The sequence below is a fragment of the Girardinichthys multiradiatus genome, chromosome 13 (assembly GCF_021462225.1).
Source record: "Girardinichthys multiradiatus isolate DD_20200921_A chromosome 13, DD_fGirMul_XY1, whole genome shotgun sequence".
Taxonomy (NCBI): Eukaryota; Metazoa; Chordata; class Actinopteri; order Cyprinodontiformes; family Goodeidae; genus Girardinichthys; species Girardinichthys multiradiatus.
Window position 1 is genome coordinate 4159616 of NC_061806.1, and position 288358 is coordinate 4447973.

General features: G+C 40.5%; 6 protein-coding genes and 1 long non-coding RNA gene across 7 annotated transcripts; 4 read left to right on the plus strand and 3 right to left on the minus strand.

The window, feature by feature from the left end:
• Positions 1 to 10747: 10747 nt before the first annotated feature.
• On the minus strand, positions 10748 to 29077 carry sdhaf3 (succinate dehydrogenase complex assembly factor 3). Its single transcript, XM_047382939.1, has 2 exons — positions 28765 to 29077; positions 10748 to 11122 (listed from the first exon to the last, which is right to left on the minus strand). The coding sequence occupies exons 1-2, from the start codon at positions 28939 to 28941 to the stop codon at positions 10928 to 10930; spliced, it is 372 nt and encodes a 123-aa protein (XP_047238895.1). The 5' UTR covers positions 28942 to 29077; the 3' UTR covers positions 10748 to 10927.
• A 22743-nt stretch (positions 29078 to 51820) lies between these two features.
• On the plus strand, positions 51821 to 59533 carry si:dkey-202e17.1 (uncharacterized protein LOC555344 homolog). Its single transcript, XM_047383881.1, has 3 exons — positions 51821 to 52027; positions 57985 to 58655; positions 59366 to 59533. The coding sequence occupies exons 1-3, from the start codon at positions 51877 to 51879 to the stop codon at positions 59531 to 59533; spliced, it is 990 nt and encodes a 329-aa protein (XP_047239837.1). The 5' UTR covers positions 51821 to 51876.
• Positions 59534 to 68922: 9389 nt separating this feature from the next.
• On the minus strand, positions 68923 to 189355 carry col28a1a (collagen, type XXVIII, alpha 1a). The gene is made up of 34 exons (XM_047383882.1): positions 189229 to 189355; positions 183934 to 184499; positions 183791 to 183811; positions 183495 to 183554; positions 173973 to 174026; positions 173830 to 173874; positions 173100 to 173126; positions 172740 to 172784; positions 172602 to 172646; positions 154558 to 154611; positions 154393 to 154461; positions 154193 to 154261; positions 149338 to 149406; positions 149087 to 149155; positions 148929 to 148997; positions 148754 to 148822; positions 144914 to 144982; positions 144737 to 144808; positions 142577 to 142645; positions 132398 to 132469; positions 128259 to 128327; positions 111446 to 111514; positions 107857 to 107925; positions 106853 to 106921; positions 98541 to 98609; positions 98372 to 98440; positions 98060 to 98128; positions 97865 to 97945; positions 97560 to 97595; positions 97446 to 97482; positions 96670 to 97224; positions 81248 to 81396; positions 75756 to 76032; positions 68923 to 69255 (listed from the first exon to the last, which is right to left on the minus strand). The coding sequence occupies exons 1-34, from the start codon at positions 189353 to 189355 to the stop codon at positions 69083 to 69085; spliced, it is 3531 nt and encodes a 1176-aa protein (XP_047239838.1). The 3' UTR covers positions 68923 to 69082.
• On the plus strand, positions 130958 to 131595 carry LOC124878880. The gene is made up of 2 exons (XR_007040884.1): positions 130958 to 131451; positions 131532 to 131595. It is a non-coding gene; the product is annotated as an uncharacterized LOC124878880 (long non-coding RNA).
• A 38286-nt stretch (positions 189356 to 227641) lies between the features above and the next one.
• rpa3 (replication protein A3) lies at positions 227642 to 229361 on the minus strand. The gene is made up of 4 exons (XM_047384816.1): positions 229164 to 229361; positions 228983 to 229057; positions 227926 to 228037; positions 227642 to 227839 (listed from the first exon to the last, which is right to left on the minus strand). The coding sequence occupies exons 1-4, from the start codon at positions 229359 to 229361 to the stop codon at positions 227757 to 227759; spliced, it is 468 nt and encodes a 155-aa protein (XP_047240772.1). The 3' UTR covers positions 227642 to 227756.
• Positions 229362 to 229503: 142 nt separating this feature from the next.
• On the plus strand, positions 229504 to 239688 carry umad1 (UBAP1-MVB12-associated (UMA) domain containing 1). Its single transcript, XM_047384817.1, has 4 exons — positions 229504 to 229761; positions 229906 to 229994; positions 231500 to 231585; positions 237766 to 239688. The coding sequence occupies exons 2-4, from the start codon at positions 229913 to 229915 to the stop codon at positions 238033 to 238035; spliced, it is 438 nt and encodes a 145-aa protein (XP_047240773.1). The 5' UTR covers positions 229504 to 229761; positions 229906 to 229912; the 3' UTR covers positions 238036 to 239688.
• Positions 239689 to 261764: 22076 nt separating this feature from the next.
• On the plus strand, positions 261765 to 275660 carry glcci1a (glucocorticoid induced 1a). Its single transcript, XM_047383883.1, has 6 exons — positions 261765 to 261793; positions 269355 to 269505; positions 270648 to 270800; positions 270891 to 271101; positions 272320 to 272440; positions 272528 to 275660. Exons 1-6 carry the CDS (start codon positions 261765 to 261767, stop codon positions 272823 to 272825), a joined length of 963 nt encoding a protein of 320 aa, XP_047239839.1. The 3' UTR covers positions 272826 to 275660.
• The last annotated feature ends 12698 nt before the right edge of the window (positions 275661 to 288358 follow it).

The window sequence follows — 288358 nt, forward strand, 5'->3', positions numbered from 1 at the left end:
GTATGTACCTGACTTTTGTGAAATGCCTTGAGAAAACATTTGTTGTGAATTGGTGCTATATAAATAAACTGAATTGAAACTGAATTGAATGTCTGTGTGTGCGAGCGACTTCATTTGTCACCAGGATGTACTGTTTGAATTATGAGGACAGAAACCTTGCAATACTCAGCGTCTAATGGCTCCCACAGAGTTGGGCGAACTGTAAGCCGTCCGGATTCCGCATGCACTGCCCTCGGACATCAGGTTTTATATTCTCCTTGTAGCTTTGGAAAAACAAAAAGAACATGATATATAAAGCCATTAAACCAGACTAGGGATGAAGAAGGGTAATACACTGTCAGTGCGCTATGGAGAGTGGCAGTGACATTGCACGTTCTTATGACTGGTTGCACAGAACAGTGTGTCACATATAAAACAGTTCAACATGGAGACTTTTCCCCGCCAAGTAGTTTATTGTGTGGCACCGCATAAGTGATTGTAAAACTTTAGCTTGGGCAGACATGTTTGGCGAAGTTCATAGAATTAAGCACACATGACTATGTGGGAACCTTAAGGGCTGTACAACCTGCCTTGTGCAGCTCTGACCTCTGACGGCTACACAAGGCCCAGGCATATATGTACCAGATACCCTCACATGATAACCTTATGTTGCCCCTAGAGGTACGTCTGCAGTAAAGCAGAAGTCCAAAGGCATAATAGGCACAGGAAGAGACTTTGGTCACCCCTGCAGCTGGGCCCCCACATGAGCTCCCAACAGTAAGACCATACAGTGCAATCCCACCTGTTGAGATAGACCTAGGCTCTGGTGGGGTGCCCATGGCCCACAGTCAGCTAAACAAATCCTTCAGAAACATAGATGTGTGATTTATGGTGGGGAATGGCCCACCATTCCCCACCATTCTGGCAGTTGTGCGGTGTCACAACTAGTTGTGACACCGCCATTGCCCCCAAGTTTCTGCCCACACCATAGGTTCACACTAAAGTAGTACAAAGGTAGGGGAAAAAGAGAGCTATGCTGAGCCTCTTGCACCTAGCCACTTCCACCCCAAAAGTGAAATGTTTCAGTTTAATTAAGAAACTTTAATGTAATGTATGACAACCAGAGGCACAACATCAGTGATTCTCTTCTTTTTCTTTATTCTTTCACATTATTGACCCTCCAGAGCAGTGGTCTCCAACACCCTACCTTTGCACTAGTACTACGCTGTGTTTGCCAATAATAACCAATTCATCTGGAGATTCCAGGAGTGGATCTGGCCTTCACAAGATATCTCAAGATATCAAGATATATTCTCTATTCCTGGAAAACCCATTGTCTCTGCATGAAGGAGCTTTGGAATGTTTTTACTTTTATTACAGTCCCACAATGACTCGTACAAAAAATTTTACAATTAATAACATTAAGGTTTAAAACATTAAATTAAAAAAATGATACCTCAAAATCTTACAGCAGACTATTTTGTGAGTACACAAAATATAAGTGTTCCTGTAAAATGTTTTTTATATTTAGAACACCTAATGAGCATGAATAATGATGACAATGATGTAAATACAAGCTGAGATTAGTGTTTTCCCCATTTTTATGAACTTATGATTATGGAATGAAACATGGAATGAAACATGATATTTAGCCTTACTGAGTTGCTGTAGAGTCATGAAAGTTTGATACTTTAGTCCACATGTGGACCTGGAGATGGTTTTCGTCAGTGTGGGTACTGGCATAGAGTTTCTTGTCTGTGTGCTTCAGGAGTATTATCCAAAACAAGAGATGTCTGTATTCTCAGTCAAACATTGCTCTGGTGCGGAGTCTCCAGGGCTGAATACTTCTCATTATAATAATTTATTTACAATTTGTCAAGTACTCAAATTTTACTGATTTGGACCCTAAAATGATATTTATTTGTAGAATAAATCTAATTCAGTCTCTTTATATAGCAACTAGTGCTATATAAATGTTTGTACGAACACAGTTTCATTTAGGTAGAACACAAATTGGTCCAAATTCCTTCCTTCCATCCGTCTGTCCATCCATCATTTATGCCTGCTAATCCTTATAGTGTCATGTGCCCCCAGGGGGCTGGTTCCTATCTCCAGTCTTCAGAGGACATCAGGAGACAGCCCTTGTGTCTGGAAAGGTCAAGTAGGGGTCTCTGCAGACGGAGAGGGCGTTTCCCAATCAGGGCATTTCTCAACCACCAATCCTGATTGGACGGACGAAATCAACCCCAGCACATGATTTGACAAGCATATGACTATGGGCGTAACTTAACCATAACATATGATTGGACGAGCCTTTGTGGGCGTAACTCAAGTGCAACATATGATTAGACAATAACTGGAAGTGATTTTTTTTAATTGACGTTTGCCACTGGAGTTTATTTTCTACTTATAATCTTCGATAACCCCCTTTTTTACATCGAATCTGTTTGAATAAAATAAAATAAGGAAATAAACAAAAAGGTCTCTCCACGGACTTGTTCTATTTTTTCCTAATTTCAGTAGTTTATTCTCTGGCATCGGAGTTATTTATTTGTTTGTTTTCATAAAGTTGATCTTTTAATAATCAACGGTATTGATTTTTCAGAGATTTTGTGAGGGCTAAGAGTACATATTGGGCCAAAATGATTGATACCCTGTTATTATTTTCTAAATGAATATCCGTTTTGGGTATGAAAATAATGTTATAATCATAATGAAGACATAAAAATATATCATTTAAAAAATAATAATTGTAATGAGAGTAGTTTGGAGACAAAGGATGGTACCCATGCCATCATATTTTCTTATTCAACCTTTTGAAGCAGTCACCTCTGATAAGTGATTGCTGTCATTTTCAATTCAAATTCAAAAATACTTTATTAATCCCAAAGGGTAATTAAATGTTGTTGTAGCTCATTATGAAGGTTTCTTCAAAGAGCCGTTGTAGATGCTGATGGCTGTGGGCAGGAAGGATCTCCTGTAGGTGCGTCTTACAGCAGATCTGAAGATGCCTCTGACTGAAGACACTCTGTTGTTGTACAACAGTCTCATGAAGAGGATGCTCAGGGTTCTTCATAACGTTCTTCATTTTATGAAGAATCCTTCTTTGCACAATGATCTCCAGAGGTTCCAGAGGAGTCCCCAGAACAGAGCCAGCCTTCTTTATTAGCTTGTTGAGCTTTTTTAAGTCCCTGGCTCTGATGCTGCTTCACCAGCAGATGATGGCAGAAGAGATCACACTCTCCACAACAGACTTATAGAAGATATGCAGCATCTTGCTACAAACATGAGATTTCAGCAGCTGGAGCAAGTATTTTGGCTCACATCTCATTAGTAAACTGCTCTAGCTTGCTCATGTTTGACAGGTCACTTTTTCCCACTCCATGTTTCAGCTAAAACATGAGAGTAAGTTTAGTTTTAGCTTTTTGTTCGGGGTCATTATCTTATGGAGGACTTATAACCTTTGACTGAGACCAGGCAGCACAATTCGCTTTATATGCCATGATCTTTTATTGCACCCTTCACAGATTCAAGCCAACCTGTGTCAGATACATCCTACAAACCTATAACAGAAGTGAACCTTCTCATGTTCAACAACATATCTGTTCTTCCTTGGAAAGCTTTATTTGAACAAAGAGCTGGTGTAACTTGCCAGAAGATCCAGTGTTGTCTCATTTGTCCATTTGATGATGTCTCAGCTCAGGAACCGCACCATCAGCATGAATATGAATGAAAAAGCCTCCCCACACAACACTGATTTTAACATTAGTCTACGATCAAATGCAAACAGGATGTGAATCAGTCTACATTTCTAGATTAGTGTGTAGTTGTCAAATATAAATATTTACAAATAATCTGCATTTTCTTTAAAAGCTGTAAATCATGCTGTTTTGTTTTCATTGGTTGCTCACACAATTTGTTTTTTGCTGTCAGTCCTATTTTTTTCTTTCATCAACATAAAACTATTTACTGCAGAAAAACGCATTCCTATGAACCTCTTGTAAATTTTGATAACCGTGCATAAACTATGTAAAAAACGTAATGTGAATCTGTTTTGTTCATTAATAAAAAAATGTTTTTCACACACATGCACTTACTTCATACTGTACTTAGCTTTATGTCAGGGTAAAGGCAGATTATCTTTCAGATATATCTTCTAATGACCATGCAGAACTGCCTCTTAATGTGCCAAAAATAAACGGAGTGATAAAGCTATTTGCTCTACACTGAAAAACTGTAGTATATTATACACAAAGTCTAGAAATCATCACATTTCGATTCACTGACAGCCCACATCAAAGGCAGCAATAAGAGACAACATGAGGTTAAAGATGTTCTTTATTTTACATCAAAAAAATGTGCAGGCATCACTTGGTGGTGGTGTACTTCTTAAGTATTGAACTTTTGAAGACATTTTGTCCCACATATCTTAAAATTCTTCATAGGATCTATTATAAAATAAAATAAATGAATAAAAAAACACACACACAACAACATAGTATCATTAGGGTGTTACTTCATGTGATGGAGGAAATTAAAGGAGGAATCTGGGAAACTAACCCTGCATCCATGGCTGCAGGGTTAGTTAGTGGCTGCAGTACCCCGGAGTACTGGGTTCCGAATAAAAGCCTCTCAGCTGTCCTCGTTTCCCATTGCCCCAGTAACCTGCACCACAATCTTTAAATGTGCTTCCACAACTTAAGCAGGTTGATATGAGGTACGGCTTCCGGTACTCAGCCTGAAATTCTTTAGAGAATTTCTTCCAGTCAACGACACCTCCAATTGTAAAAAGAAATTATTAAAATCACCAAACACAACATTTAAGTAGCACTTGCATAAGGACAAGGCATTTCCCTTTCCCAATGTATTCAACATGCAGTGCAAAAGTCCTTTGTGACAGAAGATTTCAATTAACGCCTGATGTTTAAAATGTAACTATAAATGAAGTAATTTGTGGATCCATGTAAAACAGTTTAACTTTTTAAGGTGCAGCTAAGGCCAATGACTCATTTATTATTTTATTATGTCTACAAAACCTCTGAAGTTATTAAACTTAAAATCAATTAAAATTAAAATCAAAATCAACACTACATACATCTCCAAAATATATGACTAAATTTACAAAACTATGTTTAGTTAATACAAGAAATATATATATTCAGTATTAATCCATCTGCAAAACGCAACATATCAGCAACAAATTCGTGTAGCTAAGCTACGTTATGCTACAAAACGTCCTACACATAGGTATATTTTTGCTATGGTGACATGCTTGTAATATACCTCAACACAATACATTAAGACGTTTATGGTCCATGTCTCTCCAATGGGTTATTTTTTTTAAGCATAAATAACTTTGAAACTAGCATAACTAGTCTTTTTACTTCATTTTTTTCACTCTACGACCTCACTGCTTCGGTGTCGCTACGATCACATTTGAAACATAAGTACGATAGATCACCTTTCGTCACTTAAATTTTAAACCTGTACTTTTGACCTGTACTTTTTTTACCTACAAATTTGTACATGTAGGCTTCATAATACAAACTGACAACATTAATAATATAATTTCGAAAATTAACTTAATGACTGATAATTGCGTTACCTTCTTTCTGCGCTTCTCCATACAACTTCATACAGGTTAGGTCTGGTTAGCTCTGTATATATACCTCCGTGAAAAACAGAGGACATAAAGCCAACCAATCACTGTTCGTGATCACAGAACGCCTACAGGTTGAGAAACACCCACTTTAAGTCTGCAGAGACCCCTGTCTCGGAAAGGTTGCCAGTAAACATTTATCAAGTCCCTAGAGACCCCAAAGCGCTTTACACTACAATCAGTCCCCCACAACAGTGGTGAGCTACCCTGGGGCAGACTGACAGAAGTGAGGCTGCCATACACAGGTGCCACTGAGCCCTCTGACCACCATCAGCAGGCAAGGTGGGTGAAGTGCCTTGCCCAAGGACAAAACAGAGATAGATAGAGTGGGGGTTCAAACCAGCAAGCCACCGATTACAAGACAAGCTCCTACCACCTGAGCTACAGCTGCCCCTGTGGTGGGAATTGAAACAGAGACCAGTGCATTTCTGTGCTGTTGAAAACATTACAAGGTAAAGTTCCTGTATGACTTCTAAACTATCTTCACCTAGTAGTTAACTTTTAATACTTAAACCCACTAAAAAGGAAAAACGGAGTGCTCAGCCAACTGTAAAATGTATTTTCAACATTATCACCGCCTGGCCTGCCTCTTCTACTTTTTGTTAGAACGTTTAAGAAACATTTTGACACGAACTTTGTGTTCTGGCTCATTGCTGCAGGTTGCTCTACCGACATCTGCATCCATGGAGCATCACCAAGGGATGTGACATCTCTGAGATAGCAACATCCAGAAGTGCATAAGCTGCTCTACACTATTCTTTTCTTAGGTTAATGATGACCCAAACACTTAACAGTGTGATGTGCGCAACAAAGAATAATCAGTATTAATAGCAGATGCTTTAAAAAGTGTCAGAGCCCTCATCCAGCAGGTGGAGAAAGTTCTCGAGCAGTGGTCAGTTTGGTGTGCTGGCCACCACATTATGTCTTAATTATGTGTACGCTCTCATATCATGGTGGGAGTGTATGGCTGATTGATGGGTTTTACAGGTACCTCTGCATACAAAATGAATGACAATAATTACTTGAAAAAACTGTATGAAATCTCAGTGTGAATCTGTCATATTAATATACAGTGCTCAAAAAAGGAACACTTTAATGACTTTGGATGAAGCCCTCTGTGGGTTGATAATTTTCATTTTCATCAAATGATGTGGCATCCTTTTGTTTGGAAGACATTACCCATTCTATATCAGTCATGATTTGCTTTCCAATCTAGATCTGATGTGCTTTTAAAGTGTTCCTTTAATGTTTTTGAGCAGTGTATTAATCACTTTTGGAAATTATCTATGTGTATCAAGAAAATAATAACAAATATGAATATGACATATCAGAATCTTTTATCAGTTACCATTTTTGGGCCCCACTTGAAAGAAAACCTTTATATATTAAAATATCTGAGAGGAACATTGATTGGCACTGTTTAAAATCAAACCATTAACCTTACAGGGTAAGTATATGCCGGATAAGATACAAAAACTTTATTTTTGAAATAACAGCTTGTTTGCATCTCCCCCTCTTCTTGGTGTTTAAATGTATTCAGTGCTAGTAAAATTACAGTTCTGGTCAGAGGTTTCTAAGCACTCATCATTGGCAAGAAGGTCATAATAACTCTGTGCTTCAATAAAATATTTCAGCTGTTCTCCAGGGCAAAAAAGATTACACAACGTACCACTTAAGGGACTTTTAAATTGAACATGGTGAACACATTTAAATTTAGGATTTTTACAAAACCAGTCCAAATTTTATATAAACCTACAAAAATATTTGATTAATTGTTTCTTAACAAATTTCATCTCCAACACGTTCTTTTTTAGAGCCATCAACAAGCTTCTGGTTTAATGATGGCTAGATTAGACCATGCTTTCTGTCAGAATTGGCAGTTAATTTAAATGTAGTTCCCTGGCACATGCTCTACATTTATGCATACTCCACATAATTTGAATAGGGTTGAGGTCAGGGCTTTGAGGAGACCTTTCAGTGAGCTAAATGTAATCCTTCCAAAATCAGTTTAGATAATCATTGTTCTGTTGAAACCCCAAACTTTGCCCAAGTTTCAACAATCTGACCTAAACTGTCACTCTGAAATGAAAGGAAACAGATTAGGCTGCTAAGGGATAGCACAAGAACCATCAAGGCTCCAGTTCAACTGGAAGGTGCTGGTGCAGATATTTTTTAACGGCCCACAGTGAATCCAGTTTAATGGCAATGTGGATTTAGAGAGTGCTGACTACAAAAGTAATGGTGAAAAAAAATTGACACCTTAAGCTGGTTGTATGGGCACATGCCTTATGGAGAAAGGTCACATGACCAGAAAAGACATAGATTGAGCTGTTTGGTCTTAATAACAATGTATGTTTGCATCCAGATGTAAGAACACTGAAAAACCTGTCAAGCATGGTGAAGTTCTGTCAGTGGGACTGGTGCTCTGCACAGAGTGGGAAAATTGGAGAAAAAGGACTACCTCCTATTTCTATTCCCTCACAAAGTCACACAAAGACTTAAACTGAAACTGCTAGGGAACAATGATCCCATAACAGACATATAGTGGTTTTGGATTGGATAAAATTATAATCAAGCTTATGGAATGCCCCCAACCTAAACCTTATTGAAAGACAATGCCTAGAAACCAACAAAGTTAAATTAGATCTTCTAAGGCTTCTAAGATTTCCAGCCTCTATTTTGCTAGGATCTTGTCGACAAAAACCTGCTGACTATCTCCAACTTTCTACAGGACATTTATCCAACTGTAGCAGAAGGTACTTTAATAGTGTTGAATCTGGGGCTAAATACAAGTGCATGCCAAACCTTTCAGATTTTTATTTGTAAAAAAAAACATAAAAACATAAACTTTTCCTTCTACTTTACAATTGTGTACATATTTGTAATATCCAAATGAAATCACTGAGGTTTGCAGTTGTTATGTGACAAAATGTAAAATAACTCAAGGGTTATGAATACTTTTGCATAACACAGTATATGCTCTACCTGGTGGCTTGGGACAAAATCATTTCTTCTAAAATATTAAAAATCTACAGAAAATAGAAAAGTTTTCATTTTCTATATATTTTCTTTTTAAAACATGTAGAGTATGGAGGGTTGATTAAGTGATCTCAAAGGGGCATTGATAGATATAATGGTCTTAAGTTTTGACATGCAGATGTGTACACTAAAGCCAAAGTGTGAAGTGAGATTTTGATACATTTTTTTACATCAAAAAACAAAGTAGCTAAACCAAACTTTGCAGTTCCCACAAGGAACTGGAATTAACTTGGTTCCTCCCACTCCATTTCCAGAAACAAAGATCTGTTACAGTGTGCTGCTGCATGCTTGGAGACTTCACACATATGGGTAGTGTAAACTCATGCACAGATGGTTTTAATTACAATATAATAACATGAAATGAACAACGATCCGCACTCTATTTGAAATGCTATGAAAACAAGTTTAAAATATACAATTTTATTTTACTAATCTGTTAACATTTTTCTCATGCTGGTAAGAATTTTAAAAGAATAACAGAAATGGTTAAAATTAATTTTAAGATTCAGCTTTAAAAAACCTAAATCTAAACAAAGTATTTCCACAACAGCTTTGTTCTGTGCCATTTGGACCTCTGAATAACAAGATGTTCCTGTAGTATTTATCAGAATAAAAACATAAAGAACATTTTTAAATTCAAGGTTAGTTGGGTTTGCACAGTCCTTGTAATGACTGTAGTGGCATGTATTTTCTTTCTTTCACTTCTATTCTTCAGAGTAGGAAATGGTGAATAAAGAAAAACAGCAAAGAAGCATCACTGTCAACATAAAAATGTTAATGATTTTATACTGTTCATACCTTGTGACTTAGTCATGCAGTTCCACAGGGTTTAGTCCTTGGACCTCAGAAAATGTGGTTAGCATATACCTCTATTTAGGGCACAGTGGCTCAGTTAAAGTCAGGGTGTAGATAATGGATGGCTAAATATGTTTGCTCATTGAAGTTTAGCTATTCGCTTAGTTCACCAATTCAAAACATGTCATCTGAAGGCACTTTACAAAGTCAATTCAATTGAATCATACAGTTTCCAAGTCGGGTACATACATTCATACATACAGTACATTCATGACTTGCAGCAGTCACTCCTCCCGGATGAGCATATAGCGACAGTGGACAGTCACTTGCATTGACTTTGCAGCAATCCCTCATAGTGAGCATGCATGTAGCGACAGCAGAAGGGAAAACTCAATTTTAACAATAAGAAACCTCCAGCAGAACCAGACTCAGTGTGAGTGGCTGTTTGCTAAGAACCTATATTTACAGTCATGAAAACATTTATACTTCCACTTTTTATTTTTTACTGATAGGCTTACACTCTGCAAACAACCTCTGATATACAGCAGAATTTATGGTGGATTCTATGATAAGCTGGTCATGTCTTGCTGCAGCAAAGCATTCCCAACATCATGACACTTTCTGCTCTCATTCAGCTCAGCAAAGGCCCGGTATCAATTCCTTTATTTGATTCAGGTGTGTTGGAGAAGGGATGCATCTAAAAGTTGCAAGTAGCTCTGCAGGGCTAGACTTGGGCACCACTATTTAAGGGTTTTTGGAGACTTCTTTCAGCATGTTGCAATCTGTTTTCAGGGTGAACTTGCTTAGACAGCCAGATCTAGGCAGGTTGGTGGTTGCTTTAAATATCCTAAAATTGTACTGTAATGGACTGAACTGTATTGGAAAGAAGTGCATTAAATGGAATTGATTGGGCCTGCACAACAGGTGAATCGGACCCATGGTCCTAAAAAAATTCATGTGATGGCATTTACTGCCGGAAGCTGAGCTGCAACATTTGATAAAAAAATATCCACAGCTTCTTTGAGTAGTTTCTGATGCAGATTTAACAGAAATCTAAATCTGCAATTGACTTTAAATCTGATAGGAGCTTTTTAGGGGATAATAATTGTACAAGTCTTAACAGTCCCAGGTCTTATTAAAGGCTTGAACGAGGCCCTCTGGCTTAGTCTGCCGAAATAACACATTTAGAGGCCTTTCTAACAGAAACCTGAGCATCTCAAAGGAGAAAAGTTGACAAAAGACACTATAAAATGATACCTTAATGCACACGTGGAGTAGCATGATAAACCTTTTTATTGTGACAGTAAATGGGCTGAGCAAAGAAACAGAATTATGAATCAGCACTTGAGCATAATCACATATGCTTCAAAGCCTCCAGTCTTCATGTCAGACACCCAAAGTTAATACACTAGCTTTATGAACTTATCACAATTAAAATCTCAGTGGCCTTCTTCTTCACCTGCTGTCCTCATGAAGGTCAAACTGTTTGTTGGGTTTGGTGGATTCCAGCATGAGTTCGTACAGCTGACCGATCTGTTCATCCTGTAAATGACTCAGCTTCTCTTCGGGCAGGTCAGCCCCAAACATCAAACCGCCACTCTGCCTTCCTGCTGACTCCATGACCTGGGCCTGCATGGTGTCTTTGTAGTTCTGTAAGGAAGCACACAGTGATTACTTTGATTTAGGATGGATACAGCATCAAGTTCCTTTTTCAAGTATAGGTGTTTTTAAAGAAAAAGCCTGACGGTGTTTTCCAGTTTGAGTTTGACGTTAGTACTTTAGATTTTGAAGTAGATCAAAGAAGAAATAAAAGTATTTCAAAATTTCTGTTTCTCAAGTAAATATTTTATTTTACTTTGAGCATGTATATGATAATAAAGAGGTCTTTACACATGTACAGACTTGGAAAAGGTGCAGTAAAACATGTACCAAAACTGAACAAAGGGGTGGGCCCACAGAAAGCAGAGACAGATTAACATTATAGCTAACTATTCAATCAATCTGGAAAAATATTGATAGATTAGTCGACTAACAACATGATCATTAATTAAAGCTCAAGCTGAAACTAATATATATGTAAGGGCACGCACACAAGTTGGTCTCCTCCAGCACCATGTTTAAGATTTGATTCAATTCAGTTTTATTTATAAAGCTCCAGTTCACAACATGTCGTCTCAAGGCACTTTACAAAGTCAGTTCAATCGAATCATACAGATTCCAAGTCAGGAACATACATTCCAATTAATCCTAATCATCAAATAGCAGTCAGATTCAGTTTATTATTCAAAATGATTAAAAGTTTTTCTATCTAAGGAAACCCAGCAGATTGCATCCACTAAGAGATTTGTAGCAGTCACTCCTAGATGAGCATGTAGCGACAGTGGACTGTCACTGGCGTTGACTTTTCAGCAATCCCTCATACTGAGCATGCATGTAATGCTTTCTCTCCTAGATGAAGCCACTACAGGAGGTATAACCGTACATTTTTCACTTTTCCTTCCTATAGAAAGTACTCCTGAATGAGTGCTTCTGTGTTCTTTTTTTGTCTTTCCTCTGTTCTCTCAAACCCCCAGTGGGTTGTGGCAGATGGCCGCTCACATTGAACCTGGTTCTGGTTCTGCTGGAGGTTTCTTCCTGTTAAAAGGGACTTTTCCTCTCCACTGTCACTACATGGAGAGGAAAACTCTCTCCATGTAGCGACATTCCATGGATTATTCCATGATATAGTATTTTGTTCTTCGTTATTCTGTCTGTAGACCACTGCAGGGATAGATTTAAAAACACCCACAGGTACAACTTCAGAGATATTCACAACCAACAAATTGGTACAGGTAGTAAACCAGTTAGAAAAGAAAATACTGTAGTAAAGTTTAGGGTGAAATGCCTATATGGAGGATACCCATTTCATACAGAAGTGTTCTTGCTGCACAAACAAAATGTCCAGTCCACCTGAGTACTTAAGTGATGAGTCAAAGCTGAAGTGTCCCATATGACTCATTCTATGAGCAACTCTTTGACCCCCATGTGTTCTTTTTCCTGTTTTGAATAGCCGTCCATTTAAGTCAATGTCTGCTGTTTTCCAATTCACAAAGCATCTTGTGAGCAATAACAAGCCATTTATCTGAAAGGCTTCTTCCTGCACATAATGTAATTATGTTGAAAACTTGGCAAAAGGGAGAGTGGGAGGGTCACAGCCTAAAAAAAAAAATACTCCAAGATTTTACCTAGACCTTTACCTTGTAAAGTCTGGATGCAGATGTAAACACTCTGCCATGGAGCAAAGTTTTGGTCTTTGTTTAGCAGAATCACTGTTTAAGTCACATCTGGGGATCATCACCCAGGCCATACAGCAGCACAGACCAGGTAGGCTAATCAGTTTTTGCCATCCAGTTATGATTTTCCTCTACAGTTGCTGGCTGTTGTCAGTGTGACTGCTCCTGAACAAAGACGTTATTTGTTAGGTTCATACACACGTGAACAAAATTGTTGGTACCCCTCGGTTAATGAAAGAAAAACCCACAATGGTCACAGAAATAACTTGAATCTGACAAAGGTAATAATGAATAAAAATTATATGAAAATGAACAAATGAAAGTCAGACATTGCTTTTCAAACATGCTTCAACATAATTATTTAAAAAAATAAACTCATGAAACAGGCCTGGACAAAATGAGGGTACCTTTAACTTATTCTTTTGTTGCAATCACTGCAATCAAACAATTCCTATAACTGTCAATGAGACTTCTGGACCTCTCAGCAGATATTCTGGCCCACTCCTCATGAGCAAACTGCTCCAGTTGTTTCAGGTTTGAAGGGTGCCTTTTCCAGACGGCATGTTTCAGCTCCTTCCAAAGATCCTCAATAGGATTTAGGTCAGGGCTCATAGAAGGCAACATCCGAATAGTCCAATGTTTTCCTGTTAGCCATTCTTGGGTGTTTTTAGCTGTGTGTTTTGGGTCATTATCCTGTTGCAAGACCCATGACCTGCGACTGAGGCCAAGCTTTCTGACACTGGGCAGCACATTTCTCTCTAGAATCCCTTGATAGTCTTGAGATTTCATTATACCCTGCATAGATTCAAGACACCCTGTGCCAGATGCGGCAAAGCAGCCCCAGAACGTAACAGAGCCTCCTCCATGTCTCACAGTAGGGACAGTGTTCTTTTCTTCATATGCTTCATTTTTCTGTCTGCGAACATAGAGCTGATGTACCTTGCCAAAAAGTTAAATTTTTGTCTCATCTGTCCATAGGACATTCTCCCAGAAGCTTTGTGGCTTGTCAACATGTAGTTTCAACAATGGTGTTCTCCTTGGTCATCTCCCATTAAGTCCACTTTGCCTCAAACAACGTCGGATGGTGCGATCTGACACTGATGTTTCTCAAGCTTGAAGTTCACCTTTGATCTCTTTTGAAGTTTTTCTGGGCTCTTTTGTTACAGTTCGTATTATCCGCCTCTTTGTTTTGTCATCAATTTACCTCCTGCGGCCACGTACAGGGAGGTTGGCTACAGTCCCATGGATCTTACTTGTCTGAATAATATGTGGAACTGTAGTCACAGGAACATGAAGCTGCTTGGAAATGGTCTTATAACCTTTACCTTTAACATGCTTGTCTATAATGTTCTTTCTGATCTCCTGAGACAACCGTTTCCTTCGCTTCCTCTGGTCCATGTTGAGTATAGTACACACCATGTCACCAAACAGCACAGTGACTACCTGTAGCCCTATATATAGGCCCACTGACTGATTAACACCTGTGATGCTAATTAATGGACACACCTTGATTCAACATGTCCCTTTGGTCACATTATTTTCAGGGGTACCATAATTTTTGTCCAGGCCTGTTTCAGGAGTTTATTTTTTTTAATAATTCTGTTGAAGCAAGTTGGAAAAGCAATGTCAGACTTTTATTTTTTCATTTTCATAGAATTTTTATTCATATTCTTTGTCAGATTCAAGTTATTTCTGTGACCATTATGGGTTTTTCTTTCATTAACCGAGGGGGGCCAACAATTTTGTCCACACGTGTATATTTCTAAGAGATTAAGTGCACTGATAGAATACCAAATGTATCTAGCATGCCAAGTTTAATAAATGTGTCTTAGAACTGGGAAATTATGAGTTGTTAGTTTTTAACTTGCTGTTGTTCTCCATTTTTCATGGCATAGATTTTACTACATGACTGGATCCCCTTGGTTTAGCTGTTTCTTTCTTAAACAAAGCAACAACAAAAAAACAACTCGTCAATTCTTCTTTAACACAGAAAGTACTCCTGGACTGGCAACTCTGTTTTTCTGTGTGTGTGTGTGTGTGTGTGTGTGTGTGTGTATGTACGTGTGTATGTGCTCTTTTGTCTCAAAACCCTAGTTGGTCATCCATAACCGGGTTCTGCTGGAGGCCTTTTACTAACTATGGTCTTTCTGATGATCCACTGGGTTCCCTTACAAAGAAAACTTTTTTTTCCCTAACTGGAAAAATGAACTGAACCTGCTTGCATTGTTTTATACCTAGGATTGAAGTGGAATGTATGTTGTTAAATTCAATCTGCCTACATGAGTGGACTAAATTGACTAATTATGTCTAGAAATTGGATCTGTGTCTTGTAAAGTGCCACAGATGCCTTTGTGGTAAAGGGCCATCCTTTTTATATAACAGAGGCATCAACAATAATGAATATCAATCAGTTAACCATTGTTTTCTCCATTTAGTATTGTTTATACTTCAAGTAAATGATCATAGGAATGTTAAAATGTAAAAGGAAAATTCTGTCAGAAAAGTCAAAATCCATTGGATGGCAATGTTTTTCCCTTCTGTCATCCCGTTAGAGATGAACCGAAGACCTTTTCTTCGGAAATGAAAAGGAAAAAATAAGAAGCAAGAAAGAGAGAGAGGTGGGGCAAAAAGGAAAAAGAGAGAGAAGGAGAACATAAGATGCCTTTACTCAAGATATCCATTTCTGGTTTTATTTGAAGTCTGACATGTAGGTTTAAATTTTAGCAGATTCCAATTTAAAAACAAAATTTGTCAAATCAAATAACATGCAAAGTCCTTTGTGTGAACTTTGTCATAATTTATGAATTAAATGTAACAAATATTGACAATAAAATAAAAACATGACTTTTTTAATCACTTCATTATCTTCTACATTAGATCAACATGCAGAAACCATCTGGGGAAAGTTAGTTTTTGGTGAATTCAGTCATGAGCAACTTTTAATGTCTATAAAAGCAAAGCTTTATAGCCCCAGGTTAGCAGACATCTTAGCTGTGTGTGTTGTGTGATTGTTAACTTAGTGGAAAGGAGATACTTTATCAGGTATACTTGTTCAATTGCTTGTTGACTGAATTAGTGAATCAGCCAATCATACTCCAACTCAGGGCTAGACATCTAGACATGGTGAAGACCACTGAGCATCAGATTGAGAAGGAAAGAGGATTTGCTGGTCTGAATATTTCTGAAACTGTTAATACAATAACAGTTTGGTCCAATGAGTCTTAATTTCTTCTGCATCAATCATATAGTAGGGTGAGAATTTTGTGTAAACATCAAGGAAGCATGGATCTATCCTGCCCTGTTCAGCGGGGTGGTGCTCTAATGGCATGCGGGATATTTTCTTAGCACAATTTGGTCTTCTAATGATCAAATAAAGCATGAATTAAAACCGAACAGAGTTGTTGCTGATGTTGGGACCCACAGCCATGGATTGCAACAAGAAAACTCCAGTACAAACTTTTCTGGAACTTTCAAAATAAATTGCATTTAACCGACTTCCAGCACAACTTCAGAAGGGGAAGGGGGGGTAACAGCGGACTTCCCATGATGCCACTGCCCATATAAAACCCCCACCTTCCCAATGGTCCGATCTCTTCCACCCGGACTCCGTGTGAGGCTGGCCGGAGAGGCAGCGCGCTAATGTCTCTTTGCTGGCAAACAGACAAACTCTTCAAACTGGATCCAAGGGTGTCATACGATCATTGATCATATGCACTGAGTTAAGTACGGATGGATTACTGTTTGTGTACCCGGTATTCATTCACAAAAAGGGGAAATTAAGGTATAAGCATTGCTTTACTTTCTCTCTGAGGCCTGCAGAAGCAAACTGTGTTCCAGAGCGATTTTCCTAGTCTGGAAGGAAGACAACCGAGACCGCATCACCATGGTTACAGTAACTGTGCAGTTGGTTGGTGGACAGAACGAGCAGTCTTTCATCCACAGCTACAGAGGTTAGCCGCAACCGTTTGTTCACAATGGATGTTTCTTCAAACCTCATCGCCCCAGACAACGTTTCCTCACACGGTTCATGAGGTTAGAGTTTGGGCAGAGTAATAGAGAAAGATTTATGATCTGAACGTTTTTCATTTTATGAAGTTTGGTATTGTTTGTGTTGAACTCAGCTTTCTTGGTGCTAGCAGGCTATCTGCAGCACACGTGCTCAGTTTGTGTTCTGTGTTTGTGTGTTTTTAAAGTTTAAAGACAAACTTTACTTGAAGGGTGATTTCAAACACAGAAGATTGATCATAACGTGCCGTCCGCGCTTATGCATTTTAACCCTTTTATTGACAGTATTTTAAAGGTGTGTGTTTGATTCTGGTGCTAAGCTATCAGCTTCTTTTGTTAGCTTTAACTGCTAACAGGTAAGAACACATGCTTGCATACTTAAGCCCATTTCTCCAGAAAGATTTGGTTCTTTTCCAAAATACCTCCTTAAATATTTGACCATTTCCTTAATAATATTTCTTTAAATATTATTTTAATAAATAAAGGCAGCTAATGAGACACCGTTGAGAATTAGTCATCCAGAAGGTTGGTTTTATTCAGCAGATCATTCTTAAAACATTATTTTATTAAAATAATATTTTATCTGATCTTGCATTGTGAAAGGTTGTCTAATGGTATGCTGATTATTGCCTAAGTTGGTTCCAAGACTAACTTAACTTCACTTTCAGATTCTTCAAGATAATCCTTGGTTCTCAAACATAAACATTGCATGGTAATGTTGCATCACTCTTTTAGTCATGGTTTCAACCATCTTTAATCCACTTGTTTATATTGTACATAGCCCATTAGTCTTCATTATTCTTTAATTCTGCTTGGTAGTTTAGTTGGGTTGTTTTAGCATAGTAAAGAGTTTGTTAATTGAAATATCTTTGACTTTGAGTTGACTTATTTTTGTAAAGAAATTCTTGTATTTGAAGAAATTGTGTGATTTCATTCCATGTGTGTGCAGAGTTTTGTTGTTCAATAACGTCAGAGCTTGGCTCACACCTTTCTATTTTGTCCTAATACCATCGCCTTACTGGGCTGGTATTCACAGGGTAACCCTTAACATACCGAAATATTATTTGATAAAATATTAATATTAAATATGAAATAATATTTTCAGATTCATAGTCACAACACTGACAATGTCTATCCCTTTATGACCACAGTGTTCCAATCTTCAAAGGGTTACTTCCAGTAGGATAGCTCCAATGACCCCATCTGTTTTTCCTCCAACAGCTGAATCTTGGACCAGATTGGGTCATGTAATCAATCCCAATCACAGGAGAAAATTTATAAGATAATGGCTGGAAAAACTCAATCAGTCAAATCCCTCATAAATATGCTCCATAAAATATGCTGTGGTGGAAGTAAGAGGCGTGTCTAAATAAACACCTAAAGTCCTCAGTGAAATCAGGCAAGTTCAAGACGGATCATAGAGAAGAGAACTGATATCAGCCTCAGGTGATTGTAGAGGACCCTACATCAACATGTTGCTTTTGTATTACGGCTTGATAAATAAGCACACCCTGGTAAATATATTGTATTGTTGTTCATCTGATGTTTTTAGTTAACTTTACTTTAAGACCTGTTGAAGACCAGACGGTTATTAATACACAACACATTAAACCACAGGTGTCAAACTTCAGTCCTCGAGGGCCAGTAACCTGCAACTTTTAGATGTTCCTCTGCTTCAACACACCTGAATCAAATAATTAGGTCATTGGCAGGACTCTGGAGAACCTGACTGCATACTGAGGAGAAAATGCAGCCATTTGTTTGAGGTGTGTTGGACGCATCTAAACGTTGCAAGACACTGGCCCTCGAGGACTGCATGTTTGACACCCCTGCATTAAACCTTTCAGTATATCAGATTTCTATTCTGTATCATTTCACATGGTTTTCTTGGATGTACCGATGGCCATCCCTTCAGTGTGTATTCCAACCTAAATCCATCAACAGCTAACATTGTCCTTTCTCCATTCCTCCCCATATTTGTGTGTTTGTTTCTTTCAGGAGAGCCTGTTTGGCCTAATGGAGGTAATTTACTTGGCGCACTCACATGGGTACCTCTGAAATAAATGGATTAAACACTGAACGCTCAAGCCATGTAATCTTATTTTGGGTCTCACTCTTCATCTGTTTCTGCTTCTCCGTGCCTCACTGAGGGAGTGGAAGACAAAGTGAGAATTTTTCCTCTTATAGTTCTTTTTCTTTCATAGGAGAAAGTGGTGTTTGACAGGTCTTGTATAAAGATCCTAAAAGACATCCTCATCTCCAGCAAATCCTTTTTTTCCCCTGCAACAGCTATGGACATAAAAATCTTTACTTAAACGTTCCCCAAATTAATTGTGAATTTGGAGACTAAATATCTAACTGCACATTTTATAAATGCCATCCCTGTAAAGATTAACAGATGACTTTATGTTAATATGGACCAGTTTCTGGGTTCATAAGAGGATTTGATAGTTAAATCTAGACCACGACACACAAATGAGGAAAAAGAGCCACAAGATACCTTAAAACTGAAACCTTTAGACAATAACATACTGTTTACCTCTTGCCTAACAAGTATTTAGTAACCTATGAATAAAATACCCCCTGAATGGCTTTCAACAGTCCCGTAGTGTACAACTAAAGGAAATTCAAAACCACCTAACCACAATCACAACACTGTTTGGGAAAACAGCTTTGATTGTTACATTGTGTAGCCACCAGAGGATTAGTCTTGAGAATATTATTACCAGGTAACTTAGAGTTACAGATTTGTTACAGATAATATATTGATAATGTAATTAATATGACAGTAGGTGTTAGAAAGCATTACGTACTCCCTTTCCCACTTAACAGTGGTTCCTAAATGTTCCAAAATGAGTTCTACACACTCCACTGCGTACCAGTGTACTGTACAAGTCACTCAGGCCGAACATTACCATGTTAGGTATGTTTCAATTCAGGGGCTGCATCTTTCGAAGGCCGTATTTGTAGGCCAATTACATCACAGCGCGGCGACGAAGGCTGTCCCAATTCATGAATCCTTCCGAGACTCCTTCAAATGCGCCCGACAAATGTGTCCTTCTTTTGCCCGATTTGAAGTATGGGTCATGAGTGTCCTTTGCGGTCCATCATTTCCCATGATTCATTGCGGGTCGAAGCGGACTGGTCAAGCAGGGGCAGCCATGGCGGACCACACCGGCAAAAGGTGTGATCAAATTGTGAAAAATTACATTTTCTGTGACACAAATGAACTTCTAAAATGTTTTTAGTGCGGGAATATAACTATATAGACGTGAAATATCTGCTTGATTTATCAAGACATCGCTTAATTTAAACGTGCTCCAACGTGTTCGGAGTTTTCCGCTCCCGCCGTAGTAAACGCCGGCTTGCCTCGCCAGCCTTCCCGGCGGTGAGGTTAGACCATCCCAATCCACAGCTGCTCATTTCCGGCCTCCGTGGTTTTAGCAGTCGACGAAGGACCCAGCCCACGTAGACTAGGTCCTTCGAAGGATCCAGCCCTGAATTGGGACATACCAATAGTGTCCTCTGTGGCTGCCATCTTGTATTGCAAGTAAAAAAGAGTGATATAGTATAAAAAGATCTAACAGAAAAATTTACAACACAAATATATTACACGATTTTACATAGCAAAAAAAGCAATTATGACATTGCTGCTACTAACATAATATATTGATTGTCACAGATACAAGGCAGTCAGCCGTTTCCATGTTCTAATGACTGTGGAGCAGAAATCCATTTACAAAGTTAAAGATATTTAGATAAATCAGGGATTAAATTATACTTCAATTACAAGTAGTGAGATACATTTAAAGTCAGAGCTAAGACAAAGGTCTGCTCTTTATTCAATTCAATTATCCTCAAATTCATAATACAAGTACTTTATTAATCCCAAATGGATTAAATATGGAGTAACACTGAAGGCTAATTAGCTGGGCTTTTGTCTCAGATAGCTAGCCTGGGTTCTGCTCCACAGGTATACTCCTCTATCAACTCTTAGCTTTCCAACTGAAAGGCTTCCACTCTACATCTTTCCCAACAACTGAAACAGTTAGGGAGGCGGTTCTGAAACTGTACATTTTTAAATCATGGTATATCTTGAGACCGTTAACTGGCCCATGCATAATTTCAGCTGCTACATCAGGTGTGGACATTAAGAGCAGTTAAGTGGCCAAATATTATGTTGAGTGTGAATGCTTGAAATACAAAATTCTGCCAAATATTCTGTCCAAAACATACTTTGCTATTGCACATAATGATCTTGTTATTATACAGGGGTTGGACAATGAAACTGAAACATCTGGTTTTAGACCACAATCATTTATTAGTATGGTGTAGGGCCTCCTTTTGCGGCCAATACAGCGTCAATTCGTCTTGGGAATGACATATACAAGTCCTGCACAGTGGTCAGAGGGATTTTAAGCTATTCTTCTTGCAGGATAGTGGCCATGTCACTACGTGATACTGGTGGAGGAAAACGTTTCCCGACTCGCTCCTCCAAAACACCCCGAAGTGGCTCAATAATATTTAGTTCTGGTGACTGTGCAGGCCATGGGAGATGTACAACTTCACTTTCATGTTCATCAAACCAATCTTTCACCAGTCTTGCTGTGTGTATTGGTGCATTGTCATCCTGATACACGGCACCGCCTTCAGGATACAATGTTTGAACCATTGGATGCACATGATCCTCAAGAATGGTTCGGTAGTCCTTGCCAGTGATGCGCCCATCTAGCACAAGTATTGGGCCAAGGGAATGCCATGATATGGCATCTCAAACCTTCACTGATCCACCCCCATGCTTCACTCTGGGCATGCAACAGTCTGGGTGGTACGCTTCTTTGGGGCTTCTCCACACCGTAACTCTCCCGGATGTGGGGAAAACAGTAAGGGTGGACTCATCAGAGAACAATACATGTTTCACATTGTCCACAGCCCAAGATTTGCGCTCCTTGCACCATTGAAACTGACGTTTGGCATTGGCATGAGTGACCAAAGGTTTGGCTATAGCAGCCTGGCCGTGTATATTGACCCTGTGGAACTCCTGATGGACAGTTCTGGTGGAAACAGGAGAGTTGAGGTGCACATTTAATTCTGCCGTGATTCGGGCAGCCGTGGTTTTATGTTTTTTGGATACAATCCGGGTTAGCACCCAAACATCCTTTCAGACAGCTTCCTCTTGCGTCCACAGTTAATCCTATTGGATGTGGTTCATCCTTCTTGGTGGTATGCTGACATTACCCTGGATACCGTGGCTCTTGATACATCACAAAGACTTGCTGTCTTGGTCACAGATGCGCCAGCAAGATGTGCACCAACAATTTGTCCTCTTTTGAACTCTGGTATGTCACCCATAATGCTGTGTCCATTTCAATATTTTCAGCAAAACTGTGCTCTTACCCTGCTAATTGAACCTTCACACTCTGCTCTTACTGGTGCAATGTGCAATCAATGAAGACTGGCTACCAGGCTGGTCCAATTTAGTCATGAAACCTCCCACACTAAAATGACAGGTGTTTCAGTTTCATTGTCCAACCCCTGTATATACGGCATAGTTCTACTTGATAAAACCGACAGACAGAGGCTGTTCCACACCTCTACAACATCATCTACCTCAAACCTACCTGCCAAAAACAAGACTGAAGCCCCTCTGCTGTCAGTGATGCTAGCTCCAACACCGTTCCGAGGTCTCTCTGAAAGTAAGCTACACAGAAGCTGGATTTTGATCAAATTCAATTCCATTTAAAATGCAGCCAAAGCACCACGATGTTATGACAAAAAGCTATGTCATCCACTGCCTGGAACCAGCTCAAATGGACTCCAGGTTTGAAATCAGTTCAAATAGTGAGGCGTGATGAAAGTGACTTCCCTTTTCCCCATCGACAGTGACCCCTCAGGATTCCAGGTGCAATCATCATCTACTTGATTAGATAAATTACCTGCAGATGGGTCATTTAGTATTTCCCAGTTGTCCCTGATTATCATGGTGAACAATAGCTGTCCCCAACATTGCTGCGAGAGGAAGACCTAGAATACTCTATGAGTAGAAATTATATTGTGGAAGACTATGTTGTATGACTTACAGATAAAGAAACTATATAACTGACTATAATTTGTAGGCTAAATAAAGCTCCCATTTTCTAAACACAACTCACCAAGTGTTCAATTGATCAGTCACTTCAAGGGAAAATGTAGATTCTCTTAGTCGTTTCATTGCAGGCGGTTAGTTAACTCATTGTAAGAAGTCAGAAAGCCCCGTTCATTTTAAGATTGTATTTATCAGATAAAAAGGCAATAATGCTCTACTTTTTCCGATAAGCCTTCATTACATTAAGGGTTGCAGGTCCCGCCACTGAATTTCCAATTAATGTTAAGATGTCTAAACTGCTCACATTTAACCGTGGTATATTTTCTTTAAACATTCATATCTATAATAGCTCTTATTGGTGAGTAACTTTTTCCTTCAGGCCGGGTCTTTCATAGAATCTTTTAAGAGGCTGTGCTGCCATCATGTGGTGACAGACTAATAAAGCATGGCATAAACTGTCCCAAGACAGCAGGACTGATCTGATGATGAGACAAGATTTATATTAGTGGGTGGAGACAGTTTGGTGAAACCCCAACTGTAGAAAAAACGACTATAGAGATTCCACAGGTCTAGTAACTGGGACTACTATTTACATTAAGAATCTTTTCCCCAACTGATCAAGCACAGAAGGTAATCTCCTGTTTGTTGGCCCTGAAGCTTCAGCTTTACATCACAGAATGTGGAACGGACTTCAAGGTGAAAACACTAAAAAACATTGTTGGATGATGCTTACGAATGATTGCTAGATACTGCATTGTGCCTGTCAATGAAAGCCCAAAGTGGGTCACAAATCCTAGCATAAAATCATTTGTAAGTTAAACAACGAAGCATTCTGACATCAAAAACATTTCAAATAGAGCTGTCCAACAATAGTGTGTAATAATTAGCTTTTAGCTCATTGCTTAAAGAGATCTCCTGTCACAATTTTATTCCTGACACTAATCTCAGTCATTTAAAAATAGATACTGAACTGGAATCTGATAGAACTTTTAGGGTAATCAAATCAATACCAGCTATATGCTTGACACTTCAGGGTTTAAATTTAACAATTTTGTTTTATTTCATGGGGATATTTATTTATTTCATGGAATATTTATTAATAATTTATCAATAGAAGTATTTATTTATTTATTTAAGTTTAAATGAAACAGCTTTACATATATTACATTGGTTTTGTTTTTGCATCCCACTTTACTCACTCACCATTGCCATTCAGTTGGCTGCAGTATCTCCTTCCCATTTTCCTGTAGCAACGGATCAGTTGTTAATTTGTTGCACTGGGTTTCTGGAAGACTGGGATAATTGTAGGCTCCAACTCAATATTAAATAGATACCCCAACTTTTCTTTCCTTCCCTTAATCCTACTGTAGTACACGTTTTCTTTCCATCATGTAAAGCACTTTGAATGTTCTTGTTGCTGAAATTTGCTACACAAATAAGCTTGCCTTGCCTAGACAAAGAAAGCCGCTGTTATGTTCCAACGTTGCATCACATTAAACATGCAGGATATTGTCATGTGTTTATAAAGATCTGTCTGACTCAACACCACAGGTGGAAGTAATTAGTTACATTTACTTGAGTAACTTTTTGGGTAAAAAAAAACAACCCAAAAACGTCTGGGGGCAGTTTTATTGCGCCATAGTTTTTACTTCTACTTGAATAATAGTATTTTGAAGTAATGCTCCTCTTACCTGAGTACAGTTTTTGGCTACTGCACCCACCTCTGCTCAACGTATCCAGTTACAATTCTGAATAAGCTCTCGTTTTGCTCCTGCAGATGATGTTATTTATGTGGAGCACGGCGCTGAGGTTTTCAATGCAATTCCAGTGAATCGTGTTTAGAGCTTGACCAAAACCATTTCTTTTATTGCAGATACAGATATACACTACTCAAAAAAATAAAGGGAACACTCAAATAACACATCCTAGATCTGAATGAATGAAATATTCTCATTGAATACTTTGTTCTGTACAAAGTTGAATGTGCTGACAACAAAATCACACAAAATCATCAATGGAAATCAAATTTATTAACCAATGGAGGCCTGAATTTGCAGTCACACACAAAATTAAAGTGGAAAAACACACTAGAGGCTGATCCAACTTTGATGTAATGTCCTTAAAACAAGTCAAAATGAGGCTCAGTATTGTGTGTGGCCTCCACGTGCCTGTATGACCTCCCTACAACGCCTGGGCATGCTCCTGATGAGACGGCGGATGGTCTCCTGAGGGATCTCCTCCCAGACCTGGACTAAAGCATCCCCCAACTCCTGGACAGTCTGTGGTGCAACGTGACGTTGGTGGATGGATGGAGACATGATGTCACAGATGTGCTCAATCGGATTCAGGATTCTTGGGGAACGGGCGGTCCAGTCCACAGCTTCAATGTCTTCATCTTGCAGGAACTGCTGACACACTCCAGCCACATGAGGTCTAGCATTGTCCCGCATTAGGAGGAACCCAGGGCCAACCGCACCAGCATATGGTCTCACAAGGGGTCTGAGGATCTCATCTCGGTACCTAATGGCAGTCAGGCTACCTCTGGTGAGCACATGGAAAGAAATGCCACCCCACACCATTACTGACCCACTGCCAAACTGGTCATGTTGAAGGATGTTGCAGGCAGCAGATCTCTCTCCACGGTGTCTCCAGACTCTGTCACGTCTGTCACATGTGCTCAGTGTGAAGCTGCTTTCATCTGTGAAGAGCTCAGGGCGCCAGTGGCGAATTTGCCAATCCTGGTGTTCTCTGGCAAATGCCAAGCGTCCTGCATGGTGTTGGGCTGTGAGCACAACCTCCATTTGTGGACGTCGGGCCCTCATACCATCCTCATGGAGTCGGTTTCTAACCGTTTGTGCAGACACATGCACATTTGTGGCCTGCTGGAGGTCATTTTGCAGGGCTCTGGCAGTGCTCCTCCAGTTCCTCCTTGCACAAAGGTGGAGGTAGCGGTCCTGCTGCTGGGTTGTTGTCCTCCTACGGCCTCCTCCACGTCTCCTGGTGTACTGGTCTGTCTCCTGGTAGCGCCTCCAGGCTCTGGACACTACGCTGACAGACACAGCAAACCTTCTTGCCACAGCTCACATTGATGTGCCATCCTGGATGGGCTGCACAACCTGAGCCACTTGTGTGGGTTGTAGAGTCCGTCTCATGCTACCACGAGTGTGAAAGCACCACCAACGTCCAAAAGTGACCAAAACATCATCCAGAAAGCATAGGTACTGAGAAGTGGTCTGTGGTCCCACCTGCAGAACCACTCCTTTATTGAGTGTCTTGCTAATCACCAAAGATTTCACCGTGTTGTCTTTTCCATTTGCACAACAGCTGTGAAATTGCTTGTCAATCAGTGTTGCTTCCTAAGTGGACAGTTTGATTTCATAGAAGTTTGATTTACTTGGAGTTATATTGTGCTGTTTAAGTGTTCCCTTTATTTTTTTGAGCAGTGTATATAACATACATGTAAAATATAAATAAGATTTGGTGAAGGCGATCTTTGATATTTTAGGAAGAGCCAGACAGAGTTTGCATAACTTTTCTGTCCAGCTCAATTTGCCTGTTAGCAGAGAAGCAACTGAGCAGCAGTCTGTAGATTTATTGCGGAGGTACGGACTGCAATCTGCTCTGCTCCTTTCCTTGACATGCCGCTCCATGTCAACACCTGTGGATATGTGCTGCTTTTCTTTGAGAAGCCATCTTTAGATGTTTCATGCACAGGGCTCCAAACAAACCCACTTGCAATAACTCCTTGGCGATTGCAGATTTCAGCCACAGCCCATGACAGTATTTCTTTAGATGTCATCGAAGGTTTGTTAAATGGAATGGCGACTTTTTAAGATGGGATTTACCCTCCTTTAACTAATTTCTAAGACAAGTCAGAAACATCAGCTCTACCTTCAAAGCATGTTGCTTTAGCTCTTTATCTTTCCACTCTGACATTCCATTACCTCCAATAAGTTGTGGATTTTACAGGTTTTTACAGTCAGAATTTTCAGCTGTTACTTTATACTAGACAATATTAAACAATCTAAGAAAACAAAGCTGTGGATTCTGAATCTTTACAGTATATTGTCCTTTAGATTACCTGTGAAAACAGTAAGGAAGTTGAGGCATGCATTTTGTGTTGTTTTTTTTCAGTTGGTTGGGTTATTATCATGGTGTCTTTAGCTCATCTAAAATATAGCTCGTGAAGTCCTGACTGACGCCAGGAAAACTGATCAAATCCCACCTGTCCTTTAGTCTCTGCGCTGGTTACGACTGGGATGCACCAAACAACATGACAGTATTCAAATTTTCCAAGAAGTTTCCTTATAGATTAGGAGTGCTTAAACAAATATTAATACTATTGTCTGGACACATGGGGAGTTGTGGCGGTACATGCATGAGCCACTATACTGGAAAGATTGAGCTGACTGAGCAGCCGAATACCAGGGTGACCCAGATAGATGATGTGTAATTTGTCTAACAGGGATCGGTTCACAGTGATTGTTGTCTATTGGTTATTGTAATAAAACTGAATGAAACGATTGTAAACAAATTTGCTGGACTTAGCCATAATCCAGGGCAACACAGAACGACAGCACCATTTTTTCTGCTAATGTGGCACCGTGTCAACTCACCCCTTTGTTCCCTGCTATTTGACGTTCATTCTACCTAGTGATGCAACGTTTATGAACGAATCGATTCTGTTGAATGGCTTCTTACCTTACACGATAGGACTCGAGTCTTAGTTAGTAAGCGCCATTCTTTGTTTTTTACTACTTTTCTTTCTTATAATGCTACTTTTTCAATTTTGTTTATTTATATATTATGTTATATTACTTTATCGTAATTAAATACTGTAAGGGGGCACGAACATACAGCATGTTCATTGTTCACTGTTAGCTTTCGCTACGTCTCATGGCGGCAGGGTGCGTGGCGCTGCGTGCGACCTGGCTGCGACACCGACACGTTGAGCGGGAGAGAGGAGGAGGACGGTCACAATGTGCTTCTTCCTCGAGGACAAAACAAAATGTGTGGCGCAACAACACTTTATTTGGTTCATGTTGATAGTTAAGTGTTGTTTACCATTAATGTGTTGCCTTAATAGTTATAGTACGGGTGCAGTTGGTGATTTTTATTTGTGCCAAAGCAACTCAGATGCACTTCTTTCTCTTTTACTTTGTTTTATTTTGCTTTCTTTAGCATTAAAAAGGTAATAATGCACACATCACTACATGGGTATTTGATATTTTTGTTTAGATATGCACTTAATATTATGGAAATATAATTATTGCATGAACATACTGTGGTTCTATTTTGCACTTTTTAAATAAAAATATGAATCTTACTTAATACAGATGATTTAGCTTTTGTTGTAAATTTCACCCACACATGCCAGGCTTCCAAAATTAATATATCTAACACTTCAAAGGTAAAATTGGCTGTTCTTCAAAATATGCACATTTTTAAAAATGGCTCATTTCAATGGCTCGTTTTAGTGGCTTTTTGGAGTGAACGATTCGGATCCCTTCAAAGAGCTATAAGTCCCATCACCAGTTCCACCGCTAACAGGGAGAACTGCTAAGCCTGCAGGTTTTGTTTGTCTGTGTAACATGCATTTGTGGCGCATCTGTGAGCTAAAACCAGAATCAAATAAATTATTTTATCTTCCTACTAAAACTTCTGGAGCAAAACATTGACATATTTCCAACAAAATAAGCACGCAAACTATAAATATGTTTACGTTTTTACTTATGTTGATATTCTGACATGTATTTTTGCTCTCTTTAAATGTAACGATAATTTATTGATTTAAAAATGTTTCCAGATTGAATCATGAAAATGTCTTTACCTCTATGGAGGACTTTAAATAACCCTGTGTTGAAACGGTGTTAAAGTCCAGCTGTACAACTAAACCTGTGGCAGATATGCAGTGTGTGTGAAGCTGTTACCTCCCACTCTGACAGGAAGCTCTTCACCTCCTCAGGAGCTGCACTCTTGTGTCTCCTGAACTCTTCCTTCACATATTGATCACCGAGGGCCCTCAGGTGGATGGGCAGGAAGCGGTGTAGGACCAGGATCCTCTTGTACAGGGAGCGGATTCTGGAGACGTGAGCAGACGCAGCCATCGAACAGAATCAATTTTTTTCGAAGCGCTTAAAGCTGCGACGACATAAAACCCAACAGCAGCATTTAAAAGGACACTTATAGAAACAGAAGTCCTTGTTTGTTCCGGAAGTTCTTCTTCCTCGAGTTTAATGGCGAACTACAATACTGTCTTAAGTACATACTGCCACCTACCGTACAGGAGTAAGCAACCCAGAATTTCACGCTAATTCATAGAGGAACAAATGTAAAATAAAAAAAAATCTGTGTACTAATAATTTAATTACTGCTCTTTATATTTCTTTACCTCTAACACTATTACTACTACTAATCATTTACGTGTCAAACACTTCCAAACACTTTCTCCCCCTGTGCTCTAATTTCTTTTAAGTGTAAATTGGGGTCAGTCCATGAGGATATGCTCTACATTTTCAGAGGTATTACAGCGTGCATAGTGGTGATCTTTTCCACTGTATGTGATCTTTTACATCAACGTGTATGATCAAGTGCCTGCTCTCTATTTCTTCAATCTAACTCTATAATTCTTACTTCTGTAATCAGCATTCCAGATTTTTGTCACAACTTAAATTTTTTTTTGCTTTGTTTAAAACATTTTCTTTCAACCCTTCTCATTGAAATTCTAATTGGGTGTGTTCTGTCTATGATTTCATTTGCTTTGATTCCTGTGTGTGTGGCTATCCAACAAAACTGCACATCAATTCCTTTTCTCTCAAGGTGATATTTACATACTTCAGTATAACATAATCTCTAACTCTACATAAGAGGTGCATTATCCTCACCTGCTACTCAACAAAAATGTGCATGTACTTGTTAGTATTTTTAAATACGACTTATATGGATTTTATTCATTTGCATCTCAGATGCATTCCTCCAACCTATCAAACCCAAGTTGATTTTCCTCTTTCTTCTTCCCAGCACACTTGTACAACTGTTATTGTTGGATGTCTATGATTATGGCCTTGGAGGTTTTTCCACTGATTCATTATGAGCTGTCTGAGTTTTTACTTACATAGCTAGGACAGAAGTCAATTTAACCCTCCATCCATCTTGTTGTGACTATGAATCTGAATATATTATTTAATATTTAATATTAATACCTTAATAATTCATCAAATAATATTTCGGTCTGTTAAGGGTTGTCCTGTGAATACCAGCCCAGTAAGGCGGTGGTATTAGGACAAAATCGAAAAGAGTGAGCCAAGCTCTGACATTATTGAACAGCAAAACTCTGCACACACATGGAATGAATTCACACAATTTCTTAAAATACAAGAATTTATTTATTATTTATTAAAATAATATTTAAAGAAATATTATTAAGGAAATAGTAAAATATTTAAGGAAATATTTTGGAAAAGAGCCAAATCCTTTTGGAGAGATGGGGCTTAATGGTGTTTACTTAGTTATCAAGTTTAGTAAAATAATGTTAGGGAAATATTATTTACTGGATTGAAAACTAACAACATTTCTGGGTAAATACTCTTTAGCAGGCAAGCACGTGTTCTTAGCTGTTAGCAGTTAAAGCCAACAAAAGAAGCTGATAGCTTAGCACCAGAATCAAACACACACCTTTAAAATACCATTAATAAAAAAGTTAAAATGCATAAGCACAGACAGCGCGTTCTGATCAATCTGTGTTTAAAATCACCCTTTAAATAAAGTTTTTTTAACATTAAAACACACAAACACAGAACACAAAACTGAGCACGTGTGCTGCAGATAACCTGCTAGCACTAAGATAGCAGAGTTTCACAAACAAAACAAAACTTCATAAAATGAAAAACGTTTAGATCATTTCGTCCTAAATCACTTCTCTCTGCCCAAACCCTTACCTTGTATGAACCGTGCTGAGGAGGAGTTGTCCGGGCGATGACGAAGCTTGAAGAAAGCTCTGTGAGCAAAAGGTTAGCTACAGCTAACCTCTGGAGGTGTAGCTGGCTGGGCGGCTTGCTCTGTTCGCTGACCACACTGCACGTTAGCTGCCGTAACCACGGTGATGCGGTGCCATTTCACCTTCCTTCCGATAGGGAAAACTGCTCCACTTGGCATTGTAGAAACAAGGCTTTTGCAGGGAACTCTGGAAACAGTTTGCTGTCTGTAGATCTCAGAGAGAAAGTCAAGCAACGCTTGTACCTTAATTACCCCGTTCATGAATGAATACCGGATACACATACAGTATTTAATTCGTTCTTAACTTTGTGCATATGATCGGTGATTGTATGACACTCTTGGATCCAGTTGAAGAGTTATGTCTGTTTGCCAGCAAAGAGACATGTCTCTCTGTCCGGACCCCTTGGAGGAACCCGCGTAGAAGTGATCGAACCATTGGAGAGGTGGGGGTTTTATACGGCCAGTGGGATCATGGGAAGTAGGTTAAATGCAATTTATTTTGAAAGTTCCAGAAAAGTCTGTACCACATCTAGATGTTTTAATCAGTGGCTGTGGGTCCCAACAATCTTCTATACCCGCTTTTTCCGTACAGGGATGCGGGGGAGCTTGTGCCTATTACCAGCAGTCTACGGGCAAGAGAGGGGTACACCCAGGACAGGTCGCCATTGTCAATTTAACCATCCCAAATCAGAAGGTTTTACAGCTTGTGATGATGACACATCGTCGACTGATAAACACTCAGGGAGTGTACATCCCTTGGAAGGGAGTGCCAGACATAAAAACTATGTATGACCTTCTTTCGAGGCTGTTTTGTCACTTCGATCACCGAGCAGATTATGGACGTGAACCATAAGCACTGATCTCTGTAACAATTCTTCTGCCGTATTTAGAATAAAAGTGTTGAGAGTATAGAACAGTTTGAGTCATTCATTTTAAGAGAAAGTGATTGTGAACAGTGGTGAAGCTTCTGGGGAAGATCCAGAGGGGCTCCGAGGCATCTAACTGCTAACAGTGTGCGGTAGCTCAGACAATATACATACCACAATTTCATTTGGAGGCTTCCACGACATAAAAGAGTAAAACATGATTATGGTATTCGTTTGTTTGTAACTGAGTCAAACGCCATCACCATTTTGTGATGCAATCAGGGTAAGCAAAGATGTCAACAACTATGGCTGAGTACACTGAAGCAGATGAAGTTTCAGCAATTTCAGCAAAGATTTAAGTGACTTATCTATAGTTTTTGAGGAAAAAGCTAGACTATTTATTTGAACCATATCATTTAGGAAGAGATGATGACTGAAGGAGGAAGGGTCCACTGGTGAAGGTTTGGAGATGGATATCAATTCCCTTCGAAACATTGAATGGTAATAAACAGGTCCCGATCTATATCTATATATCTACAGTGGGGAGAACAAGTATTTGATGCACTGTCAATTTTGCAGGTTTTCCCACTTACAAAGCATGTAGAAGTCTTTCATTTTTATCATAGGTACTCTTCAACTGTGAGTGACGGAATCTGAGAGACAAAAATCCAGAACATCACCTTGTGTGATGTTTAAGTAATTAATTTGCATTTTATTGCCGAACATAATTTGACAAATTAGAAAAACAAAACTTAATATTTGGTAGTGAAACCTTTGTTTGCAATTACAGATATCAGACATTTCCTGGAGTTCTTGACAAGGTTTGCACACACTGCAGCAGGGATTCTGGACCACTCCTCCATACAGATCTTCTCCAGACCCTTCAGGTTTCGGGGCTGTCGCTGGGCAATACAGACTTTCAGCTCCCTCCAAAGATTTTCGATTGGGTTCAGGTCTGGAGACAGGCTAGGCCACTCCAGGACCTTGAGATGCTTCTTAAGGAGCCAATCCTTAGTTGCCCTGGCTGTGTGCTTCGGGTCGTTGTCATGCTGGAAGACCCAGCCACGACCCATCTTCATTGCCCTTACTGAGCGAAGGAGGTTGTTGGCTAAGATCTCCTGATACATGACCCCATCCAGCCTCCCCTCAATAAGGTGCAGAAAAGCATCCCCAAAGAATGATGTTTCCACCTCCATGCTTCACGGTAGGGATGGTGTTCTTGGGGTTGTAGTCATCTCTCTTCCTCCTCCAAACATGGCTGTGGAGTTTAGACCAAATAGCTCTATTTTTGTTCATCAGACCACATGACCTTCTCCCATTCCTCCTCTGAATCATCCACATGGTCACTGACAGACTTCAGGTGGGCCTGGACATGCGATGGCTTGATCAGGGGGACCTTGCGTGCGCTGCAGGATTTTAATCCATGGCGGCGTAGTGTGTTAGTAATGGTCTTCTTTGAGATTGTGGTCCCAGCTCTCTTCAGGTCATTGACTAGGTCTTGGCATGTAGTTCTGGCATGATCCCCCACCTTCCTCATGATCATTGATGCCCTACGAGGTGAGATCTTGCATGGAGCCCCAGACTGAGGGGGATTGACCGTCATCTTGAACTTCTTCCATTTTCTTAGAATTGCGCCAACAGTTGTTGCCTTCTCACCAAGCTGCTGGGCTATTTTCCTGTAACCCATCCCAGCCTTCTGCAGGTCTACTATTTTATCCATGCTGTCCTTACACAGCTCTCTGCTCTTGGCCATTGTGGAGAGGTTGGAGTTTGTTTGATTGAGTGTGTGGACAGGTGTCTTTTATACAGATAAGTTCAAACAGGTGCAGTTAATACAGGTAATGAGTTTTCTTTCAAGCATAAAAGTAAGAAAGCATGATCAATTTCATCTCAACTGTAATGAGATATATATCAGTGACCTTGAAGTAGATTACAACAAATCAATGTTACTGATATCAACAGCTACCCTTGCCTTTTGCCAAATATCAAACAAGTGAGTAATGTCTGGTCTACTCTCCCATAGCCATTTTCTGATCTGAACATGGTGGTTTGTAACCATCCTTCCTATCTCCAAGTTATTACTCTGATGTTGTCAGGTGTGGTGTGGCGGAGGACCCCAGAATGCAGACGGACAGGCAGTGTAACGGTAAGTAAAATCAAAGGCTTTATGTTAAGCCAAAAAAAAACTAAAACAAATCTCACTCTCAGGAGCAGGCAAGACAGGCATGGCATGACTAGAAGTACTGAAAAGTGATAATGTTTCCGCAAAGAATGAACAGAATGGCAGTGCATAAATAGAGCATGGTGCAGGTGAAACGTAGAGACTGATTACATGGTGTAGGTGGATCGAATGAAGTTAATTGCTCTGACTGACAGAGGCAGGGAGAACAAAACATGACTGGGCAAAACAGAAATCCAAAGATACAAAACTAATCAGGAAAACATAACGTACAGAACATGAAGGATAATAAGAAACTAAAGCACCGCCAGGAAAATAAACAGAAACAAGATCTAAAACGTACACTGGAAGAATAACTAAAACTCAAACATAAACCAAAACACCCTCAATTCATGACAGGTATATGACATACCAGTATATACAAAACATATAAGATTTAGAAAATCCTACTTAACAAGCTGATTAAATTTTTTTTAAAACAAAAGTTGGATGCTGTTTTGTAATCTCCATTCATAAGAAACAATTATATCAAAATTATGTTGTTTACCATTACCATAAACTACAAACATAGTATATAAACCGTACTTAGCTAAGTGTCCTGGGCTATCACAATGACCATCTCCAGCAACAAGTTCTCACTGTTTAGCAAAGCTGCCAACTATCTGAGTCTGATGCCAAACTCTAATCAGCTTTTTATCACTGGTAACGACGCGGCTTTCCTCTCACTCATCCCGCAGCTTCACGGTGCTTTAAATAGTGAGTTCAATAGCGAAGCAAAAATGCTGGGTTTTGTCCCGCCCATCAGACGCTCAGCATCTCTGGGGGTCTATGGGGGCAGTGGGCTGGCCTCGGCTGGCCCGGACGCTCAGCTTCTGCAGAATGACTGGATGATCTGTCTGAGGCTGAATCCCTTTTTGATTGACAGCGAAATGAGCGAATCAGCAATCTTTTAAATTAAAAAATTTGACAGTTCGGTTGTTTTCGAGGTTTTTTTTTAAAGTCTGTAGATGGTAAGTGATTTATTGTTCGTCCTGTCCTGTGTTTTAAAGGCTGGCCGTTCACAAAAGCCTCGAGCTCCGAGGGTAGAGAAGCAAAGCAAGAGCACTGAGGCTCCATCATAGAAACTATTTGGAATGAGGGGAAAAAAAGCTATATTTATAAACAGATTAAGTTGTGTTTTAGACTGTCTATTGGTAGCGGATCTAATCTTTGTGTGCTCATGAGTTATGCAGCCGTAACTGGTTCTGGATGATGGCTTCATAGCAGACAGGCGTTCTTCTCTCTTCCTGGTGTTGTGCCGTAAAGTGATGGTCTGCCAAAAACTGATCGGGTAAGATCGGGCGCGTCACCGCGAAGGAGCGAGCAGTGAGATGGGGAGGAGCTTGCTGCAGGAGCGCACCCAGCCTGTCAGCTGAGTGTCTGGTTTTGAGAGTTCTTTCTCGGTGGTTTAGCTCTTGAAGTCAACAAAAGAAAGACAAATAAAACAGTTATATCTGTATGGTCAATGTTACAGCAAAGGCGTGTCTCGTTTATCCTTTTCTTCTTATAAAACTTGCGACGTTCTCACTGTGAAGGTTTCGGTTTCACGCTTTCGTCGTTTGTCATAAATATCTGCAAATTTACATTTTAAACTATAGCAATAAGGGGCTGCATGGTGGTGCAGTTGGTAGCACTGTTGCCTTGCAGCAAGAAGGTCCTGGGTTCAATTCCCAGCCTGGGGTCTTTCTGCATGGAGTTTGCATGTTCTCCCCATGCATGTGTGGGTTCTCACCAGGTACTCCAGCTTCCTCCCACAGTCCAAAGACATGCCTGTTAGGTAAATTGACCTTAGGTGTATGAATGAGTGTGTGCATGGTTGTTTGTGTGTTGCCATGCAATGGACTGGTGATCTGTCCAGGGTGTACCCTGCCTCTTGCCCATAGACTGCTGGAGATAGGCACCAGCTCCCCTGCAACCCATTATGGAATAAGTGGTAGAAAATGACTGACTGACTATAGCAATAAGAATAAACTTTTGATCATTTATCTGCACTAACTTTGCTTGGATTTAGAACTGTTGCGATGAGTGGTGCGCAGAGGTATTTACGTTGCAGAGAGATGAAAATAAGTGAGTCTGTGAGTTTCTTCAGCCTCTATCAGGCATATTTATTGAAGAACTTTAACAAAGTTACATGTAAGCCCTTTTGCTTACAGCGCCATCCTCTTCAGTAAAGGTAAAACGTAAAATCATGACATAATGACGTCGCACATGCGCACACCAGGAGTAACATACATAACAACAACAACAGGTGGCAGTATTGAAACATGTTGAGTAAGAGCGTTTACAATAGTAAAGTTTAACACCCCCACTCGCTCGTAACTCACTGAGTTATCTTGAAAACATATCCCTGCACATTTATGTGCCAAATATCTCCTGGGAAAACTTTTTCAGTTTTAATTTAGTAGCAGGTTTTGTCATTAAATCTGCAAGCCTTTGATCAGTAGGACAATATTGCAGCACTACCTGTCCAGTGTTAACTACTTCCCTAATAAAATGGTACTTAATATCAATATGTTTACATCTCTGTCAGTTCACTGGGTTCTTAGCCAGTGCAATAGTGCCTTGGTTGTCTTCATAAACTTTTGTTTGTGAATACTGGTAACTATCTATGCCCTTCAGAAGTTGTTCCAGAAAAAAAACATTCTTGTATTGCAGATGCTAATGATATGTACTCTGCCTCGCAGGTAGACAGTGCCACTGTTGGTTGCTTCTTCGTCTTCCAAGAGATCAAAGAACTTTCATCATTTAACCTAGCACAATATCCAGTTATGCTCCACCTATCAGTTGTATCTGATGCCCAATCAGCATCACAGAAAATTTTTAGTCTGAGGTTTTGTGAGTTAATTGTTTTAAAACTTAACTCTTTTTCTGCTGTACCTTTTAGATATCGGAGAACGTGTTTCACTGTATTCCAGTGCTCTACTGTTGGTTCAGTGAGGTGTTGCGCCAGTTTACTGACCACAAAACTTATGTCTGGTCATGTACATGTGGACAAATATATTAAACTCCCCACTGCTTCTCTGTACTTTCTTGGATTTTCCATTCTGTCTGCATTATCTGAATACTCCAGCTTTTATTCACATGGAGTCTCTCTTGGTTTGCAATCCTCCATTCCAAATCTCTTTAATATTTTGGTGACATATTTCTTCTGTGACATTTTAACTTGTTCTTCTGTTTGATCAAAATCTATTCCTAGAAAATGTTTCAGTCTTCCTAGGTCTTTCATTTTGAACTTTTCATTTAGCATCTTCTTAGCTTCCTTCAAAACCTTCTCACTGTTGGCTGCAATGATAAGGTCATCCACCCATACCAGTAAGATGATCTTTTCACCATTTTTCTCTCTACTATACAAACATTGGTCACTAGGGTTTTGTTTGTAATCATTTTCACTCAAGTAAACATGCAGTAAATCATTCCAATTTCTGCCTGATTGTTTTAGACCATAGAGAGACTTTTGTAGCTTGCAAACAAGTTTTTCTCCTGTTTTAGACTTTTTCTCAAAACCTTGTGGTTGGTCTATGTAAATTTCGTGGTCGATAGGCCCATGCAAATATGCGGATTTAACATCCATCTGATGTAATATTAGATGTTCTTGTGCTGCTTTTTGCATAACCACTCTTACACTTGTCATGTCAGCTGTTGGTGAAAATGTCTCTTCATGGTCGATGCCTTGTTTTTAATAGTAACCTTTCGCCACATACCTTGCTTTAAATCTATCAGTTCCATCAACCTCATTTTTTAGTGCAAAAACCCATTTTCCCCCCACTGTCTTTTTGCCATGTGGTAGCTGGGTGAGTATGAAAGTCTCATTTTCTTTCAGAGACTGTATTTCCTCTCTCATAGCTTCTTTCCATTGCCTTGAATTAGGCGATGCAATAGCTTCCATATAAGTTTGAGGAATATTGCAAACTGCTCTGTAACAAGAGTCTACACTCATTTGTAGTTTATCTACTGCATCCTCAGTCTCAAAATTCTGTAGGTGCTCTGGTTTCTTTCTGTTTCTTGGTGGGTTCCTTCTAGTTACAGTCTGTTCTGGTGCAACCTCAGAAATATATCTTTTATCAGGTTCATTTTCAACACTTCCATCGTCTTTTTCAAGAGTTCTTGTGTACAGATCCTCTTGAACATATTCTATGGTAGGCTCAGTTTGTGACTCTTCTCTTGTTGTTTTAGTTGTGAATCTTACCAGTCTATGGCTCTGTATCTTTTCAGTTTTAGGATAATACACTAGATACGCCGGGCTGTTTTTGTCATAACCGATAAAGATACCTTGCTCACTTCTTGAGTCAAACTTGCTCTTCTCCTGCTTGTAAGCATAACACTGTGACCCAAATTTCTGCAACTTGGACACATCTGGTTGTTTTCCTGAGATCATTTCATGAGGTGTCTTTTCTGTTCGTCTGTTGTAGCATCTGTTCCTCACATATGCTGCGGCTTGCATAGCATAGTTCCAAAACTTATCTGGTAACTTACTTTCTAGTAACAGACATCTGGACATGTCATTGAGGGTTCTCCAGGCTCTCTCTGCTGTTCCATTCTGGTGTGGTGAATAAGGTGCCGAAGTCTCATGCCTGATCTTATTCTTGGTTAACATAACTCTGTACTCTTTGTTTGTAAACTCGGTACCATTATCTGAGCGGATACACTTCACTTCCCCATAAGGTGCCATGTCTGCCAAATATTTCTCAGTGGCTTGAAGAGTATCAGTCTTGGACTTCAAAAAATAGACCATGATAATGCCAGAATAATCGTCTGTAAATGACTGTGCATATCTGTAACCTTCCATGCTGGGTGTTGACATGGGGCCTGTTAGATCAGTGTGAACTAGTTGTAAAGGTCTGTCAGCCTTTTTGTCTCACATAACTGCCCTGGTTTAGTTTTGCTTCCTTTTATCTCCATACCTTTAACTATCTTTTGAAGCTTTTCTACATCCTCATAATTGCAATGGCCCAAAATCTCATGCCAAGTCTGCAAATCATGGCATACTTTACATTCATCTGTCACAACCTCAATTGTGGGTAAATAGTACAGGTTACCACTTTCATATATGTCAAACCTGAGTCCATCTTTGTCCATCACATGACAGTTCCCCTGCTGGAAGGTGATAGTTGCTCCTCCATTTGTTGCCCTTGCGACTGAGAAAATTTCCTGTGGATATGATGGCATGTAGAGTGCTTCTCGCAGCTGTGCTCTTTGCTGTCGTCCCTCGTTGTCTAGAAGGTGGATCACCGCAGTCCCTCTTTGTTGTGCCATCCCGGTGCACCTGGTTCCATCTGCTAGCTCAACAGAGTGGCTCTCCGGGTGGAATGCGCTGTCAAAACGTATAAACTTTGTGATGTCGTTGATGATGTGAGATGTTGCTCCTGCATCTACCATAATGCCTTTCTTCTTTACATTGTCCACTGGCCTATGTTCTTTTGCGTGCTTGACCTTGAAGAGTCTGTCTTCTTCTTCCTCTTGTTGTTCAGAGACTTTTCTAGTGCTTTTCAATCCCTCCTTTTTCTTGCACACAGATTCATGGTGTGTATTTCGTCTGCAGTAACTGCACCATACTTTCCTGGAACACATTCTTGCCTTGTCTCCTTTTAACCCACATTTGCAACACTTCAGGTTAGAATAATCATCTTTTCTGTCGGCAGTAATGATTTTGCTGATACTTTTGTTCAGCTTCACATCTGTCTTCATCACATTATCCTTACCATCTGTTTTCTTCATTTTTTCTGCTTCTTCATAAACTCTTAATCTTCTTTTAAAGTCTGTGAATGTAACTTCATCTTCATTTTGAGTCACATGTACAGCCAGTGGTTTGAATGACTCTGGCAGGCCATTTAGTATCATGGCTATAATTAATCCATCACTTAGGTTCTCTCCTGCATCTTTTAATGCCGTAATGATATTCTCTGCCCTTATCAGGTAATTAGTAACAGTCTCATTGTCGGACATTCTTAGGTTTGTCAAAGATGTGTACAAGTTTATTATTCTTGGCTTGCTTTTGCCTGAATAGTGTTCTTTTAGTATCTTCAGAGCTTTTCTGCCATTGTCTGCGGCATCGTGTCTTATCAGAGACAGGCATTTATCATCTATTAGCCTTATTAGCTCAGCATAGCAGTCTGCGCTTTTCTGATTATCTTGTGCTCGCTGTTCATCACTTGAAGGCTCTTTCAAGATAGTCTCTTTTAGCTTTAGGATGTGCAAATGGCCAAGAAATGTTGTTTCCCACAAGTCATACTTATCTTCCGACCCATCGAAGAAAAGTTGAGGTGACGCCATTAAACCAGCAGCTCTGCTTGCCATCTTGCGAACCTTATCATCTCAATAGTTCCCGCGTAATACGTCGCGTTCAACTCAGTATAAGCACTCACTTATCTCAATGCTAATGAATTTAGCATAGCTTGTAGAAGTCCCGCTCAATCCGTGCGGCTTTCTTCCTCAAAATACAATTCTCTGGTCGCGATCGTTGCTCTGCTTCCTGGGCCCATAACTTGTTGCGATGAGTGGTGCGCAGAGGTATTTACGTTGCAGAGAGATGAAAATAAGTGAGTCTGTGAGTTTCTTCAGCCTCTATCAGGCATATTTATTGAAGAACTTTAACAAAGTTACATGTAAGCCCTTTTGCTTACAGCACCATCCTCTTCAGTAAAGGTAAAATGTAAAATCATGACATAATGACGTTGCACATGCGCACACCAGGAGTAACATACATAACAACAACAGGTGGCAGTATTGAAACATGTTGAGTAAGAGCGTTTACAATAGTAAAGTTTAACAAGAACCACTCTGTCACTCAACTGTACTGTGATGGATGTAACTTAATAAATGACTAAATAAAATTTAAAAAACTGTTTTTTGATGTATATTTTTTTCAAGGTGGTTATTATTCATTTATTTTGAAAATAAAAATAAAAATAGAACAGGTAGTGCCCAATGAAAACGTTGTAAAATTTCGAAATTATAAGCTGTATTTCACTCAGAGGAACTACATTTTACAGATCTCAGTGAAGGCATGAATTAAGTCCCAAATGGCAAAAAATCGATGTTTTTTTTTGCTAAAAAATGATAATGGCCAATATGTCTTGACCAATTAAATGTAATTTCTGCCTTAAATGACTGTTTTACTGATGAGCTGAATTTCACAGACCTCTGAGAATGCACTCTGTGCAAAATTGCCAAAATAGCCAGAAATCTAGGTGTTTTTCTTCTGCCAAAAATTGATTATGGCCTTTTTTCTGACCATTGAAATGTAATTTCAGCCTAAAAGTGCTCTGCTTCAGTCTGAGAAATTATATTTTACTGATCTTACTGAAAACTGCCCCGTCCACACTAAATACAATTCACAAAATGAAAGATATTGCACTATTTTGTTTACCAAAAATTGATCAAGGCTTGTTTTCTGACCCTTGAAATGTTATTTCTGCCTAAAATAACTTTATTCCATTCAGGGGGAATATACTTTACTGATCCTGCAACAAACAATCATTCCCACACTGAAAAAGGTCCCCAAATGGACCAAATAGGACTATTTCAGCTGCCAAAAATTGATCATGTATTAGTTTTTTACTCATGAGACAATATTTCTGTCTAAAATTGCTTCATTTCATTGACGGGGGTCATATTTAAGACATCTTGCTGAGCACAGATCCTCCCACAATGAAAAAGATCCCCAAAAGTACAATTTGGGGGTATTTCACCTGCCGAAAACTGATAACAGCTTAGTCTATGACCAATGGAATAATATTTCTGTCTAAAAGTGCTTTATTTTATTTAGGGGGATCATATTTAAGACATCTTGCTGAGCACAGACCCACCCACACTAAACAAAATCCCCAAAAGTACAATTTGGGGGTATTTCACCTGCCGAAAACTGATGACATCTTAGTCTATGACCCATGGAATGTAATTTCTGTATAAAAGTGCTTTATTTTATTTAGGGGGATCATATTTAAGACATCTTACTGAGTACAGACCCTCCCACACTAAATAAATCCCCAAAAGTACAAGCCCTTCCACTTACCCATGTTTCTTTGCAAACAAGCTATCCAGCTCAAATGGCTTTACAATGAATTTTTGCAGGACTAATCTGCCTTTAAATGTCTCTTTCCTGTAGGCGTTATTATCCAAAGCATGCCACACTCATTTCAATGTGTTAAACACCCCAAAAATGGCTGACATAGGACAGTTTCACTCATGAAAAAGAGATAGAAACCCACAAAAGATCTATTCTTTATTTTTACATACCTGGTAGTCCTGGTCTCATTTCAACTGAAACTTTTTCAAGAGATCATGATCAAGATTTCTCGTACAAATAACTTATTTTATGCTATCACTTCAGAATCTATCAACATCTACGAACACATTTGTATGCTCAAATCAAAAATGTAAACAACACATCTTCAAAAAGTGAACTGACTTAATTTTGATCAAACAAGATTTTAAATGAACAAAAAAATTCAACTGGAAATATTTGTTCCTCTCAGAAATCAAAATAAATATACAGGTCCTTCTCAAAATATTAGCATATTGTGATATAGTTCATTATTTTCCATAATGTCATGATGAAAATTTAACATTCATATATTTTAGATTCATTGCACACTAACTGAAATATTTCAGGTCTTTTATTGTCTTAATACGGATGATTTTGGCATACAGCTCATGAAAACCCAAAATTCCTATCTCACAAAATTAGCATATCATTAAAAGGGTCTCTAAACGAGCTATGAACCTAATCATCTGAATCAACGAGTTAACTCCAAACACCTGCAAAAGATTCCTGAGGCCTTTAAAACTCCCAGCCTGGTTCATCACTCAAAACCCCAATCATGGGTAAGACTGCCGACCTGACTGCTGTCCAGAAGGCCACTATTGACACCCTCAAGCAAGAGGGTAAGACACAGAAAGATATTTCTGAACAAATAGGCTGTTCCCAGAGTGCTGTATCAAGGCACCTCAGTGGGAAGTCTGTGGGAAGGAAAAAGTGTGGCAGAAAACGCTGCACAACGAGAAGAGGTGACCGGACCCTGAGGAAGATTGTGGAGAAGGGCCGATTCCAGACCTTGGGGGACCTGCGGAAGCAGTGGACTGAGTCTGGAGTAGAAATATCCAGAGCCACCGTGCACAGGCGTGTGCAGAAAATGGGCTACAGATGCCGCATTCCCCAGATCAAGCCACTTTTGAAGCAGAAACAGCGGCAGAAGCGCCTGACCTGGGCTACAGAGAAGCAGCACTGGACTGTTGCTCAGTGGTCCAAAGTACTTTTTTCGGATGAAAGCAAATTCTGCATGTCATTCGGAAATCAAGGTGCCAGAGTCTGGAGGAAGACTGGGGAGAAGGAAATGCCAAAATGCCAGAAGTCCAGTGTCAAGTACCCACAGTCAGTGATGGTCTGGGGTGCCGTGTCAGCTGCTGGTGTTGGTCCACTGTGTTTTATCAAGGGCAGGGTCAATGCAGCTAGCTATCAGGAGATTTTGGAGCACTTCATGCTTCCATCTGCTGAAAAGCTTTATGGAGATGAAGATTTCATTTTTCAGCACGACCTGGCACCTGCTCACAGTGCCAAAACCACTGGTAAATGGTTTACTGACCATGGTATCACTGTGCTCAATTGGCCTGCCAACTCTCCTGACCTGAACCCCATAGAGAATCTGTGGGATATTGTGAAGAGAACGTTGAGAGACTCAAGACCCAACACTCTGGATGAGCTAAAGGCCGCTATCGAAGCATCCTGGACCTCCATAAGACCTCAGCAGTGCCACAGGCTGATTGCCTCCATGCCACGCCGCATTGAAGCTGTCATTCTCCAAAAGGATTCCCGACCAAGTATTGAGTGCATAACTGTACATGATTATTTGAAGGTTGACGTTTTTTGTATTAAAAACACTTTTCTTTTATTGGTCGGATGAAATATGCTAATTTTGTGAGATAGGAATTTTGGGTTTTCATGAGCTGTATGCCAAAATCATCCGTATTAAGACAATAAAAGACCTGAAATATTTCAGTTAGTGTGCAATGAATCTAAAATATATGAATGTTAAATTTTCATCATTACATTATGGAAAATAATGAACTTTATCACAATATGCTAATATTTTGAGAAGGACCTGTATAGAAAAGTAGGCTTTGCAACTGTCGCTTTACTTACATCTTGACAAGAGGCAATATGCAACAGAACCCTGGATACATTAACACAACTTTTTTTTTCATTGACATGCCTCACAGACAAATTTTCCTGTATTGGCTTTGACTTGCATCTTCACGCAGTTTTGGTGGAACCATCTTGGGCACACATCACATCCAATCAGTGCTCAGCAAGATGTCTTAAATATGATCCCCCTAAATAAAATAAAGCACTTTTAGACAGAAATATTATTCCATGGGTCATAGACTAAGCGGTTATCAGTTTTTGGCAGGTGAAATACCCCCAAATTGTACTTTCGGGGATCTTTTTCATTGTGGGAGGGTCTGTGCTCAGCAAGATGTCTTAAATATGACCCCCGTCAATGAAATGAAGCAATTTTAGACAGAAATAGTGTCTCATGAGTAAGAAAATAATACATGATCAATTTTTGGCAGGTGAAATAGTCCTATTTGGTCCATTTGGGGACCTTTTTCAGTGTGGGAATGATTGTTTGTTGCAAGATCAGTAAAGTATATTCCCTTTGAATGAAATAAAGTTATTTTAGGCAGAAATAACATTTCAAGGGTCAGAAAACAAGCCTTAATCACTTTTTGGCAGGTGAAATACCTAGATATTGTCCATGCCGGGCTTTTCTTTAGTGTGGGATAGATTGTGTTCAGCAAAATCGATAAAAATAATCCCTCTGAATGGAATAAAGTTATTTTAGGCAGAAATAAAATTTCAAGGGTCAGAAAACAAGCCTTGATCCATTTTTGGCAAACAAAATAGTGCAATATTTTTCATTTTGTGTATTTTATTTAGTGTGGACTGGGCAGTTTTCAGTAAGATCAGTAAAATATACTTTCTCAAACTGAAGCAGAGCACTTTTAGGCTGAAATTACATTTCAATGGTCAGAAAAAAGGCCATAATCAATTTTTGGCAGAAGAAAAACACCTAGATTTCTGGCTATTTTGGCAATTTTGCACAGACTGCATTCTCAGAGGTCTGTGAAATTCAGCCCATCAGTAAAATAAAGTAATTTAAGGCAGAAATTACATTTCATTGGTCAAGACATATTGGCCATAATCATCTTGTAGCAAAGAAAAACATCAATTGTTTGCCATTTGGGACTTAATTCATGCCTTCACTGAGATCTGTAAAATGTAGTTCCTCTGAGTGAAATAGTTTATAATTTCGAAATTTTGCAACGTTTTCATTGGGCACTACCTGTTCTATTTTTATTTTCAAAATAAATGAATAATAACCACCTTGAAAAAAATATACGTCAAAAAACATTTTTTTAAATTTTATTTTGTCATGTATTAAGTTACATCCATCACAGTACAGTTGAGTGACAGAGTGGTTCTAAATCCAAGCAAAGTTAGTGCAGATAAATGATCAAAAGTTTATTCTTATTGCTATAGTTTAAAATGTAAATTTGTAGATATTTATGACAAACGACGAAAGCGTGAAACCGAAACCTTCACAGTGAGAACGTCGCAGGTTTTATAAGAAGAAAAGGATAAACGAGACACGCCTTTGCTGTAACATTGACCATACAGATATAACTGTTTTATTTGTCTTTCTTTTATTGACTTCAAGAGCTAAACCACCGAGAAAGAACTCTCAAAGGCTGGGCGCGCTCCTGCAGCAAGCTCCTCCCCCTCTCGCTGCTCGCTCCTTCGCGGTGACGCGCCCGATCTTACCCGATCAGTTTTTGGCAGACCATCACTTTACGGCACAACACCAGGAAGAGAGAAGAACACCTGTCTGCTATGAAGCCATCATCCAGAACCAGTTATGGCTGCATAACTCACGAGCACACAAAGATTAGATCCGCTACCAATAGACAGTCTAAAACACAACTTAATCTGTTTATAAATATAGCTTTTTTTTCCCTCATTCCAAATAGTTTCTGAAATGTTCTGCTATGATGGAGCCTCAGTGCTCTTGCTTTGCTTCTCTACCCTTGGAGCTCGAGGCTTTTGTGAACGGCCAGCCTTTAAAACACAGGACAGGACGAACAATAAATCACTTACCATCTACAGACTTTAAAAAAAAAAACTCGAAAACAACCGAACTGTCAAATTTTTTAATTTAAAAGATCGCTGATTTTGCTGTCAATCAAAAAGGGATTCAGCCTCAGACAGATCATCCGATCATCATGCAGAAGCTGAGCGTTCGGGCCAGCCGAGGCCACCTTCTTCTCAGTACTTGCTTCGCCCATTGATCTCGTAGAGTTAGATCTTTAGGGGATGAAAACCGGCTTACTTGTTCACTGGGGCAACTAGAACATCTGACTGCCACGCAACATTTCGGCATTTATTAATATTTAATTCAGTCAGTCAGTCATTTTTTACTGCTTATCGTGGATCGTGAGGAAGCTGGTGCTTATCTCCACCGCGGTGAAGTTGGTTTAAAGTTGGATATTCAAGCTCCGCGGATTCAGCGGCGTCAGCCTCCAGTTTTGTGCGAAATTCTGTTCCCCTGAAATATTCTGTTCCCCCTGTGTCGGGAGCGCGCACTGCAGCCAGAGAGGCCGTCTTCACAGCTTTTCTGATCGATTTGTCGGTATAACGACGAAACGTATTCATGTCAATGTTGTTACTTCATTTTTAATCAACAGCACATAGAAAAAAGAAATAAATACAAATTGAACCTGGTCTTGTGAGGCTGTTTTTTGCACAGTTTCGTGTTGTTTGTCTTTTCCAACTTGTGTCATGTTCACTTTAACCTGACGGACATCAGTCAGACACCAAACACTGTTTTCCAACATGTTGTGTTTATTTCTACTTTTTTATTACTGATATAAAACAATGATGCTCACTCTGTTGGCTTCCTCAATAGATGAGAGTGTAGCTTATTTTTCTGGTAAAGTTCTAATGTAAAATATGACAAAATACTGGATTTATAATAGACATTTTACTGCTTTGATAATGGTAATGTCTGATGTTGTTTTGTTTAAAATAATCCTCTCTAGTATTATTTAAGTACTTTACATATTCCTATATTAAACATATTGTCCCTGTCATGTATGAGAACATATTTCCTCTCTTTTTAAAAGAGGGGAAAATATTTATAGGAACATCATAGAGGAACACAGTATTCCAGCCTGACGCTCACACCTCGTAATGTTTTGTTGCCCCATGGGACAGAGATGAACCAATCACCTTATATTTTGGGTGGGTCATTCCTCACATCATACACAACTATTCTTGTGAATGTGGACACATTTACTCTTTATTTGCCAGAGTTACAGGGGGGAACAGAATATTTCAGACAGCTGAAATAATCAGTTCCCCCTCTATAACATGGGAACAAATTCTTTTTTCAACAAGTCCTTCACTGTGTTTATTCCTCTCATCATGGACAAGTCCTGTGAATTTGGAAACATTTGCTCTTTATAGGCCTGAGATACTTTGGAGGAAAAGTGCAGTTATATTGTTTTTAAATTTCAAAGTTGTTACAGTATTTTGCCAATCTTTGGTCTTTTAATACATTTGCAGTCTGTTAATGCATTTATTGCTATAATCGTGAATGATTACAACATCCAGAATACAGGTCAGGCTGCTTTTATTGATTCATTTGCAATGACAGCAATGTGGCAGGAAAAAGTCCAAGATTAAAGGTATATCTCATGCATTCTACTATGTGTTTATGTGTGAGTTTTCCATGTGGTAATAACAGTTTTGAATCAATGATAAGATAATATGTTATTGGTTGTGATATTTATTCTTGAATATATATTACCAGGTTTTGCTGTAGCACTTAGAGCAAATTCTAATCTTGGTACATTATTTGTATTACTAAACATACATTTTTGGTTGGTGACATCAAAAAATGTTGACTGCTTTTTAAAAGCACAGATGAACCCAATGGATTATGAAGTAATTCTGGGAATTAATAATCGTCACAACCACTGGACATTAGTGGTAAGAATTTGTTTTTATATTTTAAAAATATCTTATATAATAGTTATGTCATAAGCAAATCCACATGAAGACTGTTGATTGCACACTTATTAGGTGATCTACCCACAAGACAAAAGATCTTTGTTCTTGGATCCACTGGGGGAGTCAAAGCAAGACATCCAGAAATGTTTGCAAAGCTCAAGGTATGGGTAGACATGAAACGTTAACTTAAGCATTAAATTCAGATGACGGTTCTTATTAATATATCTATTTTAACAGGGCATTTATGATTCTAGAATTGCGCCGCTCAAGGTGGCAGCAGGTTGGAGTAGCTCTGTTACTTTTGATTCTGATTTATTCTTTTTTGGGAACTCTTCCTCTTGTGGTGGATACAGTTGATTTTTTTTGGATGACTGTCCACTCCAGTGTCGGATGCTGTGCAGCTTGGAGGATTTTTCTTAATACTTTCTATTTTTGGACATTTGTTATGATGCAATGCCATGGCATCGAGGTTGTTTCTTACAACCGGAAGCAGCTGATTAATATCTCAAAAGCTCAAATAATACTTCAGCTACAACCCCAAATCCCTGATGAGTTGAAAAGGAGACGCCGTGGATGCAGAGCAGGAGCAAAGAGAAGAGAGAGAAGGAGGAAGTTCAAACCATCTCTTCCGTCGATTTTGATGGGCAATGTGAGATCATTGGGAAACAAGTTGGATGAACTCCAAGCCCTACAAAGGACCCAGCCAGAGTACCGGGCATGCAGTATCATGTGTTTTACTGAGACATGGCTGCAGGATCATATCCCCGACTCCAGCGTCTCTCTGCCGGGCTTTTTAACCATACGAGGAGACAGAGATTTAAAGAGGAGCGTCAAATGTAAAGGAGGTGGACTGGCAGTACTTGTGAACAACAGATGGTGTAATCCAGGACATGTTACTGTGAAGTGTCATCTCTGAAGTCCAGATATTGAACTGTTGGCAGTAAGTTTTCCTCCATATTATTTACCCAGAGAGTTCACCAGTGTTATTTTGGTAACAGTTTACGTTCCACCTTCCGCTGTTGCTGACACTGCATGTGATGCCATCAGCTCAGTTGTTGCTAAGCTACAGACACAAAACCCCAATGCTTTTGTGGCAATTTCTGGTGATTTTAACCATGCTTCACTCTCTGCTACACTTCCAACGTTTCAACAATTTGTCAGCTGCTCTACCAGAGAAAACAAAACATTGGATTTGTTTTATGCAAATGTCAATGACTCAAACATCTCTACAGCAAGACCTTCTCTAGGCAAATCAGATCACAATCTTGTTTTTCTCTGCTCGAAATATAAGCCCCTTGTTCAGAGACGACCTGTAATAAAGAGGACTGTGAGAAAATGGTCACAGGAAGCTGAAGAAGCTCTGCAAGGTTGCTTTGAGGCTACAGACTGGGACGCACTGTGCCAGCCACATAGAGAGGACATCAATGCCATGACTGAGTGTGTAACCGACTATATAAATGTCTGTGTGGATAACATCATCCCCACCAGAACCGTGAGATGCTTCCCCAATAACAAACCTTGAATCAGCAATGACCTGAAGGACCTGCTTAACAAGAAAAAAAGAGCCTTCAGAGAGGGAGACAGAGAATTATTGAGGATTATACAGAAGCAACTTAAAGTCAAGATAAGAGACAGCAAGGAAGTGTAGAAAAACATGACCGGCCTTGCACAGAGTCCTGGCCTGAACCTTATAGAACACCTTTGGGATGACCTAGAGCAGAGTCAGGTTTTCTCATCTAACTATGAACTCACTAGGATGTACACTTACTAACTGTGATCTGAGTGTCATTGGGAGGTTTTTGGTTTTTTTTACCTTTGAAAAGAATGGATTTGTGCACTTGAAATGCCAACATTGGCTTCTTTGTCTGAAGAACTACAGGGAAAAAATAGAATATATATGCAATAAGCACAGCACAAATTAAAATGCTATTGAAAATAAAAGTTCATTTCAAATTCAAGCACCATATTCCACAGTCAGATGCATGTGTTTCAATTGTATCGATGTCATCTTATTAGTTGTCCTGACTGTGAAGTTGTCCCCATTTGGGTTGTGTGTCCCTCAACAGACTGTCTTGTATTTTCCTGTCTAACTGGCCTGACCGTCCCTGGAGAACTTAACCTTCTGTTCAACATCGACACCAGACTGTGTGCCGTGTTTAGAATATCCGCTAACTGGACCAAACAAAGAAGCCAATACAGTTACGAGGTCAAAAAAGCTACATGAAAAAGGTTACTTATCCTATATATTTTTGATATATTTTTGATATTAGCATATATTAGCGACATTAAGATACATATAACTGTGATAAAAATTGTATATTTATTTGTAAAGCGGTATGTCGTTGAAAAAAATGTGTGGATGATAGCTTATTTATTTAAAAATTCAAGAAGACCCAAGTAGCAGTTTCCAACTAAATAGCAGGAAAAACAGCCGTTTCATACTGTGTGTACAAGTGTATTCAGTCAGCGGTAATAAACTTATAAAATAAAGCTGTACATTGTCTATCTACTAGATTGTTATATGATTTAAAAAATAAAACTACCAATGTTCCAAAACAATTTTAATGTAATGTTTTACCTGGCTTTGTACCGTGCTTTCTTGGTCCGTCATCTTAGCGCCAGTCCTGCTGCTTCTTCTTCTTCTGCTGGTGGTTCGCAACAAAGTCAGAGGTGCATACCGCCGCCTACTGTATCATTGTATAACTCCACCCACTATATTCTATGTTTTAGTTTTGTATTTCATAAAAATAAGAACAATGCTTTATTCATAATACTCTTGATTTCCCCCCTATCTCCCCTCTGTTCCTAATATTCCTTTTAGACTGAATTATCTCCCATTACCCTTTTCCGTCATCCAAGGCCTAACTCTGTGCTCCACTAACCAGCCTGAGATCACGTGATTTCGTGTCACGTGATGTACGAGTGCTGTAGATTCGTATTCTCATAGAAAAGAAATCGTATTCACAAACGGTTATAGCATGTTGTATTCATAAAGAATAAACCACAACTGTAAACTTGAACTTCTTGTTTGTAATTTCTTGAAGCTGTAACATTTTAATTTGTATTCTTAAAGAGAAAATATACAATACGTCTTTTGGATTTTACTTATGCACAACTATTGACTAATATGCACACATTTCCCTCTTTGCATACACATTGTTTTTGACAGCGTTCTTACCCCATAGATAGCCGCCTGCACTCTGCCATGGTGTATAAACATGGTCGTAATTTTGTATGTACACTTCTAATGACTGATATTTAATGTACATGTACCATTAATATACATATTGTGCAGCAACTAGTTGCATTATGGCCGATCTGTGCTTAAAAGCACCTATTAAATAATTTACTTTCTTATTTATTCAGGTTTGAAAGAGAGAGAAAGATGAAGGTCCGAAATAATAATAAAAAAAAGAAAGAAGATAAGTTCTAGCGAAAATCTTGCTGAAGCCAAGTCAAACATTGGGCATTTAACAGCTGATAAGCAGCACCTTATTACCTAGCAGCAGCTAAACCTGTTTTGTCTAGATAACTAAAGGTTTGATGCCTCTAAACTCCCTCCTACTTTCTTTCGTATTCCCTCTGATTGAATGAGTACAGTGACACCAGATCAACGTTGGTCTTTGCTCCACCTATTGAAATAAAACCAGTTAAAATACCTGCTGGTGTTCATCCTGTCGTACTATCTGTTAGCTCCTTACTGATCAAACTAGAATTGATCGCTTCATTTAGGTAAAATCTTTAGTTATTTATATGCAGTTTTAATTCTTTATTTTCAAGAGGACTGTTGAATTTTTTTTCCACTCACCTTCGGCCACGAATTAGATAATTGAAAACTTGTTATTTTAGGTGGGCCCTCTGTAAATATGTGTTTTTGACAGGTTTATTTAGAAGAATGAGGCCTAAAGATTTGATGTTCACCATTGGGTTGATGACTGGATTTTTCACCCTTCACTTACTGCTTAACTCCATAGTTCCAATGGAGCAGGTCTCCGTCTCTGTGAGGAATGGAAATCATCGGCTTAATGGCCATAATGCATACACAGGTAAGTGTTTATAAATTTGGGTATAAAATTTAAGTTTAGAGTGGCCATAATAATTATCACACTGTGTGCAACGCTTGAAATGATTTGTGCAAAGTAGAAATGATCTGTGGTTTAGCCTTTTATTTGATCCTATCATTATATTTTCTCTAGGTGTCTTTTTTTTCTATTTAGTGGAAACAACTATAACAGATGCAGTTTGACATTAACTTTTTTTTTTTTTATCCATTATAGCTATGTTGGTCGATCAGATTAAATGTTTTTATAATTTTTATTAGGACTGTTTTAAATAAACATAACAACATGGTGCAACGTGCAAAGATGGTGAATCACCTTCACTCATTCTAATAAATCTTCTGACATTATAAGGAAACTGTATACTATGCAAATATACTTTTAAAAAAATAAACCTGTTGTGCAGGTCTTGTAGGTAGTTACAGTTAACGTATAGATCCCTGTCAACATTTATTTATTTAAGATGGATGGGGCAGATGTGACTCAAAGTTATGTGACTATGACTTAGCTGTTCTTGTGATTTTGATTAGGCCACTTTTAATTAGGCAGCTTGCAATTTATGTCATATAAACGGTTTGTTACAGTGTAGAGAACATAATACAGATGAGCTGAGCAGGGTTCTCTATTTCTACCTTTCTAGTATGTGAATACTCCACCCGCCACAGTTTCTGCTTATGTTCGGCTTGTGTTTCCTTGTACTTAAACAACTGACTAATTCTGTCAGTTAAACCGTCAGACATGATGAGTATGATTAGCTTGCACAAGAAAGCTTTTAAAATAAATATTTTAAAAGTGTAAATAAACACTGAGATTAGTGCAATATTATTTCTAACACAGATGACAGTTGACTATAGATTAAAATAATGCCTAAAGCTGCATTCTTCCTTTGCTCGGTAACTGTCTGATGAGTGAAACCAAAACAAACTGGAGATGAGTTTACTCAGTTTATCAAGCTTACTTTTGTAAACCTATTATCACAATTTTCAATAATAGTTTAAATCAGAGACAGTTATGGTACATGTTTCCAACAGCTTCTGATCTGATTTGATAATATTGGAAGAAAATACATTATTATTTTCTTAGTGTGTGCATGGGTTTCACTTTCAGCCTACTGCAAGGCAAGTACAATGGTTCACATCTATGTTTAAAAAGCAGGTTTTTTGTAATGTAGAAAGTAAGACAGTGATAAAACCTTTTAAATGTTTTCTACATGTATTTTGAGACAATTAACATAAAAAGCTGCAGCAACCTGGTTGCATCGGTGTGCAACTTTAAACCTAAACTTTGCTGAAGTCCTTTCTGATTCATTTTCAGTATTTTCAGCCATTTTAAGCTCACTCCTAGCATCACTTCTATTAAATCTGATGAATGTGAAAACAAGTTTAACTACTATCCTACTTCACTCTTCCTGACTTTTCCACTTTTTCATCCTTTAGGTAAAGTAATAGTTTGGAGACAGGTTAGAAAGAATTAGAATGATCTCATTGTGTAAAGATCACAGTTAGGAAAAGGGTAAAAAAGCTTCCGCAGCATTACTTATAGACTATGGTACAATGAAGGCATCCATTGAAGAAAACAGAGAAAACAGTAGCTTTTCCAAACCTATTAAGTAAACAAGACTGAACGCGGAGGCAGCATACCTGTGGGTAAAAGAATGCTGAAGGAGTAGCATTGGATTTGTTTTATGTCAAATGTCAATGACTCAAACATCTCTACAGCAAGACCTCATGGTGCCCCCCACAGGGCACCATGAGGGACACATTTGAATGCCTTCTCCAGGTCCACAAAACACATGTGGGATGTTGGGCAAACCCCCATGAAACCTCGAGTAACCTGCAGAGGGTGTAGAGCTGGTCCAGTGTTCCACAGGCGGGACGAAAACTACACTGCACCTGCTGAAGCTGAGTCCGACTATCGGCCGGACTATCCTCTCCAACACCCCGACGTAGGCCTTACCGGGGAGGCTAAGGAGTGTGATCCCCCTGTAGTTGGAACACACCCTCCGGTCACCCGTCTTATGAAGGGGGACCACAGCCCCAGTCTACCAGTCCAGAGGCACTGTCCCCAACCACCATGCAATGTTGAAGAGGCACGTCAACCATGACAGCCCCACAACATCCAGAGACTTGAGGTACTCAGGGCGGATCTCAACCACCCCTGAAGCCCTGCCACTGTGGAGCTTTTTAACCACCTTGGTGACTTCAGCCTGGGTGATGAAAGAGTCCAACCTCAAGTCCCCAGCCTCTGCTTCCACCAGGGAATGCGCGAAGGCAGGATTGAGGAGCAGTTCCCCATCCCCACCGTAAACAGTGTTGGCAAAGCACTGCTTCCCCCTCCTGAGGCACCGGACGGTTTGCCGGAATCGCTTCGAGGCCAACCGGTAGTCCTTGTGCATGGCCTCCACTGATCACCTACAGGTGGTGATCAGTGGACAGCTCAGCCCCTTTCTTCACCCGAGTGTCGAATACATGCGGCCGAAGGTCTGACGAGACGACAACAAACTCTCACGTTGGCGTTGAAGTTCTCCAGCAGAATAATGGAGTCCCTGGGATGGTTACTATGCAACACCCCCGACAGAGACGCCAAGAAGGCCGGGTACTCAGCACTACCGCTTGGCCTGTAGGCCGAAGAGAGACCTGTCCCCAACCCAAAGGCACAGCGATGTAACCCTCTCATCCACTGGGGTAAACCCCAACACGAGACAGCTGAGCTGGGGGGCAACAAGCAAACCCACCCCAGCCCGCCGCCTCTCCCTGCGGGCCACTCCAGAGTAGAAGTGAGTCCAGCCCCTCTCGAGGAGATGGGTTCCAGAGCTATTTCTAGTCAATATCTCTCGACCTCCTGCACAAGCTCAGGCTTGTTGGGGATTATGATTATTGATTGATTAATCTTGATCAATAATTATAATCAAAAATCATAATTTGACAAAATTAACTTCTTAACCAAAATCCTCATTTATGAATCGAGACCAGAGATGTTTCTGGTGTTGTAATTGTGGCTCAACGCCTTTGACAATTACAACCGTTAAATACTCCGTAATAATTAATAACTATTGCCGGAGATGTCACTGTTTAATCGACCGTTTCTGCCGAAACGTGTGGAACTTTTAACCTTATTTTGACTGACGAATCACTTTTGCACACAATGAACACAAAACGCTCTCTTTTAATCTATGTGAATATTTATTAATCTTCACCTACTCAACATGCAAAATTCTACATAACAAGGGTAACACATCTAACTAAGCAAATAAAGCAAACAGCAGTGGGTGTGTATTGAATCAACCAGCAGTTATGGCAAAAAGAAGGAATGAGAATATGGAAAAGGGGTGTGGTGGTGAGTGGAGCTTGGGCGGCGCAGCTCCAACTGTAACTCAGTTATTCTGAGTCATAAAACGTCCCCCAATTCCTGAACAGACAAAGAGTTATAAAACTTTTGGCGGCAAGCTAGCGAGCAGTGAGATTGGAGACAAAGGAAAATGGGGAATTTCACCATGAGGTTTTTTAACAGTCCAGTCTTACCGCGCACCTGCGTTGACTCTCAGGTGGTAAAACACGCACAGAGCTAGCACAGCGGCTTCAGACATCAACACAACACATCAAGAAGGGAAAATATGATCTGACCATCAAAAGTCGACTTTGGGATGAAGCACAGAAGCGGTTCGACTCCTCGAAACTCCGTGCTCTTAGTTACGTGTTAAGCTCACGTCTTCGATCGGCAAAGTGAAATTAACTGGCCTTCCTAGTCCAGAAACCTCAGTTATGAATTGTTCGTTGTCCAACGAGAGAGAATGAATGAACTTCCAGGAGCTCTTCTCTTAAAGGAGCGCACTTCAGTTGCTAGTCCGGTCTCTAGCAGAAGGCGGCGTGTTCAAAACGGATGCCTTCCTATCAGAATCAGAATCAGAATCAGAATCAGAATCAGAATCAGAATCAGAATCAGAATCAGAAAAGCTTTATTGCCAAGTACGTTTTTGGACATACAAGGAATTTGTTTTGGTGTAGTCGGTGCAATACAATACAAATTAAACAGTATAAACATATCTACAATATAGCGTCTTGTGACATCAGACTTGGGACGCTCGTCATATCCATCGCAATGCTCGATGGGATATGTAGGAGCGGCTGTCCTGGATACCAAAATGGCCAATGCCATTGGAGAGGCACAGTGACATCCAACAACGTGCAGATAGTCCAATACTCCGCAAACAAGTGGTCCAACAGGCTCCTTACTTCCAAGCGAGGTGACATTCCACATCCCTAGAGCCAGCCTAAGCATCCAAAGATCAGGCCGCCAAGGTCTCCACTTTCGTCCGCTGCCCAGTCCTCTTTGCACCGGTCCCTCATGGTTCCCCCTGCAGGTGGTGGGCCCACTGGGGGGTGACCTTGCATCTCTCATTCAGGCTTGGCCCGGCCGCGTCCCGCGAAGAGCAACTCAGCCACCAGGCACTCTCTGACGAGTCCCGACCCTAGGCCTGACTCCAAGGTGGGACCCCGGCTCTGCCGTATCGGGCAACATCACCTGCCTCGATTGTATGGTCCTCATGAAGGTGTCTTACCCGTCACCCACAGCCTGATAAATTGCCTGCACAGCAGTGAGATTCTGCATTATCTCCGATTAATTTGTTGTCCACATATGCTTGTCATAGGTTGATTCAATGTAGGGTTCTGTACAGGGTCCATGCTAGCTTAGGTAAAGTGTACCACTCTGTCAGGCATGTTGCAGATGTCACTTATCCAACCACATGTTCTGGTCCTGTACAAAGCTGATGTCATTCTGGTCTGATATTTTTGCCGCAGTAAGCTTGGCATTTGGTTGTACTATTACTCCTAACCCTCTGGCCGTAGGTTGATTTTGCTTAACACATCCACTGGATACGCAAGGTACTCTACAATTTGAAGCTGGAGAACTTGATTCTTCTTCAAGGTCCCTGTAAAATTATTCATCACCACATGGGACCCCTTGATACGGTATGCAGATTATCTTGATTACACTCTTGACATGAAGGTTGAGTAGGGAAACTGACCGCCATTTTTTTGGAGGTTGTTGTTTGTTTGTCTGGTGGCATTTGCCTGTGAGGGTGGGGGCAGCAGAAGTGTTGAGTGCTACTCTTCAATATGCCCTCTTTTTCTTAAACACACTGCACTTACTGTTGTCTGTTCACTTTCAGAAATGTTCAGTATATAAGGTTGAAAAAAAAGAGAAGAAAACCCTTTGTGGACTGAGGTAACCAAGGTGAAACTTTTTTAAAGATATGTGTCCCATTACATCTGCCGTAAAACTAAACGCATTTGAGATAAAGAATATCAGAGCAATAGTCAAACATGGAGGTGGCAGTGTAATGCTAATGGTTGTCGGCTGTTTTGCTGCTTCAGACCGAAACAACTTGCCATTCTTAATGGAACCATGAATTTTGCTCTCTATCAAAAAATGAAAAAGACGATAAATCCTTTCATGCATAAAAGCCTTTTCACAGCAATGTAGCAAATAAGAAATTCTTTTAAGAAAATGTTCCCTTCAAAGTGATTATAAAAAAGAAACTGCTTGTTGTATGGCTGTGAATCCTAATCATGAAACAAGATGAGTAAAATAAGCTATAAAAATAATACAAAAATGTAACTAGTAACATTTTGGGCTCAACATGCTTTTCTTCGCTTAAATTAAACTTCTAACTTAGTTTTGATCAACTGTCATGCTTTATATTTAAAATACTGTTGATCAGTGATTGTATTGATTAATTGTCATTAATATTTTCACAAGCTTAAAAACTCTGGATCAAGTAACTGTCCAAGCTACCCAACAGACAGGTGGTGATAATCCACTCTTTAGATGTTGCCCTATTCTCGACCTTTACAAGGTTTTTTTTTTAATGCTGTTAAAATTGTATGACTCAGCACTGCTTCAGAAATTGAACATATGTAAAACATGTCTATTTGAATTTCTAGAACCAAGTAAAAGGAACAACTCGGCAGGAAATTCCCCTACCTCTGCACGGATTTTGTGTTGGATTATGACCGGACCTAAGAACCTGGAATCACGAACCAAGCATGTCAAGGCAACGTGGGGAAAGCATTGCCACAAAGTGCTGTACATGAGTTCAGTGAAGACAGATTTCCCTACTGTGGAGCTGAATGTGAGTGAAGGAAGGGAAAATCTGTATTGGAAGACCATCAAAGCTCTCCAGTACATCCACCAGCACCATTTGGATGGAGCCAACTGGTTCCTGAAAGCAGATGATGACACATATGTGGTTGTAGAGAACCTGAAGTACATCTTATCCAAATTTGACCCAGAAAAACCATTGTACATGGGTCGCAGGTTTAAACCATTCATAAGTCAAGGCTACATGAGTGGAGGAGCAGGTTACGTCCTGAGTAAGGAAGCACTGAGGAGATTTGTAAGAGGTTTTCACACAGGAGAATGTACTCACTTCTCCACAATAGAAGACATGGCTCTGGGGAAATGTATGGAGACCATGAAAGTGGAGCCAGTAGACACCCGAGACATGAAGGGCAGGCAAACATTCCATCCTTATCCTCTAGACCATTACGTTATACGACAACAGCGAAGACCTCGGCCTTGGAATATGATTTATGACTACTATACTCCAATTGAGGTAAGCAACACAAATTAACCACTGGTTCAGGAGAATGTCTTAGTTTTTCCAAAACAACAAAGCTGGTTTTCTACATCCTGAGAGAGCTCTTTGCTTTTACTCATGAAAGGAATGTGTAATACCTTAATATTGAGAAAACGTTTATAGGTCACCAGTTAGGACTAAACCAACTGATTAGCTGCACTGAGAAAGGGGGGATTGTTTCCATAAACTGACCAATTTCTGCTGTGTTATTTACATTTTAGGCCTTTCAGTAGTGCTTTTTCTGTTCAATAATTATTAATATTGTCCCTCCAATTTATTCCATACAACTTCATTTATAGACTAATTTGCCTTGATTTTGGTATATGTGCATAATATTTGAGTTGTTGCCAAACAAATTGTGTGATTTTTATGTGAATAGTTCAATTACAAATTTATTAACTAAGGAATATATAGACATGTTGAATACTTATTTTTCCCCACTGGATTTAGAAATCCCTGAAATTACCAGAGCTAATATACATATTCTTGAGGTTTTCATAAACTGGACCTTTCATTTAAAAAGTGAAAATGCTCCAAAACAAGACTCTGCTCCCAGAGCAGACCGTATGTAAAATGTTTTCTGAAACATCTAACTGCATGTCTTTAGTTAATGTAATGCTGAAACAGTTTTATTTCAAGATCTTACTAAATGTTTTCTTTCGCTTTTTCTGTTTCCGTCTCCCCAGGGTCCAAATTGCTGCTCAGATTTAGTTGTATCTTTTCACTACATTTATGCTGTTCAGCAGTACGTGTTGGAGTATCTGACCTACCATCTACGACCATATGGTTACATATATAGATTTAGACCTGATGAAAGCGTGGAAGCTGACAACAAAACTAACAGAGGAGCATGAGCAGAAGAAAGAAATGGAAAAGGACCAAAAAGAGGCGAAAAGGATGAGTGGGAACAAAAGGGGTTATGAAGGGGGATGTTGTCAATCATCAGTATGATGAAAACTGGTCTTCCAGCAGTATCAGTGAGTGGGAAGAAGGTATCATGAAAAATGAGTAGAATGAGTGGAAAGGCAGAAGGAGTGTTAGGGAGGATAGAGAAGATGAGCAAGGACGAGGTGAGCATGAATGAATGAATGTGAGGGAAGAAGACCAGCCAACAAAGTTTGATGTCAATAGGTTCGCTAATTAAAGGCTGAATAGACAGGTGACTAAGGTGTTGTTCAGACCTGAAACTAAGTTAACGCCTTTATTTAGTGAAACACCAGTGAATGTATAATTAGGCTTCTAACCCACCATTCCATACACCTGACACTGATGGTAAACCACAGCAATGTTTCACAGCTTTTAGAAAATTTAGGGAGGAGGGGGTAACTGTCAAGTAGATAAAGCTTTCTGAACCTGGATCTAAGCGCCTCAATCCCGCTACTGCTTATCAACACCTCTGCTTGCTTGAGGAGAAGAAATACACCTATCATACTAATGGAGGCTTTCAAATTACCTCACAAGGTTAATAAACATTCCAAGTGTCCTTGGTATAGTTTGGATCATAGCTAATAATTAGCAAATACAGTTTGAATTGACAGAGGCTCAACATATTTTATGTTTCTTTGTCCTTTGACCAAAAGTAAGTTGTTTTTTTTGCTGTCTTTTGCATTTTTATTTTCTGACGTCTTATGTTGTTCTTCATATTAGTATAATACAGTATAGAACTGGGATATTTTAAATATTACTTCTAAAAAGGGTGCTCCTAAAATTAATGAATAATTGTGGGTTTGAATATTGTTTTGTCTCATAAAGAATGATGTAACTGATGTTTCTTAAACTGTAGGAGATAATTTAAAAGGCATTTGCGCTCCTTTTCTTACGGTTTAAGAGATGAAGAGAAATATCAGCATGTTACTACAGAGTTATGGTATTTTTGCCAAACTTTCTCAGAAAATTTTTTATTTAGCTGAAAGCACAGCAACAACACTGTAAATGTGTTCCTGTTTGGTATTTAGTTTGACTTCTGAGTTCTGAGAGTGGCAAACAGCAATTAAATAGGTTATTCTAAAACTTGAAACCATTTATGCAGCCGATGCTCAGTAATTTATTCCATGGCTGTTTGTATTGATTTTCCCTAAAAGTATTTTTCATTTCTGACTTCAGAGTAGATGGAATGCAGCATAGGCAATATGGTGTTGGGATACATGAGAAAATAAAACATGTATGCTATAATGCCTTGATGAGACATGCGTCTCTAGAAGAAAATGTATTACCAATAGAAAATATAATGGTCCCCTTTCATCAAACGTTTGACAGGTGACAGATGACCTTTGTCCTTGAGGAGGTTGTATAATAAGGAACACGTGAGGGGACAGGTGGCAGGATGTGCTGACGTGTCAGAACACATGATGTTAGGAATGTGGGGTGACAGGTGACCTTTTGTCCCTTTTATTGAGCTAAGATGACCGGTGGCAGGATGTGCTGACATGTCTGAACATGTGATGTTTGGTACGTCACCATATGTGAGGACAGGATTTGAGGACATATCAGTGGCATCTGTTAGAAGAGATTAAAAATCAATTTTTAACAAGATTATTTTAAAGAAATTAGGAATGCTTCCAATATACTAATGTGAAGTAGACTCCATCTTATTAGTTGTGTTTGTTTTCTCTTTCTTCTTCACTTCAAACTTCTTACCTGTTTAGAAAAATAATCATGAAATAGAACAGTTAAATAAATGTAAAAGAAACCTATTAAGTTAACTTTTTTAGAGCAGTCTTTTGAATATTCCCTGCAAATAACGTCAACCTCTTTAAGAGAAGTCTTTAGTTGTGCTGCAACAGTTTTAGTCACAGTTACCATGGGCATCTTGGCTGTTTTGCCTGACCTGTCAGTTCAGGTGTACAGATGTATGCCAAAGATGTACTTACAGGTCCTTCTCAAAATATTAGCATATTGTGATAAAGTTCATTATTTTCCATAATGTCATGATGAAAATTTAACATTAATATATTTTAGATTCATTGCACACTAACTGAAATATTTCAGGTCTTTTATTGTCTTAATACGGATGATTTTGGCATACAGCTCATGAAAACCCAAAATTCCTATCTCACAAAATTAGCATATCATTAAAAGGGTCTCTAAACGAGCTATGAACCTAATCATCTGAATCAACGAGTTAACTCTAAACACCTGCAAAAGATTCCTGAGGCCTTTAAAACTCCCAGCCTGGTTCATCACTCAAAACCCCAATCATGGGTAAGACTGCCGACCTGACTGCTGTCCAGAAGGCCACTATTGACACCCTCAAGCAAGAGGGTAAGACACAGAAAGAAATTTCTGAACGAATAGGCTGTTCCCAGAGTGCTGTATCAAGGCACCTCAGTGGGAAGTCTGTGGGAAGGAAAAAGTGTGGCAGAAAACGCTACAAAACAAGAAGAGGTGACCGGACCCTGAGGAAGATTGTGGAGAAGGGCCGATTCCAGACCTTGGGGGATCTGCGGAAGCAGTGGACTGAGTCTGGAGTAGAAACATCCAGAGCCACCGTGCACAGGCGTGTGCAGGAAATGGGCTACAGGTGCCGCATTCCCCAGGTCAAGCCACTTTTGAACCAGAAACAGCGGCAGAAGCGCCTGACCTGGGCTACAGAGAAGCAGCACTGGACTGTTGCTCAGTGGTCCAAAGTACTTTTTTCGGATGAAAGCAAATTCTGCATGTCATTCGGAAATCAAGGTGCCAGAGTCTGGAGGAAGACTGGGGAGAAGGAAATGCCAAAATGCCAGAAGTCCAGTGTCAAGTACCCACAGTCAGTGATGGTCTGGGGTGCCGTGTCAGCTGCTGGTGTTGGTCCACTGTGTTTTATCAAGGGCAGGGTCAATGCAGCTAGCTATCAGGAGATTTTGGAGCACTTCATGCTTCCATCTGCTGAAAAGCTTTATGGAGATAAAGATTTCATTTTTCAGCACGACCTGGCACCTGCTCACAGTGCCAAAACCACTGGTAAATGGTTTACTGACCATGGTATCACTGTGCTCAATTGGCCTGCCAACTCTCCTGACCTGAACCCCATAGAGAATCTGTGGGATATTGTGAAGAGAACGTTGAGAAACTCAAGACCCAACACTCTGGATGAGCTAAAGGCCGCTATCGAAGCATCCCGGGCCTCCATAAGACCTCAGCAGTGCCACAGGCTGATTGCCTCCATGCCACGCCGCATTAAAGCAGTCATTTCTGCCAAAGGATTCCCGACCAAGTATTGAGTGCATAACTGTACATGATTATTTGAAGGTTGACGTTTTTTGTATTAAAAACACTTTTCTTTTATTGGTCGGATGAAATATGCTAATTTTGTGAGATAGGAATTTTGGGTTTTCATGAGCTGTATGCCAAAATCATCCGTATTAAGACAATAAAAGACCTGAAATATTTCAGTTAGTGTGCAATGAATCTAAAATATATTAATGTTAAATTTTCATCATGACATTATGGAAAATAATGAACTTTATCACAATATGCTAATATTTTGAGAAGGACCTGTACAACTAGATTCTTGCCACTTACTGCAGCTTAACCTGTGAATTCAATTAAAAACAATAGTATGTATTACAAATGACCTGTAGTGTATCAATCACACTCCCCACTTACGCTTACACAGAAACACTACATGCACACAGTACGCACACACACTCAAAATAGGAGATAAATCATTTCACAATTACCCGGTAGTTAAACACAGACCAGCTTTAGCTGATTATTTTGCAATTAAAAGTTGAACCAAACCTGACTAATTAATTAAACCCTGAACATAAAGGTGAGGATCCTGGACTGAAGGTAGATAAGAATTCACTGACAATTTTCTTGCAAGAAGTCTCAGAAAAAGAAATTATTGATATAGTTCAACAGAATGCAACAGTATTGATATGTCTTTGAAAAGAAAGCTATAATTGAAATTGTTGAACCTTTTATATTTGTAACTTGTCCTTTACATAGGGCACCTTCCCTAGTACATTGAAGGTTACCCAAAGTAATACCTATATATAAAGCAGGAGATAAGCTTTTATTTTTGTATGATAGCTGCTTATTATTAGGTGTTATTATAGTATTTTTAAAGGTGTGTGTTTGATTCTGGTGCTAAGCTATCAGCTTCTTTTGTTTGCTTTAACTGCTAACAAGTAAGGACACGTGCTTGTTGCTAAAGAATATTTACCCAGAAAGGTTTAGTTTTCAATCCAGTAAATAATATTTCCCTAACATTATTTTACTAAATTTGATAACTAAGTAAACACCATTAAGCCTCATTTCTCCAGAAAGATTTGGCTCTTTTCCAAAATATTTCCTTAAATATTTGACCATTTCCTTAATTATTCCTTAATAATATTTCCTTAAATAATATTTAAATAAATTAAAGCAGCTAATTAGACCCTGTTGAGAATTAGTCATCCAGAAGGTTGGTTTTATTCAGCAGATCATTCTTTAAAACATTATTTTGTTAAAATAATATTTTATATGATCTTGTATTGTGAAAGGTTGTCTAAAGGTATGCTGATTATTGCCTAAGTTGGTTCCAAGACTAACTTAACTTCACTTCCAGGTTCTTCAAGATAATCCTTGGTTCTCAAACATAAACATTGCATGGTAATGTTGCATCACTGTTTTGGTCATGGTTTTAATCTTTAATCAACTTTAATCATCTTTAATCAACTAGTTTATATTGTACATAGCTCATTAGTCTTCATTATTCTTTAATTCTGCTTGGTAGTTTAGTTTGATTTTTTTAGCATAGTAAAGAGTTTGTTGATTGAAATATGTTTGACTTTGAGTTGACTTATTTTTGTTAATAAATTCTTGTATTTTAAGAAATTGTGTCAATTCATTCCATTTGTGTGCAGAGTTTTGCTGTTCAATAATGTCAGAGCTTGGCTCACCCTTTTGATTTTGTCCTAATATCATCGCCTTATTGGGCTGGTATTCACAGGACAACCCTTAACAAACCAAAATATTATTTGGTAAAATATGAAAATATTAATATTAAATATTAAATAATATTTTCAGATTCATAGTCACAACAAGTCTTTGTAGGTTGCAGTTGTGCCATTCTCTGCATTTTCAGAATGAGAAACAGGTGGCAGGATGTGCTGATGTGTCAGAACACGTGATTTTCCTTCCTCAGAAAGCTGTGTTTATTAATGAACAGATAAGTCTCGCACATCACTGCTGTTTGGGCAGTATCATTGTCATGAATAAATACAGAAGGAGAAAAGCAGGCATATCATTATCTGGATTACATATTGTGTTGACTTTGGGTCACCTTGCATAGGGAAGAGGAAGTAGATGCTATTGCACCATGACTCTGCACAGAGGCCACACCTGTCGCCTTTGTTTAGAAAATGGGTGAAGTGTGCTTTTCTGGTCTCAGTGATGTGAGACAGAATGTCTTTTTGCTGTAATGTGATCCCAGCAGATGAAGATGCTCATCTTTCGGAGCTGCACTGAGTTGCATCTGTGATCAAACTTACCAGTAAAATTCAGAGCCAGTCTCTCTCCTATTGTCTACTCTCCCCTCTGTCTCTGTATTTTATTAAGTTTTGCTTTTACCTAATGGCCATGTTGTTAAAAGTCAGACATAATTATCACCTCCTTCCTGAGTGCAGAGAGGTGAAGTCAAAACCACATTCATGGTGTGACAAAACGTACCTGTAGATATTCTTTCGAAAATGGACCTAAACTCTCTATATGTTTGGTACAAAGATAAAGTTATAACTATCTGACTGCTGGATCACATCATACAGTATATGATGTGATCCAGCAATCATATACATATATATATATATATATATACATATATATATATATATATATATATTTCTTTTTTTTTTTTTTTTTTTTTTGCCCAGGTCTTTTTTGCAAAAGAGATTTGTAATCTCAGTGGGTTATACCTGGTTAAATAAAGGTTACATACATACGTTCTTCCATCATATACTACATTGTGAGCAAAGATTTAGAGACAGAGGTAGGGGATCACGTGACTTATTGTGTTTATTTTTAGGTGCCATTTCATGTGTTGATTTGGTTTGTCCATCATAGCTGAATCTCAAGATGTTAGACCAAGGACAACAAGGACACAATGCTGGGCTATAAACAGTTTCAACTGTAAGAACAAATTCACAAAACAGTAATAAATCATTTTCCATAAGTAGGTTTTATGTTTATATTAAACATTCAGTGAAAAACGGAATAACCAGTGTTGTGAATTAAAATCATGTATTTTCATGCTATCAGTTTAGTTTGCATGTGAACCGAGATTTAACATGAGTGAGCCTTGAGGAGAGAAGACAGATCACAGCAGTCAAAAGTTTGATGAAAAGTTACCATTATATTCTATGCCAATGCACAATGTAAAATGATCATAAAAATTACTTTTTCTCACATCTGGTTCTAAACAGTATGTAAATGTACCACAACCTCTGGCATTATGTTCTTGTTTTAAAAATATAGTTGCAGCCCAACATTGGGTTCCTACATTAACACTACAGCTATTGCGGCCTGTTAATGGCATAGCTGCTATGAATGAGAAGGTTGCTCTGACAACAGCCTTTCACTGACTGGTTAAAGTGATTTTTTTTACACTTTTAGTTTGATCCTGTGTGTCCAACAACTATTTTTAAGTAAAGGGATGTTTTAGAATATGGGTTTAAGCTTTACAATCTCTATATGTGTACTTGCTTCTGTTTAGGCTTTAACAGGCTTTATAAAGCCTGTTAAAGTCTGAAATATAGAACCTCTGCTACAAATGATTTTGGACCACCCATTACAGATAAAGAATGTCAATGCCGAATGTTCTAATTACTGAAATGGGAAAGTATGAAGCCTAAACAACATTTTATTTCTATATAGAAAATTTTATTTTGCTCATTTATAAACTATTCCTTTAGATAACTGCACAATGCTAGGCAATAAAGGACAATTTACCATGAAGTGTTTTTTATTCAGGCATCATTCAACAGAGTGGTGCTACCAAATGAAGAAAAACTGCAGCTCAGGAATGGCTAAAAGATGATGCAAACATTTTGTAAAGAGTTTAAAAAACTAATGCTACTAATTACTTTTATAAAAACAGCTACAAATACAGTAGACTATTTTCCACAAAGTAATTCCCTAAAATAAAACATGGAATGTTTTATACACATAAAGTACTATGTACATGAACGCCATTTGTTTTGGCAAGTAAAAGTTTCTTGAATCTGATTTTGTTTCTGACTTTTTGCAGTTTTCATTAGATTATTACATGACATAAATTGGTCATTTATTTAGGAATTTCTTTTAACATGGATGCAAGCTTTCTCACGCCCAGCAACTATACCACATCCAGTATACATACAGTGACTTGCAAAAGTATTCATACCACCTGAGCGTTTTTACATTCTATCAAACTACAACTGCAAATATTTTATGGGGATTTCAGGTAAATGACCAACACAAAGTAGTGCATAATTGTGAAGTAAAAGGAAAAATGTTACAGGTGAGGTGTGCATGTTGTATTTGGCACCCAGTCAATCCTTTCATTGCAGTTACATCTGCAAGTCCTTTGAGACTACTAGGTTTGCACATGTGCTGACCACACGTTTTGGCTCCTTTTTTCCCAAAAGGCTCATGCTCAGTCAGATTGGTGCCGCCCCAAATTTCCAGTCAGATTTAGAACTGGACTTTGACTGGCCTTACCTACATGAATCGGCTTTGTTCTAAGCCATCCCATTGTATCTCTTGCTGTATGTTTAGGGTGGTTGTCCTGCTGGAAGGTCAATCTCCACCGCAGTCTCAAGTCTTCTGCCGCCTCCAACACGTTTTCTTTCAGGATTGACTTTAATTTAACTTTATCCATCTTCCCATTTCCCATCAACTCTGACCAGCTTCACTGACCCTGCTGCTAAAAAGTCTCCCCACAGCATGATGCTGCCACCATCACTTCTGACTGTGGGGATGGTGTTTTTAGGGTTATGTGCAGTTGTATGCCTGGCAGCCTCTGTGCAATTTCAAAAATCTTAGAGGACTTTAACATGCCAAAATGTGGAAGCTTGATATCTTAGTAACTCATGTTACACTCCACAATAGATGATGGCAGACTGCATCACTTGTTGAATGTTGGATATGGACCAGTTGGGTAACATGTTTATACTAATTAAATCTTATCTATGCACCTCTGCTCATCATAAACATGTCAGTCCATCAATATATGGCCAGCAATTTACAGGCTGTCATTGTGCTCATTATTAGAGTTGGAGGCTGACAAGAGAAAGGTGAAACAGAAGCAAAAGAGAAGCTCATGGTTGGGCAAAAGAGGACAGTAATCAGATTTGTGAAGTGCCTTGAGACAACATGTGTTGTGAATTGGCGTTATATAAATAAACTGAATTGAATTGAATTGAATTGAATTGGTGTCTGTCAAAGTCACTGTAGAACTTACCCAGAAGATTTCTGACACTTTTTGATATTTGTTGTATGTTGTCTTTGGTGCTGATTCGGTAGTTAGGGAGTGTGTCACATTAAACAAATACCAGAGATTTACTTTCACAATGAAAGATTTTGGCTAAGACAGTCCATAACAGCACAGTTAAAATTAAATTTAGTTTTTTGCCACACGTAGCATTTTCATTCAGTTTTGCTCTTAAAATAACTTTTTAGTGTGTTCCCTTTATGGCCTGTTGCAAACTGCAATCAAGACTTCTTAATAATGTGCTACTTTGTGTTAGTCTATTAAATAAAATGCTAACAAAATACAATAAATTTTGTGGCACTAACGGTCAAAATTTGAAAAGGTTTCCCTTTCTGGGAGATACTGTATGTCTATGTCCAAATTGTCAGTGTATTAATGTGACAGCATGACCGTATTTTATAATTTATTGCCGCTCAGTTGTACCAAAATGGCTCATGTTACAGACGTAATTGACTTATTTAATTTCTACTTTATCTCTGATGGGTTTGTCAAGGATGTGGTCATATCTTTCTCAGCCCAAAATGAAACATACACTTCGGTATTATGGGAGCAGATATCCTTTTCCACAAATTTTATAAAAACTCCTTTCAAAAGTTTTAAGAAATTATATATCGAAATAATGAATAGCCCTATAATGATTTTATTTTGTCCTGAATTTTAAGGAGTTTTTCAGCTCCTCCTTTAGCTTATGTTTCTTCTTCTAAAGCTTTGATGCAATATGTTGGTTTCCTTTGGTTGACATATTTTACAAGCTGTTATTATGTAAATACCTCTAGACTGAAGACTGATAACACAGAAACCAACCAGGAAACCTCTGTGAGAATATATTTTGATAGACAGAAACATTCTCCACCGCAGTCAGAGAGTAACCATGACAGGTGTTGCTGTAGGCGCTTTTCTTTCTTGTTACTGTTACTAATCCTGATGGAATCTGCTTGACATCAATCCAAACATCCATCCAAACAGTCTATTACGTGTAGATACAGGTATTCCTGCACTTGACTTCATTCTCAAAGTTGTTTGCGTTGCCCTGACAACCTCCATACCAAAACTGGGCACAGGCATTGGCCTCTGGGTCGTAGTACCACCTGACTGTGTACTGCCGACATGGACCAGGTTCAAGAGACTGGCTGCACCCCTTACCTAAAAGATGAAGAAGAAGAACACTGTTTTGGTTTATCATCATTAGCATTTCATGCACTGATCAAAAATGTGGCAGGTTAGAGTTTTAAACCTACTGATGTGTCAAAGACACTAAGATAATGTTGAAATCACAGACTCCCGTAATGCAAATATTTGTGCTCTAACTTGAGAGAACATCCAGCCAGCACAGTGAATACTCAGATAAGCTGACTGTTGGTTGGTAGCTAGTTTGCAAATAAACATGTGAAATATCTATGTTCATCCAAATAAACTTCCTTTCCTCAACTACAATCACTGCTCATAAAGCATTTTTTTCTATTCTTTGTCAAACATTTAACATTCCAGCAATTACTGACTCACAAACCTGCGGGGTAGTGTGTGTATCTTAATTAGATCTTATCTAGCCAACACAAATATTTTGTAGACGAACAAGACTGAATTTGAACTCACTGTCCACAATGGCAAAATGAATTTGGATGTGTCAAGGTGAGCCTTCTCTTTTGTTGTTTTCTGTTTTCAACTTCGATAGAAAACAGGCTAAAAATTATGGGATTCATCCGTCATGTTGCAGCAACAGGAGGAAGAAATATCAGTAAATACCCAGGGGGGGAAGCGGGCTGGTTTGCCCCCCAGGCACTGTTCCATTGTATCCAATATTCTGTTGGTGTAAAATTTCAAGCATTTTCAAGTCACAGGACTCAAGTGAAGTAACAAGTCCATAATGTGAAAGTCCATGTCAAGATGTAAGTCTATTTTATCAAGTTAAATCTAAAGTCAGTAAATGTGTGACTCGAGTCTGACTCAGTTCCAAGTGGCATGAATCAAGTCCATACCTCTGACAGAAAGACTTTTTGCCTTTGCCCTCAGGGGGTCTTGGCAGTGTGAATGAAAATGACTTTCTACTAAATAGAACGTAGGTTCTGTACTGTAACCACAGATTGTATAGGTATATAAGTGCGGCCCTTTAAGCTCTGGGCCTCAATAGTTCAAAACTGATAAAGGAAAAAACCCGATTTGGGAGCCGATTGTCCAGTCTCAACGTGATTCATATTTAGTTAGACTGGGTAGGGTGCCACTCACCCGGTGGGTGTGGACTCAGTTTTTTAGTGCTGCACTGCACGTTAGAGATAAATATAGTGGGGAATTGCAAAAATACAGATTGCAAACAGTATTTCTCAAAGAGGGAATAGGAAGAAGAAAGGGTCTGTACTAAAGCCCCCATGATTTCAAGACCCTAAAAACGCCCCTGTGACCAATAATTTTTCACTACAGTCTCGTCCAAACGATGTCCAAAGGACATTTTTGTAGAATTCTTCATGCTAGTTATTCAGATGCAATTCTACAAACCTAAGTCCTGCTGCCATATAAAGCTTTCTTCTGTCAGTACTTTTTTTCTAATTCCACTATCATGAACGTTAAAGATGCTGGCACAAAGTTCCTTATTTTGCCATATATGCTGATATTAAAGAGTTCATTATTCTATTTTAAAGGTGAGAAAAAGTAACCACGGAACCACGTCTTGTCTTTGTGAAGTATCATTTTGGATGCTTTCCAGTTCTGAATAGTATACTTTTCAAGTATTAAGGGTGTTTAATTTATTGTTCTACGGTGTCATGATTGGGAACGTTATTTTTCTGTGATGTCACAATCTAGTTTAATATTTAAGAATCAAATTACTATTAGAAGGCCGTACGGTGGCTAAGCCTTGCAGCAAGAAGGTTCTGGGTTCAACTCCCTGTATATACTGTATCTATTGTGGACCACTTCCGGTTCCTAGGAACCATCTCAGGTTTCTCAAAACCTGAGATGGTCCTCACACACTTCCTGAGGCACCTCAAGAAGTACAACCTTGCACAGGAGCTGCTGGTCATCTTCTACACTGCCATAATTCAGTCTGTCCTATCTTCGTCCATTTCAGTGTATATATATATATATATATATATATATATATATATATATATATAAACTCGTACTCGTCGCCTTCCGCGACCGGGTCGCGGGGCAGCAGACTCAGCAGAGACACCCAGACGTCCCTCTCCCCAGACACCTCCTCCAGCTCCTCCGGGGGGAGCCCAAGGCGTTCCCAGGCCAGCCGAGGGACATAGTCCCTCCAGCGTGTCCTGGGCCATCCCCTGGGCCTCCTCTCGGTGAGACGTGCCTGAATTACCTCCCGAGGAAGGCGTCCAGGGGGCATCTGGTATAGATGCCCAAGCCACCTCAACTGGCTCCTCTCGATGTGGAGGAGCAGCGGCTCTACTCCGAGCCCCTCCCGGATGGCCGAGCTTCTCACCCTATCTCTAAGGAAATGCCCAGCCACCCTACGGAAGAAGCTCATTTCAGCCGCTTGTATCCGGGATCCCTTTCTTTCGATCATGACCCAAAGTTGATGGCCATAGGTGAGGGTAGGAACGTAGACTGACTGGTAAAACGAGAGCTTCACTTTTCGGCTCAGCTCTCTCTTCACCACAACGGACCGGCACAGTGCCCCCATTACTGCCACAGCCACACTGATCCGTCTGTCGATCTCCCGCTCCATTCTTCCATCACTCGTGAACAAGACCCCGAGATACTTGAACTCCTCCACTTGAGGGAGGAACTCCCCTCCAACCTGAAGAGGACAAGCCACCCTTTTCCGGTTGAGTACCATGGCCTCTGACTTGGAGGAGCTGATCTTCATCCCAGCCGCTTCACACTCGGCTCTGAACCGCCACAGCAAATGCTGTAGGTCTTGGCTAGAGGGGGCCAGCAGGACTATGTCATCTGCAAAAAGAAGAGACGAAATCCACTGGTCCCCAAACCAGACCCCCTCCGGCCCTTGGCTGCATCTAGAAATCCTGTCCATAAAAGTTATGGACCGGTGACAAAGGGCAGCCCTGCCGGAGTCCAACATGCACCGGTAACAGGTCCGACTTAGTGCCGGCGATGCGAACCAAACTCCTGCTCCGCTCGTACAGGGACCGGATGGCCCCTAATAAAGGGCCCCCGATTCTATACTCCTGGAGCACCCCCCACAGGGCATCACCAGGGACACAGTCGAATGCTTTCTTCATGTCCACAAAACACATGTGAACCGGTTGGGCAAACTCCCATGAACCCTCGAGCACCCTGTAGAGGGTATAGAGCTGGTCCAGTGTTCCAACCACACTGCTCACCCTGAAGCCAAGGTTCAACTAGCGGCCGGACTCTCCTCTCCAATACCCTGGCGTAGGCCTTACCAGGGAGGCTGAGGAGTGTGATCCCCCTGTAGTTGTAACACACCCTCCAGTCCTCCTTCTTATGATATATATATATATATATATATATATATATATATATATATATATATATATATATATATATATATATATATATATATATATATATATATATATATATATATATATATATATATATATATATACAGGGGTTGGACAATGAAACTGAAACACCTGGTTTTAGACCACGATACTTTATTAGTATGGTGTAGGGCCTCCTTTTGCTGCCAATACAGCATCAATTCGTCTTGGGAATGACATATACAAATCCTGCACAGTGGTCAGGATATCCTGCAAGATATCCTGCAAGAAGCCATTCTTCTTGCAGGACAGTGGTCAGGTCACTATGTGATACTGGTGGAGGAAAACGTTTCCTGACTCGCTCCTTTTTGGGCCAAGGGAATGACATGATATGGCAACCCAAACCATCACTGACCACCCCCATGCTTCACTCTAGGAATGCAACAGTCAGGGTGGTACGCTTCTTTGTGGCTTTTCCACACCGTAACTCTCTTCTTGCACCATTGAAACCGACATTTGGCATTGGCATGAGTGACCAAAGGTTTGGCTGTAGCAGCCCGGCCGTGTATATTGACCCTGTGGAGCTCCCTATGTACAGTTCTGGTGGAAACAGGAGAGTTGAGGTGCACATTTAATTCTGCCGTGATTTGGGCAGCCGTGGTTTTATGTTTTTTGAATACAATCCGGTTTAGCACCTGAACATCCCTTTCAGACAGTTAATCCTGTTGGATGTGATTCGTCCTTCTTGGTATGCTGACATTACCCCGGATACCGAGGCTCTTGATACATCACAAAGACTTGCTGTCTTGGTCACAGATGCACCAGCAAGACGTGCACCAACAATGTGACCTGTTTTGAACTCTGGTATGTCACCCATAATGTTGTGTGCATTTCAATATTTTGAGCAAAACTGTGCTCTTACCCTGCTAATTGAACCTTCACACTCTGCTCTTACTGGTGCAATGTGCAATCAATGAAGACTGGCTACCAGGCTGGTCCAAATTAGCCATGAAACCTCCCAAACTAAAATGACAGGTGTTTTAGTTTCATTGTCCAACCCCTGTATATATACAGGTCCTTCTCAAAAAATTAGCATATTGTGATAAAGTTCATTATTTTCCATAATGTCATGATGAAAATTTAACATTCATATATTTTAGATTCATTGCACACTAACTGAAATATTTCAGGTCTTTTATTGTCTTAATACGGATGATTTTGGCATACAGCTCATGAAAACCCAAAATTCCTATCTCACAAAATTAACATATCATTAAAAGGGTCTCTAAACGAGCTAAGAACCTAATCATCTGAATCAACGAGTTAACTCTAAACACCTGCAAAAGATTCCTGAGACCTTTAAAACTCCCAGCCTGGTTCATCACTCAAAACCCCAATCATGGGTAAGACTGCCGACCTGACTGCTGTCCAGAAGGCCACTATTGACACCCTCAAGGAAGAGGGTAAGACACAGAAAGACATTTCTGAACGAATAGGCTGTTCCCAGAGTGCTGTATCAAGGCACCTCAGTGGGAAGTCTGTGGGAAGGAAAAAGTGTGGCAGAAAACGCTGCACAACGAGAAGAGGTGACCGGACCCTGAGGAAGATTGTGAAGAAGGGCCGATTCCAGACCTTGGGGGACCTGCGGAAGCAGTGGACTGAGTCTGGAGTAGAAACATCCAGAGCCACCGTGCGCAGGCGTGTGCAGGAAATGGGCTACAGGTGCCGCGTTCCCCAGACCTGGGCTACAGAGAAGCAGCACTGGACTGTTGCTCAGTGGTCCAAAGTACTTTTTTCGGATGAAAGCAAATTCTGCATGTCATTCGGAAATCAAGGTGCCAGAGTCTGGAGGAAGACTGGGGAGAAGGAAATGCCAAAATGCCAGAAGTCCAGTGTCAAGTACCCACAGTCAGTGATGGTCTGGGGTGCCGTGTCAGCTGCTGGTGTTGGTCCACTGTGTTTTATCAAGGGCAGGGTCAATGCAGCTAGCTATCAGGAGATTTTGGAGCACTTCATGCTTCCATCTGCTGAAAAGCTTTATGGAGATGAAGATTTCATTTTTCAGCACGACCTGGCACCTGCTCACAGTGCCAAAACCACTGGTAAATGGTTTACTGACCATGGTATCACTGTGCTCAATTGGCCTGCCAACTCTCCTGACCTGAACCCCATAGAGAATCTGTGGGATATTGTGAAGAGAACGTTGAGAGACTCAAGACCCAACACTCTGGATGAGCTAAAGGCCGCTATCGAAGCATCCTGGGCCTCCATAAGACCTCAGCAGTGCCACAGGCTGATTGCCTCCATGCCACGCCGCATTAAAGCAGTCATTTCTGCCAAAGGATTCCCGACCAAGTATTGAGTGCATAACTGTACATGATTATTTGAAGGTTGACGTTTTTTGTATTAAAAACACTTTTCTTTTATTGGTCGGATGAAATATGCTAATTTTGTGAGATAGGAATTTTGGGTTTTCATGAGCTGTATGCCAAAATCATCCGTATTAAGACAATAAAAGACCTGAAATATTTCAGTTAGTGTGCAATGAATCTAAAATATATGAATATTAAATTTTCCTCATTACATTATAGAAAATAATGAACTTTATCACAATATGCTAATTTTTTGAGAAGGACCTGTATAGTCAGTCAGTCATTTTCTACCGCTTATTCCATAGTGGGTCACGGGGGAGCTGGTGCCTATCTCCAGCAGTCTATGGGCAAGAGGCAGGGTACACCCTGGACAGGTTGCCAGTCCATCGCAGGGCACCACACATACAACCATACACACACTCATTCATACACCTACGGACAATTTAGAGTTACCAATTAACCTAACAGGCATGTTTTTGGATTGTGGGAGGAAGCCGGAGTACCCGGTGAGAACCCACGCATGCACGGGGAGAACATGCAAACTCCATGCAGAAAGACCCCAGGCTGGGAATCGAACCCAGGACCTTTTTGCTGCAAGGCAACAGTGCTACCAACTGCGCCACCGTGCATATATATATATATATATATTTATTTTTTTTAATCTTCACTGAGTGTACCAGAGTCATATTTCTTGTTTGTCTGTACCAACCTGGCAATAAAGCTGATTCTGATTCTGATAGATCTGTCACAAGATATACTTTTCAACCTCATCTCTTCAGATTTTGTGAGGGTTTTTAGTCCTAAGATTTTACCGTAGGGGAACATGTTAGTGAGTTATGATTTTGCTATTTACCTGATATGCGTGATGGAGCCAGAGTTGGAGGAGGAGGGCTAAAAGTTGTTTGGGTGCTTTCCACCTCACCTGGCCAGTCAGTGGGACTCTGCGGGTGAACATCAAAGTTCTGCTCTGGCCTCCGCTTCCCCTTGTCACCATGAGAGATAAATGATAGATCTGGCTGTCTGTTTGAGGTCTCCACCGTCAACTCAGGATCAACATGGTTCTCATAAGGCCACAGTGACTCAGTGGGCTGTGGAGCTTGTGGGGATACTGGTTCTACTGGAAGCCATTGCTATAGGGAAATGGATGAGCACAGAAACAAAACATTCAGGGTGTGATTCACGTGTTCTTTATCATGCATATTATTTGCCAATGTTATCTGCTTCATCACAGGCCCTTATTTATGCAATTGCAGCAATAGTACAAACAGGCCTTTTAAGTTCTCTCAGTGTGAGCAATGTGCTCTCTTTGGCGTGTGCTATCTGCTTAATTTCTGTACTGGATTTACAATTCAATTCAATTCAAAAATACTTTATTAATCCCAAAGGGAAATTAAATGTTGTTGTAGCTCATTATGAAGGTTTCTTCAAAGAGCCGTTGTAGATGCTGATGGCTGTGGGCAGGAAGGATCTCCTGTAGCGCTCCGTCTTACAGCAGATCTGAAGAAGCCTCTGACTGAAGACACTCTGTTGTTGTAGGACAGTCTCATGAAGAGGATGCCCAGGGTTCTCCATAATGTTCTTCATTTTATGAAGAATCCGTCTTCCGACAATGATCTCGGCTGTACCCCCTGTTGAGAATCACTGCCCAGAGGAGTCCCCAGAACAGAGCCAGCCTTTTTTATCAGCTTGTTGAGCTTTTTTAAGTCCCTGGCTCTGATGCTGCTTCCCCAGCAGATGATGGTAGAAGAGATCACACTTTCCACAACAGACTTATAGAAGATATGCAGCATCTTGCTGCAAACACCAAAGGACCTAAGCTTCCTCAAGAAGTACAGTCTGCTCTGTCCCTTCTTGTAGATGGCTTCACAGTTGCATCTCCACTCCAATCTGTTGTCCAGGTGAACACCGAGGTATTTATACTCCTCCACCACCTCCACTTCTTCTCCCATGATAGAAATAGTTTTTGACTTATTCCTGTTTCTCTTAAAATCTACAATCATCTCCTTTGTTTTAGTCATGTTCAAAATGAGATGATTGTTTCCACACCATGCCACAAAGCGGTCCACCACCTTCCTGTACTCAGCTTCTTGTCCATCTCTGATCCACCCCACGACTGCAGAATCATCCGAGTATTTCTGCAGATGACAGGAGTCTGTCTTGTACTGGAAGTCTGAGGTGTACAGAGTGGTGCTCCTGTGCTGCTGACTACCTGGTTAGACTCACAACCCTTCAGTCTCACAAACTGTGGTCTGTTTGTCAGGTAGTCTTTGATCCAGGAGATTGTTGAGGCCTCCACCTGAGTCTTCTGGAGTTTCTGACAAAGCAAATCAGGTTGGATTGTATTAAATGCACTGGAGAAATCAAAGAACATAATCCTCACAGTGCTACTGGCTTTGTCCAGATGACAGTGGGTTTGTTGAAGCAGGTGTATGATGGCATCTTCAACTCCAACTCCACAGCGATAAGCAAACTGAAGGGGGTCCTGATGGTTTACTGTTTGCTTACTCAGGTGGGCCAACAGGAGTCTCTCTAGGACCTTCATGATGTGGGATGTCAGGGCAACAGGTCTATAGTCATTGAGGACTGATGGGTGAGTTTTCTTTGGTACCAGAACAAGACGGGAGGTCTTCCACAACACCGGAACCTTCTTCTGGGCCAGGCTAAGGTTGAAGAGGTGCTGCAGAATCCCACAGAGCTGCTCTGCACAGGCCTTCAGGACTCTAGGGCTGACACCATCTGGACCTGCAGCCTTATTCCTATTCAGTCTCTCCAGTTGTCTCTTCACGCATTCCAGTAACGAGACACTCAAAGCGCTGTACATACCATTACAATACAATCACAAAGAAAATAAACACAGATACAGACACAGAAAAACAAATCAAATGATACTACAATCCTTCTAAGAAATCTAAAAATCTATGAATCCTTCTGAGAAATCTAAAAATCTCTGGCCAACATTACAATGATACAGATAACATTAATAATCCTTTGGGTTTTACTGGTAAGAGCTGGATCTAAACCAATCTTTCTAAAGAGGTAATTATATCATTAAGTCCTCTATGTAGGGGAAAGCATCTTGTGCTAACAGAGAATAACCCTTGGGTTCGCTGGTATAATGCAGTTGTAGTCCCATAATAACAGTCATTTGCATCCATTGAAATTTAACTAAGCAATGATTGAGTTCTAACTAAAGAAGATTTTTGATTCCTGACTAAAATACTGAGGATCACACACTTAACTGGACCTGCTGAAGGATCACAGACTACAGGATATATCAAACCAACTAACACCGCCTGAACACATCAAACATGCCAGGGCAACATTTCAAGGAACAAAAACACTAGTAGATATAATAGAAGTAATTCTCAGAATTTGGACAAACTATTTCTCTGTACTACGCCCTAGTAAAATGAAAGTGGTGCTATCACAATCACTTTAACATTTAAATTGCTTGGTTTATTTCAATTAATTATTTACTGTATTTTAATCTTATTTATCCAAGTGTCTCTCTCTTGTGTTTTAAGTTGTTTCCTTTTTTTTATCACTTGGTGATTTTACTTGTTAGCTCTATGTAATATGCCAACTGTAGTTTTGCATTTTTGTTTATAATGTAACTATAGTTACAACTAATGTTTTTTTTAAAAAAAAGCTGATGTTGTGTCACAGCCTCTCTTTTTCATTGTCTGATCAGTTTACACAATGAGACTGCATCCATTTTTGACTCAAAAAACTTAAGACACTTGCAGACTCCAGACTTCACCTCCTCTCACACCAACATTGTTGTGAGAGGACTCGTCCTGCTGACTGACCACAGCTACTGCAGAATGATGCAGACTTCCTGACAAGAAATTGGGGGTGAACTCCAGCAAAAAAAAAAAACTGTACAATGTGTCTCCAACTTTATTGTGAGAAGGCTCTAGGTTTTCACACACTTGAGATACTATTTCTGCACTTGTTGTACCATAATCGCTACAATTTTAGTGCAATTTCAGTCATTCTACTTTTCAGCTATTCTGCAGCTCGAGGACATGACCCCACTCTACCTCTGGCTGTTATTATATAAGTGCTAAAAGTTTGCAAACAAATTAATAAATGATGTCTGGTCTCTCTCTCTCTCTCTCTCTCTCTCTCTCTCTCAAGCTTCACACACACATCCAAGAATTATTACTACTAACTGATATTTACATGTCATCTTGGAAATAAAAGATTAAGGGCCTGATTTTTGGGAAGATCCCAACTAGCGGACGCTAATTTGCATGTACTATAAAGAAATTGCTCGTGCAATAAGTGGGTATGTTGCCTGTGATCTTCAAAGATTGCAATGGATAACAGGTGCAGACCACCCTATTTAAATAAGGAACCTGCGTGTGCTACTGGCTGGAACAAGCGGAAAAGCAAACAGATCCTCTGCTGTGTTGCTAGGAATTTGCAGGGATTGTTACGATGCATCATTATAAATGACCTTGCTTTTCTGGACTGTTACAGTTAGTTAACTTTTGTTGTGCTACTAACAGCAGGTTTGTCATCTGCCGAGATTATTTCTCTTATCTTGCTCGACGTAACTCACAACAAATTGGCCAATCTAGATTAACAATATAAAAGAGAAATATGTCTGGTAATTTGTCTCCCTTGATCTTTTAATTCTTTTCAGAGACTCACTGGATTCTGTTGTTTTTTTGAGAGTATTTATTTAGAGTTCTGAGTTGATCATAAACAGCCACAATATTTAAGCCTGAACGTAATATTAGCAACATCAAAATAGATTGTTGTAGGAGTTGGCAATCGGTATATTATAGCTTTGCTCATTTGAAAACATAGCGTCATATAACTGTCCTGCAAAACAGTTCAATCGAGCATTTATGTACGTTAAGATAATGTGATTTTTCCGATGATTTTACTAAATTTGTTTTGCCAATATTTTAACGATATACTACGTGTTTGATTGTTTAAATTGTTTTTTGGTGACACAAAAAAATTCTTTACTGCATAAACAAAACCCTCCCCTGGCATATGTTCATATTCAAAGAACGTAATCAAACTGATCCAGCTCTGATTGCTCTGCAATGACATAACGCTACTGTCAATAATGCTGCTTTAAAATGGTGATTTTTCACCTGCTAAGAAGTAATTTTAGCATCCAGTTTGCAAATGACGGACTTAATCTGCCTTATAATGTCTTTAGTTCTTTCCTATTAATTATTATCAACATCAAAGCACTGTGGGTCTTTTACATGATGTCTGATTACAGGCTGTGCACGCTTGATCAGTTATGTGCGCATTTTGCCATGATCAGGTTTGTGTGTGTTCAGCAGATGATCACTGACAGTGATGTTACGCTGGAATGATGTTGAATAGTGCAAGGAGTTTTACCATAGAAATATCATGGCTTCTGTTTGTGATTGGCTCCAAATCAGAGCTTAGATAATCCTACATAGAATCCTCTATTATCGTCTATTTTTTATATTTTTATTTCTGACAACCCAAATCTGTTGGCACATATACAGAAGATTCTCTCTCCCTGCCATCTGTCATTCTATCTATGCCTCCTTCTGGCCGAAGTGACAGCAGACATTTTTGCATCCCAGTTAGCACCAGCATTTCAAATGTGCTAAATCTACACGAAAAAATTGCGCTCACAAACTCTTTCAGGCTTTGAAAATCACATTGCGGGAGGTGAGAGATGATATTTGCATAACCTCCTCCCATGAATTTGCGGGGTTGGGTAATTTTCTTATGTTTTGCATATTACACACTAAAAGGTCTGTGCCTGCAGTTCCGCTGATTTTGGACATGTAATCAGATTACCATCTCGTAGATCAGCTTTGCTGACGCAAACAGGTTTGCGTGCGGTTTTGTACACGGAAATCTTTTGAAGATCAGGCCCTAAATGTTTCCACGTACCCCCTGCAATGTACTCATGTATCATCAGGGGTACTTGTACCCCCTGTTGAGAATCACTGCTCTACATCATGGCACCATGGAGCCCGCCACTACAAGCAAGACCCTAATTAAATGAAACCATGATAACATCCAACATCACATGGCTACGAAAGGTTTGTGCCAGCAGAAACCTTCCACAGCCTAAACCACTCATTCATAATGGGGAACATAATATGTTTTAAAAATACCCCTGAAGATCTTGCAAGGATCCTGCAAAGAACATCTATGTTCAGACTGGTTTTTAACATCATAGCAGACTCTTCAATAAGAGTGAAGGAGATGTCAATTAGTTGTATATTTTTACAACACAGGGCATGATCATACCATACATATTCATAAACGGTGAGGTAACTGAATGCTTTATATGTCAGTCCACCATAATAATGCATATTACAGCAATATTACCTTTAGGTTTTCTTTTTCTAGGATCATTTTAGAGTCGCTGTCTTCTGGACTGTTCGGATTGGTTTCCACAGATGAAAAAAAACATTTTGGTGGAAATGCTGTTGTTGCATCTTGATCACAAATCTGCTTCAGTATATTATCCTTCAGACCTATATCAGAAATGAATAAAATCATATTAATATAAATACATACTCCTGCTACATTAGTTAAGATGAAAGGATTTACAGATTTTAACAGTTAAAGCCTAATTTCTTGTAAACACCTTGCAAAACAACTGATTGTAACTTACTACACAGTATCTTGTTGATTAGATCCAGGTTTTCTTTGTTTAGATTTCAAAAGATTTTTCTTTTTTTGCAAATACAACAAACAGAAGAAAAAAAAAGCAGAAAAGGCAACAGTCTGGGTGATTCTTATAACAATATTTTACATACATACCATTATCTTGCATTTAACTGTATTTACAGTATAATGTGTGCCACTTTGGAATGAGATCCATTTTTCTCACTGTTTGTCATACTTAAATCCTTTCAATCTAAGACTATTTGTAATTTTTTCCATTATTGAGACTCCCTCCACAATCCTGATCCAATCCACTTGACTAGGCGGGTTTGGCTTCAGTCATTGTTTTGTTATTGCCTTTTCACTTGTGACCAAAATTACCTTTGTCAGAAACATATCTTCTTTCCTCACCACATCTTTTATATTGCCCAGATACACCACTAGGCAGGTGTTTAGCTCAAATATTTGGTCAATGTTAGTCCAACTTGTTCCCAATATCCATTTATTATTGTGCAGCCCCCAAAAATATGCGAATGATTGGCATCTAATTTTCCACACATTCTCTAACATTCTTGTAATGTGGAAGTCTGTTTGCTTTTGGTTTTAGGTGCTTTGAAAAAGTTCTTACAGCAGAATTCCCTCCACGATAATGAATTTGTTGTGCTTTGCTGTATTTCACACATTTGGTGCCATTCCTCATCTGTTATTTTAACCTTCAGTTCTGTTTCCCGTTTCTTTTTTAGATACAGCATTCCTTCCTCACTGCACTCCCCTAGAGAGTTGCAAAAAGTTAAAATTGTGGTTTAATTTGCTTTATTTAATAATCTCTCTTTGTTTTGTTTTTTTACTTTTTAATTTTTATTTTGGTGAGTACAAAAGCATTGTTAACACTTTCTGGTTACAGCTTGTTTTACCTAAAATCAGTCTAAAAAAGAAGAACATGGCAGAGGTGTGCAAGTGTTGCCATTGTCATTGTCACCCTTCTACTCTGTATATCATTTCTTTGTAAGAAACAAAAAAAAAAACAGAGGGAACATCAATATATATATAACATTATTTACTTAACTTTAAATTATACTTGGATTTCTGATTCTTGAAAATTCAATAATTGTCCATTTTTCAAAAGAGTAAAAATTGCAGTGATTCCTCTTATTTCCCATTGTTTAAATGCTTGGTCAATTTGTCCTGGTTTGAACTTAGTATCGTACCCGAACCATTTCAGTAAGAGAGCCTTTTCTTTTAAATTATATTTTTCTATTACAGAGTACCATGTTTCCAGTGTGAATTTTACAATTTGATTAATTTGTCCTTAAATTATGTTGTCAGTTGTTTATCGAATGCAAAAATTATGATTTTGTAAGGTACTTCTTTTTCGATTTCTTTCCAGCAAGATTCATAATCCGGCCTACACCACCAAGCAAGAGGTCTTAATTGAGCTGCAAGGAAGTACTCTTTCAAGTTGGGCAGCGCCATCCCTCTTTTTTTTTGGAACTGCAAAGTTGTGTACTTTATTCATTGCGTTTTTCCATTCCATGTTTTAAATGAGCTTTGGAAAAGAGGAAAGGGAATGGCCTGGAATAAATACAACAGTCTGGGTAAAACTTTCATTTTTATCATTTGTATTCGGGAACTAAAATCTGTTGGCAAGGTAGACCCATCTAAATCCCTTTTTATATCACCTTCAATTTTGCTGTAATTAATATCAAACATTGTAAATAATTACCTGGTCAAGATCACACCAAAGTATTTAAGAGATAATGCATTCCACTTCAGTTTATATTTGGCTCGAATTTTCTGAGAGGGCAAATAATTGAATGATAAAATTTGTGTTTTAGATATATTTATTTTGTAACCGAATAGTGTTCATATGCTTGAAATAAGTCCATTTGAATTGTGAGACAGGATTATGGGTTTTGGAGAAAGACAATAATATCATCAGCAAAACGTCCTATACGATGCTCTTCTTGTGCGAGTGTAACACCCTGTAGATGTGGACTTTGCCTTACTGCCTGTGCAGGGGACTCAGCATAAAGGGCAAATAGCAAACGAGATAACCCACAGCCCTGCTTGTTTCCTCTTTCAATCTATATTCTGTTTGATAAGCTGCCATTTATCTTGATTCTGGCTGTAGGTTTCCAGTGTTTTAATACACTGAATCAAGTTATGTTTAAATCAAAATCGTTTTAATACTTCATACAAGAACAACCAGCTTACACTATATTTTTCTTGGTACAAACTAATTAACACTGTCTTAATTCCTGTGTTTTAAACATTTTTGATGATATGGAGTGCTCTCCTCATATTATCTTGCGTTTGGCGTCCTTTAATTAAACCTGTTTGTGTCATATTGGTGTATGTGTATGTGAGTGAGTTGTGTGGTGAGAACTCTGCTGCTCTGGAGGAGATCCACTGCTGGGTGTCGCAGCCAGCTAATGCAGCGCACCTGCTGGCTTTTGTGATGGAGTGTTTATAAGGAGCTGTGAGAATACTACTCTTCACCTGATGGTCCACAACGGTGAGGTAAACTCAAGCCTACATTTTGCTTTCTGAATTCTATTTCAAAAATGCTTTATTAATCTCAAAGGGTAATTAAATACATCAGATTGTTCCATATGTTCCTAACAGAGCACTTTGTTCTCAGACTGCAAGTTTACTGGTGGTTCCTAGAGTCTCTAGAAGTAGAATGGGAGGCAGATCCTTTAGTTATCAGGCTCCTCTCCTGTGGAACCAGCTCCCGGTTTTGGTCCGTGAGGCAGACACCCTGTCTACTTTTAAGGCTAGGCTTAAAACATTCCTTTTTGATAAAGTTTATAGTTAGAGTGGCTTAGACTATCTTCCTTATTTTTTACCTCCGCTTTCCTCCCTCCCTTTTGGATGGAGTAAGGGGGAGTCAGGTTTAGCCTAAACCGGCTCAGTTATGGTTGAGATGTAAACACACCCTCCATTTCTGCTACCTGAATGACCCCTTCTCTTTTCCAATGGTTATAATCAGTCTGACAGAGAGAGGTATCCCAATCGTTGTGGTTTTTAGTATAACAATGGCCATCAGTGGGCTCTAGATAGACAAACTTTATCAGTTTATTATTTTACTTAGTGCCTCTACATGTGGCCCGTTCTGGGGTGGCTGGGCTCTGGCACTTGGTGGTTTGGTTAGGCCTCCCCGGCGGCCCCGCGCCATGGGGTGTCTTGAGACGACATTGTTGTAAATAACCGCTATATAAATAAATAAACTGAAACTTAAGCTGCTATAGGCTTAGGCTGCTGGAGGACATAACGACCACTTTCACCCTCTTCGCTACATTCTCACACTACTCTCTAATTCTGCATTATTTGCTGTTATTTCAGCTTTTAACTTTGTTCTCTCTTTTCTCTTCCTAGAATCTACACCTGGCCTGACTCTATGCCTACAGGTGACACCTTTCTGGAGAGGGCCATCGTCCAAGCTTCTGCTGGCAACAGCTTAATGCTTACCTTCTACAGATGATCCATTAGGCCCTGTCTTTCAGTGTTTAACCCTTTATTTCTCCTAGATATAGCAATTGACTGAGCTTTTACTGTAACTAATTATATGTGCTCTCTTTCAGACTCTTTCCTTGAAAACTGGCTCAAAGTTTATCTGTTCTTTTTTTCTAAATGAAACAACTAAAGGAGCTACGTCCACTAACATTTACTTTTCTTTCCCATAGAAGGTTCTCCTGGATCAGCGCCTTTGTATTCTTTGTTTGTCTCTGCTCTGTTCTCTCAAACCCCCAGTCGGTCGTGGCAGATGGCCGCTCACACTGAGCCTGGTTCTGGTTCTGCTGGAGGTTTCTTCCTGTTAAAAGGGAGTTTTTCCTCTCCACTGTCGCTACCTCCATGCTCAGTATGAGGGATTACTGCAAAGTCAACGCCAGTGACTGTCCACTGTCTCTACATGCTCATCTAGGAGGAGTGAATGCTACAAATCTCTGAATTGATGCAATCTGCTGGGTTTCCTTAGATAGAAAAACTTTTTATCCAATTTGAATAAATAACTGAATCTAACTGCACTGTTCAATGGTTAGGACTAATTGGAATGTATGTACCTGACTTTTGTGAAGTGCCTTGAGACAACATGTGTTGTGAATTGGCGCTATATAAATAAACTGAATTGAATTAAATGTTGGTGTAACCCCTATTATACAATTTTCTTCAAAGAGTTGATGTTGATGCTGTTGGCTGTAGGCAAGAAAGATCTCCTGTCTGAAGAAGCCTCTGACTGAAAATGATCTGTTATCCTATAACATTCTCATGAAGAATGTTCAGGGTTATCTCCAATATTCTTCATTTTATAAAGAATATTTCTTTGCAGAATGATCTCCAGAGGTTCTAGAGGAGTCACCAGAACAGAACCAATGGTGAAGGAGACCTTTGCAGTGTTTTCATCTTGCATGATAGGAAATAGTCTTTCCTTCTCGTTTATTCCTGTTTTTCTTGAAATCTACAATCATATCCTTTGTTTTATTCACATTTGCAAAGAGCCATTTGAAAAACATTCAGTCTCTAGATGTAAAAATCTGATAAAAGCCCTTAAAAAGACTTGCAACTGTAATTGTAACAAAATGTGCTTTCGCAGTATTGCAGCATTCTATTCCCTGTTGTTTTCAAAGGTTTCTGAGCCCAGGTTGTGGTTTCCACCATACAGCTGTGTATTGTGGCTCTGACTCTGTTTCAGGTTGCTGTCCTGCTAGAACGTGAACCTCCAGCTTTAAGTCTTTTGCAGCTTCCAAAGGGTTTTTGTCTCCAGTATGGCCATGTATTTGGCTCAATCAATGTTCTCATTAAATCTAAGCTGTCCTTGTTGAAAAACACATTCTCCAAACATGGTGCTGCCACCACCAAGTTTCTTTTTTTTCTCCTTTTCTTTCAAAACGCAGTGCTGCACGCTGATGCAGCTCGACCTCATTTATACTGAGAGTAGTCGCAAAGTTCCTATGTTCGGCCAACATGTGGCTGGAAAAGGCCAGACCAGCTTCGCTTCCCAAAACCAGCGCATGTTGGACCTCCTGCTTCAGAATGGTTCACATAAGAGGTGGTGTTTGGGCAGAGAAAGTTAATTTAGAATTAAATAATATAAATACCTTTCATTTCGTGTTTTGCTTTGTTTGTGGTGAGAAAGTTAAACTATTTAAATACTAGCAGGCTATCTGTCAAGCTAATGTGAACAAACCTTTTCAGTTGCTGAAGGATAATTTTATACTAAAAAATTCATTCAGGATTCTGAAGCAGATAAAGACTGTCCTGAATCTCCCTGGTTTTTCCATCTATTTTTCAGAACGCAGCATTTAAGCCAGGCAGTATGGATGTTGTTTTTAAGCACTGGTTAAATAAGGGCATAGCTGTTGTTAAGGATTTATACATCAATAATAACTTTGTTTCCTTCATGCAACTCCAATCAAAATTTGGTCTGCCTTCTAGCCACTTTTTCAGGTACTTGCAAGCTCATAATTTTGTCAGACAGCATTTCCCCCACTTTGAAACTGTACCGGTGCAGCATAGTTTCTATGAGCTTATAAAAAAGCCCTTTACCTCTAAAAAACGAATTTCTCAGTTTGTTAATCTTTTCAGTTCATCCCCATCTACTAATCATATAAAAGAGGCCTGGGCCTCTGATACACTAGGTGACATTTCAGATGAGCTATGGGATCTGAGTCTGTCAAGAATCAAAACCTGTTCCATTAATTCTAGATTGCAGCTTATTCAATTCAAGGTTATCCATCATCTGCACTTTTCTAGAACCAGACTCAATAAGCTATTTCCCTGTTTCTCACAAACATGTCATAAATGTAAATCAGATGATGGGACTTTGGGTCATCTGTTTTGCTCCTGCCCTAAGCTTACGGACTTCTGGTGCAGGATATTTAAATTTTATAGTAACGCTTATGGCAAGCTTCTATATCCGGATAAACATTTGATCATTTTGGGTTGCTCTAAATTCTATCTTACTCTTCCCATGTCTCTACAGCAGGCTCTAATGTTTGGTTTGGGGGTTGCAAAGCGGGTTACTCTGCGTGAATGGAAATCCTCTACCCCTCCTTCTTTTAAGAAATGGGTTAATGATATGGTGTCCTGTATCTATCTTGAAGAAATTGGATACTCTTTGTCAGACAACCATCATAAGTTCCTTGATGTGTGGGGTCCTTTTAATAGATACTGTGGAGATATATTATGTGTGTGCATTATTTTATAATGTGTGTGCATCATTATTGTGTTCATAACCAGTGTGGGAAATAAAATGTAGAAGTCTGTGTTAGTGGCTTGCAGCAGTGTTGTAGCACAAACTTGGCCTTGAGTACTCAGTTAATTTAAGTGCAATTAGGGAGAAGGGGTATTAAAAATAAGTTTTACTTCTTCATACCACTTTTCAGACAATTTATATTAATTAATAATCAATGTCAGATCTCAGGTTAAATATACTGACAAGTTTGCTTGTTGGAAAATGTTTATTTTTACTGGTTTCTATTTGTGTTTAAGTTAATTTAATTTATTTGGAACTGGAAATTTAATTTAATGTTTACCAAACACTTCTTTGTATGGTATTTGGATATTTGTTTGTTTGTTATAAGCATTTCTGAAATTGATTTATTTACTGAAATCATTGTCTGAAATAAATAAATAAATAAAAATAAATAAATAAATAAATAAAAGTATGGTGAAGCAGAGAAATACTGAAGAACTGTAATGGTGGGAAAAGAATGTGAAAAGATTAACTGGCCAAGTACTCCCTTCTCATGTCAGCAGAAAAGCAGAGTCCAGGTGCAGGACAATAGCTGTCCAAATATGGTAAGCCGGAAGAGTCTGTATGAAACCATATGTGTGAAAAAAACTGTGAAACAGGGCGCTTCCTATTTTCATGTGTGTTTCAATAAAAGCAATGGCCCCAGTGAGAAGCTCTGAAGTCGTCTCGGTTTGTGTTGTTACCACATGAGAGAGCTTCCCCTGGGCCAGGTACTTACATTTAATATAACGGTGTCTGAGTATGTTATTTCAATGTGCTTCAACAATACATACAAAATAATGGGCTAAAATGACTGTCACACTCATCTGGACCTGTATTTTTTTTTCTTCTTTATTATTATTGTTATTATTGCCATTATAATTTATTGCTTTCATCTTTTATTGATATTCTGTGTTTTATGGTGAACTGTTTGATACAATGTCTCCAGAAATGTCTGTTGTTCCCTTTGACTCTTGTCTCACGCTTGATTATGCTCTACGGTCTGATGTGTTCATATTTTATCCTCTTTTATCACTTCTCCAGTAAGCTGACACTGTTTTGATTGTTTTGTCTTGTTGATTTTTATTCTTGTTGTTTTTGTTTACTTTTTGTTGTTGTCGTTTTTCTTCTGTCTTGGCTGTTTAACTCATAAAAAATTTTATAAAAATAAAAAAAAGAGAATTGGCCCAAGTACTGAACCATGATAGCTAATTAAACCCAATTAAGAATCACTCACCCAGTTACTGATTCCCAGTCCAGATAATATTTCCTTAAACATTATTCTACTGAATAAGGGCAGCTAATTGAGCACCAGTCAGTCAGTCATTTTCTACCGCTTATTCCATAGTGGGTCGTGGGGGAGCTGGTGCCTATCTCCAGCAGTCTATGGGCGAGAGGCAGGGTAGACCCTGGACAGGCTAATTGAGCACCGTTGAGAGTTAATTATCCAGAAGGTTGTTTTTTTTTTTATTCAGCAAATCATTCTTTAAAATATTATTTTATGAAAATAAAGTTTTATCTACTCTTCTGATTTTGCACTGTGTTTGGCTGTTTGGAGATAGACAAATTATTATTATTCCTAAGGCTAACTTAATCTAATTTTCAGGGACCTTAAAATAAACCTTGGTTCTCAAACATAGATAACACTGAATGGTAATATTGTATCATTTTAATTTGTCATGGTTTTTAACCATATTTATTGATTCCCTTGTTCCTTCATTAGTATATAGTTAATTTGTGTTTTTTATTCCTTCAGTTTGCTTGGTAGTTTTAATTGAAGCTGTCTACAACAAGGGACAGTGCCGACTGTTCTTCTTGAAGGAGCTTAGGACCTTCAGTGTTTCCAGCAAGATGCTTCTCTAAGTCTGTTGTGGAGAGTGTGATCTGTTCTGCCATCATCTGCTGGGGTAGCAGCATCAGAGCCAGCTAATAAAGAAGGCTGGCTGTGTTCTGCGGACTCCTTTGGAACCTCTGGAGATCATTGTGCAAAGATGGATTCTTCATAAAATAAACAACATTGTGGAGAACCCCGAGCATCCTCTTCATGAGACTGTACAACAATGTGTTTTGTCAGAGGCTTCTTCAGATCTGCTGTAAGACAGACCACTACAGGAGATCCTTCCTGCCCACAGCCATCAGCATCTACAATGGCTCCTTGAAGAAACCTGTATGAGTTACAACAACATTTAATTTCCTTTTAGGATTAATAAAGTATTTTTGAATTTGAATTGTTGTAGCCTTGTAAAGACTTTGTTAATTGAAATATGTTTAACTTGCATTGGAATTATTTTTGTCAATATATTATATGTTATATTTTAAGAAATTGTGTGAATTTATTCTGTGTGTCCAGGGTTTTGCTGTTCACTAATGCCAAAGCCCGATTCACTCTTGCCCTAATACCACCGCCATATTGGGCTGGTATTGCCAGGACAAGACGTGACAGACCAAATGGGTATTTCATTAAATATTAAATGATATAAGCATCCTGAGTCCTCCAACAGACAACCCAACAAAAACACAATGGAAGAGGGGATAACTTTCAGATTGACAAAGGAGAAGGAGGAGGGGAGAAAAATGTTTGGAGTGGAAGAGGAAGAAGATTGCTTATTGTTCTTTGCAACTGCTGAAGAAATGTGGAAAACAAGTTAATGCAAGTGGCATGTTCGACCGCTCAACTAGAGCCGAACAGGGCGAATACAGTGTCTTAGTTCATCAGATGCATGAGATGGACAACTGAAAGACATTTCAGAATGTTGGCCAGTTGTTTTGACCACCTTGTTCATTGGCTCACACCATACATCCACCATGCATGCACACACAGCATGCTGATCTCTGTCCAGGAGAGATTAGCGGTAACAATTCAAATTTTAAAATTAGGTAACTCCCAGAACTGCGTGGCCACTAGCTAAAAAATAGAATTATCAACTGTGTGGTCAGTTGTTTCCGAGGTTACCAAGGCTCCTCTGGGTCTGCGCTCAAGAATGGGAAACTTCCTTTGCCACCATCAGCACATCTTCCTGATACAGCCATTACGACCCTGCACATCTTTGTTGGAGATTGTGCATTTATGCTTCATTTCAACTTTACACTAGCCTATTCATGTATATTGCCATTAATGAGACAATGTAAAGAGAGGCTCATAATTACTCTAATTCATGTTCAACCTACGTTTAGTCTTTGCAAATTTATCGTTAAGGTATCTCCATCCCCTCTGGCTCCTCTGTACCCAGTGCTCGAGTGTTGCCATTTTGTGTCTTTATAGAAAAGGTGTCATACAAATTTTGATATTTCTCACCCCCACGGCCAGCCAATCCTCAAAACTATCCATTATGGTAAAGTTATTTGTTTTACGGTACAGATGTGCACTTCAGAAAAAAAGGTGAATGACATGTTTGCTTTTCCAACATAACCATCCCCAACCAAATATTGACCAATCACCAATCAAACAACCAGCTGTCAGACAGTTGGCAAGAAAAAAGTTCTGCCTGGATGATGTGACGAGAACAAGCAATGAGACCCCCCAAAGCAGAGCTGCAAGAACAAAATAATCAAATACTGCTCTGAGGTCCAATAATACCAGCACTGTGCTTCTTCCACAGTGTGCATTTATGCATATCTCATTGAACACCTTGAAAAGGGCAGTCTTGGTACTGTGGTGAGCATGGAAACCTCACTGACTGCTTTGACTGAAAGATGTCAAAATGGTCATTGTGAAGAAGGTATTTAACTGTTGAAGCACAAAGTTTTCAATATCCTTACTGATGAATCAGAGATTTGAGAGGGGCTTCTTGTTTTGGAGGTGTATTCATCCCTGACATTTGCATAAATCAAATGGAATGTTTTGTTTTTTCTGAGCAGCTGACAAACTTTGGAAAATTAAAATGTTGGAAGTGTAGCAGAGAGTGAGGCGTGATTAAAATCATCTGATATCACAAACACAGTGTGTCACAAACACACTGGGATGTTGTGTTTGTAGTTTAACAAGAACTGAACTAATAATGATCACATGCGTAGGCAACAGCCAATGGTGGAATGTAAGTGGTTGCCAAAATAACTGATGAACTCTCTTGGCAAATACAATGGACAAAAACATACTGCTAACAGTTTAATATCTGGGCTGCAGACACAACATTTCACAATAGCATGTCCTGGATAACACCATCTGTTGTTCACAGGCACTGCTTATTCACCTCCTTTGATTTTGTTACTCCTTTTTAATCCCTGCCTCTCTCTCTGATTTCTGTATCGTCATAAAGCCAGGCAGAGATTTTGGAGTTCAGGATATGATCCTGAACTTAGTCTTACATAAAGATACTCTTGCTGGGTCCAGTGCTTGGAATTCATGCATTTTGTCTGCCAAAGTTTTCCTGTTTCTCATTGGTATTGAAGCAAGACATTGTTTGAACCTTCTCCTCCTCTCTTTCCTCTCTGCTCCTGCTCTGCATCCACGAAATGTTCTCAGCTAGGATTTTGGGCTGTAGTTACGGTATTATTTGGGCGTTTAAGATGCAAATCAGCTGATCCCAGTTGTAAAAAAAAAAAACACTCTGTGGCTATGGTTATGCACCATAACAAATGTCCAAAAATAAAAAGGTATCATTAAAACTCCTTCCAGCTGCATAACATTCCAAGCCAGAGGAAATACTTGTGCAAACGAGCAGTTTTTTGCTAGAAAGGGAGAATAAAAAAAAAAAAATCAGAATGAAAGGAACAGAGCTACTCCAACACGCTGCTACCTTTAGTGGCGCAGTTCTAGAATTGCACCAATCAAGGTGTTTTTTTTTAGTACTGTTTACACACTGAAATAAATATTCCAAACAGAAAGAAAACATTTGCAAACATTAGCCTAGCACTGTAGGAAACAGTGCTGATTTGTCTTAAAATGCAAATGATGAAGCTTTGTGTTTTATGTGTTGCGTTGTCAGATAATTTTAGTAGCCTTTTTAAGCCCAACCCACAGTACTGGGGGCAGAATTTAACTTTAGTTTTCTTCTACTTTCTCTACTGCAAGTTGCATTAGTTAAACATAAGTGGCATATGTGGTATCCACACAAATAGTAGAATCTTGGCTAAAAGCTGATATAAACCATTTCTACAAATGCCAAAAATGTTAAAACTAAAGGCAATCAGAAAATAAACTCCACAAAATGACGTAACAGCAAAACTTGGTCTCAGCTGTCCACCACACAGCTTCTACACACACAACCAGCATGTCTGCTGCAGAGAGCTCACAGATTCCAAAAACTACATTTTGTCGTAATCCACCAAGGTTTTACTCATCCAGCAGCAAAGGAAGGCCAGAATTATCGCTCCCATTTGAAAAAGATAATTATTGACATAATGATTATTTAGACAGAGTATGTCAATTCTCAGAGAAATTCTCTTAGATTTGCTGATGTTATTTTGAGCTCAAACTTTGCAAAACCCCTTTGGGCTTAAGAGGTTAACTCATGTTGAAGCAGCATATTAAGTGTATTAGCTGATGTTAAGCTGTGTTGCCATGTATCTTTCTACATCTTATATTTTTCTTGTAAAGCTGATTTTTTTTTTGCCTTACAATACACTGCATGTGTTCCTTTTATTATTATTTAACAAAAATACATTAAATACCAGGGCTGCACGGTGGCACAGTTGGTAGCACTGTTGCCTTGCAGCAAGAAGGTCCTGGGTTCAATTCCCAGCCGGGGGTCTTTCTGCATGGAGTTTGCATATTCTCCCCGTGCATGCGTGGGTTCTCACCGGGTACTCCGGCTTCCTCCCACAGTCCAAAAACTTGCCTGTTAGGTTAATTGGTAACTCTAAAATTGCCCTTAGATGTATGAATGTGTATGGTTGTATGTGTGTTGCCCTGCGATGGACTGGCGACCTGTCCAGGGTGTACCCTGCCTCTTGCCCATAGACTGCTGGAGATAGGCACCAGCTCCTCTGTGACCCACTATGGAATAAGCGGTAGAAAATGACTGACTGACATTAAATACCAAACTTTTAGAAAATTTTTATCAGAAACCCATTAATTCAGTCTGTCTGGCAGGAGAAACTGAAGTCTACAGACCAGGACTGGTCACCACAAGAACAGTTTCTATTTATAAAGGTCCTTCTCAAAAAATTAGCATATTGTGATAAAGTTCATTATTTTCTATAATGTAATGATGAAAATTTAATATTCATATATTTGAGATTCATTGCACACTAACTGAAATATTTCAGGTCTTTCATTGTCTTAATACGGATAATTTTGGCATACAGCTCATGAAAACGCAAAATTCCTATCTCACAAAATTAGCATATTTCATCCGACCAATAAAAGAAAAGTGTTTTTAATACAAAAAACGTCAACCTTCAAATAATCATGTACAGTTATGCACTCAATACTTGGTCGGGAATCCTTTTGCAGAAATGACTGCTTCAATGCGGCGTGGCATGGAGGCAATCAGCCTGTGGCACTGCTGAGGTCTTATGGAGGCCCAGGATGCTTCGATAGCGGCCTTTAGCTCATCCAGAGTGTTGGGTCTTGAGTCTCTCAACGTTCTCTTCACAATATCCCACAGATTCTCTATGGGGTTCAGGTCAAGAGAGTTGGCAGGCCAATTGAGCACAGTGATACCATGGTCAGTAAACCATTTACCAGTGGTTTTGGCACTGTGAGCAGGTGCCAGGTCGTGCTGAAAAATGAAATCTTCATCTCCATAAAGCTTTTCAGCAGATGGAAGCATGAAGTGCTCCAAAATCTCCTGATAGCTAGCTGCATTGACCCTGCCCTTGATAAAACACAGTGGACCAACACCAGCAGCTGACATGGCACCCCAGACCATCACTGACTGTGGGTACTTGACACTGGACTTCTGGCATTTTGGCATTTCCTTCTCCCCAGTCTTCCTCCAGACTCTGGCACCTTGATTTCCGAATGACATGCAGAATTTGCTTTCATCCGAAAAAAAGTACTTTGGACCACTGAGCAACAGTCCAGTGCTGCTTCTCTGTAGCCCAGGTCTGGGGAACGCGGCACCTGTAGCCCATTTCCTGCACACGCCTGTGCACGGTGGCTCTGGATGTTTCTACTCCAGACTCAGTCCACTGCTTCCGCAGGTCCCCCAAGGTCTGGAATTGGCCCTTCTCCACAATCTTCCTCAGGGTCCGGTCACCTCTTCTCATTGTGCAGCGTTTTCTGCCACACTTTTTCCTTCCCACAGACTTCCCACTGAGGTGCCTTGATACAGCACTCTGGGAACAGCCTATTCGTTCAGAAATTTCTTTCTGTGTCTTACCCTCTTGCTTGAGGGTGTCAATAGTGGCCTTCTGGACAGCAGTCAGGTCGGCAGTCTTACCCATGATTGGGGTTTTGAGTGATGAACCAGGCTGGGAGTTTTAAAGGTCTCAGGAATCTTTTGCAGGTGTTTAGAGTTAACTCGTTGATTCAGATGATTAGGTTCTTAGCTCGTTTAGAGACCCTTTTAATGATATGCTAATGTTGTGAGATAGGAATTTTGGGTTTTCATGAGCTGTATGCCAAAATCATCCGTATTAAGACAATAAAAGACCTGAAATATTTCAGTTAGTGTGCAATGAATCTAAAATATATGAATGTTAAATTTTTATCATGACATTATGGAAAATAATGAACTTTATCACAATATGCTAATTTTTTGAGAAGGACCTGTATATATATATATATATACATATATATGATTATATATATGTTGCTTCACACTGAAGGCATCAAAACTATGAATTAACACGTGGAATTATATATTGAACAAAAATGTGTGAAACAACTGAAAATATGTCTTATATTCTGGGTTCATCAAAGTAGCCACCTTTTGCAGTGATTACTGCTAAATCACACTTAAGGGGTTTAAGGGGAAACAATTAAATGTGTTGGAATGACCTAGTCAAAGCCCAAACTTCAATCAAACAGAGAATCTGTGGGTAGACTTGAAGATCGCTGTTCACACACAAAACCATCCAAAATGAAGGAGCTGGAGCACTTTTGCCTTGAGGTAGGGGCAAAAATCCCAGAGGCAAAGATGTGGCAAGTTCATCGAAACTTATCCAGGTTTACTTGCAGCTGTAATTGCTGCAAATAGTGACTCTACAAATGACTGACTTTAGGGGGGGATGAACAGTTATAAACAGTTTTCTGTTATTATGTCCTCTTTGTGTACGTCAAAAAAAAACAATACATCTTCAAAAATGTAGGCTGTTTTGTACATAAAATGGTTCAATGTCTCAAACCGTATTTTTTAATTCCAGGTTTTGAGGAAACAAAAAAATGAAAAATGCCAAGTTGGTGAATATTGTTGCAGGGCACTGCATGTTTGTGGAATGGTAAAATTTTTATGATTCTGATCTAAATCTTTCCCGATCAATCCTCACATGTTAATTTCCCCAAAGAAATGAAATCCTGCAGGCTGGCTTCTTTAAAATAAATATGAAAATGAGCTGATCTTCTGAACTGCTCTTTGAAAGGAACAGATTTATAGGATGTGGCTCCCTTCGAAGAGCAGTGAAATTATACATGCATTGTTAGTTTTATTAGTTTAAAATAAGAAATTCCCAATTTTACAAGTAATTTTGAAAGTATTTTTTGAAATATATTATCCTAATTTCTATGCAGAAAACTAAGCTTTACAAGCCAGTAAAACCTTTTGCTACCCATTCCCCAGCTTGCTACTAAGCCCAACAGGCACAGAATCATTGCTTCTGTGCTTGGTCCTCTGTGTCTCTGTACTCTCTCCATGATCCATGTACAGAACCCTTTTATCTGTTCACATGTCACAATTGTGACAATGAGAAAGTGTGTCTTCTCAATAGTAGACCCATATTAATAAAAATAATAATTTTGATAATATGTGGTTATAATTGCATCAGTATTAGAATGATAAGATAATATAGTGTAATAACTTACCAGGTAGCAGTCGGAAGTCATCAATAAGGTAGACATGATCTTCATCAGGATCAGAGCCAATAGTCTTTATCTCACTCAGGAACTCTTCATTAAGAAGATCAGTCTTTTTGACCACACCTATCACAAACACCTCAATCCCCTCTGCATGGGCATCTGTGGCTGTCTTTTTAAACTGTAGGAAATCCCGCTGATCTGACTGACTATCTGTGAAAACCACTGCCACTTTTCTCACATGGGGCCGAGAGGCTTGGAACAGCTGCTTAGCTTGATGGATGGCGCTGCCGGTAAAAGTGCCCTTGCCTAGGTAGGGCATGGCTCTTATAGCAGCCTTGATCTCATCCTGGCTGGGCTGCCAATGCAGACTGACCACCACCGAGTTCAAATGGCTGTAGAGTACAACACCAATACGGCTGGCTTCTTTGCTGACTGTGAACTGGTCAATAATGGCGTTCACAAAGTCCTTCACCATCTCAAAGTTTTCAGGCCCCACTCTCTCAGAACTGTCAATCACAAATACAAGTTCTAGTGGACTCCCTCTGCACATGATACCACATCCTAGGACACAAAAAAGGGCAAATTACAGTATAAAGTATAAAGAGCTGTATGCGTACAGTGAAGGTTAGCTGTTTGCAAACATCACTTTAAACCATCTGATAATTTCTTGTCAATGACTTCACTGTAGAGTTTAGTTTAATGTGAACATCAGCTCTATGTACTTAAATATTTCCTGCTAACTTATCAATAATCATGAAACGTATACTCCTTCAAAGCTTTACCAAATATTTCCTTTATGATCCGGATGACCTCGTCTCTCTGTATATGGGGAAACAAAAGAAAGTAAGAAAACCAGAACTTTGGATTTATGCAGTTTGTCCCAGTCAAGTACTTACTGTAAGTCCTGCCTCTCCTTTTTTCCCAGGCCTCCCCTAGAAAATTGGAATATGGTTATGTATTGTATAATGACAGGAATATGTGGGCTAACAAAATACCAAGAAAAACTAAGTTACAAATTATTGTGAAAATCCCTTTACATTTTAAACATATTCGGTTTCAATACAACGGAATATCCAGTCAGAAATTTTTGTTTACTATAAAATGAATAAGAAGTGTAGAAAACAGCCAAATATTCTAGACCAAATATTTATTATTAAACCTAGAGGAAAGCCTGTTAAACAAGCTGAACATGTCATGTTACCATAAGTCCAGGGGAACCAGGTGGTCCAAAGTCCCCTGTGTCTCCGTTTTTCCCCCTTTCTCCAGGAGATCCTTGATTACCCTGCATAGGTGTAAAAACTTTCCTTATGATAGCATCTTAGCGCACTAGTAAGTGAATGCATTAGAAGACAAGTATTAAATTATTCCCACATTCAGCCTCAACTTGTTAAAGTACCTTCTTTCCTGAAAGACCTTCCCCAGGAAGCCCTCTTGGACCCATTGGCCCTTGAAATCCAGGCTCTCCCTGAAGATAAAGATTGATGGGTTGGTTAGATTGTCCTCTGCCCACCAACACATCAGACTGAGTGATCAAATGTAACAGTGAAGGTCAATGGCCCAAAATAATACGGATCAACACAAAATCTTAGAGAAACTCCACGCTGGATGGGTACAGAATTCTGAGACAGAAACATTTGACCTGTCCTGACATAACAACACAAGACAGAGAGGTTCATTCAGATCCTATAACTGTTTTTTTCTTTTCGACCTTAGGTCCTGGTAGTCCTGCTCCTGGAGGCCCAGGCATGCCCGGTGGACCAGGCTGTCCTGTAGAGCCCTGTAAATCAAAGACATTAAGGACACTATTAAGCGGAATTAACATTTTAAATACAAATAAAACATTTAAAAATTCCCATTTTTGTCGTTCACACTCTGACCTTTGGTCCATAATATCCAACCCCAGGAGGACCTGATGGTCCTGGAACACCTGGTAAGCCTCTGTCACCCTAAAAAAACAAAAACAAAACAGCTATGACATTTGACCACTTTCACCTCAGTGCTATGGAGGACCGATCCTGACAAAATTAAAAATAAAAGCAGAAATATATATATTTTGTTTTTACTTTTCCTTAGACATGCCTTTGTTCTTTTTACATTTCCTCATCTCTCGTTTTTCCTTTACCGTTGTTGGACCACTTGTTAGCGGAATATTGGACCATTTGCACGTTGCTGGACGCCAACAGGCCTACTGGAGTTTTCGGGCATTTTGTATCCAGGACAGTGCGATTGATATGACGGGGCGCCCCAGTCTGACGTCACAGGACGCTATATATGAAGGCACCCAGTTTGAACATACGCTTTTCAGCTGAAGACTGTGTCCGGTTACCAACATCTGAGGCATCACCTAGAGAAGAGTCCCGAGTGGATCTCATTTATTCTCTCTCGTTGGCCAACGAACAATTCATAACTGAGATTTCTGGACTAAGAAGGCCAGAAATTTCACTTTGCCGATCGAAGACGTGAGTTTAACACGTAACTAAAAAACCACGGCGTTTCAAGGAGCCACCTGTTTTTGTCCTAGTCGACTTTGATGGTCAGATCATATTTTCCCTTTCGCCAAGGAGGGCAGAGGACGAAGATGGCCGCTTTTCCTGAAGTTAACTGTGGACGCACAGTAACTTCCAACTCCCCCCTCCATTCGCTCTCAACTACGCTGAGAAAGAAGACCTCAACAAGTAAAACCCATCCTTTATTTTTATTTCTTTCTTAGAAAAGAGATTCGCTATTTAATCTAATGTGTTCTGAATGATATGTGCATGTAACCCTTTTATTGAAACTTTGATGTGCCATGTTTGACATCTGGAGCCTCTGCGCTCCCAGCTTTGTGTGTGTTTTGCAGGGTTATTGAACACTTGAGAGCATGCGCAGATGCGCTGTGAGACTGGACTGTTAAAATAACCTCATGGTGAAATTCCCCATTTTCTTTGTCTTCAACCTCACTGCTTGCTAGCTTGCCGCCAAAAGTTCTATAACTCTTTGTCTGCTCAAGAGTTGGGGGAGGTTCTATGACTGAGTATAACTGAGTTACAGTGGAGCTGCGCCCCACGCTCCACTCACCACCACATCCCTTTGGTCATATTATCATTTTTGCCATAACTGCTGGTTTGATCCCATTCTGTTCCCACTGCTGTTTTGCTTTATTTTTGTTTAGTTAGATATTTTACCCCTTTTGTGTAGAACTTTGCATATTTGAGTAGGTGAAGATTATTAAATCGGAAGAACGGATTGTATCAGGCTGTGATTTAATAAATATTCACATAGATAAAGAGAAGGCGTTTCTGGGTTTATTTTGTGCAAGAGTGATTCGTCAGTCAAGATAAGGTTAAAAGTTCCACACGTTTCGGTAGAAATGGTCGATTAAACAGTGACATATCTGGTAATAGTTATCAATTATTACTGAGTTTTTAACGGTTGTAATTATCAAAGGCGTTGAGCCACAATTACAACACCAGAAGACATCTCTGGTCTCGATTCATAAATGAGGATTTTGGTTAAGAAATTAATTTTGTCAAATTATGATTTTAATTATAATTATTGATAAGAATTAATCAATCAATAATCATAATTCCAACGCCGTATGCATTTCTCCTTCATTATGCAAATGAGGAGGGCTGCCTTCTTCTCTCCAGCTCCTCTACTATTGGTCAATTAACAGGAAGAAGGAGGATCCATGTGCAGGCCGACGGTGTGTCCTAATTCAGGGGCTGGATCCTTCCAAGTCCGTACTTGTGGGCCAATTACGTTAAAGCGCGGCACGGAAGGTCTGACAAATTCGGCCGACAAGTGTGCCCTTCTTTTGCCCGATTTGAAGGATGAGTTGTGAGTATCCTTCGCGGTCCATCTTTTCCCATGATTCATTGTGGGTCGAAGCGGATTGGTCAAACAGGGGCAGCCATGGCGAACCACAGTGGCAAAAGCTGTGACTAAACTGTAAATAATTACACTTTCTGTGACACAAATTAACTTTTACAATGTTTGTAGTGTGGGAATATAACTGTGTAGACGTGAAAAATCTGCTTGATTTATCAAGACATCGCTTAATTTCAAACGTGCTCCGATGTGTTCGGAGTTTTCCACTCCCACCGTATTAACTCCCAGCTTGCCTCGCCAGTCCTACCAGCGGTGGGGCGAGCTAGACCGGTAGAGATCTGACCGGACTATCGGCACTGAGCTCCTGCTGCCAGTCATCACAGTGAACGTGAAACACAAGTGATTTCTAACAGTTTATGTTAGTATTATTTTAATGTATTGTGTCATTTGTTCATGTAAGTCGATTTGACATTACAGGTGATATTAAAGTTAACCTGAATAAATGGACGATTTTATGTAATCTTACCGTATCGCTGGAAAGTGTGATTGAGCATAAATAAGCTTTTAAATATTCATTTTTGATGAAGAAATGTGTACACTTTCAAATGCAAGCAACTCTGAATGACCACCTTTTTACTGGAGCTAAAAACTCAGCCACCGTGGCTTGGAGGTACAATAACAACATTCTTTGCAGTCAGTTTCTGTCCAGTTTCAATAACTCCTATCTTTCTAACTTTCATAAATATCCATCCAGTGATTAACAAACTTCTTTTGGTTTTCCTTCTTTCCTTTTCTTTGTTTAGGACAATTCTGGAGAAGATGGGCCAACAGGGGAAAGTCACCCCCTTGCAGGCCCAAAAAAAAGTGGGATAATATGAAAAAGGAATATAAAGTATGTTCAGAAGTTCTCATGTCACACACAAATAAAAAAAATATTTCTAAAAATCTTATTGGTTTCTCTGTTTAGTAAATTGTTTTTTTTATTATTCCATCTAACTTTAGGATTGCAAGTATCCAGGGTCAGGAGAGGGAGTCAGTGAAAAGCCCACTGCTGCTACTTGGCCCTGGTTTGTCCTTATGGATGAGGTGTTGGGACAGAGGTCTTCCACAACACCTCCTGTCCTAATTGCCTCCATCCCTGAGGACACTCCAGGGCCAAGCGGAGCAGTGGGCAACCAGATGGAGAAGGAAGACAGTGAGCCAGCAAGAAGGGGTCAGAAAAGAAAGAGGGACAGATATGATGGAGATGATCAGGGAGGACATAAGGCTACAGAGAATGGACAGACTGTTTTCCTAAGAATGGCACCAAAATAAGGTGCTATGTAAGAAATAAATAAATGTTTTGTTCAGATAGTTTCTTAAAGTTTTAAGGTGTTCTAATAAATTTCTAAATTGTTTTTGTCACCAATGTATTTTATTTCCATTTTACCTAACAATACATCAACTTCAATTAAATTTCTAAACACAGTTTATTTTGAAATTACAAATAGCATTTTAAACAGAATGTGAAAAAAAGAACATTCAAACAGATCAAGATTACAAGACAAAAGACATAAAATAAAACTATGTACAAGTATTTACAATGGAGACAGCAGGATCAACCTGAGTGACCGGTTACTGGAACACCCCTTCAACGGAACAAAGAGGCAAATGTCTTTCTGAACAGAAAGTCTCTGGCAGTGTGGCTAAATCTCTCACAAGGTCAGAGACTTGGATGGATGCTGCAACTGAGATCTTTGGTTTGTCTTTTCTGGATGGTGAGCGAAGCATCACACAGGTGGTCTGCAGATGTTTGTGATTCCTCTTTCATCCATCAAGTTTAAAGGGCTGGATCACATCACTAAGATGTAATCAGGAATATGCAAAATTAGAAGATGGTACTTTATTTATGAAAGTTAGAAAGATAGGAGTTTTTGAAACTGGACAGAAACTGACTGCAAAGAATGTTGTTATTGTACCTCCAAGCCACGGTGGCGGAGTTTTTAGCTCCAGTAAAAAGGTGCTCATTCTCACCCCTGAGCTTAATAAACTGGCCCGTTTGCTCCTTTGTCCGTAAACAACAAAAACAACCAAAAACGCCATCTTGCTTAATATCAGTGTAAAAAAGGCCTTTTTAAATTTAACATTTGTCTTAATTTGCAGAATATATTAAAATATTTCTATGCAAATGCCTAAAACAAGCTCTTTCAAACTTTTCACTTCTTTACTGAGATTTGCTTGCATTTGAAAGTGCATTTCTTTCAGCTGTACCTGGAATCACGAATTATAATGCTAGCTGAATTATAAATACACTTTTAAAAAGACATAAAACACATTTCTTTATCAAAAATGAATATTTAAAAGCTTATTTATTCTCAATCACACTCTCCAGCGATACGGTAAGATTACATAAAATTGTCCATTTATTCAGGTTATCTTTAATATCACCTGTAATGTCAAATCAACTTACATGAACAAATGACACAATACATTAAAATAATACTAACATAAACTGTTAGAAATCACTTGGGTTTAACGTTCACTGTGATGACTGGCAGCAGGAGCTCAGTGCCGATAGTCCGGTCAGATCTCTTCCGGGCTAGCTCGCCCCACCGCCATTAGGGCTGGTGAGGCAAGCCGGGAGTTAATACGGTGGGAGTGGAAAATTATTAAGCGATGTCTTGATAAATCAAGCAGATTTTTCACGTCTACACAGTTATATTCCCGCACTAAAAACATTGTAAAAGTTCATTTGTGTCACAGAATGTGTAATTTTTCCCAATTTACTCACAGCTTTTGCCACTGTGGTCCGCCATGGCTGCCCCTGTTTTACCAAACCGTTCGTTCGTTCGTCGTCTTCCGCTTATCCAGGACCGCTTATCGGTCATGACCCAAAGTTCATGGCCATAGGTGAGGGTAGGAACGTAGACCGACCAGTAAATTGAGAGCTTTGCTTTTCGGCTCAGCTCTCTCTTCACCACAATGGACCGGCACAGCGCCCCCATTACTGTGGCAGCTGCACCGATCCGTCTGTCGATCTCCCGCTCCATTCTTCCCTCACTCGTGAACAAGACCCCGAGATACTTAAACTCCTCCACTTGAGGCAGGGACTCCCCTCCAACCTGAAGAGGACAAGCCACCCTTTTCCGGTCGAGTACCATGGCCTCGGACTTGAAGGAGCTGATCCTCATCCCAGCCGCTTCACACTCGGCTGCGAACCGCCACAGCGCATGCTGTAGGTCTTGGCTAGAGGGGGCCAGCAGGACCACGTCATCCGCAAAAAGAAGAGACGAAATCCACTGGTCCCCAAACCAGACCCCCTCCGGCCCTTGGCTGCGTCTAGAAATCCTGTCCATAAAAGTTATGAACAGGACCGGCGACAAAGGGCAGCCCTGCCGGAGTCCAACATGCACTGGGAACAGGTCCGACTTAGTGCCGGCAATGCGGACCAAACTCCTGCTCCGCTCGTACAGGGACCGGATGGCCCCTAATAAAGGGCCCCCGATTCCATACTCCTGGAGCACCCCCCACAGGGCATCACGAGGGACACAGTCGAATGCCTTCTCCAGGTCCACAAAACACATGGGAACCGGTTGGGCGAACTCCCATGAACCCTCGAGCACCCTGTAGAAGGTATAGAGCTGGTCCAGTGTTCCACAGCTGGGACGAAAACCACACTGTTCCTCCTGAAGCTGAGGTTCGACTATCGGTCGGACTCTCCTCTCCAATACCCTGGCGTAGGCCTTACCAGGGAGGCTGAGGAGTGTGATCCCCCTGTAGTTGGAACACACCCTCCGGTCCCCCTTCTTATAAAGGGGGACCACCACCCCAGTATGCCAGTCCAGAGGCACTGTCCCCGACCACCACGCAATGTTGAAGAGGCGTGTCAACCATGACAGCCCTACAACATCCAGACACTTGAGGTACTCAGGGCGGATCTCATCCACCCCCGAAGCCTTGCCACCGCGGAGCTTTTTAACCACCTCGGTGACTTCAGCCTGGGTGATGAAAGAGTCCAACCCCGAGTCCCCAGCCTCTGTTTCCACCACGGAATGCGTAATGGCAGGATTGAGGAGATCCTCGAAGTACTCCTTCCACCGCCCGATAATGTCCTCAGTCGAGGTCAGCAGTCTCCCGCCCCCACTATAAACAGTGTTGGCAAAGCACTGCTTCCCCCTCCTGAGGCGCCGGACGGTTTGCCAGAATCGCTTCGAGGCCAACCGGTAGTCCTTCTCCATGGCCTCACCGAACTCTTCCCAGGCCCGAGTTTTTGCCTCTGCCACAGCCCAGGCCGCAGCACGCTTGGCCTCACGGTACCCGTCAGCCGCCTCAGGAGTCCCACAAACCAACCACAGCCGATAGGACTCCTTCTTCAGCTTAACAGCATCCCTTACTGCCGGTGTCCACCACCAGGTTCTGGGATTGCCGCCATGACAGGCACCGCAGACCTTACGGCCGCAGCTATGGGCAGCAGCATCGACAATAGATGCAGAGAACATGGTCCACTCGGACTCTATGTCTCCAACATCCCCCGGGATCTGGTCGAAGCTCTCCCGGAGGTGGGAGTTGAATACATCCCTGGCCGAGGGCTCCGCCAGGCGTTCCCAGCAGACCCTCACTATGCGCTTGGGCCTGCCGAGTCTGTCTGGCTTTCTCCTCCTCCAGCGGATCCAACTCACCACCAGGTGATGATCTGTGGACAGCTCAGCCCCTCTCTTCACCCGAGTGTCCAAAACATGCGGCCGAAGGTCTGATGATACGACAACAAAGTCGATAATCGACCTCCTGCCTAGGGTGTCCTGGTGCCAAGTGCACTGATGGACAACCCTTATGTTTGAACATGGTGTTCGTTATGGACAATCCGTGACTAGCACAAAAGTCCAATAACAAAACACCACTCGGATTCAGATCGGGGAGGCCATTCCTCCCGATCACGCCTCTCCAGGTGTCACTGTCGTTCCCCACGTGGGCGTTGAAGTCCCCCAGCAGAATAATGGAGTCCCCGGGAGGGGCACTATCCAGCACCCCCGACAGGGACGCCAAGAAGGCAGGGTACTCTGCACTACCACTCGGCCCGTAGGCTGAAATGATAGTCAGAGACCTCTCCCCAACCTGAAGGCGCAGGGATACAACCCTCTCATCCACTGGGGTAAACCCCAACACGAGACGGCTGAGCTGGGGGGCAACAAGCAAACCCACACCAGCCAGCCGCCTCTCCCCGTGGGCCACTCCAGAGTAGAAGAGAGTCCAACCCCTCTCAAGGAGATGGGTTCCAGAGCCCACGCTGTGCGTGCAGGCGAGCCCGACTATTTCTAGTCGATATCTCTCGACCTCCCACACAAGCTCAGGCTCCTTGCCCCCCAGCGAGGTGACATTCCACGTCCCTAGAGCCAGCCTAAGCATCCGGGGATCGGGCCGTTGAGGTCTCCACCTTCGTCCGCCACCCAATCCTCTTTGCACCGGTCCCTCACGGTTCCCCCTGCAGGTGGTGGGCCACTGGGGGATGGCCTCGCGTCTCTCGTTCGGGCTTGGCCCGGCCGGGTCCCGCGAGGAGCAACCCGGCCACCAGGCGCTCTCCGACAAGTCCCGACCCCAGGCCTGGCTGCAGGGTGGGACCCCGGCTCCGCCGTACCGGGCGACGTCACGTGCCTCGATATTGTGTTCTTCATGAGGGGTTCTTGAACCATTCTTTGTCTGACCCATCACCTAGAACCTGTTTGCCATGGGAGACCCTACCAGGGGCATTTAGGCCCCAGACAATATAGCCTCTAGGATCATTTGAGCACTCAAACCCCTCCACCACGTTAAGGTGACGGTTCAAGGAGGGGTAATTTTTCCCAATTTACTCACAGCTTTTGCCACTGTGGTCCGCCATGGCTGCCCCTGTTTTACCAAACCGCTTCGACCCACAATGAATCATGGGAAAAGATGGTCCGCGAAGAATACTCACAAGTCATCCTTCAAATCGGGCAAAAGAAGGACACATTTGTCAGCCGCATTTGAGAGACCTTTCACGCCGCGCTGTGACGTAATCGGCCCACAAGTACGGACTTGGAAGGATCCAGCCCCTGATTTGGAACACAACCTCGGCCTGCACATGGATCCTCCTCCTTCCTGTTAATTGACCAATAATAGTAGAGGAGGTGGAGAGAAGAAGGCAGCCCTCCTCATTTGCATAATGAAGGAGAAATGCATACGGTAAAGGAAAAAGAGAGATGAGGAAATGTAAAAAGAACAAAGGCATGAGTAAGGAAAAGGAAAAACAATATATATATATTTCTGCTTTTATTTTTAATTTTGTCAGGATCGGTCCTGCATACAGTGCACGTCAATGCCTTTAAAGTTGTAAAAATGCTTTCCTAACTTTATTACAGTTTATGAATTCATAAAACAAAGCTACCTTTGCTCCTGGTAGTCTTTTTCCCTCAGGTCCTTTTTCTCCTTGTAGTCCTGGTAAACCCGGTGGACCCTTATGATAAAGTCAAAGATGTTTACATGAACACAAAAAAAATGCTGGGTTATGTTCCGAACGGCTGGGTAAAAGCCATCGGGTCATACATTGGGTCAGTTTGACCAAATGTGACTCTGTAGTTGGGTCACAACTTGACTAATTCTGCTGGGTCATAGGCTGGGGAGATTTGATCAAATATTGGGTCAAAGGTTTACCCAATTGGTTGGGTTCAAAACACGCCTGAGAAAAATGTACATGATTGTTCACAAATTGCCATTTTCAACTAGACTGCGACCTGATCAGATATCACTGGACTTCTCTACTATGAAATAAACAGTTAAAAAAGAAACTAACAGTTTCAGTTTTTGTTTTAGATTTTTGTTAATTGCAAATGATTGGTTTATTGTGGGGCTGCACATTGGCATAGTTGGTAGCACTGTTGCCTTGTAGAAAGCAGGGTTTTCGCCAGCGTGCTGCTACGCTGACATCTGGCCTCACTCTCCGTGTGGTTTTTGTGTCGGCTGTGGCACATGCGCTGAGTCTGCTCCCAATTCCTCAAATCCCCCAGCCCCCCTGCCGCCCCCAAACCACGAACCAAACCTGAACAAACCATGACTGTAGATAACTCTAAATTACCCTTAGGTATGAGTGTGTGCGTGCATGATCATCTTGTACGTCTCTGACTTGCCCTGTGATAGACTGCCAATCTGTCTAAACTTTAACTTTAAATATTGGTCAGTTTAAACAAATCTTTGAACATTTATCACATCCCACCTTCTTGGGTCAAACCAATAACCCAACAGTGCTGAGTAACAACCCAAGGTTGACTCAGCCCAAATTTGACCCAGCATTGAGTTAGAAATTATGTTACTTCTGTTGTGTTTACTAACCTCTGGTACTGTAGGTACCTAACAAAACCATGATTGTAGGACATCCCATTGTCCTTCTCTTACCTGTGGTCCAGTCAAAGAGTCTCCCTTTGCCCCCTTTGGCCCAAAAGGTCCAATACTTCCTTTATTTCCCTGAAGATGGAATAAGAAGTAATCAGAATACCAACATGAATCAATAATACACTGACAACAAAGCATCATGCTACCCTCAAAAATATGAAATTTCAACCCTTCATTTCCTCCTAAGGTCATCTTCAGAGTTTCAGCTTGAAGACAGGATTTGTATTCCAGGCACACAGCTGAGGCCTTGAGGTCCAATTAGAGAGCAGAAAGATTTTTCTGATGTGCACACAAGCTAGGCTTACTTTCTACAGTAAAATAAACTGGACATATTTCATTATTCAAAGATTATTTTCTCAATATAATTATTACTGATTGTGTTATGCTTTTAAATGAATCTGCTGTCATTGTGTCATGATGGGTTTTTGGACAGGAACAAAATGCAGGAACTCGGGAGGATCGTGGTGACAGGGACTTAATGCAAAAAACAAAAGTAAAGTTACAAAAAACACATAGAAAATCAAACAGGAGCCAGGATTAGTGCAACAGTGGGATCCAACAGAAAATGTCAAGAACTGAGAGAATTAAATACTGTAGAATATGATTACAAAGGTGGGTCTGATTAACAAAGTAAATGCCAGCTGTGAGAGGAACATGCAGAGGTAACTGAGGTAAAACTGAAGAAATAGGAGATGGCTGATTGAGAACACAGAAAACCAGGGAAGCAAAGACAAAAAAAAAAAAAACCTAAAACCTTCCTTGATAACGTTTAGTCAAAGGTCGTCATCCGAGTGTGAAACATCCTTCATCAACACATCATCATTGTTGTCTCCTGATCTCTAATTCATGCTTCCTTCTTATTGGAGCACCTAAGACATCGTAAGAAGACCCAGCAGTGGGACTTTAACAACTGGTTGGATCAACATGTTAGAGATTTTGCAATATTTTGAATTCTGTCATTAAGAAAGGAGGCTAATTTTCTGTTGATGGTCAGATACTGAAGAGAAGAGGGATGCCGCGCAAACTAAATCCCAAAAAATGTCGATGTGAGGCACCAAATGCGGTGGAGGTTAGTGGACCAAAAAAGCAATTATGGCTGAATATTTAAAGTGCCTGTGACACATTGAGATGAAATCTAATGGCCTGTGTGCACTAATGCTGGACACGGCCTGCAGCTGGGGGAAGAGGGGAGGGATGCTGCAGGAGCTCAACCCCAGTCAGAAAAAAATCTTAAAACGTTTCAGTAATGCAGACCTTTACGTTAAAAAGAAACTTGGACAGCAGTGTTGATGGGTAACAGAAAGATAAAAAAGCAGGACCAGCTGAATATTTAGATTCTGTGATTCCCAGAGAAAACCTTCCCCAGTTTTGTTTCAGACCTTTAGCTGTAAAGTTGCCATCTTGTTGCACCCTCTGTGTAGACCAGATAAGACAGTGATGCTGATAGGCTGACTTTAAATATAGCAACTTTATTTAGTGATGGGTTGGTTTTGTAATGGCAATTATTTTTTGTTTGACTGCTTATCTATTTATTTGATGTTTGGACGACTTTGTTCCACAATGCGAGTTTTGTGCAATAACTGTTGTTTGTGGTATCTTTATTCAAAGTAAGTAATGTTAAAATTAATTAGAAAGTCTCAAAATGCCATGAATTACATGTGGTAATAAATTAACACTAGAATAACCATGTCAAGCCATATGATAATACTGTGCACGCTGGTATTTTTTTAAGTAGACTTAATGACATTAAAAGGTTATATGCCTCAACCACGCCCATTTGTCCTCTTTCTCTCTTAGTTTAGACAACAAATGAGATTAGGTGGAGAAGTTTACACGCCAGTTTTTATAAAAACTTAACAAGGTTTGGATGGTCATTCAAGCTTAATCAGTTTAGTAATAACATTGCCCTTTTGTTCTTATCAGTAGAAGTAGACCATTCTTTGAAGCAAGAGATAACGCTTTGGTCTCAAATTAAATGGAAATCAGTCGATTTACTGTCTACAAGTGGATGACATTCAAATATCAATATGCCAAGCACTTGCCTTCCAAGCAAATTCACCCTAAACGCCCATGATACCAACACAAGTCTCCATTAAACCCATAAAATGCCATTACCTGACCCAAAAGAGACTCTTTATAGTGTTGATATGAAAGTTCATGCCTGCACAATCAGAAAGAGAGAGTGCTTAGGTTTAACTTTTATGGGAGGATAGCAAGGAGGAAACCTTTGCTCTTAAAGAAAACCATGAAGGCCAGACTGAAGTTTTCATGAGAGAACAGAGAAAAAAACCAGGACTTCTGGGATAATGTTCTGTAGGCAGAGTAGTCTAAAACTGAATTATTCTGGCACCAGAACAGAGGACATGTTTGGCATATACCAAATACACCGGTCCAGGAAGTGAGCCTCAAACTAACTGTAAAGCATGAAGGTAGAAGAGTCATGGTTTGGGTATGCCCAAACCATGAGCAAAGGGTGCTTGAAAAAAAAAGAGAACATTTGCAAATAAATGAAAGCTAAAGCAGAAACTGGACCTGGCAACATGACAATAATGCAAAATATACCAGTAAATCCACCAAGTACTGAAGAGAATTAAGAAATGTCAAGTCCTGGGCCAAGTCAAAGCCCAGATCTTGATCTAATGGAGGTGCTGTGGGGCGACTTGAACTGGGCTGTATATACAGGAAACCCCTCGCAGCTGAAACTGAAAAGCTGGACAAACCTTCTTCAGACTGATTTTAGAGACTGATAAATGGCTGCAAGAAGCATCTTAATTAAATATGAGTAAAACTCGCTGTGAGGGGGAAGGGTGTCCTAACACATTTTTGTTGAAATCTTTTTAATAAGGATTTATTTTTGTTGTTTAAGTGCATCATTTTGTTTTGCAAAGATTACTTCTTAAAAAGAGAGTTTGTCATAATAATCTGCTGGTTTATAAACGGCGCTGGCAGCCAGTCACACTTTGTTTGAGTGTTAACCTGTGTAATAACCAAAGCTCTCTGTGCGCACGTGTAAATCTCTGTGTCGTTGCTTCTCAAGACTAAAGCTTCTTATGTTTCCCTTCCTCAAGATAACCTGCAGTTCTGAGATCGAAATCTTCCCCCGAGTGTGTTCCTGGATTTTCTACAACTTTTGCAGTAAAGATTAACCTCTGATCTTCATTCCACAATCCAAGGCTCCTCTTTACCCAACCTCTCAGTGAAACCTGTCCGCCCTCCAACACTCCCTTCCTCAACATGACTGCTCTCTCCACCATTTTGCTCCAGTCCAGCTTGTAAACGACCACATGGACCTCTCCCACCGGATTCCCACTCACTGTCCCTGGCATTCCGTTTCTACTCAAACCAGTAAGCCTCACTCTCATTTTCAGTGCATTCCTCGCAGTATATTTATTCCTCCTCTCATCTCTACCTCTTTCCTAGGGGCTCTCCTAACCTGTTTCCCCAGGAAGCTCCCGGACCAAGACTGCCTGCACATTCATATTCATTGTTTCTCAATAAACAGCTTAAAACTTTCCTCTGGTCTTCTGAGAACATTTGTGCATCTGGGTCAGACACCTGAACAAAACCATGACATAATTGGTGATTATATTACTTTGGGTCCAATTATTCCCACTCCAGGCTCTCCAACAGGTCCAGATTGTCCCACGGGCCCAGGGTCTCCCTGTTAGGAACAAAAAAAACCAAATTATTCATGACAAGAAAAACAAACGTACAAAAAACCATCTACATAAAGGTTGGTAAGTTTACAATTTCACTGTTATCACTGGGAAACTGATAGCATTCGGTAAATCATAAAAAAAAATAAAATCTTTTTATACTAAAAAATAAACAATTAGGTCAGGGTGTCAGAGAATTGAAGTAAATGAGACTGTCTTCATAAAATCCTGTTAATAATTTTATTAATTTATCACTAAATGTTTTCTTGTGTGTTTAAAGATACATTTTTGCTTAATGTCCCCAAACCCAGATTTTATAAGCATACAACTGATGCACTTTGTCCAGTAGTTATGATCTGATGACCTTTCACCTCTAAGAACTTCCTCTTCAGAACAGACAGACACCCACACCATCAAAACCTAAGGCCTGCTAGTCCTCCAACTCAGACTTGACGATCTTACCGGTGCCAAACTCTAAGTCAAGAGACATCTCACCAATTCCAATAAATTTGCAGTTGTTCTCCTGCAAGAGACATACTGGGTTTGTGATGACAACCTCAAGCTGCCTGGGTTCCTGCTCACTGGGTCCATCCACAGCAAGACACCTGCAATGGCAACCTTTGTCTGGTAAGGATTAAGCTGCTCAGCCAACAGCCAATCTCCACCTGACTGCAACATTGAGAGGCTGGTCATCAAAATCCAAGATACATCTGTTGTAAATATGTACCAAAAGTCGTGACTGTACCATCAATCAAAAAGCTCTTGAAAAATGGCAGGTTCCCAGATGCAGACAGAAACTTCACATGTCTGACCTCGTGTGGGGTAACATCTTTCTCCAGGGCGGCCAACGCTAATGTCAGCCTCTCAGGAGGCTTCACAGCAGCTGAACTAAGTCCAGCATTCACCAAAATGAAGTCGAGCAAGTCTCCATGTCGAGACAATATCAACCCAGAGTTTGACATACATCAATACTACCAGAGGACCAAGCTCCCAAAGACCCGGCATCATGCTTCCATCACAGCCTTGCCAAAGCTGAACAAACTCACCAAAGGCCTGAAGTCATACAGGTCCATCTCTCTGCTCTGTGTCCCATGTAGGATCATGGAGAGGCTGATTCATAGCCCCATTGAGACAGTGGTGGACCCACAACCCCCACCTGAACAAACCTCTGCCAGCTTGTAACCCAACTCACTCAAGACATTGAACACAACTTTCAGGATAATGAAAAGGCGGGAGTAGTATTCCTAGACTTGACAGCCACCTATGACACCGTGTGGCACCGCAAACTACATCTGAAACTGTTGAGGGATATCCCAGACCGGCACATGGTGAGGTTCATTATGGAGATGCCATCGAACCATTGCTTTAATGTACAGACCAGTGAGGGCCAGACCAGCAGGCTTCGAAGGCTGAAGAACAGTGTCCTACAAGGCTCTGTCTGCTGACTAATATTATTTAACATCTATATTCTTGACCTGCTGCATGAAACTACCAAGTATGGCTATTCGGACGAATTGGCAATCATGATTTAACACCCAACATGAAAGGCGATGGACGATGGTCCCAACCGAGACATGCAAGCTTCCCTGCAGACCATTAACATATCCACGCATGCTCTTGTCCTACCTTTAGCCAAATATTATGCACCTGACTGGAGCAGAAGTCCAAATCTGTACAAGGTAGATACTGCCATAAACAGCACCCTCTGGATAGTAACTGGCTGTCTGAAACTCACCCCTGTCCTATCTGTACGTCTTTGCTAGAATCACCCCAGCCAGCCTCCAACGGGATGCAGCTACCCTCAACCTGGCAAGAAAAGGCCAAAAGTAAGACTGGCACGTCCTTCCCTAAGTCACCAATAAACTGGCTCTACAAGGCAGGTTCAAGTCTCGCCATCCCCCCAACAAAGCAGCACAAAAGATGCTACAGTCTATCCCTGATCAGTTGTCCAGGGACGTCTAGGACACTTGGGTCCTCCTGCATCAAACAGGTATGGCAGGGACCTGGAAGCTGGTGTAAAAGGAAAAGACCTGCCATGCCACCTGTGGACCTCATGAGAGAGGGAGAGAGAGCGAGAGAGACCAAAGAACATAGCAAATAAACCATAAAAACACTCAAAATGATTAAAAAAACAAAATAATTCTATCACAAAAAGAAAGGATGGACTGGCGATCTGTCCAGGGTGTACCCTGCCTCTCGCCCATAGACTGCTGGAGATAGGCACCAGCTCCCCAGCGACCCACTATGGAATAAGCGGTAGAAAATGACTGACTGACTGACTGACTGACTGACAAAAAGAAAGGTTCTAAGAAACATCATATGTCTTTCTGAGCAAATGAGATTGCTTCAGAAAAGACTTTGGGCCTTCTAAAGTGCCTTTGACATCAAATTTTCATAACAAATCCAATTACATTTGTGGATAGAAAAACATTGATGAAATATTTTAAAACGTAAATTCATGCCACTGAAAAGAACAGTCGTTGAGATATATGGTCATAAATTTCACTAAAAAGGCATTTCCAGAATTCTCCTTTGAGATTTTGTTGCTCTCTTTTATGACGTCACAGGGGAACACCCCGCAGGTAAACTGACTGCTGCTACAATGGCAACAACACAGACAGCAGTGAAGAATCTGATATTTCTTTAGATATATTTCAGTCACTATCACAGAGACACAGCCGAGTCAGGAGACGAAAGTCAGCTTTCATCAGATGGCAGAGCACCAGTGCTGCGACGTAAGGATGGCCATCTAATTCCGCCAGTCTATTTTAACCGGATGCCGGAGCACGGCTGGAATCAATATGCATGAATCATACCACAGCACCAGGAAACAGAACGAACACAACATCCGGTTTTCCAAAATAAATCACTAAAGAAGGACTAGATCTCGCTGTATCAATAAATACACACATATATTTATATATACACATGTATCTATTAGCAGTTGTTAACATTAGATCAATTAGATAAGTTTCTGGGTTAACTAAGGTATTATAAACCGAGCAATTAAACATTAAATGTACCAAACTAAGCAACAAATATAGCAAATATAGGTTCGCTCCACTCAGTGAACTCACCCATTGTAAAACAAAACACATAAAAATATCTGGATGCATAAAACGAAAAATGAAGTCCTTAACTGTTCTAGCTTCCCCAGAATGAGTTGTTTTGGACTTGCTACCATATTTATCATTGTCTTTTACTGCGCCATCTGCGTATGGTTCTTGGAGCTCCTCCAAGCATCACAGCGGACCGGACCGGGGCAGATAGGATTAAAGTAAATATGCCACTGAGTGAAACAACCAGAGGTGAAGCTGAGCAGCATGGAGCAGCAGACACAAGGGGGATTTTTACCCTTATATTAGAACCTTTAAAGAAACATTTATTAAAATATATCTTATGCATGTGTAATTCATCTTATTTTAATAATAATAATAATAATTTCATATTATTAATATTAATAATAAAAATAATAATTTCAGATTTTTTATTATTAACAATAACTGCCAATATCTAAATGTACTTTTGTGACAAGGAAGTGTTTTTACCTGCTGCGCCTTGATTCGTTTAGCAACAGCAGCAACAACCTTTTCTTTGGCGATCTTTTTACATCAGATGCTCTGAACAGCGTGGCCATAGACTCTGCTTCAACATCCTTTTTTGTCTGGAAGATATCCTGACCTGTGACATAAATTTCTCTTGCGTATTCAGAGGTTTCTTGTTCGAAGCAATTTGTTGAAAAGGTCTTCAATCACAGCAGGCTGTGCTTGCTGGGACCAGCCCATCTGTCCCTTGTCAGTCTTCCAGCTCTGATCCAGGCAACTCTGATCCTCTTTGCTTCAGGAAAATATTGCAGACTAAAAGGTGCTGTCGCAGTATTGCTGCCACCACCGGCAATGCACCGTTACACCATATTAACGTTGTTTTTAATGCAACTTCTCTCCTACATGAACAGTTTATCATTGACGCTCACAATAAATGACTGGAGACTTCCCCTTTGACATCATTTTCGGGCGACCTTGGACTTGCAAAATGTAACATCGAAATATGTTTATTATGTGTCACAATTGTCATTTAAAATGTCTTTAATCCTAATATCATGTCAATTACTGTCCAATTTTTTCAATATTAAAATATAGTCGTACTCGTCGTCTTCCGCTTTATTTGGTACCAGGTCGCGGGAGCAGCAGACTCAGTAGAGACACCCAGACTTCCCTCTCCCCAGACGCCTCCTCCAACTCCTTCGGGGGGAGGCCAAGGCGTTCCCAGGCCAGCCGAGAGACATAATCCCTCCAGTGTGTCCTGGGCCGTCCCCTTGACCTTCTCACGGTGGGACGTGCCTGGAATGCCTCCTGAGGGAGGCATCCAGGAGACATCCAGTATAGATACGTGAGCCACCTCAACTGGCTCCTCTTGATGTGGAGGAGCAGCATCTCTACTCCGAGCTCCTCCTGGAGTTCCTCGCCCTATCTCTAAGGGAGTGCCCGGCCACCCTACAGAGGAAGCTGATTTCAGCCGCTTGTATCCGGGATCTTGATCTTTTGGTCATGACCCAAAGTTCATGGCCATAGGTGAGGGTAGGAACGTAGACCGACCGGTCTAAATATTAAGATGTTTTCTTTCAATTCCTGCATTTGTGGGAAAAGCGTGTCACATGCACTTTAAAACAATAACCTACAGTAATGGTAAAGCAAGTAATGATCCTAAAGAAATTAAAATAATTGAATGTTTTACCAAGTCTATACTCAAATAATATTGATCTTCGAACTCTTTTCTGAGGAACAGAAAAAGTCCTAGAGTTAACAGCAGTTATAAGTATGCCTAATGGCAAAGGCCCAGGACCTGATGGCTTCCGTGCAGAATTTAGTTCTGGCCATGCTGGCCCCCACCTTCCAACAGGTGGTCACAGAAACTCAGGAAACCTTGATACCTTCTCCAAACATGAAATGTCCTCATATGAATCTTATCCTCTGGCCGGATAGAAATACAACTCATCTAGCTACCATCTCATATAACTTAGTATAAATGCAAATCTTAAAATCATCTGCAGAACCTTGGCCACAAGGCTTAAAAACATAACCCTAAACTGACTGGGTTTATAAAAAATTGGTATGCAATAAATTTGCCCTGCGATAGACTGGCAACCTGTCCAGGGTGTACCCCGCCTCTCGCCCATAGACTGCTGGAGATAGGCACCAGCTTCCCCGCAACCCACTATGGAATAAGCGGTAAAAAATGACTGACTGACGGTATGCAATAAATAATACGAGAAGACTCATCAGTCTAATAGACTAACATACAAAATTAAAGCTGATTATTTGTTCCATTAGATGCAGAGAAGGTTTTTGACAACTTTCATAGGAAACTTATTTTTGTCACCTTATACAAATTTGGATTTGGACATACTTTTTTGTCATGAATCAAACTACCATATACTGTTGGTCACCCATTGCTTGTGTAAAAACAAATGACTGGATTTCTCAGCGCTTCAGTCTTGAGAGAGTCACCAGACAGGACAGTCCACTCTACCCCTCACTATTTGCTCTATTCATTTAACCATTGGTGGCTGCAATTTGTCAAAGCAAAACTAATTATAAAATTCAGACAACTAATATAATATAAAAAAAATGTTTGTATGCTGATGATATGTTGCTCTTTCTGGAAAATGCAAACCCCTCTAAATGAAACAATAACTCTAATAAATAAGTTCTTAACAATTTCAGATTGATCAATCTATTAATTGGAACAAATTAAAGGCCCTTCCTATCTTCTCTAATATTCATCTCTTTCCAACCATTCCAGACTGAATGAGCTGACACATATAATTTATACCCCATTACTCAAATTAATAAAAAACAACCTCACACAGTGGGGGACTCTCCCTTTGTCACTCATAGGAAGAGTGGCTGCAATTAAAATTATGGTTCTCCTTAAGATAATCTTCTCTATGACCCCAGAAAACCAACTGGGATCATTTGGTTCAAAAGCTTCCATTCTATCATTTCAAACGTTTCATTGGCATCTTAATCTCCAGGCAGAGGTTAAAAACTTTACAAAAAGCTAGAAGTGTGGGAGGATTGGAACTCCCAAATCTTTTTAAATATCATCCGGAACACCCATTTGGAACAAGCCAGACATCCTGCAAAATAAAAGTAACTTTTCAACATGGAACAGGAAAGGAATAAATCATTTAGAGGTCAAATTTGATGGAAAGATTTCATACCCCTTAATGTTTTTACAATAATTGTATGGGATTGATTCTTGACTCTTGATTGGCAATAAATTGTTATGATTTGGGGTTGTTTGGTTTTTGATTTCTGGGTTTTTGTTGGTCTTATTCACAGTTCAAGTTTTGAATTATGTTTCTGTTTATTTTCCTGGTCATGCTTTTGTTTTGTCGTCTTGTTCATGTTTTGTCTAGTGTGGTTTTCGGATCTGGTTATGCTTTTGCTTCATGTTTTTCTAGTTTGTGTTCAAGAGTCTCTGTTTTGCTCCAGCCACGTTTTGTTCTGTTAATTAGGTTTATTTGGTTCACCTGCTCCAAGTTAATCTGTCTCCTTGTTCCACCTGGTTTTAACTCCATATATACACACCTGTTCAGTTAGTCATCGCGGAAACATTTTTCTAAGATCATGTCTTGTTTTTTTGCTCATTTTTTGCCTGTCTCGTGTGATGGAAATTCTTGCAGTAAGCATTTCACAGTGTATGACCTTTTTTACTCCTCAGAATATCTGTGTTAGAGGAAGAAGCTGTAAAGCCATTATCAGAAGTTTGATGGTTCAGACCCATCTTTACGACAATGTCAGTTAGGGCAGTTATGTCTGTTCCTAGATAAGCTTGTCACTGTTGAACTCAAGAAGGGTTGGGGTCATAGAACATGGACTCTTTGCAGTTGAGATAACACTGTCTTGTTCTGGTATAAATACTGTGTGTAAATGTTGATTGGGGCTCTGTTCAACTGACTTGCTTGGTGACAGAGTCATTCAAACGCTGAATGCCTTTGAATAAAACTTATTAAGACAAAGTCCGGATTTTCTCTTGTTATGAGTCAACTTCTCTCCACTTTGATAATTAAATTCCACAACAATTTTAGCGTCACGAACCGGATCTAACGTGCCAGAGGAGACCGCAGGATGGGGACACGGACGCCTGGCCAGCCTGGAGACGTTGTCCTCAGTCCACTTCCATATTACGGTGGTGGAGTCCGGGTGTCCGCCGGTGACTTCTGGCTGATTAGATCCGAACAATTTGTTGTCAAATATATCTGGGTGAGAAGTTGCTCTGTATGATATAATGTATATTATTATTTTTATTACACATTAACCATCATCTCCTAACTAATTAATTAGGTTCCAGAGTTGCGAGAGGGAGGACATCAGCTGAGGGCCCGGTTACCCTGCAAAAGGAATGGCAGGTAGGTTCTCATTGGTAACAATGGGATAAAGCAAAACACAGGGTTTTGCGGGTGGTTTTTAGCAATTTTCTACACCTCATAAAGGAGAAAAGCCAGTGGGCAGACGTACCGCTGAACAGGTAAAAAAAAAAATGGTTCCGGAATCTTGTGGCATCAGGGGTGTCTCCTTCTTCATACTCTGATTTATAAAATAATGAAAGGAAAAAGTGGGGATGATTGTGTTAAATGTGCTTTAATTTGGAAGATAAGTTTGGTTTTTCACAGCGTGGAAGTTTGAGTGTAAATAAATTAAATAGTTTAAATAGTTTCAAGTAAAACAGTTGATGGAAAAATAAAAAAAACATAAGAAAAAGATTAAAAAGCACAGAGTGCATCAATTAAGGGGTTAAAGAGTTAAAACTTTCCTGAAGGAAGTTTCGTTTGTCTTAAATATTGCGATCAGTCGGAAAAGAAGGTAAAAGTGAAAAGGGACATTAGAGAGTCGAAAAGAAAGTTGTTTTAGAAAGGAGTATAGTTCATGTTGTGGAAGGAAGTGACAGGCAGGTGGACAACTGACTGACTGACTGACAATATTTCTTTGTGCAAAATCTGAACCTATACTAAACTTTTCTTTTGCCTCTCTCACACACAAATACACACATATATGGGATTTGAGTTCAACATCTGCGTTTTTGAGTCTGGATTTTAGAAACCTGCCCTTCTCCATGTCTACTCCACCAGAGACGCTTCTCCAGCACGGCCTGAAAGAGAGAGATCTGCCTTCCTGCATGTTGAAAATCGCAGTGTGACTTTCTACAAGAAACAAAAAACAAAACTCAGAAGAAGTCTGGACCCACTGAGATGGACAACGATCCATGCTGTTTGCAAGAGCCAGAAGAGCGATACACTGGATTTATATTGAAAGCATCTTATGCGGGCAGAAGAGAAACCGGAGCAAAGTTTCTTCTTTCTCCCTCCTGGAGAAGTTAAAGTGGACAAAGAATGATTGAATGTCTCACCAACAGACCTGGGAAGGGCCTGGTTGTTTTTTTGGACTGATAGAGGACTGTGTGCCTGACAGTCTGACTCTGGAGCGATTTAGAAACTGATGGGGGTAATGTACAAAAACACACACATTTGCATAAATCTTTTCCTATTTTCTGCAATGAAGAACGCTTATTAACCGCTGCTCATGTGACACGCTTGCTTGACGTGGACAGATATAGAGGTTTAAAATATTATTTTAGGGTTAGAAAAGTATCTTTAAAAGGGTGATAACTTAACTCATTTGATACTTTCCAGTTAATTCTTTTAGAGAAGCAAGTTCTCTTTCATCGTGGAATATTCAGGGTCAATTATTCTAGTTATTAAAAGTTATTAAAAGCAGAGGAAGTTACAACATCTCTAAAACTCAGCAGTAACCAAGTGTTTCTATGTTATTCTCAGGACAGATCTCATGAAGGAGTATTTTTAAAACCCAGCGAATGCGTAAAACCTGATGGGTTTCTCCTTCAGGTATAATTTTCTGTTATCAGAGTTTGTATCCCATAAATCTAATGGGTAGAGACCTCATTAAAACAGGCTTAGTTTTACTGCAGATGGTCTTCATACAGTCTCTGACACAGTACTTACAGTTTGGTGCAGTTTTTTGTCCGCAAGTGTTAACTGACGCTTATGGAAAGTACAAATTCATTGTTTTTCACAGCAGCTGCTGGGATGAGGTTATATTAGGTTTTTTCTTCCATCTTCTGATTCATGCAGCGTGTTGATTTACACTGTACCTTATATCAGGTCCTGACAAAAAACTATGAAAGGCTTGGTTCTGCAGGTTCTTTTTTCACCCTTTGGAGAAGGAAAGGACACCTGATCAGTTCTGTGTTGCACAGAAATATTAAAACACTTGTTGTTTTCTAAGATATCACCAGCTAAAACTTTTAAAACTTTTGAGAGTAATTGGTTTTGTTAAACACATTTTCCTTGATAAAACAAACCTTTAAAATGAGAATGAAAAATGGGGTTATTTAGAAAGAATCTGATTGGACAGTGGTACCACACAAAAATTAAACTAATCTCATGTTTCCTAAAAGACTCTGCATGAAAAGGCCTTCAGAACCGTGGAGTTATTTTCCACCACAGTAACAAGTTTTTTTAAGCATGCTTTTTCTTTATTTTAAAACAGATCTGTTTTTTTGTTTTTGGCTTTTTAGCATAATGTTTGTCTGAAGCTTCTTATGAACTGTGTTAGGAGCAAATATGATCTGAGGTAAATTAGGAGCTGTGAACTAATCATTTTAAATCTGATTATTGTCCAAGCAGAAATAATATATTTAGCCAATCCTTCAATCTCTGCAGAAAGTTAACACCATTGTTCAATTCAGTAGTACTCAACTTGTGGTTCCTGGACTCCTGAAGCCCGTAAGCCATAGATTTTGGGTCCATAAAATTATAATATTTAATTAAAGGTAGACCGATTACTTATTAAAACAGATCTAAGCCAATGATGAGTTCCAGTCATTTGGTGGCTTTGAAATGCAAGAATACTCAAAATTTCTACTTTGGGGAACACAGATTGGGGTTGAAGAGTTTAGTTTTGGAACCAAGGTTAGGATTTTTATAACGGAATCAAGACAAGTAAAATCCTTCATTTTAGGAAAAGAAAAGAAATAAAGGCCCTCTTAACAGTAAGAGGATGGTCGACTCAAATTCAAGTCTCCGTGTTTGATTTCTTAGGGTTTAAAGATTAAAGGAATACATATGAGTACAAAGGTACACAAGGTGATTTCAGATTACTAAGAGATAAAATATTAGAACATTTATCAGCATTTGGATTGTAAAAGAGGGGTTCTAGTAATAAGTTTTCCCCAACTCTCAAAATTTAAATAGCCAAATTAAAGAAAATGATGTTTGTTCTTTTTGAAACACTATGTGGGAAAAAGTCCAGTTTGGAGACAAGCTTCTTATCTTAATTTCTGATTACGTCAAACACTGCAGTTTTGTTTAGTTTGGGTAAAAATGTCAATGCTGACTTTTCTAATTTCCCCTCGGGGATCAATAAAGTATCTTTGAATTTGAATTGAATTGAATTAAAATACTTCTTTGCATTTAACCTGAAATTCTGCAATGCAGCTGTGATCAAATTGAGTCAAACAAAAAGAGAATTATAACTCTCAGGATTGTAGTTATTATTAAAGAGTTACAATACAAAGAATTAGCAAAAGGTTTCAGCATCAGTAAATTTGGATTCATTTAAGAGAAAACTGTTGCTGTGCTTCTAAATACTTTGAGATATTTTGGACTATGTGCACTCATTTTTTAAAAAAGGATCCTGAAGATTATCATAACAACATTGATCAATTATAGCATTAAAAGATATGGCTGAGAAAACATATTCTGAAAAGAGATTGTTAAAAATTTCTTTGAATTCTTGAAGCTTCAAATTTGGCCATTTGTCTGTCTTTGATGTTTTGTCTTTGTTTTGTTGGAATGAATGTTTGTTTATATGTTGCATGAAACAATAATCCACGTTTAGAATAATGTTTCTAAATCCCAGATTGATTAAAACTTTGAGTTTTCAGGAGAGCTAAGAAGCAGCTTGTTTCTGAGGTAGGTGCATGTTAATAGCTTTGCAGTTTAAGTTACACTAATGTGGGATGGGAGGAAGAAACTGTGGTTCCGCCCATAGGCTGTCAATCAAAGGTTAGTTCTGCCTGACTCCGCCCACCTACCAGGTTGGTTCATGCCTTTGTTGTCATGGTAACGCTCAGCACCTCCCTTCCTGAGTTTTAACACTGTTTAAGAGACAATAGAATCAAAATGCTTGTAGTGATTGTTGCCTTAAAAACATTTTTTTTTTTTTTTTGTATAATGATTAAGGATGTAGGATGACTTTTAGATTTATGTGTTTTATTATTAAAAGGTTAATGAAATAGTTTAAACTAGTTTGAAGAATTAGTATCGCATGCAGAATCATTGGTGATTTATTAGATTGAAAGTTTCCCTGGTACCATTAAAACTAGCTGACAGTTCAAGATATGCAAAAGTAAGGAATATATATTTTTGATAAAGAATCTGAGTCATGACTTTATACTTGGTGGGAATTATTTATTAAATTCAAATTTGTAGGGTTTATGCATCTGAATTACATTAGATGTCCATTAATCTAATACTCATCTTTGTACAAGACAAATCAGAATGATATGTGACTAATTTCTAAGTGAGACATTGATGAACTGAATAACTAAAGTTTGTGTTTGGTTGTTGATGGAACTGAATTGCAGTTAAAAACATCTGGATTTTCTTTATGTTGCTTTCGTTAAATTCATAGTGACACATAGTTATGTCAGAATTCATTTCTTTGGTTCTATGTAATGTGATCTTGGTTACTAAACATTTTTGTTCAGACTTTTTGCCGAATTGTCGCATGGGTTGGACCCTGCGCCAGAAGAGGGGAATGTCAGAATAAAGTAACATGGGGTTCCAAAGGTTTTAGCACCCATGGAAAAAGGGTAGCTCAGACCTCCAGTGAGGACTTAGTGACAATGCGAGAGAGACGTTGTACTTTGTTTATATAAATGGTGCATAGCTCCCTAAGACCACATTCTGAAAACCTCTCTGAAAGAGATGGTGTTGATTCTTTTGTGAAATTTTATACCTCCACAGATTAGACCATTTTTGAAATTCTTTTTGGGTATTCTGAAACTATGAAATATTGACCTGTAATCAGACCTTCCACAAACATCATGTCACATTTTTGATAAAGAATATTTAGCTGATGGTCACTGCTAGTATATCTGGTGAAGTCAGAAGATCAATTCTTTTGATTTTGTTGGATGTTTTGATGAAGTTCATGTAGTTAAGCACTTAGGTTTGAGAATGGGACTTTGAATTGAAAATTAGCCAAGTGTTGTGAAGGCCCTGTTCTCACTTATATGAGATTGAGACAAAGGACAGGCAAATCTCAGTCCTTTTGAAGTGCTGTGTGGCAGGTCTCCTAATTTGGACATGGGAATATTGCCAGGAACATTTTCTTCCACATCTTTGTGTGAAGATAGGATGTTGTTTTACTGTCAAAACCTGTCCACTGTGTTTTCTCAAGTTTCACAGATGGTGAAGTCTGCATTACCAGAAACAGCCACTTCCACCCTCCAGTCCTTTATTCCTGGCGACTGGATTCTGCTCAGAGAATCTAGGAGAAAACACAGGAAGTCCAGGCGCTGGAATGGCCCATATCAGATCCTACTAGACACCCAGGAAAGCTGCAGGAAAGCTCTAGCTCCTCCAGCTTCAACTGGCTTCCAGGACAAGTCATCTTTCAACTGGATCATCCACGGCTGAAAGGTGTGAGGACAGCGGACCACCACAAGACAAAGAACTGTAAGCTGATCACTGGCGAGTGATTGAAGAGGTGGTTGAAGAACACTGTTCTTACAAGGGCACAATAATCCCTTGGGCAGTGCAACGTTATTTCAGAATCTACTTAAGGCCATCGCATTGCCTGAAAGTTAGAAATCATAAGGTCATTTGCCTCACTGCACACACACCACAGTGAGAGATTCTTTCCTCCCACTTTGACAGCGAGACTGACTCTGAGGAGGATATCTCGGATGCTTTTATCTAACTTTTATGTTTATTGCTTGATATTTATCATTATGGTATTATTACAAATTTGAATGTGTTCATTTCCACCATTGTTTAGTTGGACTATGGAAGCCTAACTTCCAGCAGGTTAGAGTTCCTGTTTCTAAATATATTTCTAGAGGAGCTTCCTACGACCACCCACCTGTACCAGACTGGTGACAGGGCAGCTTGAAGCGCAGAAGCCATTCAGGAGAGACAGCAGGATTTTTTGTTTTTGTTTTTAAGTTGTGTTTATAATTTGTTTTCTTTGGAAAAAACTGTTTGCTTTCAGTACCAGAAGAAAGGACATTCCATTTCAAGGTCACGATGCAGCTATATGGAAGATGGTTTGTTCTGATGCTAATGATTGGTATTGCAAGTATTTTTGTAACTCTTGTGTTCATTTTGGGAAAGGTACAGCAAAGACAATGTGTGGTTAATCTGACTAATAATACTCATCAGCGGATTCGAAGAGAGATTAATCACTTTTCTGACTACTATGATCATGCTGATAATGTTTGGTGGCAACTGATGCATCAAAACTGTGAGGAATTATACTGTAAGAAAAAGCAGAAATGTTAGTAAATTTTCTAGTGAGACTAATTTAACGTGTGCTTCTACAGGAACTCTTCATAGATTTCGGGGTATTAGAAATCCGATTAAAGATCCAGATATTTGTATTGCTCAGGAGGAAAGCACACCTTATTTCCTTGGAAAGACGGAGGGTTGTAAAACTATTATACCAGTTTCATGTGCCTCGACCCACATTAATACATCTAGACCTTGTCCTGTCAGAACTGATCCTTATACTATTTCAGAATCTTTGGCTCCAGATCCTTTTGCGTTAACTCTTAATCTTACAGCCTTACCGAATGGAAGTCAATTGTATGGCATGGCAGGTAAATTAACCAGGGTTCTTGTTACTTTTCCTAGTAGAGATGGGTTCTCGTGTCCTAAGAACATGGTTTGGATGTGTGGAAACAGATCATATCTGTATCTGCCTGCTAATTGGTCTGGAGTATGTTATCTAGCTCATTTACTACCTACAGTCACGACTTATGATTCAATCAGCCCATTATCAGAGAGGAAGACAATGCTCAAACGGCAAAAGAGAGCTAGGATCCCACATTGGAAAGGGATTTTGGGTACAATTTTTCCTAATTATGGTGCTGCTAACGCCGCCCATAGGATTAATGAGTTGTCAGTTGAGTTAGAAAATCTTACTGCTTTATCTGAGGAAGGTTTCACTGTTCTAACTATGGAGCAGCAGGCTATAAGAACTATGAGTTTGCAAACTAGAATGGCTTTGGATTATCTGTTGGCTGAGAGGGGTGATGGTTTTGAAGAATTTTCCTTTAGTTGTGATTATCTTGTAATCAGAAGAAGGGAGTGTGATGGAAATTCTTGCAGTAAGCATTTCACAGTGAATGACCTTTTTTACTCCTCAGAATATCTGTGTCAGAGGAAGAAGCTGTAAAGCCATTATCAGAAGTTTGATGGTTCAGACCCATCTTTACGACAATGTCAGTTAGGGCAGTTATGTCTGTTCCTAGATAAGCTTGTCACTGTTGAACTCAAGAAGGGTTGGGGTCATAGAACATGGACTCTTTGCAGTTGAGATAACACTGTCTTGTTCTGGTATAAATACTGTGTGTAAATGTTGATTGGGGCTCTGTTCAACTGACTTGCTTGGTGACAGAGTCATTCAAACGCTGAATGCCTTTGAATAAAACTTATAAAGACAAAGTCCGGATTTTCTCTTGTTATGAGTCAACTTCTACCCACTTTGATAAGAAAATTCCACAACACTCGCCTGCCCGTTTGTTGTTTTGTTCCTGCCTCCCGATGAGTGTGAATTTTTGTCATTAAACCTTTGCACTTACCATCACGCTGCCTGCTCGTCTGCATTCTGGGGTCCTAAATCTCGCAAGCTATGACAATAAATTATTTGAATATCACCAACTAAAATGTGTTATCCAGTCCATATTCAACATTAAACAAATTAACATAGAACTTCCTCTAGTAATAACTAGCCTCTTTAAATTTCAGCCTGCAAAGTTACTCTCCAAAACCTATGAAAAACCTTTTGAATTAGATTTACCAGTCTCACATCCTATCAGTAAATGGGATGCAGATTTATCAACTGGTACAGATATTAACTAGTCAGTCTGTCAGTCAGTCATTTTCTTTGCTGCTTCTTCCATAGTGGGTCTGAGGGAAGTCGGTGCCTATCTCCAGCAGTCTATGGGAGAGAGGTGGTGTATACCCTGGACAGGTCTCCTGTCCATCGCAGGGCAACACAGACACACATATACGAGATCCTGGATACAAGCAGTTGAAATGAGCTTCCTCCGCAGGTTGGCTAGGCACTCCCTTAGAGACAGGGGGAGGAGCTCAGCCATCCGGGAGAAGCTCGGAGTAGAGTCGCTGCTCCTCCACATCGAGACAAGTCATTTGAGGTGGCTCGGGCATCTGTTTCTGATGCCTCCTGGATGCCTCCACCAGTATCTGTTCCAGGCAAGTCCCACTGGGAGGAGGCCCAGGGGACGGCCCAGGAAATGTTGGAGGGACTATGTCTGTTGGCTGGCCTGGGAATGCCTTGCCATTCCCACAGAGGAACTGGAGGAGGTTTCTGGGGAGGGAGATATCTGGGCGTCTCTGCTTAGTCTGCTGACCCGGTAAAGGATAAGTGGAAGATGATGATGAGTAGGAGTACGAGTTCGGGTAATATGCGCACGTGAAGAGGTTGCATTATGGACAGGCTGAAGGTGATTAAGGCTCAACTGTGAAACACCAAGATAAAGAGCATAGCAATAGTCAAATCTGGAGCTAAGAAAATCCTTAATGGCATTCTCTACTCAGGATGATTAGAAAACTTAACTTTGCCAAAAGATACAGTGTTATTGATTCTTGTTTGGTGCCCTTTTATACTTTTACTGGATTTATTTATTGGAATAAACATACTTTATCACTTCATTTAACAAACAGGTGCCTCAGTAGAAGCATAAACAACTATTGGTGTGGGACCTCTCCCATTCCTAGACCAAGATTTGTTGCATGTCAGCCAATGTGACTGCCACTTTGGCACAAACAGTAAGAGTTCAGTGAGGTTGAGTGCCACCAGGCTAATCATGCTCTTCACTCCCAATTTCTGCAGACAGTCTCTGATTTACCCCGTTCTGTGAGGGCAGGCGTTGCTATCTTTTAAGTCCCTAAGAGTGGCATTGTGGGATTGCCACTTGTTGCAGAATCTCATCTCGAGCTCTCTGTGCATTGTTTCCAATGATGACGACTCTTGCATCATACTGCCTCCACAGAGGATTTGGCAATATTTTCTTAGGTGCAAGCAAAACAATGAGTACTGCTGATCAACCCACACATCCATTTTCTTTTCAAATGTGGCAGCATTAAAGGTGAAACAAACAGGCTTTCCAAAGATAAAGTTTTTGCTGCTAAGACGTATTGTTACAATGAATAAACGAAATTGGCCAAAGACAAGTTCCCTTACTTTGTGTGCTAAGTTTAGATCTAAAATGAGCATTAAAGGTCAGCACTTATACTCATGACCAATAACAATTAAGTTTGTGTAATGGTTTGTATATTATTTGTATTATGTTATTAACCTTTACAGTATCACATTTTTATTTATTGGTTGAACTTTGCTCATATTTACCCTTTCAAAAACTCTTTTAATACCATGACATACATATGTATGTTGCTGGTTTTATTGGCTCCTTTACCTTGGTTCCTGGATAGCCTCGCCCAGGAGGTCCAGGTAGGCCGATCATTCCTTGGCTGCCAGGCTCTCCCTGAGTCAGTGAAACATCAAACAGAAAAGCTTTTGTCAAGAACGTTCAAGTGCAACCGTTTTAAACCAATAGAAAAAGATAAAATAAGAAATGATATGATTGCCTGTCCTTTCTTAAAATATTAATACTCTGAGTACACCCTTTACATTTGCAAAATAATAAATAAATAAATATGAATTAAACATTGCTGCTTTTCCTAGTCATCAAATTTTAGATCTTGTGTTGAAGGAAATATCAAGTGTATGAGACACTGTAATAGGACCCATTAGTTCAGTGAGTGGGGGCTGCAGGGCCTTCTTGTGTTCAACAAAATGGCACAACAAATTAATTTAATAAAAATGTCCAACATGCAAGAGAAAACACAGGAGAAATATTGTTGGAGATAGTTGTGCAACAGAGGAGGGCAAAAATAGATTTAGAAAAGAAGCTGAATGTCTGGCGTTGTTACTATGTATAAAGAATCCAATGATAAAAGTACAGCACAACTGGCTGCTGCTGGAAGGTAGAAAGTCATAGTCAAAAACTGAGACATTGTTTTTTTAATATGTCAATTGACTGAAGTGGTCGGCGGATCGATCCAAAATACTGATAATATTGATACCAAGTCGGTATAAATATCACATTGATACTAGCATGGTAAGATCAATACTTTAGTTTCAGATTATCTTCTATACATCCGGCAAATTACTTGACGAGAATTTTGAAGGATTCTTGACAAATTCCTTAACAGAGTACAGCTGAGCGCAGCTTCTCTCTGTTTGTGGAAACGACACCAGTCTTTCTGCTGCTCACTGCCCCTACCCTTCCAACTCCGCCGACGGTGCGCACCGACAGCCGCCAGGGATAGCGGAGAGAAAGAGAAGCGGTTTGCTGATTATTCACTGCAGCTGATAAGGACACTCTCACATGTGATGTGTGCAGGAAAATCATTCGCCACTGTGGGAACACCACCAATTGACAGAAACATAAAAACTGTCTGTGGTAGAGGCTTTCCAGGCAAAAATCCAGGTAATCTATAATATCTATATATATATAAATTAAATAATCTTCACTGAGAGCAAAGTGTACTGGAGTCAAATTCCCTGTTTGTCTGTTCAAACTTGGCAATAAAGCGGATTCTGATTCTGAATACTCACAATTCCCCAACTCAGTTTCTTGTTTAGTTTTTCCCGGTGAGTGAAAGAATCCTATTTGCGGAAGGAGGAAATTTTGAGGAATTTGGAGATATCGTGAAAGACTATAGGTTGGCCTTCAGAAAGTTCTGGAAAACCGTCTGGCACCTTACAGACAGGAAATCAGGGACTAGGGTGGGCATTTCAGTCTTTAAGAAAGGAGACTCTAGAATGTGTTCCAGCTATCGAGGGATCAAACTTCTCAGCCTCCGAGGAAAAGATTACTCTAGGGTGTTGGAAAGGAGGCAAAGACTGACAATCAGTAGTAGGCTCCAGATATATAGACTGAGGCAGATATTTATGTTTGGGAAACAGCTGAGAGGCTCTTGTGAGTTTGGTTCTTCAATCTACATGTCTACGTGTGTCCCCCAGAGCCTTTTGTGGGTTGTGCTGAGAGAGTGTGGGATGATTTTATGGGCTAGCCATTCTCTGGCACAAAGTTGAACTTGTTCTCAGTATGGATCTGACTGGGTTTGAGAACCTCAGTGTCAGACATTTGCTTGTTGGAGATGATGTGGAATCATCTACACCAGGCTCAAAACAATTCAGACTCCTTTCATTTGTCATTTCACGATGGTGGAATCATCTACCAAGCGCTACCAGAATAAAGGGGAACCCTGTTTGTCATCTTGTAAGTCTTGAAGCTCTTCAGAGAAAATGTACCACCTTCCCTAGCTCCTCTACCTTTTACTGTGCTTCCCTCTGTGCCTGCATGCTATTTCTACACTGTTAGCCTGCCACCTCGGACATAACCTGGCTAGTGGTCTTCCTTCTAAGTAACATATTGTTAGGTTTGATTTTAACCAGATTGTTACATCTTCCATTTCCAAGTCACTTAGGAAAACACAGTCTGCCAAATCCATAAACATAAACACAAGATTGCTTGAGCTTTAGGTGGGTGGCAAAATTGATGGTTCCAGTAATGTTGGCAAGTTTTCCAGGTCCTGAAAAAGAGAAGCAGCCCTAAACCACAACAATACCACCACTAAGCTTGAATGTCAGTATGATGTACTTTTTCTAAAATGCTGCATTAGTTTTTCTCCAGATGTAACGGGGGGGCGCACCTTCTGAAACCTTCCACTTTGATCTTGCCAATCCAAATGGTGATTAGTGAACAACAAGCAGGTGGTTGGTTGTTAACAGGCTGCGGTTTTAGGGAAAGTTAATAATATCCGGTTAAACTGGGGAAAACTTGACAGGGTAGGGCAGAACAGAAACAGAAGCTAGAAAATTTTATAGCCCTTAGGTAGAAAAAACTGTAACCAAATAAAAAATACCAAACCACAAGATGACAAGAATCTCAGAAGCAGGAGAAACAAAAAAGTAAGTAGTGAATAAAATCAAGTGAACAAGTAAAAGAGAGACCACCAAAATAAAACAGGATCTGGGTGTCAGATCCTGGGGTTGTATTTTGCCTGCTGCTTACTCTGTTTAGCCTCTAGATGGTGCCAGAGCTGCCGGTGCCAAAGGGCAGCAGGTGCAACCTGTTAACCGCTCATCAGGAGGTGCTGCACTCCACTGCCTGAGTGTTTTGCCAATGTGGTAACTCCTTACTGGCTAAGCTACTGACTTTCTCTATCTCCTGAAAGTGTAGGGTCTGACGTCTCGTTGTGCTCCTTCCAAGGTTAATTGCTAGCCCTGGCTCCAATTCCTGTGAACGTACCTAACCAAGTACAAAGAAACCCGAAAACCTTCCAGATCAAGAACCAGCTGACTGCCCCGAGTTCTCTCTTGCGAATCTTTCCCACCCTTGAACAATCTCTCTGGCACCAGCACCTAGGCTCTCTCTCAAGGTGAAGCATCTAGTGGATTGGATTCTGAACAACTTCAAAACTCTCTCCCCTATTTTGGCTGCTTACCTTGGAGCTCACTCTGGACCAAGCAGCAGCACCTACCTCTCTCTCCAGGCTCTGAATAATCCCCTTCTCGAGCTGGACTCCTCTCCACCATCCGTAAGCATCAAACTATCACTCAACCACAGACTTTCCAGTTACTGCTGCATTTACTCAACCAACCTCCTTTTTCTGTACAGAGTGATGACTCCTGTTCCAATACCAGATCCATTTACCATCTTCAAAATAAACTTGTTAAACTTTTCTCCGTCTTCCTCTGCATGTGGGTTAAAAGTGTTAATAAAACGATGACACTTGGAACTATGTCGTGAAAGAACATTAATGCACAGCAATGAACAAAGCTCCATAACCCACATTTACTGGAAAATAACATGAGAAGGAGTAAATATAATACAACACATCGGGTAGGAAGTACAGGATAAACTAAGATTACAAACAAAGTAAGAGCAGATGTAGGAGAATAAATTATAACTAAGACTATAGGACCCAAGCTGATAAGTAAAAGACGTAAGGTAAAAAGACAAAACCTTACTTCTCCTCGGGATGACAGGATGAGTAACAAGCTTAGATTGATTGGTTATTTAGTCAGGCCTTCTGTTCAGGTAGAGCATACCATTGGATCTTTAATGGAGATGCAACTTGTAGCTTGTCAAATGCAGTTATAAAACAGCACTACTTGGACAGAATTAAGAGTTCTACTCTTTTTAGTCTCTACAGCAAAAATATCTATTTTGAGGATCAAGAAATATTTTCAGTAACCTTCTTTCATTCAACTAACCCAGCAAGTCCCCTGTAACAGGTGGGGGAGGTGCAACACTACTTCAACCAACAAGATAAATTTCCGGCACTTTTTGTGACATCTCTTTAAAAAGCCTCTAAACCGCAAAAACACAAAATTAAAAAGTTTCTGGTTTTGGCTCCACTAACTATAACATTTTCAAACCTTAATATCTCTTAATACTGGTACAGGCCCATGTCTCCTACTTGCGTTGGTGGCAAGTAATAATAGCATAGACTGATATGAACATGGTCCTATTTTCCATACCTTGGCACCTGCAGGTCCAACTGGGCCTAGCGAGCCGGAGAGTCCCCTGGAACCTCGTTCACCTCTATCTCCCTGTAAAAAGGCCACATGCACAGGAGATTAGACATTTTAGCATGGCTTATATTGTACATATCTGTGTGTGTGTTTGCATTTTTTTGTTACATGATCAGGCCCATTTTCTGAAAAATACTCCATTGTGAGCACCCACTGCTCCTAATGGGGACCAAAGCCTGGTCCGCATGGCGGAAAATGCTGTTGTTGGGTTAAGGGCTAGATTTAGGACCTAGTTGTCAATTAAGTTTAGATTAGGTTTAGGGTTAGGTCTTGGGTAAGACGCACAAATATCAATGAAAAACTTTAAACCTGTGGAAACATCAGCTGGACCTTTTCAGGCTCTCTGGAAAGAAGACACTTCTTGAAATAAAGAAGAGAAGAAGTGTGTGTGAAAGAATATTGTCTTTCAATAAGAGTATTTGAGAAACTCAGAATGGATTTCAAAACTTACATCCCTTGTTACTGAATATTATTATTCAGCATGATATACTTTATTGCATCACTTCTTGTTTTCACTGTTGCACTCAGTGGATGGTTTGGTGTGTGAAGGCTCTCTCGATTTGATCTGATTTCCATTTGCTGTGACATCTCTGACTTATTCTAAGACATAAGCACGTTAAAACACATATTTTCTGTTGCAGCACTTAACGTTTGGGGACCCTCCATGTTTTACACGTTTTTTCTCGCAGTGGTAAGTGGTCGCTAGCTTAGCGTTAGCTCCACCATGGCTACCCATTCTGGTCCTGTCCCAATACCCACACTACACTCTACACCCCTCTATGAAGTGTGTACTTTGTACAAGTGCACGTAGGGGTTGAAGTACGCAGGTTACAAGTGTGCAAAATTGGAGAATTGGGACAGTAGGGGTTATGTCATCGACTTGCACCTCTGCCCCGTAACTGCAACATCAAAAAGGGTGGGAACCTGCGCTGTTTTCGCAGTCTTGCTGCTACAAAAATAAAACTGCAACAAGCAATTGTTTTGAGGAGAAAGTGCAGGAAGCGAAGGAGGCTTCGCCACCAGACTCTCCCCACGCCATTGTTTGTTTGAAAGGGAACTTCAGTGTTATGGCCTACTGACTGCCCAGACCCACTCTGAAGCCAGCGGTATCTCACAATGTTGAGCCTGGAAAACCAGTAAAAAATATATATTTGTTGGCTTACTGTCTAACGCTTACGCAGATCTTATTATTCAGATTTGATGGTTGATTACATTGATGGTTTTTGCTCAAAACGTCATCTGCAGCAGTGAATTGTTGGTAAGATACTTTGGCAAAGTCCGCTTAGATGCGCACTTAGCCGAAGTGTGGATTGACGGCACAAAGGGGGCGGGCTAAGAACCGCTCTGGAGAATTGGGACACACTACGCACTCAAACCCATCAACTGGAACGCGCAATTCAGGGACACAAGGTTGGAAGTGCGAGTGTTGGGACAGGGCCTCTGTTGTTCCTCCATCTCTCTGAGTCTCCTCCTCTCTGAGTCTCCTCCTGATCTCTGTGACAGATTTTCAGTTACTCCCCTGCATCCTTCAGTAATAATGGTGAGTGGTATAAATGTAGCATTTTTATAGCTTGAAGGCGAAGGTGTCAGAATTGAAGGTCCGGCTCCATGCTGTTGACTGAGGGTAGCTCCCAGTAGCAGTCCTTCAGCAGAGCCTGCGCAGCCAGGACCTCAGGCCGGTTCGGTGGTGTCCTGAAAACAACGTGGGCTACATTGATAGTTGGGAAACATTTTGGAGAAAACCTGATCTAATCTGGAGAGACGGCATCCATCCCGCTTTAGATTGAGGAGTTCTTCTTTCTAGGAGTCTGGCCAAATTTCTTAGTTCTCCAAAACTCTGACCACCCAGGGTTCAAACTAGAAAGTAGTTTAACATTCCTCTCAGCAGCCTCTGTACTGTTACCCACCCATTACCCTATTAAAACAGTGTCTTGCCCATGGCCAAAACTCAATAGATTCAAAAATTATCTAAACGGAGGAAACCATGAAAATGTCATAAAAATAAATAAATCTCAGACAGAAAAGAAAAATAAGACAATTAAATGTGGCTTATTGAACATAAGATTCAGTTTCAATTCAGTTCAGTTAATTTATATAGCGCCAATTCACAACAGATGTCATCTCAAGGCACTTCACAAAAGTCAGGTACATACATTTCAATTAATCCTAACCATTGAACAGTGCAGTCAGATTCAGTTATTTATTCAAATTGGATAAAAGGTTTTTCTATCTAAGGAAACCCAGCAGATTGCATCCAGTCAGTGACTTGTAGCAGTCACTCCTCCCGGATGAGCATGTAGAGACAGTGGACAGTCACTGGCATTAACTTTGAAGCAATCCCTCATACTGAGCATGCATGTAGCAACAGTGGAGAGGAAAAACTCCCCTTTAAAGGGAAGAAACCTCCAGCAGAACCAGTCTCAGTGTGAGCGGCCATCTGCCACGACTGACTGGGGGTTTGAGAGAACAGAGCAGAGACACAAAAAGAACACAGAAGCATTGAACCAGGAGTACTTTCTATGGTAAGGAAAAGTAAATGGATCTGCCTCCCATTCTACTTCTAGAGACTATGAACCACCAGTAAACCTGCAGTCTGAGAACGAAGTGTTCTGTTAGAAACCTATGGAACAATCAGATCTCTGATGTATGATGGAGCTAGATCATTTATATGCTTTATATGTGAGGAGGAGAATTTTTAATTCTGGATTTAACAGGGAGCCAATGAAGGGAAGCTATAATAGGAGAAATATGATCTCTCTTTTTAATTTTCATCAGAACTCTTGCTGCAGCATTTTGAATCAGCTGAAGGCTTTTAACTGCATTTTGTGGACATCCTGATAGTAAAGAATTACAATAGTCCAGCCTTAAAGTAACAAATGCATGAACTAGTTTTTCAGCGTCACTCCTGGATAGGATATTTCTAATTTTGGCAATGTTCCGGAGGTGGAAAAAGGAAATCCTAGAAACCTGTTTAATATGGGATTTAAATGACATGTCCTGGTCAAAAATAACACCGAGGTTTTTTACTTTATTATCAGAGGTCAATTTAATGCCATCCAGGTTAAGTGATTGACTAAGCAGTTTCTTTTTTAAAGACTCCTTCGTCCAAAGACGACAACTTCTGTCTTGTCTAAATTTAGAAGCAAAACATTTAAAGTCATCCAAGTTTTTATGTCTTCAAGACATGCTTGTAGTCTATCTAACTGGTTGGGCTCATCAGGATTTGTGGATAAGTATCATCAGCGTAACAGTGAAAGTGTATCCTATGCTGCCTGATAATTTGACCTATTGGAAACATTTATATAGTAAAGAGAATTGGCCCAAGTACTGAACCCTGTGGTACTCCACAATTAACCCTGGAGGTTAAAGATGATTTATTATTTAAATGAACAAACTGGAATCTGTCAGACAAATAGGATTTAAACCAGCCTAGCGCTTGTCTTCTGAATATTCCTGCCTTTTTAAGAGAATATTATGATCGACTGTATCAAATGCAGCACTGAGATCTAACAGGAAAAATACAGACACAAGTCCATTTGCTGAGGCCATAAGAATATCATTAGTGACTTTCAGCTGAGCTGTTTCAGTGCTGTGATGAGCTCTGAAACCTGACTGAAACTCTTCAAACAGGTCATTGCTGTGTAAGTGCTCACACATTTGATTAGCAACTATTTTCTCAAGAATTTTAGATAAGAATAGAAGATTTTACCTCCGCCTTCCTCCCTCCCTGTTGGATGGAGTAAGGGGGAGTCAGGTTTAGCTCAGTTATGGTTGAGGTGCAAACACACCCTCCATTTCTGCTACCTGTATGACCCCTTCTCTTTTCCAATGGTTATAATCAGTCTGACAGAGAGAGGTATCCCAATCCTTGTGGGTTTTAGTAATAACAATGGCCATCAGTGGGCTTTAGATGGACAAACTTTATCAGTTTATTATTTTACGTAGTTCCCCTACACGTAGCCCGTTCTGGAGTGGCTCTGGCACTCAGTGGTGTGATCTGGCCTCCCCGGCGGCCTCGTGCCGTTTCGGACCCTCTGTGGGGTGCCTTGAGACGACATTGTTGTAAATAAGCGCTATATAAATAAATAAACTGAAACTATCTGTGTAGTTATGCTGATATAGGCTTAGGCTGCAGGAGGGCATAATGACCACTTTCACCCTCTTCGCTACATTCTCACACTACTTTCCAATTCTGCATTATTTGTTGTTATTTCAGTTTTTAACTTTATGTTCTCTCTCTTTTCTCTTCCTAGAAGCTACACCTGGCCTGACTCTGTGTCTACCTGTGACACCTTTCTGGAGAGGGGCATCGTCCAAACTTCTGCTGGCAACAACTTAATGCTCACCCTCTACTGATGATCTAATTGGCCCCATCTTTCAGTGTTTAACCCTTTTTCTCTCCTAGATATAGCAATTGACTGAGCTTTTACTGTAACTAATTATATGTGCTCTCTTTCAGACTATAATCATGAAAACTGGCTCAGAGTTTATCTGTTTTTTCTTTCTAGATGAAACGACTAAAGGAGCTACACCCACTAACATTTACTTTTCTTTCCCATAGAAAGTACTCCTGGATCAATGCTTCTGTGTTGCTTTTTTGTCTCTGCTCTGTTCTCTCAAAGCTCTCAGCAGTCATGACTTTATGGGATTCTTTGACATACTCCCGAAGATGATTACTCCACTTACCTGTGGAGCTTCCTGAGTTATCAGAAATATTAGCTTCATCTAAACCTTCAACTTGTATGTTAGACCCAATCCCAACCAAATTATTTAAGGAAGTGTTCCCTCTGATTACCAGCCCCATTTTAGATATGATTAATCTATCTTTAGTAAATGGATATGAACCACAAGCTTTTAAGCTAGCTGTAATTAAACCTTTACTTAAGAAACCTTCGCTTGATCCAAGATAATTTACTAAATTAGAGACCTATATCCAATCTTCCGTTTTTATCTAAAATTCTTGAGAACATAGTTGCTAATCAAATGTGTGAGCATTTTGAACAGTAATGATCTGTTTCAAGAGTTTCAGTCAGGTTTCAGAGCTCATCATAGCATGGAAACAGCTCTGCTGAAAGTCACTAATGATATTCTCCTAGCCTCAGATAATGGACTTGTGTCTGTACCTGTTCTGTTAGATCTCAGTGACGGACAGTTCTGGTGGAAACAGGAGAGTTGAGGTGCACATTTAATTCTGCCGTGATTCGGGCAGCCGTGGTTTTATGTTTTTTGGATACAATCCGGGTTAGCACCCAAACATCCTTTCAGACAGCTTCCTCTTGCGTCCACAGTTAATCCTATTGGATGTGGTTCATCCTTCTTGGTGGTATGCTGACATTACCCTGGATACCGTGGCTCTTGATACATCACAAAGACTTGCTGTCTTGGTCACAGATGCGCCAGCAAGACGTGCACCAACAATTTGTCCTCTTTTGAACTCTGGTATGTCACCTATAATGTTGTGTACATTTCAATATTTTGAGCAAAACTGTGCTCTTACACTGCTAATTGAACCTTCACACTCTGCTCTTACTGGTGCAATGTGCAATCAATGAAGACTGGCTACCAGGCTGGTCCAATTTAGCCATAAAACCTCCCACACAAAAATGACAGGTGTTTCAGTTTCATTGTCCAACCCTGTATATATATGCTTCCAATGGGTAAAATTATCAGGCAGCATGGGATACATTTTCACTGTTATGCTGATGATACTTAACTTTATTTATCCATAAATCCTGATGAGCCCAACCAGCCCAACTTTATTACCTCTGGTAATAAAGTTAAAAACCCTGGTTTTATTTTTGACCAGGACATGTCATTTAAATTCCATATTTAGCAAGTCTCCAAGATGCCCTTCTTTCACCAAAATTAAAAATATCCTGCCCAGGAATGATGCTGAAAAACTAGTCCATGCATTTGTTATTTCATGGCTGGACTATTGTAATTCTTTATTATCAGGATGTCCACAAAATGCAGTTAAAAGCCTTCAGCTCTGATGAAAATTAAGAGAGATCATATTTATCCTACTTTAACTTCCCTTCATTGGCTCCCTGTTAAATCCAGAATAGAATTTAAAATTCTCCTCCTCACATATAAAGCCCTCAATGATCTAGCTCCATCATACATCAGAGATCTGATGGTTCCATACGTTCCTAACAGAGCACTTCGTTCTCAGACTGCAGGTTTACTGGTGGTTCCTAGAGTCTCTAGAAGTAGAATGGGAGGCAGATCCTTTAGTTATCAGGCTCCTCTCCTGTGGAACCAGCTCCCAGTTTTATTCCGTGAGGCAGACACCCTGTCTAATTTTAAGGCTAGGCTTAAAACTTTCCTTTTTGATAAAGCTTATAGTTAGAGTGGCTTAGGTTATCCTGAGCTAGTTCTGTAGTTATGCTGCTATAGGCTTAGGCTGCTGGAGGACATATTGACCACTTTCACTCCCTCTACATTCTCATATTGTTCTCCAATTTTGTGTTATTTGCTGCTATTTCAGCTTTTAACTCCAGTCACACTGAGCCTGGTTTTGTTGGAGGTTTCTTCCTGTTAAAAGGGGGTTTTACTCTCCACTGTTGCTACATGCATGCTCATTATGAGGGATTTCTGCAAAGTGAATGCAAGCGACTGTCCACTCTTGCTACATGCTCATCCAGGAAGAGTAAATGCTGCAAGTCACTGACTCAATGCAGGGACTTGCATTAAAAACTTTAACCAATTTGAATAATAAACTGAATCCGACTGCACTGTTTGATAGTTAGGATTAATTGGAATGTATGTACCGCACTTGAAATCTGTATGATTCAATTGAATTGACTTTGTAAAGTGCTTTGAGACAACATGTGTTGTCAATTGGCTCTATATAAATAAAACTGAACTGAATTGAATTGAAACTAAACATCTTTATCAGACAGAGACCTATTCATCCAGTCTCAATCACCCGAACACAAGCTCATCTGTGATGCACATGCTGTCCAGAGCTGAGAGGGGTGCATAGATCTCTACACTAGAGAAACAAAACAGCACCTACACAAAAGGATGGCCCAACGTAGCACAGCCACCTCATCAAGTGAAGACTAATTGATTCATCTGAAATGAAACAATATTTGAACTCCTGGAATTTTCTTTGGTTTTACTTTTTGGTCACTTAATTTTTTCAGACCATCAAAGAAGTTTCACTATCAGAGAAAGGTAACCTAAATAAATACAAAAAGCCTTTTAAAATGCTGATTTCATTTGTTTTTTTGCGGGAATAGTGGCCTTTAATTTTCCAGTATTATTGGACAGTAGATAGACAGGAAATAAGAATGAAGAGAGAGGGGAAGACATGCAGTAAATGTCGCCAAGTCCGGGACTCAAACCCAGGACAGCCGCGTCGAGGACTAAGGATTCCGTATAAGGTTCACACACTTAACCACCTACACCACCAGCGCTATGCCCCTGATTTCATTTTTAAGGGAAAATGCTATTCACACCAAACTGGACCCAGTTGAGAATATCATTGCCTACCTTGTTTGATCATGAACTAATTGTAATTACCTACATTACTGAATTGTTAAATCAATAAATATTTTAAGTACAATCTACAACATCAAGTTGGCTGAAAGATCTCAGAAAGAAACACTTATTGCCCTAAACTAAAGAAATAAAAAAAGGATAAAAAACCAAGTCACTGACAAAAATCTCAAGAAATTCCAGTCCATTCAGAACAGTACAGCAAGACTTCTCATAAAAACCAAAATATATGATCACACCAGTTTTACAGTAGCCTCGTGTGCATCAGTGCTAATGCTCCCCCCTACCCCAAGAAATTTCTCACCCCCCACACCCTATCACACTCCCACTGCTCAAAATCCTCATCCCTTTTTCACATCTCCAGGACCAAACTTTTAACAATGGGGGTGGAGGCCTTCTGGTTAGCTGCTTCACATTTCTGGAATTCACTTCTGAGGGTACCCCACACCACATAGACTGTAAAAAGAAAGTATACTTTATACTTTTTCCAATCTGGAAAAGCTTACAAAGCTCATTTCTTATGCTTTGGGACTCCTGTTAGGAACAATCTTTATTAATATTACTCATAGCTGTTTTTCCCATTGATACCATAGTGATATAAAGCATAAGTTCTAATGTTTCCCTTTTGTTAGAATAGGATAAGAATGCTCATCGACACACAGTACAAGGATAAATGGCCCAATGCTTGTCATAAATGACCTGAGGCTGGGGCACTGGGTTTGATAGTGGAGCATCTGGTAACTGGTTTGATTAGAATGCCATGGCACACTTAGATTAAGGATGGACACCCCGCTACTACACAACCTACCAGATAGACACCACAATGGTGTCACATAGTCTACTGATAATCACTGAGGGAGGAAACATCCATTGCATTGGAGTGCCAGATATAAAACTATATGTGACCTTCTTTCGAGGCTCTTCGTCATCCTTTCACAGACTGCGACGGTCCGAGACTGGAGCCTCAGCGCTCATCTCTGTAATCATTCCTCTGCCTAATTTAGATGAAAGGAGCTGAAAGTTAGAAACTGTTTGAGAGTCGTTCCTTTAAGAGTCAGTGTTAGATAGAGTGTGTGATCGCGTCTGTGGACCAAGGACTGGAGGAACTCAGAGACATCTGACCGCTAACAGGGTGCGGTAACTTGGACACAGAAAACCATAGTGAGAAATATTATCAACACATGAAGAACCCATGCAACTGGTGAATCTTACCAGGACTGATTGATCTACCAAAATTACTCCAAGAGTGCACTGACAACTCATCCAGGAGTTCACAAAAGAACCCAGAACAACATCTAAAGCACATCAGGCTTCACTTAACATACTTAAGGTCAGAATTTATGAAAAAGAGCAATGAAAAACAACAATGAAAAAGAGAGACTAGGCAAAAATGACCAAAACCACTGCTGACCAAAAATAACACAAAGGCCCGTCTCACATTTACCAGAAAAACATCTTGATGATCCCAGAGACTTTGGGAAAATATTCTGTGGACTGATGAGACAAAAGTAGAACCTTCTGGAAGGTGTGTGTCCCATTAAATCTGGCATAAAACTAACACAGCAGTTCAGACAAAGAATTTCATATTGACAGTCAAACATAGAAGTGGTTGTATGATGGTCTGGGGCTTCCTTGCTGCGTTACAACCTGGGCAACATGCTGTAACTGATGGAGCCATGCATTTTGCTCTCTCCTAGGGCATTCCTCTTAAGAATAATGTTTCACCATCAGTTTGTGACCTTCAGATCAAGCACATTTGGGTTGTGCCACAGAACATTTATTTAAAACACACCGCCAAGCCCACCTCTGAATAACTTAAAAATCACAAAATGAAGGTTTTGGAGTGGCCTTGTCAAACTTAAATCCAAATGGCACAATTAGTTATTACTTTTTCTTCAGAGCCAGATTGGTTTGGAAAGCTTTTTCCCTTTATAAATGAAACCATTATTGAAAAATTACCTTCTGTGTTGGCTCTTTTTTTTCGTGATCTAAAACATGTATGGGTTTCAGGAAAGCAAAAACAGGAGGAATGTGAAGGGGACAAATACTTTTTTACAGCACAGTACATCTCAAACAGAAGATACAATCTCTAGAAGATAGCAATGTGCACATTTTAGTTGGACAATACAAAGAGGAGTGAAAAAACAGGACATTAAAAATTGATATAAATCAAATGAGGTGAGCTCATGTTCTATCTAGGGCAGCCATAGCTTGTCTTTACAAGCATTCACACCATGACACATTACCAAACAATTCACGTGTTGGCTTTTTTAGGAAGCATTCCACAAGTTAAAGCAGTCCAAACAACTCACGGGATAGGTGAGCGGGTCAGGGGCTCATGTGATCTATTAGTGTGATAGATTCAACTATGACTTAAAAACCAGAAACTCCCAACCAGTGATCAGAACTAACAAAGAGTTGTGGATGAGAGGTGAAACAATTGAAGAACTAACAGAAGTCCAGTTCACTTCAGTTTAAGCACATAAGATTTCTACACTCTAAGAAAGCAAGACCCGAAAACAACATAAAATACCAATCTGATAATTAATCTTTCAGTGCATTAGTGTAAAGGTTTGTGCAACACTGTTAACTACCTTATTTATTGCTTAAATGAAAAGTTACCTTTTCTCCAGATGTGCCTGTTCCTGGTGCTCCATCTGGGCCTCGCAGTCCTGGCAAACCCATCTCTCCCTGGTATCAACAAGAAATGAATTGTACATAAAGCTATACAACCATTACTAAAAAAGTAAAAGCCTGCTTGGATGTTAGTCATTCAGCTGCTTGATTTTTATTTTAAGTTTTGTTCTTTTAAAGAATAAAGAATATATTCCAGAAACCTTGATATGACACAAATCAAAACAGGCCGAGAGATGACCAATCTGCAAATAGAAGCTTTCAGCTATGTCAGCGAACGAATGAAATAATCCTGTCATTCAGCAACTCTTTTTGAACTTCCAAGACTCCAGAGATCAGGACTGTTCTAGCCATATAAATGTGCTGATGTGTTGTTAATGTACAATAAATTTACTCACAAAAGTGAAAGTTTCTACATTGTAACGTTATAATTGAAAACTTTCATCGATTGTATTAAGACTTTGATAGACCAAAGCAAAGTAGCAAACTACTATGAAGCAGAAGGAAAACCATACATGTTTTTCATTAATTTTTTTTTATCCTAAAACTGTGTTCAGCCACCTATACTTTAATGCTTAATAAAACCCAGTGCAGCCAGTTGCCTTCAGATTAATTTAGGCTGGGTATAAAAGCTGTTCTGTTTCTGGCCTCAGAGGTTTGTTAGAGAACATTAGTGAACAACCACCATCATGAAGACCAAGGAACCCAGTACACAGATCAGGGAAAATGCAGAGAAGTTTGAAGCAGGGTTGGGTTCTACAACAATATCCCCAGCTTTAAACATCTAACAGAGCTCTGTTCACTCTATCATCTGAACATGGAGAAAGGATGGACCAACTGCAGACCTACCAATACATAAGGGCCCACCTAACCTTATAGACTTTGCAAGGAAAGCATTAATGAGAGAATCAGCCAAGAGGATCATAGTGACTATGGAGGAGCTGCAGAGATTCACAGGTCACATCATTCCCACTGTGAAATAAACCAAAAAATTGCTAATGTGAAACATAGTGGTGGCAGCAGAATATAACAGACCACAGCACTGTGTGGAGCTTTACACCACTTGTACTGGTCGTCTTCCGCTTCATCCGGGAACGGGTCGCAGGGGCAGCAGACTCAGTAGAGACACCCAGAAGTCCCTGTCCCCAGAACCTCCATCAGTTCTGAGCTCCTTTCTAGATGGCCGAGCTCCTCACCCTATCTCTAAGGGAGTGCCCGGCCACCCTGTGGAGGAAGCTCATTTCCGCCACTTGTATCTGGGATCTCGATCTTTCGGGCATGACCCAAAGTTCATGGCCATGGGTGAGGGTAGGAATGTAGAACGACCGGTAAATCAAGAGCTTCGCTGTTTGGCTCAACTCTCTCTTCACCACAACGGATCCTATGTGCTTTCTTTCATATTCTAGAATTAAAAACTGGCTCACAGTTCATCTGCTTAAAGGTCCTTCTCTCCTAGATGAAGCCACTGAAGAAGCTACTACCATCAATGTTTTACTTTCCTTTCCCAAAGAAAGTTCTCCTGGATCAGTGCTTCTGTTCAGTGCACTGTTTGATAATTAGGATTAATTGGAATGTATGTACCCAACTTGAAACCTGTATGATTCGATTTAATTTACTTTGTAAAGTGCCTTGAGACAACATGTGTTGTGAATTGCAGCTGTATAAATAAACTGAACTGAAACTGAATTGAATTGAATTGTTTTTAATATTTTTTGGACAAGGATTGCTGTAAAATCAAGGACTCTATGCCATCAGCTTCCTTAGACAGACAACTTTTAACCAGTTGGCATTATAAATCGAGTTAGAGTATGCTGCATTATAACTAGCTTTAAAATGGAATGCATGCAATGGAATTTGAATATCCATATGATTGGATTATATTGGACTTATTTAACGATTCATTGCTGGATAAAGATCTGATCTATCAGACATTTGTTTTGAAGTGCTGCTCTATAAAAAGAAAACCTAATTAAGGTGCATTAAATTACTGTAAGACATACCCAAATCCTTCATTATAACACATTCATAATCATTACAAGGCACACATCAGTACATTTTCTGGAACCCACAACTTGTACTTCTACAAGTGAATATTTAAAACTGAATCTCATCCATTGTGAATGTTAACTTGAAGAAACTCAGGGTCACCTTAGGCCCAACACTTCCATCTTCACCAGGAATGCCAGGAATCCCAAGAGACCCATCTGGTCCTGTCTCACCCTGGAAAATTATCATTATTACATCAGAATATCTCTAGAGGTGTTTTCCATCCTTTGTTCCTTTTAGTGATCATTTTTTTGTTTAAACAGAGTTTGGCTTTTTTACCTTGGGCCCTGGTTCACCTGTGCCTTTTTCTCCTTGAGGACCTGGCTCTCCAGGGAAACCTTGGTCACCCTGAAAAAGAAATCAGAATTCCAGCAACTGACTGTTAATGAATATATGTCATCAGTAATGGTTGTATTTTGTTTTTCTAAAGTGAGTCAACAGGAAATGAGGGGGGGGGGGGGGCAATGGGAGGGGACACGAACTCGTGACAGCTGCATCAAGGACCAAGGCCTCAGTACCCTTGTTTTTGTCTTATTAAATGATAAATCATATTAATGTGGTTACTAATAGGTTAACAATTGATTCTATAACTGAGTAGATGCCATATGAACAACTGAAGTGGTAATATTTTGATAAATATTGACAATAAATACAATACAATAAATAAAATTCACAATAAATATATTTTCATAATATATCCCTCTTATTACTTTTACTAAGTGTGTGGTTTAAGATCCCTGACAAGGAGCATTTAGGCCTTAGAAAAGTAGATGTGAGACTAATACAAATAATCAATATGATTTAATGAAGATGATATGATTTCCATTCAATAAATATGGTGGTGCAGTTTGTAGCACTGTTGCCTTGCAGCAAGAAGGTCATGGGTTTGACTCCCATCCAGGGTTCCTTCTGCATGGAGTTTGCATGTTTTCCGTGTGCATGCATGGGTTCTCTCCAGGTACTCTGGCTTCCTCCCATAGTCCAAAAACATGTCTGTTAGGTTTGTTATGGATGTATGATTCTGTGGCCTTTTCTAATCATCTCTTCGCGGCCCTAATTAAACATATCTGCCGTTGTTGCACTGGTCACTGCTACAGCTTACACAACAAAACTATTGATTTCACATAAGATGCAACACATAGTCAAGGATAAAGTGATACAAGAGGATGACACCCTTTAGGAGGGTTAAGAACAGGCATGGATAAAAGCAGGATTCACGCTCCATTCTTTGCTCCTCTCGGTTCATCCCTAAGATGGGCTGAGAGGATCCTGGTACCAAAGGTGAATATCACTCTGTATCTGTTCAATTGTATACTCTGTACACTGATCATTTTGGCATTAAATCTTGATTTTATACTTAACCATTTCTCATTACTTCACAAGGTAAATACTTTGCTGGTTTTACTGGTTGGGTCTCAGAACTGGAGAGAAACTGACCCGGTGGTGCACAGGGAGGAAAAAGAGGAAAAACTCCCATTTTACAACAGGTTAAAAGGTTTCTCTAAATTGCCCTTAGGTGTGAATGAGTGTGCTTGGTTGTTTGTCCTGTATGTCTCTGTGTTGCCCTGTGATGGACTGGTGACCTGTCCAGGGTGTACCCCGCCTACCGCCCATAGACTGCTGGAGATAGGCACCAGCTCCCTCACGACCCACTATGGAAGAAGTGGTAGAAAATGACTGAATGACTTAATAAATATAATTGATCAATCAGTTGATACAGTTAATGATCCACTGCTCATGAGGCGTGGCACTTCTTTACATTATCCCTTACCTTCTACTGCAGTATTTAATCATATATCTTGTTACTTAACATAGTCCATATCTGTGAAGAAGAGCAAAGTTTGTACATGGTCTTACAAAACTTTTGGAACGTTTATTTGTATTCAGGCTCTCTGAGCACATACTTTGTGGAACCACTGTTTGCTGCAGCTACAAGTCTTTTGAGGTATGTCCCTACAAGCTTTGCACCTAATGTTTCCACATTCTCGTACTCGTACTCGTCGTCTTCCGCTTATCCGGGACCGGGTCGCAGGGACAGCAGACTCAGCAGAGACACCCAGACGTCTCTCTCCCCAGACACCTCCTCCAGCTCCTGGACCCCAAGGCATTCCTAGGCCAGCCAAGAGACATAGTCCCTCCAGCGTGTCCTGGGCCGTCCCCTGGGCCTCCTCCCGGTGGGACATGCCTGGAACACTTCCCGAGGAAGGCGTCCAGGAGGCATCCGGTATAGATGCCCGAGCCACCTCAGCTGACTCCTCTCGATGTGGAGGAGCAGCGGCTCTACTCCGAACCCCTCCCGGATGGCCGAGCTCCTCACCCTATCTCTAAGGGAGTGCCTGTCCACCCTATGGAGGAAGCTCATTTCAGCCGCTTGTTTCCGGGATCTCGTTCTTTCGGTTATGACCCAAAGTTCAGGGCCGTAGGTGAGGGTAGGAACTTAGACCGACCGGTAAATCCAGAGCTTCACTTTTTGGCTCAGCTCTCTCCTCACCACAACAGACCGCCACAGCGACCCATTACTGCTGCAGCCACACCGATCCGTCTGTCGATCTCCCACTCCATTCTTCCCTCACACGTGAATAAGATCCCGAGATATTTAAACTCTTCCACTTGAGGCAGGAACTCCCCTCCAACTTTAAGAGGACAAGCCACCCTTTTCCGGTCGAGAACCATGGCCTTGGACTTGGAGGAGCTGATCTTCATCCCAGCTGCTTCACACTCGGCTGCGAACCGCCACAGCGCATATTGTAGGTCTTGGCTAGAGGGGGTCAGCAGGACTACGTTATCTGCTAAAAGAAGAGACGAAATTCTCTGGTCCCCAAACCAGACCACCTCCGGCCCTTGGCTGTTCTAGAAATCCTGTCCATAAAAGTTATGAACAGGACCGGTGACAAAGAGCAGCCCTGCCGTAGTCCAACATGCACCGGGAACAGGTCTGACTTAGTGCTGGCAATGCGGACCAAACTCCTGCTCCGCTTCTACAAAGACTGGATGGCCACTAATAAAGGGCCACTGATTCCATACTCCTGGAGCACCCCCCACATGCCATCATGAGGGACACATTCCACATTCTTTTATGCAAAATAGCTCAAGCTCAGTCAGGTTAGATGGAGAACATCTGAAAGTATTCATTTTTAAGTCCTGATATTTGACTGGCCTATTGTAACACATAATATGTGTTGATCTAAACCATCCCATTGTATCTCTGGTTGTGTGTTTAGGGTGGTTGTCCAGTCTCTAGTCTTCTGCAGTCTCTAACAAGCTTCCTTCCAGGATTGTCCTGATTTAGCTCCATCCATCTGATGTATTCTGACCGGCTTCCCTGGCCCTTATGTAGAAAAGCATTGGTTGATCACAAAAAATACTACTTAAACAAAATATTTTTTAACAACTGGTTAAATTGGTAAAATGGTAAAGGGTTACTTTTTTCTTGAGATGGCATTTGTTGTGAAATGGAGCAATATAAATAAACTGAATTAATGAGTGATCTTTGAGCCAACACGTGGCATAATAAAAATGTGTCATAATGCCCATTAGGCAACATGAGCTTGGGATTCCTTTGGAAAAACTGTCACACAAGGATGTATTATGCATGGACCATGACATCTAGCAAATTTGCACAGAAAGACCATAGACCTAAGGGCAATTTGGAGAGACCAGTTAACCTACCAGTCAGAATTTTGGACTGTGGGAGGAAGCCAGAGTACCTGGACAGAACCCACACATGCACTGGGAGCACACACAAACTGCAGAAAGACCCCAGCATGGGATGTGAACCCTGGACCTTCTTGCTGCAAGGCAACAGTGCTACCAACTGTGCTATATTCATGTTTCTGAACAATATCTTATATAAGGATTATCTGTTGAAGACAGACTGAACTTTTCAGATTCGTTGTTTTTAAGATGTTCTATAATGTTCTGAAGAGCCTCGTAACAGATGCAAAACCAAATTACCAAAATAAAATATAAAGCAAGTAATGTTTTGTTCTTTTAGCCACACAGGCCCACTACCAGGTTTAGTAATATTGCTGTTGTGAACTCTGTTCCCAGCTGTTAGTACCTGCAGTGTAAATGCTATGGTGTCGACTGTCAAGCTTTAAATAAAATTCTGTTACTAACCTTTGGTCCAGCAATTAGCAGTCCAGGAGGTCCTCTGGGACCGGAAGGGCCAACAATTCCTGGGTCACCCTAGAAGCCAATGACAATAATTTACATTTACAATATTAAAATGCAAATGTATAAAGATGAAGAATATGCTAAATTAACCAAGTTCTAATATTTTCATTGGCCTTGCCTTTTCTCCCTGTGCCCCGGCACCTGGAACCCCGATCAAACCTGGAAGCCCAGGTTCACCTGTGTTTCCCTTTAAGTCAGAATGGGGTGTGTTGTTAAACTGTGCAGCTTTTCATCTTCATGCTACATGTGTTTGCAGTTCAGTCAATCTAATTATACCTTATCACCTTTGTTCCCAAGTCCAGGAGGTCCAGGACTGCCTTTGGGACCCTCATACCCCCTGTCACCCTGTTATACACAGAAAATCCAAGAGCTACTTCAGACAAATGTGTTGTTTTTTTAAAGTTCGGGTTAACTCAATACATTTCTGTGCATCTTTTTTTTTCTCTGTTTTGTAAAGTTAGAAGAAAAACACTAAAATCCATTATATTCATGTTGTGTGCAGTGAGAAGACTTGTATCAGAACTTACCTTTGGTCCTACATGACCCTCACCTAGAAATCCTGGAGGACCTTGTATTCCTGAAGGCCCTCGTGGACCCTAAAACATTAGTACAAAAACAATATTATTTTTATGTGCAAGTTTCCTTTTACACACAGTTTGTAACCGGCCACCAGATTGTTGGACCACTTGTTTGCTGAATATTGGACCATTTGCACGTTGCTGGACGCCACCAGGCCTCCTGGCGTTTTCGGCCATTTTGTATCCAGGACAGTCCGTGCCTACCGCTCCCGTTGGCCCCCGCGGCTGATAAGACAGGGGCGTCGCAGCGCTGAGGCCACCGTCAACTATATAACAGAGGATGAGATGACCCACCATTTGCCTTCAGCTGGAGACCGTGACACGGTTACCAACATCTGAAGCATCACCTGGAGAAGAGTCCCGAGTGGATTTCATTTATTCTCTCTTGTTGGCCAACAAAGAATTCATAACTGAGGTTTCTGGAATAAGAAGGCCAGAAATTTCACTTTGCCGATCGAAGACGTGAGTTTAACACGTAACTAAAAAAAACACGGAGTTTCAAGGAGACAAATCGCCACCTTGTTTTGTCCTAGTCGACTGTGATGGTCAGATCATATTTTCCCTTTCGCCAAGGAGTCCAGAGGACGAAGATTGACCACTTTTCCTAAAGTTAACTGTGGACGCAAATTAACTTCCAACTTCCACCCCATTCTCTCTCAACCCCGCTCACAACGACAAGTAAAACCAATCCTTTATTTTTGTTTCTTTCTTAGAACGTCTGGGCAGGGTACAGGAGGTTTTAGTGCGATGAGATTCGCTATTTAATCTAATGTGTTCTAAATGATATGTGCATGTAACCTTTTTATTGAAACTTTGATGTGCCATGTTATATGCCTGGAAGCCGCTGCGCTACCCAGCTTTGTGTGTGTCTTGCGGGGTTGTTGGACACCTGAGAGCAAGCGCAGGTGCGCTGTAAGACTGGACTGTTATAATAACCTCATGGTGAAATTCACCATTTTCTTTGTCTTCAACCTTACTGCTTATTAGCTTGCCGCCAAAAGTTTTATAACTCTTTGTGTGCTCAGCCCGCGCAGCGTTGGGGAGGTTCTATGACTGAGTATAACTGAGTTACAGTTGGAGCTGTGCCCCCAACCTCCATTCACCACCACATCCCTTTGTCATATTATCATTTTTGCCATAACTGCTGGTTTGATCACTGATGTTTTGCTTTATTTTGTTTAGTTAGATATTTTACCCCTTTTGTGTTGAACTTTGCATGTTTGAGTAGGTGAAGATTATTAAATCGGAAGAGCGAGTGTATCAGGGCTGTGATTTAATAAATATTCACATAGATAAAGAGAAGGCGTTTTGTGTTTATTTTGTGCAAGAGTGATTTGTCAGTCAAGATAAGGCTGAAGTTCCACACGTTTCGGCTGAAAAGGTCGATTAAACAGTGACATCTCTGGTAATAGTTATTAATTATTACTCAGTATTTAATGGTTGTAATTACCAAAGGCGTTGAGCCACAATTACAACACCAGAAGACATCTCTAGTCTCGATTCATAAATGAGGATTTTGGTTAAGAAATTAATTTAGTCAAATTATGATTTTTAATTATAATTATTGATAAAGATTAATCAATCAATAATCATAATTCCAACAAGATCTATACATTCTAAACTGATTAAATGATCAAATATGTATTTATTTAGCTGAAGCAGTAATACCCAGTAGAAGACAAGTAATGATAGTGATATTGTTTCAGTCTTTCAGGTAGCTAACTTCTTTCGTTTCTTTCACCTTTTACTTTTCAGGGGTCACCACAGTGAGTTATCTGTCTCCATCCAACCTTATCTTCTACATCTTCTTCTCTCACATCCTCTACCTTCATGTCCTCTTTTACTCCATTCATAAATTGTCTATGTGTTCTCCTTCTTGGCTTCCTGTCTGGCAGTTCCAGTGTCAGCATCCTTATAACAGTGTAGTCACTATGCCTCAACTTTTCATGTCTTAACCATCTCAGTCTGGCCTCTCTTGTTTATCTCCAACACATCTAACATGAGCTGTCTGTCTGATGTACTCATTCCTATTCCTATCCTCCTCTCAAAGAGACCCTCAACATCTTCATCTCTGATACCTCCAACTCTGCCTACAGTTTCTTCCTCAGTGCCCCTGTCTCTAAGTCACACAACAATGCTGGTCTCACCACCCTCTTGTACACCTTTCCTTTCATCCTTGATTCAGTTTCACTTCCACCTTGAACTACTCTATTTATTACACTAGCATTTGCACACCTCACCACAGTCTTACTGCTCTCACACATGCCCTGCACCACTCTAACATACTTCTCTTCTACTCCAGACTTCCTCATACAACACCGCAGCTTCACTCTGCACCCTGTCATTTGCTTTCTCTAGATCTACGAAAACACAATGCAGTTCCCTCTGACCTACTCTTTACTTCTCTATCAACATCTTTAAAGCAAATATAGCATTTAAACTAGTTTTTCTGCTCATGAAACAAAACTGCTGCTCACAGATGCTCACTTCTGACCTCAGTCTAGCTTAAACAACTCTTTACTATAACTTTATTGTATGACTCATCAACTTTATTCTTCTGTATTTGCCCCAATACTACACATCACCCTTGTTCTTAAAAATTGGTACCAACACAATTCTTCTCCATTCCTCAGACATCTTCCCGCTCTTTAAAATCTCATTGAACAGCCTAGTTGAAACCCTACTGCCGTCTCTCCTATACCTCCACAGGTTTATTGTCAGAACATCTGCCTTTCCACTCTTTATCCTCTTAAATACCTTTTCTTCATATTTACTGATCTTTGCTACTTCCTGATTCACAATGGTCACTTCTGCTCTTTGTTCTCTCTCATTTTCCTAATTCATCAACTCTTCAAGGTACTCCTTCCATCTTCCTTTCACACTTGTTGCACCTGTCAGTACACATGTTCCATCTTGGCCCGTAATCACCCTAACCTGCTAAACATCTTTCAACTTTCACCACTTTGTCCTCTGCTCTGCCTTTATCATCTTAATTTTCCTCTCTATCAGAGTCTTTTAACCCACCACCATCCTCTGCTGTTTAGCAAAACTTACCTATTGCTATCTTGCAGTCACCAAACTCTACACATGATGTAATCGACTCGTGTCCTACCTCTGCCCTTGTAAGTTACCCTGTATTCCTACCTCTTCTGGACGAAAGTATTCACTACAGCCATGTCCACGCTATTAGCAAGGTCTTCCGCCATCTGTCATTCTGCATTCCTGTTTTAGATACCAAACCTGCCCCTCACTTCCTCATCACCTCTTTTCACTGCTCCAAAATGTCCATTAAGATCTGCACCAATCATCACTGTCTCACCTCTGGGGACATTCTGCATCACTTCATCTAACTCACTCCAAGGTTTCTTCCTCTCCTCTAACTTACCTCCTACCTGTGGTGCAGTCACAACACACATCGCACATTCAATTTCTAGCTTCAGACTCATCACCCTATCTGACACTTATTTTACCTCCAGAACATTTCTCACAAACTGCTCCTTCACGACAACTCCACCAATTCTCTTCCCATCCACACCATGGTAAAACAGCTTGAGACCTGCTCCTAAGTTTCTAGTCTTGCTACATTTCCACCTGGTGTCCTGAACGAAGTATGTCCACCCTTTTTTCAACTTTCAATTTTAAGTTTTTTAACATTTAGTTATAAACATATGATTGTATTTATATTATGTGATTTGCAACAGCCTATTAGGATTTTAGGAGACCGTTACAATGAAGGAGTTACAAACAATTCAAGTAAATTGCTGAAAAACTCCAGATGTTTTTTTTTTTAACATAAAACACAAGCATCTAAAAGTCAAACTGTTTTCGAAACAGTTAGTTAAATGAATTAATGGTTCCATCAGGTGCAGTCTAATCTATGTAAAAGATTTCTCTATCTACAGATAAGAAGTATGTTGCACAATGTAACTGTCAGGAATGTAGAGTTTTGTGTGTGTCTATCTTTTGGAGTCCCTATGTTCTCCATTAGAGGGCGCACTTCCACCTGTGCATGGGGCGTCGGAGGCCTGATTCCTAACAGGTGTGCTATAGCACATCTGTTAGGAATCAGGCAAGATCGTCCGACGTACCCCCTTCATCTGCATCTCACACACACTCAGACCTAACCCCCAGATTCAGCTCGTTCCACTGGCGTCATCATCTGCAGCCACCTGTAAGCCTGCATTAGTCTCCTTCCTGAATTCTCTGATCATTTTGCTCCTGCTCACATCTCCTCTCTTCCCCAGTGCTGTTGCAGTCTATTTCCCCTGTTAGATCTCTCTAACCATTTTTTCATTGTATTCAATAAACCTTGTAAACTTTTTCTAGTCTGCTGAGAGTGTTGTGCATTTGGGTCAGGCACTTAAACAAACCATGATACTAACTGGCATTTATTGGTCTTTGACAAAAACATTAACCTTACCAAAAACAAAACGTTAGCTTGGGCCTGGACTGTCATTGACTTCTGGATGGTAGCCGAGGGGAACACTCAGAGTAAAACTGTAAAATAAAGTCTATTGCTTTTTTGTTGTTGTTGTATTGTAGGTATTGCCTAGGTTACCTTTTAAAAGTACGATTCAGATCAAACAAAATCAGAATTTAAGAAATGCATTTCGTATTTACTCTGGTAATTAAAATTGGTTTCAAAATGTGAAACATTTAGGTGAGGCAAAAGAGCAAAAATGGAAGAGATCTGTAAGGAGCAAACAGTTTTTCACAGCACTGTATTTGAAATGATATAACTCTCATTCTGTTTAGCACCTTTGTAGAAGTGTTGTTGTTGCAGTTTTATTTTTGTCAAACTCACCTGAGTTCCTGGCACACCAAAACCCATTGGTCCAGCTGGACCTGATCTTCCTTTGCCCCCCTTGTCACCCTGAAAGATAACTTCTAAATTATAGATTGTAGACATTCCAGTGTATGTGTCATGTTCTCAACCCTTTCAACTAAGACCCACATGATTACCTTACCTTACTGATTCAAATACTGAAAGAATACATGAAATACCTTTGGACCAGGGAGGCCAACACCATTTTCTCCTGGAGCTCCAGGTGCACCCCTTGATCCCCCCGCACCCTTTTAAAACATCAAACATAAAAATCAGAATCCAAACCGCAGCTTAGCTTGTGACCTAAATAATTCTCAGAGTAACTTATTTGATATTTTTCGTACTTGAGGCCCAGGTGGTCCCTCCTGACCCGGGTCTCCTGGTGCCCCTCTGGCTCCCTAAAAAAGAGAACAAAACATGGATGAGGATTTAAAAACAGGGAGCGCATGTTGAAATGCTTTCTTTGCAAGTTAAAGCAAATTCAGTTTTTTGGTATTTTTTGTTTTTTGTTAAGATTATCATTTTCCTTATTGGGCATTAAACCAGGTTCAGTCAGGTTTGGGTGCTTTTTCTCTGCAACAACTATAGTATTTAGATTTTTTTCACATTTATAAAATGGTTTATGATCCTATGCTGATACTAATTTAGTGTCTCATTGTCCTCTACAGTCATGCCGTAACAGCCTCTCACTTCACCATGAGACCTTTTATTTAAAGAATGTATTGAGCCTGCCTTATGAACAGATTTTCTCTAAAAACTTTCCAACTAACAAGTTCTAATTTGATTGGCCTTGCTTGCTTTTCCGTCACCTAGAGGATTTAGGAGAGTAACCGCCCCACACAAAACTTATGTACCATTTCTGTCTTTCAGACAACCAAAACAGAAACATTACTTTGCATCCACCTTATTTCTATCTCTCTTGTTCGGTAATTGTAATGACGGCTTTTATTTATACAGCATTTAAAAAAAAAACATTGCACTAAAGTGTTGCACAGCAATAACGATAAAATAATTTATAGTATTACTTAAAAATAAATAAATAAATAAAATTAAGAAAATCATCATGTTTTGAAAAAATAAACTGATTTAAAAAATAAACAGTAAATAGAAAAAGTTAGGATATCAAGCTCTATTTAATTCAAAAGCCAAAGAGTAGAAATGGGTCTTTAAATGGTAAATGGACTGAACTTATATAGCGCCTTTCCAGTCTTACAGACCATTCAAAGCGCTTTACACTAGAGCCACATTCACCCAATCGCACTCACTAACGCTCAATTCAATTCAAGTCAATTCAGTTTTATTCATATAGCGCCAATTCACAACACATGTTGTCTCAAGGCACTTCACAACAGTCAACTCACATCTTGGTGTGGGGTCAGGGGGATCCGTTATGAGTATGGTGCTTGGTGGTGTCTGCTCTGTTGTGTTTGTGGGCGGATGCTGGGGTCGCATTGCATTGCCCCTGTGAGGAGGGGATTCATGGCATTTGGGTTCGGAGGCATGTGTTCGATATCTGTGTCCCAGTTGGGGGAGGTCTTGGGGTGAAATTCTTGTTAGGGCTCATGGGGTCGCGGGGGGGGGCGGCTCATGATGTTGAGATCGGAATTTATTGGGGGGCTGGGACTGTTTCGTCCTGGGAAGGCTCCGGTTGACAGGCTCGTTTGAACCAGGTAGACACCTCTTCTGCTCATGCCAGCACTAGCCTGGGCTGTTGCTTAGGCGGTCTGCCTGTCTCCACCATGGAATGAGAGGGACCACCTTCTTGGTGTGGGGTCTGGTTGCCCCTCTGGGATATCGGTACCTGGACCTGGGAATATAGAATATTTATGGGGACTGAGTGAGTGTACGACATCCATTGTTGTGTGTCTTTACGTTGGGTGTGTGGGTGTGTTTTTATGTGTATGCATGAGAGTGGGAATGTGTGATTGTGACTGTGTGCGCCTGTTTTTGTGTCACGTTGGGTCCTGGCTGCTCCCTCTCCTGGATCAGCTTAGGCCCCATCAAATGTGAGGCCAATTTCCTCCCCGCCACACTCCCTGCCAGTGGTTGGTGTCTCTGCCCGCTGGTGTATTGGTGGTTCTTGGTGTCCAGGGCTGGGTGGTTTGGTGTGTGCCGGCTCACTTCCGGTGGCTGCTTGCCAGGGCCTGGGCCCTCTGGCTCTGTCGGGCCTCTGCTTGAGGGGTGATGTGCCAAGGGGTCTCAGGTCTCTGGGTCCATGGCTGGATCTGCTCCGACATAGATGGCTCCCTGGGGCTTCTGCACTGTGGTTCCTCCACCGCTCTTCTCTGGGGATTTGTGATAGTCCTAGCGGTGGTCTTCCCAGGGTTTTTGTGCTCTGGGAAGGTCATTGGATGTCTGTGGCTCAGATCTTCTCTGTGTCTGTCTCGGGTCCAGGGGGGGAAGGTCTGTGGCTCCTCACACTCACTATTGCATATTTTTATGGAGAAACCTTACATACACAAGCTGGTCACACTTACACCCACAGGTGTTTGGATTCAGGTGTTCACAGATACACAGATGTTCTATATTGAGCCGCAGTTACCACCAAATACATCTTGCATTCATTAGTATTCTAGTATCTTGAATTGTCTTCACCCTTCTATTTCTCTCCCTTTTTCTTTTTTGCCCCACCTCTTGCTTCTTTTTTCCCTTTTTGTTTCCGTCTCTATGTCAATTGCAATTGAAATAATCCAGAAGCAATTTCTGATAAAGTTTTTTTATATATATACTGTATATCAGGCGGAGCATCATAGCATTAGCCGTAATGCTCCACTTGTGAAAGTAAATTTGTCAGGCTTCTTCTTGGTACTGAGACAACAATTCTGAGTGCTACTCTGCTGGACAGGACACGTTAACAAAAAAAATAACCAACGTGCACGCACACACGCACGCACACACACACACACACACACGCTCAAGTAAGGGCAGTTTTGGAGTCTCCAGCCGACCAGGAGAAGCACCAGGCATTCACCCTAATTTATTAGAAATAAGTTCATTTTGAATTACATACTGCAGTATTTGGCTTCAACCAAGGTGCCACAATGCCCAAGAAAGCTTTATTCCCTGGTTAGGTTCCCCCAGATTCCCCTATAATTGTGTGGGCTCAGCCCCAATGTTCCCGGCCACAGGAAACACCACTGCTCCTCATAGACAAACTACAGCTGGGATTTGAATAAATCACAAGTCCCACGAAAAGGTGGGGTAATATTTCCTTCAATATTAACAAAGTTTGCCAATTTCTAGCTTTAAAAGTAAATTAGAAGACAGTTCACAGCTAAGTGTAATTAGTGAAGTGAAGTCAAAGAAATGAAAAGTTATCTATCTTATATGGAAAATAAGTCATTTTTAGATATTTGTTTTCCTAACATCATTAACAATTATTGAGAAAGAACTTCCATCACTGGTGAAGGAATAAATGAGTTTAGTAGAGGATTATGGATTCACTCTTTTGGGCAATATTTTAAAAGTAACAATTTTAATTCTATGAATTTATTCCTGAAAATAGAGGTCTGACTTTTCCCAACACATTAGGTCTGCTATCCAACAACATGTGCCTTGTTTATACTGAGACAAGCCAAACTCTCAAAATTACTCTGTAAATGTCTGTTAGACTTGCTGGTGATTGATACCTCATAACATCAAACCAAAAAACCTTAAAAAAGCTTTAGCGGTAGATTTAAGTGGCTTTCCTGGGAACTAGAGGCAGACTAGATTGGCGCTGAACATTTGTGGAATTCTAAGAGTGGATCCTGTTGTTTTAGCGATACTGATGGGGGCAGCAACCATTTCAAAGGAAAGCAACTGGATAATATGTCCAAATTCTAATCCCCTGAAAGAAAGTCGAATCAAAGACCCCAACTAAACATTGGAAGCTTGGATTCCCTGCCTTAATAATAGGAACAAGAATATCAACATTTCACATTCCGCAAGTGCAGGGAAGGAGATGAATTCTGACTAGCGCACATGGAGGACAGGACACAACTAAATGTGTCTGTTTCCTGATGGCAGAGGAAAGTTCAATTCTGCAGACTGGTGCTAGCTGTGGGCCAAATACCCATCATCACTTTATTCACTTCAGTTTCTCATCTTTATGAAGACAAAGAACAGTGACATAGAAACATCTCCATTCATTCTGTGTTTGGGATGACTCCAGAATATTTATTTTTGTTTTCCAGAATATTTCTGGTATACAGATCAGTTCATAGTTGTCTCAGTGACTGCAAAGGGCCAAGGAAGTTCTGTCATGTACTTTAACATTTAACATGCTAAGTGAGGTTTGTAAAGTACAAGATGGAGCTCTTAGACTGGGAAGACAGGCAAATGTCTTTAGTAAATGTCAAATTGACTGACCTGGTAAAGTACTCTTTTAGTTGTACTGACCACTTAAAAGCACATTTATACTTGAGTCTGATTAACTCAGCTGACCTCACAATGTGGACAGATCCATACACCAACACACAGATCTGTAGGTACATTGCCATTGACTGATTTTCCCAGGGGCACATCCCTGCAAATCTATTCAATTCAATTTAATTCAATTCAATTCAGTTTATTTATATAGCGCCAATTCACAACACATGTTGTCTCAAGGCACTTCAAGAAAGTCAGGTACATACATTCCAATTAATCCTAATCATTAAACAGTGCAGTCAGATTCAGTTATCTATTCAAATGGGATAAAAAGTTTTTCTGTCTGACGAAACCCAGCAGATTGCATCCAGTCAGTGACTTGCAGCATTCCCTCCTCCCGGATGAGCATGTAGAGACAGTGGACAGTCACTAGCGTTGACTTTGCAGCACTCCCTCACACTGAGCATGCATGTAGCGACAGTGGAGAGGAAAAACTCCCTTTTAATAAGAAGAAACCTCCAGCAGAACCAGGCTCAGTGTGAGCGGCCATCTGCCACCACCGACTGGGGGTTTGAGAGAACAGAGCAGAGACACAAAGAAAACAAAGAATCTCTGATTCAAAAGTATTTTCTATGGGAAGGAAAAGTAAATGTTAGTGGGTGTAGCTCCTTTAGTCGTTTCATCTAGAAAGAAAGAACAGATAAACTCTGAGCCAGTTTTCAATGTTAGAATCTGAAAGAGAGCACATAGAGTTAGTTACAGTAGAAGCTCAGTCAATTGCCATGTCTAAGAGAGAGAAAGGGTTAAACACTGAAAGACAGGGCCAAGTGTATCATCGGTAGAGGGTGAGCATCAAGTTGTTGCCAGCAGAAGCATGGAAGATGCCCCTCTCCAGAAAGGTGTCACAGGTAGACACAGAGTCAGGCCAGGTGTAACTTCTAGGAAGAGAACGTAGAGAGAACAAAGATAAAAGCTGAAATAACAGCAAATAATGCAAAATTGGAGAATAGTGTGAGAATGTAGCGAAGAGGGTGAAAGTGGTCATTATATCCTCCAGCAGCCTAAGCCTATAGCAGCATAACTACAAAGATAGCTCAGGATAACGTAAGCCACTCTAACTACAAGCTTTATCAAAAAGGAAAGTTTTAAGCCTAGCCTTAAAAGTAGACAGAGTGTCTGCCTCACGGACTAAAACTGGGAGCTGGTTCCACAGGAGAGGAGCCTGATAACTAAAGGATCTGCCTCCCATTCTACTTCTAGAGACTCTAGGAACCACCAGTAAACCTGCAGTCTGAGAACAAAGTGCCCAGTTAGGAACGTATGGAACAATCAGATCTCTGATGTATGATGGAGCTAGATCATTAAGGGCTTTATATGTGAGGAGGAGAATTTTAAATTCTATTCTGGATTTAACAGGGAGCCAATGAAGGAAAGCTAAAGTAGGAGAAATATGATCTCTCTTTTTAATTTTCGTCAGAACTCTTGCTGCAGCATTTTGAATCCGCTGAAGGCTTTTAACTGAATTTTGTGGACATCCTGATAGTAACGGATTACTACATTCCAGCCTTGAAGTAACAAATGCATGGGGTAGTTTTTCAGCGTCACTCCTCGACAGGATATTTCTAATTTTGGCAATGTTCCGGAGGTGGAAGAAGGAAATCCTATAAACCTGTTTAATATGGGATTTAAATTACATGTCCTGGTCAAAAATAACACCAAGGTTTTTTATTTCATTATCGGAGGTCAATTTAATGCCATCCAGGTTAAGTGATTGACTAAGCAGTTTCTTTTTTAAAGACTCCGGTCCAAAGATGACAACTTGTCTTGTCAGAATTTAGAAGCAGAAAATTTAAAGTCATCCAAGTTTTTATGTCTTCAAGACATGCTTGTAGTCTAACTGGTAGGGCTCATCAGGATTCATGGATAAGTAAAGCTGAGTGTCATCAGCGTAAAAGTGAAAATTTATTTTATGCTGCCTGATAATTTGACTTACTGGAACCATATATATAGTAAAGAGAATTGGCCCAAATACTGAACCCTGTGGTACTCCACTATTAACCCTGGAGTTTAAAGATTTTAGCTTCCCTTCATTGGCTGCCTGTTAAATCCAGAATAGAATTTAAAATTCTCCTCCTCACATATAAAGCCCTTAATAATTTGCTCCTTCATATATCAGAGATCTGATTGTTCCATATGTTCCTAACAGGGCCCTTTGTTCTCAGACTGCAGGTTTACTGGTGGCTCCTAGAGTCTCTAGAAGTAGAATGGGAGGCAGATCCTTTAGTTATCAGGCTCTTCTCCTGTGGCACCAGCTACCGGTTTTGGTCCGTGAGGCGGACACCCTGTCTACTTTTAAGGCTAGGCTTAAAACTTTCCTTTTTGATAAAGCTTATAGTTAGAGTGGCTTAGGTTATCAGGAAGGGAGCCTTCATCCCTCCCTGTTGGATGGAGTAAGGGGGAGTCAGGTTTAGCCTAAACCGGCTCAGTTATGGTTGAGGTGCAAACACACCCTCCATTTCTGCTACCTGTATGACCCCTTCTCTTTTCCAATGGTTATAATCAGTCTGACAAAAAGACGTATCCAAATCCTTGTGGTTTTTAGTATAACAATGACCATCAGTGGGACCCTTTGTGGGGTGCCTTGAGACAACATTGTTGAAAATAAACGCCATTTAACTAAATAATCTGAACTGAAACTTTCTGTGTAGTTATGCTGCTATAGGCTTAGGCTGCTGGAGGACATAATGACCACTTTCACCCTCTTCGCTAAATTCTCACAGTACTCTCCAATTTTGCATTATTTGCTATTATTTCAGCTTTTAACTTTATGTTCTCTCTCTTTTCTCTACCTAGAAGCTAAACCTGGCCTGACTCTGTGTTTACCTGTGACACCTTTCTGGAGGGGGGCATCGTCCGAGCTTCTGCTGGCAACAACTTAATGCTCACCCTCTACCGATGATCCACATGGCCCTTGTCTTTTAGTGTTTAACCCTTTCTCTCTCCTAGACATGGCGATTGACTGAGCTTTTACTGTGACTAATTATATGTGCTCTCTTTCAGACTCTAACCTTGAAAACTGGCTCAGAGTTTATCTGTTCTTTCTTTCTAGATGAAACGACTAAAGGAGCTACACCCACTAACATTTACTTTTCCTTCCCATAGAAAATACTTTTGGATCAGTGCTTCTTTGTTCTGTTTGTGTCTCTGCTCTGTTCTCTCAAACCCCCAGTCGGTCGTGGCAGATGGCCGCTCACACTGAGCCTGGTTCTGCTTGAGGTTTCTTCCTGTTAAAAGGGAGTTTTTCCTCTCCACTGTCGCTACCTGCATGCTCAGTATGAGGGATTGCTGCAAAGTCAACGCCAGTGACTGTCCACTGTCTCTACATGCTCATCTGGGAGGAGGGAATGCTGCAAGTCACTGACTGGATGCAATCTACTGGGTTTCCTTAGATAGAAAAACTTTTTATCCAATTTGAATAAATTACTAACTCTGACTGCACTGTTCAATGGTTACGACTAATTGGAATGTATGTACCTGACATTTGTGAAGTGCCTTGAGACAACATGTGTTGTGAATTGGTGCTATATAAATAAAACTGAATTTAATTTAATTAAATTGGTGGCCCAGCCCTGGCTGTCCTCCATGCGCCGACAGGTACCCAACTCTCCCCTCTCCTTCGGAGTGGGCAGGGGGGGTTCAATGTCTCCTCCCCCATCGAGCCAACTTCCTCCACTCTTCTCCCCAGTCCTATCCGACTCTAAGATGACTGCCCTTTCCACTGAGCCACAGCCGCTCCAGTGTCTTCCACCCTTGAAAAACCCTTCTTACTGTGAAATAAACTGTTTCAAAATACCCTTAAAATTTCTGTAGATTAATAAACAGCAATAATTTTATCGTTGATGTCTTTTCTTTGCACTTTGTTAACACACATCTGTTTGCTCTAAACTACCAAACTGCATAAACAACTTTCATTGAGGTGGCTATATTTGCTGTACATGCTATACATGCTGTTGTTTCATGACTCTATAAAGAATGTAGTTCTCCCCATATTGATACTGAAACACCATCACTCCTACTAGCATCCTCATAACATTCTACAGAACTATGGTAGAGAGTCGGGCTATATAGCATATCATTCTATGTGTGATATGACACTATCACCAACAGTGATATGAATATCCACAGCAAGCTATACCCATCTACATCTATTTGAATGGGAGCGTGGTTTTCCTAATGCTCCTGAATGCATCACTTACTTGCTCTCATCCTGCCCATCCAGAAAACTGAGTGCATAGTCTGTAAGAAACATCATGGCTACAGTGAAACAAATGAAACATATTGATAAGAATGACTGAGTGTTCAGACTCAGAGGTGTTACAATAATAGAAGGACTTGATGTCAGAGTCTGGGAGTTTTCATGTATTGTTTTTTGCCTGCTACTAACACCTACTCACCTCTAGATGCCCCCAAGATCCTCCAGTGTGGAGGGTAGCAGATGTTCCTCATTTCCATCAACCTGGAGGAGGTGGAGCTGTCAGCATTCCAGTGCCTGAATGTTAACCTCTGTGGTAACTCCTAATGGCCAAGCTATGAGATCTCAGTCTAAAGTTGAAGTTCATATTCTCTTACCTCTCTTGTGTTCCATCCTAGGAAACCTCAAGTCCTGGTCTCAAGTCCCTGCGACCTTCAGATATGGCTCTAAGTCCTCAGTTTGGATCCTGCCTCAGCCTAAGTATTCAAGCCTCAAAAGAAACCCATTTTGGATCAAGCTCCGGCTGACAGCTCCATACTGACATCTCCACGCTAGCGAACCCTGCTCACCCTCCAACAATTGCTTCACCAAATCCTCACCAGGTAACCACAAATCAGTAAAATTGATCTGGATAATGAAACTGCCAAATACTCACCCAAAGCCTCAGCAGAGTACTCACCATCTTTCTGGATAACTCATCGTTTCCGCAGCAGCGTCTATTCTGTCCTCCCAGGCTCCGCATCATTCCTCCACTCCAACCACCTTTCCTTAGACAGTAAGCAAAGATCTTAATCCAGTTCCCAGTAATCCCCATTTGTCTCCAGATTACTTACCTGTCCTTCTTTCCCATACAGTCCCAGTTCCAGTTCAATATCCACTACCTGTCAAAATAAACTTGTCAAACTTTTCTCCTGAGTGTCATTCTGCATGTGGGCCAAATCAGTGAAGAAAACAATGACAGTACACTCAGGCCAATTTGACCCAGCAGAGACACTCAGGAGGACTTTAGCTGAATACAGCCTCCACATCCAATCACACGGATCCACACTTTATACCCTCCTGGAACAACAATGACATTCAAGTCAACAGCTAGATCAGATGGCTTTACTCCTTCAACACGCCCTGAACATCCGGAGATCCCAAACACCAGAGGGAACCGCAGAGTCATCAGTTTCTCCTCCAGTCTCACAACAACTTCCGTACTCCCGTGACGTCACCTCCCCAAACCCGGAAATATTCTCCGGTGAGATCAGTTGTTGTGGAGGATTTTTGTTACAGTGTTCATTGGTGTTCAACCATTCCCCACAGTCTTTCCCCATGATGACACTAAGATAGCATTCATTTTAGGGTTATTAACTGGCAAAGCGCTTCGTTGGGCAGAAGCAAGATTTACGGACTGTTGTCAATTTGGTTGTTCATTTGATAAATTTATACAAGAATTTAAACAAACTTTCTCATTAGATTTAGATCAAACGAGTGTGGCCCGTTGCCGGATGGCGCTGAAACAAAGAAATAGACCTGTGTCAGAATGTTCGATTGAGTTTCGTACCTTAGCAGCAGCCTCCAGCTGGAACTCCTGTGCCCTTACGTCAGCTTTTTTCCAGTCCCTAGATGAGTCCTTGAAAGATGAGTTAGCTCTGGTTGAAGAGCCCAAGACTTTGAATGAATATATCACCCTGGCCACTCGGATGGCCAATCACATGAGAGAAAGAAAGCGTTCTAGAAGAGAACAAGTAGTTAATAGGTCCCATCCATCTGTCCCGTAGCAATCACCATGCCCCCAGATGAGTGTAAATTCCCCTGAACCCGAACCCATGCAGTTAGGGCGCACCTAGTTATCACCTGAAGAAAAACAGCGGCGCAGGCAGTCTAACCAGTGCTTATATTGTGGATCATCAGATCATTTTGTGATAGCCTCCCCAGTTTGACTAAAAGAGAGCGTCCGCCACCTTTAAAGGGGGAGATGGTGGACCAAAAGATGAACAGGAAGACCCCTACATTGACCTTACCAGCTACCCTCCTACTCAACCAAGATCAGTTAAATCTATCTGCGCTCATAGACTCCGGGTGTAAACAAAACCTAATCGATCAGTCCCTAGTACAACAAGCTGAAATAGCAATATGTTGGGACCCACAGCCATGAGTTACAACAGGAAGTGCGGTACGGACTTTTCTGGAACTTTCAAAATAAATTGCATTAACCTAGTTCCAGCACAACTTAGGAATTGGGGGTAACAACGAACTTCCCATGATGCCACTGTCCACATAAAAGCCCACTTTCCCCAATGGTCCGATCTCTTCCACACCGGTGATCATTGGGATAGGGGAGGCAACCGCGTTAATGTCTCTTTGCTGGCAAACAGACATAACTCTTCAACTGGATCCAAGAGTGTCATACGATCATCGATCATATGCACTAAGATAAGTACAAATGAATCACTTCTTTCACCTCCGCAACAGCCAAAATTAGAAATATCCTGTCCAGGAGCGATGCTGAAAAATTTGTCCATGCATTTGTTACTTCAAGACTGGACTATTGTAATTCTTTACTATCAGGGTGTCCACAAAATGCAGTTAAAAGCCCTCAACTGATTCAAAATGCTGCAGCAAGAGTTCTGATGAAAATTAAAAAGAGAGATCATATTTCTCCTATTTTAGCTTCCCTTCATTGGCTCCCTGTTAAATCCAGAATAGAATTTAAAATGATCCTCCTCACATATAAAGCCCTTAATGATCTAGCTCCATCATACATCAGAGATCTGATGGTTCCATATGTTCCTAACAGGGCACTTTGTTCTCAGACTGCAGGTTTACTGGTGGTTCCTAGAGTCTCTAGAAGTAGAATGGGAGGCTAATCCTTTCGTTATCAGGCTCCTCTCCTGTGGAAACCAGCTCTCAGTTTGAGTCCGTGAGGCAGACACCATGTCTACTTTTAAGGCTAGGCTTAAAACTTTCCTTTTTGATAAAGCTTTTAGTTAGAGTGGCTTACGTTATCCTGAGCTATCTCTGTAGTTATGCTTCTATAGGCTTTGGCTGCTGGAGGACATAATGACCACTTTCCCCCTCTTCGCTACATTCTCACACTACTCTCCTATTTTGCATTATTTGCAGTTATTTCAGTTTTTAACTATATGTTCTCTCTCTTTTCTCTTCCTAGAATCTACACCTGGCCTGACTCTGTGTCTACCTGTGACACCTTTCTGGAGAGGGGCATCGTCCAAGCTTCTTCTGGCAACAACTTAATGCTCACCCTCTACCGATGATACACATGGCCCTGTCTTTCAGTGTTTAACCCTTTCTCTCTCTTAGACATGGCAATTGAATGAGCTTTTACTGTGACTAACTCTATGTGCTCTCTTTCAGACTCTAACCTTGAAAACTGGCTCATCTATTCTTTCTTTCTAAATTAAACGATTAAAGGAGCTACATCCATTAACATTTACTTTTCCTTCCCACAGAAAGGAGTCCTGGATCAGTGCGTCTTTGTTCTCTTTGTGTCTCTGCTCTGTTCTCTCAAACCCCCAATCTGACTGTACTGTTCAATGGTTAGTTATTAATTGGAATGCATGTGCCTGACTTGAAATCTATATGATTCGACTGAATTAACGTAGCCCATTTTAAAGTTACCCACCTTTCACAGGAAACAACACTCCAATTATTCTTACCTCTGCTTTTCTCCCTCCCTGTTGGATGGAGTAAGGGGGAGTGAGGTTTAGCCTAAACCAGCTCAGTTATGGTTGAGGGGCAAACTCACCCTCCAGTTCTTCTACCTGTGCGACCCCTTCTCTTTTTCAATGGTTATAATCCTTGTGGTTTTTAGTATAACAATGGCCACCAGTGGGCTCTACATGGACACACTTTATCAGTGTATTATTTCACTTAGTACCCCTACACATAGCCCATTCTAAAATGGCCAAACTCTAACACTCAGTAGTTTAATCTAACCTCCCAAACAACCATATACCATTCCAAACCCTTTGTGAAGTACCTTGAGATGACGTGTTGTGAATTGTCGCTATATAAATAAACTGAATTGAATTGAAATTTACTCCAAAGACATCACTGAAAACCAATGTCAGCCATAAAACATCCCCACCGCTGGGGATGTCCGAGCACACAAAGGGTTGTAAACATTTTGGCAGCATCTAATAAAACATGAAGTGTCGAAGACAAAAAAAATGGTTGATTTTCACCATGAAGTTATTATAGCAGTTCAATTTTAACAGTGCAGCTGCGCCAGGTGTTACACAGTAAAAACACAACTTGAGAAGCGCGGCGGCTTCAGAGTTCAACAGCAATCAAGTTTCAAAAACAATGGCATGCACATACAATTCAGAACACATTAGACTATAAGTGGCGATTCTAAATCGCACTAAAACCTACTTCATCCTGCCCACGCTATTTCTAATAAAGAAATAAAAATAAAAGGATGGATTTTACTTGATGTTGTCTCCTCTGAGCAGAGGGAGAGAGAAGGAGGGCGGGAGAAGAGTTCCACGCGTCCGTGGATACTCAGTAAAGCAGTCCATTTTTCGTCCTTGTGGCCTCCTTGGTAGAAAGGTGACAAATATGACAGACTGTCACTAGTCGACTGGAACAAAAAAAAAACAAGGAGGAAAAATTGCGTCTCCTTGAAACTCCGTGGTTTTTTGGTTATGTGTTAAACCCACGTTTTCGATCAATAAAGTTGAAAATTTACAAGTCTTATTGCTGTAAGCTTAATTCGCTTAGTTTTCTCTTTGGCCAACGGGGAGAATGAATGAAAGTCCACGCGGGATTCCTTCTCCAGAATTGATGCTCCAGTTGCGTGATAACCGCGTCTCGTTTTCAGCTGGAAAGCAATGGTGGGCCGTCTCATACTCTTATATAGTTGACTGTGGCATCAGAGCTGCAATGCCCCCGTCCTATCAGTCGCGGTGGCCGCTGGGATTTGTAGTAGCGGTCTGTCCTGGGATACAAAATGGCAGAAAATGCCGGAAGGCCTGGTGGTGTCCAGTAACGTGCAAAATGGTCCAATATTCAGCTAAACATGGTCCAACAAAGACATTGGTCCCACATCGCGTTGGATTTTGTCACCGGACTCCCTAGATCTCAAGGTATGACAACCATCCTAACCATTATAGACCGTTTCTCCAAATCCTGTCACCTTGTGCCTCTCAGGAAACCTCCCTCTGCTCTCCAGATGGTCCAGCTGCTGGTCAAGCATGTCTTTCATCTGCACGGAATTCCTCAAGAAATCCTCTCGGATCATGGCCCACAGTTTACTTCACAAGTATGGAAACAGTTTTCTAGAGTGCAGGATGCCAAGGTATCTCTCACGTCAGGTTACCACCCACAATCCAATGGTCAAAGTGAACGCATGAATCAGGAACTCGAGTCAACCCTCAGATGCCTTACATCCATTAACCCTTCAGATTGGAACAAATATTTACCTTGGGTAGAATACGCTCACTATTCTCACATTTCCTCTGTCACAGGATTTCACTTTTTGATATCTCTCTAGGTTACCAGCCCCCTCTGTTTCCTGCCGATGAAAAGGACATAGTTGTCCCCTCTGTAAATCATCACATCCGCCGTTGTAAACAGGTCTGGCAATCAACCATTCCAGAACTCCACCACACAGCCCAGCAAAACAAGATATACGCAGACAGAAAATGTTCACCTGCTCCTCAGTATCTACCCGGACAGAAGGTTTGGCTATTGTCCAGAGACATTCCCTTAAAATCCATGTCCAGAAAATTGTCACCCAGATCCATTGGTCCTTACGAAATTGAGTCCATAGTCAGTCCCACCTCAGTCCATCTCTGTCTCCCTGCCAGCCTCTGCATTCATCCAACCTTTCATATCTCCCAGTTGAAACCTGTCCTCACCAGTACTTTCTGCCTTCCAGCCGAGCCTCCTCCACCCGCCCGGGACTTCCAGGGGCATCCTGTCTACACGGTCCGACGGATCATAGACTCCCGTCAGCGGGATAGGGGCTGGCAATACCTTGTCGATTTGGAGGGCTACGGTCCGGAGGACGGTACTTGGGTCCCCAAGTCGTTCATTTGCAACCCTTTTTAATCACTGATTATCTTGCCTCTCTGCCTTCTTCCTCTTCTCGTCCAGGAGGCAACAGTTGAGGGGGGGGGGGGAATGGTGTCGAAGTCTGGGAGTTTTCATGTATTGTTTTTTGCCTGCTACTAACACCTACTCACCTCTAGATGCCCCCAAGATCCTCCAGTGTGGAGGGTAGCAGATGTTCCTCATTTCCATCAACCTGGAGGAGGTGGAGCTGTCAGCATTCCAGTGCCTGAATGTTAACCTCTGTGGTAACTCCTAATGGCCAAGCTATGAGATCTCAGTCTAAAGTTGAAGTTCATATTCTCTTACCTCTCTTGTGTTCCATCCTAGGAAACCTCAAGTCCTGGTCTCAAGTCCCTGCGACCTTCAGATATGGCTCTAAGTCCTCAGTTTGGATCCTGCCTCAGCCTAAGTATTCAAGCCTCAAAAGAAACCCATTTTGGATCAAGCTCCGGCTGACAGCTCCATACTGACATCTCCACGCTAGCGAACCCTGCTCACCCTCCAACAATTGCTTCACCAAATCCTCACCAGGTAACCACAAATCAGTAAAATTGATCTGGATAATGAAACTGCCAAATACTCACCCAAAGCCTCAGCAGAGTACTCACCATCTTTCTGGATAACTCATTGTTTCCGCAGCAGCGTCTATTCTGTCCTCCCAGGCTCCGCATCATTCTTCCACTCCAACCACCTTTTATCAGACAGTAAGCAAAGATCTTGATCCAGTTCTCAGTAATCCCCATTTGTCTCCAGAGTACTTACCTGTCCTCTTTTCCCGTACAGTCCTGTGCCTCCAGTCCCGGTTCCAGTTCAATATCCACTACCTGTCAAAATAAACTTGTTAAACTTTTCTCCTGCCTCCTGAGTGTCATTCTGCATGTGGGTCAAATCAGTGAAGAAAACAATGACACTTGAGACATTGAAGTAAAGAAGCAAGGAAAAACTAAACTTGCTGAATTATCTTAGAGAAAAGAGACTTCAGTTCATCTCTTTCAAATTTGTTTTGAGTTTTATGAAGCTACAGTTTGGATGAGGAACTTTCAAAAGAAAAAAAACTGTTAGAAATCTGAGGAAACTGCTGAGGCCAACAGACTCAGGGAGAGGTAAAGATTCTATGCAGAGCATGTAATGGCAACGGAGCCAATAAATGATTTGGTTTTCAGTTTTATAAAGAAATCATAAACAATAAAAGATGTTGTTTTTAATACAGTTGACAAAGGGGGAGATCTTTTATTCTGATCTCTGTGCTTCTCTCATTTTAGGCAAACTTCATCTCAATTGTTCGTTCATTCGTTCGTCATCTTCCGCTTTATCCGGGACCGGGTCGCGGGGGCAGCAGACTCAGCAGAGACGCCCAGACGTCCCTCTTTCCAGACACCTCCTCCAGCTCCTAAGGGGGGAGCCCAAGGTATTCCCAGGCCAGCCGAGAGACTGGCCATCTTAATCATTTAAATTAATTGTATTGATTTAATAATAAAGCAAATTTTTAGGTCATATTGCCATGGTCAAAGAGCAGGTAGACATAGTGCACCTCAATGTAGTACTCTAGACTCTAAGCCTTGCAGAGGATAGTGAGGGGATTTGAGAGGGTTATGCTGCGTTCAGACCGACCGCAATTCCAGCAATTCTTTCGCCTCATTCACGTGATTTTTCAACTCCAGCAATATTCTCTTCGTGTCCATCGCGGGTTTGCTTTGCTCTCGCTTTGCTCTATTTGGCCTAATTGCACCGTTTGCATTGCGTCCTTTGCATCACTTCGCTCCTGAACGCGCCTCTATATAGGGTTAACATGTAAATCACTCGCTCCTGTTGCATCATTCGTGGTTGGCCTGAACGCACCATTAGTTGTCTGCTCCACTGTCTGCCCAGGATCTACTTCAGAACCCCTGCAAGATCAGGGCCTTAAACATTATCAAAAGTACTTTTTAGATCATAGTTGAGCAATGAACAAACACAAACCCTTCCATACGTTATCACTGTTTTCTTTTCACATCATAAAAGATGATTCACTGAGATTACAGGCTGTATGAGGTTTCAGATCATGCAGCTGGGATTGTGGACTCGAAGGGGCATGCCTCACAACTTGCAGCTTTCACCTGCTGGGCTTTTCCACAGGGCTCAACTCTGTGTCTCGATGCTAATGCAAGCGCTCCAAATGCATTAAGTGCTTTAGATATAAACATTAGTTAATGTGTACCATCCTCAGTGTGTTGCAATCTTCATCAGGTTCTGCTAATTACTGTATGTCTCAGATCAGACAAACACTGAAGGATCATATAATGTCTGTGTTTTGTGAACTGGGGACTGACTAGCTGCCACTGCTGCTGTCTGTGGTTTCCAGTATGTCACACACATTCTACAATACCATATTACCCCTTACTGTCCATAGTGGTTAGTGGTTTATTACTACCTCTCAATGTGGATCAGGTGTGGAATATTAGTGGGACAACTTCAAACCCCCCATTCTGTCAGAACATTTCAGTTCATTGTCAAGCTTAATAAACGAGTGGATTAGGGAACCACAGGATGATCTTATAGTGACTGGAGACTACTTACACCCTCTCCATGAACCTTTTCAACTTCCAGTGTCAATATTAAAAACAGAACCACCAGACCACCACTAATCTTTTTAATAAAAGCTGAACTGCTGTTGCACATATTTAGATGTTTTATCTATTTAGCGTTTTTATCCATTTGTGTTTTCTATTATCTATTTTCACTTTTCACAGTAATCTGTTGTTAGGAAACACTCTCTCTGTTGTTGTACGATGTTTAGTGTACAGAAGTGACAATTAATTGATTTCATGTTGAGGAATCTGCTATCTTTTCTCTTCATATACAGTTTTCAACGTTTTCTGTTTTAACTGTCAGGATTACCAAAATGATTTCTTTTTACTAAATAACAGAATAATGAGGGAGATCATTTTTTTATTACTTTCTTCAAAGTCAGCTATTTTCATACATTTCCTCATTATTTAGTAGAATTCCCCTGAAACTGTCAGACTTGGTCAAATATTTTAGGTATCTTCCCACAAGCTTCTAAAAAATCATTCCTCCTGACAACTCAACTTTCTTCCTGACTTGAGATGTTTTTTCAGCCATCGGTTTTGTGAAGTGCACCAGTCCCTCCTCCAGCAAAACATTTCCATGACATGTCTTCCTTTTAATAAAGCAGTTATGTTTGGTTCTTTACTTTTAATAATCTGTCATGCACTGGTATGTCCCACATCAGTTTCAATGATAATTCAGTTAGGTAAATTTTTTTTTTTACTGTCGATGTGTTTTAAAATAGTTTAATGTTGCCTAAAACTCAACCTGCCAAGCTGGAAAGTGTATTCCGATGAAAGATTATTTAAAACATCTACACGAAACATAGAGCCTTTTATTATTGTACTTTAACATTTACTGATCTATTCGAAACACTACAATATTACAGCTCAGTACTGAGAAAGGTATTAGCTTTATTCACTTTTATTACCCCATTTGAACACACAAGTTATTAATTATTAACTATAACAAAAAAGCCAGCCTGAGTGGAACATTTAAGAGTCATGTAACTGGATTATATTAGATTCTTTAGTATATATATATATATATATATATATATATATATATATATATATACACATCGACAATTAATGTAATGTATATATACATTAATGTGTATATACATTACATTGAAGAATGTTAGTCACAGTAATAATAACATTCAGACTTTACCTGCTCTCCTTTGGGGCCTGCCAAGCCAGGAAGTCCAGCTATACCCTGTGGAAAAAAAACAATATCACAGGTTTTACTTGCATTGCAGCGAGCCTCCATCATGACAGTTTATTGATTGTAACAGAAAGAAAAGCCTACCTTTTCTCCTATTGCACCAAAATCTCCAGATTTGCCTTGTTTGCCCTGCAAAGTGCAGCAAGTAAACACATACGGCAGGTAAGTGGATGTGAAGGCAAGTATCTGTCTAAACGAAGCACTGAGCCAAGTTGAACTGTCTGAAACTGAAGCTCCACTGGCTGCTCCTTGGCTACAGGGACTGTCTATGTATGAATACAAACTCATATGTTTATACTGGAAAGCCATTATATTAAAACAAGAAATTACTTCATAAAATTGGCTTAAAATGTACTTTGTATTTTAGAAATATTCATTATAAGCTTCCATTGCTGATTTTTGCATAAATAATATCTTATTTAGAAAATCAGTTAAGATACATGCCTTTTCACCTTTGCTGCCAGGCCTCCCCTGTCAAAACAACCAACTTACATTATTATTTTTGCAATTATCAGTCTATTGTCCAACACATCATCATCAAATATGGTGATAGCTCAGATCTGAAGCATCAGTAATTGTTCTTTTAACTGTGCAGAAAAATGTCACATCATAGTTCATTTGTAGAAAATGTGAAGTCAATTTAGAACTCAAACAGGAACTGTTTACATTGGTGGAATATTAGCATACATTAACAATCTGTCCCTTAAGGCTTCACAGTGCAAGTCATTGAAGCATCACACCCATTTGTATGAGAAACAATGATGATGTACCCCTGAATAACTCTGAAAAACATGATTTAAATGTCAGTCAGTCATTTTCTACCGCTTCTTCCATAGTGGGTCACGGAGCAGCTGGTGCCTTTTTCCAGTAGTCTATGGGCGTGAGGCAGGGTACACCCTGGACAGGCAGGGTACACCCTGGACGGCCAGGGTCCAACCAATCCATCGTAGGACACCACAGACACACAACTATGCACACACTCAGTCACCCTAAGGGCAATGCAGAGAGACCAATTAACCTAACAGTCATGTTTTTTGGACTGTGGGACGAAGCCAGAGTACCTGGAAAGAACCCGTGCATGCCACCATGCAGCCCATGAACTAAATGTTTTACACAAATTGAGTGAGCAGTTCTGCAATCCCCAACAGGACAAGATTGAAATATGATCAAATACCTGAGGGCCCTCTGCTCCTGGACGCTCATTATGACCAGGTTCGCCCTGAATTTATTGAACACAAACAAGAAAGCTCATCAAACAACTCTCCAAAGACTGATTCATCTAAAAAAAATAGAAGATGAAGAGAAATAAAACCTTACCTGAGATCCCACTGGTCCTAGGGCACCAGCCAATCCTGTCTCCCCCGGTTTCCCCTAAATCAAAGAACACAAATCAGATTGATGTCAGAGTTATATGCAGTTCAGCAGAATGCATAATCTTGACAAAATAATGTGTGTTCCAGACGTCCAAGAACACCAGTCTGCAAAATATCCTGATCATTTGTTCTAAGAAGCCTTGAATGTCAGTGACTAACACAGGGGTGCAGGCTATTTACAACAGTTGGAAAGACGCCATTTAGCTCAAATGAAGACAGACCATCCATCCATCCTGCAATCTACCTTCATTTTGGGCTTCTTATTTAAGGTTATAAGGCTGAAATGCTGCCCAAAGGTCACCGTGCACCACAGGTATACATTCCTATCTAAGGTCAGTACAGAGTCAGAGCAAATCAAATAACAGAGAAAGCAAAAATAAAAATCTAACCATATGTGGAAAATCGTTTGAGTCTAATTACCTGGTGGGGGAAGGAAGCTTTTTACCTGCTTGAAATTATATTGAAACCACACCAAAGTTTATTTTTTTCATATCTGCAACGCATTAGGTGAAGTTATAGGGTCAGTATTGTTGGTAATGTCTGTCATCAAGATGCATAAAATCAGTTATAATATGAACACTCATTAAATGGCAGCATAACTGCAATGTAGGAGCATCTACAATGTAAGCATGGCACAGCTGTGTACCAGTGGTGGACAGGCAATAGGAAAAACACACCAGGATTGCCATTTGTAATGTTCCAGTCACTTTTTCTCTTAAATGCATTTAATACATTGTGCTGAAGTCAACACAACACTACACCTGGACCTAATAACTGGGTCAATGAATTGAGTTCTGCACCAGGATGACAACTGTTCAATATTTTTGGTACTATCTGAACAGTAATGTTTAAACAAGACCTAATGATCACATCCAAAGTGCATCCAATTCAACACTTTGGTAAAGGGCTATTTCAATGCATTTAAGGAATTATAGCAACTTTTTTTCCGCTCTAGTTTTACAGTCAAAAACCTGTAGACTGGTTAAACCTGGACAGAATTATTCTACACAAATAACATGGAAAAACATGTAGCCCGGATCTGGAGTCATTTTCCATAATCTGTAAACCGTTTTATTCACCGAGAGAGTTTTCCTCGTTTATAATAATCGGCTCATATTTTCCACCGCATGGCTGCACTTCTGCCGCGGAAAAACATCTCGCTGAGCTGAAAAAATACACGAACTCTTTCATCGTAATACTGGGAGATTTTAACAGAGCAAACCTCTCCAATGTACTCCCCAAATACAGACAGCATATTAAGTGTCCCACCAGAGACAAAGACACACTGGACCATTGTTACACAGCTTTAAAGGACTCATATCATGCTGTTACCAGGGCTGCTCTGGGTTTTTCGGATCATTACCTAATCCACCTCATCCCAACCTACAGACAGAGACTAAGAGCTTCCAAACCCAAGGTTCACACTGTTAAGAAGTGGACTGAGGAATCAAAGCAGATGCTACAGGCCTGCTTTGAATGCACAGACTGGTCTGTTTTTGAAACTTCAGCCACTGACCTAAACCAACTAACTGATGTGGTGACATCATACATCAGTTTCTGTGAGGACATGTGTGTGCAGACCAAGACCTTCTGGAACAACAAGCCATGGTTTACCTCAGGAATCTGCGCAGGGATAAGGAAGAAGCTCACAGCAGTGGAGATTGGGCACAGTACAGGCAGGCCAGGAACAAAGTAACAAAGGAGATCAAAGCAGCCAAGAAAAGCTACAGTGAGAAGCTTAAGAACAGCCTTTCTACTGGTGACGCTTCGGCTGTATGGACTGGTCTGAGAAACCTGACTGCCTATAGGAGCCCCCCCACCCATCCTGAACAGAGTCGTCTCCTGGCCAACCGTCCGAATGGCTTCTACTGCAGACATGACAAGAAGCCATTCACACCTCAAATCATCCCCTCCACATCCCATTCAGGAACAAATTTGACCCGTAAAACAACCAACCCCCTACCTTCAGATCCTCTGCCTGCACTAAAGATCTCCGAGGAAGATGTAAACAGGCTCTTTCAGCGCATGAAAACAAAGAAAGCTGGTGGACCTGATAACGTCTCCCCATCATGCCTGAAAGCCTGTGCAAATCAACTCGCTCCGATCTTCACACGGATCTTCAATAAATCCCTGGAGAAATGTGAGGTCCCCTCCTGCCTCAAACGATCCACCATCCTCCCGGTGCCCAAGAAACCCACCATCGCAGGATTAAATGACTAGAGGCCTGTAGCCCTGACGTCTGTGATCATGAAATCCTTTGAGCGGCTGGTGTTAAAGCACCCGAAAGACATCACAGGCCCCCTGCTGGACCCCCTGCAGTTTGCTTACCGAGCAAACAGATCGGCAGATGATGCTGTTAACTTAGGTCTACACTTCATCCTGCAACACCTCGACCACCCAGGGACGTACGCCAGGATCCTGTTTTTAGACTTCAGCTCGGCCTTCAACACCATCATACCAGACATCCTCCACCAGAAGCTCACCCAGCTCAACGTCCCAGCCTCCACCTGTCAGTGGATCGACAGCTTCCTGATGGACCGACAGCAGCAGGTGAGACTGGGGAGCATCTTCTCCCGATCCAGATCAATAAGTACTGGTGCCCCCCAGGGGTGTGTTCTATCCCCACTCCTCTTCTCTCTGTACACAAATGACTGCACCTCATCGGACTCGTCCGTGAAACTCCTTAAGTTTGCAGATGACACCACTGTCATTGGACTGATCCAGGACGGTGATGAGTCTGCATACAGACAGCAGGTGGATCGGCTGGTACACTGGTGCAGTCAGAACTACCTTGAACTGAACCCACTCAAGACTGTAGAAATGGTGGTGGACTTTCGGAGAACACCACCCCCATACACCCCCCTCACCATCCTCAACAACACTGTATCGGCCGTGGACCACTTCAGGTTCTTAGGAACCACCATCTCTGAGGACCTGAGATGGTCTTCACACATAGACACTGTTCGAAAGAAGGCCCAGCAGAGACTGTACTTCCTGAGGCAACTCAAGAAGTTCAACCTTCCACAGGAGCTGCTGGTTATCTTCTACACTGCCATCACTCAGTCTGTCCTGTCTTCATCCATCTCAGTGTGGTTTGGCTCATCCACAAAACAGGACAGGTCCAGACTGGAACGAATAATCAGGAATGCAGAGAGAATAATCAGGGCTGACCTTCCCTCCATCCAGGACTTATACAGGTCTAGGGTCAAGAAAAGAGCTGCCAAAATCTCTTCAGACCCCACACACCCTGCACATAAACTGTTTAGAATTTTACCTTCAGGCCGTCGCTACAGAGCACTGTTCAATAAAAGCAGCCGCCAGAGAGACAGTTTCTTCCCCCAGGCTGTTTCTCTGATGAACATTCAATAGAGTACAGAACAACAGCATACAGATGTTGCAAGTGCACCTTTTTATTATATATGTGTATATTGTACATTGTAAATTTGTATATTCTGTAATGCAGAATATTGCATTGTACATTGTATATTGTTAATTTGTATATTCTGTAATGCAAAAACAGAACAAAAGAGCAAAGTGTACCGGAGTCAAATTCCTTGTTTGTATGTACGAACTTGGCAATAAAGCTGATTCTGATTCTGATATTGTCAGAGTCAGAAATATGTAAAGCCTTTTATTCTATTTGGTTCCACACATCATAAACTACATTAAATAATCTGTAAGCATCGAAGAATAATCCACTTCGGGTTTGAAATCTTTAGATGTCTAATTGAAGCAGCTCATGTATTTTTAAATTCACAAGAAATTAGGATTTACTGTGGACATTTGTATGATAATGTGGAGGCAACTAGATGAAATCCACTGATGTGCAGACTTTAGTTGTGGTAACAACACGCACCAGTATTGAGAACAGAAGCTGCTCCTAAAGAGGCAGAGATAAATATAAAATTATCGCAGGATAATAGGAAGAAAGGTGGCAAATTAGTCAACAACCAAAACAATCAATACTTGCAGGCATTGAATACACATGGCAAAAACTACATTTACATCTGTTCTCTTTGTGACCTGTCTGTGACCTCTGTCCAGCACAAAGCTGGACCTCAGTGGGTTAGGTTCTCAGAGCATTAGAGCCTTTGTGTTTGCCCATGATTAATCCTCCATCACATACCTTAACTCCCTCCCAAGCTCCTCTCTTCATCGCTGCCACCTGTAAAAACAACCCTCTAACAAACTGGTACAATTGCAGTTTGGAAAATATGTCCCATTATTTTTGCATCATTTGCTTGCAGAGTATTGGAAATAAGCAGCTGTGCCTGCTATTAGGCCACCGGAGCTGAGGATAAGGTAATATCCCACTATCCAGGAATCACAACCCACTATGTAGAGTTTTATATAGGATATGGATGACACCAGCAGACTGGGCAAGAAAGCTGGTAAAGAAATAGTATTACTTAAAAGAATTAGCTAGGGCAACAGATACACTCACCGGCTACACCCAACAGGACCCACCTTGGAGCTCCTTCTGCCTTTAAAACTGCGTTAATTCATTCTTTCATCGGAATTTTGAAGCTGAAATTAAGACTCATCAAACCAGACAACATTTTTTTTCAATCTGTTATTATCCAGTTTTGGTGAGCCCAGTATGGGGTTCCTAGTCTGTTTTCTCTTACAATCCTCAGTTACTGTTATTTTAGTTCATGTTTAGATTCATTTTATCCTTGTGTGTAAATTGCTTTCTTGGATTCCTGTGTTAGATGTGTTAGTTTATAGTTCCATATAGATCTGGTTCCTCCCTTTTTATGTTATTTAGTTAGTCTCATTGTTTGATTACTTATTTCTGTTCTCTGAGATGTTTTCTGTTACCTAACTGGACTCCCTGCTCATTTGTGTTGATTAATCACCTTCCTTCAGTCGCCTCCTTTCTCTCCAACACCAGCTGCTCCTGATTCTCTCCTTGATTAGCTCCCCTAGTTCATTGGTTCATTCTCCACTTCCCTCAGCATTTATGCTCTCTGGTTTTCTGTTCTCGCCACTGGATTCTACTGCTTGCTACCTGTCTGGTCCCTGATGTGTTCCTGTCTAAAATTGTGTTTCCTGCCTAAAAACCTCACAGAGAATCTTGTAAGTGAAAGCTTAGCTCAAAATAAACTTTTTAACTCGGTCTGCTCTGCAAATTGGTCCAACTCAACTCCAATAAACTGTGACACATCTGCTTCACGGTTTGACATGTTGTGCATTCAGAGATGGTATTCAGCATATTTTCGTAGTAACGAGTGGTAATTTGAATTATTGTACTTTTGCCTTTCCATCATCTCTCACAAGTCTGTTTACTCTCCTCTGACAACAAAGCATTTTCATCCACACAACATCTGCTTCGTTAAAATTTTCTCTGCAAACTAAGAGACAGTTTGTTTAGAAATGTGTAGAAATCCCAGCAGATCAGCAATCCTTAGACCAGCCAGTCTGGTGCCAACAACCACAATATTATTGGCTGATTAACAAGCAACTGAACAAGTGTACCTAACAAAGTGGCCAAAGTGAATCTGTATTGATTTAACTAATGCCTCATTTGGTGTTTTAAATAGGAAGCAGCAAGCTTCATCTTTTGTAAATAAAGTATCAAAGTTTGCAGAATTGACCATGAGAGAAAAAACATTGTGTCGCACAAGATTATCTGAAACCAAAAGGAAACATGTTTCTATAACCCAAATAACCCAACCTAAATAGGTTGGACAGCCAAAAAAGGACAGAAGAGACTCCAACACACTGAACCTCATTAACGAGTCAGTCAGTATATGAACCAGTTATTACCTTGTAATACCTGGTAATAAAATGAAGATATATATATATATATATATATATATATATATATAGATAGATAGATAGATACAGTACTGTGCAAAGGTTTTAGGGAGGTGTGAAAAAATGCTGTAAACAAAGAATGCTTTCAGGAATATAAAATAGTGATTGTTTATTTTTTTTCAGATTTAAAAGATGCTAGGTGACCAAACCCAAAAATACAGTCAAAGTCATTCAGAACTAGACTTACTGGAAGTGATGGTATGGCCCCACAGAGCCCTGATGTCAACATCATGGAGTGTGTCTGGGATTACTTGAAGAGACAGAAGGATGTGAGGAAGCCTACATCCACTGAAGATCTGTGGTTAATTCTCCAAGATGTTTGAAACAACCTACCAGCCGAGATCCTTCAATAACTGTGAGCAAGTGTACCTAGAAGAATTGATGCTGTTTTGAAGGTAAAGGGTGCTCGCACCAATTATTGATTTCATTTAGATTTATCTTCTGTTCATTCACTGCATTTTGGTGATTGATGAAAATAAACGATTAACACTTTCATTTTTAAAAGCATTCTTTGTTTACAGCATTTTTTCATGCCTGCCTAAAACCTTTGCACAGTACTATAGATAGATAGATAGAGAGAGAGAGAGAGAGAGAGAGAGAGAGAGAGAGAGAGAGAGAGAGATAGATAGATAGATAGATAGATAGATAGATAGATAGATAGATAGATAGATAGATAGATAGATAGATAGATAGATAGATAGATAGATAGATAGATAGATAGATAGATAGATAGATAGATAGATAGATAGATAGATAGATAGATAGATAGATAGATAGATAGATAGATAGATAGATAGATAGATAGATATACAGTACAGACCAAAGGTTTGGACATACCTTCTCATTCAAAGAGTTGTCTTTATTTTCATGACTATGAATATTGTAGCTTCACACTGAAGGCATCAAAACTATGAATTAACACATGTGGAATTATATACTGAACAAAAAAGTGTGAAACAACTGATTATATGTCTAATATTTTAGGTTCTTCTTTTTGCTTTGATTACTGCTCCGCACACTCTTGGCATTCTGTTGATGAGCTTCAAGAGGTAGTCACTGAAATGGTTTTCACTTCACAGATGTGCCCTGTCAGGTTTAATAAGTGGGATTTCAAGCCTTATAAATGGGGTTGGGACCATCAGTTGTGTTGTGCAGAAGGTGGATACAGTACACAGCTGATAGTCCTACTGAATAGACTGTTAGAATTTGTATTATGGCAAGAAAAAAGCAGCTAAGTAAAGAAAAACAAGTGGCCATCATTACTTTAAGAAATGAAGGTCAGTCAGTCTCAACAATTGGGAAAACTTTGAAAGTGTCCCCAAATGCAGTCACAAAAACCATCAAGCGCTACAAAGAAACTGGACGATAAGTTCATCCGAGTCACCAGCCTCAGAAATCGCAGGTTAACAGCAGCTCAGATTAGAGAACAGGTCAATGCCACACAGAGTTCTAGCAGCAGACACATCTCTAGAACAACTGTTAAGAGGAGACTGTGTGAATCAGGCCTTCATGGTAAAATAGCTGCTAGGAAACCACTGCTGAGGACAGGCAACAAGCAGAAGAGACTTGTTTTGGGCTAAAGAACACAAGGAATGGACATTAGACCAGTGGAAATCTGTGCTTTGGTCTGATGAGTCCAAGTTTGAGATCTTTGGTTCCAACCACCGTGTCTTTGTGCGGTGCAGAAGAGGTGAACGGATGGACTCTACATGCCTGGTTCCCACCGTGAAGCATGGAGGACGAGGTGTGATGGTGTGGGGGTGCTTTGCTGGTGACAGTGTTGGGGATTTATTCAAAATTTAAGGCATACTGAACCAGCATGGCTACCACAGCATCTTGCAGCGGCATGCTATTCCATCCGCTTTGCGTTTTGTTGGACCATCATTTATTTTTCAACAAGACAAAGACCCCAAACACACCTCCACGTCAATTCGTCTTGGGAATGACATATACAAGTCCTGCACAGTGGTCAGAGGGATTTTAAGCCATTCCTCTTGCAGGATAGTGGCCAGGTCACTACGTGATACCAGTGGAGGAAAACGTTTCCTGACTCGCTCCTCCAAAACACCCCAAAATAGCTCAATAATATTTAGATCTGGTGACTGTGCAGGCCATGGGAGATGTTCAACTTCACTTTCATGTTCCTCTAACCAATCTTTCACCAGTCTTGCTGTGTGTATTGGTGCATTGTCATCCTGATACACGGCACCGCCTTCAGGATACAATGTTTGAACCATTGGATGCACATGGTCCTCAAGAATGGTTTGGCAGTCCTTGGCAGTGACACGGCCATCTAGCACAAGTATTGGGCCAAGGGAATGCCATGATATGGCAGCCCAAACCATCACTGATCCACCCCCATGCTTCACTCTGGGCATGCAACAGTCTGGGTGGTATGTTTCTTTGGGTCTTCTCCACACCGTAACTCTCCCGGATGTGGGGAAAACAGTAAAGGTGGACTCATCAGAGAACTATACATGTTTCACATTGTCCACAGCCCAAGATTTGCGCTCCTTGCACCATTGAAACCGGCGTTTGGCATTGGCATGAGTGACCAAAGGTTTGGCTATAGCAGCCTGGCCGTGTATATTGACCCTGTGGAGCTCCCGACGGACAGCTCTGGTGGAAACAGTTGAGGTGTACATTTAATTTTGCCGTGATTTGGGCAGCTGTGGTTTTATGTTTTTAGGATACAATCCGGGTTAGCACCCAAACATCCCTTTCAGACAGCTTCCTCTTGCATCCACAGTTAATCCTGTTGGATGTGGTTTGTCCTTCTTGGTGGTATGCTGACATTACCCTGGATACCGTGGCTCTTGATACATCACAAAGACTTGCTGTCTTGGTCACAGATGCGCCAGCAAGACGTGCACCAACAATTTGTCCTCTTTTGAACTCTGGTATGTCACCCATAATGTTGTGTGCATTTCAATATTTTGAGCAAAACTGTGCTCTTACCCTACTAATTGAACCTTCACACTCTGCTCTCACTGGTGCAATGTGCAATCAATGAAGACTGGCTACCAGGCTGGTCCAATTTAGCCATGAAACCTCCCACACTAAAATGACAAGTGTTTCAGTTTCATTGTCCAACCCCTATAATTCCACATGTGTTCATTCACAGTTTTGATGCCTTCAGTTTGAAGCTACAATATTCATAGTCATGAAAATAAAGACAACTCTTTGAATGAGAAGGTTTGACCAAACTTTTGGTCTGTACTGTATTTATATGTCTATATATAGTAGTGTGTAAAAGTTTTAGGTAGGTGTGTATATATATATATGTATATATATATATATATATATATATATATATATATATATATATATATATATATATACAGTTCTCTGGGAAACTGTGAGGCAAATACTTACACTTCTCATCATTACTGAGTCTTACCCACATGCTGATGTACATTAATTTCTGGGTGGCGGGGATGCGGGGGTGCTAGCCTATTCCATTTAACTTAAGGACAATGTGTTTGACAAAAACCAAAGACCAGATAACTCAGGCATTTTGAATAAAAAGAGTAAATACGCTCTAATAAACAGTCTTCTGGATCAGAACACAGAATTCCGGGATCTGTTAATTTGTGAAAGCATTGTGATACTACACCTTTACATATGTCCAATATAACGTACTTACTGGGCTTCCAATGTGTCCCTTCTCCCCTCTCTCACACATACAATCCTTTAGCTTTGGGCACTGAAATAAACATATTGGAAATATAATATTACATAAGAGTGCGTTAGGGAGGCCTAGATCATCTGTTTCTATTTTTCTTAAGAAGGTGGTTATATAGTGGGGATTCCATGCACCTATAAATAACACACTAAAACCAACACATTGTTCAGTCAAAACAAACTTTGCAAATTTATGACAAGAAAATTGAAGAAAAATAGCTGAAAAATATGTAAGATCAAAGATTTAATGTTACTCACCCCTGTCGTAACAACTGTATTCTGCAAGAAGGAAATACACAAAATATCTGTCCTTCTAAAAGCTGGTAATATGAAAAAAATAGTAGCCTATGTGATCAAACATGAGCAGAGCTTAACACCTCTGCCGCAGCAACACTACTCACTATTTCACTGAAGAGTTTGTAATCAAGCTCACTGTCAGAGAGACTGAGCACATGCTGCTGTGGGGGGGCGCTGGCAATGGATCGCAGGTTTGTATCCATGGCACCTGGTTGGGGCAGTGCAGACAGCATGATGGTGAACACCCTTATGTTGTGCTGTTTGGCCTCTGCAGCTGCTGTCACAGCACTGGGGCTGCGTGGGTGGTCACTTCCATCTGTCATCAGCAGCGCCACCCTGAGACTGCTGGAGGACGTCTCTTGCCTGAATACCTTGGTGGCATTGGTGATAGCGTAGGCTGAGTAGGAACCATGGCCAATAAAAACCATTGAGGCCACCCGACTTTGGAAGACATCTAGGTCCTGCCAGTCTCTGAAGTTGTGCTCTACTGAAACTTTACTACTATACTGCAAAGCAGCTAAGCGCAGGCGTACATGCCAGCCTGCAGAGTGGAGCTGCATGAGCTTGATGCTGAAGCGTAGGATAAACTCCTTCTGCTGCTCAAACCGCACAGATTTGGCTCTCTCTGTGCTGTCCACCATGAACATGATTTCCACCGGGCAGAGCAGGCCTGAGCAGAGAGAAAACAGTTGTTTGTTACACTTAAATAGTACCTTAACAGTCACATTTACCTGTGGCTCTACTAGTCAAATATGACAACCTCTGCCACCACTGGTGTGTGTGTGTGTGTGTGTGTGTGTGTGTGTGTGTGTGTGTGTGTGAATTGGTTTCAGTTTGGATGAGTTCAAAAGAGGTCTACGATCAAAAATACGTAAACCTTTCATATCTTTGACAATAAACAATCATGATCAAAAAACACTCTTTCAAGTTAGTAAATAGTAAACATGAAATGGTCTTTGCGAGTTCCTAAAGTTATATAAACTTAAATGCAAACACACGATTCTACCAACATGACCCATTTGGGCCTCCTCTATAAAAGCAGGATTTTTGAAAGTTTGCTGGTCTGGAGCATGCAGCTGTATGTTGACACACTGTCAAAAAAGAAAGAAATCAGGAATGACTTTAGAGAAGGAAGTGCTGCTGTCCATCAATCTGAAAAGGCAGTTTTGCAAACATTTTCAAGATTCTACAGTGATGACAATTATTCAGAAATATAAAACATCAAAACAACTGCAGATCTTTTCTGAAAATGGCATTCCAGCAAATTCTGTCAAAACAAACTACAGACATCAGTTAGGATTTTAAATATTAGGATTCATGACAGTAAAAATAGAAAAAACACCAAAGTAGTTTGACTTGTTCAGAAGTGTTGCCAGGAGAAGGCCTTTTCAGTCTAAAATGAAAATGACAACATCACTTGCAAAGCTGCAAAACAATCAACTTCAAGACCTCTAGAACAATATTCTTTGGAAATATGAAACTAAAATTTGGAGAAATCCAAAGATAGCAAATCAGCACAAAAACCTCACATCAACCAGTGCAGATAGATATGTACATCTCTGCAAATGTGTACACTATTCTTTTTATTCTGTCAATGTCGATCCTTACAACATAAGGTAAGTTTATTTATATAGCACATTTCAGTAGCAAGACAATTCAAAGTGCTGTACATGAAAAAAAAAGAAACATAGCACAAAAAGTACATTGCAGTGGCATAAAGGCAATTAAATAATTAAAGAGAATAAAAAATTAATAATTAAAAAGATGATAATAAAAAATAAATAAAATAAAATAAAAAAGATGAATGAATGATAAAATTATAAGAAATTAAGAAGAAAAAGCAAAGTTGGACTGAGAACCTAATAATGTTTACATGGCACAGTCAAAGGCCACTCTAAACAAATTTTTAATCTGGATTTAAAGCACCTTAGGGTTTTAGCGCTTTCATAGTTTTCTGGAAGTCTATTCCAGATTAGTGGAGCATAAGAACTAAAAGCTGCTTCTCTATGTTTGGTTCTGGTTCTGGTTCTGCAGAGTAGATTTGAGCCAGAAGACCTGAGATGTCTGGGTGGTTGATACACTGACAACAAGTCTGTAATGTATTTTGATGCTAAGCCATTCAGTGATTTATAGACTTACACTTTAGTAAATCTTTAAACAAAGCGGTCACCACTCCACCTTTTCTTTGCTGTCTTCTCTCACAAAGAAAATTGTAGTTCGGAGGCGTCGACTCTATCAGAATGGGAGCTTCATTAAATTCATGTAACCATGTTTCTGTTAAAAACAGAACATCAAGATCGTGGTCAGTAATGAAGTCATTGATTAAAAATGATTTTCCTGACAGAGATCTAATGTTCAATAAAGCGAGTTTAAATGACTTAGTTGTTGATATTAACTCTGTGTCTGTTTGTACCTGACAGTTTATGGCTTTTAAGTTTTATTGTTTATAACTGTTATAAGCGGTAGAAAATGACTGACTGACTGAATGTTTATAACTGTCTCTTATTGTTTTAGCTTTGGTCTTTCTGTCACGTATAAACACAGAGATTTTACAACTATCTACCATCAGGGGCCCAAGTGTTTCAGAGAAATTAGAGTTACCACTGGGGCCCAGACTGTATTACAGAGAAGAGATTTGAAGGAGAGTTCTGTGCGGTCTGGGTATGGGGGGAGGTGGGTTTAACAGGGGGGTCTACTTCTCTTGTGGAATTCAGCGGGGAGACCTTTTAGGGTGTATTCACACCAGGATAGTCATTTGGTCCGCTTGTTTGGTCCGGACCAAAAGCGAACTATTTTTTTCATTTGGTGTGGTTTGTTTTCACATTGTACTTTTTGCAAGTGAACTATTACTTGTAAACAAAGCCATTGGACAGAAATGACGGGGGCGGGACAGAGCACAGACCCAGACATTTAGGGAAACAGCTGTAGACGTGCTGCGTGCAGCACCTCTGTTCTGCATATTTGTGCCATTATGAAAGCTGCAATATTATTGTGAGAGTCAAGAGCAGCTCATTCAACACAGACTTTGAGACGTTCCATTTATAATGTTGGAACCCCATCAGAGAATGCGTGCTGAACGCCGACGTTCTCTACGTGCCTTGTCCCACAACAAGCCAGTAGCATTGCTAAGCAACACACAGCTTATCAGGTATGATTACCTTACAACACACACCTTTGCTACCGGCTACGGTGGCTTTTTATGCCCAAAGAAACGTACGCTTTTTGTAGTTGGTTCGGATCGGGGCCAGTTTGTATTCAGACCATAAGCGAACTGCACCAGAGTCCATTTGGAAGCGGACTGAGACCACCTCAAAAAGTGGGTCTCGGTTGTGGGTCTCCGGTTGTTTGGTCCGAACCAGGGTTCACTTGAGTGTATTCACACCTGCACAACAGGTCCGGACCAAGGAGGGAAACAAACTCTGGTCCGTTTAAAGTGGACTAAAAGTGGCAAGTGTGAATAGACCATTAGATAAACATTCTCTCTCAGCCAACTGCTCTATCTCTGCTGGGGCTGTTGGTGGCAGCTTTATACTCCATGTTCTCTGCTGAAGGTCGAGGCTGCTGGCAGATTATTTACTGAATAGAAGAGATTAGATGTGAAATTTCTGGCTCCTAGCTTGTTCAAACAGAAACCATCTTGCTTGAAAAAGTCTTTTTTCCCCCAAATATATTAAAGATGTCGATGAAGTTTACAGATGTAGTAGCACATGCTTTTTTCAACCATTTAGTAATCAGTGGATGAGTTAGTTTGCCCATACCATATCTAAGTAAATGGAACAAGATTTTCTCTAGCTTCTCCAATGCAAAGGTCAAGTCATTGTTTCTGGTCTCCAGGTGCAAGGTAAGATATTAGCACTCAAACAGACTCAATAAAGCTAATAACTACCACGGTCTATTTATGGAATTGGATCTATATTTTAAAATCCAAATAAAGTCTAATGCTAAATCTGACTTCTGACATCTTAAAAAACATTGCTAGATGAAAGGGTTTCCTCACAAAACAGAACACAGAAAAATGGTGTATATTTTATAATTAGAGGGTTAGATTATTGCAATGGTGTCTTTTGTAAAAAGTCTATCAGGCGTCAGCTGCTCATCCAAAATGCTCCCAAAATCCTAACCAACACATGAAAAAGCGAAGTTATCACAACAGTACTTCTACCTTTTTACTGGTTCCCTGTTTGTAAAAGGATAGATTTTAGAATTTTGATAATCCACACAGCACTTGAATGCGGTCAAAACAAAATTTAGAGTTTCTCGTCAGGTATGAAATGTTGGGACCCCAGCCATGGATTAAAACATAGATGGAACATGGACTACATACCGGACAGGGGAGACACTGCGTGCGAATGTCTCCTTGAAGGCAAGAAAGCGTAACTCTTCAACTTGGATCTACACTGACTACAATCTGACCACGTATTGATATGATGCTCACATGGTCTAGCGTTCATACGAAAGGGGTAATAAGACAAGCATTGCTTGACTTTTCTTTCTGAGGCCTACACAGGAGCAACCTGTGACCCAGAAAGCTCCCAGCAGTGACCTAGTATCTAGTCTAGGCTGTTTTCCCAACGGCCTGGAGAAAAAGAAATCGGGACCACATCGTCCACGTAGCGAGAGCTAACCCGGCGCATCGTGGCCACTGAAGTAGCTGCAACATGCCTTTATTGTACAATTCAGTCCACATGTGGATGACCTGGACAACTTCGCAACCCCGACCAGCGGCCATTGGACCGCTCGTCTTTTCTTCAGCATGGTTCACGTAAGAGGTGATGTTTGGGAAAAGAAAATTTGTTTAGTATGAAATAATCTAAATAGTGTTTATTTCATGACATTTGGTTTTGTTTTTGTTGAGAAAACTCAGCTCAGCTAATGTGAACAGACAATTCAGCCTGGGGCTAATTATTTGTTCTGCACCATCAACGCTTATACATTTTAATCATTTTATTAATGGTGTTTTAAGGGTACATGTTTGATTTTAAGGAAGCTATAGGCTTCCTTTGTTAGCTGAAACTGCTAGCAGCTAGCGTTGCCATCTTATCAGTCCAGAGGTTCCTCATTGCAGGGTGAGGGCTAGAAAAGAATAAACTGTCCAGAAAGGTTAGTAGTTTCCAATCTAGAAAATAATATTTCCTTAAATATTATGTTACTAAATGTGACTAAATGCTCCTCAGCGCAGATCCATCGATCCATCTATCCATCTATCCATCCATCTATCCATCCATCCATCCATCCATCCATCCATCTATCCATCCATCCATCCATTCTACAGATACACAAAACGCATGTGAAACATACAAACAAATCAACTAATCGTTTAGACGAAGAGTACTACTCAAATAAACTTGCACTGCCTTGATAAAGAGATACTTTTGGATGAACAGTTCCTCAACACTCACTTTTGGCTTTATATTCGATGACCTGGTTGTCATCTCTCTGACCTTTCCTCCTTATGTTTTGGCATCTGATTGGGCATGACAGCACAAGAGTGAGAGTGCAAATCTTCACAAGTTCCAGCACATCCATTGTCGAGTGAGCTGCAGAGACAGAAAACAAAAACCACAGAAATGAATTCTGTGACACTGTGGTAGGTCTCAAAGCTGCAGTAATTTCTTGTCAACACAGGAGGGAGACATGGCTATCCTGACTGTACACAGATTTAACAGCTGGATATCATTCCACTCCCCTGACAGTTATCCTACACTGCATCAGTCTATAAAACTAGAGACATTGTGCTTCAATAGTGCTAAAATACAGAATTCCAAGCAAAATGTGCCAATGTATTCATATTCACAGAATTTGCATTTGACCTTCAGTTTTACTAAACAGCTAAATGCATCTGGCTTTATTTTATGATACATAACACCCTACAGCCCACTGTCCTTTGATCACAACCAAATTTCCTAATAACATTGCTATTCCTACCACAAAGGTATCTCTACTACTGTTATTATTTTAAGTAGTGTATGTAATATTGTGGAAAGTATTGCCAATACAGGTGCAACTGTCTGTGCTTTCTAGTTATGATTCTTGTTTTCTGTGTTAGCCTTGCTCATATAAAATAAAAATAAAAACAACGGTGTCTGGTTTTTACAAAATGTGCAATAAATATTGTATTGCACTTATTATGGTGCATGCAATAGTAAATATTATATTGCATATGGTTTATGCAATGGTAACAGCAGCACTGATGAAAAATAAATGCATTTTTACCTTTTTGTTCATGAAAAAAGCACCAAGTTAATCCATGAGGGAGTTGAAGAAGTAGTCCTGTATTCAAGCAGAGGCTGCTGCAGTAAATAGGATGATGTTCATGGGTGTGGGTGGAGTTTGAGAAAACTGTGATTGGTCAGATTTACTTGGAGGAAGTATTGGGTTGAGTGAAAAGGGGCTTACAGGATGTGTAGTATTGTAGTATTTACAAATATTTAAATGGTATTTCTGTGAGGTTTAGACTCTTTAGATGTTATAGTTTCAAAATGGTTGCTGTTGCTATTATTTTTAATAACATTGTAAAAGCTTCTGTTGCTAATACTTTTGGTGTTTAATGACTGATGGCAAATAAATGGTAAATGGACTGAATTTATATAGCGCTTTTCCAGTCATACAGACCGCTCAGAGCGCTTTACAAATTGTTTTTGTTTTACGTTCGTGAAACGAAGTTGTTCTTGTGACCGTGAAATACATTCTATTTCAGTCTACTTTTAAGGCTAGGCTTAAAACTTTCCTTTTTAATAAAGCTCATAGTTAAACTGGGCTATCTCTGAAGTTATGTTCCTGTAGGTTTAGGCTGCTGGAGAACATAATGACCTCCTTCCATCACTCTACTACCTACTCTCCAATTTAGTTTTAACTGCTGTTATTTCAGCTTTTAACTTCATGTTCTCTCTATATTTCCTTTAGTGAAATCTGCTGGGCTTCCTTAGACAGAATATTTTTTAACCAATTTGAATAACACAGAATTTAACTGCATTGTTTGCTAACTCGGATTAATTGTATGATTATTGAATGTTCCTGAGAACTGTCTGTCTGACAGCTTGAGCCTGCATTTCTCTAGAAAGTTAAATGTGCTATAATTAAACAGAGGAGCATAGCTTTCATAGTAAAAGTTGGCGGTAGGGAGAAATTCTGAAATTTGCAGCGCACAAAAAAATCAGATGCACGAAATTGGGCGTAAACATGTCTCCGCACACGTAGCTGTCATACATCCCAGTTTGCGCTGAATTCTGAGTAGCTGCACGTAGCGCTTGGACGGCCCAGTCCCGCCCCTAAATACATATGCAAAGTAGTATAAATAATCAGAAATCAACCACCACGTGTCCAAATAACCATGGCAATGCTAAGAGAGACTGTGTCTACACACTATGAGGGATGTTTTTAGTCAGTTACACCAAACCAACAACTTGAATGATATCAGCAACTCAAATCTGACAGAAAATAAAACGTTTGTCGGCTAGAACCCATTTAGTTTTACAATGTGTGTATTAAAGATAAAGGGCGCTGTCTAGCTGCTGCACTAGGCTCAATCATAGCTTAATGCTGATCATTATAATGAGGTGAATATTCCTCCCATATTTCTATTAGGAAAACTATCACCACACATACTATGTAAAGTACTTTAAATCTGTACAACCATTCAGGACGTCACCTAAAAAAATAGAAAATTACTTAGAAGCCAGCTATCACGCACTGAGGTTTGTTCCCAGCAAAACTATTATTATTAGTTTAATTATAATTATTTTGCAAGGAATCATGAATTGAGGAGGCCATCGTGCCGTTTTCGCATGCAGTGTATTCCCTGCTGCAGTGTGTGCAAACCTTGTCAAGAACTACAGGAAACGTCTGATATCTGGAACTGCAAACAAAGGTTTCTGTACCAAATATTAAGTTTTGTTTTTCTAATGTATCAAATACTGATGTCATGCAATAAAATGCAAATTAATTACTTAAAAATCACACAATTCAATTTTCTGGATTTTTGTTTAGGATTCTGTCATTCACAGTTGAAGTGTACCTATAATAAAAATTAAAGACTTCTACATGCTTTGCAAGTAGGAAAACCTGCAAAATCGGCAGTTTATCAAATATTTGTTCTCCCCACTGTAGTTTGACAAGTTATGATAGGCATGTACTGACAACAAGTTTTAGGGCCATTTTGCAAGATACCATCAAGAAAGAGTAGTCATAGTGGGCAAATTTCATTTGTCAAATATCCTTGATCAATACGGTTGTTAAATCTACACTGCTGGTCAAAGGTTTTAGATACAGTTTCTCACTTAATGGGTCTCTTTATTTTCATGACTATTTACATTGTAGATTCTCGCCAAAGGCAATGGGACTATGAATGAACACACATGGAATTACATGGTCAACAAAATGTGTGAAATAACTATATTTTAGATTCTTCAACATAGCCACTCTTTGCTTTGACTACTGCTTTGCTCTCTTGGCGTTCTCTCCATGAGCTTCATGAGGTGGTCACCTGATATAGTTTTCCAAAGAGTCTTGAAAGATCTTCACAGAGGTTCATTGAGAGACAGCCAAATGTGAATATTTCAGTCATCACAGCAAAGGGCGGCTACTTTAGGGAATAAAAAACATAATAAAAGTTATTTTGCAATTTTTTGTTTGCTACATAATTCCATATGTGTTCATTCACAGTTTTGATGCCTTCAGTGAGAATCTATGTACAATGTAAATAGTCATAAACATAAAGAAAACCAGAAAATGGAAAAGTGGTTCTAAAACGTTTGACCAGTAGTGTGTGTGTGATACATGAATTAAGTACATGATACAAGAATTCAGTATTAAGTAATAATAATATTTTCTTATTTACTGTATTTACTGAACTGTAACTGTACACATAAACTAAATAAAGAGTCCAAACTTTCAAACAAAGAAAAGAGTCCCGAAATAAATGAGCAGTACCTGTCAAGATTGCGGGTTTGTGGTTGGGACCAAAGTGTAGGGAAGGAAGCGGAATGAAGGTAAGTCAAGTTTTAGTTCTTCTCACTCACAGTACTCAGACAGGGAGACCAGAGCAGAATACAGAATACCAGACATCAGGGTAAACCAAATTAACAAGTCAAAAACCCAGAACTAAGGGTAAATTAAGGACCAGACCAGGAGAAATAAACACCGGCTGGATATAACAGTACCTTCCTTTAAGGTTTTGTCTGTTTCAACGTATCACCTGGAAAATGTGCAATGAGAAAGATGAGTTGTCTGACTTTTTCAGGCTTAAGGCGACGTTTTCTTTCTGAGAAAATTATTCCAGACTTGGAGAAAATTCTGTCAGATGGTACTGATGTTGCAGTGATATAAAGCTTCTTAGCCATGAGCTTGCTAAACCTGGGTATACAAGGGCCCAACGCTACCACCACTTAGACGGATCTTCATTTTTTGGACATAGAGGCTCCTCCAAGAATGCTCACGCCTCCATGATGGCGACTGATATGGGATTCCTGGTTGTCACTGTTCATGCAACTTCAACACAATTAATAATGAGATTTTTATTACAATCAAATAGCAACTAATACATGTATATGTACTGTATATACTTTAAATATTAACTTGCTCATTAAAGAAGCTCCAAACAACAGGTTCTTGTGCAGCACTGCCTCTTCTTTCCTCTTGGACCTCTTCCTGTGTGGGTCATTACTGCTGAGAGTGAGTCTTTCTGTTGCACTGGATAATCTTTTAAATGTCCATCTGCAGCTCTGGCATATGTAAATGCCATTCTTTTTTTTATTAAGTTCAACAGTAACCTCTTTAAATGGCTTTAGGACAGTGCACATCTTCTCCACTACAGTCCATTATTCTTTGGATAAAGAGGGGACAGGTTTGAAATAGCTAGGGTGGAGACAATAGGATCTTTATTGGCCAGAAACCATTGCTGCGTGTAATATGTTGAGTGGGAATGTCCTGTTTAGGCTGTAGTTCTTCCATTTTCATTTGGACCTGAGTGTCCTCAAGCTTTTGTGCACCTACTGTGCTTTTGTGGAAATACTGGACTGCTTCCCTCACCTTTTCAGGCAGTGTCTATGGCTTTTTGAGAGCATCATTAATAACAAGGTTGATGGTGTGTGCCAACCAGGGGAGGCGGGTCCATTCAGTTTTCTGAATTGCCTTGGTTATGTTGGCAGCATTGTCGGAAATGCTGCACACAACGTTTTTGTCCAGATCCCACTCATTTGCAACACTAACATGTTTACTTGCTAGGATGTCTGCTCTATGGTCAGTAAACTCAAAACAATCTAGTAAACAGGAAAACATGCTAAAATTATCAATAAAATGATAGGTCACAGTCATAAATGATGTGGTCACCTGAGATGTTCTGCAATCTGTTTTGACACAAACTGTTGATGATTTGGACACCTTTGCTTTTAGTGATGCACCTTCCTTTTCATACATCTGTGACACTTTCAGTAGTATTGTTCTCCTACTTGGAATAATTTAGTTTGGGTTCAGAGCATAGCAAATCCTTTGCCATCCACAATACTGTAAAGCTGAAAATCACTTGCAATCATTTTGCAAACTATTTTACTCTGCCTAAGTAGAGTCAAGGAAGGTGTTGCAAAGTGGTACTAAGAGTCGTTTGTCTTGTTTGCCTTGCTGTTTCCAGCAAATGGTAGAAGCATTGCCATCACATGTTGTGGTTGTGCAGCGATGGACAGTGGTAGAGGTTCATTTTGAAACCAGTGGGTTGCAGGTTTGAACCCCTCCTCTGTCTGTGTCAGTTGTTGTGTCCTTGGGCAACACACTTCACCCTCCTTGCCTGCTGATGGTGGTCAGAGGGCTTGGTGGCACCGGTGTATGGCAGCCTGACTCCTGTCAGTGTGCCCCAAGGCAGCTGTGGCACCACTGTCAGTGTGTGAATGTGTGTATGAATGAGTGAATGACTGTAGTGTATAGCGCTTTGGGGTCTCTGAGGACTTGATAAAGCGCTATACAAGTGCAGTCCATTTACCATTTATGGCAGGGGCAGAACAAGAAATGGATTTGTCAGTTTCACTGTCATTTTGTATATCTGAAACGGGTTCTTGTCTCATTCTTGTTGCTATTTTGAATTGTGTGTACCTGACTTACAATCTGTATGATTCAAATGAATTGGCTTTGCAAAGTGCCTTGAGATGACGTGTTGTGAATCGGCACTGTATAAATAAAACTGAATTGAACTGAATGTAGGATGTTGTGTCTTTAAATGTCGGTGCAAGTTATTTGTTGTTCTGGGCTCGAAATGAGATTTTTGCATATGTTGCACTTTGCTATACCGCTTGTTTCAAGAGAAAAATGCATCCAGATGCTGCTTCTTTTTTTGGCACGCCACTCATTTTGTCGCCAAGCAAGGAGCACACTGCAACCTTCCTGCTTTCTCCCCGCTGCATCTGTGTGTGTCTGACTGTACCACAGCCTCACAGCCTGGTCGCACACCTGTCTGCTCATATGGCGCGTGATGAAAACAGAGCAATGAGCATGCACTGTGTATGCTGCTCATACCAAGCCCCTTTCTTTTTACATATTTAGTCACCTAAGTAATAAATATATCATTTGAAATTAAATAGGACAAAAATCTACCATGTGCAGTGTATGTAGAGCATTATAACAACTGCTACATGTAGCAGTGTTTGCATGTCAGTGAGTGGATCCTTCTTTCCCCTGGGTTTCTGTTTTTTCCCTCTTGCTGTTGTGTTCTTGCAGCCGATGGGCTGTAACTGATTGCACTTTGCCCTTGGCGAGCTGGGTTAACACTGGGAGTGGAGCTGGTCTCATGGCCAGTGGGCCATTTGGCAGCAAGAGTGCTGCATGAGCTTGGTGAAGGCTTGGATTTGCCTGGTGGTGGCAAGAGAACCCCTTCCCCATTTCCTCCCTCTTTTAATTGTATTTGCAGAGCACCCTCTTCAGCTGTAGGCCAATATCGAGTCAGAAAGGTCAAATCCCTGGTCTTGCACATGAGCCTGAGATCTAGTCACCACAGTGACTGAAAATACCTTGGGAAAAGCCTCAGCCAAGTCATCTGGCTCTGTCCCAGAAATTGGAACATCCACAACTTCAAGAGCAGGATAAACCTTTCCTCCTGCTATATCATTACCATTATAAAATGACATGGTGCACCGAAACAGGGAAAACTCCAGAAGCCAATGGTGTTTTTACATGAACATGATGAAGGGGAGCAGGCAAATAACTCATCCCAACACCTCCCACAACAGTACTTGCATCACAAGCAGACCCCTCATCAAATGGTAACACACTGGATAGGATCACAGACTGGGAACCCCCCGTATCCCTCAGTACTTTTACTGGCCCTTGTTCTTCAGGCCGCCCTGTAAGGGACACTAAGCCATCAGAAATAAAGGGCTTAAAGCATCATCCAGTTGCTCAGGGGATCGACAGAAGCTGTTTTAATTAACCCCACCCCTTTTGACTGTTTCACAAAGGACGCCTGTTGCTTATGTTTAGACACTTTACAGTCAGCAATCAGATGTCCAGGCTTGAAACAAAAAAAACATTTCCTCTCGGTTATGAAGTTGGCAAGGGGAGAAGAAGGTTGAGGATGGAAGGGGGTATCACGTTTACCAAAGGCAGATCTGTGCCTGAGAGAAAACTTATCTGCCAGAACAGCAGTCTGTTGCAAGGTATTAACTATCTACTCATTAAGGTAAACTACACCACATTCAGGTACACAGTTTCTTTCCAGTGAGTTAGTCTTACTCCAGTAAGAGTAACTCATGATGGGACGCTTGATCCTTAACCTTACAAGCTGTGCACCGCCGATCAAAAAGCAACCCCTTTTCTCTGGCAAGATCACTGTGAGCTAAGGGTTTTTCGAAAGACTCAAAAACACTGCCTATAAGCCTCTGGTACCAGCTCATAAGGTCACAAGACTGTGGTCTTTAGAGTCACGTAAGACCAACTGTCCTCCACAGAAAGCGGAGAGCAAGCTTCCTGGGCCTTGCCCATTAACCTACACTGCAAAACTATCGGCCACACCTTCTTTAATTTAATTTAATGCTGCTGCAATTTGCTCAAATCCCCCAAAGTAGCTCTGAACCTCAGATTCATGAACCACAGGAACCAGTGTAATATTTTTTGTTACATCAAAGATAGAAGACACAGGTACTTGAATCCCAGGAGAAAGAGAAACAGAACCTTCCTGCAGTCCTAATTCCCAGATCCTTATAGTTGTTTCAGCCTCAAGTTTTTTCAGTTCCAGTAACTAAAATTCTCTTTCCCGCTCCTCCTTCTCCAGCTGAAGGCGAGCAAGGCGTACTTTTACCCGAGCCTCCAGTCTTGACCCAGCCGATTAATCAGCTGAAAATAGCTCATAATGTGGTAGGGTGACAGGATTACCCTCTATCCCACCATGCACAGGAGGTTTCCTGGCAGCTGGGGGCTCAAGGGCCTCCGCACCTGGGGACACCAAGACACCATCTTCAGGAGCCCCAAGCGGGAGACGTCCCCCGACACTAGCACAGACAAAACACCCCTGTTTATCAAACCCTCAATGATAGCGGCATAAAGTTCAGCATTTTTAAGAAAACTAGAAACAGGAAACATACATCCTGTTTCCTGCAGTTGACTAGTTTGGTGATAGAAGGGTTAGCCACAAAACCAGGCAAATCAAAGGCCGCCATACTACCTCGGAAAAAGAACTATTTATCTGCTTTTACTGTATTTTATTTTCCTTTACAACAATCTAATTTAGAGAATGGGACATTGGTTCTTGGAAACCAGCCCTTTGACAATCCATTTCAAGAATACAGCTGTTATTAAATGTTGGAGGGTTTACTCCAGTTCCTCCAGTGGTAGAGCAAAGTATTACAAGAACAAACACTAAAAAATAAGCCTCTCAATAAAATGTTTCTCCCTTGGTTTCAGAGCAGAACAGAATAAAACTTATAAAAATATTTTTATGAAGATATTTTTTACTTGCAGCTAACATCTAAAGTCATGAGGAAAAGGCATTTTGGTCAGACTTAGAAAATTAAATTAAATTCAGTTTTATTTATATAGCGCCAAACTTCCAGGAAGAGGCAGGGCATAAAACAGAGTCAGGGTTACAGACATGGAGCAGGTAGTCAATAGTCATCAACCAGATAGGCATGACAAAAAGTAGGATCCAGAGGCAAACAATGAACACCAGAGAGTTTAAAAACAGAGGCAGGGTGGAGAAATGTCCAATGAACAAGAAAGGCTAGTCAGATGAAATGTGGAGCAGCTGGTGGCAGGGAGAATGGAGAGTAACTGAAGGAGGGCGGCAAATCCACAATTTGGATTGGGTCTCTTAGAAAATCCGTAATGAATTTAATTCAATTCAGTTTATTTATATAGCGCCAATTCACAACACATGTTGTCTCAAGGCACTTCACAAAAGTCAGGTTCATACATTCCAATTAATCCTAACCATTGAACAGTGCAATCAAAGTTAGTTATTTATTCAAATTGGATAAAAGGTTTTTCTATCTAAGGAAACCCAGCAGATTGCATCCAGACAGTGACTTGTAGCATTCACTCCTCCCGGATGAGCATGTAGAGACAGTGGACAGTCACTGGCGTTGACTTTGCAGCAATCTCTCATACTGAGCATGCATGTAGCGACAGTGGAGAGGAAAAACTCCCTTTTAACAGGAAGAAACCTCCAGCAGAACCAGGCTCAGTGTGAGCGGCCATCTGCCACGACCGACTGGGGGTTTGAGAGAACAGAGCAGAGACACAAAAAGAACACAGAAGCACTGATCCAGGAGTACTTTCTATGGGAAGGAAAAGTAAATGTTAATGGATGTAGCTCCTTTAGTCGTTTCACCTAGAAAGAAAGAACAGATAAACTCTGAGCCAGTTTTCAAGGTGTCACAGGTAGACACAGAGCCAGGCCAGGTTTAGCTTCTAGGAAGAGAAAAGAGAGAACAAGGTTAAAGGCTGAAATAACAGCAAATAATGCGAAATTGGAGAGTAGTGTGAGAATGTAGCAAAGAGGGTGAAGGTGGTCATTATGTCTTCCAGCAGCCTAAGCCTATAGCAGCATAACTACACAGATAGTTTCAGTTCAAATTATTTAGTTAAACGGCGCTTATTTACAACAATGTCGTCTCAAGGAACCCCACAAAGGGTCCCACTGATGGTCATTGTTATACTAAAAACCACAATGATTGGGATACCTCTCTCTGTCAGACTGATTATAACCATTGGAAAAGAGAAGGGGTGATACAGGTAGCAGAAATGGAAGGTGTGTTTGCATCTCAACCATAACTGAGCTGGTTTAGGCTAAACCTGAATCCCCCTTACTCCAACCAACAGGGAGGGAGGAAGGCTCCCTCCCTGTTGGTTGGATAAACTAAGCCACTCGAACTATAAGCTTTATCAAAAAGGAAAGTTTTAAGCCTAGCCTTGAAAGTAGACGGGGTGTCTGCCTCACGGACTAAAGCTTCTGGCATTTCTACATTTTTAGGACACGTTCATTACGTCAAATGCGCCCACATCTAAAAAGGATAAAGGATTTAAGCTGTATGTGTCCAGCTTCATTAATAACTTCGAAGGTGAGTTAATAAGTTGTTTTGAGTTCACTAAACTCTCTATGATACATGTAACACAGTTAGCCCAGCAAGGAAATGGCGTTTATTTACTATCTACAGCTAATGTTAGAATACTGGTAGGTTAATGTCATTAAGTGTTTTGTTTGTTGGAATGATGTATTCACAATCTCAGTGTCAAACAAGGAGGCAGAAGAAGTCACTGTTAGGACTGAGTGCTTCAGGTTCACGAGGAAGAGTCAGAAGCCTCACTGGTTGAGTGTGAGACAAAGCCACCCTACAGATTCAGTTCAGGGGTGTTATTCTAGAAGCTGAGTTAAAACACTTAACTCAGGGGTAACTAACTATGAACTTGTGAAGTCAGAGTTATCTGTTTCACAAAACATCAATCCACTCAGAGTAAACAAACCCTTTGTGCAGGTTTGTCATTTTTAATTCTGTGAATCATGTCAAAAAAATATGGATGAGAACTATAACTGAATTATGTCATATGGTACCTGAGCTGTCATATGAAATATAAATGCATGGTGTGACAGAAACAATACGAAAGTAATGGGTCTCAAAGAAATGAGAGTATGTTCTGAGTTCTTTGTGCTTTTTTGCATTTTTTAAATGAGTAAAGTGAGATTACACATGATTTATTTCACATGGTAAAATAGACTTAAAATAAAAAAGGTTTTTTTAAGAACATCAGTACTATGTAATGACATCTCTTGAGACAACACTGGAGATGCCACACAAAATTGAAAAGAGTGCATGAGAGCAGAGTTTGTGAGCTGAGTGGCACCAGCTAAGAAGATTAGAAGAAGAGGTCTGTCAAACCTGTCTTCTGAAAACGTTGTCAAAAGGTTTATCAGACCCTCCAGTTAGACTGATGACATGTGGGGCTTGCCTTGGAGCCTATGGCAGTAGAGGAGTACTGCAGGGTAAGGGAGGTCAGCCACTACTCCTGTGAGTTCCTTATCCATGCTGATGCACCCTGTGATCCAAAGGGGAAACCCGCCTGTTGGAGGTGGCTGGCTCTCCAGTCGCTCTGTACGTTTGCAGCTGTTTAGCTCTTTAAGACCTCCTTTGTCACTTTTTCTTTTTCTACTCTTCTTATGAAGACAGTGATTTTTCATACATATACCTTGGATTTGAAGTCAGAAACAGGACCCAGTTTCTTCAATTATTGGAGAAGGGAGATGCTGGCAAGCTGGGAAATGACATCTTGACATCTCATTTGAGACCTGAGAAGGGGACCTACCTCCTCTCTGGGGACAATAATAATTAAACATTTTAATTGCTCTTCTTAACTGTTTGTGCAAAAACAGTTAAAAGAGCAATAATAATATTTTTGTACTTCTCTTTCAATCTGTTTGTACTATCTATCTATCTGAGTGTGACTGCTGTGACTTTGTCATTTACAGAAAAAATTATGTTAATTCAAAAGGCTCCCAGTGCCATGGAAGTAGTTAAAACCATTAAACAAAAAGCTAACCTTTTCTTTTTTCATTTTTATCTCAAAGCCCAATTGAGCTGGCAGTGTAAATGTATTTAACTTCTGCAGATATGAAAATGTTAGTCCAAGCATAAGTTTTTTAGCCCATATAACAGGTTGAAAAATATTGATTTCTCCTCAAAATATGTTTCTTTCTCCTGACAGATCTGTAAATTTAAGTTTTATCCAGAGTGAGTCTTCTGGGCACTCCCTTTCCTGATTATGGAGACCTATTTTAATTATTTGTCATGCCTACAAATGTGTACATGGTTTAAAATGAGTAAACTAAAGCTCTCTAATCATGAAGCTGAGTGTTCATAAGACTTACTCTGGATAACACTCATACTATATTGCCAGAAGCATTGGGGCCCACCCCAAAATCAATTAATTTTGGTGTTTTAATCACTTCCATGGCTGCAGATACAAAGTTCAGTATGTAGAAACTGGTCTGCACAGAGTCCTTACCTCAACCTTCTTGAACACCTTTGGGATGAATTAGAGTGGATGCTGCAATTCTGGTTTCCTCATCTAACTATGAACACACTCCTAAACCTTGTGGAAGATGTGTACATAATAGGTAAAGTTGCTATTGCTGGCAATGGTGGGCCAACAAACTGGGCCCTATAGATTAGGAATAGGATGTCATCAAAGTTCATGTACATGTAAAAGTTGACAGACAAATACTTTATGCAATATGGTGTATGTTGGTGGGGACACATAAACAAATTCTAGCCTGTTTTCACAAGTCAAAAAGCCCAGGTCAAAGAAATTCTTGTTTATTAAGAGCCTGAAGATACTGCTCTGTGTCATGTTCTGGTTTGTGATTTAATGTGGAGGCAACATGTACAAATAAACAACTTGAAGTATGTTGGTATTTTGTATAGCTTAGGTTATTAGTTTTAAAAGTTATCTGACATGGACAATAAAATGAGTGACCAAACAAAAGTGCTATATTATTTGTAATGACATATCAAGCATTTTGAAATCTTACTCGAAGCCCTGACCTGTATGCAAATACTTCATTTAATATAAACACTGAGATAAAGGAAAAAAGGTCTCTGAGATGCATGGTATTAGGAAAAAGTGATTTAGTTTTACTGTAAGAACAAACAATATTACAAAACAAACATAAAAAAACAGTGAATATACATTATACTTTCTTGCAGTTACTCAGATGTCAGCTTCTTTGCCCTAGCCTTTATCAGTTGGCCGTTTTCATAATTTGTGAGGAGAAAAGCAACAGTGTACAGTTGGTTGATAAAGCCAAAAACACCTGAGGGAATTAAAGAGTCAAAGAATTTTATGCTCCTTGACCCAGCGAATGAAGCTCTCCACATGCACCTTAAGACGTGCTATGGCCTGGGTCTCTTTAATTTCCCCTGCAGACATCTGAGACATTCCAGAAAGGAATGCTGGCCTGTAAACCTTGCAGTATACAATGTCATCAATTAGAAAGCCTCCATCTATCATGACAGCCATCCCAGGTGTTAAGAGGCTGAGGAGACTAGATTCACACATGATCTGATTCACTGAGAGACTCGGTATACAATGCAGAGATAAACGTCACTGCCTAATGTGGTGCAATCCCAGTGAGCCTCTTCAGCCTCTTATGTTGTATAATCTATCTATCTGGGCATTGGTTATGCCTGCTCATACAACGTATTTATTGAAACAAAATCCAACTATATTTCTGAGTACCGTTACACCCCTAGTCGTTAAGGAACATGTATTAAATTCCTCTTAAAAGAGCACTTCGTTCTCAGACTGCAGGTTTACTGGTGGTTCCTAGAGTCTCTAGAAGTAGAATGGGAGGCAGATCCTTTAGTTATCAGGCTCCTCTCCTGTGGAATCAGCTCCCAGTTTTAGTCCGTGAGGCAGACACCCTGTCTACTTTTAAGGCTAGGCTTAAAACGTTCCTTTATTGATAAAGCTTATAGTTATAGAGTGGCTTAGGTTATCCTGAGCTATCTCTGTAGTTATGATGCTATAGGCTTAGACTGCTGGAGGACATAATGGGCTTAAAACCTACCTTTTTGATAAAGCTTATAGTTAGAGTGGCTTCCTTATTTTCTACCTCTGCCTTCCTCCCTCCCTGTTGGATGGAGTATGGGGGAGTCAGGTTTAGCCTAAACCGGCTCAGTTATGGTTGAGATGTAAACACACCCTCCATTTCTGCTACCTGTATGACCCCCTCTCTTTTCCAATGGTTATAATCAGTCTGACAAAGAGAGTTATCCCAATCATTGTGGTTTTTAGTATAACAATGACCATCAGTGGGCTCTAGATAGACAAACTTAATCAGTTTATTATTTTACTTAGTGCCCCTACACGTGGTCCGTTCTGGGGTGGCCGGGCTCTGGCACTCAGTGGTTTGGTCAGGCCTCACCGGCGGGCCGTTCCGGACTCTCTGTGGGGTGCCTTGAGACAACATTGTTGTAAATAAGCACTATACAAAGAAATAAACTGAAACTGAAACTATCTCTGTAGTTATGTTGCTATAGGCTTAGGCTGCTGGAGGACATAATGACCACTTTCACCCTCTTCGCTACATTCTCACACTACTCTCCAATTTTGCATTATTTGCTGTTATTTCAGCTTTTAACTTTGTTCTCTCTTTTCTCTTCCTAGAAGCTACACCTGGCCTGGCTCTGTGTCTACCTGTGACACCTTTCTGGAGAGGGGCCTTGTCCGAGCTTCTGCTGGCAACAACTTAATGCTCACCTTCTACAGATGATCCACATGGCCCTGTCTTTCAGTGTTTAACCCTTTCTCTATCCTAGACATAGCTACTGACTGAGCTTTTACTGTAACTAACCATATGTGCTCTCTTTCAGACTCTATCCTTGAAAACTGGCTCAGAGTTTATCTGTTCTTTCTTTCTAGGTGAAATGACTAAAGGAGCTACATCCATTAACATTTACTTTTCCTTCCCATAGAAAGTACTCCTGGATCAGTGCTTCTGTGTTCTTTTTGTGTCTCTGCTCTGTTCTCTCAAACCCCCAGTCGGTCGTGGCAGATGGCCGCTCACACTGAGCCTGGTTCTGCTGGAGGTTTCTTCCTGTTAAAAGAGAGTTATTCCTCTCCACTGTCGCTACATGCATGCTCAGTAGGAGGTATTGCTGCAAAGTCAGCGCCAGTGACTGTCCACTGTCTCTACATGCTCATCCGGGAGGAGTGAATGCTACAAGTCTCTGACTTGATGCAATCTGCTGGGTTTCCTTAGATAGAAAAACTTTTTATCCAATTTATACAAATAACTGAATCTGACTGCACTGTTCAATAGTTAGGATTAATTAGAATGTATGTACCTGACATTTGTGAATTGCCTTGAGATGACATGTGTGAATTGGCGCTATATAAATAAACTGAATTGAATTTAATTGAAATGAAATTGTAGGAAATGCATTGGTGGCATTTTGTATGGCTAATAATAATGAATCTGTTAACTGGGCCCAAAGATCTGCAAATCCCATTGGTTAGATTCACTTTCCAACTTCCAAGGTAAACAGCACAGTGCAAAAGAGATAGGTTTGCTCAGCTCTCCCATGCCATATTAATAATTAGATTCTTCAGTCCTTGTTTGTTGTTCCATCTTTAGGTGCTCACCTTTATCTTCTTTATGCCATTCTTTAAAACATGCGAGAGCAAATTCAATAACAGCAACTGAAGAATGTAGAGAAAAAAGACTAGGAACTCAAACCCAGATCCATGACAGGCAGATCATAACAACCATATCTTTAAGGGAGTGCCCAGCCACCCTGCAGAGGAAGTCCATTTCAGCCACTATCAGTACTAAAGCAGCCGCACCAATCCGTCACTCTCCCCTGACTTAAACTCCTCCACAGGAGGGAGGAACTCCCCTCCGACCTGGAGAGGGCAAACTACCAGTCAAGAACCATAGCCTCGGACTTGGAGGACCTGATTCTTATCTGTGCCACTTCGCACTCGGCTGTAACCTGCCCCAGTGCATGCACGAGGGAGACAGTAGAACCATGTCATCTGCAAAAAGCACAGAAGAAATCTGCGGGTCCCCAAACCAGGCCCCCTTCAGCCATTGGCTGCTCCTAGAAATTCTGTCCATGAAAGTTATGAACAGGACATAACTGTTTAGGAACACGTTGAACTTTATGCTGGAACTGCAAACTAGTCTCCTGCTCCACTTGTACAGAGACCGGATGGCCCCGAATAAAGGGCCCTGGAATCCAAACTCCTGGGCACCATGAGGTACATAGTCGAATGCCTTCTCCAGGTCCATAAAGCATGTGTGGACAGGTTGGGGAAACTCCTTATAAACCCTCTAGCACCCTAAGAAGGGTGTAAAGCTCGTCCAGTGTTCCACGGTACAGGAAGAAAACCAGACTGTTTGTCCTAAAGCCAAGGTTTACCTATTGGCCAGATTCTCCTCTTCGACACCCTGGCATAGGCCTTCCTGGGGAGGCTGAGAAGTGTGATCCCCCTGTAGTTGGAAAACACCCTCCAGACTCCCTTCTTATTAGGGAGGACCACCACCTTGGCCTGCCAGTCCAGGGACACTGTACCCAACGTGTTGTGGCACGTTAGCCACGGCAGCCCAATTACATCCAGATACCTGTGGAACTCAGGAAGGCTCTCATAAGAAACAATTGGTGTAGGACCCAAATGCATACAGGCAGGCATGAGCAGCAAGGTAAGTTAAAAAGATTTATAAGATAAAAGGCAAAATCTTGAGTGGCAAGAGTTGCATGTGGTAAATAGGCAAAAGCTGACAAGGCATGAGCACGGGCAAATACAAGCATTGACAATGGCAAACAAGGCATAAAGAGAATATATCAGGCATGGAGCATGGAGCCTAAACAGATAATCCGACGAGGAACATGACAAACTGAGAACTCAAATAACTGGGGAAACAGGTGAGCAGAATGGCAGTGATGAGCAGGCATGGGTGAGCTGAATCTTCAGATGGCATGGTAGCTGACTGAGAGTGGAGAACAAGCATTGGTGGAGCTGAACAGACTACAAGAAATCCCAGGGATACTGTCTAAACAGATAATAACTATATGAATAGCAAAATACAAAAGGACACCTAACAAAACACAAAAAAGAAAATCACAAACCCAAAACACCTATCGTAACAGGCCTAGTCAAAGTTTGAATTTAAATCTAATAGAGAAGCCGTTTCATGACTTTAAACAGGGAATACAGTGGAAACCCCTCTGATCTGGCTGAATTAAAACCATTTTGCAGAGACTCATTGGCATTTATTGCTTGATGGCAGTTGGTCGCCAAGGGTAAAACCAGATATTTGATTTAGGGGCAATTACTTTTCACATAGGTTGGTTTGGATAGTTTTTTTTCCTTATACACAAAATCATTTTTAGAAACTACATTTCATATTTACTCAAGTTTCTTAGCTGATTTTCTCATCTTTTGACAATCTGAAATAATGTGGCATAAAAGCAAACACATAAGAAATCCGTGAGGAGGCAAATACTTTTACACAACACTGTATATGTTAACTTGTGTATTCTTCTTGATAAATTGACCTAAAATATCTCAGTCACAGATGACTTTTATGTTCACCCAAAAAATAAAAACAATATCTGTGTCATCTATTTAAGATCATTTAAACTTTTGACAGTTAAAACCTTTCATCTGAACACTGGAACAGAATCATTTATAGGCTGAGAGGTAAGGAGTGAGCAGTGCATGTGGGCTAGCATCCTTGGGTACACTGAAACATGGTTGATTCATGGCTGGGAAGTGAAACAGGTCTAATTAAGATGTCTCAAGTCTAATCTTTATGGAGTCGTGTTCAGAGAGGCAACTGGAGAATGTGGAGCCGTTGTACGAAGCTGTACCTGGGGGATGCCTGGGTGTGCAACATTTCTATTAGCTGCTCCCATAATTCAAACAGACAGGCTTAGTTAAGGCACATGGCCAATTCATGACATAAATCAATGCTGTGTCTGTTAGCTGCTTCTGAAGCCTCAGAAAAAAATATAGTTATCCTATCTAAATTTTAAGGGTTATTGGGAAACAAAGAGTTGACACCTGCACAGGTTTCCTTTTAAAATAAGCTGTTAATCTTATATGGCTGGGGAAAAAAATGATTTAAAACGATTTTTCAGGTTCACTTTTAGTACAATTAAAGATTTACAACCAAAAGTGTGTTTAATATCTGTAATCAGCCAGATTTACCTATAGAACTGCTTGATTCCAAATTTGAAACTAACAAGGGAAGTGTATTCACAAACCTAAGTTTTCACAAAGCCCTTCAACATACATGAATATCATTGGATTAACCCATGTCCTAATGCTATTATTTTGAAAATGTTAGGATGAGAAACGGTTTATTTCAATACAGACCTAATTAATAAATAAGAATATTTATTCTTATTTATTAATTAGAATAAATATTCTTCATGTAATTCACTTAGCCTGATTTCTGAAGCTCTTCTTATCAGATTCATTGTGGCAGTTTAAGGTGGCTGAGTGTGAGTTCAATTCTCTTTTCCCTTTGTTTATTTTCCTCTTTAAATGTTCCTTTAAAGTTAGGCCAGATATTTAAAACCCTCTCTATCTCTCTCTCTCTCTCTCTCTCTCTTTCTCTCAGAGATATTTTGATCAAATAGAACTTTTAATCAGCTAATGAAACATCCATTCTCATTTCCCTTTTTAATGCCCCTCTAAGTTTTTCTTTGCCCATTTAATTATTCACTGACATTTATTTGTGATTTCAACCTGGAAAGACTCACATAACGGAGAAACAACAAGAAGATGGTAAAAACATTTTATTAATGAAAGATTATTTCTTTGGTGCTCGGACCCCTGAGGAAGACGTAAATGCTGAGGATGAAGTAGGTTTGAATAAACATCTTAGGATTATGATTAGGTACCGCTTCCGCCCCGGGATCCGATCCTGGTGGTGGTGTAGGCCTTGGTATCGAAGGAGTTGGGAGCCTATGGTGGAGAAGGGGTGTAGGAGGGTCGAAGCTCAGCAGAAGAGTGGTGTTTTCCATGTTGAATTTTTGTTTAAAGTCCATTACTAATAAGTTCATGACTTACTTAATGCTCACCCTCTACCGATGATCCACATGGCCCTGTCTTTCAGTGTTTAACCCTTTCTGTCTCCTAGACGTAGCTACTGACTGAGCTTCTGACTAACTCTATGTGCTTGATTTCAGACTCTAACCTTGAAAACTGGCTCAGAGTTTATCTGTTCTTTCTTTTGTCGAAGTACCCCTTTAAAGAGGCCTTCTGCGCGTTCGTTTATTCACCGTAACCTGGAGGAATTCACAACACATTAGAATAAATCACACGGAGACAGCTGTATGTTATTCAAAGTACCTGGACCAGGGGAAGCTCTCATGTGATCAGGACACACACCGAGACGACTTCAGAGCTTCCCACTGGGCACATTGTTTTTATTAAAACACACATGAAAATGGGCAGCGCCCTGTTTACAGTTTTTTCTCACATGTAGTCACGTACATACTTTTCCGGCTTACCATATTTAGACAGTCATTGTCCACCAGCTGCACCCCGTATCTACTGATATAAGCAGGGAGTAAGTCAGTCTCTACTTTTCACACACTCCTTCAGTTCCCAGTAATTTTCCACTTCACCTCCCTGTGAGAAATACTTTTGCAGACCACACAATACTCAATGTCTTTATACTAACACATGTTATACATTTTATTTCCCACACTGGTTATGAACATAATAATAATGATGCACACACATAATATATCTCCACACTTTCTAGATGAAAGGACTAAAGGAGCTACATCCACTAACATTTACTTTTCCTTCCCATAGAAAGTACTCCTGGATCAGTGCTTCTGTGTTCTTTTTGTATCTCTGCTCTGTTCTCTCAAACCCCCAGTCGGTCGTGGCAGATGGCCGCTCACACTGAGCCTGGTTCTGGTTCTGCTGGAGGTTTCTTCCTGTTAAAAGGGAGTTTTTCCTCTCCACTGTCGCTACATGCATGCTCAGTATGAGGGATTGCTGCAAAGTCAACGCCAGTGACTGTCCACTGTCTCTACATGCTCATCCAGGAGGAGTGAATGCTGCAAGTCACTGACTGGATGCAATCTGCTGGGTTTCCTTAGATAGAAAAACGTTTTATCCAATTTGAATAAATAACTAACTTTGATTGCACTGTTCAATGGTTAGGATTAATTGGAATGTATGTACCTGATGGTTGTGAAGTGCCTTGAGACAACATGTGTTGTGAATTGGCGCTATATAAATAAACTGAATTGAATTAAATTCATTACGGATTTTCTAAGAGACCCAATCCAAATTGTGGATTTGCCGCCCTCCTTCAGTTACTCTCCATTCTCCCTGCCACCAGCTGCTCCACATTTCATCTGACTAGCCTTTCTTGTTCATTGGACATTTCTCCACCCTGCCTCTGTTTTTAAACTCTCTGGTGTTCATTGTTTGCCTCTGGATCCTACTTTTTGTCATGCCTATCTGGTTGATGACTATTGACTACCTGCTCCATGTCTGTAACCCTGACTCTGTTTTATGCCCTGCCTCTTCCTGGAAGTTTACCAGCTCTATTATTAAACATTTCCACTCACCATTCAGCTCCCGAACTCTTGTCTGCACATTGGTCCTGCACAACACCACTCTATGATATGTGATACTAACAAGATTTTTTAAATATCATATTCTGGTGTCTTCACAGAGATTTTCAATATTGCCTCAGAGTTCATGTTAACCCTCTGATGACCTCAGATGCACTGTACCCATTAATCAAGTTGTGTTTTGACAAACTGGTTCTTTATACCATCAAAATCGAGAAAGGGTTCTCTGCAGACTGAAAGTGGGTGTTTTTAAACTGCAGGTGCTCCGTTCTTGCAAACAATGATTGGTTGGTTTAATTTCCTGTGTGTTTCAAGTAGGTATATCTGCAGAGTTAACCGAAAGTAAGTATAAAGTTGCATGGAGAAGCCCAGAATGAAAGTAACAAAATTATCAGTCATTCAGTTAATTTTTGAAATTAAATGTCTAAGGTGTCAATGTGTATTATGAAGCCTACATGTACAAATGTTTGTAGTTAAAAAATTACAGATTTAAAATGTAAGTGAAAAATGTAAAGAAGAGAAACTAGCATATTTATATTTTAAAAGAGTTTGTAGCGACGCTGAAGCAGTGAGGTCGTAGAGGGAGAAAATAAAACAAAATGACTAGTTATGTAAGTTATTTATACTTGAAGAAATTAACAAATTGGAAAGACATGGACCATAAACGTATGAATGTATTGTGTTGAGGTATGCCATATTAATAGCATACCACAATAGCAAAAATACACTCCTGTTCAGAAAGTTTTGTAGCATAACATAGCTACACAAATTTGGCTCACATATTGCGTTTTGTGGATGGATTAATACTTAATATCAGTTTTTTGTATTAACTAAATGTAGATTTGGACATTTCTTTATATATTTGAAGATGTGTGGAGTGTTGACCTCCAAATAGGTTTTTGTGGGCACTTGCAAATGTAAAGTTGCCATTTCAAACTCACGGTCTTTGACTATGAAACCCAGAGAAAGAAATGCTAGATGGCAGTGGAGAACGTCACATAATTTGAACAGACTGACACATTAAGTTGATGTTAAAATAAATATTTCCAAATAATTCTCACAACTGATCATTCAAAATAAAGTGGATATAGGAAAACAAACGTTTCTGGCTATGGCTGTTTAAAGTGTCAAAGTGACTTATGCAAGTGCTAATTTGTAAAATGTTGTGTTGGGTTATCTAATCATTTCTTTTTACATTTCAGGGTGTCATTAACTGGAAGACTTTTTCCAAAGAATTTCAGGCTGAGTACCAGAAACCAGTTGTCCTTTCAAACTGCTTGAGTTCTGGAACAACATTTAAAGATTGTGGTGCGGGTTCGTGGGGCAATGGAAAGCGAAGACAGCTGAGGGGCCTTTATTCTGAAACCATTACTCTGGGGAACTGCAGCCAATTCTGCACTGTGGCTGCAGGGTTGGTAGGGCAGTTTTCCACTGTAATTTCCTTCATCACATGAAGTAACACCCTAATTATACCATGCTGGGTTTTTTTATATAAGATGCCATGAAGACCTTCAAGAATATCTGGGGCAAGAATATCTTGCCCCAGTGATTCCTGCACATTTCTGATGTTGTGAAATAAAAAACATCTTTTACCTCATGTTGTCTCCTAATGCTGCCTTTGATGTGGGTTTTCAGTATGTTGAAATGTGATGATTTCAAGACTTTGTGTATATTACAGTTTTTTTTAGTGTAGAGCAAATAGCTTTATCATTAGTTTTATTTTTGGCTCATTGATCAGGAGGTAGTTCTGCACACTGTTAGAATTATGTGATATATCTGAAAGATAATCTACCTTTACCCTGACATAAAGCAAAGAATATTGTTTTATTGAATTATTATTATTACTTTTTTTTATATAAACAAAATAGACATTCACATTAAGTCTTCTACATAGATTTTGCACAGTTATCAAAATTTCCAAGACAATAGGAATACTTTCTACTGCAGTAAATTGTTTTGTGGTAAAATAATATAATGGCTGCAATAAATCTATTGAGTGTAAGCAACCAATGGAAAAAAAGCACAATTTAATTTATATTGATCTTCACACAGCTTTAAAAGAAACTGCAGATTGTTAAAATATATATCTTTGACAACTACACATTAATCTGGAGGGACTAATATTACATTTAGAGTAGTGTGTGTAGATAGGTGGGGATGATTTTTCATTAATATTTATGCTGATGGTGCACTTCCTGAGCTGAGACATCATCTTTTGAACAAAAGAGACACTGCATCTTCTGGCAAGTTACGCCAGCTTATTGTTCAAATTAAGCTTTTCAAGAAAGATCATTTTATCTGTTACTGAACAAGAGAAGATTCACTTCTGTTCTAGGTTTGTAGGCTGCATCTGGCACAGGTTGGCTTAAATCTGTGAAGGGTACAATAAAATATCAAGGCATATAAAGCTAAATGTGCCACGTGGTCTCAGTCAAAGGTCAGAAGTCCTCCATTAGATAATGATCCAGAACAAAAAGCTAAAACACAGTTCACTGTTGCTTTGCACCAAGAAATATAACACATTAAAGCTCATAATAAAATATAAGGATTAACGCAAACAGTACAAATAATAAGTTTTTCATTTCTCTGACAGGGAGTTTCCCTGTATGCATGAAAATGTGCTATTCTTAGAATAGAATAGAATAGAATAGAATAGAACTTTATTAATCCTTTACAGGATCTGCTGATCTTGGTCCAGCTGAGCCCCATTGGTGGAACTCTCCCTCTTTATTAGTTAATTATGTCTGTTTTTGTTTTTGGGAGCTCCTTCTCCCAAACACACTGCACCAAATAACGGTGCACTGGCCACAATGGTTTGATAAAAGGTGAGCAAAAGGAGTGTGCAGATGTTGAAGGATTTTAATATTCTCAAAAAGTACAATCTGTCCTGACCTTTCTGTACAATGTCTCTATGTGTCTGGACCAGTCCAGCTTGTCGCCCAAGATGTTGTAGATACAACCTCTACTTCCATACCTTGAATGCTATGTGTAGACAGTGTGCACCTCTTCAACCTGATATCAGTTACCACCTCTTGGTTTTACTGATGTTTAGCTGAAGGTGGTTGAGCATGCTCCAGCCCACAAAGTCAGCTTTCATGCCCCTGTATTCCTCCCGACATCCACCCATTGTACAACCAACAGCTGTTGAATCATCAAATAATTTCTGTAGAAAGCAAGAGTGTGTTGTACTTAAGGTCTGGTGTATAGACTGTGAAGAGGAAGGGGGCCAGGAAAATCAGCCAATCACTCTGGATCGCACTGATGCTGGAACATAGGTCCTTCCAGGAGGTCCAGTTCCTGGCCCAGGATCATCAGGGAGAGCTCGCCACACCAAGTCCTCTATCTTCCAGGTTAAAGAGCCCACGGTACAGCTAGGCAGCAGGATAGACCCGGTATGTTTCTCTGTATCTTCAGGTTCAAATTGGTGGGATAGAGCATCTGGTTTGATGTTCTTGGAACCTGGTCTAAAAGAAATAGACAGATTAAATTGAGAAAAGAAAAGAGACCAACGTGATTGACGTGCATTGAGACGCTTAGCTGACTGAATGTATGACAGATTTTTATGGTGTGTCCAGACCAACACAGGATGTTCAGCGCCCTCCAGCCAATGCCTCCACTCTTCTAGGGCCAACTTAATGGCCAGCAACTCTCTGTCTCCAACCTGGTAGTTTCGTTCAGCAGGGGTCAATCGATGGGAGAAAAAGGCACATGGATGAAGCCTTCCATCCTGATCAGAAAGCTGGGAGAGCACCACTCCCATCCCAGTATCCGAGGCGTCTACTTCCAGGGTAAACTGTTTCGTAGAATCTGGATGGATCAGAACATGCGCTTGGGAGAACAGTCTTTTCAGCCGGGTGAAGGCGGTCTCAGCCTCCGAACCCCAGCTGAAGGTCGTCTTTGTGGAAGTTAGCGCATTCAATGGGGCCGCCACCTGGCTGTAATTCCTAATAAATCTTCGGTAGAAGTTGGCGAACCCCAAGAAATGCTGCAACTTCTTCCTCAAGTCAGGTACTGGCCAGTCCATTACTGTTCGGACCTTTCCTGGGTCGGCACGAACCTGTCCCTCCTCCAGAACAAAACCCAGGAAACTGATGGTTGACTGATGGAAGTCGCACTTTTCCATCTTAACAAACAGTCTGTTTTCAAGGAGACGCTGTAGAACCTGTCTCACATGGTGACGGTGTTCCTCTAGACTCCTGGAAAAAATTAAAATATTGTCCAGGTACACAAATACAAAAATATTCAAAAAATCTTTCAACACGTCGTTGACGAGAGCTTGAAAAACTGCTGGGGCATTACTTAGGCCAAAAGGCATCACCAAGTACTCGAAATGCCCCAGAGGAGTCTTAAATGCTGTCTTCCACTCGTCTCCCTGGCGGATTTTGACTAAGTGGTAGGCATTTCTGAGGTCCAGCTTAGAGAAAACAATAGCGCTATGTACAGGCTCAAACGCAGAACCTAACAGAGGAAGAGGATATTTGTTTTTAACAGTAATTGCGTTAAAACCCCTGTAATCTATACAGAGAGAGCTGGTGTCGGCTGGCGTGACCGCGTATTTCTGACTGTCGGCTCACTTGACCGCAGTTTTCTTCTGTACAGTTGATGTCTCCTCACTGAAGCGACGCTGCAAGCCCTGCAGTTTGAGCAGAGGTTCAGAGGTGGGGGGGATCAGAGTCTGCGGCTTTAGTCAGCGCTAACCAATAGGGAAACGTCTTACAGCGTTTGTCTTTAGGCCCCGCCCAGGATGTTCATGTTTCCAGCACTCAAAATTCGTTGAGTTCAACCAAAAACAGAAAGCGTCAAAACCAAAAAAGCGAGACTCGTAACCAAAGACTTTTGACCTGCGCAAATAAAAGTTTATGTTTTGCAAATAACTTTTTTCTTCGTGAGAAAAAATGAGTAATTTTAATCAAAAAAAAGTTAACAATTTTTTTTCTCCCCAAAATAAAATTTTCCATTTAAAAAAAAATTATTGTTACAACTCTGAAAGTTTTGATCACAACTTAATATTTGATTGAGATTACTTTTTTTTTATTGAATATTCCAAAAGTTTTGACCACAATTTATTTTTTTGATTGAGATTATTATTTTTTTTTGGGATTGAAATTAGTTTTTTGTTTGATTGAATAATATTGAGACAAATTAACCTCCATAGTTAAACACCAACCTACACTGAAGTAAAAAACCACGACATCCACCCATCTCTCCGGAAAACCTTTCAGGATGAGGAGAAGAAACATCTTGAAAAGGTGGCGGATGTTGGGCCTCCAGTGGCTCAGCAGCACCCCCAATGGGTGCGGCAGACTCAGAACTACAAGCACCTTGAAACAGTGATGCCAAATGCTCCAGCTGCTGGTTTGTTTGCAGCTGTCTATCTAGGAAGGTTTGGAGAGTAGAACTGTGCGTATGAATTTGCTGACTATGTTCAGCTAAAGTTCTCTGAAGGTTCTCCGCTGGGTTAGGCTGGCCTGAGTGTTCTGTCATGATTTTTACAGCTGACTTGACCCACATGCAGAGACTCTCAGAGAACGTTGTAAAAGGAATAAGTTTTTATTGAAAGATGATCAGGAACAACAGGAGCGACGAGTCTAATCTTCCTTACTGTGAAAACACAAAGAGAAAAGATAAATAGCTGAACCTCAGAAACATGAACCAACATAAACGTATCTTACTAGAGATTCCGGAATAACCTGCCAGGGAGAGAATAAATGTCAGGAAAGGAGTTCAGCTTGCCATGCACAGACTAGATCAGGAAGTAGCCTTAGCCACTACAGAGGACTGGAACAGATCAGGTATGATTCACACCTGGAACAGGTAACAAAGCAAGTTAGAGTTCGCAACAACAGATCCTTCAAAAGATATCCATGGTAAAAATCATGCAAAGATTTCAGAGCTGGCCAGAAATTACCACAGAGGCAAAAACACTCAGGCGCCGAGGTGTTGGCAACCTTCCTCTATATGGTTCCCAGCTGATGAGTAGATGCACAACACCTGTTGCCTCAGGAACACTCCTACTGGCGGCACCTAGTGTCAAAAAGGTGTAAGCAGCAGGCAGCAGAACTCCAAATCCTGACACAGATGTCATCGAACACCTTGACAAGAGCAGTCTCTGTACTGTGGTGAGCACGGAAGCCTGACTGGAAGACATCAAAGCGGTTGGTCGTTGTTAGGAAGTTGTTTAACTTCTGAAACACAGCTTTTTCTTAATGATGAAGGGGAGGTTTTATATAGGCCTGTAGTTCTGTAGTAGCAGCTTGTCCAAGTTGCTCTTTTTCAATAGAGGTTTGATAATTGCTGTTTTCAGGGCCTTGGGGAAAACACCTGACAAAAGGGACGTGTTTATTATTTGTGTTAAATCAGATGTTATTACAGGCAAAGATTTCTTGAAGAAAGCTGTGGGTAAAACATCGAGACAGCAGGAAGAAGAGCTTAGTTGCTGTATGATTTCTTCTAAGTTTTTGTAGTTTATTTGATGAAATTGGAAGATTTTGTCAAAATCAGTTCTAGTTGGAGACAACATTGGTACTGGAGTTGATGTGGATGTGCTGACTGTCCCTCTGATCTTTTGGGTTTTTTCAGTAAAGAATTTAACAAATTCATTGCAGGTCCTGGTAGAGTGGAGTTCAGATGCTACAGTTACAGGAGGGTTTGTTAACCTGTCGACCGTGGCAAATAATGCACGAGCATTGTTAATGTTTTTGCTGATGATCTCAGAAAAGAAAGATTCCCTCACATTTTTCAGTTGTACGTTATATCTGTATAGTCTCTCTTTATAGATAATATAGTGAACCTGGAGTCCAGTCTTTCTCCACCTGCGTTCAGCTTTTCGACACTCCTTTTTTTCACTTCTGACTGGTGGAGCACTTCTCCACGGAGACATTTTCTCCCCAGAAACGACTTTTCACATTTTAGAATGAAAGTTATCTACCAGCTCATCTACAGTGATACAGGGCAAAGTGGAGGTAGAAGAGTAAATCTGGTTAAAGGTTTCAGCAGCACCGTCCTTAAAGATGCGTTTTCTTATCAAGTCTCTTTGGCAAACTGAGTCATTGCAGATGATGCTTTCAAAAATAACAGAAAAGTGGTCAAATAGGGCAACATCAGTTACAGACTGATGTTGCCCTATCTGACCACTTTTCTGTAACTTCTGTGTTTTTCTTGTTGCAGAAGTTTTTAATCCCATCCTCAGCTGTGTTGCCACTATTAGGGTTCTTGGTCCGGTGGGGCGCTTTTTCTCTGGCAATTTAGGGGAAGACTGTTTAAAATGAAGGTTGTTCTCAAACCTTTTATTGTTCTCAGAAGATGGATCATTTTCCTGGTTTTCATTCTGTAGTGGAGCAAATCTGTTCTGGAGGAGAACTCCATTATTTCCAGCTGTCTCACTCCTATCAGTTGTTGTGACAGCGGCTCGCTGTCGAAGTCTCCTTTTCCCAGGAGAAACGGGGGCATTTCTCTGTAATTCTGGCCATTCTAATTTATTTAATTTCTGAGATCTTCCAGTGAGTCGTCCACCTTGATTTTTTGGGCATGCCCCTAAAACATGCCAGGGGGGTCTGCCGGTAGGTTTATTCTCGGTGTTCTGATTGCCGGCTGAGTTGTTGAGTTGGCTGCCACTGTTTGGGATCACAGGCAGAGTTGAATCATCGTTGTACCAAATATTCACCTCCACATTCACTTCTAGTCAATGGATTTTCATCTCCAAAACAGCCAATTTCTGTAAAAGTTTGTCGAAGTCCTCTGTGGTGAAGGGAGCCGTTTTGTGCTGATTTGCTGGTGTCAGTTTGTCCTTCTTTCAAGTTCCATTATAAAAACATTAAAATCCTTTAAAATATAATAATAATAATAATCCTTGGGAGTCACTGGTTAGAAGTAGTTTTTGTCCAATATTTCCGTAATTTTGGCTAAGAGATAAAAAGTTAGGAGTAAAAAAATGCAAGCAAGCAGGGAGCTTAGGAGAAAAGCATCTGAGCAGGCAGAGAGGCGGAAGCAGATGTACACAAATCCTCCTATTCCTAATTTTCTGGTAAGGCTGAGCTGCCCAACCAGAAAGTCTATGTGATGCAGGGAGGGTAACTGAGGGAGTGATTCTGTCAGACATGGAGGAATTGACTGTGATAATGTCAGTTGGTGCTTAGTAGTCACACCACACAATTTCTAAAACTGAACTCAAGGTGGGACTTTATAAAGAGAGGTTTTGTTCCTGTGGCACTTCAGCCTGGCATTGTATCCATCCAATAGCCTCACTCAGGCTCCCATGTGTTAGACATGTAGCTGATTTTTGGACAGGCAGGTTCATGTTGCATTAGGATAACTGCTCCGTTCTTCTGTATAAAGAAAAGAAAACCAATGTCCATGTCCAATGCTAAATAGTTAAAGACAGGCAGTCTAGTGGTTATTGAGGTTATTGTAAGGGTTTACAAGGGGAACTGAACTGCAGTTTAACCATCCAGTGCATCAAAGTGAAGGAATTTCATAATGATGAGTGAGACCAGCTGACAAAAGTGAACAGATAAACTCAGAGTTAGTGTGATGGATTGGATAGATAATTGCTTTTAAATCCTAAATAGGATTGTGTCCAGTGAGCTTGAGGTCATCAAAGAATCAGGAAGATAATTCTTTTTGACAGTTTCAGGAGTGTCAGTTCTTAAAACCACTGATGAAACATGCCTCATTCTGCCTGAAAGAATTTCACTTCACAGTTTTTAAATAAACAACCTTGGCTAAAAAAATAAGCTCAGCAAAGATTAAATTACTAAAAGGATTTTAATTCAGGAAAAATTGACCTACATGACAGTATGTCCATGTGCTGTACAGTATCTACACTCAGGACTTGGCTCTTTTTGAATAAATTACTGTATCAGTGCAGCATGGTATGGAGGAGATGACCCAGTGGTTCAGCTGAGGTGTTTAGGAAGCCTTGAAAGTGGTTTTCAGCTCATCTACATTGTTGGCTCTGGTCTCACTCATCCTTCTCTTGACAGAAGCCAACACGAGCCTCTGTGGGGTTCAGGCCAGGCCAGTTTGCTGGTGACACCATGGTCATTAATGCAGGTACTTTTGGCAGTGCGGCCCGGTACCAAGTCCTGCTGTCAGGTTATCTCCACAAAGCTTGTCAGGAGAAGGAAGCATGGAGGACTTTAAAATGTCTTACTTACCAGCTGCTTTGACTTTGGACTTGATTAAATTCAGTGGACCAACACCAGCAGCTGACATGGCTCCTTGAATTGTCACTAACTGTGGAAGCTTCCCACTGGACCACAAACACCTTGGATTTTGTGTCACATCCTGTTCAGCTGTGAATTTTTCCTTTTTTGGTTATTTATTAAAACCATATTTTTTTTATTTCACCCGCTGCGGCCTGTGGCTCTGCATACTGGGGTCCAATCCAACAACCACATCTTGACAGCGACGTTTTTTTCTTCCGTTTAACTTTCCATTGTTATGGGTAGATACAGCACTTTGCGCACAGGCAGCTTCTTTAGTAACAAACATTCTTTTGTACAGAACCAGAAGTTTTCTCATGTCATACGACTACTCACCCAACTCCCTTGGCTCCCCTTCCACTCCAGAGTACACTTCAAGATCTTGGTTGTCACTTACAGCACTTTGAATGGTCATGCATTGGCATACATTTCAACACTTTTATATCTGGATGTCCCTAGCAGGTCCCTAAGGTCACGTGACCAAGTCCTGCTCGGTCTTCTCAGCAGTAACACTAGTATGCAGGAACTCTCTCCCCTTTAGTTTGAGGTCTAAGGACTCTGTTGAGCTTTTTAAAAAGCAACTAAAACTACTTTTTTAATAATTACTTTTAATGAACTATTTTGATGCAATGATGTTTAATGTTTTTAGTTTTCTTCAGTGCAGCAATTTGTGATATATGTCTTGAAAGGTGATATAAAACAAAAGTTTTACTTACTTGTGAAAGGTGTCAATGATTGCTGGACAACTGTAAAGTCAACAGTCTTCCCCATGATTGTGATGGTACATAACCATAAAAGAACATTTCTGGATTAAAAGGCTTTTCACTGGTCTTTTGTAGTCTAATATTTAAATTGTCTCAGAAACTACATTTTGACTTTTTTATAAACTCTAAGCCATTATCATTAAAATGAACAGAAATAAATACTTGAAATATATCACTGTGCACCTGTAAGGGTGGTATCATATTAATATCATATCAATATTATCAAGTTGGATAATATTGTTAACAACATTTGCTGGAGCATCCAACATTCACTAAAAACAGTGAGAACAACATCCGCAATTCTACTAGGAGTTTGTGAGTGTTTACATCTTGGGTTTATTTTAGGTTTGTTGGTTGTATGGTTCAAATAATTCAATTCTGTTTATTTATATAGCACCAATTAACAGCACATGTCGTCTCAAGGCACTTCACAAAAGTCAGGTACATACATTCCAATTAATCCTAACCATTGAACAGTGTAGTCAGATTCAGTTATTTATTCAAATTGGATCAAACGTTTTTCTATCTAAGGAAACCCAGCAGATATCATCCAGTCAGTGACTTGCAGCATTCCCTCCTCCTGGATGAGCATGTAGAGACAGTGGACAGTCACTGGTGTTGACTTTGCAGCAATCCCTCATACTGAGGATGCATGTAGCGACAGTGGAGAGGAAAAACTCCCTTTTAACAGGAAGAAACCTCCAGCAGAACCAGAACCAGGCTCAGTGTGAGCGGCCATCTGCCACGAACGACTGGGGGTTTGAGAGAAAGAACAGAGGCACAAAGAGAACAAAGAAGCACTGATCCAGGAGTCCTTTCTATGGACTCCTATGGAAATACTCCACGTTATGCTTACAAATGTCACAGCAGGCCAGTGTTTAGACTGATGAGTACACAAAGGCAGGTACAGAGATGGTCTCATCCTGTACCATGCTGTAAAGTGTTTGTGATTGTCAGTTCTGCTATGTGCTCAAGACTTATAGATGATCGAATTTGCATTCAGCCAACACACTGTGAGATAAAAAGTTCCTCAGCAAAGGCTTCATGCGACACTACAAAAGAACTTCTACCAAATTCTATCAAGAGCTGTGTAATCTTCTGCTTGATTAATTTCTTGCCAATTGAACCTTCTAGATACCCATTACTGGTTTGCATCTGCAACAAATTTATCAAAACTTGAAACACATACATAACACTAAAATAGGTATTATAAAATATGAAATACAAAATAAGAAAAAAGAGAAAAGAATTTGTCTGAGAATTCTGTCAAGAATTGAAAAAATGTTTTATAGTGTACCAGCTTGTCTTCTTTTAAATTATTTTTTTCTGAGGCCAAGAGACCACACGAAAATAAGCAATGTTGAGGCGAACTCACAAGAGAAAGTCAAGATGTTTCCATGACAAAGCATGGTAGATGGAGGTGATAGTGTCTGTGGGTGGAAGCAGATGGAGCAGATGCAGCAACATCAACTGCAATGTCTCAACCTGCAGAAACACAGCAGCTGCCTTCCTCCAGGCTACTGCGCTCCCACCCAGGTCACCACTCAGCAGGGAAACACTCAAGGCTTTGACAGCAGTTGACAGTCTCACCCTGACTTCAAAAAGAAATACCCACAGCCATACATTAGGTAACAATAAAGATTTGGCATTCCCATCAAGAAATATGTCAGCATTTTAAATTTAATTATCAAAATAAAACTGAATGAAATCCAGTAAATCAGAGCAAAACTGTGCCTTACAAAAGTATTAATTGTCTTTGAACCTTTTCACATCGTTATGTGTTACAACCACAACCTCAGTGTGTTCTATTGGAACAGAGCAATAATGTGGCAGACTGACACAAAGTTGTGTTTTATTGTAAAGTGCAAAGAAAACCACACATAGCTTTATTTTTTTCTTCTTTTATGGAACCACCTTTCACTGCAAATACAGCTGCAGGACTATTGGAGTATGTCTCTACCAGCTTTGCTCATATGAAGACTAAACGTTATGCTCACCCATGCCCTCTCTGATTTCCATCTCTGTCGCTTCGCCCTCAGCTGCGACCGCTCCAGTGCATGCTGTAAGATCTTGGCTAGAGGGAGCTGGAAAAACCACATAATCTGCAAAGAGGAGAGACCAAATCCTCTTGACGCCAAACCAACTGCCTCTGGGCCTTTGCTGCGCCTAGAAATCCTCTCCATGAAGGTTATAGACAGGACCAGTGACAAAGGGCAGCCCTGCCAGAGACCAACATGCACCTTGAACAGGTCCGACTTAATGCTGGCAATGCAAACCGAACTCCTGCACCACTTGTACAGAGAAAGGATGGCCCCGAGTAAAGGGCCCCAGACGATGGACTCCTGGAGAACCCCCCCACAGGGCACCATGAGGGAGACAGTGGAATAACTTCTCCAGGTCCACAAAACACATGTGGATTGGTCCGACAAACTCCAATGAACCTGTAGAGGTGGTCCTGTGTTTCACAAAAAAGGGTGAAAACCACACTGCTCTACCTGAACCCGAGGTTCGACCATCATCCAAACATTCCTTTCCAACACCATGGCTTAGGTCTTCGCTGGTAGGCTGAGGAGTTGGAACCCAGCCTTCGGTTCCCCTGGACTGCTAGTCCAGAGGCACTATCCCCAACTGCCACACAATGTTGAAGAGGTGTGTCAGCCATGACAGCCCCACAATATCCAGAGACCTAGGATACTTAGGGGCAGAGGTTGGGCTAGACTTTTTGTTGTTGGTCAATTTGACTGACAGGGTAAAAAAGAAAATCCTATCATAATCTATTTTTACAAGTCATTACTTCTCCCGGACCCATCTAACTCCACCCCTGTCTTCCATAGATGCTGTCCAAGATGGGATTCAGGATCACCTGCTGTGCATAGTCTCACATAAAAATGGATCACTTACCATTTTTAACTTGTTTCCTTGAGTGATTTCTATTTGTGGGTCAGGAAACTTTATATGGATTTGACACATAACTTGCATAATTAAGTTAAAGCCCTGAAATGCTCAGATTTCTTATCTGACTTGGTGTAAAATACTGATGAGGTGATTATTGTAGTGGATTTTTACACTAATGTAGTCATTGACAGTGACAGCATAAATGTAGCCTTTAAAGTGATTTTAGATTTGTTTGTCTTTGTCTAAAACATTTTCCAACCTAAACACTCCTGTTTTTATACTCTTGATCTGGTCCAGGCATATGCCATGAAGTGTGAACAAACAACCCTTTCCTGTCCAACCATTTTTTAAAGCTTTGATTTTAATCTAGTTGACCACACTGCCTGCAAAAGATCATTTTACAACAGTAGATTATCATCAGACAATGCAGGAAGAACTTTTAAATAAACCTTTTAAAAAACTCCTAAGTTCCTCAGTATGACAAAGCAGAGGGTAGCAACTGAACTTCTACATCCTAATTCTAATCAATGCATTTACAGTGTTATACTATTGGCAGTTTGTCAGTGTGTTTTAACTATTAGTAAAGATTCTCCAGCATTTATTTACTGTTTGTATGTTAGTTTCGGTAATAGTCTGCCATACTGCCACAATCACTGTCTATTGCAATTGCCTCCTTCCTGGAAGGAAACTGCTGCTTAGAACATTGCACTTAAAAATTGATTCAGGATCATCAAAATCCAAAAGATCAGAAATAGACAGACAATGTTGATTGTCTGTCTCTTCCTGAGGAATGTGCTACAAAATATTTTTGCTACCAGTCCAGAACTCGTTCAACAGTGGCAGTCTTCACTAAACCATGATAGCTGAAGCACTAGTCCACCTGCTGCAGGTGGACAAGTGCTTCAGCTATCATGGTTTAGTGAAGACTTTTGGACAATGGCTTTGTGACAGAAAAGGCATCAAAGGAGTCACTTCTGTCCAAAAAAAAAAAAAAAAAACAGAACCGAAGAGAAGAGAAGAATAGATCACAATTCTGAGTAGGGAAAGGGTGGTCAGCAAGAGACTGGTGCAGCTGTTTTTGTTTTTGATGAATCCTCATTCTGACTGTGAGATCTGGAAAATTATTTGACTGAAGAACAAAAGGTAAGAGCTACCATGAGTCCTGTGTACAGTGAATTATGGTGACGTGTGGGGTTGTTTCCACTCCAAGCACGGGGTAGACCATCAGTCAGGAATTTGGTCATGAAGGTGATACAGCATTTCAGACAAAAACTACAGACGTTATGAATAAGTGTCAGCAGTGTAAATATAGAGTCCTCATATATTTTTATGTGTGTGTGTAAATAAAAGCCTTTAAAAAATGAAATGCTTTAAATTGTTCCTTAGTGTTCCACATTAGGAAAATGCTGAAACCAAAAAACACATTTATGTCATTGCTAAATCCTTTGGCCATGACAGCACATTAAATGTATCTTATTTTAAAAAAAAAATGTTATTGGTGTTAAAATGTTTGAAAGCATGTTATTTAAAGAGTCCTCTTATCCGTTGCTTATGCATAGAGCTGTTGCTAAATTACATTTTTTCCCTAAGAAATAAATGTACTTGGTGGATGTAACTTTGTAAGTTTTGAGCAACAGGACTACATGATCCTGTAGAGCAGGGGTTCCCAGAGTGGGGGACGCGAGATGATTTTCAGAATCATGGTGATGCAACCCCTGAGGTGTACAAAGGGCCAACAGCGACAAAATCATGTAAATAATATATCATTAAATAAATAACATATCATTAAATAAATAAATAAAATTTACCATACAATGTCCTATTAAATAATTTCATTGTAGGATGTTTTTATTTAATACATTATTAATTAATTAAATATACCATTAAATTATGGAATTCTATTTATTTATTAAATAAGATAAAAAGATTGAAATAATTCTGTGAATTCTTAGGGTGTCATCAGTCTCTGGTACTGTTATTTTGGGGGTCGTTGGCTGAAATGTTTGGGAACCCATGCTGTAGACGATGGTGTGCACAGAAAGCAGGAACCAAACGTGGTTTAGTTTGATGACGCTGTGTTTGGCAACATCTTCCCTTACATCATACAAATACAGAATGAGAGAATTTCTTATTGGAGGGGGCTGTTCATGTCTGGTTCCAGTTTCAAAATTATTTTCTCCTCAAGGTGATAAAAGTCTGAAACACATTTATGATGTTTTCATCAAAAGGTCATTTCTAGAGCTACAACAAAAAGTGTTTGGGTTGCATTTTCTAGATTTAGATTTTCTGAGTGATTTTGTGAGAAGTGTTAGCAGTACACACACGTATGTTCTCCCAATCTACAGTATGTGTGTAATTGAAAAATACACATAAAAGATGTTCATTTTTACGCGGGAATGAATGCAGCACCTGTGGATTACTTTGGAGAGGGCCTCTTCCCTAGGTGCTGCACATTGAACAGAAAAACTACCAGCTAAAAGAAACAGTGACACCCACTGGCTAAAATTAAAACTGTGAAAAGCACAGTGAGTCTTGAGCTACATGATGCTCTCAGTCTGGCATTTCATTGTGATTGATAAATAGATTTAAACCCAGGTACTGAGCTGTTCTGGAATCCTAATGATAGAACTTTCTTACATGCAGAGATGAGTGATCAACAGCTTAACTCTACTTGTAACCTGACACGCCCCCTCAGACACACACAGAGCTCTGTCAGTATCAAAGACACTAATTTATATCTAAAATCAATACTTAAATGTTACTTATTTAAGGAACTCAGTTTACAGAACTTTTATGTATTAGCTCATAATGACTATTTTGGGCTCAATCTTGTCAACTTTAGAAGACACGGGTTTACTAACAATACAGAAGTTATTCTGTTATTTTAGTTTGATTCAGAACATTATAACTAAAGAAGTAGAGCACCTCACCTCAGTTCTAAAGTCCTTACACTGGCTCTCTGTAACTCAGTTTACAGGTCCTTCTCAAAATATTAGCATATTGTGATAAAGTTCATTATTTTCCATAATGTAATGATGAAAATTTAACATTCATATATTTTAGATTCATTGCACACTAACTGAAATATTTCAGGTCTTTTATTGTCTTAATACGGATGATTTTGGCATACAGCTCATGAAAACCCAAAATTCCTATCTCACAAAATTAGCATATTTCATCCGACCAATAAAAGAAAAGTGTTTTTAATACAAAAAACGTCAACCTTCAAATAATCATGTACAGTTATGCACTCAATACTTGGTTGGGAATCCTTTGGCAGAAATGACTGCTTCAATGCGGCGTGGCATGGAGGCAATCAGCCTGTGGCACTGCTGAGGTCTTATGGAGGCCCAGGATGCTTCGATAGCGGCCTTTAGCTCATCCAGAGTGTTGGGTCTTGAGTCTCTCAACGTTCTCTTCACAATATCCCACAGATTCTCTATGGGGTTCAGGTCAGGAGAGTTGGCAGGCCAATTGAGCACAGTGATACCATGGTCAGTAAACCATTTACCAGTGGTTTTGGCACTGTGAGCAGGTGCCAGGTCGTGCTGAAAAATGAAATCTTCATCTCCATAAAGCTTTTCAGCAGATGGAAGCATGAAGTGCTCCAAAATCTCCTGATAGCTAGCTGCATTGACCCTGCCCTTGATAAAACACAGTGGACCAACACCAGCAGCTGACACGGCACCCCAGACCATCACTGACTGTGGGTACTTGACACTGGACTTCTGGCATTTTGGCATTTCCTTCTCCCCAGTCTTCCTCCAGACTCTGGCACCTTGATTTCCGAATGACATGCAGAATTTGCTTTCATCCAAAAAAAGTACTTTGGACCACTGAGCAACAGTCCAGTGCTGCTTCTCTGTAGCCCAGGTCAGGCGCTTCTGCCGCTATTTCTGGTTCAAAAGTGGCTTGACCTGGGGAATGCGGCACCTTTAGCCCATTTCCTGCACACGCCTGTGCACGGTGGCTCTGGATGTTTCTACTCCAGACTCAGTCCACTGCTTCCGCAGGTCCCCCAAGGTCTGGAATCGGCCCTTCTCCACAATCTTCCTCAGGGTCCGGTCACCTCTTCTCGTTGTGCAGCGTTTTCTGCCACACTTTTTCCTTCCCATAGACTTCCCACTGAGGTACCTTGATACAGCACTCTGGGAACAGCCTATTCGTTCAGAAATTTCTTTCTGTGTCTTACCCTCTTGCTTGAGGGTGTCAATAGTGGCCTTCTGGACAGCAGTCAGGTCGGCAGTCTTACCCATGATTGGGGTTTTGAGTGATGAACCAGGCTGGGAGTTTTAAAGGCCTCAGGAATCTTTTGCAGGTGTTTAGAGTTAACTTGTTGATTCAAATGATTAGGTTCATAGCTCGTTTAGAGACCCTTTTAATGATATGCTAATTTTGTGAGATAGGAATTTTGGGTTTTCATGAGCTGTATGCCAAAATCATCCGTATTAAGACAATAAAAGACCTGAAATATTTCAGTTAGTGTGCAATGAATCTAAAATATATGAATGTTAAATTTTCATCATTACATTATGGAAAATAATGAACTTTATCACAATATGCTAATATTTTGAGAAGGACCTGTATTCTCTGAGATACAGAGAATAATTTACTTTATAAATCACTGAATGACTTAGCACTAAAATACATTAGATTTGTTGTAGTTGTGTCCACCAGAACTTCTAACAATTCCTGATTCTTGCCACTTGTCCACAAAGCCAGATTTGTTTAGTACATGATCAATAATTGTCCTGTCTACAGATCCTCCCACCTGAGCTGTGAGTCTTTGCAGCTACTCCACTTACCCTGGGCCTCTTGGCTGCTTCTGATTCCAGCTCTCCTTGCCCGTCAGTTTAGGTGGGGGACGTCCATCCTCTCTCCATGTTCAGATGATGGATTGAACAGAGCTCTGTGAAATGTTCTAGGTTTGGGATATTGTTTTTGAATCTAACCCTGCTTTGAACTTTCTCCCTGACATGTCCGCTCTGCAGCCTGGTCTTCATGATGCTGTTTGTTCTGTAAGGTTCTCCAACAAACCTCTGAGGCCAGAAACAGAACATGTCTATTTATATGTAAATTCAATTATAACTAAACAATGTTTCCTAATTAGAAAGTTTATGAAGCTGCACAAGATTTTATTAAGGGGTATCAGAGTAGACGGGGCTGACTACTAATGCATGCCATTCTTTTCCGATTTTTCTTTGTATAGAATTTGAACACTATGCTTCATTTTCTTTTGTCTTCATAATTATGGACTACTTGGTGTTGCTTCATCGCATCGTTTGTGGCGTGATTTGACAAAATGTGACATCGCCTACAGGTTGTGTGTATTTTTGCAAGGCACTACACTAATAATCCAAATCACCAATATTTTTTTGCATTTATATACATTTTATTGCAGAAGCTTTTGTACAACCTTCACCTTCGCACACGTAAAACAGAAAAAAACACAAACAATGAACACAATCTTCTCACACAGTCTTCTTCATCCGCTTGCAGTCACCTGGAAAGGGTAATGCTGGGGGAAGTCATGGATGACCTTCAGTGCTTCGTTGTACAGCTCTAAATCTGTCAGACAGAAACATTGGATCATTGGCAACAAGGGCTGAAACATGCTGTAGCACAGCTGTGCTCCTCAGTCAGATAGGACGTACCAAAGGGAACACCCTTGTCCTCTCTCAGCATGTTGTATGTGTTGGCCATTATTTCTCCTTTGTTCGACACCATCCCAATAATCTCCACAATTCCGCTCAGCTCTTCTTCAAGCTGTAAAAAAAGAAAGGAATACTTTAAGTAAGTAAAATTTATTTAGATAGCACTTATCGCAGATAAAAATCACAAGGTGCTTCACAACCACAATGCTGTTTGTCCCAACATGCCCCCTCTATTTCTACACCATTTTAATATCCAACAGGTTTTTGTATACTAATTAGATCTCCCTCATTGTACTCACTTGTTGCCATTTCATCCTTCCAACTTTCCTTTTACAACTTTTAAACAAGCTATTTAATATCCAGGTACTTCACCTTTAGGTATGGATATTTAGGCGTTTACCATAGGCTGTGCACATCACAGGGACACACATTTTTCACGTGTTGCGTCCTGAGTGGGTCAAAATGTTAACCAGTCATTACCAGTCTCTTGATGGCTTGCCACCGAAAAGTTATGTGGTATAAACGGGAATTTTGCTTAGATAGCATTTCTTTGTTAATAAATTATATTATTATTTTAAAACTGCTTTTCTAAATTTTTTCAGGTTATGACATTCAGGTCTGACATAAAATTTTGATGGCTCATCTGAAATCATTAAAATTGAAAAAACATCTGTGTGGGCCAGCACCTTATGCAGCAGCTACGATGTGGTTTATTCTACACGTTTTATTATAGGGCTAGTTTAAACATCGTACGATAATAAGCAGGGGAATTACTAATTATACTTTCCAAGTTGTCTGGACAGGCTGTATTTCGTTATTAAAGTGTTTATATAAATTTTACTTCACTTTACAAGAAAATAACTTGCATTTAAATAGAACGATATTAACGAAGCCTCTACAGTACCGTATTGAGCCTCGTTGCAAACACTTTTGCTCCATAAAACACACCTAACATATACACTGCGAACAGACACCCAAACGTAGTTTGATATTAATATCTATGCGCTTCACCGGAACAGTGATTACTACATAGTAACTGTGCCTGAGATGTACTCACAGGTTCGTTTAGTTCCACTGTTGCAGCATTTCCCTCTCCATCCATCACAGTGAACATTTTGCCAGTAGGGTGAACCTAAAACAGAAAGCAGGCTCGCTGTTAGATATTCCACTGTGTGAATGTAATCCAAACGTTTACCTGTAAAACACCGCCTGCACTTATTGTCTTGCACCATTCTGACCTTTTCAACACGCCCGACGAAGCAGACGGCCCGGTTGATGAACTGCGACAGCATGGAGCAGTTTATTCTCGGCTTTGGGACGTCTAGGATACCTGCCATCTTCGCGGGTCGCTGCTTTGTTGGAGATGAGACAACAGCGCGCGGGAAATTTTGCGTTACTTGTGTTTTACGCCACGTCACTCCGCGCGGGCGGTGCATATACGTTCAGTGTCCAGTCCCCCGAAGTGGCTAGGAATAGAGGCATTCATTTTGATAGAATTGAGCGCCTCCAAGCCTTTTTACAACACATCCGTTGTGTTCTAGAATTCTAATCCCCAGAAACAACGAACAGTTCCGCTAAATGTCGCGAACAGGTTAATTTGTCATAGGTGCTGTTATTAGTTTCCTCGCAAATACGGAGCAGGTGTAACTCAGCCAAAGAACCAAAATAACACAGACACGGAGGATATTACAGAACGTACTAACGGAAGATTGTTTGACCTCTATACTCGGTTAGTTCTCATCAAGAAGGAAGGAAACTAGAGGCCCCTAAAGAAGCTAACATTCAGAGGGACCATGATCAACTGACTGCGCTTTGTCGACTCCAGCAGGATCAACAGTAAGACTGACATTACAAAAACCTTTATATTCCCATGGTATCACAGTACAGTCTATAGTTGAACTCTATATAACATTTGTCATTTTCAAGTGTCGTTTGAAATGTACACTTAAAACTAAGAGGTTTTATTTTTGGCTGATGAAGGAAAATCATGTTGAACTTCTTTGGATTGCGGAAGGACTCCAAGAAGTCACCATCTGACAAGGAAGTGGATGGAGGTTTTGTCGTAGTTGGTAAGAATCATGTTAAGGCTCGGAAATAAGCAGGCTGCAGCCAGGTTTACTGTGAGAACAACCAAACAGTGACCGCGGTGTGTGTGTGTGTGTGTGTGTGTGTGTGCGCTGCAACCCCGGTCAGACAGACAGACACAGGGCTGTTCTGCTGCCTTAAGGCAAATACACATTTAACTCCATTTCTTTTTCAAAATAAACATTGTAGTTAAAAAAACAACAACATTTAACACAGCATACAGTGAAAGTAAGAAACTGTTGATGACTTTTTTTTTTAAAGCTTATTAATCATGTGTTCATGTATCATACCAATTGATTTTTGGAATAAAGCTGCTTATACCCACTGCTCAAAAGGAAAGGAACAAGTTTTTTGCAGCACTGAGTACTAATAAATATAGTCAGCATATTGTTTGCTCCACTCTGTTCATCAAAACCAAAATTATAACAAATAAATGTTATACATAACCTTATTGAAGTTGTAATAATTTATCTGCTGTATTATTTTAGCATTTATTAATATAGCTTTCTATATTAAATAAAAGCAAACAGATTATGTTGTAAATTTCTCTTTTTAACCTTTATGTTAATGTGACAGTGAAACCTTACTTGCTACAGCTGTATGTGTCCTCACATTAAGTTGCACATAGTTAATAAAAAATTCTTGAAGGTAGTTGGTTACACTGAATTTTATATGAGAGGTGTTAAAGTGTAATTTTCTGAAACATCAGTTGCCTGCTGATGGCCCGTCTGTGGTTCTGGTGATGAAGCAGATTTAGACACATTTTACTCCCAGATGGTAAAACTCCAACTTTAAGCTGTGACAGAATCAACCAGGATTAATGCTTCTGCTAATTATGAACTGGGTGTAAGTCATACCCTAACTTTTATTTCCTGCTATTAATCTGAGAAAACACTAAACAAACCCCTGGTTACCCAATATTTACCAGTTTTCTTGTTAGATAGCCTTTTATAAATGCTGAGAAGAATTAGCTGGTAAAACCAGTTACACAATAGACATGTCCCATTCATGCTGCAAACAGCATGATGATAAAGCTGGAGAAGTTGGGAGGTTCTTCTCTGATCTGGTGCTATGATGCAACAGTACCGTCAAAATGAGCTGCTCACTGAATTCATTGTGTTATTGGTAATATAAAGCTTAAGGCCAAAGGTTAGTTGAGTTAGGACAAAAATGAAGTCCACTAATTAAAATGTTTGATGTTTTGCTCAGAATTATGAGATCAAAACAGTTTAAGTCAGATCAGTGGTTTATAGAATTGTCAGAACGTATTGGGTTTAAATGTAACAGATTTTAGAAGACATTTGAAGTTTGAGTCAATGTTTTTTTTGATGTAATGATTTTTGAACTGTATGGGATAGTTCTAGTATTCCTGCAGTTTAATTTCTCCAGAAGAAGCGAGGAAAAGCAACCTGAAAAAGCTTTGTGACCTTTCATGATGTAAATACATTTGGTTCCAGCGCTTTCTCTGCATCTTGTCCTTGTTCTGCAGGGGAGACCGCTGGCGAACAAAAGCAGAGGATTCCGACCGTAAACACTGCACAGCCCTCAACCAATGTCATAGTCCAACCATCAAAGGTGAGCTTTGTCAAGGATAAATGTTTAGGCTGCAGCAGTAGGCTTAAACTCCACAGGACTGCACAGTCCACCAAGATGAAAGGCTTGGTTTGTACCTCAGTGGTTATGGTCGGTTTATCCCTGTTACACAATGGCTACCAAAATAATTCTGGTAGCCGTTGTGCTCGATCTTGTGGGCCTGAAATGATGGGCCCTGTCTATTTTCTGATCCCATTATGCACTGTGGATGTCCTGCCTAAGCTTCCTCTGCCTGATGTTAGCCTTAAAGGCACGTTTCCTTTAAAGACACTTCCTTCAGGTAGACTGTTATTGCCCCCCTCATTTCCACCACATTTACCAGGACACAAAGTCAAAATTCACCCAAACAACATGGGGAGGGAGTTAAATGGAGCATGTGAAATTGGTATTTATAGTTTTTTTTATTCAATCATTCAGTTTTAAATACTCTACAGCTCAATTTAAGTCTTTCAGAAGTAAATGTTTCATTCAAAGTAATATTTTATGTTTATAAACCAAGTTACAATCTGAGATACAGATTTTTAGGTCGTGCTGTTGTGTTCCTGTGATTAATGCTTCTATGGGACACGTCTCTCACGCTTAATTTATTCAATATCTGAGAGTGTTAGAAACATCCTTACACTTTGAAGTGATTATAACATGGTTTTAACGTGTAAATGCTGTGAGATCAGCACAAGTTGTTTGGCTAGAACACTGGGTTTTATAATCCTGGCCACCGCTGTTTCTCCTCCACCCTCATCTCAACAGTGAAAGTATAGTTCGACTCATCCGTGGACTTTGCAGTAATTCCGTAGAACTTTAAAATGTCACAATAACAGAATCATAGGTCAGAGTTTTCTTGGTTAAAATACCGGCTTTTAATTCCAGCCTGGAAGCGTCTTTCCGCTGTCAGCCGTTGAGTAAGACATTGGATCGACTGAACACACTGCAGGGGAGGAGTTACCGCTCCTTGTCTGCTGACCCTTGATTTGGTGTTGGTTGAGGAGATAATGATTTATAAAAGAAGGGAAAAAAAAGATATTTCTCTATACTGCCAGTCCTAGTTTTCGTTTTCTGTTGCCATTCTCCACAAGGAGCCTTCTTACTGTTTTATTAGCTCCACCAAGGAGGTCATGTTTTAAGTGCCGTCTGTCTGTCTGTGTTTTAGCAACTTTATGGAAAACGTTACAGACAATTTGTTTTTACCAGACATGTCTCTTAGTCCATGGATGAATCCTTTAAATTTTGGTGGTGATCTGGATTCAGGATTTTTTTTTCTATGGTGTCAGTGACCTTACATTGCGTGATGGAGGAATGCAATCTCTGACTGTCTTGTTGTATGTTTCTATGTTTTTACAGACAGCATGTAAAGGCTCTGGGTCGAACTAAACCTTTCTCATAAAAATGAACACTGTTTGTAAAGTTCTGGAAAACTTGTCTAATTATGAACATCCTGTTGAAATTTACAGCATTGTTTGCATGTATACATTTAGAACAAATGGTCCATTTATACAGTTTAGTACATATGTATAGTACTTAGTGTATAAAAACCTAATTCACACATTGTCACTAAGGTCATTAATTGAACCAACTTCAGCCACTATTACATGGTTTCTGCAGGTTCCTAAAAATTCTACTGAACCCTGAAAAGAATTCTTAAAACGGACTTATTAATAAAATCAAAACTCTTTTGTTAGTTATTTACTACCAGGAGAGTGAGTATTTAACAAACTATGAAATCAAGTATTTCACTTTTTGATGAAGACCCATCAACAACAACTGTTACAAGGAGTCAAATGCCAGAGCTGAAAACAAAAACTTCACATCATAGTAATATTTAACTTAATGAAATAGTAAGGAATGTCTATTTGATGTTATTTTGTAGGTTTTAGATGCACCAGTTTGCCAAACGTATTCGCTTGTCTGTGTTCACACATATATGAACTCTAAAGGAATTAATCTACAGGGTTTAATGTGATGTCAGTCCACCCTTTCATTCATTCATTCATTCATCTTCTATACCGCTTATTCCATAGTGGGTCACAGGGTGGAAACGGGGCATCAAACATAAAGCACACACCTTCATGCCTGGAGTTCCAGGGTGGTTGTGTGACAAAATGTCCTGTATTCTGCATGTGTCTGAATTAAGGAGAATCTTTGAGCCAAATTTCCAAATTGTATGTTTGGTAAATAATTCAATTCAGTCAGTCATTTTCTACCGCTACTTCCATAGTGGGTCGTGGGGGAGCTGGAGCCTATCTCCAGCAGTCTACAGGCGGGAGGCGGGGTACACCCTGGACAGGTCACCAGTCCATCACAGGGCAACACAGAGACACACAGGACAAACAACCAAGCAGACACTCATTCACACCTAAAGCCAATTTAGAGAGACCAGTTTATCTAACAGGCATGTCTTTGGACTGTGGGAGGAAGTTGGAGTACCCGGTGAGAACCCACGCATGCACGGGGAGAACATGCAAACTCCATGCAGAAAGACTCCTGGCCAATTCACAGCACATGTTGTCTCAAGGCGCTTTACAAAGTCAATTTAATCAAATCATACAGATTTCAAGTCAGGTACATACATCAGATTCAGTTATTTATTCAAATTGGATAAAAAGTTTTTCTATCTAAGGAAACACAGCAGGTTGAATCGAGTCAGAGACTTGTAGCATTCACTCCTCCTGGATGAGCATGTAGAGACAGTGGACAGTCACTGGTGTTGACTTTGCAGCAATCCCTCATACTGAGCATGCATGTAGCGACAGTGGAGAGGAAAAACTCCCTTTTAACAGGAAGAAACCTCCAGCAGAACCATCTTACTGTGAGCGGTCATCTGCCACGACCGACTGGGGGTTTGAGAGAACAGACCAGAGACACAAAAAGAACACAGATCCAGGAGTACTTTCTATGGGAAGGAAAAGTAAATGTTAGTGGATGTAGCTCCTTTAGTGGCTTCATCTAGGAGAGATCAGCTTGACAAAGAACCTCTGAACCAGTATTCAGGTCTAGAGTGTGAAATGGAGCACATACAGTCGGGAGAACAAGTATTTGATACACTGCCAGTTTTGCAGGTTTTTATTTTATTGCATAACATAAATATTTGATACATCAGAAAAACAAAACTTAATATTTGGTACAGAGACCCTTGTTTGCAATTACAGATATCAGACGTTTCCTGTAGTTCTTGACGAGGTTTGCACACACTGCAGCAGGGATTCTGGACCACTCCTCCATACAGATCTTCTCCTGATCCTTCAGGTTTCAGGGCTGTCACTGCACAATACAGACTTTCAGCTCCCTCCAAGATTTTCGATTGGGTTCAGGTCTGGAGACAGGCTAGGCCACTCCAGGACCTTGAGATGCTTCTTAGGGAGCCACTCCTTAGTTGCCCTGGCTGTGTGCTTCGGGTCGTTGTCATGCTGGAAGACCCAGCCACGACCCATCTTCAGTGCCCTTACTGAGGGAAGAAAGTTGTTGGCTAAGATCTCCCGATACATGACCCCATCCATCCTCCCCTCAATAAGGTGCAGAAAAGCATCCCCAAAGAATGATGTTTCCACCTCCATGCTTCACGGTAGGGATGGTGTTCTTGGGGTTGTAGTCATCTTTCTTCCTCCTCCAAACACGGCGGGTGGAGTTTAGACCAAAGAGCTCCATTTTGGTCTCACCAGACCACATGACCTTCTCCCATTCTGGATCATCCAGATGGTCACTGACAGACTTCAGGTGGACCTGGACATGCGATGGCTTGATCAGAGGGACCTTTCGTGTGCTGCAGGATTTTAATCCATGGCGGCTGTAGCCCATCCCAGCTTTGTGCAGTTCTACTATTTTATCCCTGATGTCCTTCCACAGCTCTCTGGTCTTGGCCATTGTGGAGAGGTTGGAGTTTGTTTCATTGAGTGTGTGGACAGGTGTATTTTATACAGATAACGAGTTCAAACAGGTGCAATTAATACAGGTAATGAGTGGAGAACAGGAGGGCTTCTTAAAGAAGGACTAACAGGCCTGTGAGAGCCGGGATTCTTACTGGTTGTTAGGTGATAAAATACTTATGTCATACAATAAAATGCAAATTAATTACCGTACTTAAAAATCACACAATGTGATTTTCTGGATTGTTTAATATTCCGTCACTCACAGTTGAAGAGTACCTATGATAAAACATAAAGACTTCTACATGCTTTGCAAGTGGGAAAACCTGCAAAATCTGCAGTGTACCAAATACTTGTTCTCCCCACTGTACAGTTAGTCACAATAGAAGCTCAGCTAGTAGCTATGTCTAGGAGAGATGGGGTTAAACACTGAAAGGCAGGGCCAAGTGTATCATCTGTATGAGATGAGCATTAAGGTGCCACAGCTAAACACAGAGCCAGGTCGGATGTAGCTTCTAGAAAAATACAAAATAGAGAGAGAACATAAAATTAAAAGCTGAAATAACAGCAAACAATGCAAAACTGGAGAGCAGTATGAGAATGTAGCGGAGAGTGAAAGTGGTCAGCCTAAGCCTGTAGCAGCATAACTACAGAGATAGCTCAGAACAACCTAAGCCACTCTAACTATAGGCTATATAAAAAAGGAAAGTTTTAAGCCTAGCCTTAAAAGTAGACAGAGTGTCTGCCTCACGGATTAAAACCGGGAGCTGGTTCCACAGGAGAGGAGCCTGATAACTAAAGGATCTGACTCCCATTCTACTTCTAGAGACTCTAGGAACCACCAGTAAACCTGCAGTCTGAGAACGAAGTGCTCTGTTAGTAATATATGGAACAATCAGATCTCTGATGTATGATGGAGCTAGATCATTAAGGACTTTATATGTAAGAAGGAGAATTTTAAATTCTATTCTGGATTTAACAGGGAGCCAATGAAGGGAAGCTAAAATAGGAGAAATATGATCTCTCTTAAATTTTCATCAGAACTCTTGCTGCAGGGTTTGAATCAGCTGCATTTTGTGGACATCCCGATAGTAAGAAATTATAATAGAAGTAACAAATGCATGGACTAGTTTTTCAGCGTCACTCCTGGATAGGATATTTCTAATTGTGGCAATGTTCTGGAGGTGAAAGAAGGAAATCCTAGAAAATTGCTTAGTATAGGATTTAAATGACATGTTCTGGTCAAAAATAACACCAAGGTTTTTTACTTTATTACCAGAGGTCAGTTTAATGTCATCCACATTAAGTGATTGACTAAGCAGTTTTTTTGTTTCTTCAAAAATTCCTGTCCAAAGATGACAACTTCTGCAGTAAATTTAAAAACATTCACATTTTTAGGTCTTCAAGATATGTCTGTAGTCTATCTAAACTGGTTGGGCTCATCAGCATAAATAAATAAAGCTGAGTATCATCAGCATAACAGTGAAAATGTATCCTATGCTGCCTGATAATTTTACCTATTGGAAGTATATATATATATAGTGAAGAGAATTGGTCCAAGTACTGAACCCTGTGGTACTCCACAATTAACCCTGGAGTTTGAAGATGATTTATCATTTACATGAACAAACTAGAATCTGACAAAAAGTCAGACAAAAATGATTTAATAAAGATATAAATAAAACCCTAAACCTTCTGGTGTCTGTGAGAAGGCTGAGGCTGAAGAGGATTTTATTTATCAACTTCTCAGTGGATCCTAGAGTACATACAAATCAACAAAAGAATAATTTCATGAGAGAAAAATGCAAGGTATTGTAATGTAAGCCATAGTCCAGAACTAATTGGTGTAGAAAATCTGTGCGGTCACCTGAAGAGCACTGGATTTTAGTTTTGCAAGGAAAACGTTAGCATTGTTGCCAAGTCAAGATGTGGGATACTAACAGGCTTCCAATAAAGAAGACTAGATGCTGAGATTGAGTCAACAGATGCTTTAATAAAGTAGAAGTTTATGGCACCTTCATAAAAAGATTTGTTTCTTTTTCAGTTGTATTGTAGAACAAAAGGACAAAAAAAAAAAAGTTTGGAAAGGATTTGTCTTGGGCTGGGTACTTTTTTAAAACCATAGTAAATGAGTTTTGCTGGCATCGAGAAAATACCAATATGTTATTTAACAAACAGGGTATCGTCTCCTTTGTATTTATCTGTTAAACTAGGGTCCAAATACAGTTTTTGCATTTTTTAATAACTGCCTGGCTTTTCTGTAAATTAGATTTCTGTAGAGTAACATACCTCTTTTCCCTCACAGTCATCCTGTGCAACTCCATTTCAACCAGCTGATGAAAATCCCCCAGCAGCTTTACTTCATATACCTGGCGGCCATCCAGCTGTGGAAGTCTCTTCGGCCCTCCCAGATCTTCTGGGAGACATCCCTTTCACATTAGCCCCTCATGTCCTGGCCATGCAGGCTGGATCCAACCTGCTCCCTGATGTTCTGCTGTCCAGAGACATAAACTACAATCTGGCTAGCTTCCAGTATGACTTCACTTTAGAGAACACTGTTCTCCACAGCAGTTAGTCTGTTTGGGTTTTTTCATCATCAGGAGCTTCCTGTTGGCTAATATTGACACTTCAAAAAAAACTAATTAAAAAGTAAAAATAAACTGATTTAAATCAGCAGCAGAGAACTGTATAGCTTTACATTTCTCTAGCTGGGTTCTTATCTCTTTTTGGATTTGAAACAGAAAATAAGTGGTTCAGGTTTTACACAATGTTACTGGAGAGAAGCTCAGTTACCCGTTACCTCAGAGAAAAACTAGGGCAGTTATCATTTGGTCCTGTTGTTAGGCACACCGCTGGCACTCTGTGTTGCTGCTGTAATTTGTTTGAGAAGAAGTCCTATTTAATCCATCTTTGGCTCCAGGTTGTGGAGTTTGTCATGTTGTATCATAAATGATTTGATCTCCACTTATTTTTTGCAATATGAAAGTCTGCATAGCATATTAGTCCTGTGGCAACAAACACACCACTCTCCCAAGGTTTCAGATCAAGTAAAAAGTGAATGTATTCAAGATTGAAGCTGTTGGTCAGAAAATGTGTTTGTATGTAGGAACAGCTTCAAAACTCACATAAATGGCATTGGTGTGAAAGCTTACCAAACCTCTAATATCTTCAACATCCGTCTGTTAGTGAAACAGAAATGCTAAACAGACAACATTGTGACAAAAACAGCTCAGGATTGGCTGTTTGTCTTTGGAACAGTTTAGCTCCAGTTAGATTTTCTTAACAGCGTGATCCACTTTACTTAAGTTTCAAAGAGATGTAAAAGGTCATTTCTTTAGACTAGGCAGCCACTCACTGTTACCTAGGTAAGAGAGAAAAAAAAGCTTGAAAAATGAATGTATAAATAATTATGTTTAATGAGATCCATGTCAAACAAATCAGAGGAGATTGGACATACTGGAAACACTGGAAACCAAAAAAAAAAACAGCCTATATTTGCTGTGAAATATGTAGCAAAAAGTGGGTTCATTTCCCACTGACTACCTTTTCCCCTTTTAATTACGGTCTTTTCTCTCATCCAGCATTTTTTTCTTCCATTAAATTATTGAGTCACTTGTGAGATTTTTCTTTGTGCTTTTCTATGGCCTACCTATTTTCGATAGAAGTTAGTCAAATACAAACATCCAGATTTTGTTTAGGACACATGTTTTGTCTCTGTAAAAGTTGTAATGACAGAATGCACACAGTACACAGCGGGAACCCACAGGGGGACTGTGTTGTATTTCTACATTTGAACAATATCATGATGATATATTCCACTTGTACAGTTTAACAACAACATAGCGTCTTTTTCTTTCACTTCAATTGTCTTGTGCTTGAGCTAATTTTAGTGAGAAGACTTTTCTCATTCTAAGCTTTAGATGTTAGCACCCAGTCAGTTTGTTCATGTTGGTTGCTAGTTAAGTCTTTACACCTGTTGCAAAAGCTTTGCACTGATTTTAACGTATCAGCCAATATACAAACCTTGTGTTTCTTAGTTGGATAAACTGTATTATAACATATATAACGTTGCCTTTCCTTGGTTCTTTTTTTAGTGCTGCTTGTTCTCTGGTTAATGTTCTATGTTCAGCCATCTTTACCAAGCCGTTTCTTTTCAAATGAACAGAATTCTCTATCACCTGTGCCTTTATCATACAGACTACCGAATAAAATCGTTTTCTTCTAACAACTTATGTTGTGAGTTATTAAGATTATGTTGGTAGCGGTTGAAACTCTGGCTGATAAATTCCGTTCCACTTATACAATCCTAATGGGCAACAAAACATCTGTTTGACCTCTTCTGTTTTAGGAGGACAGAAGCTCTGTCAGAACCACACTGACACAAGCAGCAATCTACAGCTGATTAGTATTATTTTATTGTTGGTTAACAGTAAAAGAAGGCAGTTTGTTAAGGTCCAAAAATGTAAATAAACAACCTTAGGAACCAGGAGTTTCTACTGGCAGATAATATAAACAGAAACAGAGGAGACACGCACAGGTCATGACTGTTAGTCATTGCTTTATCAAGGAGGATTAAGTAAAATAATTTAGAGTAAAAGTTTATTGCACCAAAAGATGTCCCTTCATTTAGCATTAGCAACTATATCCTGGAAACAAGTTTCTATGACTGCATAGAAACAGGTTTCTATGTCTGTTCACACCATTCTGTTGTAGATTTGCTGCTGTTTGGATCATAGTTGACCCAGTCTAGTCCAAGCCTTAGCTGTTTGACACCTGTAGAGTCAATAGATGGAGCTCATTTTAAACACTGCATTGACTTAGGGAAGACTGGCGATTGTCATAAATGCTTCTCACTGGTGAATATTCTTAGTCACTTTACAACTTGTTTAGAAATGACCTTATAACCCGTCAGCAACAGGAATATTCGCTTCAGCTAAATCATGGTCATTGTCTGTCCTTGGCATTGTGTTGTGACACAAGCGAGTTTGCTGCAAACCAGTAAACTGCCAAAATGGTATTCATAGTCTTTTCCCCTGACTGTATAGTCAAAGTAAGCCAGTCTTTTGTCTGTGTGTCAAACCCAGGGGCACATGCTTTTAATCAGGCAGAGAAGGCAATACAACAGTCAATAAAAAGGAGGTCAGAAAATTATTACAATAAGATAAGAAAATTCCAGGTCTCTTGAGCATCTCCTCTCAGGTGTTACGTCCACCAGGCTCGTTTGGTGGGGTAACATTGAAGGAGACCACACAAGGATTTTCTTACAAAAACAAAAGGATTGTTTACTTAAAGAAATTAAACCTGAAAAGGAATACCTGATATGAGAAACCAAAATTAAGATTAATCAAAGCCCAGACACAATAACCTAAAGCCAAAAACCAACCTTACAACCAAATCAGCGGGTGGAATTGCAGGAGAGCCTCCCTTGTGCTGCATACATGGCAGCTTTTAAGCAGTAGCAGCATTTTTTGATGTAGGAGATGGAAAACTAGCAATAGCTTGGACCTTAGCCTGCACACAGTAGCTTTTGCAAATTCACATTTTGCCAAGTTTACTGTTAAATAAGCGTCTTGAAGACAATGAAACAATCCCCGGATACATAATATGTGTTCAGGCCATGTATCACCACTTCATCATCCAAGTAGACAGCACACCCTTTCAGGGGAGCAACCACTTGGTTCATCAATCGCTGGAATATGGCTGGTGCATTCCGAAGACCAAAACTCATTACTGTATAAGAATATAACCGAGATGGTATAGTAAAAGAAGAAACCTTTTGGGCTCAAGCAGACAAGGGCACTTGATAATAACCTTTGAGCAAATCAGATTTACTCACAAACTTAGTCCCAACACGATCAACACAGTCTTCCATCCGAGGAAATGGATATGAGTCAGGTTTTTGCTTTTCAGTTTCCTGTTGTCAGTACAGAATCTATAACCATCAGGTTTATTTACCAACAAACACGGTGAAGCCCAACTGGAACAGGATGGTTTAGCCATTCCATTTTCCAACAAATACTGAACTTCTGACTCCAAACATTCAACACAAAAGAAATGCTGATGGATGGGATGCACTTTTTCTACATCAATATCATGCTCAACTAAATTAGTACGTGTTGGAAAATCCAAAACTAACTGCTTCAACTGCTGACTTCTTTCTGCAGACAAATGACCCAATAATACACTGCTCAAAAAAATAAAGGGAACACTTAAACAACACAATATAACTCCAAGCACATCAAACTTCTGTAAAATCAAATTGTCCACTTAGGAAGCAACACTGATTGACAATCAATTTCACATGCTGTTGTGCAAATGGAATAGACAACAGGGGGAAATCTTTGGCGATTAGCAAGACACACTCAATAAAGGAGCGGTTCTGCAGGTGGGACCACAGACCACTTCTCAGTACCGATGCTTTCTGGCTGATGTTTTGGTCACTTTTGAATGTTGGTGGTGCTTTCACACTCGTGGTAGCATGAGACGGACTCTACAACCCACACAAGTGGCTCAGGTTGTGCAGCCCATCCAGGATGGCACATCAATGCAAGCTGTGGCAAGAAGGTTTGCTGTGTCTGTCAGCGTAGTGTCCAGAGCCTGGAGGCATTACCAGGAGACAGGCCAGTACACCAGGAGACCTGGAGGAGGATGTAGGAGGGCAACAACCCAGCAGCAGGACCGCTGCCTCCGCCTTTGTGCAAGGAGGATCAGGAGGAGCACTGCCAGAGCCCTGCAAAATGACGTCCATCAGGCCACAAATGTGCATGTGTCTGCACAAACGGTTAGAAAACGACTCCATGAGGATGGTATGAGGGCCCGACGTCCACAAATGGGGGTTGTGCTCACAGCCCAACACCATGCAGGACGCTTGGCATTTGCCAGAGAACACCAGGATTGGCAAATTTACCACTGGCGCCCTGAGCTCTTCACAGATGAAAACAGGTTCACACTGAGCACATGTGACAGACGTGACAGAGTCTGGAAACACCGTGGAGAGCGATCTGCTGCCTGCAACATCCTTCAGCATAACCGGTTTGGCAGTGGGTCAGTAATGGTGTGGGGTGGCATTTCTTTCCATGTGCTTCCCAGAGGTAGCCTAACTGCCATTAGGTACCAAGATGAGATCCTCAGACCCCTTGTGAGACCATATGCTGGTGCGGTTGGCCCTGGGTTCCTCCTAATGCAGGACAATGCTAGACCTCATGTGGCTGGAGTGTGTCAGAAGTTCCAGCAAGATGAAGACATTGAAGCTATGGACTAGTCCAGGTCTGGGAGGAGATCCCTCAGGAGACCATCCATCGTCTCATCAGGAGCATGTCCAGGTGTTGTAGGGAGGTCATACAGACACGTGGAGGCCACAGACAATACTGAGCCTCATTTTGACTTGTTTTAAGGACATTACATCAAAGTTGGATCAGCCTCTAGTGTGTTTTTCCACTTTAATTTTGTGTGTGACTCCAAATCCAGGCCTCCATTGGTTAATAAATTTGATTTCCATTGATGATTTTTGTGTTATTTTGTTGTCAGCACATTCAACTTTGTACAGAACAAAGTATTCAATGAGAATATTTAATTTATTCAGATCTAGGATGTGTTATTTGAGTGTTCCCTTTATTTTTTTAAGCAGTGTAGTTGTAAGTTGGATAATATCACAGAGTTCTTGAGTCTGGGCTGGAACAGAGCATCATCTGGACTCTGCACATCCTCATCCAACCTGTCTATAGATCAAGTCTACTTTCACAGAAGAGGCAACGGCCTTCACTTCTTTCTCTTCCGGAATCCGACTGAAGTAAGGCTTTAGTAAATTTACATGGCAAAACTGAATCGGTCGTTTCCAATCTTGGATAGAAACCACATAATCTTGCACCGACACCTGTTTCAAAACAGAATATGGACCATAGAACTTTGCCTGAATGGGAGAACCTTGAACAGGAAGTAAAGCAAGGACCTTGTCTCCTGGGTGAAACCCAATTCTTAGCCTTCTGGTCAAACCATTGTTTCATTTTTCTTTAAACCCTTTTAAGATTCTCAGAAGCTACAGGGGTTGGACAATGAAAGTGAAACACCTGGTTTTAGACCACAATAATTTATTAGTATGGTGTAGGGCCTCCTTTTGCGGCCAATACAGCGTCAATTTGTCTTGGGAATGACATACAGGTCCTTCTCAAAAAATTAGCATATTGTGATAAAGTTCATTATTTTCTATAATGTAATGATGAAAATTTAACATTCATATATTTTAGATTCATTGCACACTAACTGAAATATTTCAGGTCTTTTATTGTCTTAATACAGATGATTTTGGCATACAGCTCATGAAAACCCAAAATTCCTATCTCACAAAATTAGCATATTTCATCCGACCAATAAAAGAAAAGTGTTTTTAATACAAACAACGTCAACCTTCAAATAATCATGTACAGTTATGCACTCAATACTTGGTCGGGAATCCTTTTGCAGAAATGACTGCTTCAATGCGGCGTGGCATGGAGGCAATCAGCCTGTGGCACTGCTGAGGTCTTATGGAGGCCCAGGATGCTTCGATAGCGGCCTTTAGCTTATCCAGAGTGTTGGGTCTTGAGTCTCTCAACGTTCTCTTCACAATATCCCACAGATTCTCTATGGGGTTCAGGTCAGGAGAGTTGTCAGGCAAATTGAGCATAGTGATACCATGGTCAGTAAACTATTTACCAGTGGTTTTGGCACTGTGAGCAGGTGCCAGGTCGTGCTGAAAAATGAAATCTTCATCTCCATAAAGCTTTTCAGCAGATGGAAGCATGAAGTGCTCCAAAATCTCCTGATAGCTAGCTGCATTGACCCTGCCCTTGATAAAACACAGTGGACCAACACCAGCAGCTGACACAGCACCCCAGACCATCACTGACTGTGGGTACTTGACACTGGACTTCTGGCATTTTGGCATTTCCTTCTCCCCAGTCTTCCTCCAGACTCTGGCACCTTGATTTCCGAATGACATGCAGAATTTGCTTTCATCCGAAAAAAGTACTTTGGACCACTGAGCAACAGTCCAGTGCTGCTTCTCTGTAGCCCAGGTCTGGGGAATGCGGCACCTGTAGCCCATTTCCTGCACACGCCTGTGCACGGTGGCTCTGTATGTTTCTACTCCAGACTCAGTCCACTGCTTCCGCAGGTCCCCCAAGGTCTGGAATCGGCCCTTCTCCACAATCTTCCTCAGGGTCCGGTCACCTCTTCTCGTTGTGCAGTGTTTTCTGCCACACTTTTTCCTTCCCACAGACTTCCCACTGAGGTGCCTTGATACAGCACTCTGGGAACAGCCTATTCGTTCAGAAATGTCTTTCTGTGTCTTACCCTCTTGCTTGAGGGTGTCAATAGTGGCCTTCTGGACAGCAGTCAGGTTGGCAGTCTTACCCATGATTGGGGTTTTGAGTGATGAACCAGGCTGGGAGTTTTAAAGGCCTCAGGAATCTTTTGCAGGTGTTTAGAGTTAACTCGTTGATTCAGATGATTAGGTTCATAGCTCGTTTAGAGACCCTTTTAATTATATGCTAATTTTGTGAGATAGGAATTTTGGGTTTTCATGAGCTGTATGCCAAAATCATCCGTATTAAGACAATAAAAGACCTGAAATATTTCAGTTAGTGTGCAATGAATCTAAAATATATGAATGTTAAATTTTCATCATGACATTATGGAAAATAATGAACTTTATCACAATATGCTAATATTTTGAGAAGGACCTGTATACAAGTCCTGCACAGTGGTCAGAGGAATTTTAAGCCATTCTTCTTGCAGGATAGTGGCCAGGTCACTACGTGATTCTGGTGGAGGAAAACGTTTCCTGACTCGCACCTCCAAAACACCCCAAAGTGTCTCAATAATATTTAGATCTGGTGACTGTGCAGGCCATGGGAGATGTTCAACTTCACTTCAACTTCATGTTCATCAAACCAATCTTTCACCAGTCTTGCTGTGTGTATTGGTGCATTGTCATCCTGATACACGGCACCGCCTTCAGGATACAATGTTTGAACCATTGGATGCACATGGTCCTCAAGAATGGTTCGGTAGTCCTTGGCAGTGACGCGCCCATCTAGCACAAGTATTGGGCCAAGGGAATGCCATGATATGGCAGCCCAAACCATCACTGATCCACCCCCATGCTTCACTCTGGGCATGCAACAGTCTGGGTGGTATGCTTCTTTGGGGCTTCTACGCACCGTAACTCTTCCGGATGTGGGGAAAACAGTAAAGGTGGACTCATCAGAGAATAATATGTTTCACATTGTCCACAGCCCAAGATTTGTGCTCCTTGCACCATTGAAACTGACGTTTGGTGTTGGCATGAGTGACCAAAGGTTTCGCTATAGCAGCCCGGCCGTGTATATTGACCCTGTGGAGCTCCCGACGGACAGTTCTGGTGGAAACAGGAGAGTTGAGGTGCACATTTAATTCTGCCGTGATTTGGGCAGCCGTGGTTTTGTATTTTTTGGATACAATCCGGGTTAGCACCAGAACATCCCTTTCAGACAGCTTCCTCTTGCGTCCACAGTTAATCCTATTGGATGTGGTTCGTCCTTCTTGGTGGTATGCTGACATTTCCCTGGATACCGTGGCTCTTGATACATCACAAAGACTTGCTGTCTTGGTCACAAATGCGCCAGCAAGACGTGCACCAACAATTTGTCCTCTTTTGAACTCTGGTATGTCACCCATAATGTTGTGTGCATTTCAATATTTTGAGCAAAACTGTGCTCTTACCCTGCTAATTGAACCTTCACACTCTGCTCTTACTGGTGCAATGTGCAATCAATGAAGACTGGCTACCAGGCTGGTCCAATTTAGCCATGAAACCTCCCACACTAAAATGACAGGTGTTTCAGTTTCATTGTCCAACCCCTGTAACTGTCAGCAAATACACAGATCCAGACTTTGAAGGACTCAGTGGGCCAACACAATCTATGATTAAATGTTCAAAAGGCTTCCAACTGCAGGTATGGAAAAAAGAGGAAAAGGTTTTAGATTTTGAATTGTTTTTCCAGTTAACTGGCAAGTATGACAAGTCTTAATAAAATAAGTGACATCTTTTTTCAGACGCAGCCACTAAAAGTGACGCAAAACTCAATGGTAAGTCTTATTTACATCTAGATGGCCAGACAGTTCTCCATGTGTACTTTTTATAACAAGGTTCCTGAACTTAACTGGAACTACAACTTGATAGACTAGACCAACAATATTCCTGTCACTATAAGGCAACCATTTACGCACCAACAGGTTATCTTGTATTCTCTTCATCCCTCTTTCTTTCCTCCATTCTATTCTTCTCTGTTTCGTGCTTCTTTTTTTTTCCTTTTCATTTCTCTCTCCGTGTCTGTAACAAATGAAATAATCCCAAAGCAGTTTCTAATAAAGTTTATTTTATAAATATCAAACAGAGCTTTAAAGGGTTAGATGTGATGCTCCACTTGTGAAAGTAAATGTGTAGGGCTTTTTCTTGGCACTCGGACAACAATTGCGAACGCTACTCTGCCGGACAGGACACGGTTAAAAGAACGTCGCTGCATTAATGAGCTGAGTCTCTTACCACACACTGCAACTGGCTACAACAGGCTGTCCAGTGTATCTCACAGCATGATGTCACAACTGGCAATGAGTTGCACATGTGCAGAGTTTTTGCTCACTCTGATGATAGTATGCCTTTTTTTACATTTGTTTAGGAACAAAACCATAACAGAAAAAAACATATACTGTATACAGAAAAAAAGATAATAATTTAGTGCAATAAACCAAAACAACTACTGTCAAAATTAAATTGGTGCTGTAGGGTTTAAGCTTTTTAATGGGAGATATACAGGTCCTTCTCAAAATATTAGCATATTGTGATAAAGTTCATTATTTTCCATAATGTCATGATGAAAATTTAACATTCATATATTTTAGATTCATTGCACACTAACTGAAATATTTCAGGTCTTTTATTGTCTTAATACGGATTATTTTGGCATACAGCTCATGAAAACCCAAAATTCCTATCTCACAAAATTAGCATATCATTAAAAGGGTCTCTAAACGAGCTATGAACCTAATCATCTGAATCAACGAGTTAACTCTAAACACCTGCAAAAGATTCCTGAGGCCTTTAAAACTCCCAGCCTGGTTCATCACTCAAAACTCCAATCATGGGTAAGACTGCCGACCTGACTGCTGTCCAGAAGGCCACTATTGACACCCTCAAGCAAGAGGGTAAGACACAGAAAGAAATTTCTGAACGAATAGGCTGTTCCCAGAGTGCTGTATCAAGGCACCTCAGTGGGAAGTCTGTGGGAAGGAAAAAGTGTGGCAGAAAACGCTGCACAACGAGAAGAGGTGACCGGACCCTGAGGAAGATTGTGGAGAAGGGCCGATTCCAGACCTTGGGGGACCTGCGGAAGCAGTGGACTGAGTCTGGAGTAGAAACATCCAGAGCCACCGTGCACAGGCGTGTGCAGGAAATGGGCTACAGGTGCTGCATTCCCCAGACCTGGGCTACAGAGAAGCAGCACTGGACTGTTGCTCAGTGCTCCAAAGTACTTTTTTCGGATGAAAGCAAATTCTGCATGTCATTCGGAAATCAAGGTGCCAGAGTCTGGAGGAAGACTGGGGAGAAGGAAATGCCAAAATGCCAGAAGTCCAGTGTCAAGTACCCACAGTCAGTGATGGTCTGGGGTGCCGTGTCAGCTGCTGGTGTTGGTCCACTGTGTTTTATCAAGGGCAGGGTCAATGCAGCTAGCTATCAGGAGATTTTGGAGCACTTCATGCTTCCATCTGCTGAAAAGCTTTATGGAGATGAACATTTCATTTTTCAGCACGACCTGGCACCTGCTCACAGTGCCAAAACCACTGGTAAATGGTTTACTGACCATGGTATCACTGTGCTCAATTGGCCTGCCAACTCTCCTGACCTGAACCCCATAGAGAATCTGTGGGATATTGTGAAGAGAACGTTGAGAGACTCAAGACCCAACACTCTGGATGAGCTAAAGGCCGCTATCGAAGCATCCTGGGCCTCCATAAGACCTCAGCAGTGCCACAGGCTGATTGCCTCCATGCCACGCCGCATTGAAGCAGTCATTTCTGCAAAAGGATTCCCGACCAAGTATTGAGTGCATAACTGTACATGATTATTTGAAGGTTGACGTTTTTTGTATTAAAAACACTTTTCTTTTATTGGTCGGATGAAATATGCTAATTTTGTGAGATAGGAATTTTGGGTTTTCATGAACTGTATGCCAAAATAATCCGTATTAAGACAATAAAAGACCTGAAATATTTCAGTTAGTGTGCAATGAATCTAAAATATATGAATGTTAAATTTTCATCATGACATTATGGAAAATAATGAACTTTATCACTATTGTGATAAAGTTCATTATTTTCCATAATGTCATGATGAAAATTATCACAATATGCTAATATTTTGAGAAGGACCTGTACAGGGGTTGGACAATGAAACTGAAACACTTGTCATTTTAGTGTGGGAGGTTTCATGGCTAAATTGGACCAGCCTGGTAGCCAGTCTTCATTGATTGCACATTTCACCAGTAAGAGCAGACTGTGAAGGTTCAATTAGCAGGGTAAGAGCACAGTTTTGCTCAAAATATTGAAATGCACACAACATTATGGGTGACATACCAGAGTTCAAAAGAGGACAAATTGTTGGTGCACATCTTGCTGGCGCATCTGTGACCAAGACAGCAAGTCTTTGTGATGTATCAAGAGCCACGGTATCCAGGGAAATGTCAGCATACCACCAAGAAGGACGAACCACATCCAACAGGATTAACTGTGGACGCAAGAGGAAGCTGTCTGAAAGGGATGTTCTGGTGCTAACCCGGATTGTATCCAAAAAACATAAAACCACGGCTGCCCAAATCACGGCAGAATTAAATGTGCACCTCAACTCTCCTTTTTCCACCAGAACTATCCGTCGGGAGCTCCACAGGGCCAATATACACGGCCGGGCTGCTATAGCGAAACCTTTGGTCACTCATGCCAATACCAAATGTCGGTTTCAGTGGTGCAAGGAGCGCAAATCTTGGGCTGTGGACAATGTGAAACATGTATTGTTCTCTGATGAGTCCACCTTTACTATTTTCCCCACATCTGGGAGAGTTACGGTGTGGAGAAGCCCCAAAGAAGCGTACCACCCAGACTGTTGCATGCCCAGAGTGAAGCATGGGGGTGGATCAGTGATGGTTTGGGCTGCCATATCATGGCATTCCCTTGGCCCAATGCTTGTGCTAGATGGGCGCATCACTGCCAAGAACTACCGAACCATTCTTGAGGACCATGTGCATCCAATGGTTCAAACATTGTATCCTGAAGGCGGTGCCGTGTATCAGGATGACAATACACCAATACACACAGCAAGACTGGTGAAAGATTGGTTTGATGAACATGAAAGTGAAGTTGAACATCTCCCATGGCCTGCACAGTCACCAAATCTAAATATTATTGAGCCACTTTGGGGTGTTTTGGAGGAGCGAGTCAGGAAACATTTTCCTCCACCAGTATCACGTAGTGACCTGGCCACTATCCTGCAAGAAGAATGGCTTAAAATTCCTCTGACCACTGTGCAGGACTTGTATATGTCATTCCCAAGATGAATTGACGCTGTATTGGCCGTAAAAGGAGGCCCCACACCATACTAATAAATTATTGTGGTCTAAAACCAGGTGTTTCAGTTTCATTGTCCAACCCCTGTAACTGGCAGCTTTAGGATGGTCTCTTTTTTTAATTATTTTTTTACCTTTTATTAAAACACAGAAACAAAACAGAAATATATTAGCTTACATTTTAGATCATAAACTACAGTTTCAGGGTGCCACATCTGTGCCCCTACCTGCCCACTCACCCGCCCCCCACCAGCACCAGGAAAAAAAATATAGACAGACCCCTGGTGGTAAGGGATTACATTTGCATATCCCCTCTCCTTATTTCTTGAGGTCTAAACATTGCTGATGTTGTTGTGACTGATGTTGCTCTTTTTGACGATTTCTGTTTGTGATTTAAATGGTTATTCCTGGACTCTCGGGCAGTACCAGATCTAAGGTAATCACAAAACGATGCATTAATGATGCATACCTTTGCAACATTCGCCGAAGTCCTTTCACCATTTACTCCCAGCTTCTGGCGATGACCTTGTAGATAAATTTGGTCTGAATATCTTTATAGATAAAAGACCAGGGTTTTATCTGGAAAGAAAAAGTCACCATGGAGGAATGCTCCTACATCTAGAGCTCAAAAAAACTATGTGTAGAAACGTTGTATACCCATGGAGAAAAACAAAGCTCCGGGTTTTTATGACATTTATGTAGAAAGTCTTCATTTCTGTAATCAAAAGTTAAGTAAAGAGTCAGTTATATTTATCTATTAGCCATAAAAACGTGAATAATGCCCAAACTGTATTTATTATTGTTGACAGGCTGACAACCCCTTACCACCTGTTCATCCTGAACTCTGACCCAACAAGTCCTTCAATGACTTTGCAGTTTTTTTCAAACACAAATTTCAAAGAATAAGACAAGGAGTGTGTGGCTTCACCTCTGATAACTTGCTGATCCATTCTGTACCTCCAGAATCATCACAGCATCTGAATGAGTTTAGTAAACTGAATTATGGATCTTTGACAACACTTCAAAACCTAAAATATATAACTTACTGCCTTGGTTTGTTGCTGACCAAGTGTTTAAAAACAGTTTTTAGCTGTGTTTCCCCTGAAATATTACAGATGGTAAACATTTACCTTCAGTTAGGTGATTTTCCCAGGTCCTGAAATCTGCAGTGATCAAACCTCTTTAAAGCAGCTAAAACTAGATGCATCAATACTAATGAAGACTAGATAAAAATGTTTGTTTTTGGTCACAAAATGTTTAAATGTGAGGATTAAGATCAGCACTCAACTATAGTCAATGGGGCTAAAGACCACAGAGCATGCAAGCTGGATGTAGTTTTGGACCTGAATCTAAATTTTGACCACCACATAAAGTCTGTTACTAACATAAACCAAAAAGGTTAGTTTCAGTCTCCTCTGAGCAGAGCACCTTCTTCCTCGTGTTTACTGGATCCTAAAAGGCTTGTGGCAAACTTCAAACAGGACTTCTTATTGCTTTCCACTTGGCACTCTTCTAAAAGGGCTAGTTTTGTACGAAGCTTGAAGAACAGGTCTGTTAATAGGTTCTCACAGCTGAGGAGTGAATCTCTTCAGATCCTCCAGAGTTACCCTGGACTTCTTGGCTACTTCTCTGTTTAATGCTCTTCTTGCACATTCTGTCAGTTTAGATGGATAGCCTCGTCCTTGTAGGGTTACAGTTGTGCCAAACTTATTCCATTTTGTCTTGATGGCTTGAACAGAGCTACGTAAGACTACTGTGGTAGAACCTAACCATGCTTTAAATGTCTGCTGTATTCCATTAGTCCTAATGCAGTTTGTTGTTCTCTAACAAACTAGTAATTTAAGTTGTGTGTAGCTATAATAATCACACCTCCCAGGAAAAATAATTCTTCAAATACATCCTTTAAAAATCAAAACTAATTTGATATTCATGGTTATGATGAGTAAATGTTAACTTCTCATAGCACCTGTTGGTGGTGTTCTGAAGATTAAACTGTTTTGTGCGTCATTCAGCAGGACACTGCGTTTTTACCTTTAATCCTCTGTAGGAACTGAAGGTGGATGACCCTCTCAGCATCCACAGGGACAAGCACATCCCAGCAGGTGGTAACCACAGCGGAAACCTTCCAGCCTCCCACTCTTGCTTTAGTAACTACACCTCCACAGTGCTACGGTGTCGTATAAGCTTGTGCTGATCATCACAATCATCACAGCCCAATTTGAAGTGCTACCTCCCCCTTCCTGAAGCCTTGGACCGACTACATCCCGCTGCTCGAGTCCCGCCAACCCGAGTGGAAGCGGCTCGGACGGGAGGCTGGACCCCGCCGCTGGATGACAGGAGCTCCTTACGTACCTGTCCACGTCCCCACAGAGGTAGTTTCATTCTTTAGTATTCAGACATGTTATGTTAAACCACACTTTCAACGCTCAGATACTTCGGTGTAATGCTAAGTACGGTTCTGTTTTCCACGGCGACTCCTATGCCAGTTTAGCTTAAAAACACAGTAATTGAAAGCTTTCACCAGCGAATGAATGCAATAATCAGTTTATGAAACAAAACACAACAAATGTAAGTATTGAGTAAACTATAATCTAATATTCGTCGTATGTATACTCCACAGTTTTTATTCATTTATCAAGAAATTCAAACTTTTAACAATTTTTTCTTCACCGTTCTCTACCAAGCGCCACGTTGTGTTTTGGTACGTCTGGCTAATGGAGCTGAATTGCGAAGCAGCTAAACATTTCACATTTTCATGCATATGTTTGCAGTTATATGGATAACATTGAAGCCGAATTGTAAAGTGGGCTATCACTCATTAAACAAAGGAAGCATCGTCTTTTGAAATGTTAATTTACTGTTCCTAACAAGACTGAAAACGTAAAATTGTGTACATTTTAAGCTAGATTTGGCCCGAAGCCCTCTGCCCGTAGCTGCTGTATGGCTTCACATGCGCTAGGCTAGTTGGCTAGCTGTCTAATTAGATCAGAATACATCAGGTTCGGATGCCTGATGCTAAAAACATCGAGGCCGAGCTTCCGCCTCGTATTTAATTCCAGCCGTCATGCTCCAGTTTTATTTGTTTGGATTTCCGATTATTTTCGTACAGCTTATTTGGTATGATTTTTTTTTCCAACCGTGCGGGTTACGAGACGGATCTTAACGAATTAATGTGATAATATCTATTACAGTAGTTATTACAATAGAATAATAACAATAAGCTACCCCTAGTGAGGTAGACTTTGCTGGTTGTGCTTGCGTCTGACATGATGATGCAGCTACAGTCGTTCATAAACAAACCTCATAGATCTGCAAAGGTAATACAGCAGATTTTCATAGCAATCAGTGAATACTAAGCAAATGTCATTATGTGCTATTTGTTTTAAAACACATAAAACCCTAATATTCATGATATCAGTCCGTCAGCTGATTGGTCTGTGGCTCATGTGGTAACATTTTGGCCTAGCAGTTACTGAGACATAAACAGAGCCTTCTGCGCAATCAGGCCAGGCTCTGAAACTACATGCACATACATCAGAATATGATCTAGAACAGAAAAATCCTAGTTACATTATGTTCATGTCAACAAAGGCCATAGTGGCCCTGTTTGTTGATGTGTTTGAAAGCCATGCAGCATGTGTCCTTGCTGACACCTTTCCAGCAGGACTGTAAACCTGAGAGAGCCCTCCTGATCAGGATGTGAATGTTGCTATATGCAACGGACTTTGCATCTTTACCCTCTTGGTTTTATTGCTGGTTGCATAGACATGCCCAGGGTGTTTTTAATGGGTAGCTAAGACGGGGCATGCATCAAACCTGAATTGCTGTAATACTTTTGAAGTGCATCAGAGAATGACATCACACCTGACCTCACCATATGCTTGTTGCAACTTCGACCTTATTCCACCTTATTTCAGGTTTATTGTACATGATACATGGCAATCTGCAAATAGGTCTTCTAGCCAGGGTGCTCACCTGTAACTTTTATGAACGTGGGGTTGCTAAAGAGAAACTATTTTTTTTTCTTTGGGGGGGTGCTAAAGAGAATGTTCTATGTAATGTGGGCATTTCCATGGAAATGCATATTATAGATGGCTAACAGTGACCATAAGAACTATCATTGTGTCAATGTTGGGCTGAAATCGTGGAAGTGATTGGCAAAATAGCACGGCTAGCATAAAAGTAAAATCAAAGGTTCAAAAATGAGCGCAAATAACCCAATGTGAAGGCCTACCAGCTTCATCGGCAGTTATTTCCAGCCATTGGAAGACTTCTTTCCATGCTAGACCGATGCCAGACCTCTGTTTCTTCTGCTTGTTAAGCTCTCCAACAGCAGAAATGATGTCCTTGTCTATGTCTGACGCAGTGCTAGTACTGGCTGCAGGCCTGTCATTTTGCTCCTTGCCATTAGTGGAATGAACGTCACCCAATTTGTGCTTAGCAGCTACTGGGAACAACGCCGTGATACGACGGCGTTTATACCCACCCTTCGAAGCTTATATGATTTTAGAAAGCTTTACCGTTAGCGGTTGCACAGGTTCATAGGGTGAAAGGAAGCGGGAACAGACTCAGCGCTTGCGCTATAGCCGACATAAAAACCACATGGAGGCAGCCCAGATGTTAGTCAAAGGGCCGATACGCTCACAAAAAATGAGCTACGCTGAAATGCGCTGGCGAGAGCCCTGCTTATTACTATCTTTCAACAAGGGCTTTCTTATTGCCACTTTCCCACAAGGGAAAGATTTGTGGGGTCCATGACTAATTGTTGCAAAAGATTCTCTCACCCTAGCTTTGGATCTTTGCAGCTCCTCCGGAGTTTAGCCCACACACAGAAGGCTTAGTTTGAAGTTGTTCTGCGAGCAGTTACTCTACAGGTCCTTCTCAAAAAATTAGCATATTGTGATAAAGTTCATTATTTTCCATAATGTCATGATGAAAATTTAACATTCATATATTTTAGATTCATTGCACACTAACTGAAATATTTCAGGTCTTTTATTGTCTTAATACAGATGATTTTGGCATACAGCTCATGAAAACCCAAAATTCCTATCTCACAAAATTAGCATATTATTAAAAGGGTCTCTAAACGAGCTATGAACCTAATCATCTGAATCAACGAGTTAACTCTAAACACCTGCAAAAGATTCCTGAGGCCTTTAAAACTCCCAGCCTGGTTCATCACTCAAAACCCCAATCATGGGTAAGACTGCCGACCTGACTGCTGTCCAGAAGGCCACTATTGACACCCTCAACCAAGAGGGTAAGACACAGAAAGAAATTTCTGAACAAATAGGCTGTTCCCAGAGTGCTGTATCAAGGCACCTCAGTGCTGTATCAAGGCACCTCAGTGCCTCTTCCTCTGTGGGAAGGAAAAAGTGTTGCAGAAAACGCTGCACAACGAGAAGAGGTGACCGGACCCTGAGGAAGATTGTGGAGAAGGGCCGATTCCAGACCTTGGGGGACCTGCGGAAGCAGTGGACTGAGTCTGGAGTAGAAACATCCAGAGCCACCGTGCACAGGCGTGTGCAGGAAATGGGCTACAGGTGCCGCATTCCCCAGACCTGGGCTACAGAGAAGCAGCACTGGACTGTTGCTCAGTGGTCCAAAGTACTTTTTTCGGATGAAAGCAAATTCTGCATGTCATTCGGAAATCAAGGTACCAGAGTCTGGAGGAAGACTGGGGAGAAGGAAATGCCAAAATGCCAGAGGTCCAGTGTCAAGTACCCACAGTCGGTGATGGTCTGGGGTGCCGTGTCAGCTGCTGGTGTTGGTCCACTGTGTTTTATCAAGGGCAGGGTCAATGCAGCTAGCTATCAGGAGATTTTGGAGCACTTCATGCTTCCATCTGCTGAAAAGCTTTATGGAGATGAAGATTTCATTTTTCAGCACGACCTGGCACCTGCTCACAGTGCCAAAACCACTGGTAAATGGTTTACTGACCATGGTATTACTGTGCTCAATTGGCCTGCCAACTCTCCTGACCTGAACCCCATAGAGAATCTGTGGGATATTGTGAAGAGAACGTTGAGAGACTCAAGACCCAACACTCTGGATGAGCTAAAGGCCGCTATCGAAGCATCCTGGGCCTCCATAAGACCTCAGCAGTGCCACAGGTTGATTGCCTCCATGCCACGCCGCATTGAAGCAGTCATTTCTGCCAAAGGATTCCCGACCAAGTATTGAGTGCATAACTGTACATGATTATTTGAAGGTTGACGTTTTTTGTATTAAAAACACTTTTCTTTTATTGGTCGGATGAAATATGCTAATTTTGTGAGATAGGAATTCTGGGTTTTCATGAGCTGTATGCCAAAATCATCCGTATTAAGACAATAAAAGACCTGAAATATTTCAGTTAGTGTGCAATGAATCTAAAATATATGAATGTTAAATTTTCATCATGACATTATGGAAAATAATGAACATTATCACAATATGCTAATATTTTGAGAAGGACCTGTATATAATAGGTTTGCCAAAATTTAAAACATAACATCACATAACTGTCCTGGAAAGAATTTCAATCGAATATAAACATTTATATACGTAGATAAATTATTTTCCAATTAGTTTACTGAATTCGATTAGTTGTTTTTTTTATTTGCCAAAGTTTTAACCATTTACAATGTGTTTTATTGTGTATTGGTGACATGAAATCCTTTTAAACTGTTTAGATCCTACCCTGGCATATGTTCACATCCAAACAATGTAATCCAACCGATTTAGCTGCATTTGCTCTGCAATGACACAGTGATACTGTCAATAATGCGATGTGTTTTATTTAGTGACAAGTTTAAAGTATACACTGTTTTTGTCACCACATGGAAAAGCCACCTTAAAATTGTGATTTTTCACCTGCTAAGAAGTGATTTTAGCGTCTATATTGCAAATAAAGGATTGAATCTCCTTATAATGACTTTATCAACATCACAGCACATTGGGTCCTTTGCATGAAGTGAACATACAGTTAACAGGGTGTGTGCTGGATCAGTTAGGTGTGCACTTCGCCATGATCAGGTTTGTGCTTCAGCAGCAGATGATCTCACTGACAGAGATGCTGCGCTGGAATGATGCAGGCACAAGAAAAAAGTGTTGCAAGGAGTTTTATCATAGGAGAGATGCCATGGCATCTGTTTGTGATTGGCTCCAAATCAGAGCTTAGATAATCCTACATAGAATCCTCTATTCTCATCTATTTTTATTATTATTATTATTATTATTATTTAAATTTTTACCAATCCAAATCTGTTGACACATGTACAGAAGATTCTCTCTCTCCATCATCTGTCATTCTATCTATGCCTGCTTCTGGCCACAGTGACAGCAGGCATTTTTGCATCCCAGTTAGTATCTGCACTTCAAACGTGCTAAATCTAGACGCAAAAACAGCACTGCAATCCATTTCTGGTTTGATAAATCGCATTGCTGGTGGTAAGCAAGGGTGTGGCCACAGGTGTCACCGGCTACCCCTGGAATCTGATTGGCCACCCCACCTGGCCACCCCATTCAGAGCGGTCAATCAGTTTTTATATTGTTTGCAGAGAGGTTTGCAGTGTTGCCAAATTAACACCTTTGTCACTAGATTTAGTGCCTTTTCAACACCCCTAATCAACTTTTTTCAAAAAAGCCCCTAGTGCCAAATCTAGCACAGTTTTTGGTAGTTTTTGGTAAACTAACAGCAATTTTCTATGCCTGCTTCTGGCCACAGTGACAGCAGTCCCAGTCAGTATCTGCATTTCAAACGTGCTAAATTTAGACGCAAAAACAGCACTGCAATCCATTTCTGGTTTGATAAATTGCGTTGCTGGTGGTAAGGGATTATATTTGCATATCTTCCTCCCATAAATTTGCGCGTTTGGGTCATTATCATATGTTTTGCGTATTCATACAGGCAAACATGCTAAAAAGTTTGCTCTCTCTGTTCCGCAGATTTTACACAAGCAATACAATTATCACCTTTTGTAGATCAGCTATGTGGACACAAACAGATTTGTGTGTGGTTTACTACACACAACCTTTTGAAGATCAGGCCCTCAATGTATTATCTAAGAAGTGATGGATGGCAAGTATTTCTTTAGTTATGTGCATTGTTTGCTTTGTAGGGACTGGTATAACCTGTCTGTAAGCACCATTAACAGTGATGCATACACTATATTGCCAAAAGTATTGGGTCCCACCACCAAATCAATGAATTCTGGTGTTCCAATTACTTCCATGGCTGCAATGTATAAAGTTTGGTGTGGAGAAACTTGACTGTCCTGCATAGAGTCCTGACCTCAACCCTCTTGAACACCTTTGGGATAACCTATAACAGAGGCTACAATTCTGGTTTTCTCATCTGACTATGAACACACTCCTAAACCTTGAGGAAGAGCAACACAGTTGTTTTATCTCTGGCGTTGATAGCAAGCCGCCTCAACGCGTAGAAAGGAAGGACTCCTGTAGCGCTCTGTCTTACAGCAGATCTGAAGAAGCCTCTGACTGAAGACACTCTGTTGTTGTAGAACAGTCTGATGAAGAGGATGCTCAGGGTTCTCCATAATGTTCTTCATTTTATAAAGAATCCTTCTTTGCACAATGATCTCCAGAGGTTCCAGAGGAGTCCCCAGAATGGGCCAGCATTCTTTATCAGCTTGTTGAGCTTTTTGAAGTCCCTAGCTCTGATGCTGCTTCCCCAGCAGATGATGGCAGAATAAATCACACTCTATGAACAAGGCTCTGTCCCAATACCCACACTACACCCTACGCCCCTCTATGAAGTGTGTACTTTGTACAAGTGCACATAGGGGTTGAAGTATGCAGGTTACAAGCATGCAAAATGGTAGAATTGGGACAGTAGGTGATACTTCATTGACTTGCACCTCTGCCCCATAACTTCAACATCAAAAACGGTGGGAACCTGCGCTGTTTTCACAGTCTTGCTGTTAAAAAAAAATTTTTAAAACTGCAACAAGCAATTGTTTTGAGGAGAAAGTGCAGGAAGCGAAGGAGGCTTATACACCAGACTCTCCACACAGCAGTGTTTGTTTGAAAGGTAACTTCAGTGTTACAGCCTACTGACTGCCCAGACCCACTCTGAAGCCACTGGTATCTAACAATGTTGAGCCTGGAAAACCAGTAAAAAATATATATTTGTCGGCCTGCTGTCTAAAGTTTACGCAGTTCTTATTATTCTGATTTGATGGCTGATTACATTGATAGTTGTGATTGGTTTTTGCTCAAAACGTCATCTGCAGCAGTGAATTGTGGGTAATATACTTCTAATATACACTTATCTTTTAATTATTCAAAACAATCAAATCAAATTCACAGTAGTAGCTACTTTTTGTTTCTCTTGATTGACGTTTACCAAAAAGATAGCGAACAGTGCTTTTTGTTTACTGTTAAACCCAGTGTCTATACAAACTGAAAGAACAAATTAAAATTAGCATTAATAATAACAAATTTATTTTCGCTAACTATCATAAACTAAACACTAAATTCCCTTGAGCTATGACACTTCGATTCAATCTAAAGTATTCAGTGTAAATTTACTGCCCCCTCAAAATAAGTCAACACGCAGCCATTAATGTCTAAACCGCTGGCAACAAAAGTGAGTACACCCCTAAGTGAAAATGTCCAAAAGGTGCCCAGGTTGGCCATTTTCACTCCCCGGTGTTATGTGACTCAGTACTGTTACAGGTGTAAATGGAGAGCAGGTGTGTTAAATTTGCTCTCACGCTTTCTCATGACAGTCACTGGAAGTTCAACATGGCACCTCATGGCAAAGAACTCTCTTGAGGATAGAGGTAGAAACATTTCGTTTTGTTAGAACCATGGAAAACAAATACGATAAACAGTACCTTTTTTTTGTTCTTTAGGGTAGTTTTTTTTCCCATTACATTGAATTTTTTTTTTGTTCACAATATTCAGACCACATTTGAGCATGTATATAAAGGTTATATAGGCATTTTCTATTTTGTTCCTTTTTAGTATGTACATTTTCTTGTTTTAATGTATGTTTAGTTGAATTTGTGCATATTTTGCTTTCAACAATAAAGAATGACTTTAGTAGATTTTCATGCTTCACTGTTTTGTAACCTTCAGCTAGGTGTCTCCCTTTAAGATGAAACCTTGGGTTTATACACTTGGCTATGAATAAGCCTTGCTGTCCTGTGTTGAGTTTTGAGTACAATTTGAAAAAACGTTTCGGGTGGATAATGTCAAGCTAATTCTGCTTTGTTGCTTTTCAGTTATCTTTGCAGTTAAAGGATCAACATAGCCTCTGGCATGGCACTGGTGGTCTTCTCCTAAGAACGCTATTGATGGCTCTCACCTCCCAGACCGCTGGCTTCATCCCACCCATGTGTATCACACCTGTTGTTTGAAAGATTCATTTACGCAGGTAAGCAGAAACCCACATACAGCCTTCTGTTCTCATGTGTACTGCAGGGGCCATCATCACGTCAGATTTAGACGTGTTCTAAAAGCAGAAATGACACATTTATTATTGTGTTGTTGTTCACAAAGGGATTGTGGGAAATCATTGCTTTGAACTAGAGAAATTTGTTCATTAATTTTCCAGTAACCACCCAGTTCCCTTTACAGCTCTTTTCTAAGCAAATAATCCTTAACTTAATTACAAATGGGATTTGGGGAGGCCAGTTACTTTCCCATCCCAACTTATCAAATCCTATCACAATTATGACTTATTAATCTTAGAAAAACATTTACCTATAAATATAGTAGCGGTATAGAGACAAGTTGAACTCTAGTGTAATGTTTAAAGGAGATATAGATTTTTAGCAATCTACCAGAGATAATCACTAGTCACTTTTCCATAGTCTGAGTGAAATCACAAGTCGCCAATGAGTGAACTAAACATTTTCTCATTAAACGCATGCCATCTAGCCTGCTATAAGAACGAGCTAGTGTTTGTCTTGAGGCGTACTTTAAATGTCCTTAAATTGTCTTTTAATCTTAAACATTGAATTTGGTATTCAAAACACTTCGCTCTTTTTAATTATTTTGAAACTTGGATTATTATTTACCATTATCTTACAAAAGTTAATACACCCCTCATATTTTTGTAAATATTTTATTATACCTTTCTTTGGGGCATAACTTGAGATATGACACTTAATACAATGTAAAGTATTCGGTGTGCAGCTTGTATAACGGTGTAAATTTGCTGTTGCCTCAAAATAACCCAACACAGTACTCAACACAGCCATTATTGTCTAAACCACTGGCAACAAATCTGAGTACATCACTATGTCAAATGATCCAATTCTGCCCAAAGTGCCAATATTTTGCGTGGCAACCATTATCCTCCAGCACTGCCTGTGACATGTTTTTTCCCACAAATGCAGAAAATGAAAGAAAACATCTGTATAATGAAGGAATTGGGCAGTAATTGACATGATATTTGGATTAAACACACGATAAAAGTCAATTGTGACACATAATAAACATATTTTGATGTTAAATTTTGCAAGTCCAAAGTCGCCTGGAAATGACGTCAGAGGGGAAGTCTCCGGTCATTTATTGTGTGAGCGTCAATGGTTAACGGTTCAGGTAGAAGCCAAGTTGCGTTAAAAACTGGGTTAGTATGTTAAAACGGTGCATTACTGGTGGTGGCAGCAACACTACGACAGCAGCCGTTAGTCTGCATTATTTTCCTGAAGTGATGAGGATCAGAGATGAAAGCCTGACGAGGTACAGATGGGCTGATCCCACCCAGTACAGCCAGGTGTGATCAGAGGACTTCTCAGCAAACTGCTGTGAACAAGAAACCTCTGAATTCATAAGAGAAATGATGTTAGAGGTCAGGATATCTGACAGAAGAAGGAGAAGGTTGAAGAAGAGTCTATAGCCACGCTGTTCAGAGCATCTGATAGGAAAAGATTGCCAAAGAAAAGGTTGTTGCTGCTGTTGCTAAACGGATCAAGGCTCAGCAGGTAAAAACACTTCCTTGTCACAAAAGTACATTTAGATATCGACAGTTATTGTTAATAATAAAAAATATGAAATTATTATTTTAGCATTAATAATAATAATCTGAAATTCTTCTTATTATTATTAAAATAAGATAAAGTACACACGCATATATTTAAATAAATGTTTCTCTAAAGATTCTAGTATAAAGTTTAAAAAAATGACCCACCAGGTAGCGTCTTCAGATTCTGCTGCTGCTGCTCAACTTGGTTGTTTCACTCAGTGCCGTATTTATACTGTAACCCTGGATTTACACAGTATCTCTTACGGTCCAGCCATGAACTTCTCCGCCATTCTGATTTATATCCGCACCAGTCCGGTCCGCTGCGAAACCAGGAGGAGCTCCAAAAAAAGCCAGTGATAAATCCGGTATCAAGACCGAAACAAGTCATTCTGTGGAAGTTACACCAGTTAAACTGCTTCATTTTTTGTTTTATGCATCCAGATATTTTCATGTGTTTTGTTCTACAATGGGTGAGTTCACTGAGTGGAGCGAAGCTTTATTTGTTGCTTAGTTTGGTGCATTTAATGTTTAATTGCTCGGTTTATAATACCTTAGTAAACCCAGTAACTGATCTAATTAATCTAATGTTAACAACTGCTAAAACATACATGTGTGTATATAAATATGTGTGTATTTATTGCTATAGCGAGATCTAGTCCTTTACTGAATTATTTTGAAAATCTGGAAATTGTGTTCATTCTGTTTCTTGGTGCTGTGGTCTGATTCATGCACATTTTTACATGTCTTACACTGGTATCATGTTTAGCAATGAGCTCCAACTCTGTCAGGTTAGAGGTTCTCCATGGCATCACCTTAAACTTTAGCTCCCTCCACAGATCCTCAGTTCGATTAAAGTCAGGACTCCGGCTGTTCCACTGCAATACATTAACGTTTTTGTCCGCTAACCATTTCTTCACCACTTTTGCTGTGTTTTGGGCCATTGTTGTGCTAAAATGTGCACTGAAACCCAAGGCTGAGTTTTTGCTGCAGACTGCCTGATCTTGATGTATTACTCTTTTTTCATAGTGCTGTTACTGTGATTAGGTTCTCTGGTCCATTGACAGAAACACGGCTGAAGAGCATTAGGTTCCCATCACCGTGTTTGACAGTGAGGATGGTGTTCTTAGGGTTGAAGGCTTCTGCTTTTCTACACCAAATGAAGGATACATCATTGTGGCTGAACAATTCTATTTTTGTTTCATCTGACCATAAAACAGAAGACCAGAAGTCTTCCTTGTTCATATGAACATTTGGTCAGTGTACAGTCTCTGTTGGACTGTCTACCTTGAGATGTTGCCACCAGCAGAGCCAGATTTACCAAGATGGCCTTGGTGGTAATCCTTGGATTCTTTTTCACCTCTCGCTATCCTCCTGGCCAGCACGGGTGTCACTTTTGGCTTGACCACAACCACGTCCTTTGAGATTTTCCACAGTGCAAAACATCTTTTATTTTTTAATAACACTTTGCATGGCTTTATATCCCTTTCCTGACTTATGAGAAGCCACAATGAGCTGCTGCAGGTCCTCAGAGAACTTATTTATCTCAACCATGACTGTCTACAATCCAACTGCATAGAGCTGCTGTTTTTCACCTGTTGAGTTTATTAAAACAGCTGTACCCAATAAATCAGGGTAATTAAGGTCTTTTACTAGTTGGAATAGTATAGAACTGTGTATTTTCCCATAGTGACAGTTTGCAAAGCGTTTGAAATATTTTGGACATAACCACTTTTTTTTCAAATTTAAATTAATGTTGAGAATTATTTTTATTTTCCACAATGACGTCTTCTACATCATCTTATTATCTTCATGGAGACGCCAGCAATAGCAACTTTAACTATTCTGTAAACTTCGTCCACAAGATTTAGGAGTGTGTTCATAGTTAGATGAGGAAACAGAATTGTAGCCTCTGCTCTAATTCATACCAAAGGTGTTCGAGAAGGTTGAAGTCAGGACTCTGCAGGCCAGTCAGGTTTCTCTTCACCAAACCTTATACACCTGCTGCCATGAAAGTGATTTTAACACCAGAATTCATTGATTTGGTGGTGGGACCTAATACTTTTGGCACGCAAATGTGACAAAAAGCTGAGTAAAGCAAAATAAACAACATGGGCGTACTTAATGACAGTTCAGTCCATGTGTGGACATGCATGCTACAGAGCTGTAGTGGAGGAACAGAGCTTGCACAGGATTTTACTGATGTTGAGCAGCTAAATGTGGTCTGAACCAGAAAATGTTTTTAACCTATACCCAACAACAAAACGAGAACCTTCTTCATAAACGTTTCTGTATTTAGCCTAGTTTAAAGCAATGTTAACTTGGTATCTAAGATTTTCCATTTAAGAGAATATAAATTTGTCATCAGAAATCTTATCCTAAAATATTACAAGTTTCCTGCCATCTACATGGCTCCATTTTTTGAGAGACCAAATTTGTACCATTCTTGAACTGTGGTCAGAGGCAGCAAATGGTTCCCGGGCCGCACTTTGGACACCACTGCTATAAAGAAATCCTTAACTGCAGACCTCAGGTAAATTCTGGAGATCTGAAGAATCTGCTTGATTTGGAGAACCTCTGTAAGGCAAAGTGGGTAAATATCGCCAAGTTAACATGTGGGATGCTGATGGACTCTTATAAAAGAACACTGAATGCTGATAATAAACCAAAGTATTAGTTTAGGGGTGTGTACTGTTACGCAACCTGATTATTGCAGCTTTTTTTCCCCTCAAACAGATTAGTTTGTTTTTCAGTTCAATAATACTGAATAAATGTGTCATTAAAGCTGGTCTCATTTTTACACTACAAATACCGAAAAAGGCCTAAAATGGTGGATCTTGAGAACATTGGAGCCTAAGAAAAGTGGTTGCAACTCCTGCAGGAATTTGATGGACGTGTCTGCAGGCAGCCAAGGTTTAATGAACCTTGCACTATGCTGTACTTTATAGCATGGACTTTAATAACACATTCAACTCAACTGCTTTAGAATGCCCTGTAGCCGCATGTACATGTATTTTTTATCATGGAATCTTTTATTGAGCTGTACGCGACAAACAAAAATTCTTATCTTATCACAAACTGTGTTAAATATGTAACTTTCTCCACAGTCTGGATCTTCTCTCCATGCATCCATGGGTTCTCTCTGGGTACTCTGACTTCCCAAAATATGCATGTTAGGTTACAGGGCTCTCTAAATTGGCCTTAGGTGTGTGTGTGTGAGAAGATGGATGGCCATAATCCAAACGTACAGAAGTACAGTTACAATTAGGGATGCACCTCTCTAAAGGTTTGAAAGTGTTAAAAATGTTAAAGACTAAAGGAAGTGATTTGTTTAGTTTCCTCCTGGGGGGGGGGTGGAGAGACATAGTCCCTCCAGCGTGTCCTGGGCCGTCCCCTGGGCCTCCTTCCGGTGGGACATGTCTGGAACACCTCCCGAGGAAGGCGTCCAGGAAACATCCGGTATAGATGTCCGAGCCACCTCAACTGGCTCCTCTCGATGTGGAGGAGCAGCGGCTCTACTCCGAGCTCCTCCCGGATGGCCGAGCTCCTCATGCTATCTCTAAGGGAGTGCCCGGCCACCCTACGGAGGAAGCTCATTTCAGCCGCTTGTATCCGGGATCTCGTTCTTTCGGTCATGACCCAAAGTTCATGGCCATAGGTGAGGGTAGGAACGTAGACCGACCGATAAATCGAGAGCTTCGCTTTTCGGCTCAGCTCTCTCTTCACCACAACGGACCGGCACAGCGCCCCCATTACTGTGGCAGCCGCACCGATCCATCTGTCGATCTCCCGCTCCATTCTTCCCTCAATTGTGAACAAGACCCCGAGATACTTAAACTCCTCCACTTGAGGCAGGAACTCCCCCCCAACCTGAAGAGGACAAGCCACCCTTTTCCGGTCGAGAACCATGGCCTCAGACTTGGAGGAGCTGATCTTCATCCCAGCCGCTTCACACTGGGCTGCGAACCGCCCCAGTGCATGCTGTAGGTCTTGGCTAGATGGGGCCAGCAGGACCACGTCATCTGCTCTAAACTTTTCATTTATATTTAAGAGCACCGCCTCATGTGCAGTCAAAACAAGTTTGCATTGTTTCATTGGTATAATTCACTGTTATTCACTAAATAAGATTGGAACATTGAAGGTGTATTGTGACCTTATAACATCTGACAGTGTCAGTTATGAAATAAAACGGTGTCAGCCAATATTGGAATTGGCAGCTCAGGATTTTTGAAGATCGGTGATCGGCCTAACCCTAACTCTGCAATCGGTGCACCCCAAGTTACAATAACATGAAAGCTTTAACAATCCAATATCTAAGAATATAAGTTATTTTTCTTCAATATTATAATGAACACCACTACTGTTTAGGGCTTAATAAAAAAAAAGAATGTATCATGCAGTCTGGTGCACCTTATGGGGCCAAATCATCCAAAGGTCAAAATTTGTCAAGGCTGTAAATCTGATCGATATATATATTTTTTATGTAGATTTCTGGTTATTCTTCATGCTGGATCAGTGTGATTGTTTTGTAGTAGTCATTACACCAGATAGCAACAGCGCCTGTTGTGTTAAGTCTGGATTTTTTTTCCCATTTGTTGTCCATCAATAAATTTGTTCATGGGTTCAAATGTCATAGATTTGATATACAGGAAGTGAGTCAACAGAGCTTTAATCTGAGCAAGTCATCTGAAATGTGAGCAACCGTGGGTGTAGTCTAAGCAGTGTAACTGGTTCTGTGGCCCACATGCACAGCTCAACTTACAGCCTTTTCACACAGCCTTTATTGACATGTCCTGCATGTGTTCTGTTTCTGGAGAGAAGAGGGTCAGCGCCAGGACTGTGGAAAAGGACGGGTCTGAACGTGTACAGATGTGCACCTTGAATTCCTTTAGTTATAGAAACAGTCACTGGCTTGAAACAGCATGAAGCAAGTTTAGAGGCTTTTTATTAGCTTCTATACCCCCCCCCCCCCCCCCCCCCCCCCCGTAAATAACTGTAAATAACACTGTAAATAAATATAACTCAGTTATAATAATTTACAGTGGGAATAGTGACATCTGGTGGACATGTATTGGCCCAGCAACATACCTGTTGTAGCTGTTAGCTTTACTTCCTGTGGATAAAATAAACCCATCCGTCTTTGACTGTTGCATCATTTTTTTCCTCACTCTAACATTAAATCTGACTAAACCTTTCTTGTTTTAGCTCAGTGAGGATCACCACAATTGTTTCCATTTGCTAAACGGCAGAATGATTAGAGACAGATTTTTTTAGAGATTGTTTTATCACAACACAATAGAAGAAGTTTTAACCCCATACCTTCTGAGACAACAGGTGCAGCAGGGTCCGATTTGTAGGCTGCCTTGCTCAGACACAACATTTAATTTCTGCCTACTAATGTTCTCTGCGAATGAGGTCAGGGCTGTGTGATTTCATCATTACTATTTTACATTTCTTTGTGGCATTAGAAATGAATTAATTTATTTTTCCATCTCTAAACCAGAATCCTGATCCTTTCCACAGTGAAAGGTCATCCTTACTGCAGATGTCTCCTCCATATCCTGTGAAAACACAGCAGTATTTATTAGGACTAGTTATCTAAGTGGGTCTGCTGTTCTGGGGAGACTGGACCTTTAAACAACTGGGATCCACTCTGAGATCACCTCTATGAAGCTCCACAGAAAGAAAACTGCTGGTAGCTGACTAAAAATCTCTAATAACACGACAGCAGATATTGTTTTCAGTTCACAGCCTTGTAATTTCTTCAGGAAGGTTAGGACATGAAGTAGATGCATAAATACCTCTGGGCCTCTGCACTGATCCAAGGGCAGCCTCCTTCCTGGTGTCCTTTTTCCATCCTTAGTTGGTTACTGCTGCTCACACACGTGTCCACTCCTTTTCTTGTGATGTTGAGTTTAAAAGCGATTGAAGCAGAAAAGGTATTTGTTTCCACTGCGTTGGGAGGCTGCACCCAGCAGGAAGAGCATAGACAATAGATAGATGGATGGTATTTCCCTCCAATAATTTCATCACATTTTTATTGGTTAAAATAAGTGTGGACCATATTAGTTCTTTTCATTTCAATTAGTTTTATTTAGTTTTGGTTGGGTTTTCATACAGCTGATGAAATAGATTCATTGTTTTTCTCAGTAAAATTAACACTCCTTCAAAAAGTAAGGATTCTTTCTCTTTGAGTGGCCTTTCTGTCCATGCTGGCACAGGACATGTTTCCCTGTGCTTCTGTAGCATCTATACAAGGTCTGCAGCTTTTGTTCTGGAGTTGATTCACACCAGAACATGTTCATCTCTGGGACACAGAACCCATATGTATTGTATTGTATTGATTTATTTGTCATATGCAGGTTAACACAAAGTCAACAATGCAATGAAATGCTTAGGAAAAGAAGAACCGTTCACCTCACTATAAAAACAAAAGTATTAATGGCGTGCAATAAAAATGTACACTTTGTACAGTAGCAATAGTTACTCAAGTGTCACAAATGTGGTTTGATGCAGTCTTATTGTCCAGAGTTCGGTAGTCTGACAGTTGGTGGATAATAACTGTTCTGTGCGTGCTGGCAGGCACCTGTACCGTCTGCCACAAGGTAGCAGACGGAAAAGTCCTTTTGCTAGGTGTGTGTAATCCTTGATGATGCTGCAGTAAATGTCCTGGATGGGGGTGGGGACTGCTTCCAGTGATGAGCTCTGCCAGACAGATGAACGTGGAATCTTCAGGCGTATGGAAATTGGACCCAAGGATGAACCAGACTTGTGGGGGTCCATAATTCTCTTCCCGATTTCTTTTTATTTTCCTGTCACATAACGAAGGAGTGTGTTTGAGGTGTTGCCTTCAGTTAACTCAGGCTGAAGCTTGGGTATTGTGAACTAATTAGAAGCTTACCATGACATCATCATCATCTGGGATTTCCCAGTTTGTGTGAAGCATGGTAATGTTAGTGTAAGTAGACCTCTCATTATTCTGATATTTATCAAATATACATATTTGATAAATATCAGTAAACCCTGTTTAGGTGATCCTAACCAACCTAAACAGGGTTTAGCCTCATTTAATGTCAGCCAGAGAAAACAAAGGTCATGTGTTTTTTTTCTACAGTGTATGTAAATGTCTGGTTTCAGCTGTAAATACAAAAGGTTCCAAACCAATAAAAAAAACAATATTTCAATAAGGTGTCATTTTTTTCCTCTCAGGAAATAAACTGCAGAGGGAATGTGTTCAACCATCTGATTCTCTTTTGTTTCTGCTCCGATATTTTTCTTTAGATTCCAGCCGCCTGCAGAGTGCAGCAGCTCAAATCCAGGAAACGAGAAGCACGCACCAGAGGAAAAAGAGCCTTCCTTCCTCAGTGGAAGGGCAGCTTCCTTCCTGTCCAGCACTAACAGCCACACCTGCACAGCAGCCAGCCTCACTCAGGTATCTGCACTAACACCTGAGGTGTAACTTCATTTTTAGTTGGATTTAGGTCTGTACTTTGACTGGGCCATTCTAACACATGAATGTGCTTTAAACTAAGCCTTCCATCGTGTCTCTGGCTGTATGTTGAAGGTGGTTGTCCTGCTGAAAGGTGAACCTCCACCTCAGTACCCAGTTTTCTGCAGCCTCTAGCCGGTTTTCTTCTGGGATTGTCCTGGATGTAGCTCCATTCGTTTTCCCATCAACTCTGACCAGCTTCACTGTCCCTGATGAAGAAAGATGTCGACCACAGCATGATGGTTGATGTCAAACAGGATTTCTTATGTCTTTCTGCTTTGCCACAGTTCTATGAAGACCAGATTTATGGAGTGCACAGCTAACAGTTGACCCATCAACAGATTCTCCCACATGAATCTCTGCAGTTCCTCCAGAGTCACAATGGGCCCCTTAACCACCTCTCTAATAAAATGTTCTCCTGGCTGTGAAGAACGGAAAACATTACAGGTTAAAGATATTCCACTGGAATTTAGCAGTGGTTCTGGAGCCTTATAGGCTTTACATGGGCCTGACCAGGCGTGAGGCCATCAGTCTGACAGCTGTAGGAAAATAATCTTCTTTTTTCTCTTCCTAAGGATGTATTCACACCTGCCAAATCTGGTCCACTTTAAACGGACCAGAGTTCTTGTTCTCCTTGGCCCGGACCTTTTGTGCAGGTGTGAATAAACTCAAGCGAAGCCTGGTCCGTACCAAACAACCCTACTGGGCACATTTTTAGGGTGGTCTCGGTTCGCTTTCAACGGGACTCTGGTGGTGTTTGCTACGGGTGGGAATATGAACCAGTCTCGATCCGACCCAACTACAGGAAACAAACGTGATATCATACCTGGTCTGCTGTCTTTTGCTTAGAAACGCTGCTGCAAGCATTTTCCAACACCATTTCAACATTCAAAATAAAACATTATTAAACCCTTTACTCACAATGATTTAGCAGCTGTAATAACAGCACAAATTTGCAGAGCAGAAATCCAACATGCAGGGCTTCCATGATACTTTTCCTCTGTTCTGTCCAATGGACTAAAGGTGTAAGTACACACTAAAACTAATCTGCTTTAAAGAACTCTGTGTGTTTCTGTTTGCTGCAGCAGTTTTCCATGTCGAAGTCGGCCCAGATGCCGCTGTCCAACATCACGGTGCCAAAGCCCTCCATCTCCAGGGTGCCCAGCAGCATGGAGGGCATCAACCATGAGCTGGAGAAAGTCTTCATCAAAGACAACGGAGACAAGGAGGAGCTCAAGGTGCTTCCCCTGTCGAGTGTTACTTCTGTCTGTTGGCTTGTGCCTCAGATCTTACTCATATTTTGTTTCCATCCCTCTGGCACTCGGCAGTCTCTGGAGGTTCCTGATGGGCGTCGGGCACCCTTCCCTCCCCAGCAGCGCAGCAGCAGTTCTCGCAGTATGGACACACAGACTCCTTCAGCCCCCGGGCGGTCCAGCAGCTGCTCCAGCTTGTCACCATGTCCATCACCAGCCTGCCCTCCAGGATCACATGATGGCAGTCCTTACTCCACGGAGGATCTGCTGTATGACCGGGATAAAGGTCAGGAATTTCAGCGTGTCCAACGTCGGCATCAACATGATTTCCATTTAAGATGTGAAAGCTTGACTTCAGTTTAGAACTGCTTCATATAATTTAAAAAAACTGATCATTATCATAATAGTTACATGTTGACTATGAGTACTAGAAAGGATTGCTTCAATTGCTTTTATGTTCAAGCGCTAATATACATGCAGAGTTGTTTTTTTGGTCTTCTAACAGTTTTCTTCTGCTTTGCTTTTTTGTCTCTCTTAAATTTTTTAGATGATTGAAAATATTTTATTTTGACAAAAATACAACAGCTATTCAAAGTAACCTGGCTCATGTTAAATCACAGATTAAGCACATATTTTTGGACGGATGAGTCTCATTTTATTTAACTAAATCCAGACGTCATTTCTGCCTGACTTGTGGAATCAAGATTTCACTTAATTAGAACCTGTCAGAACACATAAAGAAGGCTTAAAGATTTCAAAAAGCGTCATATCAGGCCCTCATCCAATGAAAATCAAGTAAAAATGATTAAGAAAAAGTCATTGGCATTATTACATTTGGTCACAATGCCATTTCTAATTCTTTGGGACTCCAAAGAACCACAGTGAGAAATCTATAAGGGATTAATAGGTTGTCACGGTACCATAACCTGATGGATCCTCAATGCCAGAGATGCTGGCTAAGAAGCTTATAATTTAGAGAACCTTTCTTAATCTATTCCCATCTTATGTTTGTCTAGTTTGTGATGTGAATTTTGTTGAGAGTTTAGTGTGTTTTGCAGGTAGGAAGATAAAAAGTCAAATTGACTAAAGAGCTCTTGTTGAAGAGTCCCTTCGATAAAAATTAAAGACATGCTTTGCAAGTGGGAAAACCTGCAACATCCGCAGTGTATCAAATCTTGTATGTTTCATCCAGTCTTGTGTCCATCTATTCATCCGTCCATTGCTTTCTTTCTTGGTTCCTTACAGTGCTTGCATGTTTAAATTATAACAACTGTAGGATTATGTCTCATAAGTTCATTGTGTTGTTAAAATCCTGGACATTTGAAACTTGAAATATGGAATTTGGACCTGAAAGACATGTAGAACCATTTAAATACTTTGGATATGTTCTGACCTCTGACATTAAAATGTTCCAGGTGGGTGTTTAAGGTATTTCTGCAGTATAGGAGGTGGTGGACCTTACAGTCCCGTATAAAAGGCTGTTTTCCTGTTTCTCTGTGTTCAGACAGTGGAAGCAGCTCTCCACTCCCGAAGTTTGCATCCTCACCCAAACCTAACAACAGCTACATGTTCAAGCGCGAACCCCCAGAAGGCTGTGAGAAGATTAAAGCTTTTGAGGAGATGAGGTGCGGACTGTTTAACAATTGTATCCAGCTCATTTCTGCTGCCTCATCAATGTATTCTTCTCAGTCACTGTGATCGTTCTTCTGCAGCTCCAGGCAGTCGGCATCCGCCCCCCTCTTCTCCTGCCCCGACAAAAACAAAGTCAACTTCATTCCAACAGGCTCTGCGTTCTGCCCCGTCAAACTCCCCGGTTCCCTGCATCTCACCCCGGCCTCAGAGCCCGAGGAAGATGAGAGCAACATGGAGGCCGGTTCCATCTCAGAGCACCAGGGGGCCACCTCACTCTACGGCATTCCCACTCAGGTTTCCACGAGCACCAGCACAGATGATCCTCCAGAGGAGCCAAACTCCCCGTCAGAGACTGCAGAACCCCAGACAGACAGCTAGAGCCGAGCAGAGCAGGCCTCACCCACCACAACTGACTGTCCCACCAACACTTCCTTCTGCTCTGCCAGAGGAGCCTCTGTCTCTCTGTGCTGACCCCCTCCACCCCCATTCTATTACTGCATGACGTAGCAACAATGTCCCTTCATTTCCACCAACAGACAGACTGGCCACCTAACTGCTCTGAGCTGTGTGCAAGGACCGACCGGATGGTGCGAGGTATTACGCTGCAGGCATCGGAGGGAACATCGGAGCACTATGGATGGGGGGAGGGGCATGCATTTTAAACTGGTAGTATATTTCTGATTAAATTATGTGTTGTGTTCGGTTTTAACATTCACAGTATGAATAAGCTCTAAACATATACACAAATAGATATAAACACATGTAGCTCTATAAGAAGAAAGAAACATGCTTGTTGAAAAACCTGAACTGTGTATTTCTGTGTGATGGAAGGAACGGGAAAAATCAGCTGCACTATTCAGGATTATGTTTACACTATCAGGTCACATGTGGAACCCTGACTCCAAGAAAGGCAACAAGAACAGAATTTGAGCATAGACAGGACAAAACTGTTAACAGCTTCAATGATTGCACAGTGTCTGCATCTGGGCATCGCTTCAGGTGTTTCACAATCAGATTCTATACTCAGGTAATTTGGAATGTGTGTCCATACAAAGTATCTGCAGCTCCACAAAGCAGAAGTGATTCCCTGTCATGTATTCCTAGTTTCTCCTCATTCCCAGACAGATCACTCCTTTGTGTCCCAGAGTCCGCTCTGAGATCAGACTAGTTCCAGGTGCTGTGCCCAACCTGTAGCTGCCTTCTCCTGCTGATGGTGGAGTACTGTAGGGACCACACACACTGTGACTGATTCTACATGCAGAGGTGTGTGTGCTGATGAAAGCATATTCACCAGGATTTGAAGAATGCACAGGGGTTGTTTAGGCCCAGCGTGGAGCGGATTCCTCTGAGCCTGCTGACTGTGGACCATCACATTAAGGCTGGGTCAAACTGAAACATTTGGTCCGCTACGAATGTAGACTGGAGGTCAAAATATACAAACATTTATTCTGATTTCTAGGCTGTTGTAAACCTGTGGTTAGAAAATGATGCAGGATTTACATCTGGCTAATTTCAAATCTTTTGAGGTTGACTGCAGTTGATGAGAATCTTTTCAAGTTGGATAGATTAGGAATTTCAGTTTACATGTGCTGAAAGCATCTCCATCTGATGGTTTATGAGCAAATGTTATTTTGAGAAGGGTTTATTAGTGATGAAAAAGTATTTCAAAAATGGCAGCAGTTTGTTTAACAAATGCTTTTAATCAAACATGCAACCATTAGTCGGCCAAAGATCAGAATAACGTTCTGTTACTCAGCAGGTCAGGTACAGAAAAATCAAATAAAAAATAATTCATTAAATGCATCAAATATAAGACTTCCCACCATTTTAAATCTGCAATCACAACGAACAACAATTACAGCCCAGACCTTTGATGTGTGTATATATGTGTATATATACACAGTCATATTCAATAAGTTAGAATATTATTGAATTTCTTGTAACTCAGTTCACTATGATGATGTTTATTTCTGTTAATAGTGATGATTTCCTGCTTACATTTGCATTTAAGATTAGAATATTACATCACAACAATAAAAAACATTTTTAATGGAGAAATGTGGGCTTAATGAAAAGTATGTTTAAGATCTGCTTAAAGGTTATTTTCCAAAGGTACTTTTATTCTGACGAACGAGCCTCATTGGAACGCTGATTCTGATTTACTGAATATGACTGTATATATATATATATACACACACACACAGTTAAGATATGTTACTCAACAGGTACCATTTGGACCTGTTTTAAAATCTGAGTAACCTATCCACAACAGCCATATTTCTGTCTGCACCAAAACAACTGCTGAGACATGATGCTGGTCTTAGGAAGCAACCAACCAGATCCCAAAGTGTTTTCCGACACTGTTAAGATAAGATTCAGGCATCTTAAATAAATGTTTGTACTAAACATACCTCCAGTCTTCATTCAGGACTCTACTGCAACTGCTCTGATAATCCAAAATAATCCTGATCCATTAATTACATTCCTGAGATTTTACCATCTTAGACGCACAGATGATTCATTCCTGAAGTTCCTCTCAGCTGTTCGATTGAATCACTGTAAGAGGCGAGCGTAACATGGAGATGTGAGAGATGATTGGCTGCAGATACAGTTGCGCCTTCAGATAAAAGGAAACTGCTGGCCTGCCTCCCTCTCACTGTTCGTCTGTTATTGCAGTGATGCTGTCGCCAAGCAACCAAACACTCAACATCTTATTTATTCTGTGCAAGAGTGAAACATAATCGACATTTATTTTAATATCTGGTGTGCTTGTTAAATCCCTGCATTGACGTCCCATTCCTATTTTGTATATATGTGGCTTTCAAAGAGGCTCAATGCAATGTTGTGGTTTCTAAGGACATTTCAGCACCTTACCAAGAGCTTTAGCTTTCCCAGTATCCCACATATGCTTGACATGGGTAAACAAGTGTGTGCAATAATTTAAAGGGAAAAAACATACAAATAACAAAGGTGTTGTCATCCAGGATGTTGCCCGTTCTTTGACATTTGCATTGCTTTGGTTTTGAGTTCAGAGGCTGGATCAGCAAGCAGCTTGTTGCTAAAGCCATCTCCAAAACCAGCACTGAGAGCAACCAGAGCACATCACCGGCAGGTCGAGGGTATTCCTCAAATCACTACATGATACTTCCTTGTGTAACCTGCAGTGTCAAAGTTCATGCACAATGGCAATAAAATCTTGGTTGTTTTGCCCGACCTTGTCGTGTGTGTACATCAGTAAGGACGGTTTGATCCTCGCTGAAATAACAGCAAATTACATGAATGCAGTGAAAGCTCATTAAAGCAAGGAATATCTCAGGGTTCATTTCTCCACATCCAGCACAAAGTCATATGCTCACATATTTGGACAAAGAATATTTAGTATCAATTTTGACAAAACTGATCATTAAAATAACGGAAATTACCATTAAACAATTATTTTTGTCTCTGTGGTTAAAGACAAAGATGTAGAAGCAGGGTGGAGGGTGGGATGTCTGTTAGGCTTTGAGCAGGAGAGGAGGATGCTGAGCTTGTTTCTGAACTGAGCTTATTGAAGAATGTGTTCAGCCCATTGGCTCTGTCCAGACCTCCATCTGTCCAATCGTCTTCCTGCTTGAAGCCTTCTTCATTCCTAACCACACATCTGTGTTATTCTTCTGCTGGAGCTTGCTCTCCAGCTTCTTGTACACCTGACTTATCTTGACTTGCTTCTGTATACTCCTCAGTAACTCCATGTCTCGCTCTCTGAAGCCACATTTTTTCTTGTTTTGCAGCTTCTTTTTGTCACTGAATGTGATCCAGGGTCTGTTATTGAGGAACAGATGAGTCTAGAATTAAATTGTTTGGACACCAGAACAGAAGGCATGTTTGATATAAACCAAATATAACTATGAAGTGTAGACAGTATGATGGTGGTTATTAGACAGGCGTTGTGACTATACCATCATTTTCATTCATTATATTCCAACCTGTTAAGCTTGAATGCTCCAGGTACACAGATACACATCTATTTGTGTAATAAGAGAGGGTGTGGCCTAAGGAGATCAACTCCCTATATCAAAGTATATATAATTATTAGGCAGCTTCAGATTTAAACTGACTAGAAATCCTAAATTATAAAAAGTATTTCAGGGAGATGTAGCATGAAATTGCTAAGATATTGTGGCGTGATCACAGAAGCATCAAATGTTTCATTTTAATTAGTCAACATGGCTACAAGAAACGTGTGGAGAAGAAAAAACATTTTAACTGCCAAATATTTGACAAGAATCAAACCTGAAGCTTACAAGGAACCCATTCTAGTTCAGTACTGTTATGGAACCTACCTGTAAGGTCCAGAAGTGCAAGGTGTTAGACATGACTAAGGTAAGCAAGGCTGAAACCAGATTACCACTGAGCCAAACAATATGACGACAGATTTTTCAAAGTTTTATAGACCGATGAGAGGAGAGTGACTCTTGACGGACCAGCTGGATGGATTGGGCCTTGGTTGGAACACTAATGGACAGAGCTCTGCTTCAACTGGAAGGAGGAGGTGAGGTAGTGGTATGGGCTGGTATTTTTAAAGTGGGTCAAGTTGGACCTATTCGAGTTGAAGATGGACACCCAAATATACTGCCAGTTTTTAGAAGACAATTTCTTCAGGCATTGATGGGAAAAAGTCTGTATGTTTCAAGAAGACCGTGATTTTAATGACAGATAATAATCACATGCATTAAAGTACTTCACTGCAGCTAACCAGGAAATGGCTTTAAGACGGCGCCCTTCCTCACCTGACCGGAACCCTGCTGAGAACTTGTGAGATATTAAACATCAGATTAATGTTGGAAGAAAACAGAATCTGAGGCTGTAGTTGCTGCTACACAAGGTTGATGGTCAACAGATAAACTGACAGATTTCATGAATTAAAGCATGGTCACTGGTGGCTATATAGGTCCCTATGTCTTTTATTCCACAGCAATTTTATTTGTAAATTTTGAGTTATTTTTGTTTTTCTCACATTAACAGACAAAAATAAATGAGTTGTCAACATTTACATTTTTTCATTTAGTTTCTAATAATTCTGCACACTAATAGTTGCCCCGTAGCTGTGCACATATAGATGTTGCAGTAAGAAAGCCAACGCCTCACTGCTTTTCTTAAATATGCAGGTTTGATGATTATTAATATCTGGGATTTACTGAAAGTCCTGTAGTTGTTCAGTAATCAGATTATTCCTCAAAAATACTATTTGCCTATTAATTGTGCACACAGTGTAGAATCTACCAGAAAACATGCAGAACACAACGTTCTAAAAACAGCTTTGTTCCTGACGCTGTTGAACTGAATTAGATGTGGAGACACTTTTGTTGTGGTCATCCATTTTGGTCGGATAGACCAACTAGGCTGCACAGTTCGACATGCGCAGCTCAACATTTGTCGCAGCTCTGACATGACCCGGGTTATTAAAACCCGGGGAAACCAAACCTTCGTTGTCATTTCCAGCGTGTCTCACGGGACGACGCAACAGAAGCGCATATGTGGAGTGACAGAAACTGCAGTCGAGTTTCCTCCATACAGCCATTCCCGGAAGAGCTTGAAAGCTGGAATTGACCTGACCCCGCCGACATTCCAGCACAGGTGAAAACCCACAGTTTTGTTTCCAAGGAGATTAGTTTTCCTCCTTGTTGATTCAGTGGACCTTAACGGTTCCTCATATTTTCCCGTTTTGGACGGATGAGAAGTTTACCATTTTTGAGTTGATCAGGGTGCGGCCCAGGGTGTCACTCTGGTACAGTGGTTCTGCTCCACTTTCCAAGTTAACCCAAAGTGCACATTTTGTCCATAAAACTGCTGGTTTGATCTTCATAGACACTCAATGTGCATATATTTTCTTTTATTATTATTTTTAGGTAGTCATTTTACTTCCTTTTGTGGAATTGAGCATGTTTTGTGAGGTGAAGGTTTTTGGACCAGAATAGCAATTATATCAGGGCTATATTGTTTCAATAAATGTATCAAAATAAGGTAATTGTTCCCCCACCTATTGGTGGAGCAGCTGATTAAACAGTGACATTTAGCATGGTTTTGGTTAATAATTATCAATTATTAATGATAATTAACTAATTGTAATTATTAAGTGCTTTGAGCCCATAATCACAACACCAGAGGACATTTCTGATTTCTATTTGTAAGCAATGATTTTTGGTTAAGAAAATAATTTTTCTGAATTAGGATTTTTTTAATCATTATTTATTTCTGATTTTAACACAACAATGAACACAATACATAGACATCCATGTTATCACATGAAACAGTAAGTTGAATAATAAACACAAACAAAAACCACAGATAAGACAAAGGACACAATAAACACAGCAATTATGTCCATAAGTAAGTGGATAGAACGTAGATGACTAAAGAATAAACAGAGAAGAACAAACAGAGGTTACAGAAAATATATAAAATATAAATTAATTAAACAGAAAGCAAATAAAACAGGGCATCTAAAGGACTTACCGTAATATATTCTGTGCTACTATATGTGTTAAAGATTAGATAAGTGTATGCTGTTACACCTAGGAGTGAGGGGGAGCACCACTCATGGGGTCACATCGAGTGTCGAAGACATAGCATGACCCATAAATGGTGACCAGATTCTTGAAAATGGGATCTCAGAGCCTTTGAGAGAATACCTAGTTTTTTCGAATTTCATGAAAGAAAGGGCATCAGGTGTGGGTGGGAGAGGATTCTTCCAATGCATCAAGATAATACGTCTAGCCAGTAGTGTGAGGAAGGCCACAAAGTCAGCATGATTGGGTGACAGTAATTTGTTTTTGGGGAGAACCCCAAATAAAGCAGTGAGTGGAGAAGGCTGTACTGTGGTCAAGGTGATTACAGAAAGTGAGTCAAAAACAGATTTCCAAAATTGGGATAGGAAGGAACAGGTCCAAAACATATGACTGAGAGTGGCTGGGCCAAAACCATACTTCACACAGCTTGAATCCATTTACGGAAAGATTTGAGCCCGTTTTCTTTTGGACCAGTGTACTCTATGGACTACTTCTAAAAAAATCTAAAAAAGTGGAAGGTTGAAATTTGAGGATAATTGAGCAAATGAGGTAAAAGTTCCATCTAAGTATAGGTCTTTCACAGAAAATGGCCATGGCTTTCCACACTGAGAAAGTCTTATCAATGAGTGAAGGTGGAAATAGAGGATTAGAGTTTAGTGGTGATAGAAGAGGTATTCTTTGGATCCCAATATGTTGCATAATCTGAGCCCATATTCTAAGGCAGTTCTTAACAATTATATTGTTAGCGTAAGATACAGGAGATGTTGCTGGGGGAAGGCATAAAAGAGAGTATAAAGAAGCAGAGCCACATGAGGCTTCCTCTATTGGTAACCATTTGGGAATCTCACAGTTGGCACGGCACCAAAATAACATTATGCGAATATTAACAGACCAATAATAATATAAGAAATTTGTTGCGGCAGGCCCTCCCACTTCTTTACTTCTCTGTAGGATACTCTTTCGTATTCTAGGAGACAGGTTTCTTATTTTATAGAAACTGAGAAACTGAAGCATCAAGTGTCCCAAAAAAAGTCTTGGGATAAATACTGGTATGCATTGAAAAAGGTACAAGAATTTTGGCTACACATTCATCTTGATACATCTGATCCTGCCTGCTAAAGAAAGTGGCAGCATGGACCAGCACTGTAAGTTCTGAGTCAGGGATTGAAACTGATTTTAAAAAGTTGTGAGTTATTCTTAGTTACATGGATTCCCAGGTACTTAAATTATTGCAGTGAGATCTTGAATGGTAAACTAGTAAGTGGGTAGGCTATAGCTGTACTATTAATGGGAAATAATTCACTTTTAAGGGGCTGCATGGTGGCACAGTTGGTAGCACTGTTGCGTTGCAGTAAGAAGGTCCTGGGTTCGATTCCCGGCCAGGGGTCTTTCTGCATGGAGTTTGCATGTTCTCCCCGTGCATGTGTGGGTTCTCACCAGGTACTCTGGCTTCCTCCCACAGTCCAAAGACATGCCTGTTAGGTTAATTGGTCACTCTAAATTGCCCTTAGGTGTGTGTATGGTTGTATGTGTGTTGCCCTGTGATGGACTGGCGACCTGTCCAGGGTGTACCCTGCCTCTTGCCCATAGACTGCTGGAGATAGGCACCAGCTCCCCTGCGACCCACTATGGAATAAGCGGTAGAAAATGACTGACTGACTGACTAATTCACTTTTATTAAAGTTCAGTTTAAAATCAGATATTTGTCCAAACCTTTCAAGCAGGTCTAATACCGGAGGCATGGACAAAAAAGCAACAGGTCGTCGGCATATAAGGAGACTCTAAGGTCTAGACCAGTTATCCCCAACCTTTATATCACCGCGGACCGGTCAACGCTTGACAATTTTACTGCGTGGGGGGTTGAACCATCATGCTGAGACTCACAAACTCAACAACACACAGCTACTCTGTTCTGCATATTTCTGTCATTTTGTAAGGAGAAATATTATTGTGAGAGCCAAGAGCAGCTCATTCTACACAGATTTTGCGGCCTTCTAGTTATACTTTTGGAACGGCGCCGACGAATGCGTGCTACAAGCAAGAGACAGCATACTCTCTCACAACGTGTTACTAAGCAACGCCCAGCTGAACAGGTATGATTTTATAACTTTATAGACCTTTGATGCCAGCGACAATGGCTTGTTAAGTTCGACGAGACACTTTGTTCCATTTTAAGCGGACCAAAAGTAGCAGGAGTGAATACACCTGCATCTTTATGAACATACCTTTTGTCAAGCTGCGGCACTCTTTGTTGTCCTATTGTCTGAGAAAAACATGGTCCCGGTCTTCATTTGCCGTCCTCAGCACAAAAGTCAGCCGTAATTTGGTACAATGCTTCATCCACGGTTTAAAACTTTTTTCGGGAAGCCATTGGGCTTAAAAAACCAAATAATCCAACGCAAGAAATTATTTAAAAAAAACACATACACGCTCAGCTGCATAATCGTTTCTGCCCTGTTTGAAATCGATATGGATTCTTGAAATACACGCCGTTACGCATGCCCATAACTAGAGTTTGGATGGGCCGAATTCCACAAATGACCCCTCCTTTTCATCCTTAGAGCCAGTAGAATAAAGTTTTCTCCAAGTCTCGTGGTCAGTCCCACCAATCAGGAAGCAGAGGCCGAGACTTCCGGTGACTCCATTTTGTGAGGTGTGTTTGCCTTCTGATTCAACTGCTTGTAGTTTTAACTGTGTTTGGTGTTCATAGAAATTGTTTATATCGGCTTTTAGCCAAGATTCTGATGTTTCAGAGGATATCACACATATGTTAACTAAGGGAAGTTTGAGCAATAAACATTGGGAAAAAAAAAAACCTGGAGCTTCCCCCGTTTTTTGGGGGGGTGGAGCCTAAGATTAATTATTTCTTGTGCGGCCCGGTACCAATTGATCCAAGCCCGGGGGATGGGGACCACTGGTCTAGACCGCCTCTTGTGATGCCATGCAGTGGACTGGATCTAAGGGCTGCAGCTAAAGGCTCTATAGCAATAGCAAATAAAAGAGGGGAGAGTGGACAGCCCTGATGGGTTCCACGGCCTAGGTCAAAGTATTTTGAATGATCATTGCTTGTAGGAACACTGGCTAACGAATAAGTATTTAACAATTTGATCCAAGAAATAAAGGAGCAGCCAAAATCAAAACATCTCAAAGTGTAAAAAAAATAGGACCACTGCAACCGATCAAAAGCCTTTTCAGCATCCATCGAGATGATCACTTCCAGGGTATCAACTGATGTAGGTGAATATATTATATTTAGCAACCGCCTAATATTATGAAAGGAGTGTCTGTTTTTAATGAAACCTGTTTGATCTGGGTTGATGATTCTTGTTATGATTACCTCCAGGCGTTTTGCCAACATCTTTGCCAAAATCTTAACATCTGTACAAAGCAATGAAATTGGGCGGTAATTATTGCACAATCGTGGATCCTTATCCTTCTTTAAGATGAGGGAGATAGCAGCTTATCTCATTGTGAGTGGGAGAACACCAAATTCATATGCCTCTTTAAACATGTTAAGCAGAAGGGGATATAGTTTGTCTGAAAAGACGTCATAAAATTCTGATGGAAAGCCATCCGGTCCAGGGCACTTTCCACTCTGCATTGATAAGGTAGCACTCTTGACCTCAGCAAGCTGAAAGGGTTTTTCTAATTCAGAAGCCATTTCCGGGTCAATTTTAGGGATAGTAAAACTATCAAAGAAACTTTCATAATGAGCTTGATCTGGTGAACACTTTGAGATGTATAAAGCAGAATATACAGGGGCCGGACAATGAAACTGAAACACTTGTCATTTTAGTGTGGGAGGTTTCATGGCTAAATTGGACCAGCCTGGTAGCCAGTCTTCATTGATTGCACATTGCACCAGTAAGAGCAGAGTGTGAAGGTTCAATTAGCAGGGTAAGAGCACAGTTTTGCTCAAAATATTGAAATGCACACAACATTATGGGCGACATACCAGAGTTCAAAAGAGGACAAATTGTTGGGGCACGTCTTGCTGGCGCATCTGTGACCAAGACAGCAAGTCTTTGTGATGTATCAAGAGCCACGGTATCCAGGGTAATGTCAGCATACCACCAAGAAGGACGAACCACATCCAACAGGATTAACTCTGGATGCAAGAGGAAGCAGTCTGAAAGGGATGTTCGGGTGATAACCCGGATTGTATCCAAAAAACATAAAACCACGGCTGCCCAAATCACGGCAGAATTAAATGTGCACCTCAACTCTCCTGTTTCCACCAGAACTGTCCGTTGGGAGCTCCACAGGGTCAATATACACGGCCGGGCTGCTATAGCCAAAACTTTGGTCACTCATGCCAATGCCAAACGTCAGTTTCAATGGTGCAAGGAGTGCAAATCTTGGGCTGTGGACAATGTGAAACATGTATTGTTCTCTGATGAGTCCACCTTTACTGTTTTCCCCACATCCGAGAGAGTTACAGTGTGGAGAAGCCCCAAAGAAGCGTACCACCCAGACTGTTGCATGCCCAGAGTGAAGCATGGGGGTGGATCAGTGATGGTTTGGGCTGCCATATCATGGCATTCCCTTGGCCCAATACTTGTGCTAGATGGGCGCATCACTTCCAAGGACTACCGAACCATTCTTGAGGATCATGTGCATCCAATGGTTCAAACATTGTATCCTGAAGGCGGTGCCGTGTATCAGGATGACAATGCACCAATACACACAGCAAGACTGGTGAAAGATTGGTTTGATGAACATGAAAGTGAAGTTGAACATCTCCCATGGCCTGCACAGTCACCAGATCTAAATATTATTGAGCCACTTTGGGGTGTTTTGGAGGAGCGAGTCAGGAAACGTTTTCCTCCACCAGTATCACGTAGTGACTTGGCCACTATCCTGCAAGAAGAATGGCTTAAAATCCCTCTGACCACTGTGCAGGACTTGTATATGTCATTCACAAGATGAATTAATGCTGTATTGGCCGCAAAAGGAGGACCTACACCATACTAATAAATTATTGTGGTCTAAAACCAGGTGTTTCAGTTTCATTGTCCAACCCCTGTAGGTCTCTAAACTGATTGTTGGTAGCTTGTGGATTAATAGAAGTCCCATTGGATACGTTAACGTCAGCAATGTGCTGGGTTGTACCTTGTCACCGAACTCATAATAACTTTAAAGGGTTTCTAATAATAATGTCAGTCATTTTCTACCGCTTATTCCATAGTGGGTCACAGGGGAGCTGGTGCCTATCTCCAGAAGTCTATGGGCAGGAGGCTGGGTACACCCTGGACAGATCACCAGTCCATCACACAAACAACCACACACACTCATTAATACACCTAAGGGCAATTTAGAGTGCCCAATTAACCTAACAGGCATGTCTTTGGACTGTGGGAGGAAGCCAGAGTACCCAGTGAGAACCCACGCATGCACAGGGAGAACATGCAAACTCCATGCAGAAAGACCCCTGGACAGGAATTGAACCCAGGACCTTCTTGCTGCAAGGCAACAGTGCTACCAACTGTGCCACCGCGCAGCCCAGAGGTCAGAGGTAAGAGTGTCAAATTCTTTTTTATCATATGCCTCTTTATCAACAAACTTGTTATAAGGTCTGGGGCAAGGGACTCTGCACATTTTGTTTACAGGTCAGATATAGCACTAGATAGGACAAGACTTTTTTATGTGGTTGTTTTTGTAAGATATGCTGAGTAAGCTATTATCTCCCCCTGTAAATAAGCCTTACATGCCTCCCAAATTGTTGCTGCGGATACATCCGGAGTGACATTAGTTGAAACAAGCAGGTCTAAGTAGTCTTTAATAGTTTTGACAAAATCAGGATCACTAAGTAAAATTGAATTAAAACGCCAAGGAGACAGTGAGGTAGGTCTGCCCTGGATAGAGACATCCAAAGTGACAGAAGAATGGTCTGAAATTACGATGGGATTATAGCAACATGACCTAACTGAGGAGAGTAGTTTGTTATCCAGAAGAAAGAAGTCAATGCTAGAGAAAGTAGAAAGCATTGGAGAGAAAAAGGACATTTTTCTGATAATAGGGTTGAAATCACACAAAACATCTGAGACTGCATATTGCTGCATAAATGTTTGTATAACTTTGGAAGACTTAGAGATTGAATATGACTTGTTTGAGGAACGGTCAAGTAAAGGGTCAAGGCAGCAATTAAAGTCACCCCCAAGAATGAGTTGACTTCTATTTAGATCAGGAAGTGAGAAGATATATATATTTTTTAAATCCTCATCACCCCAGGTCAGACCATATATGTTTACAAGTGGGAAGTTGCTACTGTTAAGTCTTCCCTGAAGGATAATGTAAGGACCGTTAGGGTCTGATATCACTTTGGTCACAGAGAGGGGAACAGATTTCTGTATGAGGATAGCAATGCCCCGTGCCCTGCTATTAAGTGATGAATTGTGTACCTGGCCAACCCACCCACATTGGAGCCTGAGATGGTCTGACAATATTAAATGGGTTTCCTGTAAAAAGCAACTTTTGTTTTAGATGACTAAATACTTTTTTACACTTTATAGAAGGGTTTAAGCTGTTAACATTCCAACTAACAAATCTTAAAGTACCCTCTGGTGCTAACAGGGCGTCAGTACTTGGCATAATACCCGAGGTGTGAAATACATGAAAATGACAGTGAGTTGTGAATTATAGCGCATATGGAATACGTAGCAACAATACATAAAAAAAAGAGGGACCCGTAGCACACAGACACAAAAAGAGGAAAGAAAAAATAGTAATAAAAATAAGAAGAGAGAAAAGAAAGACAAAAAAAAGGTGTCGCAAAAGGCAACCATCCGAACTCTGATATGCTAATCAGCAGAGTTTAATACTTTCTTATTCCTAAATCCAAACCCCTTGCAACCGCATCATGGAGAAACAGATTGATTAAAACCCCGTTCCTTGTAGCATTAAAGAGTAAAGCTGTGTATGCCTATGTATTGCAATGTAAATACAGCATTCACTATCAAATAGGCCAAACAGGCCGCACTGAATTAAGGAAACAATTAAATGTTGTTTAAAGAGGGAAAAAAAGCCGATGTTAGCTTTCCAAGACGACAAAAAATACTACCCGGATTTTTTACTGATCCTGATGCAACCGTTGCCAATGAGAGCACCTTCTTATCTCTGGAGTGTGATGTGCAATTTCGCAGGAAAGAGCAACACCGGCCTGTATCCCCGCTTGTACAGTTCAGTCAACTATAGTCATCATAGAGGCAAATCCTATGTCCCTGATTAACCAGCACACCTCTCCTGCAGACTTCACAGATAATCAGGTCTTTCTCTTGGAATTTATGGAAGCCTAGGATGACAGGGCAAGGAAGGATCCCAGGGCAAGCTTGAAGGCGAGGGTCCGATGCACCTAGTCTATCTCAGGCGGGGAGGTGAGTGTGTCTTGACCGAAGATTTCAGACAAAAGCTGAGAAAAAAACAAGGATGGACAGGGACGCTCTATGCCTTCTGGTAAGCCGACAATGCGAATGTTTTGGTAAGGGTTAGTTTTAGGATTATGTTGTAAATTAAGTTAACTGCCACCTTAACTTGGTGGAGGGGTTTGAGTGTCTGAATGATCCTAGAGGCTTTGTTGTCTGGGGCTTAAATGCCTCTGGTAGGGTCTCTCATGGCAAACAGGCTCTAGGTGACGGGTCAGACAAAGAGCGGTTCAAGACACCCTCATGAGGACTACAGGATCGAGAAGTTATGTAGGGGACACAACAAACTTTAAAGAGGGTGCTCTGCTCAGATGAGATTACAATCTTTATATTTGGAGGAAAACCATGACTGAACACCTGGGAGGCTCTAGAATTGTATTCATGCATTTTCAAAGCTGAAGTACAGATGGGAACAGATTAGTAAAAAATGTAAATGACTTATTCAAGTTAATACGTGATGAAGATTTCTGACAAGTACATCTGCTATATTTCCAAAAAGGGTTTTGGAAAGCTAATTGACTTAGCTTTCCAATCCTCCATCTAGATAGAGTTCTTGTTCACTAAAATAAATCTACATGGGAATGTTGTGTGGCGGAACATTGTGTCTACAAATTAACTTCCAAAACAAAAGAAACAATTGTTAAAACCTTTTAATCACTTACAACTGAACTTACAACTCAAAAGAAACGGACAAAACGTCCTTACTATCTCTTTTTCTTTAAAAGAGCCAGACAAGCATGGAAACATCTGCCTAGAGAGGAAACCACCAATTGAAACCACAATCCCACAATAGAGATGTCTCTTTTCAACTAACTGCTTAACTTTAATTTCAACTATTTCTAACAATATTCAAATCCTAAATTACCAGATGGTTTTGATCTATTGTATGCCTAAATATTTCCAAATAAATGTCATTTTGTTTACACTACTATTGCAAAATGAAGTCGAATAAAAATGAGTTCCCACTTATTTAAATTGAGTTTCAGGTTGAATGATGGTTAGAACTAAACGAATTTGTTGTTCCTTCTTTAAGAACAAGGTGCCATTGTTAGCTTGTTGACATTTCTCCTGCTTTTAAACATTTTCTACCAAAACCAAAATGGCTTAAGGTCTAAAAAATCAGCTTAAACACTGATGAATCAAATGCTTTCTAAAAATCGTAAAATAAAACCTCTTACCTGAATCAAATTGTTAAGTCCATTACATGTCTGATATTATTGCTTTATCTTCCAGAAATCATAAGTGCATTTCATTATTTACGGATGATCGACCTGTTTTAAGTGTTGCAGCAATGGCATGTGTTAGCATTTTCTATCTGTAGTTTACAAGTAATTGGTCTCAAGTTGTCCAACACCCTTTTGTCTTTACATTGTTGATATCAGGGTAATTAGGCCCCGCTTGATGTTATTTTTCCGAACATTTCTATAGAACCTCAGATGCAGTATTTTATATATATATATATATATATATATATATATATATATATATATCCAAACAGAATGTATAAAAATTGTTTGTTAGTCCATCTGCCCCAGGTCATTTTATTTTAAAGCTGGATTCACAAGAATCATTTAGTTCAAAATAGACCTGAGTAAAAGTTGGACCTCCCACTCCCACCCTTTGACAAATCTGCTGTTTCAGGTTTCTATTTTATAAATTGTAGTGTTTAAAGAAAACATATCTTATTGCTTACAGGGCAGCTTTGGACTTTCTCAAGGACCATGAAATAAATCATAACATTGATCTTAACTTTGTGTGAATGTTTGGAGCTAGAGCAACCCATTGTTCATTTTATGGAGAGCTGCCCAGCTAATTAACAGTTGAGCAGATTCTGATTGGTCAGTTTATTTAGCTGACAATACTTTTTGTCACCCAGAGCTGTGATACATATCATTAAGACATCTAAGACAATGGCAGGAGTTCGGGTTAGGGTCTTAATGAC

Bases quoted from the DNA above. Each gene is read 5' to 3' on its own strand.
- sdhaf3 (XM_047382939.1), bottom strand. From the start codon at position 28,941: ATGGCTGCGTCTGCTCACGTCTCCAGAATCCGCTCCCTGTACAAGAGG. The intron at 11,123-28,764 runs GTAACAGCTTCA...GCTTCCTTACAG, and splicing joins GCTTCCTGTCAGAGTGGGAG to AACTACAAAGACACCATGCA.
- si:dkey-202e17.1 (XM_047383881.1), top strand. From the start codon at position 51,877: ATGAGGCCTAAAGATTTGATGTTCACCATTGGGTTGATGACTGGATTT. The intron at 52,028-57,984 runs GTAAGTGTTTAT...TTGAATTTCTAG, and splicing joins TGGCCATAATGCATACACAG to AACCAAGTAAAAGGAACAAC. The intron at 58,656-59,365 runs GTAAGCAACACA...CCGTCTCCCCAG, and splicing joins ACTACTATACTCCAATTGAG to GGTCCAAATTGCTGCTCAGA.
- col28a1a (XM_047383882.1), bottom strand. From the start codon at position 189,355: ATGGATGTGCTGGAACTTGTGAAGATTTGCACTCTCACTCTTGTGCTG. The intron at 184,500-189,228 runs GTGAGTGTTGAG...CTCTCTGCTCAG, and splicing joins CATCGAATATAAAGCCAAAA to GCCTGCTCTGCCCGGTGGAA. The intron at 144,983-148,753 runs GTTAGTAACAGA...TTTCTTTTTCAG, and splicing joins TGCTAATTGCTGGACCAAAG to GGTGACCAAGGTTTCCCTGG.
- rpa3 (XM_047384816.1), bottom strand. From the start codon at position 229,361: ATGCACCGCCCGCGCGGAGTGACGTGGCGTAAAACACAAGTAACGCAA. The intron at 228,038-228,982 runs GTGAGTACATCT...CTTTTTTTACAG, and splicing joins CAGTGGAACTAAACGAACCT to CTTGAAGAAGAGCTGAGCGG. The intron at 227,840-227,925 runs GTACGTCCTATC...TCTGTCTGACAG, and splicing joins GGACAAGGGTGTTCCCTTTG to ATTTAGAGCTGTACAACGAA.
- umad1 (XM_047384817.1), top strand. From the start codon at position 229,913: ATGTTGAACTTCTTTGGATTGCGGAAGGACTCCAAGAAGTCACCATCT. The intron at 229,995-231,499 runs GTAAGAATCATG...CTTGTTCTGCAG, and splicing joins TGGAGGTTTTGTCGTAGTTG to GGGAGACCGCTGGCGAACAA. The intron at 231,586-237,765 runs GTGAGCTTTGTC...TTTCCCTCACAG, and splicing joins TCATAGTCCAACCATCAAAG to TCATCCTGTGCAACTCCATT.
- glcci1a (XM_047383883.1), top strand. From the start codon at position 261,765: ATGAGGATCAGAGATGAAAGCCTGACGAG. The intron at 261,794-269,354 runs GTACAGATGGGC...ATTTTTCTTTAG, and splicing joins AGAGATGAAAGCCTGACGAG to ATTCCAGCCGCCTGCAGAGT. The intron at 270,801-270,890 runs GTGCTTCCCCTG...GGCACTCGGCAG, and splicing joins GAGACAAGGAGGAGCTCAAG to TCTCTGGAGGTTCCTGATGG.